General features: G+C 40.2%; 5 protein-coding genes across 13 annotated transcripts; 3 read left to right on the top strand and 2 right to left on the bottom strand.

Moving 5' to 3' along the window:
• The first annotated feature begins 40,730 nt into the window (after positions 1 to 40,730).
• On the top strand, positions 40,731 to 57,604 carry LONRF1 (LON peptidase N-terminal domain and ring finger 1). 2 transcript variants are annotated; one of them, XM_075149154.1, is made up of 12 exons: positions 40,731 to 41,443; positions 46,722 to 46,840; positions 49,279 to 49,401; positions 49,945 to 50,091; positions 50,550 to 50,787; positions 50,872 to 50,962; positions 51,787 to 51,901; positions 52,497 to 52,618; positions 53,800 to 53,958; positions 54,073 to 54,235; positions 54,629 to 54,781; positions 56,324 to 57,604. In XM_075149154.1, the coding sequence occupies exons 1-12, from the start codon at positions 40,819 to 40,821 to the stop codon at positions 56,480 to 56,482; spliced, it is 2,214 nt and encodes a 737-aa protein (XP_075005255.1). In that variant the 5' UTR covers positions 40,731 to 40,818; the 3' UTR covers positions 56,483 to 57,604. The 2 variants fall into 2 exon arrangements, with proteins under 2 accessions (XP_075005255.1, XP_075005256.1); XM_075149155.1 differs by lacking the exon at positions 53,800 to 53,958 and having other exon boundaries at positions 56,324 to 57,086.
• A 7,458-nt stretch (positions 57,605 to 65,062) lies between these two features.
• Positions 65,063 to 105,953, bottom strand: PAICS (phosphoribosylaminoimidazole carboxylase and phosphoribosylaminoimidazolesuccinocarboxamide synthase). Of its 2 annotated transcripts, XM_075149151.1 has the most exons (19): positions 105,430 to 105,953; positions 100,511 to 100,597; positions 96,682 to 97,119; positions 95,568 to 95,657; positions 94,716 to 94,787; positions 90,425 to 90,511; positions 88,445 to 88,516; positions 87,333 to 87,728; positions 85,878 to 85,937; positions 84,587 to 84,777; positions 74,653 to 74,701; positions 73,724 to 73,921; positions 70,889 to 71,067; positions 70,000 to 70,179; positions 69,798 to 69,911; positions 68,430 to 68,513; positions 68,147 to 68,327; positions 66,995 to 67,153; positions 65,063 to 66,290 (listed from the first exon to the last, which is right to left on the bottom strand). In XM_075149151.1, the coding sequence occupies exons 1-19, from the start codon at positions 105,815 to 105,817 to the stop codon at positions 66,124 to 66,126; spliced, it is 3,192 nt and encodes a 1,063-aa protein (XP_075005252.1). In that variant the 5' UTR covers positions 105,818 to 105,953; the 3' UTR covers positions 65,063 to 66,123. The 2 variants fall into 2 exon arrangements, with proteins under 2 accessions (XP_075005252.1, XP_075005254.1); XM_075149153.1 differs by lacking the exons at positions 84,587 to 84,777; positions 85,878 to 85,937; positions 87,333 to 87,728; ... (5 more) ...; positions 100,511 to 100,597; positions 105,430 to 105,953 and adding an exon at positions 75,160 to 75,222.
• On the top strand, positions 75,240 to 122,631 carry PPAT (phosphoribosyl pyrophosphate amidotransferase). The gene is made up of 11 exons (XM_075149156.1): positions 75,240 to 75,433; positions 108,306 to 108,372; positions 111,845 to 112,051; positions 113,400 to 113,512; positions 113,632 to 113,777; positions 115,394 to 115,466; positions 117,323 to 117,474; positions 118,704 to 118,831; positions 119,135 to 119,356; positions 120,129 to 120,249; positions 121,706 to 122,631. The coding sequence occupies exons 1-11, from the start codon at positions 75,306 to 75,308 to the stop codon at positions 121,879 to 121,881; spliced, it is 1,533 nt and encodes a 510-aa protein (XP_075005257.1). The 5' UTR covers positions 75,240 to 75,305; the 3' UTR covers positions 121,882 to 122,631.
• A 2,304-nt stretch (positions 122,632 to 124,935) lies between these two features.
• On the top strand, positions 124,936 to 147,034 carry AASDH (aminoadipate-semialdehyde dehydrogenase). Of its 7 annotated transcripts, none has more exons than XM_075149146.1 (16): positions 124,936 to 125,149; positions 125,860 to 126,113; positions 129,402 to 129,522; positions 130,236 to 130,576; positions 131,348 to 131,540; positions 133,909 to 134,150; positions 136,962 to 137,068; positions 137,526 to 137,698; positions 138,237 to 138,429; positions 138,675 to 138,737; positions 138,946 to 139,064; positions 140,385 to 141,222; positions 142,338 to 142,501; positions 143,092 to 143,217; positions 144,536 to 144,667; positions 145,723 to 147,034. In XM_075149146.1, exons 2-16 carry the CDS (start codon positions 125,884 to 125,886, stop codon positions 146,116 to 146,118), a joined length of 3,438 nt encoding a protein of 1,145 aa, XP_075005247.1. In that variant the 5' UTR covers positions 124,936 to 125,149; positions 125,860 to 125,883; the 3' UTR covers positions 146,119 to 147,034. The 7 variants fall into 7 exon arrangements, with proteins under 7 accessions (XP_075005247.1, XP_075005245.1, XP_075005249.1 ...); XM_075149144.1 differs by having other exon boundaries at positions 129,387 to 129,522; XM_075149145.1 differs by lacking the exon at positions 124,936 to 125,149 and adding an exon at positions 125,311 to 125,421 and having other exon boundaries at positions 129,387 to 129,522.
• Positions 147,035 to 147,326: 292 nt separating this feature from the next.
• Positions 147,327 to 285,115, bottom strand: CRACD (capping protein inhibiting regulator of actin dynamics). Its single transcript, XM_075149143.1, has 13 exons — positions 284,787 to 285,115; positions 262,951 to 263,123; positions 223,962 to 224,102; positions 210,290 to 210,361; positions 191,725 to 191,893; positions 175,224 to 175,359; positions 165,297 to 165,461; positions 162,702 to 162,770; positions 161,215 to 161,397; positions 156,138 to 159,534; positions 154,484 to 154,674; positions 153,250 to 153,415; positions 147,327 to 150,294 (listed from the first exon to the last, which is right to left on the bottom strand). The coding sequence occupies exons 4-13, from the start codon at positions 210,312 to 210,314 to the stop codon at positions 150,134 to 150,136; spliced, it is 4,662 nt and encodes a 1,553-aa protein (XP_075005244.1). The 5' UTR covers positions 210,315 to 210,361; positions 223,962 to 224,102; positions 262,951 to 263,123; positions 284,787 to 285,115; the 3' UTR covers positions 147,327 to 150,133.
• Positions 285,116 to 288,358: the final 3,243 nt, after the last annotated feature.

Raw genomic sequence — 288,358 nt, 5'->3', positions numbered from 1 at the left:
CTTAGCAAACCTTTTTTTTAAAAGGTAATACCTTAAAACAGGTTTGATAACAAGCAGTAAAGAGCCACAAAGCTCACGTACATGCTGAGGTTAAATAGATGTGCATCTTTGTATTAAACCATAGACATCCCAGTAAAAAATTCTGAAGAGCAGTTAAGGCCTAAAATGTTTCTACGTGAGACTGTGTTGCAATGAGGCCAGTCTACAAATAATGGGAGATCCTGGCAGAATGCTCAATACCAATGCGCCTTGATTTTGCAATACTTTCACTGGAGAGGTTCAAAACATGTTGACCTTCAGAACATGCTTTCAAGCTCATCTGTTTGCTCTGGAGTTTAGAGGGATTGAGGCATCTGGGTAAATTGGAGGGGAGAAGAAGGTCTCTGTAACAGCTGAAATGACCTGAGAAGGTCTGACTGGTATTCTTTTGCTCTGGGGTGGACTTCTTGCTGCTATCTAAACAGATACTTACTGATAGTCCTTTTATACAGACTAGTGGTATTTTATATTTATACATAATTAAAACAGACAGATTCCAGTAAGAAGCCTTTTGCAAATGAAATATCACTAGCCCTAATATATACTACTCTCAAAAATGCAGTCATTGCAACAACAAAAGGAACAAAACCATAAAAAAACTAAAGAGAAAATATCAATCTAAACATTTCTTAGAGCTATATTAATGTGGCAGTTGTCAGACAACACCATAGAAGTTAAACAGTCCCAGTGTTCTTCAGACAAATTATACCTATTTCCTGCACGACTCCAGAAAATATCCCTAGCATTCTAATCATTCCGCTTTGCCTCAAGTCTTGAAAACACTTATCACCCCTCCTCATGTTAATCAAAAGCAAAGTTGAAACCGGACCTCCACCCTGACGAGATTTACCGGTGCGCTGTGAACAGCAGGGCCGGCGCGGGCCCCGCGAAGCCGGTGACCGGCCACCAGCGGGTGGCAGCACCGTCCCAGCGACCGGGACACGGGACGCACCTCCAGCTCGACAAACGTTACTCCCGCTTCTCGAGTAATTGTCATAATTAACACGTATTAAGGTTTATTATAAGTCTCCCTCCTTCCCTTTGATTATATCCTCTTTTTGCAGTTCCAACGGGAAACGCATAATATGCGTGAGTGTGGAGATTGATTAATTGAAAGCTTTAACAATTTTTTCCGCAGCTAAGAAAGCTCACCTTGAAATGATCAGGTACAACCATAAAGTACTTTGGGTACCACTACCAAAGTCACGTTTTCAACTACAAGACAACATCTTCTGAGAAAAAGCTCCACAAAACGTCTTCTAATTGCATGAAAGCTATCATGTCACTATTCACTCTGCAAACAAAATACGCAAGTCGGGACTTCTCCACAAGAAATGAAGCTGGGTTCACTGAGAGGGCAGGCTCCAGGGAAGTTGCAGCAACATTTCTCAGGAGGTTAAGCAGACTCAGTAGCCATTATTTTAAATTTAATGGTATTAGTTAAATACATAGTGTATCTTGTTTCAGTATAGATACATAAAAAGCACAAAATGAAACATTTAATTGTTCAAATTCCAGGAAGCCCCTATATACATATATATATATATACACACACACATCTTTTTAATTTAGAATAATTTTGAAACAGACAGGAAACACATATCATTTGTACACATTTCTACGCATTTGTAATCCTTTAATCACTATCAAACTAAACCACCTTAAGAGGAACTTTTCTTTTGCACTGCACACCTGTTCTGGCCCTTCTATAAATATCTGAATTATTGAATCTAAAACTGATTTATTTTCAATGTGTGATTAAAGCTATTTTCTTATATATGCACTACAAATTCATTGCAGCAGACTAAAAATTGAGCAATTATATCAAAAACTTGACTTGTAAGTTACTTTTTTGAATGTATGCTGAACTCACAGCCAAGAGCCCTACTGCCAAGTTCAGCAAAACAAAAAAAGCTCAAAGGCCAAGCTCCCTCACTCACACATGGAACATTTATCCCCCCTCTGTCTTAGCTATCGATCCTCTTCTCAAACACTGTTTTGACTCATTCCCCTAATTCTTAACCAAGCCTTCCCAGTCAAAAGAGGCTACAGGTACTCCAGAAAGCAGATCTTAATCAAAGACCTCAGGACAGAAATGGGGCTCACTCACAAGTATAAAAGCCACAGTCCTTTACAGGCTTACCCTGGCCACAGGGCTAACAAACAGGCAAAACAATTAGTTAGGTGCAGGCTTTTGGCTTTAAACACAGATAAGGTCCTAAATTCCAGTAGTGAAACACAGTGGGACTATCGGGAAGAACATAAAGACTTGACTAGATATGGCAGGGTTAGCAGACCAGGCAGGAATTTGAGAGCAGACCTAGGTGAATGCAATGAGACACGACACGAATAAGGAGGATGGAAAAGTTGAGCCCAGCATGTTTCTGGGCCTTATGGCACTCGTCATTTGGAGGAACAGCCTGAGGAGAAAGAGAGGGCTACCTGCCTTGGCTATCCTTTGGACACTTTGTGTTTGGAGACAAGTGAAGAAATACTCAGCCCTCCACACACTGACTGCTGTGTATGTCCTGAAGTAAATAGATTCAGTTCCCTAGGATGCCATGTTGGGATTGCACACTTTCATTCCAGGAATCCTAACAGAGAGGCTGCAAAGAGGCTAGAGAAAAGCTACTGCTTGTGACTGTGGAATCTCCTGAGGGAGACTTGCATCCCCCACCTTTTTCTCAACTACCAATTCTGTAGGGATGTTAAATTAGCTTCTGCCTCTAAACCTGTCTGCAGGCCTCCCCTTGCCTCCTCCATCTCTACTCCACCAAACTGTTGAGATAACGTCCTTCTGTCCCACTGCTGGGTGCTCACCAATGACTGGCTTAGCCTCCCACACCATGAACAGTCTGAACAGAAGCTCAGTTGCTAAAAAGAGCTCATTCGTTCTCTTCAGAAGGCTTCATTTCCCATAGGATTTTCATGATCCTCTTCAGCTGAGTGAGGATAACTCATCATAAACATATTGTTGACCCTTGATACTGCTCAGCAGATTAATCAAATGCTTACTGCTTGTAGAGGTGGTCAGCCCTTCTCTACTTCCTGCAGTAAAGTTGTCTCCCTCAGCCCTAGTGGAAATGCTAGCTGGCTGGTAGAAGTTCCTGGGGAGAAGGAGCTGTTCTACCATAGCACCAGCTATGAATGAAGAACCTTCAGTGGTCCTACTTTTCCCTGAGCCCTGGGTAAACTCATGCTCATGCTCTGAGCTGGCAAAGGCTGATTGCACTGGGAGTGCTCAGAGTTAGCAGTTACGAGACAGTAGAATCTCTCCACTTGAGGCATCGGGCTTTCTGTCCTCCAGTGGGAGGATGTATTCAATCCACTGACCTGGACTCTGGCCTGATCCTTATGACTCTTCTAAGAAGTCACAACAAGCTGGGAAACACAGACCACCAAGGGCAGTGGCTACAGAAGAGCTGTCAGGCACTAGAGTGAGGCTTTTGTTTTCTCAGTGATAAAAAAGCAAAAAAAGAAATAACTGTCATAGAAAAGTGAACGGAAGAATTATTTTGTTTGAGAGCAAGAGCAAAACTGCAATGAAGTGCCAAAGTGTTCAGGACCAGCAGACAGAACTGCAGGTTCCTTCTCCTCCATGCCAATTCATCAAACAGTCACCTTCGAACCTGGCATCGCTGGACTGCCAACGGACCCTTGCAACCACGTTCTGCTGGTGGAGAACTCAATCACAGCTTCCAGAGCACCTATGGATGTGGCAGAGGGCACGGAAGGAAAGAGACCCAGGTCGTACAGAACATACATTTCAGTGGAGGAAAAACATCTCTGAAAGAGGAGATCAAAACCATGATAAATAATGACAACAGCCACTGACACATCTTTCAATTTTGAGAAGAAACAAAGGGCTTAAAGTTTCATCAGCCTCACTAGAGCAATTCAATGAGAAACTGATTTTATTTTTGAAGATGGACCTTTCTGCTGTATGCAGTGGAAAGTGTATACATATTGTTATAATTATCATTAAAATAACTTAGAATTTGTGAATATTTCATTGCTAATTGCTATGAAAAATGTAATTACTTCCATGCTGTAAAAGCTTAATCTGGCACTGATTTAATTATTTGTTTTCATTGTTTTTCAACCACATACATAACAAGGAGCCGTCCTCTGTGATTACACCAATTTCACCAAATCTTTTGTAGACTATTTCTCCAAATGACAAACTTGTTTAACATCCACTGTTAATAATTTTCTGATTCCCCATTGTATTCATTTCATAGTAAAGAAACTGCCAAATGTTCCAGATATCACACATTAACAGTTCTGACTTCTGAACAGAGTATCGGTAGCGGGAAAAAAACCCTGAGACTTATTTGCCTATTATACCTGGAAAAGAAATTGTTCCATCTTCTCTGTACTTGTTGCCATAGTTATAATCTGTTGGTAACTCTACAGATTTTCTATTAACTAAGATAAACCATAAGTATGTGTTAAACTGAAAACCAATTCAACTATTTACATTAGAAAAGTGATCCACTTTATTTGATCCTTTAGCTGCAGTACACCAAGTCTGCACATGGCCTTACAGGTCTACAAATATCTAATTAAACAGATAGTAAACTAATTAAACACTAACAACTGAAAGAGGAGGGGGAAAAGAATCAGAAATTCATGACTGATAGTAATGAGTTCCTCTTAAATGTAGGCGTGATGAAAAGGATTTGGCTGGAAGTTGATCGCATCTTCTACCCTCAAGCTTTTGACACACAAAGAAATGAAATGCATATGCAATGGAATGGACACTGCTGGTCCAAATATTCTGCTCTTGAGCAAACCAGAGATGTTGGTGACCATTTTTTACTCTTCTTCCACAAATGCCCAAGAGATGTGACAATCTATGCAAAATATATCACTGAAGTTCAAACTCATTTTAACCAAAAGGAGTAAGAATTACTCCAGTTTGGGTGAACTACAGCCTTGTTTGTGAACAAAGCAGAATATTGGTTAAAAGTATTTTTTATTACTAATTTCTAATTCTTACAGTGCTGGCTTCTAAGGATTAAAAAATGACTACAAAATTGTTAATCCACAAACATGCTGGTACTGGCAGATGCATTATCTTCTCAAGAAGGAATTATCAACAATGTGGGAAAAAAAGGACACAGCTATATAATTATATGATATTTAAGGACACATAGAAAATCCTCACCTTGGCCTTTCCTATCTCACTCACCACATATCTGATGATGGCTAGCCCTATAGCAATTTGAGACTAGATTTTGAAATCTCCATGAGACTACGTCACTGCTCATTTTACATACTCATCCAGTGGTTTTGAGCCACATTTTCTAGTATTTGCACACGATAAGAGAGGGATGGGAGGTTATGGAGGAAGTGTAGGAGCAGAGGGAAAAAATTGGTAAGCCTCCTTTTTATCATGGGGCAATTTAAAGGACTGACTATCAAGCAAATATTTCATGGGTTTCTTTGCCAAGTTTGATGGCAGCTTGTTATAACTACTGGGAAACCTTGATCTAAAGGAAACATTTTTAACTGGTTAAGAGTAAGTAAGCATTTTAATCTTAAAATATGTATTTTTAAGAGGAAGACCACCTTTTCATAAGATCTAACATACCTTTAATTTCTATCGCTTTGTATTTGTGGTATGTAGGACTTCGCTTGAAGTTCTTCATTGGCTTTCAGCAAAGAACCTCAAGCAAATCTCTGTCACAAACAATAAATATTCTTATTCCTACAGTTGGCATTTCTGTCTTCTCTTCATAAAAGGCTTTCCTTCTCAGGAGTCTCTGAAAAATTTCATGCATGCCAATCCCTTTCTTTAGGGCACAGACACTAAACAAAGGAGAGCCCAGTCTTTTTATTTTTACTTCCACTCAAACAAATGTCTGTAAATGGCAGTGGTATGATAATGTAGGATCAAAAACCAGAAAGCTCTTGTCATGCTTTCCTGTACCATATGAGAGCATCACAGAAGTCTCTGCATCATAAACTTGCAAACTTATTTTGTTTTTTTGCTAGTAATGATTTAAATGGAATATTTAAATATAATTTAATGTCCTTTAACAATTTTTCTTGTTAAATACTACAGCATGCATTCTTGAAAGACTATTTGCTTAACTATGACAATATGAGAGGACATGGAACCTTCCAAAAAGATTTGGCAGTCCAAGAAATTTTCTGTCAGTTTTGAGGGATCTTCACAATGCCTGGCAGAATACAGGCTCATAAAATCCATCTGACCTCTTCCTTATGACAAGCATTATGAAAGATGAATGTGTTTTAGGATCGATCCTCTTTGCAATATATTGTGCAGTAGTATCAGATAAAGCAATGCATGACCTTAAAGCAAGCTCATGATTCACTTTTGCGCTGTAGGAGAATATTTAACCTTTCCATACTATTGGATATAAATGACTGCATAATGGTGGATCATTTCTAGCAAGCTCTTCAGTTGCTAATACATAAAACTTCAGATTCTGCAGACAGCTTTGGACTAACAGTTTGCAGAAAACTGAAACTGTCTATCAAATAGTTTCTTCCATATCTATTGGCAGAAATGAACTCCTAATCCAAAAGTTTATTTTTCTCCTAAGCATTCTGCCACAGTGACAGACATACTCTGTCACATCCAGAAAGCTACCTGAACCTTTGGCAGACTTATGAACTGAGCACGGAATCAGTGCTGGAAACTGCTAAACAGGGATGAGGTTTGGACTGCACAGAAAGGCACATCCATCACTGGAAATGTTCTACTAGAGACACATTTATATCCCTCTGTACGGGTCCTGAGAGCATACCCCTTCCCAGAGGTTTGGCTGCCTGGGCGTGGGGCCAGCTTAGAGATAGTGCAGTTGAGGGAGGTCCCCCTCCTGCTGGCAGCCACGGACAGAGCCCCCCAGACAGCGTGGCGGGAAGGCCTCCGCCAGGGCTGACTCCACTTTCCCAGGCAAACTGCTTTTAAGCTGAGCCACTACCACTTATCTCCCACATGAGCTATGAATCCCGCTGCACCGCAGCTGTGCCTGCGCCTGGCCGTCAGCCCTGTTGACTCACAGCCAGACCCTGACATGCAGGCTGACTTTCTGGCCTGGTCTCGGCCCTGCCTCGACAATATGGACTTGCCTGGTGATTGCTGGGCTGTGCCTTACCCTGGGTGCCCTGACCAGACCTGCCCTGCTCGCCTTGCCTGGGCACCGCGGTCCTGCACCCTGGCTAGCCAGGCACTTCTCTCTGCTGGCCTTGTAACCATGCTCGGCTTCCACTGCAGAGCAGCTGGCCCTCGCTGCTCTCTGACACCCTTGTTAATTGAGAGTGTATAATAAGCTAATCACAAAGTTACACAGGATGCCAACTTCCTATAAAGACCTAGGTCCAGCTATATGGCCTGGGCTTATAATCGCATAGATGATATGTAAAATGTCCAAATTGCTCTTATACAGCAAAACAAAAGATGAAAATAGGGTGTGTGGTTTCTTGACTGAGGTGCAACCCAATCGGCAACTTTTCTGAGATTTCAACTGCCAATAAATATTGATGAGGTAAGATATTTGTACAAAACCAGCGATATGGCATTTTGTAACTTGGCACATATTTCCAACTCCACAGATAAATGCTTTTCTGAGGCTGTAACACCGTGGTGAAGAAAAATTACAATAGCAGTCCACCGTGAATCCAAAATGCTTTTTCCAATCAATCTTCAAATCCTTTCCATACCTAGAAAGCCCACTTTGGCCAGCCTTTTCAGGGTTTTTTTTCTGAAGACTGCAAATTTCTCAACTCTTTGGCATATTGCAGGTCAGCCCCACTCCCCTTCCCTATGCTTCCACACCAGCCTCCTTGCTCCCATCTGATGAATACCTCCACCCTGAGCCATGGGACAGAGTCAGAGCCTCAGCAATAGAGCATAGTCAGAAGAGTGCTATTAAGGCCATCACCATTTTCAGTTACCATCTCATCTGGTGGAAAAGAAAGTATCTACAGCTGCATTTTGAGAGAGAATGGAAGCTCTCGGGAATTCATTTGTATTTATTAGTCCGTACCAGAAGGAGACCCTACAAGGTGCTGTTCTTTTCTGTCTCAGAGACTCAGTGTGTGCTTGGGGAGAAACAACACGCCCAGCTTCTTTGACGAATGTTTCTGGGGTTATATGGAACCAAAGAAGTTCAGAGGAACAGGCAAACAATAAGACATTCTTACCCAGTAACTGTCAGAACCAGGTGCCCAGCCTGAGAACACCCAGAAGGTGTAATTTTTTCACAGAATTACACTGGCTGTTTTGGGAAGCCTATGTGGAAAAGACATTGTCCAATGAACAGAGGTTCACTGGCACAGAGCAAAGCTTTTGGCAGAATGGAAGTGTACCATTCATGTTGCAACAGGGAACTACATCTTTTCTTTGATCAGGCCATTTTTTTAGTAACTTAACCTATTTTCTGAGTTATTCTCTTGAAGTATAATAGGAGCTAAAACTGTAGGTCAAGTGAAACCATGCCCCTGATTTCCTACATAAAGCTCTTCAACTGCACCTTGGTGCAATTTTTCAAATTTTAATGATTGTTAAAGAAGAAAGACCATTAAAACTCTTCAGGGAAATTATTTGCTCTTCTGCATGTGGCAAGGAGCTGCTTAAACTCTGGCGAGAGAATTAAGCCTTCAGCTAATATTTACTCTCAAACAGGTTCTTAAACTAAAAACTATATTATTTGCTATGTTCATATGTAAAATAGATTTCTGAACATGTAATAGTTATGAGATTAGCAGGCTAGAAGATGTATATTTAGATGCAAAATATTTATAGAACTTCTCAACATCTCAAAAGAAGATTATGCTGTTTTAAGAGTCTTTTAAAATAAATAAAGCAAAATATGAAATAGATGTTACTGACAGCTTTCCGATACATACAAGTGTTCCTTAGTATTGAAGGGTTAATACTTCAGAGCAAGAATTTCCAAAGTTTTATTCATGGTAGGACTCTTAATGGGTGGGAAGTCAGACAAGGGGCTGCATAACAAAATTTAAAGTGGAGCATCACCATAGTCCTGGTTAACTCTAGAAGAGGCATTGCTGCATTTTTTGCTGTCATGAAGACTAGTAGGAAAGGCTGGAGAAGCAGCTGAGGCCTGGAAGGTATATGTCCAATCTCAGGATGACATTTCTTGTCCGACACAGTGCTTCTGCTTCTGACATTCACAGCTCCCGGTCCTGTGAGGAACCAGAGAACTAACAAAGGCCCAGCATTGTCTTGGTTCTGTCCTGACAATGACCACAGTTAAAGGCTTGAAGACTCTGTTTCAAGAGCCCCTGCTCAGTTCGACCACTAAAAATATGATCTCAAGATTATTATCTTTTTCAGATAAAAACCCTAAAAGGTCATCTTCTATGCCATAAAAGAGACTACACAGCATAATTTCTCAATGACCCTGAACTGAACATTGTCATGGTATTTCCATATGTGCTTTCTGAAGATAGAATTTCCTCTTTTACCAGATTTATAATCTAAGTTTTATAAAATATTAAAAACTGATAAGAAGTAATAACTAAAGCCTATTTGCATCCTTTAAAAACATTTTAAAATGTTTTTAAAACCTATTAAAAACTGATAAGAAGTAATAACTAAAGCCTATTTGCATCCTTTAAAAACATTTTAAAGAAAATATGTAGAACATTAATATAATATATACACCACAAAGCTGGTTTGAGAGTTTGACAGCAACTGTATATCTCAAAAAAATCAAACATTTTCATCCATTAGGTGGCTATGATCGCTTTTTGTCTATATTAAGGTTTACCTGTTGTCTCAAGTAACCAAAAAGAACTGAAGGGATAACAAATGGTGCTATTACACCAAGTTGCCCGTATAGCTTGAGTTTAGATCTTTCTTTATCTTTTTTTCCCCTGTCACTTTATTCTCTGATTCTATTAGCTAGTCAACTTTTGCACTTGTTGGTGTGTGGAAAAGATTATATGCATAAACCAATTAGAGGATTGGAAGTGCTTTCCTCCTATAAGCTAGAAAACTAGTTTACTCATGGCGAACGCGCTAATTGAGTACTAGCAAGGTGGCAAGCTTTATATATACCACCAGAGACAACTAGAATAGTCAGGCAGAGAATCTAATCTATTACATAAGCATTATGCAAGGACATTAACTGGCTCTTTCCTGCAGCAATGCCAAATTTAATTCAGATATGCTCTGGGGGTGCATTAATCACATCCTGTGTTAGCAGTTAATGTGCAAGACATAACTGACACAGGTTATGTGTTAAGTGCTTATGCCAAAGAAAGCATATTTCTGAAGAAGCTGTCAAGATACTAAAAGCTAACATAGTAGTTCAACTACACTTTACCTGAGGTCAAAAAAAGGCTATGAATACTGGACTTCCTCCATTAAATTTTTATCAGTGTAAGTATTTACTCAAACATTTCAAAAGCAATAAATACTGTTCTAGAAATTGATGAACCTCAAAAGATTGAGAGGTCTAGTTTAGATTGGAGCTTATTGTCAGAGATCAGCTGATGTAACAAGCCCACACTTAGCTCCTGCCTGAAGTGAATCTTCCTGTGATAGGTCGCTAATATATTAACAAGTAGCTCTTGTACAAATGTTCCCCCTTAACCTCTGCTAAATCCTGCTTATCCCTGGAGCATGCCCCTGATGACAAGGTTGAGCAGCTGGACAAATTATGTATCTGTTTTTCCATTTAAATGGAAAGGTTTTCAAAGAAATAATCAAGGCAAACTGCACTTGCCAGGCATGTTTTTCTGAAACCTATGGGATAAAATCTAACTCTACCAATGTCAAAGGCAGGGCTCCCTTGACAAAAAACAATAGCAGTGGCCATGGCAGATTGGCAGATTCAAAGGAAGATTAAAAGGAGAGAGGAGAGGAAGCCTCCGAACATGGGTGCGATATCAATGAAATAGACACATTTTCCACCATCTGCACGTTGGCTTTGCAAGGTCCTAGTTCCTTCAGAGTTCTACTGAATAAGTTGTGTACTCACGCTTTAAGAGAGACCAAAAATCCAGGATGGGAGCAGGGGTGGTAATTGGGCTCTACTTTTGCCTTTCTTCCTTTCTGTCATAAGTGTTTTTAACCCAAGTTGTTTACCAAACAGGCTTCCAAAGAAAAATTAAATACATTAATTGTGAAGAGTGCACTGTCCAGGGTGGACATCACAGAGCATTAATGAGGGAAAAATGCTTTTGTATTCTTTTTAACTCCAGTAAATTGAGTCTCTAATTTTCATTTGGTGTTAGAAATTAGATCAGATCAGATAAGGATCTAAGATCCACAAGACTTTCTAGCAAAAGGAAATGGGAGAAAAAATAGGCAAGCCAGAGCTCCAATTTAGCTACAACTGCCATAGAACCTACACAGCAATAGAAGCAACACAAGCCTAAAAACACAGAAAGCTCAAAGAAAAGCTCTGTAGTGAGTCAAGGATGCAACAAGCAGTGAGCATAGGCATGTTGTTAAGGCCAGACTCAGCAGTAAGCATCAGTCCGATTCCTTAAAGAGTGACACCACTTTGGCCAAAGGCAGCAACAACAGAAATGACCACGTGTTAGCTAACCTCTCTCTTGAGCAACGATCACGCTGGATAAGCAGATCCTAGGGATTACATCTGGTTTAGATCAACAACAAGAGACAAAGAAACACCCTGGTGTATCTAATGGGGCGTGCATGAGAGGACATAACCTATTCCAGAAGGCTTATGGCTGCTTGCATAAAACTATTCAATAAAAAAGTAAATTTCATGCCACACATGATCACAGTGTGATTTTTGAGAAGGCACAATCTCACTCACACAGCAAAATAAAGGTGAATCAGCAAATAATTTCAGAACAGCGCTGTACAGTCTGATCCTGGTGATTATGGGAAGATGAAAAAAGTATTAACAGAAACAAGACAGCATATGGAGCTGAGAGATAAGCAATTATCATAAAAATTGCCAAATGACCTAGTACACTAGAGATAGTTAGGAACATGGTTCTCCAAAGTCACTATATAAAGAAACACCATCTTCTGAGGAAGTCCAGATACAAGAGGAAAAATATTGCAGAATGTCTAGAAACAGTATCTCCCTAAACCAGTACAAACACAAAGGGATCCAGAAAGGAGACTGTAACATGTAATGAAGAAAAGAAATAAAAGAAGAACAAAATAATCCCATAGTATTACAAACAGTGACAGCTAATAGTTTTGTCCAGCAAATGACACGCCATGCCAGAAATGCCTTTAAAAAGAAAGGGTACACCACAGTCTGCTTATGTAAGCATCCCACAGAAGCTGCTTTTCAGGAACAAGTCTCAAAATATATATTGCATTTTCCTTCAGCCATGAGGGGTGATCAGCAAGAACTACGTCTCTTGGGAAAATATGAACCAGATGCCAAGCCAAAATTGGTTGTAGAACTGTGAGATCAGAATCTTTCCATGGGAAAATAAAAGCACCAATGCTTCCAAGCCAGAGCAGATAATGAAACTGTCAACTGTATCCATTAAGTTTGAAATTACAAATCTGGGCGTTCTACAGTTAGAAGAGAACACTCTATCCCAAGAGATTCATATATACTGTGCTTTACCTGGATGTTGAACAGCAAAATGCTAAGCACTATTACAAGGAGAGAATCAGTGGAGATAACTCTTAAACCAGGAAGAGATTTCCAAAATTACTCTTAGGTCTGCAAACAATAGAGGAAGAATTAAAGCAACACCTTTTGTCCTGTTATCACAAAACAATGAGTCTTTCTTTTCTTTGTTCTACTGCTAGAATGAAAACAGAAACTAGCCACATGAAATAAGCATACTAAGTTTCTTAAGAGGTAAATTAAATCCGGGATATGCAAGCATGGTAGCAGTCACAACAGCAAATTTTAAGATTCAGGACGGTATTGAATCAAAGATAGCTAGGCTTTCAGAAACATCAAGCAATACCTGCACATTATGGCAGTTTTGAACTTATTTTAAAAAAATCCTCCAGCACAATTTCAGCTGATTCCTCACACTACAAACTTTGTATATTTTCTAGTTGGAGAGTGTTTAGTAGCATATGCCTTAACAACACTTTTCAAAACAGAGCAGCACTGAGCACAAATAGAAAAAGCAGTTAAACCAGACTTGCACACGTTTCAGACATTTTCTGGTAGGCACTGAATTTCATATAGAGATTGACCTTAAGCTACCAGTCATTCTTCCATATTCAAAATCCTAGGTGACTCATAACATGAGATAAACCATTTTCATAACAGATGCGCTTTCAGCTCTCAGTTGTTTATTTGTCTCAAAAGAACCTCATCATGCCTGATAAACTCTCCAGTTCCGTGACTGCAGTCACTTTGCAAGAGGTGGAATAGAAAGAGTTGTTCACGGAAGACATCATAAATGCATTACTTACATTATTTTTGTACTACAGGAAAACACTTACAAAAAAAAAATTTAAAAAGCAAGAGCAGATGCAATACTGAGCTAAATCATAAACTACTGCAAAAAAAGTTAGGACAAAGATAATGATCAGAACAGGATAAAGAAATTCCAGAACCAGTTCTGAAAATACATGGGCCAGTTCCCTGACCAAATTCTAAACTGCAAGGAGGGACATAAATACTAAAAAAAGTTTGATGTTTTTGCTCTCACAAGACTCAGTGTAATGAATTCTTACTAGCATTCTCTGAGACAGGCCATGGTAAGAAGTAAAAATTTATTTTCTATCTGGCTTAGCACAGCTAATTTTCATAATAATTAATTTTTTTTAATTGCTGTAGTAATTAGGCTGTTCAACACTATTGATAATGAGGCGCTGATAATGAAACTCTTTTTTTTCTAGTCTTCGATCGCAAGAGCAAAAAGCTTTTGACAGTCGTCTTGAATTTTTCTCTTGATTTTTCATATGCCACATCCAATCACACAACTTTTCTGAGTATATTCAGTAGATAAAAACAATAAAACAAATCAGGATTATTTACAAAGCCTTATATTTTCGTTTTGCCTGGTTGCCTTTCCACCTCAATTCTTGTCTGATTTTCCCACATCTAAAAAGAGAAGGAATACTGATGTTTGAAGGAAAGACTGAAGGAAAAAACAACGGTGTCTGAGTAGCAGGAATGACTTTGTCCTCGGTTAGCAAGCAAATGAAAATTAGCTACCAGAATATGCATTGCTTTGAGGCATCTTCAGACAGATCTCCACTTTCTCTCTCTCTCTGTCATGATTAGCGTGGTAGGCAACATCTCATCTGTCCACAGAAAACCACCAGTATGTCCTCCAGACCCACTCCTGGTAAGGCGATATCCAACTGAAGAGAATTGGCCTCACACATTCCTATTGGTCTATCCACAATCTTGAAAAGCCAAAATAGAAGTAAATAATTTTGAAGGACAAAGTTTTATGCAATCTACCCAAACCTTTGTAAGGCCACTGGTTTTGTGTCACTCTTCCGGGTTTCATTATGCTTTCTTCAAAAAAAACCCATATAGGCATTAACTGGGAACGTTTGACATCTCTTTTTTCTTAAATCAAGTCAGTTGCGATGTAGTATTGCTCTAATAGGAGAAGATTCTATGAAAACAGGAAAAACAGACAGTCTTGCATTCATTGCAAACACAACGTTTTGTCCACGCATCCCAAACTCTCCCCTCAGTCCCTCCAAGTCTCACTGTCTGCAATGCCCTACAGGATTTCTACTCACTCCTCCCCCATGCCTCCTACCATTCACTGGCTGCAAGATAAACTTCAGTTTAATCTCCATGAGATAATTCAGAGACATTTTGGAAAATCCAGGATCTAGAGATTTCAGAATTTAGGTGCCTCTATCAAATCTATTATCTGAGCTATGCAACGGCAGGCAAACAATACAGCAGCAATTTATATCCATGGGAAGGTGATGGAGAAAATCATCCTGGAAATCATTTCCAAACACATGAAGGGAAAAAAGGTGATTGGGAGCAGTCAGCATGGGTTTGCAAAGGGGAAATCATGCTTTACCAATGTGATAAACTTCTACAACGAGGTAACTAGCCGGTTGGATGAGGGGAGAGCAGCTGATACTATTTACCTCAACTTCAGAAAGGCTGACCCTATAACATCCTCATAGACAAGCTGACAAATTAAAGGCTAGATAATTGCACAGTGAGATAGATTCAAAATTGACAGAATGGCCAGGCTTAGAGGGTGGTGATCAGCAGCACAAAGTCCAATTGGAGGCAAGTCACAAGTGGTGTAATCCAGGGATCATCACTGGGGCTATTACTGTTTAACAGCTTCATTAATAACCTGGATGATGTGACAGAGTGCACCTCAGCAAGTTCACAGATGATACAAAACTGGGAGGAGTGGCTGAAACACCACATGGTTGTGCTACCCTTCAGTGGGACCTTGACAAGCTGGAGAATTGGGTCGAAAGGAACCTCATGAAGTTTAATAAGGGGAAATGCAAAGTCCTGATGAGGACTTTGGAGAGGAATAAACTCAGGCACCATATACGCTGGGGGCCATCCTGCTGGAAAGCAGCTCTGCAAGGAAGGCCCTTGGGGTCCTGATGAACAACAAGCTGACCATGAACCAGCAATGCACCTTCACAGCAAAGAAGGCCAACACCATCCTAGGCTGTATTATGAAGATCATTGCCCACAGGTCAAAAGAAGTGATCCTTCCCCTCTACTCAGTGCTGGTGAGGCCAGCACTTTGCAGCACTGTGTGACCAGGTCTGGGCTCCCCAGTACAAGACAGACATGGACTTAATGGAGTGAGTCCAGCACAAAGATGATTAAGGGACTGGAGCATCTCTCATATGAGGAGAGACTGAGAGAGCCGGGATTCTTGAGCCTGGAGAAGAGAAGGCTCAGGGGAGATCTCATCAATGGGTATAATGGGTTGGGCAGCGGTATAGCTCAGTGGCAGAGCATCGTCCATGCTCATTGCAAGGGGGGTTGGACTAGATGACCTTTAAAGGTCCCTTCCAACCCAAACTATTATTCTATGATTCTATAAATACTTGATGGGAGGGAACAAGGATGAGGGAACCAGACTTTCCAGTAGTGCCCAGCAACAGGTCAAGAGGCAATGGGCACAAATTAAAACACAGGAGAGTCCGTCTGAACATGAGATGACACTTTTTTACTGTGAGGGTGGTCAAACACTGGCACAGGTTGCCCAGAGAGGCTGTGGAATCTCCATCTGTGGAGATATTCAAAATCTGATGCCCATGGTCCTGGTCAACCAGTTCTAGCTGACCCTGCTTGAGCATGGGGATTGGTCTAGATGATCTCAAGAGTTCCCTTCCAAACGAAATAATTTTGTGATTCTCTTGATATCCAATAAGACTAGAAACAGTTTTTTGCAAGTGCAAGGCAATGCAGTCCCTAGTACAAGGGGATCACTTGCCAGAATAGAGACTTTTCAACCTGCATATTTGACATACAGACATGAATGAATAAGCAAAGTTGATGAGCCAAGGATATCCTAAAAGCAGAATTTGTTCCTCAGATGTATTCAGGTAAACCCCAGGGCTATTGTCCCTGCTTATAAGGAAAGGAGATTGGTAAAGACATGCTTTGGAGAGTTCTACTACAGTCCTCACAGTGGACAATTATGTAAGTTGTATACTGTACTACTGCATTTTTAATAGGGAACAGACTGTCACCACCATCTTTTTAGGTAGCAGACTACAATCCCCAGGCAAGATAAAATCTGCTGTTTCTACCAAGTTTCTGCAGGCATTGTGGAGCAAGCTGACTTGGAAACTGCTGCCTAGCACCAAGAGGAAGATAATTCTTAGAGCTTGCTTCACAGATCTGGTAGGAAGACAGCTGAAACTTGGGAGGAGCCAGAAGCTGCTAATTTGCTGAGTGGTGTTATCTTGTCTCTTTGCTTTATGCTTATGCCTTGTCAGCAAGGCAGCAGGGTTTAAAATCATACCCAACTTCTTTTCCAAGCCTTTGAGAACTATGACTTTGATACTGTGGGTTTTGGCAAGACTGAAAAAACAGACAAATGCTTGATATTTTAACTCCAAAATGTTATCTCTGCATAATCTAGAGTATGAATTTATAAAAGGCCAGCTGTTATATGTTATGCAACTCTTACCCCATATTTAATAGAATTTAAGGAATTTTGCACCCAGTAAGGAGATATAAACTGAGACTTACCTGTACAGGCGGGCTTTACAGCAGAGCAGCTAATGTACAATAAGCCCATACCCTAGACTATCACTTATAATTTAAGTAAAGAAATAATTACTGCCAGAATATTGCAATACTTGTCTGATCATTCATCATCTGCTGTTTTATTAACAACGATGAAAAAATTAGCCAACAACTGTCATTACTTGTGGATGTTTAGGAGGAGGTTAATTTCAACCAGTCAAAAGGGATTTCATAATTAATATATTTAGAAATGTGAAGGAATCCTGACACTTCAAAAATTCTAAAATTATGTGCATGGGAAAGGTAAGAGATTGTATGTACAAGTGATGAGGTGCTCTCTTCCTACATAAAAAGGGAGCTGAAAAGCTGAAGATTATATAAGTGGATTAGGAAAGCTGTAGATTCCTCTCCCATCTGCTTTGTTTGCAGATTTTACAGTGCCTTGATGTTACAGCAATAAATCAGGATGACTGTGTTTAGCCTACTTACCTTCTCTTGCAAGGACAAATCTTTGTTAACCATCTCCACACAGGGTGGAACAGAGCAAAGGACCATTGCAGCAAAGTATCAACATAAGGGTTGGATGATTTAATACAAACTGTGTAGTCTGGCAGGAACTTCCAGTATCAGGAGCTGCATTTTTCACTTTCAGCATGGCAGAGAACATACTGCCCTGTTCTCAAACACTCATTTAACTTTATTATGGAATGCCAGTATCAGAACAAGCTGTTAACCACAGTTTTAAAACTACAGCATTTACAAAGTGATATAACATGAATTCCACTTTGACTTCAGATTCACAATATACAAGAAGTCTTCTTATATTGTCTGCTTTTAAGGCAACAAAATATTTTAGGTCATGACAGTTCTCTACATACACAACACATGCTAGAAGAAACAGTATGGAACTCAACATATGCACTGAGTGCTCTGCAACGTGCTACTCCATGCTCTGTAACATGTTACCTACTAAGAAATAGGCTATAATGGCAAAACACATGTAAAATGGTGACAGAGAGAAGGTGACAAGAAACATGGAGTGAGAGACAGATTTTCTTTATAATTACTTTCACTTGAAAAGGTGCAAAGATATCAACAAAGTAATATTGATTGCAGTATCATTAATTCCCCCATGGTTTTTACTCCCAAGTCCATTCATGTTTTATCCCCCCAACCCAAAGGAGACGGTAGTAAAAAAACACATGAGGAGAAAATCAATAGCCCCTAAGCCCACATGGCTGGGTGCTAGGGAAGGGGCATAGCAGCACAAGCCAGACAGTTGCAGCTCAACAAGTTTTAAAATATTCTATTTGCAAATATGATGTCATAATTTTGCTTTTCGATGATTTCTTTACACTTAGCTTTGCTTTTAAACTAATTTCTTTAGGTTCATCATTAAGAAACTCTGTTCAACATGGAATTTCACAATCATAAAACCTCTGGCCTTCCACACATAGGTAAGATAAGACGCTGTCATTGAGTAATCCTTCACCATATGTAACTGCCACTACACTTAGTGCTATATATGTAACGTGCAAAGGAATGTTTATGAGTTGAATAGAAACAGTTCAGCAGAGCTAGACACCAGTGAGAAGATGAGACATTTATGTTTTGAAGAAAACACAAATTCGCCTGCCCATTACTGTATCACCAACTAAAAGGCATGTCTACCATGCAGGGAAGTGATAGGAACTGGGGGCATTATAGCCCACGCAGCCACTGTAGTTTATCTATACTGACATCAAGAAAGTTAAATTATAATGCCCAAGGATCTCTCTATACATACTAAAGGTTATTTCTGGCAGGCTCAATTAAACTTCATGAGCACCTTTGCTGACACAGCTGGAGCACTTCAGATAGTGAACTGTTTTATTTCAAGCTAATTTAGGTACTACATACTACATTGCCTTCTGGCATAAGTTATAAAGCAGACAATAATAACAGTCATACACCCTCAACCTATGCACAGCACTTAGTGAAAATGTCAGCAGTTAGTTACTATAGATACAGAAAGCAAACCATTTCCACATGTGAAAAGTGCTCAAGTCACAGCCCACAGCAGTAAGGTTGTGATGTGGCTCACCTAGAAGAGATACTCTACTGGCCTGATTAAAATGGTGAAAATCACACTCAGCATTAGCACAGGCTAATCCAACATAAACATATCCTCACAGCAGAACCACTGCATTCCATTCCTTCAGAGTGTCTAATGGATGTTAGTGTTGCATGAACACTAATAACTTATCACAACTAAACACATACCCAACATTCCTTCCTTTTCTTCTGTTGGTGACCGATTCAAACTAAGGCCATCTACTGGAACCGAATGATACATGGTGACATAGCACTACCTTGGGTTACTTCTTTGCAAAAGGCATCTACATCCTTGGCCACTATACAATGGAGTGCTAGAACATGCCCTGTCAGGACTTCTGTTACAGTTCTGTACAGCCTCGGCTTCTTTTACAATGTGTTTTTACATCATGTCCACTCTGTATCACCTGAGAAAGGATTTCACAGACATTATCACAAAATACAAAGCTAATTTTACAACTCTCTATCATCTCTTAGGTTTTGTACCTAATTTCCCTACACTGTTCTTGTAATGAGGGAAGCGTGCGTCTTAGAAACTATGCCAAGGAACTTTTCTTTAGAAAGAGCCCAAAGTAATTTACAGTTTATGCAAACTGTGCTGAATGTTTCTTATGCTCAGGCAAGATAGTTATATTTAAAGAATGTGACAACTGCTTAACTTTGCAAGCATCAGTACAGGCCAACCTTGACTGGAAAGCAAAGACATTCTAGGTCTATTTAACTCTCTAGGTATAAGCCTAGTCAGCAGATCCAGATTTGAACATTTTAATTTAAAAAAAAACATGGCAAAATTTCACTGCTGAGAAGTCAGCAGGTACCACTGGGCATGCAAATGAAAGCTATTATTATTCTTTATTAATTGTTAAGTTTCCAAGTGATCTCAGTATTTCACTGTAAGAGACAGGAATAATGAATTCTCTCAGGTTGAAATATAAAATAAATGGGAGTATATCAGAGTATATTGTAATTTGGAATTCTTTTTTTTCTTAAACTACAGTGTAACTCCTGATTTTTCATTCATCTTTCCCTCTTTAGAGTTTTATAATGCCTCTTCAGAAATAGTTTTGTGATTGTGTTTATACTGTCTGATGAAGAAATTGTCCAGTCATTAACAGATGGGTTTGTTGAGGTAACATGACAACATGACATTTGACATTAGACAATAATTGTAAATCTGCACCACGCTATGAAAGAAATGGGGGTTGTACATATACGAAGTATGGATAGGGTGGGCAAAAAATTAATAGTTCATTAGGTTAATAAAATTATCCTAAGTGACCCAGACCATTTAACAGTGAAATTCATGGTATTTATTGTATTAACAGAGATATCACTATCAATGAAATTAGCCAATCATTTTTTATTAACTGGACATAGCATCAATGAACTACCGAAATAATGTGTAAATGGTTCTTAAAATTTATATTAAAAAGTTTTGCCAGATAAAATATATTAGTGTTATACTACTGAAATAACCTGTAAATAGTTCTTAAACTGGATATTAAAAAGTTATGCCAGTGCTATGCCTGCCACAGTGTTCTAAGTGTCCTCTGTAATAAGCAAGGAAATCATAGTTTAATTTAATAGTGTAGCATGCCCCGAGGGGAGAAAAAGTATTTTCAACAAAGAGAAAACATCTGCAAAGACACTTATTTATAGAGGCATGTGATAAACAGACTCATATGCTCATTAAGTTAAAAAAGAATAACATTCTTTTCTGATGAATTAACAAAGCTACCATGTATTATAACTTAATTAATATGAGTTTTAAGATTTCTTATTTATGTATTTGTTCTGCTTTGGTTTACTTTTGTGTATCAACCTTCTCAGTGCTGTAAAACAGTTTACTATTCTGGTTTGAAAAGTAGTCAGCCACGTTTTTAACTTTCACCACAAGTAAACTAAGCTTCATTAACAGGTAGATTTTCTTCTGTGTTTTTAATCAAAAGTTACAAAGGTTATCGTGAGGATAATCTAGGCAGAGGCCTGGAGATCAGCAAATTGCTTATTTTTTTTTAAATTTTTAAAAAATTTTTCTTATGTAAGTATGATGGCTGAGATCCAGTTCTCCTACTCGGAAAGATACTCTGAGTCAACAACACGGTAGACATTTTGGAGAAGTTACAACAAACTAAAAATATGAATTCTTGTTGCTGCCTTTTATGCCTTACAAGAAGTTTCTGTTTTGAAAAATTTTTCACCAGAAATTATTTCAGAAAATGACATGCAAAAACAGAATAACTAATGAAATATGCTTTTTCCTTTGACTTTTTTGGACTTCAAATATGCTGTCAGAAGGCAACTGGCTAAGCAACAACTAGCAGGGTTATACATGTTTGCAGAGATAACATTTAGAATTGTAGGCAGGAAAATAACTAGAAGAATTCAATAAAAATAAGGTAGATAACTCTTAGTCTGAAGAACAGGAAAAGGTTTCTTACATGTTTGGACTTCTGCTAAGGGACAATTTCTCAAGGAAACTGACTGCAACTCTCATCCTGGGACATTTAAAGCTCAAAAGCTGAATTCCAACTCAATGTAGAGCACAGCCTTGCACGGCAGAGAGAGGGACTGCAGGGCCCAAAGAAAACTCTTCTGTCTTCTGTGATTGTACAGCAGAAAGTTACTGGATGTGAGCTCCCGCTCATCTCCCAGATTTAACGAAGAATCGGAATCAACTGTTACATAATCACTAGTTCTCTTAGACACATTCCTCCTTCAGCCATATTTTAGTCATACCATAGCCTTGGTGAATGCAGATCACTTGACAGGAAAGTAAGGTAAGGTTTGTGGGACATTATCTTCTACAAGACCACCTGATGTAGTTGGAAAAAAAGACAAGTTTAGGGCATACATTTATTTGTTCAGGTTTGAAAGGATAAATAAAGGTTTGAACAAATTGATCCCAGTTTATCTTACTTATTTTTAAAAATTGGACAATTTGAAAGAAAAATGTGATTCCCCTGTGGCAAGGGAGAACCAATGAGGTAATTAATAGGGCAAGAATGACACAGAGAAACAGTACTGCTACTGGTAATACTAGAGGTTGTTGTGAAAGACAAAGAAAGAAATTATGTGGAAATGATTAAAGATCTTCAAAATATTAAACACATTTAAAAAATCATCATGGAATTCAAATGTCATGAGACAAAATTATTACTGCTTCCAAGAAAATATCACGAGAAATAATTTTCTTGGTAATTCCATTCCAGATGAGAGAGTGATATATTAACACTGAAAAACTGTACAATAACTGAGCCCTGAAACCACTCAGTAAATCATTTAACAGAATTTGGCAGATAGTATCAGGAAATGCTTAAAAGTAGTCTCTTCCCCCCAAGACACAAATCACTGTACTATGAGTCTCAGATATGAAAAAATTCTTTGTGTTACCTTTATTTGTTATAAAGGTGAAATATTCCAAATTTGGTTAAATTTCAAGTTGTTCAAACTTTTTGTACATTTTAAATTTACATCTTGTAATCTTCTTGTTTTCTTATTTATTTTCCCAGAGTTAAATAGTCAATCACATATCCAACTAAAGGACATGGCATGGAAATCCAAGGTGCAGTAGGAAGTGACATAAGGAATTCATTAGGTAATCTCTGATCCTCTACTCAATCAGTGTCAGAGAGTGATATTTCTACTAAAAGAGTATTTCAGAAGCAGCATTCTTCAGATAAGACCAAGATTCTTGTCCTAACAACTTTTGTAAGTTTTAATGAATTTTTGGGAGAGTAGAGATGTCCACTCCAATGTTGAGGTGAATCTCAAGTAAAGATGTATTTTTTGCCTCTCAAATCTTTGCACTGCAATATCAACTAGACATTGCGCTTTACTTCTTGTCCTAACAAGTCATGTTGCTGACAAATAGCAATTCGTTCCACAAAAGTGGGGGCAAAAAACCTCCAGAGCTTCATAAATGATTTACTAAATATATCCTGAGATTAAAGTTACATACAGAATGCAAGATAAATACACATCTTAAACAAAGGAAAAATAAAAAGAAGTGTAACTGTTTGTCAACAGTTTGCAGTATGTACTGTTACAAGCATAACCAAAATCCTAGCTGTGTCTTCAAAGACTGAGGTCATACCAACACAATTCCAGAAAGTCCTTTTGCACTACTGCTGAAAACTGTATAATAGAGGTATTCTTCATGGTAAATCTTACTTTTATTGCTCTGTAATGGCAGCATTTTTCAATGCTGCACTTACCAGTGTTATGAAGAGGAAATGTGCTAACGCCATTTGATATCTTCTGTTTTTGAAAGCATTTAGTACTAAACAGTGCTGTGTAAGACAGAACAACAAAACAGCATCAAGACCAGGAAGGACATCTGTCAAACACATCACATTGTTTCCCTTAGATACTCATCTTATAATGTGAACTCTGACCGTATTTATATTCTGTTGCTGTAAATTAGTTTCCTCTAATTGATATGAAAAGTTGAAGTTTTCCTGTGACTTTTCTCTTTCCACAGAGCTTCATTCAGGCAGCCATTAGTCCATTACTAACATTATTCCACTGAAATCATATTATCATGGCATAAACATGAGCTGCCAGAAATTGTGGAGTTGCAGAAAGGCTTTGGGAAATCTGTGAGTAGGCTTTATTATATGGGAAGACAGACTGCAAAGAAACACCACTCAATGAGCCAAAATTTAAGATCTTAAAAGTTGCTACATCTGAGCTAATGAATGCTTTTTGAGAATACAGATCTCTAGGCTTTGCTAATATGAAAACCTTCTTTAAGGGATAGTTTAGCTATGATAACTATTTCACATGAAAAAATATGTTTGTTTTATAAAGACCAGGTATTGATTCAAAAGCGTTCTTACTACAAGTATAGAATACATATTCATATCACTTAAATAGACTGTAAACTAATAATGTTATTTTCGTTACTGAAACCAGGTTAGATGGACTGTAAGGTTCCTGTAAAGCACTAGTGAATACCTCAACATCTTAATTCTTCTCTTTATTCTCTTCCAATTCTTCACTGAAATGCCCTTGCATACCACCCCCCTATTTGCCATCATCCTTTTCTTTGTTAATACATTTTCAGCTTGTACAGCTCTCTGTAACTGAGTCAACTGGTTGCATAATACGTACTTACTCACTAGTTTGGCAGTGATGGATGCAGTTGCATTTTACAAGCTCCTGGAAAGCTGTGGGGTTTTGATGACCCAATCATTCATCACAGGCCTACACTTCTTTTGGCATTAGTTTTCTAACCAGAACTCGTTGGATAGGCTTCCAACTGGCAGAGTGAATTCACATTGCAAAGATCACCCTGAAATTTGTGCTTGGTAGTTTGCGGTAATATGTGCTGGAGTAGACAGTATTTGTGTGGTGAAAATAGTTTACTCATTTGGCACAAAAAGATATGATAATGCCATTCATCAGAAAAACATACAGATGGCAGTTGGATTGTCTCAGCAAGTGTTCATATTCTGTGTTCTCTCTCTCAAGTAAAGTTGTCCTGTTTGGTTTTCATGATGATTCATCTGATGCTGCCTCGTGGGCAACTATAGTGCTAAAAGCCTAGGGGGGACAGAGAATACAGCCTGGCAGGCATTCCAGGACTTCTCTGATGTCCAAATTTGCACTTTCAGTAAAAGCTAACACATTTCCAAATACATTCTTGCCTATTCTGACTTCCTTTCCTGAGATCTCTGTGACATCTTTCATTCTGTTGTCATCTGGAAACATTTTATGCTTCTGTTTGAATATCAGTTCATAAATCTCTTTTGAAAGAAGAATCATTCTGAAGCAATTCTTGAACTCACTGTATCTACTCTCTTGCTTTGTGTATGTTCAGTATGTGATCAGGAAAATCTGTAAGACTGACTGACTGACAAATTCTACCTAATTAGTACTCACCAGATTTAGCCAGTCATCTTCAGCACTTCAAGCTATGTTCTACCAATGTAAGATCTTGCTTTTCTAATTCTAAATACCTGAAGATTTGCATGAGTCAAAGAGAATTGTTCAATGGTATTACATCTCCCACCAAGTTTAAAGATATTTCAAACCTGAAGTGAAAAAGTAATGTGATATAAAATGTACAAAACCTAAGCATGAGATAAAAAAGAGCGGATGTGCAAGAAAAATAACATTATGGAACACAGTTTGCATTCTGGATGCTATCTTGGAAAAAAACAGCCTTTGAAAGATTATTACACATTTAAAAACTCGACCAAACAATACAAATAAATGACTTATTCAAGATGGGTTCACTTCAGAAGCATTTCATTACCACCTGCACTATTAGACTAAATGGGAGTAAAATTTTTAAAAAAAACAAACACTTAAGAAGATTTTCTCCCAGTTAGCTCCAACTAGAGTTTTTCTCCATGAAACAAAACCAGTAATGAAAAAAATTATTTTAATACACTGCCATACAACAAATAGGTAGTGTACCTTCCAAACACTGCCGCCCCACACACACTATATTGTTTGAATATCAGATACACACAAACACAATACATTTGCTATGGTTAAGACAGAAACTGAGCTACTGCCCCACAGAGTACAGGAGACCTACATGAAAGGCAGGAATAAAATTCTGTTCTGGCAAGCCCCTGTTTTAACCACATCATCCCCTTTAGGAATTCCCTGTAGTAAAGAAATTTCTTTTGATGCAGACCTTTTTTCTCTTCAAAAATCTCTCTCTGATTTTTTTGAAGTGCTTTCAGATTTATGCTGGCCTAAATGTGAACAGAAGTTGCCCTATAAGTTTTAGAAATACTTGGCTAAACACCAAACACTGCACTTACATAAGGCCATATAATCACGTGATACTTGTAGCTGCCTCGCTGATTTTCCAAGAATTTTAATCCTCTTTTCCTGAAACTATCCCTTTAATGAGAAAATATGTTTATTCTGTTACTTATATGCTTGCTTTGGAGACAAACTGTTTCATTTATCAAACAGGGGAATAGTATTTTCCACTCTCAAACATCAGAAATCAGGAGAGATTTCTTTGTATAGCAAAGTACAAAGTGTGGCTTGTCATATAAAAGGGCCCATTCCTCAACTGTGCAGTCCCAGGCTGTTTCTACACATTTAAAAGCCTCTCTACAGAATAATGAAGCTTCCCAGCTCTTCCTTCCTGCCAAACAGACAGTCATCATGCCAGCAAGTAATGCACATAGTTGGTGCACTGCAATTACGAGACTGTGCAAAGAGCAGACCAGAGATAACTGCTTGATGGTTGGAGGCAGAAGTAACTTGAACTTCCTATTATCATAGGTTTTGGTTTTATAGAATGTTTAAATATATAACTAACCTATTCACTTTGCTTTAGTTCGTATTTTATGTCAGATATAAAATGTAATGGGTCAACACCCTAGCCCCATGAAGTCAATGGAAGTTTTAACTACAGACTTCAAAGAAACCAAAATCTGTCTCGTTATTACTCAAAATGTTTCTAATTAGTGACTATACAACTGGAGCTATTCGTTAACCATGATTTTGGTGTCTGGTTTTTTGCATGTGTAATTTACACTTACATCCTTTGTAATAATTAAAGGTCACTAAAGTGACAACAGAATGTATTAAGAAGTCTCTGAATGACAAATTGTGGAAAGCCAGAACAACACTCCAGGGAATTACCACTTTACTTTAAAAAGGATTATTGCATGCTTTTCTTACAACAACACAGTAACAGACTGGTTCAGATTGGAAGGGACCGCTGGAGGTCTTTAGTGCACCCTCTGCTCAAAGGAGGGTGAACTAGAGCAGGTTGTTCAGGCCATATCCACTCAGGTTTTTAATATTTCCACAAGCTCTCTGGGCAACCTGTTCCAGAGTCTGACCACCCTCACAGTAAAAAATATTTTTCTTATTTTTAAGTATTTCAGTTAGTGCCCATTGCCTCTTGTTCTGTCACTTTTTTGCAGTGATGTCACCTTGTAGTTGTATGTATATTGGGGGAATATTTGGAAATCTCCACTGTTGCAAAACCACCAGCATATCTCCACTTCAGCTGTACAAAAGATCACTCAAAACGTCATTCACTGTCAATCACTAATGTGTCAAAGCAAATGTAAATTCCCACCACACTCCTACATAAGCACTTCCTACTATAACTCCTGCAAGCAGTTTTTCCTCTAAAAAACAGATCTATCTCGTAACAATTCTATACTGTTTGAGGTTCCAGAAACCAGAAAGGGCTTGTCATACAAAAGGGGTGGAGGGTGGGTGAGGAAATGAGCTGTGCCTAGAAAGTCAGAGCAAATTCTTAGAAAACAAGTTTGATTTCTGCAGCTGCATGGTCCACAAAGCAGGAGGAAAAGGAGGAGAGCATGAAATTAATGCCTGGGAAGAGCCACTGACGACTCTGCAGCAACTACCATTCTGTGCTTTCAAAACTTTCCTCCCTTAACATCAGCAAAGCAGCAAGAGGAAGGGGCTACAAGCTATACACAGTGCTGCAGCTCTGGCACAGACGGAACAGACAGCAACTGCTCCCAGCAGCCTAATACCCTTGCCATCTTCTTCCTTTGCTATGCCCAAAGACAGTCTTCAGTGGAAATTTCTCTAGTGCAAAACCAACTGGTAGTTTGTGGCTACACCAGGCATTTCATTGTTCTAGCACTTGTGCAGATACAACGGTTGAGGTAAGAAGAGAGCAAAAGGAACAAAACAGTGCACAGGGACTCCTATTGCTACCTCATCCCATTCTGCTCTGACACAACACAACTGGAGGCCACCAAAGGATGGAGTATGTAAGGACAAAAGTCAGTCGCTTAGAAGCAAGTACAAGGGCAGGAGTGAACAGTTCTGAGTGAACATAAGGGATTCCATACTCTCGCCTACTGTCTGACATACCCACACTCTCCAATATGGATGAAGCTTTGGTGACCCAGAACTCAGCTGCCTTCCATGGGATTATGCAGATCAAGTATGGAAACTGTCCTGTGGTACTCATGAAATTCAAACTCTGATGACAAACCAAAAGGAATTAAATATAAAGTTGCAGTTATATATTAAAATTCCAGCCTAATTGACACAGTTATGCAGACGGAATGAAAACAGTTAAAAAATAAATCTGTTGTTCCCTGTTACTAAAAAATACTTTATTCTTTTTGTTGTTTTCAGTAACTACACTGTTCCGCTGAAAACTTAATCTCCTCAATAAAAAACACAGTTTTTAAAATTTCACTACAGAACTTCTCATACTCCGTAATTATTTGAAAGGTTGGCAACAATCTCTATTTTTGTCTTTATTGTCACTTTCCTACAAGTGCAGTTCTTTCACATCCAAATATATACTGCTTCTGGGATGCATTATGTATGACGGGAAGTAATTAGAAAATTGTTTAAAATCTTAAACCATTAGTTTCGTGCAAATAGAGCTGACTTCAGTTTCTTGCTTGAAAGATTTTTCGACAAATAATGCAGTTAAGCGCCAATTTTCTAGTGGGAAAATGAAACATAATTTCAAACTATGATATTTTGTTTTCTCCATCTTGTCTGAAACATTGTTCCCAGCTAGTTTATTAAACACTGAATACATTTCCAGCTCAGCACATTTACCAAGTTAAGCAGCAATTCAAACTTCTATTCCTTCTAAAGGCCATGCCTGCAGGAAAACATCATCTGCCTGGAGATCTGTGAATTTTCTTCTGCATCGTGAGAAGTACATTCTGGCCAGAGAATCTAGCTTGTACAGCAGCACAGACACATTAAGCCCCTCTAAAACTCCCATGTGGTACTGACCTAAAATGTAAAATGCTGAGAGTTGAATTTACATGAAATAAAGCATGTTAGGTCAGTTGATAAAAAATAAACAAATAAATAAAAAGAAATCCAATTTTAGGGATGCGTGTTTGTGTGTCCGTCTGTCTGTATCTGAGTGGGCAAAAATTAAAAAATTAACTTTTGTTCTATCTGGAATGAAAGAAAAAAAATTGGACACTGCTTTAGAAAAAAAACTTCCTAATTTCTTCCAGCACTACCTAACACCTTCCATGAATGGAAGTATCATGAATTTACTGATACATTCAGTATCATGAATTTGCTCGACAATTAATTTTTAATTGCTCTTGAGCATCTTCAGAGACTTTTTTCATAGGGTCTGTTCCTAACTCCAAGTTCCAAGGAGTGGAACTACAAGATAGTGTCTCTGCTGCAGGAGAAATAGCAGTGGCTTCTCAAAGCAATTCGTACATTTTGATAGGGTGGTGCTTGCAGTTTGTAATATGGGCTAAAGCACGCATACGAACAGCTAATACTTACTAATGAAACTAATGCCCATTTCTTTAGAGGGAAGCTCATACGTGTTATAAACTGTTCAAAAGATCCTTTTCTTTCCTTTAACCTGTAACATGCAGCAGTGATCCTGACCAGAAGACCATTGTACATCAAGGAGCTAGTGACCCACACAGCAGTTAACCTGAGGAGGTCCACCAGGCCTGTGCTGCACACCCAGTTTGGCCTTCAGGCCTGGGTTGTGCAGCACATATCCCTTGGCTGCAGGACAAACCTAGCCAGCTCATTGCAACCGGCAGCTCCCACTTGGTACCAATGATTCCACAACCTGCCTGCCCTTCCCTTTAGCTAAAAGAGGGGCAAGGAGTTCTCATGTGAACATCCTTTCTGCTTGACAGTAGAAATGATGAATCGAGCTGTTTACTTTTAAGAAAAGCCTATAAAAGCTCGAATAACCAAAAGGGGATAAGCCTTTCTAAGACAGGACCTGCACAGCACACTGCACGCTGATCGCAGGGAAGATAAACCACTGAAATTTTTGGAATGCAGAAAAGCACACTGTATCGCTTTTACAGACAGCAGTACAAACAGGGACAAAAGTAGTAAATTTTTTTTTTTTTTACATTTAATAGCACTTATTACTTTCTTCATTTAAAACTTTACTTAATTTTTGTTTCAGAAAACACCAAGCCTTACAGAAGCTAATGCAAACTGTCTTTAAAAAGGTTGTAAATACTTTGTTCACAGGTACGTACATATATTTTCATGTATATATCTTAATTTTTATATGACACGAGAATTGTAGGAATGAAGTATGCAGTGGAAATAATCATGGAATCTAAGGTAAAACCCAGTATTTTGAAAACCAGAATTTTTAAAAAAATCAACTGACTAGAAAGTCTAAGACAATGACATTGTACAAGTGCTGATCTAAAAACAACGATTAATCATTCTATAGGCATTGTTATTTCCTACATAAATCACTTTAAAAATTATTATTTTAAAGCAGGATTTCTTAAAAGTCATTCTGGGGAAAAACTGTTATTTGCAGTAAGAATTGATAAAAGCATTATGGCTTTCTCTTGAGATCTACGGAAAGGTCATCAATTGTCTCAAAATGGAGCAGTATCAAGTCTGAAGACTTGTTTCAGATTTACTGGCACATGTTATCATTCATATGCTTCTGTCTGGGGCAGATATCATTTTGCTCCCAAAACACTATGGATGCAGGGAAATCTGAGCTATGGTATAATCTGAACACAACCTATATTTTGCTTTAGGTGACACCAGAAAGTAGGAAAGTAGCCGCATCCATGACTTGGCAGCTTTACACCATCTGGAAATAGGTGATTTCAGTGAGAAGAGGGACAGCTCAGTCCCACTAATGTAAATATAATCAAAGAGATTTGCAGTATGTCTTCGGAAAACATAAATTAGCTACCTTCCCTTTTGCTTCCACCTCCTGCCCAATAATTATATATTCTACCTAAATTTCCCTCTTCAAATACCTATATTTCTCTTACAGCGTAAGCCTTTTTCAATGAGAAAGCCATCTGGATAAATTAGACTACAGGCTGCCGCCTTCTTTGCTCACATTTCGCCATTCTTGACATGCAGAATCTGATATGCTGTAATCTATCAGTGTATAGCTTATTTGGAAACCTTTCATTCTGATGTATTATTGTTTCCTTAACCATAACAGTTTACTTACCTACTCTAAGATATGAATCAGCCCCACAATCAGTATAACCTGCTTTTAAGCCTGGAATCAATTACTGGCCTATTAATTTTGTTAATGATGTTGCAGAACTCAAGAATTCTGAGATTCTGTTAGCCCCCAGGCGTTAGAACTGTAAACATCAGAGTATTCCACTCACCATTTTTATCAAGGTAGTCCAGGTACCAAAAAAAGCACCTCAGAGAGTAGGGTGGTTTTTTTAAAATAAATATTCAAATACAGTAAAGAAAAACATGTTGCACCTTCTATTTCTACAATTACTAATAAATATTTACATCTAGTCTACATAGTTAACTTTTGGCTTAGATTTATGGCCAGGAATTGGGGTGTTAAAGCAGTCCCATCAGGAGGATGAAATATTACAGGAGTGTTAAAAGTTGACACAGTGAGCCATACATCAAATCTCCACAGTTGAGAGCCCCAGGACACAAACCAAGTACTTTGTAACAAGAAGGCTCTGCAATGTGTCACAAAGGAAAACAATGACAACAGCTTGTCGCTTGTCAAGTTTTCAGCTGTTCAGTGAAGGACAGGCATGAACTGGGTGTGGGGTGGGGCTCTCGGGTCATCTACCAATACCAGCCCAGCAAAATGCAAAGGGGACACAGATCCAGGATGCCAACAAACCCCTGAAAAACAGCAGGATAAGCTGTTCACTTAAAGCATCATGATTTTTTTTTTTATTAGAGGTAGGAATACGAAGATAAATAGAGTCTATCATGTGATTTAAAAAATACTCTCATATGCACGGACTGACCACAGGCTTTCAGCTCTTGTGAAACCTTTCCTGGGCAATGAGGAGTTGAGGGACACAAATCATTAAAAAAGATCCCTAAAATGTAATGCTTATATATAGTGTGACAAGGACACATTAAGACAGACAGAATCCATTTGGGATGAGCTGCTTGCCACAGAGCCACCTGTGAGAAAGTGTGATCAGCATAGACTCTCATGACTGAAACTTTGTACCACTGCGTGGACAAATTATGTCCAATATATGTTGGAGGAAAAAAAAAAGTTTTATTCTGTTTTTTCGGGAATGGAAATGAAATTAAATGAGGTGTTCTTTTGTCTCTACATAGATCATTTGTGGACAACAACCAAAGACCAGATACTCATTTATCTTGTTGCATAAATACGATGAAGGAGAAAGACTGAAACACTAAATATTCTTTATACAGTCATGCTGAAATGAAGAATTTGAGAGTGCTCACTTTTCTCCTGTATGATCCTGTTCTCTGTTGAAAAAACTAATGATCTCTAAATTCAGTCCTGTCATCTGCTGTCTTTGGCAGAAGTGATATAAAGGTGTACGTTTCCTGCACTATGCTTGTAGGAAAGGTTGAAAAGATGTGGCTGTGATATCCCAGCCTCTAGTGCACAATGTGCTGTGTGATGCTACTAATGTTCAAGAAGCAAATAGGACATAAGTAATAGTAAATAGATACGAGCCAAAGCAGAAAGGGGATATTGAATAGTCAGAATAAACTGTAACATTCATCTTCTTGCTAAGAGGTAAATTATTGCCATTTAGGCCATTTAATGGAATAAATGTTTTCTGCCACCTTGATTAAGTTTAAAGTAATCACTTCTTGTCCAGCTTAGATTTTCTTCACATAACACTACATTTGTAAAGAGTACTATTCATAGTCTTTGAAGAAAATTCTTGTATTTTCTGTTCTCATTGACGGGCAATAGTTGCCCAGTGCTCTAAAAACTCTGAAGGAAGGACGCTCATTAGATAAGGAAAAAGCAGATATACATGCAAACTCTGTGGAACTCTATGAATGAGAAACATCTAAGACAAGGAGCAGTTGCTCCTCTGAGCCAAAAGAGTTAATCTAAGAAGAATAAGTAAATCCAAATTTTGTAACTATATCAACTCCTGTTGAATTTTTAAAGACCGGCAACTTTATCATTAACTATCTGGAAACTCAGTGATTTATCTAGTACTAGTAGCACCGATGCACACTGTCTGGTTGTAGGCAAAGGGACTTGACAATCACAGTCAATAGTACTATACCCCATTCCAGCCTGAAGTCCAGTACAGTAGTAACATTTTTTTTTTCTCCTCACTTACCACTATAAGTAGGCTGCAAAGTATTTTCTGATTGCTATATGTGTTCCTTAAAATGTATTTTAATTGACTGAAACTCTGAATTTAATTCCACATTTATTATAGACTCCCCAGAAAAGAAAGTTTTTTTCCAAGAGGCTAGATATCAAGCATAATAAGCTTTTTTCCTTCCTTCTCCCTTGGTTTAAGGTTTGGTTTTACAATACAGGCATACTCTTAATGCAAATATGATGTAATGACTGTAATTTTCTCCCCTTTTTTTAATTGTATAAGAATGAATAGCAATAATTATTAGAAATTAAAAGAGAACTCTCCTATTTGGCAAAATATATTAAAAACTAAATATATCTCAATATAATTTATCTCAGAGGATGATCATAAGTAGACGCAAAACATCCAACGTGATAGCAAGGGATATATTAAAGAATATATATATATCAGGGAACATATTAGAAAATATTAGTGAATATATAAACAGATACCAAAATAAATTGTTCTTTAAATATCAAATTATAACACAGAACACATATGCCAATCATAATCTTTTACTTCTGCTATACATTCTTTTAAAACTAACCAGCTTGTACTTTTTCTTTAATGTGAATCCATTAACACCCAGAAAAAAAAATTTAGTATATGCCACACAACTGTTAGCCAGCAACTTTCAGCTGAAGGAAAACATTCTGATAAACTGAAAAAATGCTGACTTATTTGCTTTTTGCACACTTTCTTAGTGAGCCATTTTTATTTAAAAAAATTCTTCTTTAATGAAAGTCTTTTTAGTACTTCCTTAGCTATTCTTCTGCTTTTTGTTCATTATTCAATTACAGCCCTGCACTAAGAGCTTTAACTTCAAGAATAAATAACTGATTATTCAGAGCTCTGTATCTCTTCTTTACATTTAGTATATCACGTAAGTGCATTACTATTTGAATAATTACACCATATATTAATAGGAGCAAATATTCCATTGAATATTTAGCTATTTTATAAATCTGTTGATTATATGCAGCTCTCCTACCAGGCAACAATGGCAGAAGGAAGGAGTCCAATCAGTCCAAGGATTCTCTTCCTAAAGAAAAGACAAATATGACTCATGTCATATCTGGAGCTAAATTACTTTTTTAAAATGGAGAAATTTAAAATAAAACCTTCTTGATCACATTTTTAAGTTTGTTGTCCTGCACAGGGAGAAACATTCAGCTATCTTTTGGAATGCACAACCACATATCATCATATACGGAAAAAGAAAAAATACAATGAACATGAAAACAGGGAAATGAGTGACTCCACTCACTGGTGTTTCCAGGATAGTCAATGTATTTCCACAATTCCAAAGTATAATTGTCAGATTTACCAAACCCCACTCATTAATGGCAGTTAATATTAATATCCATACAAACATATCCATATATATCCAAACATGCCAATATTAAGTGTGACAACTGTGTAGCATGTTAGAAGGGGATACATTCAGTCCTTGTACAAGCAAAGGAATGAGTTAACTGGAACACTTAAAATTACTTAATTGAAAACTTTTTCAGTTTTCAGTTTTTCCTTTCTCAACAAAGAATCTAGAAGTCTACATGAAATACCCACGTATACTATACAGTATGTATCATGAAGTCCTGAGGCATCACGGTTGTCTAATGCTAGTCTGCAAGAAATGAAGCAGTATTATTGCAACTTCTTAGAAACTTAACTCAGGCCAAGACACAGACACCTCAGTGTGCTTACAATTCACAGCCTAGAGTCCTCTCTTAACTGTAGGATCCAATTCTGTTAAAAAAATGGAGCAGGGCTTGCTGTATTCTGCTAAATCACAGCCAGGATAACAGAAGGAAGTGAGAAAACAAACGCCTCCCAGATAGCAACCTATTGTTGCTGTGTATCCCCATTAAACAAAAAAGATTCAAGTCAACATATGGCAGAAAAGCAATCCTACCCAGCAAGAGACAGGGCTATTGAAAACAAAGATGACTCTGCTCCATTCCTGTTAAAGTTGTGCCACTGTGAAGCAAAGTATTCTGTAGTCTGTAGGAATAGAAATGATGTGTAAGATTTATCCCAAGCAACAGGGCATTTAGCAGGGAGTGACACATCCTCATCTCTAATTCATGCTCCCAAGAGAATTTAAATTCATGCAGTCATTCTTTAAGATAGATTACTTGGAGGAAGGAGATGGGTTTGAACACTCTCAGACAGAACCAAACTGAATCTTCCAACTCTTATATCAGTAATCTAACAGACAGGTTGTTAAATAAAAGGTTATTCAATCTCCCCGTCCTTCATGTTAAAAGCAAGCAGCTACACCAAACTAGGAAGCTCTGAATATGAATGTGTGCTTGGTGTGGCCTGAGAATACAAAATAGAGCCCTTGGACGCTTAAGCTGAGGATTGTAAATGGCTGAATGGGAAAGAGGTGCTAAACTGCTCTAGCTGCTGCACACTGAATGTGCACAGCAGTAAAATCCTAGACACTCTAGAGATATAATTTAAAATCAAGGAAGAGCCTTCTGATTTTAGGCATCTCCTGGGTCAGGCAGCAGCTGCGTGAGATTTCTCAGATCGCATTTTTGGACTTAGGCACCTGAATTCTCCCTAAATCCTGCCTTAGGTACTTAAGTCCTTTATTGGATCTAGCCAATAAACTCTCTCTCTGTCTTTACTCTACCTGGTTAAGTATCTTAAATCCTATTATGTTTTGCCTCCCTTTTTATTTTTAATGAGATCCTTATCTTTCTAATATGTAGTTAACTGTTTATCCTATGAGTAGTTGGTTTTTTCATACTCACTAGTGCATACATAATTACTAAGTGTAATTAAATAATTTACTAAGGGCTTTATTTCAAAAGTACCGAGAACCCACAGCTCAAATTTTCTCAAAAGGAATTAAGATCCCTTGGAAAACCCATACAGCAGCACTGTACAGAAATGCCAGAGATACTGGTAGCAGTCTAGCCTGTTCAGCTCACTTTAACTTTTGAGACCAAGCTGCAAATGCAGCTTTGTGGACTCTTGTACTAAAAAAATATACTCAAAGCCAACTTCTGCCCAACACTGTGTTCACAAACAAAGGTTAGTATTTGTTTTACTGCAGTGATGCTGAGCACTTTTCCATTTAAAAGTCTGCCTGCTGGAACTATCTCACTAAAGCCCCAAAAGTCTTCTAAGCAACAAAGAACAAACTGAAACAAAACAAAACCAAGTTGGTTCTGAGGATTCATTATTCCTTAGCCACGGCTGACGTCACTCAAACATCACTGACTACGGCCTTCAAAAGCTACACCATTCAAGAGTTGCTTATTTTTAATATGGTTTGAGATTTTAGTTTTTATATTTATTTGGGTTTTTTTCTAGAAGAAAAGGTGATAATAGTTTCCCAGTAGAACAATTAGTTCTCAGAACATTATGCCTTTTTTTTTTTTTTAAAGAGCATATGACTCTTATTCGCCTAATCTAATCTTTCTCCAATTCGTTTTATTTTGCCTTTGCTACACATATCTTGGCAAAAAGTTACAACAGCTGGATAGCTAGCTAGCTACCTTCAAAGAAATAGAGGGAAAACAGCCAGAAAGCCCTTACCACATTTCTCTTAGAATACAACTACCTTCTTTCGGTTAACTACTTTTGCTTGGGATATATGCCAAGAGAGAGCGTAAAAATGGGGCTCAGCTTCAGATTTCCAGTACGCAGGTATTAATTTTTAGGTCCACTGCCTGTTCCCTTAGCCTGAGTTGGTTTTGCTTCATTTTGTTTACACTTCTGTCGATTTCTGAGGATCTTAAATCAGAGTAATTGTGTATAATTTACCTAAAGTGAGGTCAAATGCAACTTAGAACACTATTTTATTGTCATCTCGTGTTTAATTAGGTTGTACACGCTACTTGTACAAGGAATTGCTTATAGAAACGTCCAATCAACAGCTTAAGAAGCATAAGCAAGGAATGTACTTCTACTTCACTGTACTGAAAGCATAACACTTCGTAGGTACCTTTCTGAACAAGGACAGCCAAGACTTACATAAGCAGTTGTAAAACACTGCTCTATGGTAGGAAGGGGAAGGACAATCCCTGGAGTCTTTCTTAGAGTGGCCCATGTGAACTGTGCAATGGCATGGTTTTGTTTTGTTTTAAAGCATCATTTATCTGACCCTACAAGAGGAAAAAAAAACCACGGATTTCTGTGTGTGCACTATTTTTAATGGAGTGCTGGTGGAGCTGTGTGTGTTATCTAATCTAGTAAAAAGTTGCATGTCTTTTTTCTTTCTCTCTTGCATAACTATCACATCCTGACAGTAACACATTGAAAGATTAGAAAACTGAGGTTTTTTCCTTGTTTAGTTAAATATGCGAAAGGTGAAATAATGCACCAAAACCAAAGCTTGAAGAATCAACCGTAGCTTAAAGATGTAAGAATGGCCACACTGGGTAATACCAAGGTCCCACTAGGCCCAGTACTGTTTCCAATGGTGATCAAAAATGAACATCTAGAGAATAAGGACAAGGTAAATATACAGTCAGATTTCTCCCCAAATAATCTCCCAGATTCCAGAGATCTGTGTCTCCGGGATTTCCTGACACAGAAGTGACTATTTTTATGTAATGGATTCTTTTCTACGAACTTCTTTATACTCTTCTTGAACCCAGCTGTAGCATGTCAGGCTCCAAAATTACTTGCTATCCAGAGAATTCCCTCTATTCTTGCAGCATACTGCTGACATGTATTTAAGAACAAATTTGAAGTTTGTATCTTTAATCTAATGAACTGCTTCAATGTCTTTCTACAACCACACAGAACAAACTTAAGTAAAAATCAATCTTTTGTCTATCTGAACCTAGGCAGTTTTTTTTTTTCCTTGATGCATGGAAGTCCTGAGTTCCCAAGAGAAACCTAAGAAAATAAGGGCAACTGTGAATGTATAGAACAGCATGTATCACAAACATTAGGAGACAGTAAGGGGGTCACTTACAGTGACAGTAAGTACTGCTAGCAGAAGGAGCAAGCTCTGAAGAAAAGTACTAACTAAAGATAGATTTCTAAAACCGGTGGACACAGTGTAAAATGGCAGGCTCCCTATCCCATCTATGCATTCATCCTACCCCAACTCCCTTCTTTTACTGTTTTTAACTGTTTTGAAGTGAAGGATGATGGGAAAAACCTCAACTCTTCTGCTCCAAGACCCCACAAATATTTTGCCCCTCTACATTGGAAATTATGAAAAATAGCTGATTGTAGCTGACAATACTGCTTAAATCATCAGTATGAATGCTAACATATGAACTTTTATAAGAATCATTAGAAATGGCAATGGTGAAAAGAAATAGGTTTTCATTTCTACTTGTTTTTAATTGTTCCTGCAGAGGACAACCTTACTATGCTAACTCCAGCTTTTTAAGAAAGTTCCACAAACCCCTGAACTTTGTTCTGTTTTATTTTTCTTCTCCATTTCCATAGGTAATCTAACCTGAAATGCAAAATAAATTACTGTTCTCTTTAATGATGGCCCCACAGTACTTCTTTCAGAGTTTTACTTCTGTCCAAATTATCTGCTTAGCTCCGTGATACTGAGGGTCAGCTCACATTCAAGCTCATAATTCAAAGCATTTTACCTCCTCTCGCCACCATTCAAGTTCACACTACAGGGATCTCTTTTACTCTGATCTTTCCTTAGACTGTCACTTCCTAACTCACACCATTTTTAAATGAATTACTCTAAGAGACTATCTTTCTTATCTCTTTATGTTTAAAATATACCCATGTTCTCCCCCATATTTAAATTACCATTACATCTTTTTTCTTTGACTTTAGGAACTTGAAAGACACTGTAAAGGCAAAGGATGCAGTTTAGAGTTCAGACAAAACATCTCAATGTCAATCCAGATGTGTCTGGTTATTTCCATTCACAGCATCTTTACCTATAGCCCTCTTAACAACCTTCAGTATCATCCTCCAGCCTGTCATACGTGAAATACAGCTGAAGACAAATACAGCTTTGTTGCTTTCATAAGGCCGTAAATTAATTTTCCTCATGTGTAAGTCTTGCCTGGAAGGTTTTAGAGGAACTGTTATATTTATCTGAGACTTCTGGATTTACGACAGCCTTGTAACATAAAAAAAAAGCATCGTAGCAACTGTAAATACATAGCACTTGTTCAACAGACTTTAAGCTTTCATTAGAGGCTGACATACATCTGGAAACCCTAAACATTTCCCCATGAAAATGCACGGTAACTACTACTTAGTTTAGGTAAAGTAGATCATGTACTTCCCCAAAAACGCCCGACTTACTATTTTACACCGGTGGAAAACAAAGTTCACCGCACCAGCTGGCTGTTACGGCATAGTACGTGCACAGCAGGTCTAAACAATGAAAGCATCGGACCCCATCCTATGGGCGTGCTACACACAGTGCTGGAAACATTCAAGAAAAGAGGGAGAAATACATAAACCCAAAGGACAAAGAGCTTTTTCTTAGTCTTGTAACTTTTATCGTGTCCTCCATTAAAAGACTAACGCAGAAGGAAAATGGGCCAGCCCAGGCGGCCGGAGACGAGTGTGAGCATCAGCCGCGGGAAGGGCGGTCGTGCACGGGCTGCCCGGCAGACACTCGCCGGGCGAAGCCTTCAGGGCCACGGCAGCTACAGACCCCCGTCCCCCCCGAGGCGCTCGGAGATCCGCTTAGAGACCCCTCTCCCCGCCGCGGCGCCTCTAATCCTTCCCCGCTCGGCTGCTTCCGCCGCCTCCTACCCGCCACCCTGCCCCAACAGCGCTGCTAACGCCCGATGCTCGCGGCCGCCCTCACCACAGCAGCCGCTCCTCGGAGCGGCGCCGCTCCCCGGAGCCAACCCGCAGGCCTGTCCCTCTTCCCCAGCAAACTACCCTCCGCCCCTCGGCCCCGCTAAGGCGCTCCCTGCCCACCGCACCGCACTCTCCCTCAGCCCCAGGGCGGGAGAGGCGGGGAGGGCTGCGCCCAGGGCTCCGCTCCGCTCCGCGGCGGCGGGCGGGCTGTGAGGGGCACCGAGGGAACGATACCCGCCCGACCGCCGGCCGGCCCTTCCCGCCCCCTCTCCCCCCGCCTGACTCACGCCCTGGCCGCCCGGCGCCAGCCCCGCCCCCCGCCCCCTTACGGCGCGCGCATGGAGCGGTGTTTTGTAACCTCCTTCCATCTTGCGCCCGCCTCCTGCCCCGCCCCTCCGCGGCGTCGCCCGCCGCCAATGGCCGGCCCGCCCGGCGGCCAGCTGACGTCGCGTTTTATGTAAGCCGGCGGGGCGAGGGCGCGCGGCGGAGAGGTTTGAAAGGGGGGCAGCGCTGGGCGCGCGCCGCCGCCTCCTCGCAGGGCGGGGGACCGTGGCCCCGGGTCGCGCGCGCAGAGGCGCGCACGTGACCCCCCCTCCCCCCCCGCGAGGGTGCCTTGCTTCCTCCTCCTCCCCGCGCCGCCAGTGCCTCAGCGTCGCGCGCGGAGCCGAGCCCGGCGGCCGGAGCGGGAGCGCCACACCCCCCTCGCCGGAGCCGGGCAGCCGATGGCGTTCTCTCCCGTGGCCGTGGGCTCGGAGGCGTCGCCGGAGCCGGGCGGCAGCGGGAGCCCGGGCGAAGAGGCGGATGGAGAGAGGGAGCTGCTGCCGCGGCTGGGCGAGAGGCTGGTGCCCGGGAACCGCCTGAAGGAAGTGGTGGACGCGTCCTTGGCGTCGCTGTGCCTCGGCCCCCTCGCCGGACCTCAGCGCCTCGGGACCCTCGTGGATTGCCTGGTGCTGAACTACCGCCTGCGGCAGGGGCTGGGCTGGAGCCGGGACCGCGGGGCCGCGGCGGAGGGCGGGGGCGCGGCCGAGGGGCCGCTGCGCTGCTGCGGCTGCGGCAGGTTCCTGAGCGAGCCGGTCACCGTCCCGTGCGGGCACACCTACTGCCGCCGCTGTCTCCGGAGGGAGCTGCGGGCCCGCTGCCGCCGCTGCCGGGACTGGCTGCTGCCGGCGGGGGGCACCAGCACGGCCGCTGCCCCGCTGCGGACCAGCGTCGTCCTCAACCAGCTGGCGGAGAAGTGGTTCCCGGGCGAGTGTCAGCGGGCGAGGACGGGGAGCCGGCTGGAGGAGCTGCTGGCCCAGGGCCGCTTCCGAGAGGCCGTGGGCGCCGCCAGCCAGGCTCTGCGAGCAGGTAAGGCTTGTGGGGAGCGGGCTCTTCCTCCGCCCGGTCCCGCGGGCCTGAGCCGCGGACTGCCGTCTCGCTCCCCGCCCGTGTCCCGGCGGGAGCGTGAGGAGCCGGTCGCGAAGCACGGCGGGCTCGGGGGGCTGGAAGTGTGGCGGAGTAGGTGGGTGCGCGCTTCCTTCCTGCCCTTCAGTCCCTCTCCCCTGCTGCTGCGGCCGTCAGTGGTCGAAGTGGACCGGTAAAGAACATCCGAAGTTTTCGCGAGTTTGCGGAGAGGATTCAAGGAACCTCCCCCTGGTCTGGTGGAGTGGAGGGAACGATTACGGGACGCGCAGCTGTTCGGACCTAAGTTGGGCGTCAAGCCTGGTGGTGGGGTGCACTTCGGAGGCACGGAGGAGCGTCCAGCCTGGGCTTCTTCATGTCTTTTTTTTTTTCTTCCCCCCTATGCTTTCGTGGGACTTGTTTACAGAAGAGTTTGTGGGCTTTGTTTTGTTTTGTATTTAGTAATCGCTCTGCATGGACAACAGAAATTCTGTTGCTGTTATTTAACCTTGTTTCCTGAGAGAGACCTATTTTCACAGTCTTAAGTGTCACCAAGACAATTCCCAGCAGGCCGGGCCCAGTTGCATAAGCAGACAGGCATGGAGGGGGACAGGTTGTGTAATGGCAGTGACATCATAGGTGGGTGTGGTTGAAGTTTTATAATGTAGTGCTGAGAGAGGGTGCAAAGGCGGGAGGTAGAGGCACTCTTTTAGACTATCCTATATCGATCGCAAGCGATATGTCTGGTACCATGAACACTTGAGATACGATCAGTTTTTCAGAGTTTAGTCTTTGTAGAGGGAGTCAAATTTGTGTGATCGATATACCTAGATGGATCCAGTGACAGATTCCTTTGTTGTTTTTATTCGACGATGGATTTTAACACCTGGTGACCTCTGGGGTTCCATTTTAATTTGTGCCATTTTATTTCTGTTAAGAAATTTAGGAATTAATATTTTTACAGATTAGGTGTATTATGTTTGTATAGTTGTCTGGAGAAAAAAAACCAAAAGCTTGCATAAGTCGAATCCTTCCAATCTGTTCCGGGGGGATACGTTAGATCTAGTTCCAGAATAAACTGTTTTCAGTGTAGGTGGGACTAAATCTCAGATGTATTTTATATGCCTTTTGGCAACCTAATTTAAAGAGGTTCAGTTGCGGCCTTCAATTCTATGTTATTTGCCAGGGTGTTTCCAAAATGTAGGATATGGGATAGATGTGACCTGAGAAAGTGGCTGATCTATTTTAAATCTTGGAACTGCAAGAAGCAGACTTTTTTTTTCTTTGTGTGTTCTGAACGACAGCGTTGACTCATACAAGTCACAAAGAAATGGAGTCAAAACTCAGTGGCCTTCAGGGTACAAACTGATGAATATTGATCACAAATGTTTACGGGGTCCTGTTTCATGTTTCAAGATTGTTTTGAAAGAATAAAAGAGAAAATTAATTCTACGGACTCTAGTTAATCTTTCTTTTATGGATTTAGCAATACCATTTAGATACCTGTTGGGAAAAAATTTTGATTCCTTTTTTGTGAAGCTGCATCTTAAATTTTGGCTTTAAAATGGCTTTAAAATTTGAGAATAGTTATCAGCTGTGATGCTTATCCACAATTTTATTATTCAGTACATGTGCTAGAATTAAGTACTAAAAGCTAAGTTTAAGATCCTTTGTACAACTATTTCCTGTGTCTCCAGTCCTGAGAACTATCAATATTCCAAGTATTCTGGTAAAGATACTAAAGAACTTTGTGAATCAGAATGCAGATGTACATTAAATGTCAGTTTAGAGCTGTGCGCCCACAACTACAAATTGAAGGTGATTTCAGGCCAATGGAGAGCTAATCAATAGCTGCTGGTACACTTTCTATCTTCCTCCAGAACATGAATTCTTGAAAACCCTTAGAGGTGGAAAAGATGTAGTATAAGAAATGTATTCATGTTTAAAATCATTCATGTTCTGTTTCAGTGTTTCCTCACTGCTAATTCATCTCTGTTTCTTTTCAGTGCAGATGGAGAGTTAAAAAATTGTGATAAACATAAATCTGATGTCCTAAATAAGGCATTGGCACTAAACCTTTACTCAAATGGCATCTTTTCATAACTTTCTTACATTTCTTGAAACATCTGAAAGAGAGATATTTGCCATGGTGCAAAAGTGACTTTTGAAAAACATGAGGAATGTTAACATTCGTATGGTTAATATATTCCTTGCAGGGGGTGAAGTTAGTTAAAGGAAGTCTATTGGATTAAAATCCAAGTGCAGCTTGTCTTTAATCAAGTATCTTGAAACATACAGCTAATAGGCTTGAGTTTGGTCTGAATCACAGAGTCATTCCTGCTGGGGTGGGCCTCAGGAGGTCTGTTGACCAATCAATCTCCTGTTCAAAGCAGCATAAACACTGAGTTCAGAGCAGTTTGCTTAAGGCTTTGTCCAGCTGGATCATGAAAACCTACAAGGATGAAGATTCCACAGCCTCTGGGCAGCCTGCTCAAAGGTTAATTATCCTCATAGTGAAAAATTTTCTCCTTATTTCAAGTCAGAACTGCCCTTGTTTCAGTTATAACCATTGTCGCCCGTTCCTTCCCTTCCACCCCCCCCTCCCCCGTGCACTTCAGTAAAGAGTCTTCTAGGTAGCCTCCTCTTGGATTCTGGAAGGCTGTTGGGGTCTCCCAAGGCCTTCGGGAATTGTTTTCCACTAAACAAGCCTAGTTCTCTCAGCCTCTTCTCATGGGTTGTGCGTTCCAACCCCTGATCATTGGGGTGACCTTAGAGTACTGTATTAATAAATACTGTGTCCTAAAGGTTTTCTGCCTGGTGGTTGTGATGTGTGTGTGTCTTATTTTGAAGAATTTGGTATATTTTTAAGAAACATACAAAAAGCATGCAGGATCAGACCAGATATGGTCCATTTATTGGTATGCTTATGCTGACAGTAGCCAGGAGCAGATGCTTTGGAAGTAGTATTTTAAAAAAACTCATAATGAGTGGGATTTTATGTGTACACCTTTGTATACTTTCCTATAAATGTAATAATAACTAGTATGCACAGTTCTGCACTGAAAGTGCTTGGTGTCTTTTTTATTAAAGTCATTTGTCTTTGAGTATGCTAGAAGTGAGTGATTTCTGTATTTGCAATATATTGGGTTACTGAAATTGAAAATTCAAGCACAAGTTGTGTTTCTGCTCTCTTTAGTCCTTGGTCTAAGGATTTGAAATAGTTTTGCATCCTGCCTTTAGGTGGCAAACATTAAAATATATGCTGAAACATTGTAAAACGCTGTTTTCACAATTACAAAGCCTAGAAATGAAATTATGTTTGCAAAATTGGACATATAAATTTAGATCTTTTGGTCTCGCAAATGTTTAGATGCAATTTGTTTTATGTTTTGATCATTCATTGGCAGTGTTTGTGTTTTCATTGTCAGTGTTTGTGTGTGTTCAGCAGCAGAGCTGGATACCCAGTTCCTTGGTTTAGCCCTTTGTTTTGTACCAGTTCAATTGGAACCATGCTTTTCTCTTTGAAAAAGAATTGGACAAAATGTCCATCTGCTGTAAACTTGAACTCACATTTTTATCTTCAAACTACCCCTCACTCTCTCCCGAGAAAGAAAGGCTCAGGAGTTCCTCAGGTCATCTTCTACCCTTGAAAGTCTGAAAAAGATGAGCTTCCCCTGATGATGTGCAAATAGGTAGCTTATCAGAGGACAAAGACCTGCACTTACTGCTACCTCTGAAGAAAAGAATTTAGTTTGATACTAACTCTGCTGGACACCAAAGAGTCAAATACAACAGAAAAAACGGTCTGAAGAGTTTGATCTGAGCTCCTGCTTTACTAGGCTGTAACGATCACAAAACACAAAGCCACAGGAAGGCAGGCTTCAGAGTTCTGCTTGCAGAATTACCTGTTTAAGTTAGACAATTTCCCAGACTGTTAATACAAACATTTTATTATGTCTAAAATAAAATAAAAAACAAACCAGGTTTGGGAATATTTGTAGTTGAAGGGAAACTGTCAACTCAAAAGACAACACTTTAGTTTCAGCTGTTCAGCTGACAGTTGCTGTCAGTTTTTATTTTCTTAACCCTTTCTTTTCCATTAAGGTTTTTTTACATGTAGCACTGTGGATCTAAATACAAAGCATATGTTGGAATACATGGGAACATTGACCAGTCTGGCTTCCAAATGTAAAAAAAGCTAATGTTGGAAATTACGAAAATTTAAACCAGACATTTCAAATAGTCTAAGATAGAATATCAAATTTAAATGATCCCCTCCCAAGAAAATCTTGTTGAAACAAACTTAAAGAACTATTTAGTTGTTTACAGTATTGTTTACAGTAGACCAATATTTGACTTGTTTATCTCATTCAATGAAAAACACAGGTGTATTTAAAAAAAAAAAAATCAAGAACAAAGCACTGTGCTGGCATTTTTTCCAAGCAACAAGTACAGTTAGTTGTGTTATAAAAACCGTAGTTTTAGTGGCATGGAGACGGTTGTGCTTCCTATTTGGAGGTTGCTTTACTAAAAGCACAAAATGCTGTATGTTGAACATGAGAACTTGTCTTTACTGAACACATACTAATGCTTTCCCATTGCAGAAGTTCCACTGGTACAACTCCTTACAACAGGGCTGCCCGCTGGTATTAAAGGCTTTCTGATATTGGCTATCTCTTTTCAGACCACATAGTGATAAAGCCTAATTCTGGTATTTACTAGATGGATACCCTTGTGAAAGTGGCATCTGTATCTCCAGCCATAGTTGGAAGGGGTTGGACATTATAAAACCGAATGACAGTCTAAAGAAAAACTTGAACGTTTGAAAAAAAACTTTGTAATATTTAGACTTTTTAATACAAGTGCGGTGAATTCCCAGATTTCTGTGGTTTTGAATGGGTGTACTATAAAGCCAAAGTCTACTTAGTCCTCAATTTTTGTTGTCACAGCAGTACTGAGCAGTACTTTATTCTGTCAGCCTCAGTGTTAGGTCTTTTAAAATATATTTTCTCGTTGCTGCAAGATACATTAGAGGGTACAAAATTTGATCTTTAGCTTGAAAGACATGAGCCTGGAATTACTGCCACTTTTATTGGACATTGGGGGGTGGGAGAGAATGTACTCCAGTAATTTTGAAAGCATGGTACAAAAAAGTGTAGTTGTGACATATCACTATGAAAGCATATCTAATTAAAAATTACAAATTTCTGAATTATTAAAAATGTTACTTAATTTTTGTCTTCAGATTCCAGTGACTTGATGCTAAGAATTTACAGAGCTGAGTCATATGTTGGCCTCCAAGAATATAAAACAGCCATAGAAGATCTAAATTTTGTTATTTCTAAAATGCCAAATTGGCCAGAGGTAAGTTGATATGAAATTTTCATTTTTCAAAATCTGTGTTTATCTATAAAATTAATTATACTTGCATCAAGAACCTGGATCAGCTACCTTAAACATTATATTGTAAGACATGCAAAATGCTAAAAGGTATCTTAAAGTAGTTACTTATATGAGACAGACTACTGATGAGTATGGCAGATTAGAGCTGATGGACGAATCTACTTGGAACTGTTAATTTAGGCTTCATCAAAACCTTCAGGTATTTTCATTTCATATCACAACATGAGATGGTGTCTTTGGACGAAGGGTTACGTGCAGTAGAACTGACTTCTTGGGAAATATTGTGAAGTACTTCTGTGCTGTCTGTAGTTACTTGTTATTGATTATTTTATGTCTTTATAAGAACACCTTCATGTGTTCTCTTAAGAAAAGTTATTAAATATTTACAAACTTAACTTCAGCTTAATGTTATTTGATTGGATGGTTGGCTGAAATTGTGCAGCCAGCTTTAATTGCTTGAAAGCAGAACTTCTGAGGCCTGTACGTTTGGTAGCTTGATGTAATTGAGTTTAACAATTTCTTATGGTATGTACAATTTCTTATGGTATGTACAAGTTAGTCCTTTTAAAGCTCTGCACTTCCCTGAAGTGTTTATACTTCGATTGTATTTCCCAAAGTCAGAGTATTTTAAGCATTATCTGTTCCTTGAGAATATCACGAGATGAGTGAGCACTGTTGCCAGTCAGGACTAGAATTCTTGGCTCTGTTAAGTCAACATTTCTCTCATAGTTTTTGAGTTTTATTGGTAAAACAGTTCGCTATATAAATAGGACAACACAGTTTTCTTTTCCAAATGCTACCAAAGAGTCAAAAAATATTTAGCACAAGCAATAAATTCTTTTGCAATAGTATTGGCTAAAAAATGTAAGCATGTGTTTGGGGCCTTTTTTAGTGGCTCCAATACTTGGAGTTGGTATAGTTTATGGTGATGTAACCTGTAACAGCTGGGGTTTGGTGTTTGTTTTGTTTATTTGTTAATTTTTGTTAAGAGAAGGACACTTTGCTGTTTTAACTTGGAAAGCTTTTCTTCAAAAAGTCCAAAGAAACTCAGTGGGAACTGAGCTTTGCAAATAGTGCAGGCAGCTGGGGAGTCACTGGCCTTCAGAACTGTAAGATACTGCATATTGCAGCGCTGTCTCTGGGCACAGCAGGAGCAGCAAGATCTTGCCACACAAGGGGAGATAACTGCTGCTGTCTTGGTTTCTCCTGTGTTCAGCAGTTCCATGGCTGCTGCAAATTCAGAGAGCATCCTATTTTTCGCCTCTCGGCAGTGGTAGTCCTATCTACTTTTTTCTATATGTTTGGAAAGAAACCTCACTTCACTTAAGTGAGCTTGGTTTGATGGATTCCTCTAACAACTCTTATCTCTGTAGGAAAATAAACTGTCTGTGAGAGGAGGATTAGCATACTTTCCTTCTTCGGGATACATCTTAATGAAATTGCCCAAAGATGATGATGCATGCCCTCATTTGACAGCCTTGTTTAACAGACTCTACTCTTAATATTGGCAGTCGTTCTGTAGAAACTGCACTCTCGGGGGTTTTCTCGTTTTTGTTTTGGTTTGGTTTTTTTTTTAAATTCAGTTTTCTGGCCCATTATCCAAAATCTCACATACAACTGGACATTGTTGTTTTATCTAACTTTTGTTTAATAACTGTTGTTTTTATCTAACTTGTATTTATATTACTGAAAATGCAACTTTTTAAAAATTGACATAAGTTGGATAAGAGACTTCTCAGTTCCAATATCATATAGTTATACGTAGGTTCAGCAAAATTCAGTAGTCTTTTCTCTCCTTTTTTTACAGTAAACAGATTTTTTTTTTTCCCTAGCTGCTGTCTAGTGTTCAAGAATAAAATATAGTTGGAGGAAGCAATTCCAAAAGTGCATTGTTTTGTGTTAAGAATATAGATTAAGATGTATGTAAGGGGTGCATGGTTGTGTGGATTGTTTTCTATGTAGTTACCCTTCTCCTGCAGGCTGGAACCATAAGGCTTTTAATGAAACAGAGGGCAAAAAGGGTATCCTGTAAGCTGTTGTTTGAGGTTATGTAATAATTTGCATTGTATGTCCCTGTTCTTCTCCTCCAACGGTTCACAGAAAGGGGAAATTAAGGCCTTTTGTGAATTGCGCGCTAGTCAGGTTTTTAACCCTTCATGTAAGCCAAAGCAAATCAACTGGAAAGAGACTAACACTAGCTTATCTTTTCAAACCCTGTAGGGGGTGTATGTCAGACAAGGCATATAGATCATCCACACTGTGCGCAGCTGAAGTTTGTTAAGAGCTACATTGTTTTTGTCATGGAGGGTTCTAATGCTAACTCTGTTGTAATGCCTGTAAGATGAATACAGCAGTTCTACATAGTCTTTATAAATGTCTTCATGGTATCTGTTTTTCAGGTCTACTTCCGGAAAGGAAAAGTGCTGCAAGACTCTGGCTTTGTAGGTGATGCCTTACAACTGTTTCTACAGTGCTTAGCCCTTGATGAGGACTTTCTTCCAGCCAAGCTAGAAGTAGAAAGGGTAATTTTATTTATGAAACTGGATTACTGTCTCTGACTTGGTTCCTTTATAAAGCTCCCATTAAGGTAGACTTTGAGCATTTAAAAATCTTCAATACATACAGAGAAGGTTGAGGTGGCAGATTAGTTCCTTTCAAGAGGTATCATACTATGTTGAAGAGATAAAACCTGTACATTAGGACTAAGTATATGTTTTGAAGTACATATGCTTTTGAAGTTACTAAATGAAAATCTAGAAAACTGGAAAGCAGGCAGCAAGTTGAACTCTGTCATGCCCAGAGCACAACAGTTTTTCTTTGATAATAAAAATTTACATTGAAAAAGCTGCATGATAATGAATTCATAATGTTTAACTCTGTTTGAAGAGCTCACTTACTTGTAGTAGAAAAGACTTCTAGTCTTCTCAGTTACTGCTTAAATAAAGCTCTATTCATGAGGATAACTTAATATAGATTAAATTCTTATTTTTGGTATGTAGTTTTATGAAAAAGGATCTAAACATAGCTTTATTATTGTTATGAACATTTAGCTGTTTGTTTTCTAGACATTGTGTGATGTGCTGTCACCAGAGAAATTAGGAGAGAGTCTGAAGGAATCTGCTTGGAATTCACCACATATTCGAAATAAACCTTTTATACTTGGTTCTGAGGTGACTGAGTCTTACAGCAACTTACAGCTTTGTCCTGAGCAGGTAACAAAAACTATAGGATAACTTTTCTCTTTGGCTGATATGCAAACATCAGACGTTCTGACATCTTTTATTTGTCATACTTTCCAGCCTAAATGCTGACTTTCTGTAATTGGCTAAATAGGAAGAAAAGAACTGTGATTTGGGAGTAATGTATTTTCATTTGGAGTGTTAGACTCCTCATTCCAGTGAACTACTTATTAGAAGGTACTGAGATTTGATATTAGTGACTTCAAAATAGAGAGAAATACAGTTTTTCTTCTCTTTGAAGCAGATGAAGATTTTTAAATTGTTAATGCAAAGCAAATTTGAATATTGGCTTGACTTACCCAGTTCCTCTAGTTAACTAATGAACTAACTGTGGCTATCAGTTTAGCTTATATATCTTTGCATGTTCACATCTGATATACTTAGATTTGTGTTACTCTTTAAGTACAGTTCTGTTCATCTTACTATTACAGAGTTTAGGAGGATCAGAGGTACTGGAGCCTGTCAGTGGAAGCTTAAACCGTGCACAGTCTGCCCATGCTCTTAACTCAACAAAAGACCTTGCCAAGGAAGATGGCTTAAAGAGAGTGTCTTCTGAACCCCTTCTCTCTGGCCAAGAAAAAGGTGCTTTGTTGAAAAGAAAGCTTTCCTTTTCAGAACAGGATACAGTTGTATGTGAAGATGGAAGAAACAAACACAAAAAGCAAGGAGGTAAACAGGCACTTACTTGGAAATTTGAAGTATTTACTGTCTTGTGCCTTTCTTTGAAGGAGTATTTGTCTTGCTTTTCCTTAGAAAGTACAAAAAGGGACATGACACTGGCTTTTGGAACAATTCCAGGGGATTTGATTGATGTATCAGATTTTGAGTGCTCTCTATGTATGAGGTAAGATTTCCTCCTTGATGCAATATTTCCGTTATAGATGCTTGGCAACGTATCTGTTACACATACAAACTGAGGTGCTTACGGGTTGTGATGTGTTCTCATGCCGGTCAATAACTTTCAGCCTTCCTCTATCCCTGCAGTTAAATGCTTATTTAAATGTGTCACTTGCTACAGTGCTATATAATGCTGCGTTATTTTAATCAAGCTGCCCTTTAAATTAAACTTGGTGTTGTTAACTGGTAATCTAAAAAGGACAGGATCTTTTGTGGTTAAATGTTAGAGTTTTTTTCAGTCAATAAAGCTATTTAACTTATTATTTTGGGAAGTGTTTGTCTAGGAGATGTAGATACTTCAGAATGTTAGTCTACTTAAATGTAGCTGATGTATTTGAAAGCTCTTATTAAGTCATCTTGGTTTTCAGAGTAAATACCTTAAAACATATGGTGTATACTAAACTGTCCATAGTTATGTTACTAGTATGTAATACTGCTATTAATACTGCTATCAAAGAATCACTTAATTTTGTGTATTCTGAATCTCTATGTAGCAAGACCAAAATTTTTGTACGTTGGGATAAATGTTTAGCTATTTAGAGTGTTGAAATGTGTCCAGATTCATCAGAAAACACAAAAAAATGAGTGGTACAGTGGTAAATGGAAACAAACTGCACTGTAGGGGAAAAAGTAGAATAAGGAGACATGGGATTAATTTTCTCTACTTTGTTATGGTATAACCAGTGTTAAAAATCAAAGGGGTCAATCACTGACTTTTTTAGCAAAACACACACTTGCCATGGTATCTAACTTTTAATAACTTTGTTTCAGGCTATTCTTTGAGCCAGTGACAACCCCTTGTGGACATACTTTTTGCAAAGGTTGCTTGGAACGCTGCTTAGACCATGCTCCTCAGTGTCCACTCTGTAAGGAGAGTTTGAAAGAGGTACTGTTTCTCAGTAGAGCTCACAAATAGAAATATTTTATCATTTTAAAGGCTGTTTCACTTAAACCCAAGAACTTGGATTCACTTGGGTTACGGATTGCTGCTAGAAAGGAAAAACTTGAGACAAACTTGGTCAATACAAGTTGATTAGGTTTGCCTCAGGGTCTTAGAGGTTTTGTGTTTCTGTGACCATCTACTTTATCGGTGTAATTAAATCCTGAGTGTTTGTAAACTTTGGTAACTATTCAGTAAAACCTCTCTGTGATTTCTGTACACTTTCCTTATTTGTATGGCTGTATAACCTGGGAAATGAATTCTGTCTCTGGTAAGCATAGAAATACAAACTGAGTTAGACGTTCGAGTTGTCAGACAGTAAGAACTAAAATAGAGAATCTCATTTTCAAATATTAGAGTAACATTAGGTGTTAAGTAATGAAACATAAGAACTTCAGAGCTGTAAGTTTTCATGGGTTTAAATCTAATCTATGACACATTTCATATATCATGGTTTTAAATAAAAGCTGCATTTTCTCAAGTCTTTTGTTAATATATATGAAAAGAAATATTAATATAGGTTTTTTTAAATTGCTTACAGTACCTTGCAAGCAGAAAATACAGCATCACAGAATTGCTGGAGGAATTAATAATGAAATATTTATCTGATGAATTATATGAGAGAAAAAGAATTCATGCTGAAGAAACCGCTGAACACTCAAAGTAAGCTTGCTGTCTTTATCTAGAAGACTTGAGAGATTAGTATGGAAATCCTTTTTAGAAATGTTTTATCGTTTTTGTGATATTATTAATAATGGCGTATTATGGATGTAAGAAGGAGTATAAAGACATGTTAATTTGGTGTCTTGAATGTGTATTTCAGGAAATTAACAGTTTTTTAACTAGTGTGGAAATAAAAAAAATCACACTTTGATAGCAACAATGTGAGGCTCTTAAGTCCTCTACAAAATACGTTTGCCCTTCTGTTTCTGTGTGCACTGTCGTGGAACTTCAGTTTTAGTTTTGCTGCTGTTAATGGAATTGTCCTCTTGAGTTGGCTGCAGAGTCTCAGATACCTGAATTTCTTTCAAAGCAGTTCATGATAGACATTAATTGTATGAAGATAGATGTGATGAAAAGAAATTTTTTTGTAATCTTGATGTTTATCTCTAGTAGAGTTCTTCAGATATATAAACCGTCATGTATTGTAGATATGAATGTTGGAAAACTTCTTAAAACTATAGCTCATGCAACTTGCGTAACAGAATCCATACATTAGAATTATGTTTTATAGTCTGAAAGGTATTAAAATTAAATACCTGGTAATGTTCCAATGCTAACTTGTTTGTATCAACTATACATACTTGATAAAATAGCATGAAAAAAAAATTTTGTTTTTCAATTAGGCCTACTGAGGCATATTGCAAGGTAAAAATTATACCCTGTGCTTCTTGTGATCTGGAGTCCATCATTGAAAATAATCTAAATGGTGACCTAGCTACTATGTAGTTACTGCTACATCTTTTTAGTTCCAGGAAAGCTGTGACTCTGAGGGCATAATGGCTTGTATGGCTCAAACTAAAACAAAAAGGAAAAAAAAAAACCCTAGCACCCCTGTCCCCAAAACAAAGCCCTTCATTCACTGACTAGAAACTCACTAACTAGGTAACTATGAGGTTTACTGTCCAGTATGTATTCAAATCAGTACATGGGTATTCAGTCACTGTTATTAGTATGTGTTTTTATTGGTTATGAAAGTTACTACAATGTGCTTATTATTAAACTCTGAAAAGAGTGACTTGTGACTTCAGTTACAGCAAACATACTGAAAAAAATGTATTGTCTTGGCATAGTTCAGTGATTAGATTCTTAAGCCACAAATTTCTTTTGATGTTCTCTTGAAGCTTGACCAAGAATGTTCCAATGTTTGTTTGCACTATGGCATATCCTACTGTGCCTTGCCCTCTACATGTGTTTGAGCCAAGATACCGACTAATGATTCGTAGAAGTATGGAAACTGGGACTAAACAGTTTGGGATGTGTATAAGTGATTCTCAAAATGGGTAGGTTTACGTCCTAATTCTAAGCTTCTCATCTCTTATGTCTTTTTTTTTTAATTATAAAAAGTGTCCTTTCAGAAGTGTGTAATCACATTACTGACAAGGTCTCTTTTCTAGTTTTGCAGATTATGGATGCATGCTGCAAATTAGGAACGTTCATTTTCTACCTGATGGACGGTCTGTTGTTGATACAGTTGGTGGAAAGAGATTTAGAGTTTTACGGAGAGGAATGAAAGATGGTTATTGCACTGCAGACATTGAATATTTGGAAGATGTTAAGGTACCCAGAATGCTGTATAAATACTTAGTAGTATTAATATCTCGAGATTTTTGCTTGATTTGTTCTTGAGAGCTCCGTTTCAAATTTTGAGGTCCCTAGACCACTGGAAGATTCAGTGCCAGCACGTGGGAGAAATGGAAGCTTAGCTTAATTTTTTATCACTATAAAGCAGCAAAGAAATACTGTGGTTTTTGTTTGAACAATAGTTTGAAGCTGTAACTTTTTAAAATATCATGGGACTTCTTTACTACTCAGTCATTAGCAATCACGGTTTAGGAGAATTCAAGAAATGTATCTAAATATAGTTGAAATTGAATGGGTTTTGATTTTTAGCTTAAACACCTTAATTGTTTCTTTATCTCTAATGATATTTTCATATCGTTCCTCCTATAGGTTGCTGATGAAGAAGAACTAAAGAAACTGAGGGAACTTCACAACTTTGTTTACAATCAGGCCTGCAGTTGGTTCCAAAACTTAAGAAACAAATTTCGCACTCAAATTCTTCAGCACTTCGGGCCAATGCCTGACAGGGAGGAAAATATACAGGTGAGACATTTAATATCAATTATTAGGTGCTTATTTCTAAAACGAAAACTAAAATCCGTGTTGTTAACTGCTAAACATTAAAAGAAAAAAAACAAAACTTTTTTCCCAACTTTGAAGGCATAAGGCTTGCATCTTGTTTCTCTTATGATGAGCAGCAAAAGGGAATTCTGTCACTGTTCAACAGTTTTTGCAGGAAAGGATGATAGGCTGCTGTGGAGGTAAAACTAGTAAACTGAGAACACCTTAAGTTCCAGTAGCATTTTAAACTGTTGGTTTGTGTAAAGCTGTTAGAATTCAAATGGGGAAAAAAAATGTATTTTCTTCCCTGTGACACGTGCAGGTAGTAATCTTTGGCAAAGGGGTAATCACAAATAACACCTTCCTCCTTTCTGAGCTAGCGCCATAAACTGCTGCAGTTGCTAGGATTTGACAAATGTTTCTTAAGAAACTAGCTGCATCAATCTATTTTAATGGTTGTTACAAACAATTAATGAAGGTTGGTGAGATCCTGAGAGAGTGGAGGCTGGAGAAAAGTAACATTTAAAAACACATCAAATTTGGCTTTCAAAGTGGAATTATATATGAAGTGGGATCTTATGAGAGCCTGTACCTCACCTATCTGCTATATACTTTTATGAGACTATATTAACCGATATGGGAGGACTGTAGATGCTGTGGAGGCCAATGCATGAATTCAGAAGTTGATTTTAGAACAATTTAATGAAAAAACAGATTTAAAACAACATACTAGGAAAGAGGAGTAAGTGTGCAAAACCAGGGTAACTAGCTGGGCTACAGTTCTGTGGGTATGTACTTGAGATTTATAACAGAACGCAAATGTGTCAACTGTGTGGAAGGAAGTAAATGTCTTCATGGAGTGTACCACTACCAGTAATATTTTTGCAAGTCATTTGAGGTAATTGATCTTCTCTGCAGTGATAAGACCTCTGCTGAAGAGTGTTATGTCCAGTTCTGGGCATGACATCTAAGGCTTGGTGTAGAGAATTGAGTAAAGCACAGGAAAAAGTTACATAGTATGTTTTATCAACTTAGAAGAAACTCATTAAATAGTCCTGCTCTAGTCTAGGAGGTAATGAGAAGGGAGTGGAATCGGGAGGTGATAGAGGAGTCCTTCAAATATAGCAAAGACAGTTGTAACGAAAACGTTAGGCTTCAAGAATATTCAAGCCTCAAGACTAGCATGACAGGTAATGGATTTAGTTTTCATCAGGGAGGTTTGTTATTAGGTGACTGTCTTATACTTAGACACCTTTTCCCAAGGAAGCTATGAGCTTCCTTTGTTGTCTTAAAACTAATTGCTTTATCAAGCCTAGTTTAAGTGTACTTTATTTGATGACTCAGTTGGGGAGGGATCAGAAGAGATCCCTTCAGAACCCTTTTGATCTCATGGATCTGGAATTCTCTAGTTAGTATCAAACTTTAAACTTGTCTTTGTCATTGACAGCTTTGTCTTTTGATGTCTTCGTGTTAGTCAACTATACTACATTGGTTATGGGTAACCAACTTATCTTTTATTTTTAGGCAATGCCGAATGGTCCTGCTTGGTGTTGGTGGCTTCTAGCTGTTCTCCCAGTAGACCCCAGATATCAGCTGTCAGTTCTCTCCATGATGTCTTTAAAAGACCGTCTGATAAAAATCCAACATATACTCACATATTTTTCTAGAGACCAGTCCAAGTGACTAACCGCCTGGGTCTTCCTGAAAAGTTACTCTGTTCTGGTTGTAGTAGCAGCTGGAATTTTTGCTGCCTTTGCACATCTAGCACTGGTTTGAGAAGTGTAATGGAACTGCTTTTTCTCTCTCCTCCCCACCCTCCCGACTTCCTGAACCTCGTGGTTCTTTGAATGCACATTTTCTTCAACTACGAGAGAAGACCACTGATGATTGCACAAAGTCAATCCAGCTAGATATGTTTTTCACATTATCTACATTACAATTTGCACTATGTAGAAGAGAACCTTTTTGAGACTTGATAATTTTAGCCACTGACTTTTTAAAGCTGTGGGAAGTGCAGGACTTAAGGCTGACAGTCCAAGTTTACAACATTGAGGAGGTATTAAAGGTTTTGCAAATGTTTGCCTCATACAACTGTTCTTTTGCTGTTTGCACAAATATTTGAAATATAGTACTGAATGTCACTGTTGGATATTACTACTCTTGTTGAATTATCTTGACCATGGATATGGCACAGATTTTTAAGTTATCTTGTAAATGTATGCATCACAAAACAGGTGACATTATGAACTGTATGCTGAACTGAGAGCCAATTTTAAGGATCAAATGCAAAAAAAAAAAGGTACTTCTGTCTAAAAATACTTAAACTGTGAATATGGTTTACATACCTAGGCCTGTACATGTTAAAGAGGAAACTGAAAACTAAATGATAGTACCAGTTACATTTCTACTGGGCTTTTCAGGCTGGCTGTTCTTCCAGAGCACACGCTTAGTTTATAGAGCTTAGAAGAAGAAATCTTAGAGCGTGCGTGTGTGTATTGGGGATTGTGCATCCAGGATTTAAAAGCTTAAAGTTTTATTTGAACTTTTTAAGTTGGTGCAAATGTGAGTACTATGCCTTATTCATATCAATAGTAGAGCACACTGCAGTGGCAAGGTTAGCATCATGCTGCCAATAGGTACTTTTTGTAATTAAAGGTTTGCATATTTGTGAATATGTCTGATACTGGCTTTCTTGTATGTAAATCATTTGTAAAATATTTCTTAAATCTTGCTTTTGCTAATATATTTAATTTTCAATAAAAGCTAAAAGTTTGTAATATTTTTAACTTTATCAGAAACTAAAAATCACTTTCATTTTCCATATGCTTCTATTCTGGGATCTTAAGTACATCCAGAAGCAGCTGTTCAACCTACATCAAGGTTGTGGGCAATTCATGATGTAATTGGTATGTACATAATCTGTTTCTGATTATAGTACCTGTCTCAGACTGATTATTGGTCAGACAAGTTTTTTGCTGGCGCTTTTGTATCTACTTTGTTTGAATTAAGGTAGTTTCAGGTATGAAGTTTGCATGTCACAAAACTTAACAGTTTTGGGAAACTGTTCTTGCAGAACAGTTAGGTGTTTCACAGACTTGCTAATCAGATGCTCTGGCCGTGTTCTCTTCTGGAGTTTAAGGCTTGAGATGTTACAGGCAACCCAAAATCTGCTGGGTCGTTTTTAATGTGGGCTTTTATCTAGGGTAAATTTCCCCTTTATTGTATGAATAAAGCCCTGGATTAATATTTGGAAAGCTTTATTTGCGTAATAAAAGAAGAAAGGGGATCCTCTATTTCTCCACTTCGTTATAACCTTAGAAGCTTAATCTTTGTATCACCGTGATCTTCTTAAGAATGCAAGTGACAGAATTTTTTTTTTCTGGAGAGCAAAAAGTCCCTGTAACCAGGCTTGAAATACCCAAATAATCCAGTCATAATTTTTTTTTTTTCTTGCAAGAGCTTTAATTTTGAAATTGAGTATTCCGTAGTTTGCTGGAAGATGCGGCTTCTAGGTGTTTTTATACATTCCCATGAGTTTTTAATAAAATAAAAATTCAGATAAAGTGTCAGTTGGCTTGCACTGTCCAGTGCATATGTAAATTCTACTTTTGGAATTGTAAACCATGTAAGAGAAGATTTTTATTAAAAAGAAACAGCAACAAAAAAAAAGCAAAGTTACTGTGATTAACACATGCTGCATTAAGACTGATCGTAAGTACTACTCTTCAGTAACTATGCTATACACATAATGATTGTAGGTGCTGTTGGGAATGATATGAAATTGAGAATGGGGAGGAAAGATTTTTAAGAGGATTTTTAAGTTGGAATTTTTTCAAGTGGTTGTTTTGTGGACCAGATTTTGTCACTTTGTGCAGTTAGAATGGGGCAAAACAACAAGCTCGCCTGAATGTTGGCATAGACCTTTCAGTAAGAATCTTGAAAAGAGATACCATGCTGTACTTTGTACATAGTGGTTTGAATTTGGGGAGTACTTCCTTATTCTTGTGATTATTTTTTTTTTTTTTTAATTCCTTCCTCCACCCCCCCCGCCACATCACACAGCAAGGGTTCTTTAGCTGTCGAATGATTAAACAGCAACAGACTAAGGACCAAGTTTGATCAACTTACATTATTATAATAAAGTTGACAATCAATGTAATTAAGCCTGAGTGGAATGCGAGCAATCTAGGCATAAGCGAAAGAGAGAAGGGGGAAGCTCACTTGCTGTGTAGGCAAGGTACAACACTGTTAATGATTAGTCTTGCCTGATGATGAGCAACAGTCAGAGAAATTGTCCTTATGTCATGACAGAAAACACGAGAGGTTGAAGTCTCCTTTGCTAGGCAGTGCTCCTGGACCAGCCAACGAGAGCTACCCCAAGTCAGCGTTGGGGCACCTTATTTATGGGATTGTGCCTTCCCTGTTCAATCATATGATTGACAAGTTGATATAGACATGTTCTTTACATACGTGTGAGAACGAGGTAGATGTGTCTCGAAAGATTGGCGATCTGTAAACAGCTATACAATAAATTGGATGTGCATGAATGTTAATGTGAGAAAGGTCATAAACTTCAACCTGAGGGATTGGAGTCAGTCTACTGAGAAGTATCTGCCCAAAACTGATGTGTATTTTTCAAATCTTTCTGGCAAGGACCTCTTTCCAGTTTTGTGGCCAGAGATCTCATTGAAATTCTTAGTTCATGATTAATATTCACCTCCAGTCTCTTTACCTTAAATTACTCTTACCAAACATAATTTATTGTAACAACTTGGTGCCCTGAGTGAGAACCAATGAACTTCAGGTTCAGAAACTTCAGTTTTCTCGGTGTAAAATGGTGACTTCATGTTTCTCCATCTAATTTGATTTTTCTTTTGGAAATTCGCAAATACACAAACTTCATGCATCACATTCTTTCTAGCAAATGGTTTCTCTGTGGGCTTTTACGGGTCCCAAGTTTCTTTAAGGACAATATGCAAAGATGGCTGTAAGATACGTTGGTGGGGGTGGCTATGAAACTTTAAGTCATGCTAGAACATTAGTAGGGAGAGATGTTTGCTCTGAACCCCATCAAAGAGTAGGCCAGATTTAAACATTGCTAGAGGCTTTACAAGACACAGAAGGACAGTATGCTCATCCTCTTGGTTTTATAAGTCATCTAACCCATTCCCAATTTGAGCTCTGTCCCAGTGGGTGTGGGGTCAGTACCTGCTAAATACTGAAATTTTACAGTAGCCTCATTCGCATTGATTACAAGTGAGACAGGGTAGAGTTGATCTGCACAACTGAGTTTTCTGAACAACAGCACAAGGGAGACTTGCAGTGCAAGGCACTGCTTGCTTGATGTTATCAGCTGGGGTAGGAACAGTTCCCGGAGAGAACGGTTGAAGCTTTGGCTTTGAGCAGGTCTTCAGGAGTGGTAGACAAACCACAACTGCCTGGCCCACACCTGACCAAGTCTTAGATGTTGCTCTTTCAATACTGTCTTTGACTGTAGAAACCTGGCTATCTACAACAGGATTTCTAATGGGAAGAAGGTTGTTCCAGTTAGTGAGTAGCCATGAGATGCCTGTTTAAGGATTACTGTATCCATGCCACTTGGTATCGCACTGAAATCTGTCCATTACCCTCTCATTTATGTGCTTTTCTACGACTAAAAAAAAAAAAACCAAAGCTGTAAAATGTTTAATGCTAGGATGTAAGTTATTCTAAAGCCTTTACCAAAACAAAGCAAAATAAAGAGTCCACCTGAGTTTTGAGCCTTGATTTGGTGAAGTTATACTTCCCTGGATGCTCATGACTGTGACTGCTTTTACAAGCAAAGGCCAATAGCAGGATTTCACCATGGATTTAAAAACATAACTGCACTAGAGATAGTACAAGTGGTGTAGCTTAAATGCAGTCAGGAGTGCCTGTGAGGATGTGGCAGGCTCTCTAGGACAAAAAGTTTTGAATATCAGAGAGAAAGAAGTTCGTAAAGAAGTCTTTATACTTCTAGTTGAGGGGGATTGTTTTGTTTGGTAAGTTAGATGGAAGAATGTCCTACATTGGAAATAACTTTTAAAGCAGACTGAATATGAACCTGTACTAGCTAGGAAGCTGGCCATTTACTAGATGTTTAAGTGCGTTAGAAAAGGGAAATGATGTAATGGGAAACTGGGGACAGGGAGCTGTGCTATATTAAGACAAATACAGTCACTTTCCAATCCAAATAGACATTCTCTGGAGCTTGGCATCTTAAACTACTTAATTATATCATCCATTTGCGTGAGTGTGGGTTCCTTGTGTTCAAGAGCTTTCTGGTCTGTCAGCTAGGAATGTTTTTATCAGCATAAAGAGCTATACAAGGTGCTTGGCAAGGTGGGCTTTGACGCTGCTCGAAGGTGGTGGTGGTTGTTTGGGGGGTTTTCTTTTTTTCCTTTTGTTCCTTTTTTCCCCCCCCTCTTGCATCAGATCTTACTTAGATCTGACAGAGGGCTACTTGTGGGGGCTGCCACAGCCCATCCTCTTCCCTATGCCAGTTGATCGGATAGGTTTATCAGACGCTTTGGCCTGCTGCCCCTGGCTGGATGAAACCCCGGAGTCGCGGAAGCTCCAAGTTCTGTGGGAGACAGCCTGTTCTTTTCTGTGAAAAGCTCTGTCCTTGGAAAGACTTGAACTTGGTGCTTGATATTCTCAAGCATCTGTTGAGCTTCTGGCAATTGTTTGCTGTGCTATTTTTCTATCAAGATATCCTTCTACTAGTGATGACATCTGTCATCAGGAGGGGAGAGAGAGAGAAAAGCTGTTATAGTTAATTCTTTTACCAAGTTCCATGCAAATACATCTTAATTCCTTTAAGAAGTTTTGAATTTTACCTTCCATGGGGAACAACAAATCTTGTCTTCTCCAAGTCTAAGATCTTCTTTACACTCAGGGCATACTCTTCAAGAAGTCCTTCAGAAAGCTCCCAGTCTAGCTGAAGTGTTATTTCATACTCATCGTCATTTCCATACCGAAGAAAGAGAATGGGATCTGCCTAAGGCCTGCTACAAGACTCCTGAGGCAGAAACCCAAGGCTCTAGAGGCAGCTGCAGCACTGCCATGGTCCAACCCCTGTTGCAGTTATTTAAGGAAACAAACGGAAACAGTGAAAGGAAGAAAGGGGAAATTAAGATCTTCCCTTCCCACAGATCTCCGCGTGCCTGTGGTGATTAAAGCACTCTTCTAAGAAGTAAGGGAAAAGTTAAGTTTTGGTCCTTTCCCCCAGAAGAGCGGGGATTAAATTGCTTGTACCCTGGGTGACTGTTCTAACCTGTAGAGAGCATGTTATGTTTTGAGTGGATAGGTATGCTTTGAGAGCCTGGCTGGAACGCTGACTTTGTGTATCCTCATGAGGCTTCGATGAGTAACAGGCTGTTCTGCCCTGTCAAGATCTAAAATGCTTCTGCAGAAGCACAACAGCAGATGTTTAAGTGGCTTTAGGTCCCTCTCGCTCAAGTAGCCCTTGCACAGCAACTCTAAGGAGTTTTGAATGCACACGCTTGGTTCTGAAACGGAACAGGGATTTGGGAACTGGGACCGCAACCCAATTCTAGAGGTACTTAAGCTCTGCAGGAAGTTCAGGGTTTGTGGTTTGTTTTTTTTTTTAAATCAACCCTGTGTGCAACTTTAAAGTTCTCCTCTTGTACGTACCTTGAAACAAGTCTTGATTGTTCAAACAACCTTTATACCTTATTTTTGTCTGAGCCCAGAAATTGAGCATTCTCACGTGTAAGCTTTTGGAAGTTTTGAACAGGGTAGTGTGCTCTGAAAATGCGTATGACATGCCTACTGCAGTGTGATCCAAATACCGTGCAACAGGCACTTCCAATTTTATTTTAAAAATGGCTTAAGATTTCTGACACTATTTGCTAAAGAAATCACTAGGGCTGTGAGAAAAGGTTCAAATGCCCACTCTAGCGAGGGAACGGTCATGATTTTTCTTTGGGTATGAATTACTTGAATAGCTTTCAAAAAGAAAGGCTTCAAAAACAGGGAGTGTCTTAATGCCATCCCCAAGAAGTCTAGATCACATCCTCTCCTAGGTCTTCAATTCACTTTTTGCAACTCTCCACCGGCAGGGGATATTAAAACCGTGCCTTCCGTGTCCCGGCTAGGTCCTTTAACCTTTGAATGGAGGACAAATCAGTGGGAGCCATGACTGGCTTTCCCCTCGTTTTTACAAAATAGTTTTTTGGTTTTGGGGTTGGCTTTTTTTTGAAATGAAATGATGTTATAAAGGCTGAGCACCAGGTGCCACTCACCTGTACCTGAAGCAGTCTAGGATGTAAAACAAGTCCTGCCTTCAGCACTTCTCTCTGCTAAATCTAAACAGCTCCTTGCTGATATCTTTAAAGAACATATACTGTTAAGCAGGTAACTCTGCTAATTAGGACATTATCTAATCCAGGGTCCTAGGTTCCACAGCAGGTGCTTAAAAATCAGATTTTCATTACAGGCATTCCAACTCAATTTAAAAAATGCAAATAAATTTCAGTAACCCCTCTATGTAACAGATAAAAGCACTTTTTAGTTAAGAATTTGTTGGGATAGTTTCTAAAATTGGACAAAAAAGGCAAGTGCTACAAGAGCAATTTCTGGCTGAAGAAATTCTCAGGTTATTGCATCGATGTAATGGATGGAATGCTGAACCAAGGGGAAGTATTTTCATTTCACAGCAAAAGCTTTGTGAAGAACTTCCAGCTAAACAACTAAACAGCTGATAGGCAGCACTTTGGCTTTTAGGACAACTCTATAAAGTCCTTGCAGATACGATAGACTTTGTAGGTTTCGTCTGCTGATCACAGCAACACACTGTTAATGCTAGCTGCTGTGACTTAGTCCTTCTTTGCAAGGCAACTGCTCAAGCAAGGGTTTGCTTCTGAGAGTTCAGTATACACTGCACAAAAAAAACCCAAACCACCCCCCATCCAAAAGCTGCAGAACCATCTCTATGGCAACTAAAGCACTGAGCATGCTCATGCCCAACGTAAACTGGCACAATTTTACAAATGAAGTTAGTATAATCAGGGTGCAAGTAATGTGAGAAAACTATCTAGAGAAAGTACAGAATATTCCAGGTGTAACACTCAAATCATTGTCTGTTACTAATTTTGATTGCATAGGGGAAGACTGTACGGAGAAGCAACACAACACAGCGATGCGGGTGGAAAGGGAGGCACAAGTGGCTGGCTGCAGTTGTCTCTCCCAGCGTGGCGCCAGGGTAGTCAGGTGACTCACAGGCTTGTCAGGGTGATGACCCATCAGAGCCAACACCCAGCGTAGCGCTGGGTAGGGAGGGGACGCATAGGAAGCGACACCTTCACCTCTTGTGCAACTTCACCCCCAGGTGATGTGTTGTTGGACAGCTGAGCTAGCAGACTGCTGCCACCAGGAGGAAGAGGTGCTGCGCGCTCCTTTACAGTTGTTGGCTCTGGTTCTTCTCTGATTACAAGATAAGATGATCCCATTCACTCACCCAAGCAATCAAAGAGCATGCACTCATCTCTTTTCGCCCATTAATTTTTCTGCTAGTTGAAGTTAATACCACTACCTTGTTAGGAGAGCTAGCTGACAGCGCGCTTTCAGATGTGCTAGCGTAAGCATGCAGGTGAGTACAACCTTGGTAAATAGCCTGCTTGCTAAAAACCACTGTCTTGAGGATCTTCACTTTTAAGTCAGTGCTTCCACAGAGGTGGTATGCCACCAAGGAATTTCAACGTCTTTTTCATCACTAGCCCTCGCTTTTATTGATATTTCATTTAGAAATTCATTAGAAAAGCAACCACCCTCAAGACTAAGAAAAGAGTTCTTGTTATTTTGCTTTAGTGTAAGCTTTGACCAATTAAAAAATTGCCTGCACTGAACTCCAGGAGAGAGCACTGCCGAGAGCACTGTTTAGTGCTCTTCTATACAGCTACACGTAAGGTGTGGTCCCACCCAGTGAAGAAGGCCAGCAGCAGCATTTAATCCAGTTACTCACAGCAAGGGGTAAGCCTGACCTACCACAGACTCGTACAGCAGTACCTGAGGAGCAATGCAACACGGCTTCCTGTAACAGCGAGACACTTCAGCAAATAGTGGAGTATCTTCCAGAAGACTGTCACCTAATACCATTCTATGCAGATTTTAGTGCATAAGCTTTTTACAAGAGTATTAACTAACATAGGGTCCTGAAGTTATGTACCACAGCTGAGGGCTAGTTTTTGAGGGTATTTACTCAATAAATCTCCATGAAGAAGCTTTGAATTCAATAGTTTATTTATAATTGTAAAAGCATAACTGTTACATACATTGAGTAATTGCATATTTGTTAGAATCGTACCTACTCAGAAGACTGGTGTGTGCAAAGACAAGACAGTCATGCTTAGATTTCCCCCCAGTAGTTTGTTGCTTTACTATTTATTCCCCCCTTCAGTTCAGTAAAATTTCCATAGAAAGAGTGAGGAAATATAGGTATATAATAGCTAGAGTAATTGAAGTGTTTGACAACATCACATAGGCCCTTTAGAACTACTGAAGGTAGAGATCTGCCTAGTATTTAAAAGGACAAAAACTGGACTAGGCAACAGTTACAGCAAACAGGCAACAAGCCTAGTTACAGTTCACTCAAACCATTTGTATTTACAGCTTGTTATGAACAAGAGAATTGGTGTCAACTTTATCACATCATTCCAGAAGATATCAATGGAATATGTATACACACACACACTTAAAAAAAACCATACATGTATGTATATACATTTTTAAAATAAGGCAGGTATTTATTTCAGGCTCTTAAAACATTTTTCCAGCCCCTTTTCCTATTAATACAGCATTTGTTGCCATTTTATTGCTAAAGAAAGCATACCATCATTGCAAGCAGAACAGCATCAGCACTGGCTTTAGTTAGCAGTCCAGTTGAGTTAATAAGGTTCAAGACATACATTATTTACTATGGAAGAATATTACTGTTACAGAAATACAGAAGATTAGTTGAATTCTATTTAGATCGCACCAAATCATTCTCTTGACATAGTCTGTAGTTAACAGTATACACTAAAAAGCAGAACAGCACCATTTTGGAGCAACAGAGAGAGATACCTAATATTATTTCCCCATCTTTTACTAAGTTGTTATATTAAAAAAAAAATACACAAGGGAAGGATGAGGACACAACAGACTTCATCTGCTGCTCTAACAATGCTTTCTTCTGTAAGAAAGGATGCAGGACTTTTGAGCTCATCCAAATGTAAATTCTCATATGAATTAATATGCACGCCATTATCTTTGCGTAACTAATAAAAGTTATTTGTTAGTATGGCTTACAAGGTGCACTCTCGAAGTTTTTTGTCAGCCTGCTTCAAGGAGATCCAGGTGTTTAACATGTTTGATCGCAGTTTGGCCCACACCAAATGGTTGTTTAACCCAAATATCTGGGCAGCAAACTGGGCCGCTCCTTCAGGTGACAGAGTGGTAGGACAGCCAAGACCTGCAGAGAAGAGAGTGCCACTTACCAAAGCATATTTTATAGTCAAACAAAACACTGCCTCTGAAGAACAATTTAAGACAATGTTTGTTTCAGCCTCCAGGAACCACATGATCTAGTTTTAAAGCTACTGAAGTGTCATGTGTTCCACTACTTCTAACACGACTACTTCATGGCATTTTAAACCAAAAGCCATCATACCAAATGACTCTCCTTACACAGAGGTAACAGACTTCCAGGCCTCCTAGTTGCCAAGCATCCATTCAAGTCACTAACAAAGTTAAAAATCATACAGGTAGCAATGCACTGAAGTAATAGTTAGAGTTAAGCTTACCTACACTGATTCTGGAGAAAGATGTTTTTTGATCTTTGATCATAAGGAAAATGCAGCTCTATACCTGAACAAAATTCAATTATTTAAATCCCCATTCATATTAATTCCAATTCCAAACTGGAATATTTAGCAAGGATGAGCCAAGGTTTATATTTTTCTAAAGATTATTCTTATGTAATCTTTGCTCTGTCTATTGGGCTTTTTGTTATGAAGAAGTCAAAGACCGTATGCAAGATATTTCACTTTGTTGAGTACCGATCCAGCTACTTTTCCAGTGTTTTGCCATGTGTGTGTTCGTATACATATGTACACTAGAACAACAACAAAAATAGAGCCAGGTCAGAACAAGAGCACACGTTGAAGATCATCTTACCGCTGGGTAGTCTGAGAGAGGACCACACGTCCTGACTACCCCAGTCAGCTGAGAGTGGAGGACAGTTGACAACTGGGTAAGCAGTGTTACCCGACATTACCGGCCCCAAACCGTTGCTTCTGCCAGCCACTGCAACGAACACTGTTGGGATTCCATCTCCTGGGGGTGGGGGGGAGGAAGACATTCAAAAATAAGCAATCTTGTTCTCTACTACTTGCTTTTGTGGGAATTTTATCCGAGTCCAAAATCCTGTTTGCACCTATTTTGTCAATTCCATTACATAGCGCTAGAATTTTGTGTCTAACTTCTCCCTTCACAGAAATATCTTCTCAATCTTGCAGCCTTAAATCCCAGCTACTGTTTAGCACAACTGAAGTTAGCATGTCTTACTCTGCCTCTGAGGGGAAGTCTCAGTATCAGAAGAATAGGTGCTGCTTAGCTTTGTAGACAACATAGCCATTAAACCTTTGGCATCTGGAGAGTGTTCTTCTTAAATCTTACACAGTTCACCTCAAAATAAATGTTTCTCAATTATGGTTACCACATCTGCAGTTTCATCAAGCAGAAAGTATACTCCCACAAAAATAAATAGTTCTTATCTCTCCTCTGCTAGGCTATAAACACTTTTGAAGAGATGTCAAGTTTTCTTGGTAAAGATAAGAATTTAAATGAAGTATCGTTTTCTCATGGCATGTAAAATAACGAGCAAGAATATTTTCATTAGACAGGCAGGAAAACATGATGGGAGCAACATCTGCCTTGTAAATAACACATAAGAATATTCAGAGTCAGCTAGAGAAACTACCACTCTTCCTCATTTCAGAAGGGCCATCATCACCAGCAAGATGCTACAATAAGTGTATTAACATGATCAAGGCTTGGGCAAAGTAGTTCTGGCACTGGGATAAAAGCAGAGGTTAGACTTTGAGTAATGGAAGCTGTGGCTGGGCAGTAGGACAATATATTACTCCATAATTGCTTAGTGCAGTCTATAACCTGTTTTTATGTAATTAGCAAGTGTAGAACAGCATTGTAACAGCTTGGTGTCCGTTTCACAAAAAATGGAAAAACCCCACACAAATCCTTAAGTTGCCAAATCATTCTTGAACATGATACTGTTTCAATCCAAATCAGTAGTTCTTTGGCATTTACCTTCGTATTCTGCTTTGATCCTCAGGGTTTCATCTGGCCCTTTGTGAGCAGAGGTCACTCTTAACTCACAAGGAATTCCAAAGGTTGCACATGCCTTTTTTATTTTTTCGCAGTGACTGAGGTCAGAAGGAGATCCCATCAACACCACAACTCTACCTTGGCTCTTTGTTTTCAGAAGCAACTAGGGAAAAGAGTGAAGGGGGGCGAGGGAAAGAAAAGCAGTCAACAGGATTGAAGACATGCAGTTATCGAAGTCTAGATACGTTGTTCATAAAACAGATACCTCCACTCTTTCTGCAACCCATTCGAAGTTTCTCTTAACCATTTGCAGTGCTTCAGGAGTCACTTCTTTCAGGTCCCGGTAGGACTGAAAAGAGGAAAAAAATAATACTGAAGTTAATGTGTTTTGGGTACACAAAGCACTCCTTTTGCTACCATAATTGATAAGAATACCCCAGCTGAAGTATTTATGCAGTTTCTAGCAATTCCACAGGAAGGAGAACAGAGATTGGTACAGATATAGGAGAGAGTGGATATGGAAGCAAGGAAGAGCTATTTAATGAACCATCTCAGTAGGTATAAACCACCTTCTACATTGCAATTCATGGCCATTTGCAACATGAAAGGCTTTTAGCCACAAGGGTATCCAGGTTTTGGAAGCTTCCCAAAGGGTAAATTTAAGGAAAGACATACAACCTTTAACCTTTGATTTGTAACATGATCGCCGGCACTAGCCAACCTAGGTTCTGCATGATGTTATCAAGTATCTTATTTTAAGGAGATGAGCAAAAGCACTGTCAGATCAATTCACTCAAGCATGCTACTACATAATTCAGGTAAAGTAAACAATACAGCAGTTCTGCTTCCTAATTTAAAGAAGTAATACCCCTCCTCCTCCCCCCACCCCTGTGGCTTACAGCCACTTTCTCTCAGAGGGTCTCTGTTACTAGTCTCAACGACTGTCACAGAAGCTCCATGGCAGCAGCATTCCCAAAGCAGTTCTTTCATAGCTACTTATTTTGTAATTCAGAGGTATTTGACAAGTGTAATTGCTACAAATTTAAATATAGGACAAGTTTTATTTCAAACTTATGTTTGCAGCTCTCATATGTGGACACAGTCTCTTAGTAACACTTAGAGACAACTGAATATTGAATTCAAGCTTAACCAAAATAAATAATGAAGAAAAGCATCCTCCCTGCAGATCCCTCTTATGTATCACCAGATCTCTATTAGTAGAGGATACCACTCTGAATAAATAGAGAAACTTGGAGGCAGACCTGGGAACCAAAGCTTCTATTCTTCCTACCGATTTGTTGTCCAACAACAAATTTGTTTATTAACTGTACAACAAGTCAAAAATTCTTATTACCCCTGGGAGCTCCACGCTTCATTACAATAGCTCCAGTCAATAGTGCTGTTGGGCATTCCTATTGAAGATATACAGGCAGAGGATATTTTCCTACCATAAACCAGATAATCAACTATTTAATGAGAACTGGATTGGACATTAGGTACCCTATGAGCTGTACTCTGTAACAAGATAAGACTATCTAGAAAAAGCCATTCTGAAAGCAGATGTTTAACTGTAGGGTTTACTTTTTTCATTCTCCTTCCCAACTCACTTAGAAGGTAAAGATTAAAACACTACCTGTTTGTCCTTCTGCTGGCTTCTGTCTCCTGATGGCCACAGTCTCCATGAGTCATTATCAATAACATCAGCAAGAACAATTTCTTTTGTCAGAATATTAACACCAAATTCAATCTAAAAAGACAATAAGAATCCTATTTTAGGAACTATAGTGATATATTTCCCATCAGAACCAGGATCGTAAGAAATCAGATTCTTATACCTTCAGGTCTACCAGAGTGCAGTTTTGGGGCTGCCATGATTTTTCCAGGATCTCAAAAATAGCTTGAGTAGAACGAGCCATAATATCCACTTCAGTCTGGCCGATAGTAAGTCCAGCAAAACAGAATTTTGCTTCAATTAGCTGCTCCTCAGACCACTGTGGATCATTATTAGCATCATCCTGTTAAGAAAACCAGAACATACACATCATGTAATTTAAGCTTGCTATAAGAGGAAAATAACCATTAGAAGATAATACTAGGTCTTGTTTGTTTGTTTTTCAAAAAACAAATACAGGCTTCAAACTAGTATTTTATGATTAGCACTAAAAAAAGTGACAGCAACATTGAAAACACTTGCTGTAACATCTGAACATCTTTAAAATCACTCCAAGTTTGGACAGTGCCTCAAGAGTAACAGGGTACACTACAATCAACACTTTAGGTCATAGTTCACAAGACACTTTTTTCAGCAGGATTCTGAACTTCTTTGGGAATGCATAAGTGACTCGCTAGCTACTTACCCTCACCATGCAAGTAGTGTTTATTTTAATTTCTTCAAATATATCAACACATCCATTTCAACTAATGCATTAGGTTTATGCTTAGAAAGTTCTTATACCTTATAAAGCAAGCATTTTTCTATTTTATATACAGTTTGGCTTGTTATTCTTTGATGGCCCTGTAAGCCAGTATTACATTATATGCACTTTAGACAAAACAGCTATTGGACAAGAATGCAAGAAAATATTACAATGACAAAACTACCAATACTAAGAGGATTGGTCAGCCACTAGCACTACTTGCTTTATTTGTCAGCATTTTACAGGAGATAATACAGAGTTCTAGCTCTGTTTAAGTTTGATTAACATCACAGGAAAGGAAACTTACCTTGTAAAACATCTCAATTTTGGGTGGGTAAAACTTATATCCTTCTTTGACACCAGGGTTTCTTTTGAGGAAGGAGCCAGTAGCAATTCTTCTGCACACCCATTCAATTGGGATCATTTCACAGTGAGCTGCTATGAATGCTGTGTCACTCTGTTTCCTGACAAAAGCTGTTTTGATTCCTAAATATAAAGATGGCAGCTTAGTTGCATTACTAGGCATACTCTACAGTTAAAAACAAGAGTCACAAACACCTTTAAGTACAACTGAATCTTGTACTTCTCCAGACTTAAGGGACACATTGAATCTCTTCAGGATATTTTAAGCCCACTCGGGCCTTGCAAAAGGCAATCAAATGCCGTTACCTTCCACATTAGTTTTGCCAATTTTATCATACAACACTCACTTGTAGCTCAGAACCTTATGCTCTGGTCAGAAACCCTATTCTTGCAAATAATTTTGTTCACAGAGCTTTAAAAAAAAAATCTATCCCTCACAATGTTTTTTTTTTAAACAAAAATTAGCAGCAACCAAGTACCCAACCATGCTCTCTGGTGGAAGATCCATTATACATGGAACAGTACTTGGAGGCTTTCAAAGGAGTTAGGGGGCATGGTAGTCTCTACTACTTTGTTTAAGAAAGGAGGATGGGGCAGGGAAGAGAATTACTTAGTCCTCCCTTTCATTACAAACTAACATTTATTTAAGGCACTAGATCTTAATAATTTGTTAGGCAAAAGACATTAAGACTTAGAAGCACATGCACACACACGAACCTGCTGCAGCAAGTCAACCTTCTTATGTAATTCTAAGATGACCATATTAAACAGGGACAGCCAACACGTGCAGATAGGCACTGTAAGTGCAAAACAGCTCTTTTTTCTATTTTACTCTTGAGGAAAGTCCCACCTTTCTCCCCCCAGGGCAAGACAACTGCCAAGCCCAATTAGCATCTGCCAGAAACAGAAGACAAACGAGCTGCATCCAGTCAAACCAAGAAGTAGCTCTATTCCATTCCACTTCCAGAGCCGTAAAGGAAGACTTAAAAGTCTTAAAATACAGTATTAACATTGAGACTTCATATTTTGTTGTATTCGCCTCAAGGGCAGAATGATTTAAATAATCAATTGCACATTATGTCACTTCTACATCCAGGCATTAAGGCCCCCACATGGTTTACTACTACATTTTTCATCAGTGCAGATGCACGCTTTTGAAGGGCTGACATTAGCCCCATTATAAAAGGGAGAGAAACTTTAACAGAACTTTGTAAATCATCACCTTTGAAAGAGTAGGTTAAGAAGAGTTGCGCAAAGCAAACAACTACTTCTATGATAAGGCATTCACATTTTCAATTAATGCCAGTCAAATAAGCAAACTGGAGAAGAACCCTGAAAGTTCTTTTGTTGCTTTAAAATGCAGCTGCAGTTTACTCTGAATATTTTTCCACAGCACCTGAAGTTTCTGAGTACAAGCCATTTAAGGATCTTTGAGAGGTCTACAGCATGGCTTCTTCACATTTAAAGTTCATATCTGTAGGATATTTAATATTTTGATTGTTATCTTAACTATTGCCATTTAAGAATTAGGCAAAACATCTCATTAATTGTTCCTAAAAGAAAACTGGTAGTTTTAATCAACTGCAAATATAATCAGAAAGACCTTGGAGGCTTCTCTGTCCTATATGCACAACAAGCTTCCCAAGAAAGCCAGTGACTGAGGATTATACTGAATGACTTGATATATCTTTGTCTCAGCCCATATTTTAAGAACTACTTGTACAGAAATGTAGGTAGCTACAACTCTACAGAAACCATCTTTTTCTTCCCCACATATGAAACATGCTGGGACTTTACTGTTTGACTGAGAACTATTACTACACCTTGTAACACATCTTTTAGAGTAACTCAGCTAGTACTTGAAGCAATCTTTGTGCGAATGCTTCAAAGTGCACTGAGCACGCAGCTATAAGCGCTCTTAACCAAGTTTACTGGTGCCCGTATTATAGTAGTGTTTGCAGACTGAAGTTAGAAACCCACCAGCACAAATCCCTCTTTGCAACTTGCAAACTTCTCAGTCAAAGACACTTCAAACTGCTTTCTCAAAGCAAAGATACTGGCTCCATTTTTGTAAGTGTGGTGCAAAACTTAAACTTGAGTGACTCAGTTAGTTATGTACTCCATGAAAGCTCGCTTCTAGCATCAGAAATATTTTGAGTCTTTTAAAGCAAACATTAAGTTCCTGATACATGCAATACAGACCAATATATGCATTTGCAATATAGTCCTCATAAGTGTTTAAGCACAAAGCATATAGAAAGTTTACATTGATATAGCATACACAACTGAGAGGGGAAAAGAAAAAAAATATATAAAAAGCTACTCTAATTTAATCTTTAACATTCATACACAAATTTCACACAGCTTAGACATAGTTTGGTAGTGCCACTAGCTAGCAGTGATTTCTATGCAGGCAGATGTAGTAAGAGAGGCGAGATGCAAGCAGTCCCGTATTACAGGCAAGGGGACGCGGGTGTAGGGAGGAACTGACAAAAGGAAAGAGGAGGATTAGGGGTGTGTCCAAAGAAGCAGGAGAAACTATTGTAGCGTTAGCTACGATTAGAAGATTACTTCAGATAGTCTCACGTTCCAAATGAACAAGTCGCTCACCCAGCTCTGTAGTACCAGAGGGAAAAGTGCAACTAAAAACTAATAGAAGAGACACTAAAAAAAAAACCATCAGAGCCTCAAGGCAGGACAAACCAACATGCAGAAACAATACTGTTTTGTAACAATATCTGTAATACACAGGCACGTATTCTACCTTTGAAATACTTACCAGCTTCTTGAAGCAACTGAAACACACAGCTAGTTGTTGTATTGGAAATGGCAGCCTTCCCTTCCATTCGGTCCTTCCTGGCTGCATTTCCCGCTGTTATTTGGTCTTTTGACTGCATGAGAACACATCCTGGGATATCTGGCAGCTCGTACACTTCTTTTGTTTTACCCTCATTAACTTTTTTACCAAGTTTTAGGTCTAGAGAAATAAAAAAAAAAAATCAGTTTTAGATTGAAAGAAGTTGTCTACTTCTGCATGTAAGCCCACCGAGTTCGCATACTTTATCACTTGCGTGCAGGGTGAGACCCAGCAGGATGCCACGCTGCAGCCGGTGACCGCGAAGAGCAGGCTAAACCCCCACCCGCAGGCCCATTTGCCCAGCTTTCCCCCCGAGCAGACAGGGCGAACGCAATCGCTCAAAACTTCTGCCCACGCCACTCGGGATGCCGCAGTTACGCGGGGGCGCTTCTGGCTGGAGGCGGCGGTGCGCTCCTCCGGCCACGCTGCCCGCCGCACCCGCGCAGGCTTTCACCCGCGGTGCCGGCAGAAGCCGCTTTTGACGATTTTTTTTCGGCTTCGGGACAAACGCAAAGCTCAGAAAGCCAAACGGCGCGGGTCGGCAGCGGCTGCCGCCCGGAGCGGGAGGAGGCTGAAGCTTCGGCTCCAAGCATTCACCTGCCCCTCGCCGCCTCTCCCTCAGGCTGGGGCGCTGCCACCCACAAAAAAAAAAAAAAAAAATTAAAACTTTGCGGGGAAAAAGTTCTCTCCCAAGCACCTACACACCAAGCCCGGCTGAGCGGGCACCGGCCACTCGGGAGCGGCGCCCCCGACCTCCCCGCTTGACCGTTACCGGATCCCCTCGGCGCCCAACGGCCGCGGCGCGCGGGCCACCCCTTCGTGACTTCCCCTGCCGGGGGGCAGGCAGTTACCTGATGCTGCGGGGGCCATGGCTGCTGCGGCGGCGGCGGGAGCGGGCACCTAGGGCACAGAAGAGAGGCTCAGCACGCGCCGCCGGGCCCCGCCGCCGGGGTAAGAAAGGGCCGGCGGAAGGGGCGGGCAGGCGGGGCGGCGGGCAGCGGCACCGACCGCCAATCGCCGCCCAACGCGGCGGGGATGGCCCGCGCCCCTCTCCGCCCCGCCAAGCCCCCCGGGCGAGCCCCGGCCGGCCGCTCCCCCCCCCCCCCCCCCCCCCCCCGCCACTTTCGCGCAAACACGGCCCCGGCCCACTTCCCGGCCAATGCCGGCGCCGCGCCGCGCCCGGCCCCCGACTCCCCGCGCCCCCCACCCCACGGGCAAACACCCCCGCCGGCCTCTTGTGCCCCGCGGGGGCAGCGGGGCCGGGGTCGCGGGCCTGGCTGGAAGCGGGGCAGGGGGCGGGGAGGGGGTCGGGGGCGCCCCCCCGTATGTAAATGAGGGAGGCCGCGCCGGCAGGCTACCGGCGTCCCCGCGCGGCGCGCCGCTGTTGGCTGCGCGCGGCGCCGGCAGGAGCGCGCGGGAGTCGCCACAGCGGGGCCGGGACCGGGAGCGGGGCCGGGGCCGCCCGCCGGGGCCGCGCCGCCCGCCGCCACGTGCTGCCCGCGCCATGGAGCTGGAGGAGCTGGGCATCCGGGAGGAGTGCGGCGTGTTCGGCTGCATCGCCTCCGGCGTGTGGCCCACGGAGCTGGACGTGCCCCATGTGATCACTCTGGGGCTGGTGGGGCTGCAGCACAGGTAAGGGGGCACGGGGCACGGCGGTCGGGGTCGGGCTGGACGGGGCCACCGTCCGAAACCGGCGTCTCCGTGGCGGGCGGGGCCGCGGCGGCGGCTGCCCCGGGGGTGGTCGGGGCCCCGTGCCGGCACGTGCAGCCGGGAGGGCCCCGGCTCGCCGGCGGCGGCAGGAGCGGGCTGGGAGGGGAGGGGAGCGGCGCAGCCGACGGCCTGCCCGCCCCGGAGCGCCCCGTCGCTTCCTCCCGCTTCGCGCCGGCGTGGAGCCCCGGCAGCATCCCGCTGGCGAAGCGCAAGGAACGCCCCCCGCGCCTCCCGCCCTCCCGGGCCGGCCCCGCCGGAGGAGCAGCTCTCGGGCGTGCTTTGGACCTCGGCTGCATCTCACTTAGGTCGCATCCGCTCCTGCTGCCGGCCGCCGCCGGGGGGCCCGGGGAGCGCGTCCCGCGGAGCCCGGGCGCCTCCGTGCGCGAAGCCCGCGGCGTGGCCGCGCAAGCGGTCGGCGGGGATATGCCCCGCTCATCGGCCGCTGCGCCCGCCGCCCCGACCCCGCCGGCCAGCCAGGCCGCGGCGGTGTGACAGGGGCGCTGACCGCCTGCCGGCCTCGCGGCGAGGCCCGGCCGTCATTCTCAGCGTCACTCGAGATGCTTATGTCAAAGTGTAATTCACACAAATCGGGACGACCGAAACGGAGTGCTTCTTAAGCATTTTTAGGCTGCTACTAGCCATAGTTGTTTAGATTCATCACCGTGATATAATAAAACTTCTTTTCCACCTGACGTGTCTATGGTGATGTAAAACAGACTAGATTCACTGTGATCCTTGTGGATGCAGAGCTGCAAAATGAAGTTTGGGTTCTGCTTCCGTTTGGTATTCAAAGTAATAATGTCATGCACTGACATACACTCATCATTTTTTCAGTGGTGCCAGAAAGGGACATCCTCCTTGTGGGAACACATGCACAGCCAAACACGCACATGCTAGTTTTGTAGTACATGCTAGGCTACACTTCTGTAGTACAAACACCTATATACTATGCTTAACTTTCCATTTGCAAAAAGTGGGCTAAATAACCACATTCCTGACAGTCTGGGAAGGTGGGCTTCTCTAAATACATGTGCACTGAATAGATAAAATGATACGTTCTTTGTATTTTTGAGGTCCCAGATATGTAAAGGTTGCTCTGAAATTGTTTTGGACCAACAATAGAAAATTGTTTACATTGAGTTTTTTTGTTTATTACAGCTGAGTTTCATATACTTTTACTGGTAAAATGCTGCATCCCTACATGACTCTCATATACTAACAATTTTCCTTGGGTTGCAGGTGTATCATTCATAAACTATATATATTTGCCAGTGTCCATCAAAAACGTTTTTATTGGGAGCAATAGAGCTGCCGAATCCAAGGAACAAAGCCATGTAATCAATAGTCTCATTTTAGGTTGTGCCATTTTTCTGTGAAGAGGCTGGGAAAAAATCATACCTCATTCGTGCTTACACAGTTACACTGGTGGACCTGGAGTTTCTTAGTTGGAAATAAAATGATGTATTTTCATTACTTTGCAGCTTATTATCTCAATTTTCATTGCAACCTTCTTTCATGATCTTTCAATACGCATTTTTTTCTTTTTTTTCTGATGGGCACTTGACAAGTATATTTGATTTCCATGAGCTCTTTAATATCAAATATCTCCTGTGGAGGACACAACTGTAGACAGTAATACTAATGTTGTGATTGAAACTGTAAGCAATTCCCAAGTTCTAGAGGAAGATACACACCTAAAGGCATACACTATCTCCGATTCTGATCTTCTAACTCAGTAATTGTCAAAATTTTTAAGGGATGCTTTCTTAGAGACATAAAGATTATTGCATCTGTAAAATGAAACGGTCTGTTCAATTAGGTATACCTTTGCAAGCACTCAATAAAAAACGATTAAATAGCTGAGATGTTAATGTTCCCATTTCCTTCTTTAATGTTCCTCTCTAACCTCTTTGCATTTTTCCTACTGTGAGGTATAGAAGAGGTGCCATCCCTATCAGGAAGTAATAGGATAATAGCTATTTTTCTTCCTTTTTGGAATGTCTCTTGAAAACCAGAATTAAGATTTAGCATTAACTGTATCAGTAAATTTCATTAAGTCCGTTCTTTTAAACTTAAAAACTAAGAAGTGTCTCTTAACCGTAGTCCTTTAAAAATAAGTAAATATGAAAGAGAGGTATGGTAAATATTAATGGGCAGTGCCAATCAGGCCTAAGTGACTAACAGAAATTTGACTGGCCACTAGAAAATACAGTCCTTAGACCTCACCTTCAAATTAGTAAGGATGTAATGACTACTGGGCCTTAGATACTCATAGGCATGTTCTTTCATATGCAAATTAGTCCTGTGCAATAAATCAAATTACAGAATTTGACCCTTAATTCGTCTTCAATTTTAAAAATCAGAATATTCAAGCATGGCATTGTATCAAACTGTACTTTTGAGATGACTGATCCACAAAGAAGAGGCAGCTGTTGGGAACATGTTTGATTTCTAATCTTTGAAATCTTATCTGTATACATAAAGATCCAGAGTATTTGTTACATGTCACAAAAACATGCAGCATAAATTCTTTGTGCTTTATGTTCCGATATAGCTGGTTGCAGCAATGTGAAGGACTTTGCTGTTTCTGATAAATGGCCTAAAATGAATTGATAGTTTGTATTACAGTGTTGAAAAGATATTATGGCACTGGAGAGATTTACTTCAGTGAGGATGTTTGTAACTGAAAACTTGAAACTCCGTACACTGGATCAACCCACCAAAATATTTAAGCATGTATTCAACAGCATGTGTTTGAGTGGTGCTCATTGTTTCACTGAAACTATAATGCATAAAAAATCGGTGTGCATTTGTAAGCAAGGTTCTGGAGCAGGCGCGCAAGTAGGCATATCATGAAAGATAAAAGATAGACTTGAATTTCACTATCTTGACATAAGCAACAACTTTAAAAGGTTTTTTGTTTAGGTTTCTTGTTGTTTTTTGTTTGTTTGTTTAATTAAAAAGCTGCTAGATTGTTCAGGCTTAAATTCACACTCCATTGTAGCAGAAGTTAGAACATGGCTTTTTATTGGCTTTTAGTTTATAATGGTGAACTGTGAATTAAAATGAAAACCAGTATATTCCTACTCATAGGATAATCAAGGCCTTCCACACACTAAGAACATTGTACCAATTTAACTTGAGACCGTTTTAAAGTGATTTTCATCTGGTTTTAACACATTTTACAGCTATGTTAGCAGTGAATTCTTGTTATGTTTGAAACTTTAAAGCTGCTAAAGCTAATGCTGTTACTCTGGCATCAACATTAACAAGGCTTAAAAGCGGATGTTCTAAAAAATCTTTACAATTTGTAAGCCAGGGAACAAAGTCACTGCAAAATCCACTGACAGCATGCCAAAATAAAGTCGGAGGATATTGGTAAGGAGAGGACTTTCTTGGGGGCGGTGAGGGAGGGAGGAGGAGTACTTTGAGTTACAAATCTATTAAACGTCATTTGAGTCCTTGACCAGGACAGATTTGCAAAGTTAATCTTGGAACAAGTGTGATTTCTGTTAACTTTTTGCAAAATTCCCTGGAAAATATTTTTGGCAGTAATACTGTGTACTGAAACCTGAGTATATCCAGCTTTGTACTGATTTTTAGAAAAGGTCTTTAAAAGGCCTTTTCTGTGCAGGTGGAAGTCCTAGTAAGGACTTCCGTGTATTCCTAAGGGAATACTCCTTGTCCAAACTCAGCTGGGTCTATGTATGGAATTTGTTATGAGAATCAAAGTAAATGGGGAGTGGAGGCTTGGCCAGCATGCTTTTTTGATACCTTCCCTGTTACTGTTCACTATTAAAACCCACACAACAGAACCCAAATAATCACTAAGTTAAGAATTTTTACTTCTCTTTCAATCTAGTAAAATTACTGGTTTACATTAGCCATCCTTCCAAATATCTACACTCAATATAGCATAATGAAAGTGTTTATCTGCATTTTATGTACAACCTCTTGGCTACAAGATAGATTTTTTGAAAAGGCTATTTGGCAAGCTATAGGTATCTTGTCTTACACTGTGAATCTTTCAAATGAAAAGCTCGAAATTGCAAGAGTATTTGGATGGGAATTTTCTGAGGAACATGGATATGCTACCGGTAATGATCCTGATAATTTGGTATGTAACATATTTACCCCTTCATTTCATCTCAAGAACCCATTATGGCTTCAGCAGATCCCCCATCCCCAGATGCAAGAACTGCAGTGTTAAATGTTTTAATTGTCTAAATGCCAAATTCTGTAATTAACCATATTTCTAAGCAAATTCCCTATGCAATATACTGGGTAAAATGTTTGCCTAGCTAGTGATTGAGTCTGTATGCTGTTTTACCAGAACATTCATGCTGGTAAAACATTCCTGAGTACTTCCAGAGACACTTACTGAGTGTGGATATAAACACTTTATCTTCTAGTTCTATCTTGCTTTACGTTTATAGGCCATTCTGTGCTGCTAGGTGCCGACAGCCCAGTTTAATTACATGCCACAAAGCTTACTCCTGCAGGAGGAGAGGAGGAGCGAGACCTTTTTGCTGTGGTGAGCTGTTAAATCCGCTCAGTTGTTTTACAAAACTTCCTGCAGGGCTCAGGTTCCTGCATGCTTGTTTTTGGAAAGTGAAGATAAGCCAGATTTCCATTCTAACCAAGTTCAAATCTCTTAGATGTACATGTCACAAAATGCAGTTCGGTCTCAGTTCTTACCTCTGGATGTGGACTAACCAAGAGGAATGAGATAACATAAGAAGGAATGAAAAAAACAGGAGGGAAGTGGTGCCAAAATGTATATACAAGAGGACGTTTCAGAGACAGCCATTATGTTTATTGTGGCCAACAGACTTTCCATGACATTAACCTAGCCATGGAGTTGGGGTGAGACTGTTCGTTTTTCTTCACATTGACTGTAGTTAAGTCATCCATGTAGGCACCATACAGCTCTCCAGTAATTTTCACAGGATTGCTCTGCTGGCTTGTCTGCCCATACCTTAAATTTGAGCCTAATGCACGGAGGGAGGGTTATTCACAGCATGGGAGGTTCATGCTGGGTAATTCAGTTCAAATAAACTGTCCTGGCTGCTCTTTCTGCCATGTCTTATACTACTTTCCTTGAACTTAAAAAAAGCAGGGTTGTTTGGAGGGGCTTTTTATTAGGTTAGTTTTAATTCAAATCAGTTCTGTCAGTTGTTTAACCACTTGGCCTCATGAGTGCTTGTGCCAATACAAAGGAGACCTTGCTGCAGGAGAAGGAACAAAGGGTGAGAGTCTGGAGGGAGAGTCTTTTAAGCAGACAGTGATGCTTGTGGATCCACCAACAATGCAATCATTTCTGCTCCCTGAAGCTCGTTCTCCCTGCATTTGGCCCAAATATAGTTTGGTCTACCAGGAAATAATGTAAATGGGGCATTCAGAGGATTTTCCAGGGTAACTGCCCTATCAAAGACGTGTAAAGTGACCCATTCATCTCAGTGAATGAGTGTGCTTTAGAGAAGAATGGAACTTTTTAATATAGGTCAGAGTGGGGATTGCTCCATTTATCTGCCATACCTCAAAAATTTCAGTATTGCCATTTGCAAACTGGGGAGGAGAAAGATTTGCCCTCACAGTAATCTGAATGCCCCCCTGGTAATAGTGCAGATATTTGAGGAGGGAGAAGAGCAAAGATCTCTGTTTTTTATAGGATTGCTACTCTTGCCATCATTACTTGGTGTTGGTTTTGATTTTTAAGCTGGATCATTTTCATGATGTAATTTACATTAAGATTCCCAGGAATAGTTACATGGAAACAACTTGGTCTGGCCTTTCTGCTAAAAAGGAACCATGTTGTGGATCTACGTCTAAGAAGGCCTCTCCTCCCAAACCCTTTCAGTCCTACAGTAGTGCTCTCACACGTAACCATTTAGCATGTGTCAGATGGTGTCCCAAATTCCATTTAACTCGGCCCATAAGTGTGCCTAGACTAAATGTTGTGTGACTGTAATAAATGTAAAGCTGTGATCAGAGCAGAGCCACAGCACAAGCTCAAGTGGATATAAACATACACTGGAAGGATGAGCTGGATTAACTAATGCTATTTTTGAAGGGACTTTTTTTGAGAAATCCTTCACTCTAGCGACATTCTGTTTAGCCCATTGTCACTACCCCGGGAGATGCTGTCAAAAGGAGGCAGACCATAGCTCTAGACAACCGGAATTTTAAATGTGCAACATTCATGTTATTTTTTTGCTAAGCAAAAAGTGATGTGGAATCATAGCTACAACTGCAGTGAAGAAAGGTTGTCTTGATGCCACTTTGATTTATATATCTCAGCATCCTACATATTCAAGTAAATTAATTGTTATCTGTATAAATGGGAGTAGCACATAAATACTAGATGATGCCAAATGCCCCATGCACTTGACATCTCTTACCATCTTTGACCAAAAATAAATGTGAACAGCAGGAAAGAAGGAGATAGCTTTCTGACAAAACAATTACCAAAAGCAAGCTATGCTTTGCATCCACAAAGCAGAATAGAAGTGGAATCCCAGACAAAGGGAAGTCCATCTTCTTTGGACATCCGTTTGTCAGGTAAATCCTGCTCTCTGGAAAGTTTTCTGAGAAAAAAAACTTTTACTTGGAAAGCCACTTGTGTCCTTTTTTTTCTGTCAGTTCTTGCTTCATGTCTACCCTCTAGTGTTGATATGAGCAGTTTCCAAGTAGAGACTGCGAGTGTGCTCTGCAGTTCTCTGCTCTGACCTACAAGAATTTAGACAGTCCTTTGCCTCAGTGCTTTTGTGCAGTTCTCACCTGAACAGCAGCATTTAAAAACAGATCTATATTTCTTGCAAGATCTGCTTATTTTAATGAATAAAATAAGTCTTTATTTATTATTTCCTGAAAGAAGAGAAAGTTTTTTTGGAGACATTGTACTGAATGACAGCAAAGTTTTGGAAAGATTGGGATCCTTGTGCATCACTTAGAATTTTAAGTGCAGTTTGTCTTCTTTGCAGTGCTAACTGCCTCCCTCAGGTTAGCCTTTCTTCTGCGAGGGCAGTCACACTGCAACAAAAACAACCTTTGAGCTGCTCAAAGTTAGGGCTAGCATAGCTGAGAATGTGCTGGGCTGCTTCAACTCACACAGAAAACCACTTGTTTTTTTTTTTCCCAACTGGGCTAGTCTTGTGTCAGGTTAGTGAGCTGAACTGGTTTATAGAGGATCCAGCAGGCATCAGGTTGCTCAGAGTAGCATGTTGAAACGGGGATCTTCTTGTTGCAATGAATTATCAAATCAGCTTCAGCTGCTTTATGCAACTTCAGCTTTGCACTCATGGGACAAAGCAGGTAAGGCAGAACATGTAAGTGATCCATACTACTTTCAGTACAGTTATTTTAAAAACTTAATTTAAATCTAAATTGAACTAAACTGTTTAAATGTACTAGAGTGAATTAGGGTTGGATCACACATTTTTCTGGTTCACACGTGGAAGGAGTAACCTGTGATTTTAGTACTGTTAGGAATGGTGAGGTCTTCAGCTGGCTCAGCATGTTCTAGAAGGATACCTGACTGCCATGATGGCAGGGACAGATCCCTTGTTCTCCTACCAAAGACAGCAGTTCCGTATGCAAGTAATATGATGCAAGTTCAAGGATGTATCTTTGAACTAACTCATTGCAAAGAAAGATTTTTAAACCAACGATGATACTAGTATTACAAGCCAAAGAAGGTTTATGCCGAGAAACCAATGTAAAATGTGAAAAGTGGTAGGTAAGCATACACTGGAACAACTGTATGTCTGTGTCACTGTATAAATGAATATGACCAAAAAACTATGATTTTCTAGGGATTTTTCTCTGACTTCTCAGAATTGTTTTAAAAATGCTAGTCAAATGGCAGACAAAATCTATCTTGGTGGAAATTATTTACCTTCGTAATGTCTCTCATAAAAGAATTAACAATAAAGTAATTAACCATAGAGCACAAAACAAAGCACTATATCCAGTAATATTTTTGCGTAAGATTTTGTGAAGAGGGACTTGGGTGGAATTTAGGCCTCTGTGTATAAAAAAACCTGGCGGCTGTTGCTGCTGCAGTAAGGACTTGACTGTTTGACTTCAATTGTGTCCTCTGTGTGCCCAGAACTGACCTAGCTTTGACAGGGCTGCATAGCTCTACGCCCAAACATGACTGAGATCCAGAAATTAGTTGTTCTGCTTGAATACACTGAAAGGAAAATCCTGGAAGTGCATGCCTTGCAGGCAGTACAGGCTGTAAGTAGAGTACTTACACAATCACGAAATGGAATAGTGGCTAGTAGGATTTTGCAGAGTAACGGTTAGTTATGGCATGGCATTTGTCACTTACCATGTCATTGTTCCCTGCACTGTTTCTATGTTTTCTGTACTTCATTTGGTTACTGAACAAGGCAGACCCCTTGCCCAGTACAGAACAGGGACCAGAACGCATGCCTCTGCCTTCTAGGTGGGCATCAACTTTGTGTACTTTCTTTCTGGCTCATTGAATTCTCCAGTTCATTGCTGCACAGCACCATACCTTCAGTGGGCAGATGAGGATGGTCCCCCACCCCAGCACAGGCAGGTGGTGACGCTAGGAGAAGGGTAAATGCTGATAAAGGAATTACATGTTGTGTTTTCCCTACCAGCCTTGCCTAACCAAAAAGAAGTTCTCTTATGGCTTCAACTGTTTGGTTAATTGCAGAGGACTAACTTGCTAGGAAGGTCATAGAGATGATAATTGGAAATGATGGGATGAAATTTTAAATGTACATGTTTTCTTTGATCAGTCAAACTGTTATTTTCTTTCAGTTAAGCCTGTTAATTGTGGCATGTAGGTGAGCCCAGGCATGTAGGCAGAGGTTATGTCTTTTACTAGACTAACTGACGTCACTGCTAAAAGCTCATAGTTAAGGATTATGATGGGAACTCATACCTTGTTTTAGTTTAAATGACTGAAGGTGAATATATTAAACGGGAGCAAGCATGTACTCATGTGGGTGACTTACACTCATAAATAAGTATTTGATTTCTTACTATCTGAGAGAATCTCTTTGCATGCTAATTTCGTAGAAAGTTCATTAAACCAACCTGTTGTATGGCTGATGGATCAGCATACAGCTGTGTTCTGTTGAGGTCTTGCATTTCTTCCTGCTTACAAAGCCTTTCTAACAGTAACTTTTTGCCTTCTGTTACTGTGTGCCCTCTCTCTGTTAATAGTTTTTGGAAGTGGAGAATGGTGTTTTCAGAAGCACTTTTCTTAAGTGGAACAGGTGACACCTCTGTGGACAAAAGCAAAGTATGTAGTTAGAGTGCACAAGTCAATGAACTGCTGACACTGAAGTTTAGCACATGCTAGATTTTCCTAATGCTGTCCTTCTGTTACGCTCTTTTGGCAGGCGTTGCCTGGTGTTGTGTAAGGGGTCATTGTATAATGGCGAGTAGGAATGAAGCAGACCTGGTAAAAATCACTCATATTTGAAACTTTCAGCTTTGCCTAGCTACTGCCTTCTGCAAGACATACTTATCTAATAGGCAATAAATGAAAGTATATTTAATCATAGAGTTACTCCTGTTAGTACAGTTTGTGATCGTGAAGTGAGCAGGTTGAATTCAGAAATGTTGTGGTGTTTGGATCTGTTTGTGTTCATCTGTCTGTAGACAAGACATCATTTTAGTATTAAAAATAGGGGCGAGCCTCCTAAAAACTAAGTTTGTCATCCCTCATTGTTGGACTTTTTGATTATTTAGGGCCTGACAATTCTGCCAGGAAGAAAAATAAGCTCTTGACCTTTCCTATATCAGATTGCACGCTGCATATTTCTATCCATCCCTTCATTTTTCTCTCTCAGTGATTCTATACCATATCTTCTCTTCGGAATAGCTGTCTTAACCTGTTTTCTCTTGTACAACATGTTAGATATTACACGTTAGACATTACAAGTTAGACATTATGTGTCTAAACATGTAATTTCTCCTCTCATTTACTGACCCATAGTATAACATGAGGAAACCACAACCATGACTGTGATATTGTCCCTATTTTCCTCTGAGCAACACACTTCATTAAGACATCATCTTCTTTTTAAAATCTTTTTATGTTTTCCTTGTACTTGATCCTTATAAATCAAAGAAGTATTTCCTGATGTTTACCTCATTTATACCAGGGATGAGGACTGAAATAAAGAAATTGCAGTTTTCCTTAGGCCCCCATCAGGACTCTTCTTTTGCAGATTATTGATGGTGAGAGAAGAATGTTGGTTTGGAGCTTGGTGTTAAGTTCTAGAATCTGTTTTTTTAACTGTTTGAGTACTGGAAACTAGAATCTGGCATCCAATTCAACAGCAGTGTATAGATGCTTTAAAAAGTCAGGGGCTCTTACCATCGTTCCATGTTTTTCTCTTGATACTCAAGGATCCTGTGTTTGCTGTAACATCTCCCACTGAAATTTAGAAGAGAAAAGTACAGTCAGTCACACACCAAAAAGCTTTATACTACAAAAGCAAATGCATTGGGACAAGTGACCTGGAGCAATGAGAATCTTCTAGAAAAGTTAGGTGCTGGGTTGGCACATAAAATCAGGATGGAGACATATTTATTTGGCAGATGCCTCAAACAGCTGAATAGCTAAAGCTTCTTTTCGGAAAGATTGTTTTACTGTCTCCTGCATCAGCATTCACAGCACAGATTACACAGTTCTTTTCCAGCATGCTAAAATGTAAAACAGCCAGGTTGGCTCAAATATTCTTAGTGTTGACAAATTCCATTCACGGAGAGCAGAAATGAACAGTAGTATCTTCAGTTTCTGGATTTGGAAGAAAACGTCTGTTTTAAGAATGTGATCAAGCACAAGAATGAGGCAGGTGAGAAGCAGTGGTGTCATCCCATGGCTGTGTGGATGTCATTCCAGGCTCAACTAATGGCACTACTGTATGGTGCCCTTGGACACCACATTCGGGCTCTGATTCATGACTGAGGACAGCTGGCTTAAGGATGGCTCCAGCAGTTTCTGCTCAAGCTGTCCATCTGGCCTCTGCTGCAGAAATGGTTCAAGTCCTCAACTAACATTTGCGATGTTGCAAATTATTATCTAACATATTGAGAAAAATCAGAATTAGTTCTCGTTTACCATAACTCACTGAGCTCTAAGCTAAGCAGTGGTTAAGCTGCTTCTACAAGAGCATCTGATCTGCCTGGAGCACAGGCAGGTGCCCCTGAAAGCTGGAGCAGTTGGCCAGTCATGAGAACCCTTACAGCAGACACAAGGTTAGCTGTGTGGTTCCTAGATCAGAGGTCTTTTGGTACTAAAATAGAAGCAAACTCTATTCAGAAAACTGATTCTGCTTTAGCAAAATTAATATAACAATTACAAGTGCTCAGATAAACATCACTGCCCTGGATTTTTCTTTCTCTTGACTGTGGTGTGAATTGAATCAGTGAAGTTTGGAGTCCTTGCACTTGGCCTTATTGTTACAGATCTCCACAGTTCTAAATGGTATGAGCTTGCAGCGCTCTATCCATAAGACTTTATATGCCTGCTTAATTACCTCTAAAACCTGACATGTTTTCTAGCACCATTTCACTGTATCTCACTTAAGCTTCCAATAACATTGAACTCTTCAGGTGCTTTCACTTTTTGTTAATGTTCTCACTTCTAAACTCCTCCAAAGACCATTTCCATTCGCTGAGTGCTGCCTACGTGACCATGCAGGTACAGGTTCTTCAGTTATTTTCCCTCCCCATTCTGGCCACATATTTCTGGCCCCTACAGCAGGGTCAGCAGGCAACTTTAAGTTTCATTTTAAGTGCTTTATCTCATCACTGAAGTTTTTAGTACCTGATCGGAGACTTGAACTTTCACATCCCCAGCTCGAGGGACCCAGAGGCTGTCTTCTTAAGATACAGTCAACTTCATCGTAAAATCTCATTTTTCTCCTGGGATTACCAAGATGCTCATTTTCCTTCTGCAGTGCGCGGTATTCATATTTTAGGTTCTTGTACTTTGTGCGACATTGTTTCCAGTCTCTGTCTATACCACGTTTCATTAACCTTCTGGCAATTTCCTCAAATATTTCTTTATTTCTTGTGGCCCCTTCAAGCATTTGTTGTATCTTTTCATCTGACCATATGTTTATTAGAGCTCTGACTTCATTATCACTCCAGTGTTTTCCTGCTCCAGTATCATTAACTGTAATAACTTTAAAGTGATTTTCTTCCAAGGGAATGTGATTGTCTGAAAATATAAATGAAACAAAAACTGAGTATTGCTTGAACATACATACATTAAAGTGTAATTGTAGCTAATGATTTGGTAACAAGCTGAAGGATTAATTAAATTTATAATAATCTCTCGTTACGAAAATCTTTTAACTTTACAATGTTAATATCCATACATGATTACATTTCTCTTAAGTATGCAAAATATGTAGCAAGTGAAATCTCTTGTTTCTCCAAGGCATCTAAAATTCCATATTTTGTCAGTGTAATTTTGTTGGTTTTGTCAAATTAAAGACAGATGTATCCAAGCACTACCTGCAGGAAAGCAATAGGCCTTAAGCTTTAAAGCAACAAGATATCAGCATTGGTAAGAATATGGCTTTCCAGTATGGTTTCAAATTAGAATGGCAAGGCAAAATATCACACAAATGAAAATGCTACTGGGGATTCAATAGAAGAAAAAAATCTTACCTGCATATTCAGAAGTAGGCAGATGCTGCTCATCAGGTACGTATAGAATGCAAAGTTGAACTACAGTATTAATGCAAGTTTTGCTCATGACAGGGAATATAGCTATGAAACTAATTTTTAAGTTTAGTGGTAAAGCTAGACTGGAGTCAGAAGTAGAAAAGTAGAGCTGTATTTGCAGTAGAGATCTGGTTGCTCCAGCTTTGGTACTGAAATTACAATGCGATTTAGTTTCAGAATAAATGCATGGAAATTAATACTTACCTATCCCGACCACCCGTTTTGCTACTGGTGTACAAGATCTGTCTTCTGAGGTAGTGCTCACAGAATCATCATCTATAGAAACACATAGTTTTAAACAAAATAGACTTGGACTTAGATAAATAAATTGCTAATATTATTGTCATCCTCTGCAGGTAACACCTATCTTCAATTAAAAATGTCGTAACCCATTAGTCTAACTCATTAGTTATAACAAGTCTTCTGCCACATGCCTTCGTAAACCAAATTATTTATTGGAATTTCTCGTAAGCCCTATCTTTCTTTCTGCCCGTGCATTCCCCAAAAAGTGGCTGTGGATGCACCACAGATTTAAAATACTTGATTAAACACGGTAGGCTACGTGGATGGTTTGTATCTCACATATAAGTTGATTTGCATAACATGTTTGTACACATTGATTAGCACAGATGGGCCTTCCAGTTTTTTCCCTAGGCGATGTGGGTAGGGCAGGCTTGGTGGGGCTTTGGTGCCAATTGTAAGGGCATGCGTCTGCGGATTCACTCATGCCTAACAGGGCCTGGACTGCAGCCTTTCCCTTCGTGGGGTCATGCGTGCTCCCCCACTGCTGTCGTGAAGTGAGCAGGGACGTGGGCCTTGGAAGACCATTGTCCCCCTCTCGAGTTTGGAAGCTGCGCATGCGACTCGGATGCGATGAGGAGGAGTGAGAGGCACAGGCACCTGTCAGCAGACCTGCATGCAGTGTGATTTAGCATAAGCTGCATTTCATACTGCTGACGGGGCTTTTCTCAGATCTTTGTGAGTTTCCCTGGTACACCAGAAAGAAACTGAAAAGACACCTTTGCTCCTTATTCCTACTTGTTCTCCTCTATTCAGTACTCCTTTTTACCACAAAAAAAAAAGTGGTTTAGAGTCCATTTTAGTAAGCTGCTGTGGTGGGTTTCAAAGCCGGACTTTGAGACGTGCCTTTCCCTGATTCTGGGAGGGAGGGCAGGGAGGGATGTTAGGTTTTGTAGGGAAGGTTGCATACTTTTGCCTTCCTTTAGGAGACAGCCATGTTTGTTTACTTTTGGGTGAAAGGCTAGTCTCTGATACAGAGCTTTTGTGATGGAGATAACATACACAGAAGAAAAACTGGAAACCAAACAATTCATTAATGCTTTTGTGGAAATCTTAAATTGCACTTTCTATATGTAGGGATATACTTTCAGTGTAAAAGGGCAAAGAACTGTTGTTCACAGAATCATTATAATAGAATTTTTTATTCTTTCCCTTAACTTCTGGGTGTAAACAGCACTACCGTAAAGTATATTTTGATCCAGGATGTCAGGTCAATAGATCTCAATGTCATCATTATTTGCTCTGGTCTCTTTTTTCATGACCTTCCATGGTATCTATGCTCATTTATTCTAGAAGATTAATATCCCTATTGTATTCTAGTGTTAAATTTTAACATTTTTAATAAAACCAATCTTCTCCTGAATACTTGTCATTGAATGTATGACTTCTACATATTGCTGAGGCTTTGATTTCAGTTTTACTTGTAAAATAATTCAGAATATTTATGGCAATTGTTTGATAGCGAGTAGTCTGAAATTAAGTGCACTGTCATGAAGTAGTTTGAAAAGACAGACAAGGCATAAAATGTTCAGTGTTTCTGAGACAGCTGTTTAGCTCTCCAGTTTATCCTCTCTAGCATGAAAACACATCCTCTCTGTGTATGAAAAAGAACAGAATTTGTCACAATCAAATGCAGACTTGTCACATCTAGCATAATAAGGAGTATGTTATCTGGGAAAATAAGATCTTGTTATTAATTGGGGGAAGGAGAAATAAGCATTTATACATTTTTGCACTATGAAATCAAACAAAAAACAGATTTTATCATAACCTGGAAGTAGAACGAGTATAATGTGTGGGAATAACATACGAACCTTAGAAACCTGCATTTCCCAGTAAAGTAGAATGTGCTGTTATAACCATCAAGACACAGTCTTGACCTACCTATGTCAATCGTCTCCTTCTTTATTTGTGTAGCTTCCAGAGCTGCCGGGCTGGAGTTGGCAAAGTCCCCCTCATCTTCAATGATTTCTGCAAAAAAATAAATTTACAGAGTTCTTACTAACTAAACAGGTCTTGAATTATGTCTTGAGGATCACTAACTTCAGAATGCCATTAGTGATAACTGTTGTTAAAGAATTCATCTCGTAATACATTAAAGCTGCCATTTCTCTGCAATAGTGGGCTTAAGGGCAGAGTGTATGCACTTATATATTAAAATAAATCCAGAACACCACATAACAGCTGCATAATACAAGTTTATGGATTAAATGTGCAAACGCTTAAATTATTTAAGCCTGGATCAGAATTTGTAGAATGGTTCACTGATTGTGGTTGTAAGATATGTAGTAGCTGGTGAACCTCTGTGCAGCAGAACAGGCAAGACAGTGACTTTCATAATGGGTGCTTCAGTACGTACTGAAATTATTGAAAAACTCCCAAGCGACGGATGCCAAGAGTCACTGAATTAGCCCCAAATGGGGCAAGGGTCCTGACATTGCATCAGGGTGCTGTACCTGGATGACTGATGACAAAGTACTAAATGCCTATCCTGAGAGCATCCCCCCTGCTGTGGCTTGCAAGGGGTTTACATCACACAGCTGGGCCCCGGCTCCGGGCACGGTGACAGAGGTGTCCCTGGGCTCCCCTCCACCGGGAGGAGATCTCCGCTCCTCTGCCATTGGCCCTCTGGTGTTTAAGGGAGAACTCCACCCCTCCGCCCTGGGATGGACGGGAGGACAGGCGGATGATGCAAGTGGTCCTTCCGATCCTCGTTTCCAGGTGAGGACACTGCTGTACAGAGATTAAATGGTGAAGGCCACACTGCGGATCGATGACAGCAGTTTCTGGCTCCCAGCCTGTTCTTGGTCCATTCAAGAGTATTGCCCCTGAACATTGAGCAATAAAGCATAATCTAGAGTCATTTTATTAAAAATTACCCCCCAAATCAATACGGCCTTGTTTGCATTAGACGTTCTTTATGATGTGACCAACATCATGTGCCTTTTTTTTTTTCCTTGGCGAGCCAGGAATGTGGGTAAGGAGCCTGGCTAATTTTCTAAGCCACTGTTCAGAGTTTTTTGGGGGAGTGCACGAGGAGAGCAAGACTGAGCCAAACAGAACAAACCATCGACAGTTTCTGGCATGGATAAAACACAGTGGCTCTGTCTGCATTGTTTAGTGAAGCTATAGACAGTTGCCAGCAAATATGCTTAACCTCTACGTTGTGTTTGAAGCATTGCTTGCAAGGCCAGCAGAGCAATGCTGTCGCAGTCTTCCCTTTTACCTGCTCGGACTGATACAAGCTCTGTTCTCTTTTGGCACTCTTCACTATCACTATTTATCCTGTTTTCTGGCTCATGAGGCAATATTAGTAATTTGTCTCCTAATCCTTACTCTCATGTGTGTCTTGTGCAGTATAAAAGGGAGTGGGGAATGTCAAAGCTAGGGAAATTTTTTCGGTGTGTGGCCTATGTTTACCCTCCAACAGCAGCTTGCAAAGTTGCTGCCGACTCTGTCATGCAGATCTGTGAGGCTGGATACAGAGAGCTCTGGATGCACAGTTAGGAGTTTGTGTCTGCAGTCTGAGTATGCCTTGGGCTAAGCCAGTGAATAATCAAGAACTTTTGCTTTTGCACTTCTCTTAAACACTCTACTTCACACCAGCCCAAGGCATATGTATTAAAACATTATCTTTTGACTTTATGTCTGTACATTTTAAAATTCCAAGCACGCAGCAGTAAACGTTCAAAAGAAGCCAACATAAGTGCCTGAGTATGTACTGACTTAAGATCTTGACTTTAAACAACCATTTTTTAAAAAGCACTTGCTTAGGAATGTATCTTGGCAATGTCATGATTTACTCCACATTTGTCATGAGAGGGACATTAGTAAAGTATGCAGGGCACCAAAAATCCTAAAAAAATAATGACAAAAGTCATTTGTTTGAAGCAAAATACTTGCTGTAGATATTTAAGAACATCAGGCTACTGGCATTTCTTAGAATCGTGTTTTCATCTCCACTATTGTTTCCCCTAGCACTTCAGATTTAATCATACTGCAAAGTCTGACACATGTGGAACATACATGTACATGGAGTTAAAACTGACTGACTACTGCCTGTGCAAACTGAAGCAGTTTGCTCTTCTGAATAGATTTCTGGAATTAACTGTCCTTAAAAGTGATCCCATGAAATAGAAAACATCAGTCAAAATGACTAAATAAGGTTTTATTTCCAGATTGATTTAATACAGGTATCTTTTACCAGAAAAGAGAAAAATTTACAGTGACCCTAGCCTTTCCTAGGCTGCTTTTGCAAAAAACGAAATGGGGTTTGTGATTGCTGTGATGAAATGGGTTTTGTGATTGCTGTGATGCTCTTGCACCCTCTGCTGGCCAGTCTGCTAAGAAAGCTACTCCGGGGCAATGTGAGAGAAATTTCAGTAAACTCTTAACAGTCTGTAGAAGAACGTGTAAGTATTTATTTACCTCTGTCTTTTCCTTCTCAGGTGGGCATTTGAGCAAATACATGTGGACAGAGGAGAAAAATAATACCATGAAACATCAAATAACTAGGTATTTTCCTGAAATTGGTGCATTTGTCTTTTGACTAATACCATCTTAATTTTTTCCTTACTAGAATATGGCAAAACTGATAGGACTGTTTATAAAGATTAGCAATGGCAATGATGTTACTGTGGTTAATAACTCACATCCACATGTAAGATCATGCGAAGCACATGCACTTCTGAGGGAGCTTGTGCACCTCTGCGCATTTAGGCAGCTGTGGTTGCCAGAAAGCAGATGTCTGCCCAGGCTAGCTAGTATATATCCAGACAAGTGTATGCATAACTCTGACTGCAGAGTACATTAACTCCATGTACTAATTAGGAAGATACCCTGATACAAGGTTAACAGAATTTCTAAATTCTTATTTATGTCAAATTATTTTGTTTTACACATTTTTTAAAGGCACATGATTATCTATATATAAATTATAATTACATGCTTGTTGAGAAACAGTTTTCTACAAAAGTTCTGTTGAATATGGAGTAGTTCTTAAGAAGTCACATCCTAAAGGCTATCGATTGTCAGACATCTACTGATATCAAAGAACCAATGTAATATGGTATCCCTGCCTGACTGCCTTTTTCACTATTTATCAGCAAGTAAATTTATGAATACAGAGGTACATAAAATCTCTTTACTTACGAGTTTTGCACTTTAAATTTATTTGAACTGTCTAGGAAAGGCATTTACCACAATTAGAGAATAAAGGGTCTCCATGATATTGTAATGTAAAAAGCGTGCATCTTTTCCCTGCTTTATGTAATACCTAATTATGTTACCATTAATAACATTAAAGTCTAGGTGTTTTTTACCACCTGTGATAAAATCATTTGAGTCTGTATTGTTCATTTGGGAATGAGGGAAAGAATTTTGGAAACTGAAACTGCATCTCTTCATGATGGAGTGCTGTGGTTTTGCCTTTTTTCCCCACAGAAGTTTGAACAGTAGTCTTTAGAGTGGATAGGCTGAGTGAGAGACACTTCTGAAACACTTGCTATTTTAATCTTTCCCCACAAAATCAGATTGCACTTACAATTACCCAGAAACAAAGAAAACATACATTTGACAAGATAATGGTAACCAAGGTAAGCTATAGATGTCTAACATCTACACTTATCCTAAAGGAATGTTAAAGTGTCAAAAATGAGTACTCAGAACTTTACTAGAAGTACTCAGTTAACTTTGTCTTAAATAACTCGTTTGGAAGATTGCAATCCAAAAAGTTACAATATTACATAGCTGCAGGCAGTTGAAAACTATGTCAGATGACAGTTTAGTGGCAGTGCTGAATCTATGTATTATTACAATGTCTCACTACTTACTGTTCATGTATATGTAGTAATTTTACTTGTTGATGGGGAGAAATGGGATTTGATGCATTTTTCAGTAGTTTTAATTGGATCCCACAAAGTACTATTTATGATTTCTTATGTATTTTGTCTCTCTCAAAATGAGGTCCCTATAGGCAATGCGCTTTTTATGACAATCTGTTTTTCCCTAATGAATGCCTCAAGTGCCTATGGTGATCTGGTAAAAGGCCAGTTATATATTTCTTTGTTAGTAAATTTAAATTAATAAATATAATCGCTCTTGAATGATAGAACAACAATACTACTGTCCAATATACCTCAAATTACCTCTCATGATCAACCATGGCTTTACTTACTTGTCATAGCTGTTTCTTTCATTATATGCAGAGCTGCCAGATTCTCTGGAGTAGTGTTTACAGTAACATCATCTGTCAGAAGAGTTTTAATTTGACATTAAAATCTTTCAAGTTCATGTTAGACCATTTTAAAGTCTGTAAGACTACTCCTTAACACCTAATTTAGACTGTATTCTGCCTCATGCTACTGAAAGAGATCATGAGGTCCTCTTTTGTGGACAAAAAAAGAGGTGGTTTTTGTGGTCTTTTGTCAAGACCATTAGCCTTCAAGACTTTCATGTGTCTCTAGCTGAATGTTAAATTCCCACTTCCCCTGAAAGTTACGCTTTCAGGTGTAAACCATGTTTCTTTCTAAAGAGTGTATGACCTTCATATTCAGTGCTAGTATGATACTCTTAAATGAAGTTTTCATCCCCTGACATGAGCATTTATACAATTATATTAAATACTAATCACATTATATTGTGAAAAAGAGAATGCCATATTAGTTTATGCACAGGAGACTGAACAATTCTAATCCTTGGGAAGACATAGTTTAAGTAGAAGTAAATGCATTAATACATTACACTCAACTTGCTTAGACCAATAGTTTCTTCTTCTTTACATCTTGGGTCATGAATCTTGAAAGATTACTTACTAGATTGTTCTTATCAAATTTAGCAGAGCACTCTAAATGTGCACGTGTGCCTGTATTTATTGAAAATACGCTTATCACTATGACGTTATCTCCTGCTTAAAAGTTTCTCAGGCCTCTGCATTTTCTAGCCGTCATTACAATGTGGGCTTATTTTAGAAATCCATCTTAACTTACTAAATTTAGGGATTTATATAAAATAGAAGACTTCAATTTACCTGAGTCCGAAACTTTCTTTATATCTGCAACCTGTAGGTCTTCTGACATATTACTAACAGAGTCCTCTTCACCTGTGTCTCCAGGCATTTCTGCATAAATAATGCTATGTTAATTAGGGCACTGCATTTGTGTACTACATAAGAACAGCTGTGCTGTGTCAAATCAAAAGATCCGTTCAACCTAGGATGCTCTTTATGCCAGCAGGCAGTAGTAGATGCATTGGCAAAGAGCCTAGAAACAGCAACTGAAGAGTGAGTTTTCCCCCAAAATACCCTTGTAGTTTTCAGCCAGAGACTCTCTTTGTGTTATATTTTTCTTGACTTCTTCCATTACTTTACTAACTTCTAGTCTTATATTTGGCCACTGTAATATCATTCCCTATGTAGGATAAAGAGTTTTATGTTTAATTCTATTCTTAAACAACAGGCCTGTTTCTGGTTGTACATACCAATAAAAAATGTTTTAACTCCTGGGTAGTGTAGGTTCATCAGCTCAGCCTACTCTAGTTCTGCATTAATCCATCCATTACCAAGTTATTCATCAATAACCACACAAAAATGAAGGCAAGCTCTGCCAGCATTCTTGGTGCTATTCCTTTTGCTATTTTTACAATAGTTGTCTCACTAATTTGGGAGTCTTGCTCCAAAGGCCAATAAAACCGGGCCACTGGGGACCATAAGAGAAAGACAGTTTAATTGTTAAGATTTTAACCAATATCTATAACTACAGACTTCTTTTGCTCAATGTCTTCCTTTTTCCAGTAACACAGTCTGACCATGTCTCTCATCCATTTTGTTATCTAAGCTGGAAACAGTCTCTTCTGCCATGACTTTGACTGAAATGGTCTCTCTGTATCACTTTATCTTATCCTATGTCTTCATCTTTTTCTCCTCTTTTTGATTCTCAATGCTATTAAAAAAAGAACCAACCTATCTAAAAGATTACTTTATAATGTAAAGTGAACAACTGGACAAAATGGTATATTAAGTGTTCTCCTCCACCCCCAGCAAATTGGTTGATCTAGCTGATTGCTTTTTTTTGGTTCTTTTAAGGTGTCTCTAGTGCTGGAAAACTAAAAATTTTAAATGATATATGGGTAGCTGAAGTACTTACCTATGGAGTCCTTTTCTGATTTTGCTTCTGTCCATTCTGGAGGCCTCTCCCTTTCATCATTATCTGATTTACTTGTTTGTTCCATGGTGGTGTGCCCCAGAATAGCGTCCAGTTCATTGAAAAATTTCATACTTTTACTTGTACCCCCTGAGTCTTGAGCACTTTTTACACTCTTGTATTCATGTTTCAGATTTTTATATTTTGTCCTGCACTGCTTCCAGTCCCTGTCAATTCCGAACTTTTGAAGTCTAGCAGCAACCTGTTCAAATATTCTTTTATTTCTCACTGTCCCCTCCAGTTGTTGCTGGATATTTTTGTCTGACCATATGCGTATCAAAGCTCTGACTTCATTAACAGTCCAGTGTTTTCCTCCTTCATTTGCTACTGTAGGAATAAAAGCCGGAGTTTTGGAAGCCTCTATTGCTGACGTTGGATTACCTGCATCGTGTGGGGTAGGGGAGAGACACAGATACGGGTTACCTGTATTGGGTGGTTGGGGTGGGGAAAGGACAGAGAGAATGTGAATGAAGTATGCTGTTTCCTCATGACTTGTCTCTCCAGAGAAAGATGGAGCAGAAATGACATTAAAATCAAGCTATTGGCGATTAATTTGTCAGCATTTTTGTTAATTCTGACATAATTTTTGCCTTCTCTTGAAAACGAATATGAAGATAGCGCATGTACATTTAATTAATCTAAGAGAAACATTTCTTTCTTCTGTGCCTTAATACACTGAACTTCTACTTGTAACACCTTTGAGAATAACCGATGAGCTGTTTTGTCATTCAGACCTTAGAGAGAAGAGTGCTGTTTGGAAGACACAAAGTGCTGTGTTAGCACAGTAATAAATTGGGCACTGAGTCACTGACACTAGCATAAAGTCTTAACTTTCTGCATTCATGCCATAATTTTGGTTTTACACCCATGGAGAGCTTTAAACTGGGTAAAGATCTGAAGAATCTGATACTTAACTCTCAACAAAGCCCCCCTTTTGTGGGGAGCTGAGGAATGGAGACTTTTGCCTTAAGTCACACAAGAATATTTCTGTGATAACGAACCCGGTTCTCATGGTACAGAACCTCCCCCCTTCTCAGTGGAGGTCGATATAAACATTAATATTTGAATAATCAAAAATATTTGTTTTTTTTTAGTAAAAAAGTCTGAGTTATCTTATTCTGCAGAACCAATTTTTTTTTATTTTCTCCAGTCTTCAACTTTATTTTTTAATATTAGGAGGTAAAGGATGCCATGCAATTACTTAAAACACTGAAATATGATCTCTTGCAGTTTTTTAATGTTTCCTTGTTTCTAATTATGAATTTCCTTTAAAACTTCATTTTGGTTATCAAATTAGTTTGGAAAGTGGTTTCTCACGCATTTTCTAAATCTTTGCAAAAATAACTATTTAAAAAAACCCCACAATTCTAGTGCTTTATCAAAGAGGGCAAATATGAAAGTGCACAGTAAATGACACAGTTTTTTGCAATCATACTGAAGTGATAAATGCCTTTGCAAGTGTCTTATGCTAAAAGGGCAAGCCAGGTTACGGGAGTTGGATACTTTATAGTCACTGAGCTTTGTGTGATGGCAAAAATATCTGACCTTTGCTTGCACATACAGCTTCAGTGGAACATACTTGTGTATAACAACCTGTCTGGGGACAAACTTGTCCTAGATAGAGGCATTCTTTGCTAGTCTTTGTAATTCATTCTAGTTGTGAAAAAGCTGTACTAACAGATACCAATTTTTTCCCTGTTAGTCCTGTGTTAATCGGACCTCTGCAGCAGCCAGCTCACTGATACGTTGTTGAGGAGGGTAATTTTCAGGTGACATATCAATTATGCTTTCTTCATTTCTTCCTGAGGGAGTGAAAGAAAATGCTTGTTTACAGGTGAATGCAACCGTAGGAGTTGCCACAGTTGACAACTGCCAACATCAGATAGGCTTGATGTAGTCTCTGCTCAGTGTTACCAGGAGTATTTCAACTATCTGTATTTCCAGAATGGTTCATTCTTCCCTACCAGATTGTGCCACGGAGACCAGAGAGAAAAGGCACAGGGGAAGAACAGAGGAAGAAGAATGCGGAAGGTGCTCCCTGCACTTCCCAGTCAAAGCCATAGACTATGGGGCAATCTGGGAGGGATAAGGTTTCTTTAGTTCTTGTGTAGACCAGTATTTCTCACTAGTAAGTTCATTTGCAACTGAGCACTTTTGGTTGTGGATATTAGTTCAAATCAGTTCTAGTGACTGTGCATTGCTCATTCATTCTGCTGTATGCAGAGTGGAAAATGGTGGCTTTGTTTGTTCCTATTCCCTTTAAAAAACATTGTGATTCAAAATATTTTACCCACAAGCACTGCTTTGAAACAAAGTTGTTACGGTCACTGAAAATTTTCCTTATGTCTCAAATGTATTTTAGATCTAATTCGGTTAAAAAAAATTAAGACAGGATATACATTACTTTTTGATCTGAAAGATGTGTTTATGCCATATTTGATTTTTTCCTAAGTTTCCTCAAAATGAGAAATCTGCTGAAATGAAACCAAAATATTAGGCAATACAGATACAAAGGGCTCAACATTTTTCTTTCAGTGATGTCTGAAATAGTGCCTGAAATCTAAAGACTAAGAGAGGCACTAGGAAAGACATTTTAGTATCAGTACATACTTGAGAGCCCATGCAATTGAATTTATTTTGCTGGCTTTGTAGAAAGCAGCTTTCTCAGAATTGAAGATTTTTTAGCAGGCCAAATTAATCTGCTTGGCAGTGTGTTGCAAGAGCCTGAGTAACACAGGCATATTCCTGTAAAATTTGATTCAGATACTTACTGCAAGAAAAGTTTTGTTTATATACGTGTGCATATAATTCCATGTGAGATTCTTGTCTCTTCCTTGATTTCTTGTTATGCCGGGGAAGAAGGGTGTAGCATGTCACGTAAAAGCTGTATATTTAGCTGGGACCTTGTTTTCTCCCTGAATATGGCACCTTGGAGATTCTGTAGTGAAAGTTGTTGTAACTGGACTGGGATGTATGCTAGGGCATAGAGGGTATGTAAAAAATGGAAAGAGCACGTAGGAAATTCAGGACAGTGCTGCTGTTCATCCAGGCAAGGAATCAGCTCACCAGTTGCCTATTTCTGCCTAAAATGTGTTCAGGTTTCTCCCTTCCCTTTAGCAGCCCGTTGAAAGGGCTCACTCCTAGGATTTTCTCCTTCTTTCTGGCTTGCCAGATTTGTGCCTTTGCTCTGTAATGAGTTTCCTGAGCAAAACTACTATAGTAGAATGGTTTCCAGATGAGTTGTTATATGGTTGGTTGGACTAAAGCATTGCTGACTACCCCTTGCTTGGGGAGAGGATACAGCTGCTTTGAAGACCACTGCAAATCTGGATTGCTCAGTGGGACAGGTCTGACCTCTGCCTATCTCTCCTGGCTCAGGCCATCACTCATGCTGCTTTAAGCAGAAATTACATGAGTTGAGGAAAATCCACAAGTTGACATGGGTATCACACACTACCATTCGGCTTACTTTTCACTAGCATTTAACAAAATTAATGTGGTTAATATTGTTGATGTGATTAAGCTATAGCATGGGATGTGTTTTGAATGTGAACGGTGGTCATGCAGAAGTTACATCATATGCAGCGGTGAGCATCTAGCGATGCATGAGACTGCCAAGTGCTAAAACTGGGAAGGAGATGGTGCAAAAGTGTGGCTATTTTAAAGCTGTGTTGATCAGAAACAGAATGACAGCGTATTCAAGCTATCAGAAAGTGCTCTGACAGCCATGCTGCTTTTTAGTTTTTGATCCCTCTGTGCCATCATACTATACCTAGTTGAACTGGTCTGACATGTGACATAAAAAGTAGTGGATCTCCTGGAGCATCCTCATCATCTTCTAAAGAAACGGATTTTTCACCTGGGAAGGAAGAAGTTTTTAGATGAAAAATAGGTATGGACTAAATTAGCTTAAATTAGTTTAAGTGAAAATGTCCATACACAATGAGAAGATTATTGACTTTGTAATCTCCACACTTAATCTGTATTTAAATTAAATTTAAAATTCACTTGGCCTGTCCCCAAAAGGGGACATAAATTATAGGAGGCAATTAAATTATTTTCTATCTTGCATATGAAGGCTGTTTGAAATGTATTTTAAAATTCTTGTAGAAACCGACTTGATTCTAGTGACTTGTATGCTTTTCTGACTCTCAGTATTTGGGGTGGACAGCACATTAAAAGTCTGAAAGTAGATAATGAAAATAAGAGACATACAAATAAAAGTGGACTTTGCACATGGATTCAGATAACCACAAATCCATTTATATAATAAAAAAAGAAATTCCAGGAAGAGTATTTAGAGAAGAGTATGAAGAAAACAAGAGTGTTCTGCAAAGAGTTCTGGAAATCTATGGAATTCATTAATGGCACAGGGAAAGTGGGAAAATACTGTGACTAGAGAACAGACGTATTTGTAGCCGACAGGCTTCAGTCTAGCTTTTTACAGTACAGCATTCCTACATTTGTTTAAAAAGCAGTATTACAGCAATTGCTATGTAAGTTTGGAAAGCGGCACATGTAAATCAGGTTCTGAATCAGCTTAATTTTCACAGAGGACAGACTTTTAAGTTGTTCTGTGGTAATATGCTGTACTCAATGTACCATGTTGACAGGAGGTTTGAAATGTTGATTCACTGTACCGGGAGTGAGCTACTGTCAGCTCCAGCCAGGCAGGTCACACGGATCAAAGCTACCTGTTCAAAGGTACTGCGGTAGTTCGTCGCAAGGAACAGTAACGAGGTGCGGTTAGGATGCAACCTGGTATCCCTGACGTAGGTGAAACTGAAAACTGCGTTTGGATTAATTTGAAAACATTATCCTAAATCCTCCCGACTTTCAGCAAAGGCTCTGAATGACTCATAGATGCAGTGGCCTGATCTCTGACTGCTCCCAGCTGCCCGCCTGGTTTCTCTGGCAGGAGCCGCTACCCCTGCGGCCGGGAAGGTGTGCTCATGCCTCCACCTCTAGCGCCAGGGCTGGCGTTCTACCTGCTTAAGAGCTGCAAAGCAAACTACGGAAAGGGGAAATAAATTCTCCCTTGGAAGGCTGCTGAGTGTGTCATGGGTACTAGATGAGCAAGTTTAATTACATTGTAATATTAAAAAGAAACAATTTACTATTTTAAGTAAATAAGAACAGTTAACACAAAAAGATGTTAGAATATTTGATGGAGAAAAAAAGGCACCTGATGAGCAAAAAAGTTACTCAATAAGAGTATTGCACACTTACTAAAAAAAAAGGTATATAAAATACTTGTCAATGACATGTTTTTTGTTAAAGTCCAGACATGGAAAACTATGTATGAGTGGCATTTTCAAGTCGGCATTTCTAAAGGATCTTTTTGTATTTCTAGTAACTGTCTAAGTTTTGTACTTATGATAACATTGTTATTGCTGATGCATTTCTGCTCAGACTTGATAATTTTTCTGCATTTGCTGTGGTAAAGTGAAAGGCAAGGGAAGTGGCCAGTGCGTTAATATTTAAACGTAAAGCGAGAAATATAAAAGAGCATAAGTAACTTAACATGAATTAATAGGTGAGCTTTACTTTTGTAAATCATGTACTCGATTTATTAATACTGGATTTAACTTGAAACAATCAAAACTGGTTAAGAAAATGGGAAGGTCATTCATTTGAACTCTAATGGATGGGACCATTTTTCATAGCGCACCATCACTCTACATGGATTTTCTTGGTTGTTGATTACTGGGGTAATACACAAACTAAATTTTAAGAGGAGTGAACATGTTAAGTTGTACCTTTTTTAATGATTACTTACGCTACAACTCTGTGTTTGCCTTTGAAAACATGTTTTTTGGGAGGACAACATGAACATCTCTGGCTTGCACTGCTGTATGTCCTTACGCAAAAAGTGTCGTCTTTCCATGAACAAGCTGGGAATTGGTGTGTGTGTTGCTACCAAGTTTGTCCTGAAACACCTCTCTCTTAGATTTGATTGTGATTTTCAGTGTCAATTTCTTCAATTACACTCTCAAAAGAGTGATTTTACAAGAAATGAAGAAAAAACTCAGGGAAACACTACAGAAATACCATTCAGTCCCATAAAAGTAGTCTCTTCTTTCCTTCCTTCCCCTTCCTCCGCCCAGCAATCTCCCAGTGGTTGAGTTAATCAAGCAAACACAAGACGTGCTTTGTAGCTTTACATTAAGGATGGATATGAATATTTAGACTAATAAATCTAGAGGCTAAGCAGAATGGTAAAAAAAAAAGTAATTTCTTTGAGAGCATGCCCATGTCTCTGTCATGCTTTTTAAACAAAACAACTTAGTATAGCTACTAGGTTCTTAAAAGAAAGTAAGGCGTGCACGGTGGACAGTATTATTTGGCACAGGTTTGAGTTTGTTGATAGCATTTCGTTCTTGCTACCCAAGCCACAAGCCTTGGTTCCTCCAGCTCTGTCAAAAGGAGGCTTCTCAGCCTCTTTGTAAAGAGGGGAGGGACCATTTCCCCCCCCTCCTGTAGGACTCTGGGGTTGAAAGGGAGAAGCCCCGGAGGGGGCCTGCAGGGACGCAGCGGTACCTTGGTCTGTTTGCCTCAGGGAGGATGATACCCACATTAGAGCAGCCCCTTCCTCCGGCAGGCCGGGGGGACCAGCCAGGCTCACCGCTGGGGCAGGGGCAGCGGGCTGCCTTCGCCTGGGCCAGGAATCGCGTTTCCTTCTGTGGGAGCGACAGTGTCAGATCTGCCCCCACAAAAGAACTTGTGAGCATCAGCTGCAGAGCCACAGATGCCATTTGAGCCTTACAAATGCCCTTCAAAGTACTGAGCTGGGCAGCCTCCCCTGAGCAGACATTGCAACTCCGGCTGCAGTCGGAAACGGACTGGGTCTCTATCCAGTACGGCGTTACTTGCTTGACTTGTATTCCTAAATGAAGAAAGCTGATGTTCTCACAGCTGTTCTCTGTGCCCCTTGTTATGGATGTATCCATTCTGCATAGCTGCAGGACACATTTCTATCTTAGTGTGTTTTCTTTGTGGCTGAATTATGGTGGTTGTGGGAATCTTTGCATTTAAATTCTTACCATTAGTGTTGCATTATTACAGTTAGTTGCATTTAATTTCTGTTTATCCATAAAACTTGTTTGGTTTGTTTCTTTAAGGGAGTAACAGAAATGCTTTTGCATTTAAGAGATATATTTAATTATATCACCTTTAAAACCAGACTGTCCTAATGCTTCAAAATGAGGTGTGTTTTACCCAGGGATAATTTTTTTTTTTATATTCTAGTTTGGGATTCACAACTGAAATTAACCTTTTCTGATTTAAACTTGCTAGAGGTCTAAGGCAGATGAGAATTAGGATTAACGGTGCAAACTACATCAAAACAAAGAGGGTAATCTAAGGGCAGATCCTCACATGAAGGACACTATCTTAGTTTCATGTAGTCCTCAGAAGTGTAACTGCTTGTATTAGCCTCAGTTCTGCAAGTTTAAAAATAAAAATGGATTGCAATACACAGTGCAGAGAGCACATGTTAAAGTATTATAAAAATGCCATTTTAATTTCATGTGACTTTGAAAGATTAGAGGTTTTCTGCTAGTGGTGACAAATTAAGGTCAAGCTTTTCGTTAAGGTAAACAATGACAAGAAAAATGGCAATTTCTTTTCCTCAAATCTGTGAAACAGCCTTGTAGGGGGAGACGTGGAAGGGTACAAGGGCAAGCTAGATGTCCAGCTCCTTTCTGTGCCTTTGGCAATCTCCCCTGATACTAATGTTGATTTTTTTGTTTTCTTAAAAAAGATTCACAATCTTAATTAATGTAGATTGCCACATACTGTGGGAACAAACGGCTAAGCTTTGCATTTCTCTTTTTAGCCGTCTTATTTTGGTACTTATAACTATTATTGGGGCTTATGCTTCAGTGACATTTAGGATGTGACAAGGAGATTTGAGTGATGTCAAATAGCAGATTGACCCTAATGAAATGTTAAGCACAGCTTAAATGCATATGTAGAGAGGGCTGAATAAAACAAGAGATGCAAATAATTTGGTAAAAACCCCTTCAGAATAAAAGCGGTTGTATTCCTTTGATTTGCCTCAAAATAGTCTGATAAACATGATGATTTTTACTTTACTCACTACATTACAGTTTTTAATGAGAAGTTATTAAACATCCCTCTGTTTCTCAAATATTTAAGTTGAATGCTTACAAAATAATTTAATTTACCTTTAGTCATCATACCTACATTTTCAGTTACAGAAAAATAAGAATAAAAATCCTGAATTTCACTTGTATCACAAATAACGAAATTTTAAAGATCATGACAGTTTCAACCTTTACTTTTATCTTTCTTTAAGTTTACATCTGAATTGGAGCTCTACAAAACCTGCTTCCAAAGTACTGCAAACAAATGTCAAAGGGAAAGAAAACAGCTTTTCTTAATTTAACGTTTCAACCCGGTGCAGGAGCCTTGACACCAGTGAGCACTCACCGAGGCTGCAATACAAAATTAGCATAATTTTGCTAGAATTACACTGTATTTACAGACTTCGACACTGGTGGGTGCTAACATTTTATTCCCCTGCGCGAGGAGTGCATCAAGTCAGTTCTAGCAGCGCTGTCGGGGCTGCGCAGCCTCCGCTTTGGCGCGAGCAAACTCAGCCTTCAGTTTTGTTCCCTTTGGTTTTTAAGCAAAGAGAGAGAAATAGAAGCAAAAACAGTTTTTTACCTTGCGTGCTGTCTGTTGTGGGGCTTGTGCTCAGCTGCGTCTCAGTCGCAGAACACCTGCCGTTTTCTTCTGCTGCTAATTGTGTGACAGGTTCATATCGCAATATGGCATCCAGATCATGGAAAAACTTCATGGTTTTAGTGACATCCCCAGAGTTGTGGGCATATTTAACCGTTCTGTATTCATACTTCAGATTTTTGTACTTTGCGCGGCACTGTTTCCAATCCCTGCAAACTCCTAACTCCTGCAACCGTTTAGCAATGTAGATAAATATTCCTTTATTCCTCAGGGTGCCGTGGAGTTGCTTTCTGATATTTTTTTCTGACCAGACGCTTAACAAGGCTTTAACCTCCTCCTCAGTCCAGTGCTTCCCTGCTCCACTCTCCATGTTGAAAGTGACCTGGAAATGATTCACTATTTCTAGCCAAGATTTTGTTTCCTAGGAAACCAGACGGCTGGTTGTCAGTAAGCTCCGCCGAGATGAAAGGATCTAGTCTTACTGGCTCAAGCTGCCTGAGGGGAGTAACTTGAGAAACTGCCAAATAAGCAGGCTCGGTGTTAGAGGCAGGCGAATAAAGCCGCTCGGGCGGGAGCCGTGCCGGGGGGCCGTGGGCTCGGCGGGGAGGCCGGGCCGGGCCGGGCCGGGCCGGGCCGGGCCGGGCCGGGCCGGGCCGGGCCGCCTGCTTGCTGCCAGGCGGGAGCCGGGCCGGCAGCGCCTGGGTGCGCTTGGTTTAACCCTTCCTGTGGAAAAGGGCTTCAGTACGAGCACTGTGGTGTGACGAGAGAGGGAAAAAAAGAGAGTCGCGCGATCTTGTTCCTTTAACAAAAGAAAAACAAGGCACAGAAAACCCGGCACGCAAACCCCATTCTTGTGCCTGCCCCTTGCTGGGTGCAGCCGGGCGGGCACGGCGGCAGCGCCTGCCTCCCGTGGGGTGGCAGCTGGCAGCCGCCGGGCTGGGCCTGCCAAACCAGCGGCAACTTCGCAGTGGTTGTAGGATAGTAACCTGGGTCGGATCGGCCTGCTTTGCGCTTGCCGCTGCCTGTAGTGTTGGGTTTTGAATTGATGGGCATATATACACATTTTTAACGCTAATATGCATTGGTTACTAGTGATGTTTTAATAAAACGCTTGCAGACGTAAAAAATCTCACTAAATTGGTAAAATTGTGCAAGCTTTGTGGAATGAAATTGATCTTCCTTTTCTTTCATTAGCGCTAGATAAAAGATGTAATCCAACGACTTGAAAGGCCTTTCCTTCAGGATGTTTGCTTTGCTCTTTCTGGCTATTGATTTTGTTGATGTTTAAAGGGACAGCGGCAGTATTTAAATGGAAATTGCCTGTAATACTAACATTTGAATTTAAAATTGCTGAGTGCAGTATATTAACCCTCAGGTTTTACTACCAGTCTTTGTGTTTATAGATGGGACATCTTCCTCAGTTAAAATAAATGCATTTAAGAATATCCTCATCTCTGATTTTTCTCTTGAGGATCGTCTGTGTCAATAACAGGGTAAATTCGTTCAAATATGTGTGAAGTTTGTTTGGTTTGGTTTTCTGTAAGCAAATGTTCTTTAAAATTTTGCTTTACATGCAACTGGGGCTAGTGACCAATAAAGGCATTTTAGGAATTGGAGAAAGTTTTTAAGGAGCATGGTCAGTTGTAGGTTAGCATCCATTCTGTGCCCAATTTTATTGTAGCTTATACTAAATAATTCCAGTGACTTCAGTTGCGTTAAACCAGTCTAATGCGCAAATAGCATCTTCTTCTAATATTCTAAAAATATTCTAAGTGTTTCCTTTTTTAAGAAAAACATCTTTGCTTTTCGGTCATTATTATATACGACAGTGGACGGGAGCTTACCAGTCCACCAAAGTCCCTTGTGAGTGTTACAGGCATGGCGGGTATATGGCAGCAGTTTTGTCAGAGGTAACGCTGCCTTGTTTCAGGAAGCCTTTTAAAGGAAGATCGAGCAGCCTGCACTGTTACCCACAAAAAATCCAGTCTGGAAAACATACCTTTTCAATGGATAAGGACTGAATTATAAACCTTGGGCAGCTATGCAGCATTCTGCCTGCCTCTGGCCTGGCAGCATCAGGAACCTGCCTGTGTGCTGGGCAGGCGCCCGGGGACCCAGCGTGGAGACAGGGCTGGGGACAACGGGGAGCGGGCTGGGGAAAACTGTCATTTCAGCTGATACAGCTCTTCTGCTCAACAAAGCACAACTGCCAGCCTGAGGCTCATCTGCTGTAAGAGAAGTATTTCCATTTGCAGTGACGCTGTACACCAGACTTGTTTTGCTTGAGTTGAGAAGCTGTGATGCCCGATATTATTTTTATGTGCTCAAATACTTTTATCAGAGGGTCCATATACCTTTTAGAGGTGTAAATGATAGCTTCACTGCTATCATTTACCAGTGCAAGAATGCAAAAGCTTCTGCATAGGTGATCAGTAGAAGAGACAATGCATTCTGGTAGGCAAAAACATCAGTTTCTTAACACCCCTCCCCAAACCAAAGCAGAAATAGAGTAGTGCTATAGAACCTAGACTATCACTGCAGAGTGGCTTTTCAGATTAAGCATCTGCTTTCAGATTAAACAGGACTGCAGTAAGAGCCTGAGCCAGTGCTTATTAGTGGAAAGATTCCCACTGAATTCAGTGGGCTTAGGCACAAACCTTATGTGACTGTTTTGAAATAAAGCACAACATGGGCAAGAAACCAGTTTTGATTACAAGCCTGTAAAATACAACAACAAATAAGCTTACATTAAAATTTCATGTTGTAAAGAACAAATGAAAAAACACCAATCCATTGTATGTTAAAGCATTTCATTCTAAGCATTTCAGTGCTTTGTGTTAATTATATTTTGTCCATAGGGGCCAGGAGAGTGCTGGAATTGTGACAAGCGATGGAGAGTCATCCCAGGCATTCAAAGTGCACAAGGTAAAATGTAAATGAATGTTTTGTAGATGCCTAACTGAGATGCATGAAAGTTTGTTTCAGCTAGGAATGGAATAATTAGAGGGGAAGTAACATGTTTTGATGAACTGTTTTGGTTTTGTCAGTGATAGTATCTAATTCTGTTATTTGTGCAATTTCTGTCTTAAGTCCATGTTTAAAACAAATATGCCAACGTTATCCTGCTGGGTGTATGCATGCACACAGTGGCAGACACACAGAAGTATCCAGATCAGGCTATTGATGTGACAAAAACTACTTACCAAAGTCACCCCGCACCTAAGGTGTTAACTCTGGAGCACCAATGCAACTTGAGATCAAGACAGAAGAAAGACCGTTTCAGGCTATGCACAAGCCAGTGGATGACTAATTCTTGCGTTAGTGAGACTCAAGCAAGTGGCAGCTACTTTACCCATAGGTAAAAATAAACAGAATAAAAGATTGAATGGAGGCCTGAGAAGGTCACGCAGTCTTTCTCAAGCTGAGAGGATCCCAGGGGATGTTAAAAGACATAAAATGGCCATAGCCTTGAAAGTATTATGTCAAGAGAATACCTGCATGCTCTGAGGATATTTCTGCTCATTCTGTATTGAATACTGATCAGGAAAAAAATAATCATCAGCCTATTTCATCCTGGAAGAGCAGAGAAATAAAGAAGAGCAGGAAGGAAGGAAATAAGGAAGAGCAGGAAATAAAACTACATCAGCAAAATAACCACGGGGCAATTCTTGATGTGTGTTCTCTGACCGCAACCAGAAAGCAGTTTGTCTTCATGTTGAGAGGTCTCTGAGGAGGATTAATTAAGCTGTTCAAATGAGTCCAAGAGTAAGAACTGCTTTGCTGCAGCGGCATGTATATCTATGCATGACTGCTCAATGCCTCATGCAAAATCTTGTCTCATCAAGCATCATGTTTGTTGCCTCTTCAGGCGTTTCCCTCCTCCTATCTGTTACTTACAGCCTGATTCACACACACATATACCCACACTTTTAAATGCAGCTTTTCTCAACTTCAGCACCGTGTTGTCTGTTCTTCATTCCTGCTCCTGCTTGGGTTTCAGCTTTCCTTAAGGTTTACAGAAATTCCAGCTTCCTTTAAAGTGGGCTGCTGTATATATCGCATAGTAAAAAGAGCTTCTCAGAATGAACTTCCAGCAGGTGATATCATAATTTGTAATGTTTCCATGTTACTGAGCTGCAATACTTAGCTGTCATGCTAAGAATTTAATTGACTATCTCATCATATCAGCTTTGATATTTTAAGAGTTGCAGAGCATGTGATGGTTTCTTTTATCCCTGAAATATGTTTCTCAGCAACAGCGCTTTTAAAATCTGTAATAACCATAGTGTAATAAAGAGCCTGTGGAGTACAATTTATATGACTTGTTTAATCGTGGAAATGCTGCTAATGTGACAAACATTTGGGTCTGTTACACTGGTGAAAATACATTTAGGACTCTGACTGGTAAACTAGCCCATAAAAAAGTCAGCAGCTAAGATGCTACTGTATCCACTTGTACTCTTAATTCCGGTTGACTCTTCTTCATAGCAGAGACAACAGAATGGAAAAGGTGCCTGCTTTTCACTGCATTGATTTACTACCCAATGCTTCCGTGCAAACTCATCTTTGTCAACAGTTTAAGGCAATACATATATTAGAGTACAAACTGGAACACCTAAGGCATGGGTATGTGTTCCTTTCTGATTGTTACCAGCCTTTGACCATGGATTAATGGCCCTTGGCAAAGGCTATTAATCCTTTGTTTTAAACTCTCCCAGAAAGACGTGTCCAGATTTGTCTGTCAGAGCCTTTCAGCTAGATTTGTATAACAAAACTTTACTGTCTTAGCTCTATTAGCTCAGGATGTGGAAAAACTTAAATCTCTTGTATAGACATAGCAATGCCAGTAGGAGAAAGACTTTGATTGTTTCACACTTAGATATGCAGAAAAATATATTAGAGTAGCTATTCATCAGACCATTATCATGTTCTGGCATGTACCAGGCCTTGTATAATACAGACATAAGATTGTCTTAATTGGGAACTTTTTATACTGGCGTAATTCACATTCGCCATCCCACACCAGCGCAATCTAAATCAGAGGAATATTTCAAACTGCAATTAAAAGATTATGTATTTGTGTAACCAAACCTGGTTTAAAACAACATTGCTTGTTTAAGCTAGTGCAATGGTTAATGTGACCACATCCATTAATACTGGACCTGTGAACTGCCAGATTTCCTGTTAGTAAAATAAGAGTGCATGGTTGCATTTCTGTACATATACGAGCACATGACATAGACTCTAGACCACCTTTATGTCATCTGTGAGACAACAGATGATAATTGATCTGGCAAAAAGTTTGCTGAATGCTTAAAGCAAACTTACACCAGTTTGACAGTTTAAAGCAGTGATAGTAGATATCACTTTTTAACGTGATAGTAAGTACCCTAAAACCACATGTGCAACCACAGCCTTTTGGAATGCTGACTATATAGCAGTCACAGCAGAAAATACCCTAAAGCTGAGCTTTCTTTAAGCTCTTTTGGTTGAGCGCTGAAAACAGTTCAACCAATTTCTGTGCTTCCTGGCCCATCCCACTCTCTTGTTGTTTTACCTACAGCACAGGTTATCAACCATTCACAGCTTCAGACCTCTCCCGTGTATCTTTGAAGGTCCTAGAAGAGGGTTATCATGTGTGCTATCGTGTACATCACAATTACCATGCATGATAGGGAAACCGAGCATAGAAGGATGTAAATATTTTCCAGAGGCAGCAGCAGAAGCAGAAGTTTGTAGAAGCGCCTGGAATCCAGTCTTAATTTCTACTGTCTGTGCAGTTTTTTCAGACTATTCTTGCTGCTAAATTGTCTCCGCATAGTGCTTGTTGCCAAAAGAAGCTCCTGACGGCTGACTAATAAAGTTTTGATGCATTTCTGCTTTAGATAGAAGGCAACCTGGCTATATGAAAAGTTTGTTTTAAGTAAACAATAAAACCTCTTGAAAAAAGCTTTACTTTGGCAAGAACGGACCCAGTATAAAAGTAAATCCAATATACTGCAAATTTGTAAAAGGTATTTTCTACATAGAATTTCCTTCTCGCAACTTTTTTCTTCTTTGCCTGTCTTCTGGCAGTCTTTTTTCTGGTGTTTTTAAACAACACAACAGTTTGGTAGTGTTTTTCAGAAGATGTATTTTTAGTCAGGGAATAGATTGTTCCATGAAAATCCTCAGCACAAAAATGTATTATTGCTTTATTTAAAAACAGGAGTAATGGGATCTGATGTATCACTGTGATACCTACTCCACTTCTTTCTTTCCCATGTCTTTCAGGTTATTTGCCTTTCTCTTAAAGTTGCTTGCATTAATGCTGTACCAAAAACAAACACAAGGAGAAATGAGGAAGATGCCAGGAAAACAAAACCAAACAGAACTTTTTTTTCTTTTTCTCCCGAAGGGAATGGGTCTTATAAATCATGTCTTCAATGCAGACAGCCTGAAGAAGCTGTACGTTTCAAACCTCGGTATAGGGCACACGAGGTACTCCACCTCGGGAATTTCTGAGCTGCAGAACTGCCAGCCTTTTGTCGTAGAGACTCTTCATGGGAAGATCGCTGTGGCACACAATGGGGAGCTAACAAATGCTGTACGACTCAGGAGGAAGGTTAGTACCTCCTTTGGGAGGCTCTGGCGTCGTTTCTTTCTGAGTATGAGGCAGCAATGAGCAATAAGTTTGCTATGGCTTTTCCTTAATACCAAAGTGCTGGGGTAGTGAAAGAGCCCCATAATCAAAATAGATCATTTGGGGGGGAAAAAAACCCTGGGGAGGGAAGGCATTTGTGACTGTCACAGGAGACAATTCACCAATCCTCTAGGCTAATGGTCACATTCCTATTGATCAAGTGAGAAAACTAACTCAGCCATAACAAAGGGAGCCTGGCTTGAAGCTCTGCTCCTTTGTGGTGGCTGATAGAAGGAGCAAATCATATGCTTATGCATTGTAATATGAAATGTCTAGTTTGGAATATTGTCTTTATTTGTATTTCTGGCTTGCAAAATTAATCACAAGCACTGTCAGGACATAAACCAACAAATGCCAAATTTTATAGTGAGTTTGGCTAGAAGGGTATCTGTTTAAAGAACCAAATTAAAATTTAGCAGATGTTTCATTGTGAAATCTCTTCTATAATATGTTCCATCCAAAAGCGAGAGGACATACTCTTGCATTGAAGCGTGGCAAATGTGTGGCATGCCCAAAGGAACCTAGTCTGTCTTTAATCAGAGCCACAAGTGTATGACTGGATGGGAGAAAAAAACAGTGATGAAGAAATGTAGATGGAGAGTGGAGAATCAGAGTTACATGAGATGTAAAAAGATTTCTAAAGATAAAAATCAGGAACTGTAATGCATACAGCATTGGATGGATTGTAATAGTTGGCTAGATACACTGCAGATTCTCTTCTCCCTTAGAAGCATAAATATGCCAAGACAGAACAATTTGCCTGACCAGGTCTAGCAAACTTTAAGTTGTGGGATTTCAGTTTTTTAATCCCACTATGCTTCCCTTCACGCCTCTTTTTTTGTTGCTGTTGCTTTGTGCCCAAACCACCATTCTGCCTTGATCTGCTGTATCTGTATCTGCTATAGGTAATTTCGTATTTTCCCATTTGTATTTTACCTCTCTTCCCAGAGCAAGCAGAAGCACAAAGCTGATTAAATGGCCCAAACATGAATTTATGCCCTGAATATTGGTGGTATTAATTTTGGTTGCATGTGGAGCAAAGGAATGAGATGCAAAGGGAGAAATGTAGCATAGATGATTGTACCAGCTCTTTTTACAGATTTGGTTTGTTGGAAGAAATTTGACATTATTATGATCTGATCACCTGAAGCGCTGATATGTTTTAAAACATTTGTTCGTTGCACAAAGGTGTTGTTAGATTAAAATCTAAGCAGTGTTATGTGGGATTTTTTTTTAATGTTGGTAACACTTTTGTTCTGTGTCTTAAAAGCTTATGCGGCATGGTGTAGGACTGTCGACCAGTTCTGACAGTGAACTGATCACCCAGCTGCTGGCTTTCACACCTCCTCTAGAAAATGACGATACAGCCGACTGGGTAGCAAGGTGAGGAGAATGGGTTTCAGAATCAAGAACAGCAATCTAATCTCAGCATGATATGCAGCTATAAATGCTCACAGCTGTTTGTGTGACACACGATTATGCTCACCTATGTCTCGTTTCAGAATAAAAAATTTAATGAATGAAACTCCAACGTCATATTCATTGCTAATTATGCATAAAGACATAATCTATGCAGTACGTGATCCGTATGGGAATCGCCCACTCTGCATTGGTCGCCTTATTCCAGTAGGGGACATGAATGGAAAAGGTAAATCATACATGTATATTAATATACATATACATATACATACATAGTTTGTGCCTGAAATCACTGATATAAGTAATTAAAGCTCCACTTGCTGAGGTGTAAGTAGGAATATGTGATGCAAAAGTCAGTTTTGAAAATTTAAAACATGAAAAAAAGCTGGTAGGAAAAAAAAAATTTGTAGGAAGTCTGCAAACATCTTTTCTGTTCCCAGCAAAAGGGAATCCTAGTCGCCTGATGACAGTGTCAGAATTAGGCAGTCCAACTGTAATAGAATAGTTCTGAAAATTTAATCAACATCTCATCGCCTGAACAGGAAAGCAGGGATGAACAGAATCACAGGAGGGTTGAGATTGGAAGGGACCTCTGGAGGTCTTCTGGTCATCTTGATTTGCAAACAAAGTTAAATTTGTATATTCTAATATAATTATTTATAAATCTGTGAACTGCAATTATTGACAAGTATGTTTTTATGTTTAGATTAAATAAGTTATTTCTACTATGTGCTTTAGTAAGTGCTTTGTTAGTTGAAAAGGGCATATGTGGCAAGGCACTGCAAGAAAAAGATCCTGTTGGAAAAAACAAAACTGCAACAATAGGAAACAGGGAAAAATTTAATGTGATACACCTTTTTTTCTCCCCCTCAATATTGATGTAATAACTCACACACATGTAGTCTCCAGGGGGCAATCACGTTCAACATGCATCAAAAGAAATAGTTCAGTTAAACCAATTCTCCCTGCTCAACCAGGACCACCTAGAGCCAGTTGCCCAGGACTATGTCCAGTCCAGAAACAAGTCTGGTTTCTTCCTTTCTCCCATAGTAAAGTGGCCGAAAAGTGCTGGATTACTGGCAATGTACTTCTAAATTCCAAGCACTCCCAGTCACATGTAGTATGGTAATGGAACACTCTACAATCAATTTATGGGAAAAATTCTTCGTGTTTCTGTTTAGCCTGCAAATCAACATTTTCCATGAAGTGAGATTAAAATCTGTTCATTTGTATAAAAATAAAATAATTCAAAGGCGAAGTAATAAATGCTTCCATATCTTCACAAAACTTGGTATTTTAACCACAAGAAAAATTATCAAGATTTTTTTAAAGCATACAAACATTCCTACCCTATCGAACGTCACACAATTTCGATCTTTCCTGTGCCTGTCTCTGAAAACTCTCCGTATTGGAGTTCAATCCAGCATCATTGTAGTCAAAAGGATCTATCTATCAACACATTTAGCATAGCAAAAGTAAGGAGTTTCTTGTGTGAACAAAAGTAATTATGTATATCTAAAGTCACTGAACTGGCATTGGAAAAGTTTGAAACAGTGCAGAGATAACAAAGGTGGTTATCTGAATAGTCTCTCGTCATGAACGGTGAATATGACGCTTTTACTTTCACTTCTGTCTAGAACAGGTTTATGATGTTTACGTTGTTTTTTTTAAAATAATATTAGAGAAACTTTGGAATGCTATACCTTTGAGTTAGAAATTACAACAGTTTTTAATTGTGCACTTGGCAACCTAAACCGTAGCAAGCCAGATACTGCAGTAGAAGTGCAATTGGGGCGGGTAATGGTAACAAGAATTGTGGACTCTGACTGAAATCTTTCATTTCAGGAAAAGATAACAGTGAAACAGAAGGATGGGTAGTCTCATCTGAATCCTGTAGCTTTTTGTCTATCGGTGCAGAGTAAGTTCCCTGATTCTCACTTTATCTGAAAGCTCTCCTCAGGCAGCGATTAAACATTAAATCTCAAATTGCCAAATATTATAATCTATAACAACGTGAAAGACATCAAGGACTAGTTTGTTGGGCTGTTTGGAGGGGTCAGTCCTGTTTTTGCCAGTTGATTTTCTTGAACAGATTGATGTAAAAGAAGAATTATATGTTCAGAAAGTAACACTAAAAACGACTTTAGTGTTATAAAGTAAATGCCTCTTACTTGTTGCGTTTAGCCTGGTTATCCATATAACTTTTTAATTTTAGCCTCATTTGCAGCAGAGTGGTTGTATTACAAAATAATTCTTCAACTACCGAAAGGTTACATTGGTAGCTCACAGGCTGGACTAACCTGAGAGGTAGCATATGCTGTCTGACGAGCCAGTCTCTTTGTTTGAAAAAAAATGATGGGCACCTGAAACTATTTCCATGCGTGCAAACACCCATTGAGCCAAAACATGAGATGACACTCACATTACCTCTCTAGCTAAAATACTCTGAAAAGAAAGGTGTGATACTTTCTCTGGACAAAAAGAGAAGGGCAAGAGGCTTTTCAGGAGACCACAGATTGATCTTTAGAAGTTTGGAGTGGAAGGCAATTTTGAACTTAGAACATGATTAAAGTAAGAAGGATTACAAGGAAGCATATTTAATTTAATTTCCTAATCAGATATTATAAAAATGTGTGTTTGGGGACTAGACTAATAAGTAAAGTTGGATCCTCTTCAAATAAAAAATTGTGAAAAATTGCATTAAGAATACAATTATTGAATAAAAAGAAATGTAAAGTAAAATCAGGAAGCAACGTGACTGCACTTCAGAGGTCTTTCATTCCATTCTGCAGTGTTTTACACTGTGTGTTCTGTGTTCTTTTGCTGTAATTTCTACCCTGTCTCTGTAGGAACTATTAGCTGTTAGTAACAGGGGCTTTCTTGAGAAAATTTATTCTACGTATGGATAAGAATAACCGTTTTCTGAAACTTCTTCAAAATCTCTGTTAAGAGAAGCTTAACATGTAGGACCATCAGCTGAAGCCTGTGAGTTTTTAAAAAACCAATTTTGTCTAAACTTCTGCTGTAGCCAGTGCTGCTGCCTGCTAATGCTAGTATCTGACCAGCAAATAATCACAGATTTGCTCACCTCTGATTTATATCTCCAGAATATTTCAATATTTTGGGATAGATTTAGATTGAAATTGTTAGGATAGCCACCTGAGGACTCACTAAAGGATCTAGAAAGATGTTTAATAAGGTTAAGCATTGTAACATAATAAATCTAGTACTATTCCATAGTTCTTCAGATATGAGAATTGAAATGTACATTTCCAGTCAGCTTTATGTCATTTGGGGGTAGCTGCCTGTCACCACTAGACAGCTATTTCTCTAGATATTGGCTTGTGGGGCAGGATTTTTTTGGTTACCATCTTTATTCTTGATTATGTTTTTCATATTGCATTATAATGTTTATTAGCTTTCATAGAAAAGTCCTCTAGTATTGATCCAGGACTGAATTATTAAAATATATTTAACCTCAATTAAGCCTGTGCTAGACTGAGTACTGTACGTCTCACATATAAGAAGAATACCATAATTCTCTGATACTAAGTATTAATTTACTGCTTTTGGGTATTAATTCAGACTGTTTTAGTAAGGGTCACTTGTCTTAGAGTGGTCTTAAAACACTCCAGGTCAAATCCTAAGATAGAAGCAAATTGTTGTGTTAGGATGTTCAAAAGCATTTTTTCATGTCAGTTGAATCTTGTTTATATTTCAAAACTATCATCCAGGTTCAGGACATTTCTAAATGCTATGTATTTCTCTTTCAAGGTACTATCGTGAGGTCCTTCCTGGAGAGATTGTGAAGATATCCAGATATGATGTCCAGACACTGGATGTTGTACCAAGACCTGAAGGAGATCCGTCAGCATTCTGCATCTTTGAATATGTTTATTTTGCAAGACCGGACAGTATTTTTGAAGGTAAGAAGATGTAACGTACAAAGCTCCTCCCTAAATAGTGGGAGATGTTATCCTGGAGAACAATGACTCTGGAAAGGAGCTGGGATCATAGTAGGGTACCACTGAATGTGAGCTTGCAGAGCAGGGCTGGAACAGTTCTTGAGGACATGAAACTCATCAGGAGGGGCATGTAACATCACCTTCCTGTTCCTGACTGTGCATATGGCCTCAGTCAGGCTGCCTGCGTCGTCCTATGGAAGGGATGAAAAGAGCCACAAACATGATTAAGGTACAGGAAATATGCCTTAAAAGTGAGAGACTTAAGAAAGGAACTTTATTGGTTCTTGGAAAACTTTTTAAAAATTAGACTTATGAAATAGGATCTGCCAAACAACTTTATCTTGGCGTTTTCTTTGCAAAAAAGGTTTATTTCAGGAAGATGCTTTTAATGTAACTAGTAAATCTATGCATTATCTAAGTACTTGGGGTTGTCAGTCTAATGCTTTTATTATTATTTCATAGAAGCCCTCGAAAATTGTCTCTCAGTGACAGGACTCTCATACTTAACAAACAAGCTCTTTGCTTTCTATGGCCATGCCATCTGTGGATTCTATACAGTTCCCCACTTTTATAAAGCCAGTTTCACCCCACATCTCTTTTTTTCATGATCCTCTTGCCCTTCAATATCCTCACTTCTTACATTCCTTAGTACTGCTGCTGTACCTTTTGCTCATGCCTCATCTCATGACAATACCTCCAGTTCCCTACAATGTTGCAAATTTTTTAGGACCTTAAAAGCTTCTGAGGCCTCTTATCCTCTTAATAAATTTGGGGTGAATTTTGCCAACTGATTCAAAGTTAATAAGCGGGCAGAGGCAGACAGCAGGATTGCACAAACTTTGTCTGCTGGAGAAACCAGCCTAAAAATAGAATATGCACGTTATAAAAAGGCAGGCATAATTTTTACTTCTTTCCTTCTGTAAATAGATTTTGTAACATCCACAGGGCCTTTAGTTACCCGACTAAGGCAAACTGGATTTTAATTCTCTGTGTAGTGATACTAATGTTAATGTAAGGATATGACATTATGGAAGGAAATAAAAAATGACCTTATGTAAGTGACTGCTTATTAGTTCTGGAGCTTTTCTCACTGACTTCTATGCCTGCAACTTGCCACAGAAATTTGTACAGCAAACTGAGAGGAAATCTGAATTGTGCATACCAGCAAAAACACTTCTTGCTGTTCTTAGGTCAGATGGTGTATTCAGTCAGGAGAAGATGCGGACAGCAGCTTGCTATTGAAGCACCTGTGGAAGCAGACCTGGTCAGCACTGTTCCAGAGTCTGCAACCCCAGCAGCTCTTGGTTATGCTCAGAAGGTATATGTTAACTTGCCTTTTTTTTCCCAACATATTTACACATACTTCTTTTTGTAATAGGGTATTATGGTACAGGCCATTAGAGTTTTGTATTGATAAAGCTTTATATCTTGAGTACGCCGGGTACTCCTACTGAGTCATCTGTGGGGTTTTTTTGTGTCGTTATTCCACTATATTAAGGTATTTCAAAGTTCTTTGGTTACTGTGAAGTCATACCAAGTCCTAAGGTTGCTTTAAAAACCAGTAAGTGAGAGTAACCAGTTTTACAGATATTAATGCTGTTTAATCGTCTCCTGTTTACAGTGTGGACTACCATATGTTGAAGTACTCTGTAAAAACCGATATGTAGGAAGAACGTTTATCCAGCCAAATATGAGGTTACGGCAACTTGGTGTTGCAAAGAAGTTTGGTGTTCTGTCTGATAATTTTAAAGGCAAGCGAGTTGTTATTATTGATGATTCAATTGTGAGGGGCAATACCATTTCACCCATAATAAAACTACTGAGAGAATCAGGAGCAAAAGAGGTAAGTTAATTTTCAGTCAGTGCAATACAGATATAAATAGAAGATTGATTGGAGGGTAAAGCACAGGGGTTTATCTTTATTTGTACTATACGTTGTTTCCTTCTTTAAAAGAGCAAATGTGCAAAAAAATGGCTAGTGCATGTTTATTGTGAAGATAGGTTGAGAAATTTCTTTTGTATGACTGTGATTTTGGGGACATTAAAGGGGGAGGAGCAGGTCTCCTCTCTCTCTATCTGGCAAATAAAGAGAGAATGGAAAACAGATCAGGTAAGATTAGAAAATGAAGTATCGGTGTGGTATTCCTAATACATGTGTGACTTGTGGTACTGCATTAAGTACAACCACGTACTGCAGTAGACAGGCACGTGCCTTAAGTCACCAGAGCACAAAATTTTTAATTGATTAAAATTTTTTAATGGAAACAGAATGTGCAACCCTGTCACTGGAGAAAAAATGTTCTGTATAATATTTGACTTTGTAAACTGAAACGTGCATCAAGGATTGAACACCATAGAAGAAAAGCAAAATCAGGATGGAACCTTAATAACGTTAGGAAATATTGTAAAAATAAATTCTAAAACTGTCTTTCTCTCTCCTGCTGTTTTGGCATCTGAAAAAAACTTTATCTTACTTTTAACCCTTCCACGACTTCTGTGTAGTGCTGTGTTCTGTTCTTCATGATTATTTTGCAGAACTGGGACTTTGCTATTGTGTTATGATCTGCTGACTTTTACCTTATAGCGGTCTGTTTTGAAACTGTATTTTTATTCAGGTGCACATCCGTGTGGCTTCACCTCCCATAAGATTTCCTTGTTACATGGGAATAAACATTCCAACTAAAGAAGAACTCATTGCCAACAGACCTGAATTTCATGATCTTGCAAACTACATAGGTAAATGCTACTTTTTCTTTTGCTTTTTTTAGCTTTTTTTTTTTTTCTGAGAGAGATTTTACCTATAGGTGTTTTATTGTCTACATGAAAATAAAGGACAACACATCAAGGCAACAGTGGCAAAACTGACTAAAAAATCATAAGGTTGATACACTAAATTTCTGCACTGTGAGTATCCTACGGATCAAACCAATTTAGTTACACACTTTTTTTTAACATAGTTAGTGAATTACATTTCTCTAAACAATAGAAGACATTAGAATAATTGCATAATCATAAGTTACAAATAAGGTGAGAGAACACAGCTTTCCAGTACTTAGAGCTCCTTCTGGGAAGGTCTTTACAACAAGGAGCTACTGTAGGCAAAATACCAGGAAGAAAATACGTGGTGAAAATCTGTCCTGTAATGAAAAGCTAATGTAGTTTCACTTTCATGTGATATTCATAAAAATATGTTCGGAATTTGTAAACATCCACTGGTTTTTGTACAAATTTAAATTTATGTAAATAATTTTAACTGCATTATATATTTCACTTTGAAAGAAATGACATTTGAAACTAATCAAAGAATGTTAAATACATTCTCAAATCTCTAGAATGAGTCATGTTTGCAGCAGAACAAAAGAAGAACCAACAGCTTATGTTGCTTGTGATGTGGTAAATAACATGCTCTTCATCAGGATATCAGTAACAGAAGTCATGCGAAGGCTTGTGAGTGAGGAGGTCTACTATATATGGCCTATTGTGATGCAAAATATTTTAAAAAATGGTTTAAGAACATAGCTGTGGTTACAGTTAGGAAACCGTAAACTCAGATTTCCTGTGTTAAATACTTACTCTCACTGTCTACTATTGCAATGAACTCTTTTCCCCAAAATTACTGTGAAGTCATGTTGAAATATTTCAAGTTTGTAGGATCTCATTGTTAAGTATTATTCACAAAACAATGAGTGCAAACTATAGAAAACTGATGATGTGAAAAGGCTATCAAGCTTTCCTATTGCTAGAGCATTTGCATGAACTGCATACTGAATTGTTTTTTTAACATGATGATCTTCCCCTCCTCCAAGTCCCAGTACGGGTTTGTAGTCCTAGGTGCGCAGTTTGGGAAGCACCAGCCACGCACACATCTGCTTCCAGACCCGAACTACAGGGTAACTCTGGGAAACTATAGGGAGTGTAGGGAGTCACACACTCTGGATTTTGCTTCTATTTTTGCAGTATGTGTGACATATTTGTTCCCAACTCAGAACCTTCTGTCTAGATTTCAGTGAGTCTGTTCCCTGCACAAAGAATTTGAGAAGGGCAAGACTTACTATGGTCTGATAATTTTTCATATCCATTCTCTTTAGGTAAGGTGATCCACCTCCATACAACAATGCGACTGCATTTCCGAAGCGCATTCCATGTGGTACAATATTGCAGCTTTAACTGATGAATTCTTTACTTCTTCTAGGAGCAGACAGTGTTGTCTATCTCTCTGTGGAAGGGCTGGTATCGTCCGTGCAAGAGAGCATCAAAGCAAGACAAGAGAATGAGAACAGCCTTAAAACCCAGAAGTCACGTGTTGGAAAGATTGGTCATTGCATAGCGTGTCTCACTGGAGAGTATCCTGTAGAGCTGGAATGGTGAATTTTTAGTGGATGGACACCAGTTCTTCTCTTGTTGAATGTACCTTTTTCAAAGATGCCTTCTTGCTAATAGTCTTCTTGTATTTCGGTAATACGGAAAGCTTATTACAATTACTGTTACTAAAATACATCTTTACAGTACAGACTTACAGAAAGTTTGACGTGCTGATAAAAACAATGTAAGCAGATTAAAATACAAAATCATATAGTTTTGATGCACAGTTGTGCCTTCTATTTTCTCATAAAATATTATAAAAACCAAAGTTTTTTTAATTATGTAGCGGTCCCAGAGTTTTTTGTTTCGGTCTTGCCCCGAAAGATATCCCTGTTAGACTTGTACACAAAGTACAGATCATTAATTGTGTGGTGTAATTTCAGATTATCGAAGTCTTAATGCAAAAGTATGTGAAGTTTGCTTTTCTGCTTAGGAAAAATACCAGATTCTGAAGAATCGGCTTGCTTCCTCAGCAGTTCTTGCTTAGGCTTTTAACAATAAAAGTACCTAACTTTTGCATATATAGCTAAGCAGCCCTTATTAATCAAGCCCTTTGTAACAGACTCTATGAACATAATGTCTAGCATATGATTTTAAAAAATGAAGACTCAGGGAAATGCTTAGCCAAAAGCTCTCTAGTTTTATAACTTTAAGATTCTTTTTTTGAAGTCCAGTGTAATTACATTATCTTTGTGTGCTTTTATCAGTTGCCAATAGGATGTGGAAGGAGAAAAAATACTTGGCACTGCCATTTTTTTTCTATTCTACATCTGGTTTTCTCCAGGATAAGTCCTGACAATTTCTTAAGTCTGAGCCAATGCTCAGCGTGCTTTTCACATGTCAACATCCAAAGTAAACTGAAAAATAAAGTCACTTTTCATTCCTAACAGTAAATATGATATATCAACTGCAGATTATGAGATGTTTTGGGTATAGTCTTATTTTGCTACATTACTGCTGTTACGATAAGTGTAATGTTTAAAAAAAAAAAAAGAGCTCTGAAGAACCATTAGCTATTGAATACATTGTATTTTTTAACTGGTCATAATTACAGTTACTTGTATACATGAAGATCACTTGGACGATGAACCACTAGCTGAAAATGGAAAAGCACCTTTTGAAAACTATTGCAAATTTACGCACAATTGTAAAAATATTTTGTATACCTCATTTTTTTTCACTGCATACCAGCAACTTAATTTTAGATTTTCTATTTAATATTGTGTATTTTGGCCTTATAATTGTTTGTGACACTGTTAAAAAAAAAAAGAAAAGTTTAAGAGCGTCTTCCTTCCCCATCATCTTCCACATAGCTGAGAATTACAGCACTGGTGATTAAATTCAAAAGGGAGCTTTCTTACATGGGATTTGTAGCAATTGTTCCTGATAGACAATGACAAAACAAAAGTCCCAATTCAAGAAAGCATGTAAATACATTTAATGAAGTCAAGACTGTGCCTCATGCAGGGGAATCAGAACCTACTTGCAGTCAAGCCTATGGGAGAATCTAGATTTTCGTGAGCACTGGGCTCTTACTGTGTGTTCTTCACCAAAGCCCAGATCTGCATATTGGGGGATGTATGTGGATCTCTTCTGTCTAATTAGCAAGTTTGTTTGTTTTTTTAACAAAAGCTGTAACAGTTCACCTGGACAGTAAATTGAGCAAAAAAAGAACAGGGTGGAGTCACTCTGACCACCCCCTCTTCCAGATGAACCAGGGAGGACTGAGAGAAAACAGAAAAACTGTCATTAACATTTTTCACCTTTCTTCTTTCCTGCTCTCAAAAAAGCAATGATTTTAAAAAAGGGGCAAGACAAGCTCTTAGGTATAGATATGTATGAGGAGCCCTTTCTAGTTGAGATAAAAACTTAAGTGCAGAGTTTAACACAGTTGCAAGCAGAAGTCTATCCGTTTATCTGAAATTGTCTATAGAACAGACTGTAAATGAGACTTGTGCAAATACTCTTTTAACATGTTTTCAACAAAACCGGTCTTTCTGAAGTCTGGTAATAATTGCTTAAATGTGATTTGAGCATTAGGTATCATAATTCTGATTTCAATAAAATGAGTCCTAATGCCTTTTTTCCCCTCCACGTTATGCATGTGAAATTACGTCTGCTACTGTAAACATTGTAATTTTTAGATACACTACATGCCTAATTTTTAGTATGTATTTTTCAAAAACTTAAGGTAAAGGGAAGATACTTTTCAAGTTTCATTTTATTTTTTCTCACATACAGTGGACACACACCTGCAGTGAGTATGTTAAGGGAGAAAACTACTCTGTTTTTAGGTGCCGCTATTTGTATTATTTTAATGTTTTACTGGGAAACTGTTTCTGCTGTATTACCAATGTGCAACTGTGCCAAATTATCATTTACAAAATGTGACAAAACAGTAGAAAGCTAATGTCTAACTTCTCCCATGCGTAATATTAAAAACGGTTATGAACTGGTCTTCTCTCTCCCTTCACTGCACTCGCCGGCACCACGCACCGAAAGTTTCTTTAACAAAGCCACCCTGAAAGCGCCCTCGAAGCTGGAGCAAGTCACTTCGTATTTCATATTAAATACCATTTCATATTAAATCGCCCTCTCACGCGCGCAGCCTCTGCTGCATTACCGGTGCCCCCTCTCCGCGCCGGCGCCGGCTGCCGCTCCCGTCACCCTCACTCCCCGCTGGCGCCTCTAACACCCAGCCGGGGGGAAGCACGCCCCAGCCGCCGCCGTGCGCCCCGCCGGGAGCCCGGCAGGGGCTGCTCCGGGCCCCGCTCCTCGCCGCGCGGCCGAGGAGCGAACCGTTATCACCCACCCCCTCCCCCCGGAAATGACGTCCTTGCCCGGCCCAACGGAGATGGCACCGGCGGGAAGGCCCGTACCACCTCCTGGGGGGGGGGGAGCGCGGGGACAGAGACGAGTGAGCCCTGAGTGGAGGAGGGAGAACCTTGCCCTTTAGCCCGGCCCCCTGCGTTTGTTTTAGCCTCTTTCCCATGTCTGAAGAAGAGCTGCCGGAGGGCTGGGAGGGCTCTGGTGCACTCGCTGTTCCTCTCACCCTCAGGAAAAAATGGCGCCGCCCCACGGAGGCCACTGGCGGACCGGGCGCAGCTTGGGGATGGCCAAAGAGCGCGACGGCCGTCGGCCAATGAGAGCGCCGCGTTACTGCAGAGTCGGGCAGGACTAACACTGTCCCCCAATCAGAAGCGTTGACCTTCCGTTGCTAAGTGGCGACGGAGAGAAGGAGGGCGTTGGGAGGTGCTGCTCGGCGCTGCCTCAGGTGGGGGACCCCCGGCTGTTGGGGCCAGCGGCGACGGTCGGCGGGACCGCGCTGATGGCGTCTGTCCCGGAGGGGTCGCGCCACGCTCGTGGCGCAGCCGCTCGCCCCGGGAGCGGCCAGACCGTGTGTGGAAACGGGGGGCTTTGAGCGTGGCGGCGTGTGGGGGAGGCGCCTGTCCTCGCTCGGGAGCGCTGCGGAGTCCCGGCCCGGGCGCGGCGGAGGCGAGAGGGGGCCTTAGCCCGGAGCCTTCGGGTCCGCGGCTCGGTCATCCGGTACGGGCGTGACGGGAGGGCCGCGCTGGGCAGCGGCGCGCACCAGCACGAGCAGTACCCTGAAACCCTTGGCAATCGACGCGTTGGGTTTTCTGCTTGCAAAGGAAAGATTTGTATTTCACGATTCTATTAAAGAGGAAAATACTAAGTTGTGTTAATAAAATTATTAATTCAGTTGTGTCCAGCTTTAAAGGTGAGGAACAAACTACCTTTGTGCAATGAAATCTTAGTGAATTACTGTATCCTGGGCCCTAGGATGAGACCCATGGTAAACGATAGAAGTGTTAAGCTTCGCATTTTTGCAGTATATGGTGCAGTGAAGCTGTGTGTTTTCTGCCAAGCGTCTTTCTTCCTATTTGGAAGTTTTGTGTGCTTATATAATTTGACTAAAATACTAAAAGTTAGGTGACAATGCAGTCTGGTTTGTTAATCTTTCAGGGGGATTGAAGAGATGCAGCTGAGATGACTCTTCAGGAAATGGTGAATCAGGCAGCTAGCCTGTACTCTGATAGAAAAGCAGTTTGGTTTGATGAATGCAACGACAAACCTCCAACTTTCTACACGTATGCGGCAGTGGTTAGACTTGCCATGGAATTAACCACTTTCCTTCAAAAGCACTGTGATCAGCAAGGAAAATGTGAAATAGGCCTTTACTGCTATCCAGGAATAAACCTACCGTCTTGGATCTTAGGGTAATGGTTTGAATGCTTGCATTCTGTGTTGCTCTATTAAAGCAAATTTTCAGTTTGGTTATATTTTAAATAACAACAAAAATGCAGTAATACCATAGTAATGCAGTCAAGAGGCACTGGAGTCTGGCATTCTTTAAGAAAAAAGATGGCAGTATCATAATCTTTTGAAAAGTCACTGCTAAAGGTTTTTTGAATCTTAAGTTCATTGATCTGAAGTGTATGTAACTATATCCATTTTTTAAAGTGTATGATTAAGCATATTTATCGAAATATAAAAAATTAATGACTGCATCTTTGTTGTGCGTGTTTAAAAATGGAGGTGATCTAACAGAATAAAATGAGTATGCAGGTCTTTTAACGTATTCTTTTCTTGCTAGCAAAGAAAAGATGCATTGAAAACGAATTTCATGCTTTAAGCTAATTGAGTTTACAGTTACAGTTCCATTACAAATATTGTAGAAAAAAGTAACGAGCAATGGAGCCCTAAAGTGACATTGATTATTTAATGGCTAGGAAATTGAAATGTTTGTGATCTCAACACTCATGTTAGTTGAACAATTTAAAAAATTCTACTTCTGCTGATGAATTCTGGTGTTTCTATCTGTTATATATGTATCTTTTATATCCACTGCATTTATGATGTAATATATAGAATCCCAGCATGGCAAGCTTGTTTTCTTCAGCTAATATATACAGCAGTGGTCGTGCTTCTTAGGGGGATGATCTGTGTCAGTATTTTCCTATTGTCACACTGCACCTAAAATACATAACGGTGCAAGAAGATGTTTCACAGTTGACTATAAAGATTTGAGTGAAGTGTGTGAGCGAGCACTGTAATCATAAACTTTCCAGATGTGTTGAGGAACTTCCTCACTGATCAGGAAACACTTTTCCCTCAGTCCAGCAGTGGGGCAGGTTGCCCAGAGATGTTGTGCAGGTGCCATCCCTGGAGGTTTTCAAGACCTGACTGGATAAAGTCCTGAACAACCTGGTCTGGTGTCACAGCTGGCCCTGCTCGAGCAGGAGGTTGGACTAGGCATCCTGAGGTCCCTTCCAACCTGATCTATCCTATGGCCCAATGAACTGAGCAGCAACACAGTTTTCTTTTGCTGTGTGACTGGGAACTACCGGGGCGTTTTGATTCTTACAGCTACTGTGGCTGATTAAGTAACTGCTATTGATGCAGGGCAGGCTTAGGTGCTTACTGATACCAGCGGCTATTTAAGTATGCAGAATGCTGCAGTTTTCAAGTCTTCATCCTGGATCTCGTCATTACTGCAGTGATAAATCACTTGCACAAAGAGGAAATATAATTAATTGTACGTGGGAACCCAGCCTTAGAAGAAATGTGAAGATTTATGGGAACCGTTCATATTTTAGTTGCCACTTACTCATCTTGGCTTTTTGTGGCATTAATAAATGCAAGTGCTTGTCTTTATCAAATGGAGCCGCTAGAGGGGGGGATTGGAGTGAACAACTGTTGAGGAACCACTATAATGTAAAGCGCAGTGAATGAAAGCAGAATGATACTTTGTGTTCCTCTGTTTATTAGGGAAAGAACTCCAGTATGTGCTCAGGTTCTCTTATGCTGGATGCTGTAGACTAGTGAGACCAGAAAGTGTTTTCAGTGTGCAGACTTTTGGTGGGTTTTTTAATATGCTTACACATGTTGTACATGTATAAATGAAAAGCTTATACTTCTGTTCCTAGTCAATAGCAGAAGCTTCTAAAATGTGGTGCTATTGATGTCAGTGATACCTTTGTCATCACCAACCTCCTTGGCCCATGTCGTGAATGAGTAGTTTTGAGGCCGCTTAAAGAATCACTGGCAAAGATATCAGCAAAAGTGATTTTAATAGGAATTTGTAAAAGCACGACTTAACAATTCAATGGCAAGGTTCGCTCTATTACTCGTTACATGGATTAAGTACACACAGGGAAAATCGTGTCAGAATTATGTTGGAATGATTTATAGAAAAACAAAAGGGTAAGGGAGACCCTTCCATTGAGTCATGAGGTTCAGAGAAGACCTGGCTGGATCCAATCTTGGTCTCAGACTTGGACAACAGCTTGTGTCTAATACAAAAGGGATAAGGAGACCCTCCCGTTGAGTCATGAGGTTCAGAGTAGACCCCCTTGCTCTCTAAACTTCTCAGAGAGGAGTCTAGGTGCGGCTGGATCTACCCCTAGTTTCAGACCTGTGCAACGGTTTTATACTTAAGGGATTATGTGTGTTTAGCAGCAATGTAAAGTTTTAGGTAAATCATAAGGTTGTAACAGTACTTAGTCATTAACCAGTTTGGCATTTACAAAGTAAGGTAGTCAAGTTTACTACAACTACTAAAGCAACTTAACTACAGCTTATACTTATCATTGGTTATACACATAAACACACAAAAGATCTAGATCAATTTATGTTTATATATATATGAATATGGTACCAAAGCTAGATAAGTTTATAAAGGTATACCTGTTAAAAATTCCCCTTGAGTCTTGTGAAGTACTCACATTAAATGCTTTGGCATTTCTCATCGGGCGAAGGATTGAGCCCCGAGGAGTGTCTCAGCCGAGGAGTGTTTCAGCCCAGGTCTCGGTGATCCTCTGAATCTCTCAAACTCAAGAGTTTGCGAACTCTGACAGGCGCCCCGCTCAGAGGGAGGTTCTGGGTGCAGCCCACTGCAGTCCAGGAGAGCTTAAAGGGTGTTGCTAAGGTCCACTGTTTATAGGTTCGTCAGATTGGCTTTAGTCACCTATGATAATTCCCAAGATCTCATCAACAATGGTGCCGTTCCACTCGAGTTACAACTCAGATAAGGGTGTCAGGGAATGACGGATCATCCCCAACTTTGTCCCCCACCTGGGTTAGGTAATGGAAGTTCTGGTACGGTCAATACTGTTCCTCACTTTGGCCATGCAAGAGTTTTGGGAGCAGTCAAGGGACGCCTCACTGCCCAATTCATTACAGGAGGGCCAAAGTTTATCAGGAGTTCCTGAGGTCATAGAGTGACCCTGGAAAAAAAAAAAGGGGGGGGGGGGAAGGAATGCACCACCACAGCCAGAAATAACATTGAATGTTTTCATCTAGCTTTAATCATTTTCCTTGCTGTAAAATACCAAAAGGCAACACTGATTATAATTTTCTTCCTACTTTATTTCCAACAAAATCTTTAAAAGTCATGTTATGACTACATTTTCTGGCTCTGGGAACTGTAAAAGTATAAAATATATGTTAGTGAAATTTAAGAGGATTTTCTTAATTTTTTTTAAAATAAGTTTTTGTCTTGTTAGAATCCTTCAAGTTCCAGCTGCCTATTCTCCTATTGATCCAGATGCACCACCAATGTTATCCACTTATTTCATGAAGAAAAGCAATCTTCAATATATTCTTGTTGAGAATGACAAAATAAACGTAAGTGTTCAGGCTTCTACAGGAATCATTAAAGGGCAATTTAGAAATGTGTGGCTATTCAGATTGTATTCTGTTTTAATAAGCTTGGATGGGGTGGTTTTGTTTCTTCATGTCAAGAGGTTGTCTTCCTCGTTCAGAAAGGAACATCTTTGAAATTAGAAGTACCAAGTGCTTCTCCTCCTCTTAAAAAAAATTGCCTACGTTCCTATTGCAGTATTGTGCAGGTAAGCTTCTTGGGCACTTGCGTTGGAAGGCTTTTCCAGGCTTGTTTCTTCATATGTCAAGGTTGAGAGTTGGAAATCTTTGCAATAGTTGAAAATAACTCCTGCATTTAATTCTTTGGTTTCCTTGTTTCCAGCTCCTCTCAAATCTTATATCCTCACTCATTGCAAAGGGAATAGACAAGATTGGACCATCTAGTTATAATTCAGAGTTCTTTGTCTTCTGCAGAATTCTTTTGTATATTTTGTCTTTCCTTTCATTATTTGCTCAGAGAAATGTTTATTTCTCATTTATAAGGTCTGTGTTCACTCATATTTAATATATAAAAATACATGAGCTTAAAACTGTCTGATGTGTGTCCTCCAAAAGTAGAGGGATGAAAAATCATGGCTTATTTGTATGAAACGTTGTTTCATGTTTCGTTGCATACAACAGAACAATAACAGTGCATTCTGAGTTCTGCTATTTAAATTGTTTATTTTCTTTTACAGAAATTCCGGATGTCCCACGTTGGCTGGTTTTACCACAGTTCTTCCTCAATAGAACATATTGGTTTAACTCTCTTCCAAATGAGCTCGAGCAACACTGATTTAAATTCACAAGTAGATGATGTGAAAAGTAAATATGAACCTTTCAAAGCTATAGGTAACTCACAGCCAGGATATACCATTTGCCCAGATCAAACCGAAGTAAAAACATCAGAAGGAGGATACATGGACGTTGGTCAGAAATACTCTTTAGCGTACGTCTTGCATACATCAGGAACTACAGGGATCCCCAAAATAGTCAGAGTGCCTCATAAATGTATAGTGCCAAATATTCAGCATCTTAAGTAAGTGTGGTTTCCAGTCTACCTTTTAAATGCTTTTACAAATTTGATGTTTAGGGACTCTTTTTAATACTTCAGAGGAGTGTAGATTGGGTTTATGCTAACACTGCTTCACTTCTTCCTCTTTCCCTGCCTTTTCAGGTTTCTCTGTGTTTGTTTCTATTGTTTCTAAATAGCATCATATTAGAGAAAATTTTGTTTCTCTAAATATTATTTTTAATGTTTAAATAGTGCTTTACCTGAATTTTTGAGGGAGGTACTTCAAATAATATGCGGTTGCTGTAAATACTGTATTGTGGCTTGCGGCTTAAAAGAAATAGATAACAAAGTTAATTGTTCGTTCACAGTTATATTTAGTGTGTTCTGTAGTTTTAAAGTCCTAACTCCTTTTTAGGCTACCTGGGTTTCTTTCTGTTTCATTTAGTTCTTTCTAAAAAAATCTATTATGGAAAATACCAGCTTTTTTTCTTCTCCCCCCCCCCCCCCTTTTTTTTTTTAAATGAGCATCCATTAGTTGAAATATGCCCTTCAACGTACTGTATTGGTGTGTAATGTGGTGGGTATCTTTGTAAAGGACCTAATTAGTTTAATCAATAGTTAGTCTTGATGCAGGAGCTCCTGCTCAAATTGTCTGACCGGCATATGCATGTATATTCAGAGTAGCCCTTAAGATCTTAGCTTGCTAAAGCGCATTTCTTTCATGCTGCTTTTCCTGTTTGGAAATTTTTTTAACAACGTGCATCAGATTTATAATTCCTAGCTTTCTTATTTTAGATCCATATTTGAGATCACACAGGATGATATGCTATTCTTGGCTTCTCCTCTAACATTTGACCCATCTGTGGTTGAATTGTTCATTGCTCTGACAAGCGGAGCCTCTGTTCTTGTAGTACCAAACACTATTAAAATGATGCCTGTGGAGCTGTCTGCTGCTCTGTTTCACCATCACCATGTGACAGTGTTGCAGGTAGGCAACACCTAAGATAAGCGTCTTCAGTGTCTTGCTTCTCACCTTTGCTAATGTATACTGCTTTTGCATCAGTCTAGATGCTAATGATAATTGAGCAGGAGTGTTCTTCCTTGAAGATGTAGCTCATGCTATCCTTTTTGCTGTAGAGTGTTAGCTGTTTAGAAAATTACCATTTTGTGGCAGAAAACAATGAACTAAAGATAAACCCAACATTCATCTTAAGAAACTGTTAATTCTTAAGAATTAAATTATTCTGCTAATTAAGCAGTTAGTTCTGAAGAATCTGGTAATGGAGTAACCTGTTACAGACATTTTTATCACTTTTCAATGGGCTGGATCTTAGAGCCTTTCCTCATAAACAACTTTCAAGTTTTAATGGTAGTCTCTATGCTAAAAATACAACTACACCAGTGCCATTTATAGGGTGATAAAATGTTTGTCGTTTTTACAATAATGAGAGCAAGAGAATAATTGATTCCACAGCAACACTTACTGTTACCAGGCCACCTGTTTATGTGAGGCTTCATGTGCCCCTTATGTCTTGGAATAGATAATCTCCTATATGATCTGAATTTTAATAGTTTTAAAGTTCATTTTTGGAAAATTTACTTGAAGTTATGAGCATCCAGCATGGCTGAATAAGCCTAGCCCTTGCCTTGTAGTGTAACGACATACTTCGTAAAACTATTAATTGACTAAAGAAACTTAAATCAGGGTGTACGGGGAAGAGTTGCTAGTAATGGATCTCACCTGTAACTGACTTTGAACAAAATTAGTATGGGCTGATTAGTCTATTAATTGTTGTAAATCAACCGCTAAGCCTTGCTTTGTCATTAATGTTGTGATTCTGAAGTATTTGCACTCATAGAAATGCTGAGATTTCTTTTTCTTTTGGAGGAATGGTGGTAGTTGATATTGTAGGGTATAAATTTAAGATTAGTGAGTAGTTAGCTGAAGACTCCACAGCAGAAAAAAATCCACTAGTTACAAATATTTTGTAACTTTATTCTCTGCTCTTATTTTTATTTATTATGATTGCTGGATGGTGTAGATTTTCCTTTCATATAGAAGTTTCTTGATCAGTTTAGCTCACTTGCTTTTAGAAAAAAATTTCAGAGATACTATCTGTATTAGCAAGATTTTTTAAGTATGTTTTTTAAGACTTTTTAAGATACATATTTTTTTAAGCATGTTAAGCGTTAATAGAGAAAGGCGAAATTTGGTCAATTAAGGTATTTGAGATGTCTTTCTACGAAAAGTTTGATTTTGTGATTTTTTGATCGTCTTTATCAGTGAAGGAAGGGCTTCTCAAATCAATTAGTGACAAAAATGTTCTCCTTGTAGCTTAACTGATGATGAATAACTTTATGATGTTTCTTAAATTATAGCAAGAAATTCCCTTCCCCTCTTGACTTGCTTGAGCATAATTGAGAAGTATGAATTACTGAAAGTGATTACGAGGGAGGGGAAGAGTAATTTTTTCCCCTCTTTTTTCTTCACTATAATTCACTAAAGTTAAAATGATCAGTTGAAAAGTGATGGTCTTCATCTATTACTAGAAGAAAATAACCTGGTAAGAAATAATTCCATTAATTTTCCAGTCCTCTTACTAAAAAAAAGAAGTCAAGAATGAGAGTGAAGTGTGTCTGTTAAAATGATTTGCTGTTTTTCCCTTCAGTGAAAGGGCTCTACATCACCAATAGTTTTATAGAATTATTTAAAGAAGATGGTTTTTTTCTTTTTTTTGTTTCTTTTCTTTTTCCCCTGCTCATTTTAGAGTGTGATTTGAAAGCTTTCAGAAAAACTGATCTTTGTAGACTGTTATATTTACACAAGTCAGGAACAGCCCTGAATCTGGCATCCTAGGAATTTTTAGTGTTATGGAAAGGTCTTCAAATGTTCTATATGCAGGTTAATCAGACATGTAGGTTATGTTTTAGCTGTAACATGCTGGAATGAAGGGAAAAAAGCTCAAACTAACATCAAGAGAATACTGTTTGCTGCTTTCTGTTTCAAAGTAATTAACATAAGAACTAATGTGCACACACTTTGAGTAATGGCTGAGACACAACAGGGAACCCGTAATGCATCTAAATAAAGAACAAATTCTGCAGAAGGGCATAGATCGGTGCCAATAGTACTTATGAAAAGCTTCACATAAGAAACAAAATCTTGCAAAACACCAGTGTGATCTATACTGGTGTCTTATAGTTGATGCCATCTACTGTACGTAGATGATTGTTAAGTACATCCACAATATAGCTGTGCAGTGGATATGATCAAGCAGGACGAGGTGTACACATATACTGAAAAAATATAACAGATCTTTTTCTTATCTTTTTTTTTTTTAATATGTATCATTCAGGCAACACCAACACTTCTGAGAAGGTTTGGAGCTCACATTATTAAATCAACAGTGTTGTCTGCAAATACTTCACTTCGTGTCTTAGCCCTTGGTGGTGAAGCATTTCCTGTACTGAATCTCTTGAAAAGTTGGAAGCACAAGGAGAACAAAACAAGTATTTTTAATCTGTATGGTATTACTGAAGTGTCAAGCTGGGCCACTTGCTACAAGATTCCTGAAGAGGTTTTTAGTGCTGATTTTAGGTAGGAAAATTCACTGTTTTCATGGCTTGGCATGTGAATGATGAAAATCGCTAGAAACAGAACCTCGGTCTCCTGTTTCCAGAGCTACTGAGTCCTCATGAGTGTTTATGCTGGTAGAAGTTACATTTGTTTTTTATGTAGAAATAGACTAATCTATTCTCTCTTGCTCTAATACAGCCCCCTCAAGTAAAAGTTGTTGATGAGTGATTCTTGAATGACAGAACTGCAGTCTGAAATTCTGTGTACTTGTAGACCTGTTAAGTTTCACGTAATAGGTTGTGATGGTTTCTGTTTTAGTCATCTCTGTATCTAGACCTCTTCCTCATTCCAGCCTGTGATTCCACATGCTGAACCTGGACCAGCCTAGTCCGGGGTATACTGTCTCTGAATACGTGGGAGTGTTGAATCAGCATTGCACTTCTGCAGGCAAATGGCTCCTACTCAATTCGCTAGTAACATCAGTTAACCATACTCTTGCTCATCATGAGGCTTTTCCAGTGAGATCTTGCATGTTCAAAGAGAAGAAACCTAACACAGCTCTCCGACAGTAAAGAAATGGGGCTCTGTAACTCTTAATCATAGCCTTGGAACAAAGATACACCCATAGCTTAGCTCTATCAAGTTCAGAATGTTACTTCTGAGATTTACCTATTTTAAGCAAAAATGCTCAAAGATTACTTTCAAATTTAATCAGTAGATTAAATATGTGTTTCTTACTGCTACTGTGCTTTTGTCTACAGTTTTTAAAACTCCACAAATAATCGATTAAGTGGAAACTAGGTACTGCTTTTTTTCTAATATTGGATAATATACTATTCAGCAAATGATCCTACTGATTCTGCTTGACTAGTATGGATGACAGAAATTTGTCCAAAGTGGCTCACCCAGGGTCTCACAGTAATGTTACTTAGACTTCCAGAAGTACTTTCTTTTCATCATTTATCATTCTGCCATTTTCACTCAATTACTGACTTTTTTTTGTTCATTGTATTTTATAAAGACAGTTGCAGGAGTGTCAAGGTCATGAAAGGTATTTCCAGTGAGCTGAATGTTTCATTTCCTCTCTGAAATGTGCAATTTTTCCCTGGCATGGTAATTATACATGTGACTTGAGCTAGACATGTCCTATGAAATGGGATGTTTTGAACAAATGATGCGATATATTAACCTGGTACTTAAACCCTTGAAGACTGAAAACCGTGGATGGTCATAAAGTGTTATTAAATTATCATGCAAAACTCATTTTCATTCTGGTTTCTCTGAGTTCAAACATTACCTTCTCCTCAGTGAAGCTGTTTTTTCTACTCAAGTTTCTGTGCTCCAGAGATAACGTGTTGTTCTTCAGTCCTAACTGAGGTGCAGTTAGAATGATGGAAGTTTTTATAGTCTCTGACTGTTGTCTCCCACCCTTCACCTCAGAGCCTGTTCCCTGTAAGCCTCATTGCAAAGGGAATTAGGGTTCCTTTGCGGTAAGCAGCCCCAGATACAAGAAAACCAGGACAGACAGTTTTATGTCTTCTTCATTTCTTATTATTGGTAGGATAGTTGGAGTACAGGGGGCTTTTATTTTTGCTAGCTGAATGATGAAAACTGGCAGAGTTTCTAGAGAACACTAGAAAATGAAAAAAATCAGCATGAAGTTAGTGCCTTAGTGGTCTGCACTCCTCAGTTTTTTAGATAAGTTTGGCAAAATTACATCTCATCCCAAGTCACTTAATAATAATGTCCAAATGAGGTGTTGTTTGTCTTTTATTTTTGCTGTTTTATGGTATATGTAGGAATCTTGGGGGTTTGTTTGGCAATGTTAAATTCTACTCTTTTGATTTTGTCTTTGTGTTGGGACTTGCCCATGGTATGGGGCAGACACATTGAATATCTGGGATGCTTTCTCATACCTGTTTGTCAAGTAATTGTATTTTGAAGCTGACCAGAGGAAGGAAAAGGAGGAGAAGATTCTCACTTGGCAGAAATGCACCTTGACTGCTTTTTGGTCAACCTGAGATAAAGAATTCATTGACTGATCAGAGAAAAGGAGAAGTTTCAACAGCCGAAATAACAGGAGTTGAACAAGAACTGTTAGGTTAAAATATGATACTTTATGATAGAAATTGCACTGGAACCCACCCATGCCTAACTTCATATATTACCAAAGTTATTTAAAGTTACTTTGCTTTCTAAATTTTGCTTTACTGAAGAAAATATATTATTCTGTACTCTCACTCAGAAATATATTCAATAAATGAGGTTCTGCAAGTGCTTGAAGAGGCTATAGAATGAAGGGAAGGGAAGGAGTTGATCTGCAGCTGAATAGAAGTAGTCTATAATAGATACATGACATTGAAATTACAGATCCTTTTATTTCAGTCTTTTCTGAAAGAGTCAACTGTAATTCTTGCCACAACATCAGTAATAAAATAGAATAAAAGCTCAAACTAGGTAGGACAGGGAAAGAATGAATTGGAAGCAGTTACATGTGTTTAAATGGGTTGAGCTTGATGGGAGTTTCAACCTGGGGGACTTAAAAACTGGTTGAAACTCTCAGGGTATTTCAGGGTCCATTCAGGCCTTATTTTCTATCGTTCTGTGTTTTTTGGTATGTGGCAATGAAACCCATGCACACTGATGAGGTTTTTAATTTTGAACAAATTGAGATGTTTTTAAAGAAGAAACATTTGTTAAGAGAAGCCCCAAGCATCTACTTTTGCTCTAATACCAGTCCTTTAAAAGGCTGTATGCTAACTCATTTCTGGAACAGTTGTTTTGTGTTCAGAAGGGAAAGGTTTTTACTATTTCTCTCTTTAATGTATTTAGCACTGATTTCCCTATACCTCTGGGATCACCGCTCCTTGGAACAAAAATTGAGGTCAGAGATGTCAACGGTTCTGCGGTTCTAGAAGGCGAGGGACAAATATTTATAGGTTATTTGATATTTCTTATTCTTCTAAGATACTTTTCTTAATTGATTGAGTTTTAATAATATGTTGATTATTTTACTTGTGTTTGCTTCTGATATACAGAGTAATACAACATTTTAAGTTCCCATTGGGCTGAGAACTTTCTGATCGTATTTTAGGTTGTTGGAATGATGAACAGGAAATTACTATTATTTTATCTGCAGACTGTGCTTTCATTATATTGACTTTTTTTCCTGCTTGCATTTTGACATTCTCAGTTGAAGTAATTTCTGTGCACTAACTGAATTAACTGCATAGCCCAATTGGTACATTGCAGAAGTTTAGACATTGATAATAATCTTTTATTATGTACTTCTTATAATGCTTGTAAGAGTTTAGGACAATTTGATAAAATACTCTTTATAATTTTCATTTACAGTTAGCCATTTAATATATGTGACCACAGTCTTTTCTTCTGTAGGTGGTGAAGAACGAATCTGCTTTCTTGATGATGAAATAACTGTACCCCTGGGTACAATGAGAGAAACAGGGGATTTTGTAAGAGTGCAGAATGCAAAGTTGTTCTTCTTGGGTCGGAAGGACAATCAGATTAAACGTCACGGCAAACGTTTTAATATTGAATGTTTGCAGCAGGTAATATAACATCTAGTGGGTAGAGTATGCCAGTATAAAAGAGCAGGGGTAAGGAACACATCATTATCATCAGAAATGGGTATTTACTCATTTTCAGATGACTTTTAGGAGTCTAAAAGAAATCAGGAGGGTGTATTATCAAAAATCTAGTCACACAATTTAGGGAGGAGCTTGGTTCTGAGTTCTTGAAAATCTGTTTTACTGTATGGTTTCTTCCAGCAGAACTGAGAACTGTATAAACACCTGAAAAATACTGAGCGTTGCACTGCAATGCTTGTATAGTGATTGTTCTACAAGACTGAATGTCAGAGTCATGGACATTCATGTCATTTAGGCAAATAATACATATATCTCTTAGTTTTTTTCTGTGAAGAAGTACAAACTTCAGCTACAAGAGAAAGTATTTTATAGGATGTTATGTAGGAATGCAAGACAAATACGAATTTTAAATGTGTAGTTTTTAAAGTTGTGGTTTTTACTCCTTTTACTCTGTTGATGAACTGCACTTCAGAGCAAGACTAATATTTTTTAATTACAGGCTGCTGAAGATCTTTGTCAGGTAGAAGCTTGTGCAGTGATCTGGTATCAGCAGGAAAAACTTATCCTGTTTGTTGTACCCAAAGATGATTTAGAAGAGAGAGAAACACTTACAGAACTCCAGAAACGTCTACCAGCTCATGCAGTCCCTGATGAGCTTGTACTGATTAAAGCTTTGCCTTTAACATCACATGGTAAATGAAACTATTAAGTACCCTTGCCACTTACTTTAATGGTCTCTACTCCTTTTTTTAATTTTATTTTTTTGTTGACCAAAATCCGGTACCTGATTCATGCTTTTAAATATGTAGATTAGATAACTAACTCCTAGTCGGAAATCATGACCACATATTATGTTTTCTTGATAATGTTTCTTTCAAGAGTCAAAGAGTAGTGGTAAAACCAATTTAGTATTAACACTGCATGTTTCTTTTCTCAGTAGTTCCTATTGCAGTCTGCAACAGAACCCTGACTTCAGCTGGGGAAAGATCAGGCCTTGAAGGTGGGATTATGTGGGAGGCTAGGGTAAATTTTCAAAAACCTTACTGGGTTCTGTGTAGTTGATTGACTGGGTAAAAAAAATACAGGTGCAGTTGAGTATGAATAAGGAAGTGTGTACAAAAATAATGTGACTATTTGGGCAGAGCAAGTTTTGGAAGTGCAAATGCTAAAAGAGCAATGAAAAAAATCGTACTTTATTTTCTACAAAGGCAAAGTTGATATATCTGAACTGAACAAGATTTACCAGAACCATCTAAACTCCAGAAGGCGTGACAGTAAGCTGAGTGGCGCAGAGGAATTGTGGGAAAAATTGCAGTATTTATGGAAGGTAGTATTTTGAGCTGCCTTTTTATCTTTGCAAGTGGATCATTATACATGTGTCAGGAATTAAACAGTTTTAAGAAGTATGACTAATGCAACCAGAACATTCTAGCTGCCTATAGATTTAAGCAATACAGCTCTTTCTGTTCAGTTAATACTTAATAGTCGCTCTGCAGTGGCCAAGAGGGAGTCATTTATATTTCTCTGTCAGATAAAACTGCAGGCTATGAAGTATAAGCAATTAGCATAGGAAGGACGTAACCTGTCAGTAGCTTTTTGAATACTGCTTCACATGCCAAAGATGGTATCCCTAAGGGAAACAAGGAACTGGGACATGGAAACGTTGTATAAAATAGCTACTGTGTTAGTAGAGTTTCTTATTTCTAAATATAATTATAAATTGAAGTGTCTTTTTTTAAATAGATGGCACAGCTGCGTAATTGTCTCTTGGACTGTCTGTTTGTATTGTTTCTAAATTTCTGTGCTAAGACCAGTTTTTCAAGGTACTGAAATGTGATGCCAAACAGTATTACTTTGTTTTTTTCAAAGATAGACTTCCATGTTTCACCTGAAAGTGGGATTTGCTGTGGCTAGGACTTGAACAAGTAAATGTAGTGAAATTAGTAACACAATTTGCCTGTGCTGATATTTACCATATCGGTGGCTATAGAAATGATAACTCAAAGGGATGGGATGTGCCCTAGACCCATTATGAACAGCAGAAAGTGGCTTCCAAAACCAGAGGATTTGGACTTCACACCCGGACTTAACAAGCAGGGAGGGCAGTGAGAGGACACATAGCATTGCTGTTTGTTGTAGTAACAATGCCAAATCCAAAATCCTTCATGAATTGAAGGTAGGTAGATAAATAGGTTACTTAAATAATTCAGAAGTAAAAGATACCAATTTATATAAGTTTTATTAATAAAATAAAGCACCTAACCCAGTTTTATCAAAAGGCATCAATGTTTTATCTGTGAAGTTGTCATTAATAAATGGTATTGAGATTGAAAATGACCAACAAAAATACAGCACAATTTGCGTTAATTTCTTAGACTGCAGAACTGGAATTGAGCAAAACATTTTGTAGTACAGAACTAGTATCTCCCTGCTTCCCCGTTCCTCCCCAAATCTTGTTCCATCACTACCTGTATTGGCACTAATATGTTTCATGTGATTTTTTGCAGAGTAGTGAGTTTTCCTCAGTTGTTGATTTTTAGTGGGAATTCTGGGTATTCAGGTGGATTTTATCCAACTTGAGTTTTTATGCGTGTGACATGGTGTAACACCCACGGACTGTTACCTCTCTCCTTCTTCTTTTCTCTAGTCTCTTTTGGGTCTCCTAGGTGATTCTACTGGAATTTCTAAAGATGCGGTATTTCTGTACAGTGGTGGAGACTCCTTAAAGGCTCTACGATTTTATGATGAAATTGAGAAGCTAGTAGGCAAAGCTGTGCCTGGACTCCTTGAAGTTATTCTCAGCCGCTCGATTGAAGAGGTTTATAGACATATACTTAAAATTCTGTTTCCAGATGAAGACCAATTAATGAATTATGACAATGTGGTGAAAAGAAAATTAAGTGAGAACAGTGGAGAGGACTTCCATGGAAAATATATTAAACTGAAATCTGAAAGAGGTCTTGAGGTTGCTTCAGGGTTAATTTCATTTATTGCGTTAAGCAGAGGAAATCATTTTTTTCCTATGAATTTCACCAAGTCTTTTATGCAACCCAATAATACGGTACAGGTAGGAGTGGAACTGCTACAACAACCATCCTTTCTGCATTTAGTGACTCCAAGTATAATGAAAAGCCATGCGCAAGGGTATGAAGTGGAGAACAGAATTTTAACAGTTACGAACAAGGCAAATAAAACCGTCTGTTGCTCTGTACAGCAGATCCACGCAGAATGTAGTCATGTAACAACAGCAGAGTTGGCATTATGCGTAAGATGGAAGTCAAATACAAGAAAATGTGTTGATGCATCACCACTGGTTATAATACCATCTGAAGAAGAAGTATCTGCATCTGTATATGTTGGCTCTCACTCTAATACAATGCAGGCAATTGATCTAGATTTGGGAGAAATAAAATGGGAGAAGAACCTTGGAGATCGTATTGAATCTTCTGCCTGCGTATCTAAGTGTGGAAATTTCATTGTTGTTGGTACGTCTTTTGTTTTAGCCTTTATTTTAAATTTTTTTTTTCTGCTAAATACAGAATGAATGACAAAGAATTGTATTTCTTACCTCTGAATGCCCTCCATCTACACTTCTCCATAAACTTATGTATCTCCTTCTGAACTAATTTATTGTAAAATAGAAACAGAAGGAAGAAGTAATTTAAGTTTCGTGATAACCAGTGATGGAGCTTATCTAACATATACACTTGTGGTTTATTATATGCCAATTTATTAATAAGGCCTTATTAAGGAATAGTCAATGGGTATGGTTTCTTTTTAGTGGTTGATTAAGGTGTGACCTTTAAACTGTTTTTTAAAAAAGTATGGAAAGGTGATACAGTCTTAAAATGTCTTTAAAAAATGATAGAGGTAGAAATTAGTACATGGTGCCTCAGATTATTTTTCAGAGAGTTTAATTATCGTTTGACTCTTCTTTTTGGAAATGTAAAGATGATGTCTGGATAGTTTTTTGGTTTTGTCATATCCATTGTCAACGGAGTTGCCATTATTCATCTTAGTGTTACCTTTTTAGCTAATACGTATATATCACTGGTTAGGACAGATGTCCAGGTAATGAGGTTTTTTATGCAAAGCTAATGTTACCATCTTTTTGCTAGTATTTTGATTGATATTTACTCTGATAACAAAATTGAATGTTTCATTAAAACTGATGGAGTTTCTAGAACTACAGTTCCATTTTCATTAGAAAACATACAGCCTTTATTCTTTCAGCATCTTTGTTTTCAGAGAGGAAAATTAGGGACAAAGGTAATTAAAAAACCATTCTTATTATCCCTTTTCAGCAACTCTCCATGTTTTCTAATATTATTACTGGAAAATTTGATAGAAAGGCAGTGAAATATGTATATTCTAAATGTAACCTGGAAAGAACACACAGAACAATCAACTTTGAATATATGAACTGTCAGCAAAGACTTTGAGCTAAAAGAAGAAGAGGAGCTTTGGAAAATGTTTTGAAACTGTACCTCATGAGTCATCTTACTTCTTTCCATCAATGATGCAGCTAGCAGCATAAATCACACCATAAATACAAATATTCATTATCCTTTTTTCCCCTGTTGTATTTTATTTCCCGCAGGTTGTTATGATGGTTTAGTGTATGTGCTTCAAAGCAGCGATGGAGAAATACACTGGACTTTTGTCACAGAAGACACTGTGAAAAGCTCTGCAGTTGTAGACCCTTGCAGTGGACTAGTCTACATAGGATCACATGATCAACATGTGTATGCTTTGGATATTTATGTAAGAACACTGACTAACTTTTACATATAGAAGAATAAATATCCAACTTAGACTGTATTTGTAGTACACCAGATGAAGCTCCACTGGTGCTAGTATTCTCAGGAATCCACAATTACACTTTTGAAATAGTTGGAGCTGCTTGAAGTGGGCTTAGGATTATGTGGTAGTTTTGGTGGTGGTCTCAGCTGTGGTTCTTGTGCGACTAGGCCTGGTTGAAACCAAATCTTAGGTTTCTTAGTTACAAAATTCTCTCTGTTTCAGAATAGGGTGCCTAGCTAGAAATAAAACTATGGCTTAATGATGGAGAGAGAATCTTACATTCTAAAAGAGTAGATGAAGGGAGATGGAAAATAAGAGGGGCAGATACTGCCTTTTCATTAGCTGAATTTCTTTCATTTACTGGAAGAGAAAGTAACCAATGGCATATGTGTTGCTATAATAGCATGTAGATTGTATCTTCACTTCTTACTAGTATTTGCTGAGTAAATGCACTGTTCGAAAAGCTTTGACATTCGAAGGTCTTTGTAAACATTATGAGCTTTAACTCTAATGGAAAATTTTTTTATTGATCTTTTTTCTTGTGCTTACAGAAAAAGGCATGTATATGGAAGTTACATTGCAAAGGTGGAGCTGTGTTTTCATCTCCATGTCTAAGTTCTTTTCCACATCATCTTTATGTTGCTACACTAGGAGGACTATTATTGGCTGTAAACCCAGTATGTACCTTTGCTTATTTGTCTTTGATCCCAGTCTCAAATTTAAATGAAACCAAAATGCATTTCTGAAGTTAAGATCACTTTTCTGATGAAAGGAACTAGATGATCATATGTTACCATAAGATATTTTTCACTTGAGGGCCTTATTATTATACACAAGGTTACCATTTCAGAAAGCTATCTGGTGATAAAGAGAACTGAAGTGACTTGCTTGAATTTACATGCTGACTGTAGGCCAAAGTTGGAATCGGTTTCTTCTCATTCACATATACTACCTTATCAGCTGCACTAGTGAGTGAGAGCATGTCTGTAGATTTTTTTTCCCCTCCCTCCCTTTGACAGTAGGATTAGAAAAAAAAATACCTAGAACTTACTGAAATCAGAACTGAATAGAGAAAGAAGCCCCTTCATTCCTCTTACTTTTCCTCCCTGTAGTCATTTAAAGAGCTGTCTCCCTTAATCTTGTTCTGCTGTTCTGTTCTCTGCACTGGGGAAATGGCATTCTTGATACACGTGGAGCAATTTCATGGTTTTCTGAGGCATTGTTGGCTTACAGCTGGTCCTGCCTGATAAAAGGAACAGTCACTTGGAGCAGCTGTTCATGTTCTTGTACTCACAAAACCCAGAGCATCAGTCCTAACCATCTTTACCTCCCACCCACTACAAGTTTCTTCAGTAATACCCAGCCTAGTGTTAGAAGACCAGTGTATGGTTTTGCAGCTCTAGGGTGCTGTGCTTAAGGAAAACTTTTTTTTTTCCCCCCGTAATCCTGAGTAACAGGTAGTTGAGAAACCCAGCTGTAACTCCAAGTGATCATTTATAAAAATAGGAATGTGCAGGTTACGTTAGGAGCTTATTGTGACAATCATAGATTGTGGGTTGCAGCACTTCCTACAGTATTTATAGTTTATGACAGAATCAATATGACTTGCTTTCAAGATATCCTCTCCTTCATTGGTCCTCATCACACACTGAGGAGCTGGGAATGGAATAAAAAATCAATCTGTCCTTTATTAAAACTACTACTACTACTACACTATTATCATTATTATTTTGCCTAAGGGGAGGAAGTAAAGGGTGGAACAGGGGTATTGAGTATCCCAGGGAAAACACTAAACATTTTGTTGGAATAAGATTTGAAGAGTAGTTTTGCTTCTGGTATGCATTCTGGATGGGAGAAGCCTGCTTTTCTTTGTTGCTTCCCCCTCCTCCCCCCACCAAATTCTTAAGGACTGGCTCAAGCTGTGAAGGAAGGGTGGTTTTGTGCAGCTTCTTACAGTTGTGTTAGGCATCAGATATTCCATGCTGCTATTTACAGGTGATGGGGAGTAAGATTTGGAAAAGCTTCCTGGGAAAACCACTCTTCTCCTCTCCTCACTGCAATGAGAAGTACGTTTATGTTGGGTGTGTGGATGGAAACTTATATTGTTACACTCATTCTGGAGAAAAGGTAAAAGTGGTGTGGTTGCGTTTTTTATGTTCATCACAAAACTCTGAATAAGATGCTTTATTAATACTGTTTTCTGAGGTTTAATGATTAACATATACCTTTTTGTGAACCAAATAGAAGTGTCTGTCTATTGTTACAGAGAGGAGAAAGTAGGAAAACTGTTTGCCTAGGGTAGTCCATGCAGTTCATGGCAAAACCGCAAACTCTCAAGTTGCTTGATGCAGTAACAGAATTTCTAATTCAGAGCTTACACCCAAAGTAAATGGTTAAGAGTAGTGCCAGCAAATGAAATGGTATGGTTTCAGTTTTGGAGTTTTTGAAGCATGTTTAAAGCCATCTCTTCTGTAAGATGGTGGCTATTTAGAAGTAAAGGTTTCTTAGAATGTTTATGTATTTATCAAAAAATATTGACATCACAGCAGAGATATGCCAAATCATAATTCTGGCAAAATATCTGTCAGCCTTCAAGTTGAATTAAATGAGAATATTTTTTTAGTTCCTCAGAGATGAAGTGGTTTGTGTCTGGCGTTAAAACAACTGATGCTGTTTCTGTTTGTTTGCCTGAGATGCAGTATACATGGCAATTCCTAAGCCTTTTCTGATTATAAAATACGTGTTAGCCCATGCCCTGCTTTGTCTGCTTGCAGCAGTGTTGCAGAACTGATACTCTCTTGAGGAGGGATCTGCACGTCATTAGCATGAGCAGAGGAAATCTATATTACAAAAGAAATATTTGCCTTTTTGGCAAAGAATGGCATGTTAACAGAATTCTCGAAGTTCATTACCAATTCTTTTCCCAGGTTGGCCATCTTTACATGGGCCTCAGAGAAGGTAGTAATTCTTGCACATCTATTTTATGAGTCTTTTATCATTTACTCTGTGTGTAAAACTTAACTTGTAATTTGACAAGTATTTACCAGCCCTCACTGAAATCTAGTATGCTCTTGAAATAAAATGTTCTCCTGTCAACAACTACTGTATTAAAAAATTACAGTTGCTGTCAAACTGATAATGTGAACAATCTTTGATAATGGGTGGTTATGTTCTTTCCGTAGGTTTGGCAGTTTTCCACTAGTGGACCAGTGTTTTCATCTCCATGCATCTCGAGTTTAACTAAGCAAGAAATATTTTTTGGTTCCCATGATTGCTTTATCTACTGTTGTAACATGGAGGGTAATTTACTGTGGAAATTTGAAGCCACTTCAAGTGTATATGGAACACCATTCGTTTTCCAAAGTGATGACTTAAAGAACAAAATTCTTTTGGCAGCAGTATCTACAGATGGCAAAGTGTGGATTCTGAATGCCAAGAGTGGAACAGCAGAAGGAGTAGATAAGCTTCCAGGAGAGGTTTTCTCTTCCCCTGTAGTATGGGGAACAAAGCTTGTTGTTGGCTGTAGAAATGATTATGTTTATTGCCTAGATTTGTATATAACAGGGAAAAAAGAATAGCTAAGATGTTAGGCTGCTTCCTTTTATTGTTTATATTTGTAAATTAAGAACTCACAGGTGCTCTCTACCTCTCTGCCTATTTTACTGTAGGCAAGAGGTGCTCTTTGCAGACTTCTCGGGTAGCATTTTGCACCAGGCAGTGTCCAGAGTAGGTAAAGTGATGTTTGTTGACTTGCTGTACTGGCTGAAGGAGGATGGCTGCTCAGCACCCAGCCAGAAGTTTCACTGTCCCTGCCTCATTTCCTATCTCCGACTCATGAAAGAACATGTTTCAGATGGTTTGGATTTGAATGTTGTGCTTTGACCTGTGTAGTAAGAAAATGAAAGTCAGTAGTTTGGCTTCAAACACTTGCAGGACTGGGAGAAACTGTGGTAAGGTGCCATAGTCTGCAGCTTGGAGTAACACGCTTGTCTGCCTGAGGGAGGAACTATTCCTCTCTCTGAGTCCAGCCTCGCCTGTGCCTGGTTCTTCCAAGAACAGGCTGGTGTTTGTCTGGTCTGATGAGGTTTCTATGCCGTGGCAAGGTAACCCAAGTCCTTTTTTGAGTCTAACTTTTAACTTGATCTCTGAAGACATAGCCTGCATTGCATATACCTGGTAGTAGTGACCTGTTTACTATAGTTTATATAAACTGAATAGTTCATCTTTTGTGAGCCTAGGCCCTCCTTGGCTTCAATTCAGCCAAGCATATGCTTATACTCCGTTGAAGTCAGTTAGGAGTTACTTCCTGTATTCTAAAGTGGAGAATATACTTACATGTGTATATTTATTAAATTTCAATGACGGGTACAGTATGAGTTCCAAGATGAAGTGTGCACTGCTCAAATCAACCATTGTCAAATCATTTTTTAAGAGATTTGAATGTATGCTCTCTGTCTTTACAGAGAACAATTAATAAAAGGTTGTGTAAATTGGTTTTGATTGTCTTTAATGCCTTAAAAGGAATTACCAGTGGTCTTAGTAATGCGAATCAAGTATTTGCAGTGACAAAAGTACACTTAACTGCGAGCATCTTCCTGATTGTGAGTCTTCTAAAAGAACTACAGTAGAAACTATTATCTCACTCTCTCTGATGAGCCATCTACTTTGAATTCTCACATCTTGAATTAAAAGGTAAAGTAGAAGTTGCACTGGCTATGTTGCTTCATCACGTCTGGTTCCTCCATTTTATCGTTAGCAGAAATACATAGGCAAGACACTTGTAGCACTGTAAAAAGTTCTATTTATAAAGCAAACCTGAACTACATGGTTAGCAAAAGGAGACACAGAATACATACATCATTGATTAGATAATTTTGACTGGGTTATAGTTTAATAAGAATTAAAATGACATTAGTATAATAAACAATTGCACTTTAAAACATTTGAAAAATTAAAAAAGTACACAACAAATACCCCACAATTATACATCTTATAGTTTTTATACATTACTATATGAACATAGAGGTTAATTGTATATAACCTTGTCAGAAGAAATGGTATTTTGTGTGTATAAGTTACAAAAAATTGAGACAATATACTACATAGTGGTTTATTCGGTTCTTAAAACATTTTTGCTGTTTTAAACTTGGAAGTAATGTTTTGGTTTTATTTTTTACAGATTTCCAACACTTTATCAGAAATGGCTGCAACACAGTTAAAGCAAAGTAACACTTCACTTCATTGGTATTTAGTGCAAATTTTTGTTAATTTAACATGAAATGTCACTGTTGAACATGTACACTTTAGAAATGTTTTCACCAAGTACTGTACATAATACAGTTTCCATTATTACACTAGATACCTTTATGGTTGGAAAAAAACCTCTGCTTTGAAGCTTTAGATTAAGACCATCCTTAATGAAAGCTCTATTCTATGTGCTATAAATGTATTGTATTGGAAAATTGCATCCTTATGTCATGCACAATAGCACCTAATTTTGCTATGCTTTTCAGAATACCAGTATCTTTAATTCTTTAATCCTGATTTACTTCACCTTCTCTATATTTCTGCCTGAATCCTTCTCCCAAGAAGTAATCATAATGATGGATTTCAGGCAGTTTAGTTCTTGTAATTACAAATACATATTGCAGGCTTATAAACTCAGAAAAAGTGTAAATTTAACTTAAGAAGCACTAATTCGTGGTGCTAGCAGAGCAAAAATAATTATGGGCCCAATTCTTTCTTCAGATAAGCTTGCAGAGATTTGACTTTGAAGGCATTAAGTGTCTTTTTTTTTCCTCAAGCATTTGAGAGCAGCATTGCCCCATCTCTGTATAAAACATTTTAAATACTTATATTAAGGGTAAAAAGTTACTTTAAAGATTCTGGATTTAAATATGAAACGGAGCAAAACTGATGACTTGAGACCCAAAAAACCCCATCTTGCTGCTACGCATCTAATCAATCTAACATGTCCCTTGTGTTTGTGCTATTGTAACCATGATACTGAACAGTTGTTTTCTGTTTGGTGGGAAATAGCATACTCAATAATGACTTTTGCTGACAAGCCCTTTTTGATTCCTGGAACGGGAGGATACAGTGGGTTTCATTCTGTTTTCTGCATAATTTAAAGTGCTACTCCTCATGCTGCATACAGCAGTTTGGCTGAAATACTTCCGTTAAACATTATGTGGTATCACTCTATAATGATGCAATTTCTTCTCATGAAAACATCTCCCTTTATGATGTTGTAGGCTTAAAGGTTCCTTTGAGCCTTATGGTTATAAGAAGGAGGTGTTCAAATTTGTTAAAGACTTCCTTGTAAAACAAACTCTGGTGTGTTACAGACTTATTTACTAGGGTGACTTTTTAAAATGTAAACCTAGCTATTTCTGTGGGATGTTGAGGATAGTAAAATTTTTATTACATGATGGACTTTATCCTTTTTTGTAAGAGGGAAGGGGTGAACATTTCTATTTTAGTTACAAGTAGTAATAAAGTGTTCAATTGCCAAAGCAGATACCTGAGATGTGGAAAGTAAACTTCTTTCTGAAGTGTTCTGGCTGTACGGGTCAAAGTACAGGAAGTTATCTGAACTACCTGAAGTTACACGTGGAGTAAAATCAGGAAGAATGCAGAGTTAAAACTCTTGAGGCTCTCACTGACTTAGCTTTCAGTTCTCAGTTAACTTCAGTTCTGCCAGTCTTACTCCTGTGTGAACTTACTGAGACTAATTCTACAGCTACATGAGCACAGGAATAGTTTTGTTTACTTTAGTTCCAGTTGATTGATTTAAAGTTGTAATCTGCAGTCATTGCCTCTATGCATCTTAAATATGGCCAAGCACAAACAGTGATGCACTTGAATGACTAGTAGAAACACTGACTCCCTGGCTTCTTTCTGACAACTTTCTGACTTTTGTTTGAAGTGTTTTTGTTAAGTAGGATGAATTGTTTTCTTCCTAGGAGTGAGGGAATATAGACATAGTGTGTCTATATAGACATCCTATGATGAAAGAAATTACCTCAGCATTTGGATGGTACCATCTTTCTACTTATCATTTGCAGGTGGAAAGAAACCTCCCGAAGTTCTTCATTAGGAAAGAAGCTTTCAAATAGCAGGTAGAACGAACAGTTCATACAGTTTAACACTTAAAAAAAATTTGGGAGTAAGAGATGGGAACATGCATCTTGCCTTAATTTTCAACAATGGAGTGCTGAAAAAAACTTCTGAGATCGCCACTTAAGTGTAGAGATCTAAAATTCCAGAATCGAATACTCACAGAATTTAAGGAGCTTCTGAACTGAAGTTCTGGCCTTTTTATGATACTCGCTAAAATTTACACCCAGTATCTGAGCATTCTTACATTTTTGAGAGAGTCTGGCTCTGAAATTTTTGCCGTGACCTCATTTAGCTGTTTGTCAAAGCAACAGAATATATGACTTGAGTAGACTTACAGTGAGCTAGAGCAAAATGGTAATCAGTTCAGTTTTCAGTCCTTCAGTACATGCATTTTCAGTTTTGACGTGTAAAAAGCTGAATAAATAAAAAGAAAGCAATTAATAGTCAGCAATAGAGATGTAATTTTACAGTTTACTTTATGATCTGTGGACAGTCACTCCAGGCTTTTGCTTTCCTCTTGGCTAACGCAAGCCAGGCTGGTTCTGTTGACACCGGGTTAGCATCAGGCGTAGAGAATCTCTTGGCCACCTCCTTTGCCAGTGGGGTTGATGGAACAGAATCTGAAATTTCCACTGTTTTTGATGGGGTGGGGAGGGGAAGAGAAAAAAAACATTAGTTGAACCCTGTACTTTGCAGGATTCTCGAGATTTCACTTCTTTCTGTGAAGATGTTCCGACCTAACATTTCATACTTATTTCCAACTCTTTTAGTTAAATCTTACTTTTTATTGTATTTGCAAAATAATCAAGCTAGGAGGAGCTGAGTTTCCTTTTTCAGAGGTGACTCCAACTAATGTAACTCACAAAAATAGGGACAAACTTTTCAGTCTCTCTGAGATCCAGAGAAAACATTTCCAATTCACCAGTTGTCTTCTTTACATAAACTATTTTAATTACATCTGCAGTGTGGCAAACAATGGGAAATAAAGCTGGATTTTTTTTCTCCTTGGTAATGCAGCTGCTGAACACGTGTAACCCAACTCTATTCGGTAGGATTTAGATTGCCTCTTCAGAGTTCTTAAATAAGCACAGAGAAGAAAGCAGTCCTATAGTTTTCTGCCTCAGTTAACCACTCCCATGAGACTATCCTGAAAAAGAAATGAACCAGCTTTCTCCAATAGCTGTTTGTCACATTTTCTTTAAAATAGTGTATTTAAGACAAACAGCTGTCTCAGCAAGAAAATGTGTTGAATAAGCAACTGATTTTTAACAAGGAACTTTACAGAGCAGAACTGTAGAAGTATATTGTAGAAGTCAGGTGGGAAGATTGTTTAATTCTGGGACAGTGAATGCCCTTGAAGGCAGCCTGGATAGAAATGAGTCCTATCTGAAGCCTATGGAGTAACTCTAAAAACCTTAGTTACAAAATAATTCCTCACTAATCCCCCCCTTACACATTTTATTTTTTATGAGCCAAAAAGCTTTTTTTGTTAAATGTTGATATTCAGTCCAAATTACTTTTAGTTGCATTTCATTTTCAGGTTTTAAATTTTTTAAAAAGCTTTAAAATTGCATGGATGGCAAAAATTGTTTATTTTTCTTTTTAGTACATTTTTAATCATGTATTTTTAGCTATAAGTAAATGAACAGTAGGAGCAGCTATTGCTGTAGACAGACACTTTGAAAAGCTAATTATTTTAAAGGTTATGGTAATTTATGCTATTTTAAAGGTTACACCCTCTTATCAGTTCCTGTTGTACAAGACTCAAGTGCAAGTCTGAAACATACCAACTTCTTCAAGTTTTGGGTGTTTTTTTTTAATGTCCTTAGAGGAAGACTCAGCAAACTTTTATTTTAAACATGTTCTAGCCTGGTCTTCTGCCTTAAATGCTCTCCTAATTGTGGGAAACCTAAATCAGTGTCATCATCCATAATAAACAAATACTTGTATGTAGTGTAGTTGATAATGGCTACCTGGCTCCAAACGTAGCCAGTAATCGCACGGAAATCCAGTCAGTATTTCCTTCAGGGCCAACACAGTTCTGTGCTTTCACTTTGGGTAACTCAAAATTGGTAATTCCTCCTGAATTTCCTCCCGAAACTCTCATTCTAGTGCAGACAGACTGACCAAGGATAATTGGGTTTTGGGCCTTCTTTGATCTAATTTGACATAAGCTATTGTGCTAGAGTTTGATTTCTGCTAGAATTGACCGTGTACAGCATAACATCATACTGCTGAGTCTTTTGGGGTAGGGCTGCAACAGAGCCCTCTTACAGGTTGACAGGAATGCTGTAACTCTAAAACCAGTTTGGACACTGAAAGCAGGCTAACGGGGAGCATGAAAGTTTTGGGCAATCTCTGTGAGATCTTAGAATGGTTTGGGTTGGAACGGACCTTTAAAGATCATCTAGTCCAACCCAAGATCTTGCAAGTAAAGTTCTCAGGGATATCTGCACTGGCGTGCAGCTGCAGTGCGGACATGCAGCTGCTCAACCAACTGAATATAGGCATGCATGGGGGTTGTTTAGCTTGGAACAGTCTGTAATGCAGGAGTAGCACTGTTTTAGCTTTTACTATTACAGATATACAGATTATAATATAAATTAATTACCTCATTGCTTTCAGTAGTTGCATTCCATAATTCTTGACTTGGAGTGGTACTGAATAGATTCAGCTGATATGTGGATTTACTTTCAAAGAAGCCCACACTATTTACTGTGCAACTTATAAAAAGGTTTCTTCGACACCTATCTGTACTCTTCTACAAAACCTTTTGCCTAGGACTAATGTTGGCTAGAGAAATATTCAGCAAGTCTCTATTTCAACACCTTACATCACCCCAAATATTATGCCCTTTGGGGAAGTATTTATTTGAATGCACCTGCCTTTTGAATATGTAATTGTTTCAGCTTAACTGAGTGACAAATAAAGTAGTAGGTTCTGGTTCCAACCTTCCATACCAAACACTTGACTGGGAGGGCGAAGTCCTCAATTCAAAGTAACAGGCTACCTTCAACTGAATTGATTAGTTTTTGCATTTTTGAATGAAACGAGACTACTCATTCCAAATATTCTGGGATGAGTATTTCTCCTTGGCAAACTGGGAGGTGTGGGAACACAGTATGCTTCATTTCCTACACAAATACACTTCGTAGAAGTTAAGTATCATTCCCTCTCTGTGCTAACCCCCAACCTAAAGGCAAAACAGTACTGCAATTGCAATTTACAGTAAATCAAATCCCTCTAATGTGCATTAGTCATGTTCCAAAAATACTGTTGGATATGGCTTGGGGAAACAGCCTAATTTTTTTAACTTGAACTGGGGCAATTCTAAGGAAATGCAGTAGCGCAACCTTGATAACCTGGGGAACCTGGTAAAAACCTGTAAAAATTATGTACTTCCAGCATAATGGCCAGCACATGAGACTGGGACAAGTTGCGTTGTTCCGTGCTGAAAGCAAATGCATTTGTAATTCTAGGGGTAATATATAAGGAAAAAAAAAATCATTCAGTCACTTTCTCCAAAACATGCAATACCATTTCTGAAGGGCGTGATTCCTAGAGTAAATCTGAGTCTCTCACTGTACCTGTCACAGAAGTTGGAAGGGTGTTTGACTTTTTTAGCTGCTCCCTTCTTTCTAGTCTTGACACAGCAGTCTCAATTTTCTTCTCCCCTTCTTGAGGTGTAGTTTTCTGCAGCATGCTTGTTTTGCTGCTGCTGCTTTTATTATCTGACTGATTACTTACAGCAGCCTAGAACAGAGAAGGAAAACTGCTAAATGAGAAACATCTGTCGTAGTGGCTACAAGAGATGTCACACTTGATGCTTTCATTCATCACCTGTCCTTTCCTTAACCTTCCTTTTTGCCAAAGACTCAAAACACTCTGATACTTCTAAAACTAACAGTTATTAGAGACTGTAAAAAAAAACCCACAAAGTTAAATTTATCATGTTGTCATTTCAGTCAAAATATGGAACAGTTTGAGCCAGCCCTACCTGTTAAATACAGCACTGACACACAGTGTGCACTGGTGGGCAACTTCACGCCCACTGCTGTTTTCTTCCACCAATTATCTATGTAATTATGGATGTGTCCATCAGAAATTTGGGTCTCATAACAAACATCAAAATATACTTAGTTATCCACATAATCTCGCTTTTTACCATCTGTGGTATCTATATACAGCATCACTGCTCGTGTAGCATCACTTCTGTACTGTAAGTAGAAGTGTTTGTCTTACTAATAGAAAACCATGAATAGTAAATAGCTATTTAGAGAACAGGAAAGAAGTGATACTTGAATTCAGTGCCTGCTTTAGGCATTTGGATGTTTCACATGACGGTTCATTTCTTTCATTCGTCTACATTTTATCCAAATAATACATGTTATGATAAAAATAAATTCAAACTTACTAATATTCACCTATATTCACCTACAAATGAGTATTCCAGCTGTTATTCCACAGGCATTAAGGCTTAACATCTTATTTACTCAAGCCTTGAAAGAACCATGTTGCATACAATTTTTCTGTTCCATCACCTGTGCAGTGGTCATGCTCATGATTGCCATTAACCACCACCTGATATTAAGGCATCAGAGTTTACACTAAAATTGCCACACTATTGCACAGTATTTTCTCCTGGAGGTCTCAGTTTTGCAAAAGGGAACTCCAGCCTTTCAGACTACTTTTTATTCACTGTCATTTTAGCTTTTACAAACCAAACATTAAAAAAAAATCCCTTTCACATAATAAAACTAGCTAACGGTTATAATTATGGTATCAGTATTTCTAATGGGCAGGTTTCTAAAGATTGTTTACATTTTCTTTAGCCAGCTTCTCTGCTTGCTTTGCCTCTCTGGCTTGTCTCCTCTCTTCCCTCGTAGCTTGCTGCTCACGAAATCCCTTTTGCTTTTGCAGCGCTAATGTAATCCAAAGTGGTTGTGAAGTTTCGACTTTTTCCATCAATTTAGAGCCATCTAAAGAGTGCCTGCTCTGGAGGACTGGTTTTTCTGAAAGAAAACATGAAAAGAATTGGTAAAGTAATGCACATCTCTTGTCTCAAGCAAACGAGTACAACTTCTCTACCTTGTGAGAACTCCGGAGCTAAGCCCATTGAGTGCCCTGCCACTCACAGACCTTCGTGGACTGTATGTCAAATCCTGAAACTGTTTTTATGCCTCAAGAATAAGACCTAATTCAACACACTCCTACAGCTGTCCAAATTTACCCTTTTTTGTGAAAAAGCCTACCGCAGACTCTTAGAGCTGTAGCCTAATTTACTACATATTTAAGTGAAAGTGATATGTATGCACTGACTGTTTACACCTCTGATGAAGGGATCCAGCCACTACGTACTGCAGTTCCCTGATTTTCCAGCCGTATTTAAGGGAAGAAGTCACATAAAGGGCACGGAAATTATCTACTCTTATAAATGCAGCCCCTCTTAGAAAATGTTTTGGTTTTCTTTTTTAAATTGTCACTTGAGCATTTGACTTTCTGTACCCTGCATGAAATTGGGGCTAGCATCCAGTACAGAGCTGTGAGAGGCAGGGAGCAGCACTGGGGTGCAAAGGTGCTCCTGCAGAGCTCCGTGAGCTCAGAAACCCTCAGCTGGCCCGGGCCCTGCCCTCCCAGGCCGGCAGCTGTGCCTCCAAATAGTTTCCATAAATCCTCGTTTAAAAATGGAAGTGAAAGGAAAAAGTGTAAAAAATCGGAAAAAATAAGCAGGAGTTACAGTTACAAACTGAGATACAGTTTTAGAAGTGTCTTGATGCTTGCAAAATTCAAGAATGGAAAAAACCTGGGATTTCCCAATTAAATGTTGAATTCCTGCCTTGCTCTTTTGAGTGTCCTTATGCTGAAAGGGTAGTTTTTCCTCTTGTACAGAATACTACTTCAGGACAGAGGGGCTTTCAACCCTCCTCTGAAGAGCCACTGTGGCTACTGTAATTGTTTCTATTACTGAAGAGTGCCTCTGAAATGCAGACTCTTGTGCCCAGCTATATTCAGTTAGATAGAGAATTTGCCCAGGATAGGCACTATAAGGGGACCTAGATCTTAATATTTTTTTAAGCTAGATAATATTCCCCTAAAAAATAAAACCAATATAATGTAAATTATAAAAATGACTCCCTCTGCTCTGGTGGAACCATTACACACGGAACACAGAGTCCATCCTCTGACTAACGAGGTAACATCTGTACCAAGGAAAACACACACACACTTCAGTTACCTCCTTGAAATTAACTTTCTTAAGCAGGACACACTGGTCACGCTGAGTTTGTGTGTTTCTGAATTAAATTGTGGGGATGGGAAGTCCCATTCATTCCGACAACCCTAAGCAAAGTAGTGGGACTCCACAAATAACATGCCAGGTAAAAATTCTAGCTTAAGACCAAATGTCTTCCTCTGGACTGCCAGTATCTCATTTTGGAAATGCTAAATAGCTAAATGACCTTTGAAAAATACATACCTTTCTTCAATGGCTCAGGCTTTTTGTCATTTTTTTCTCTCCATGGAATACTTATAGATGGGAAAAACGACTTCTTTTCTCTGATTTCTTCCTCTTCGTTTTTGTACTCATTGGATGGTGTGGGGTGCACTGCATTTGCTCTGTCTTCTGTTCTCCAGCCACCGTCCGATTCAGCTTTAACCAACCTTTGCCCTAGCGTATCAGCTAGGTTTGATCTGTTCATTTTAGAGAGAGGAGACGATGGTGGTGTCTGGCTGGTGGGCTTTGGAGCTAAAGCAGGTTTCTGTGGGACCAGTGACTTGCATGTTGGTTTCTCATGAGGGGGTAAAGCACTCTGGCCGGTGGCTGGTAGGACCACTGGTGTGCCTGCTGGTTGTGAAATCTCCGCCACAGTAACTGAAGAGTCTTTTGAGTCTTTTAAAATACCAGGGACGTTCGCCCTCCTCATGCCAGGGGATGTACTCTCTTGTGGAGCAAAACCAGAGGATTCTTTCTCACCTTCTGTTGTAACTAGTGGGTCAGGCACGCCATCAAAACTATCTCCTGCACTGTATCTTTTCTTTTTCCTTTGCTCTGCCTGTTGATCATAATGGAAACGTAAGGAGTAGTTTGTCCTTCGTAGCTTTATCCCAAAAGGAGAAACATTTTCTTCTCCGTTTGGTGCTGGTTTATCTGCTTTTTTTGTGCTGTTATTCTGCTGATTTTCCAGAGCACCGGGAAGTTCTGCCTGGGGTAATTCTTTACCCGGAGAATGAGGAAAACTTGGAACAAGGAAAGATGGAAGATCTTTTGCAAATTTACAGCCTTCTGTGTTGTCTGTCATTTCACTATGGGTTTCCATTTTCTCCTTAGCCTTTTCAGCTAAGTTATCCTTAAAAGCGGAAGCCACATCCTCCTTCAAATCAGCGGATGAGCCAGTGACTCTTCCCACAGCCACTGTTTCATTGCCTTTTGCCGCACTTACATTCTCAGCATCTGAACTGTTTTTTGAAGCTTCTGAAAATTTCTGCCATGCTGGTGTTATCGAGAACTTTGCATTTGCAGAGAGGGTTTTCCTCAGGTTACCATGGGGAGCACCCCGTCCTCGGGGTGTCCAGTCATCACTGTGTCTGCAGACACTTACTCGGTCTCTCTCGTTATATTTGCTGTTTTCTGCGTTCTTTAGGATCCTGGAGCGGATGGAAGCCCACTCAGCTAGTACGGCCTGGTTGTTCAACGCCTCTTGTGCATATTTCATTTTACTGCTGCTGGGTTTGGGATCCTGGGTTTTTTTCTGGGCCTTCTCTGGTGAAGGAATTTCCACGTTTTTTCTCTCTTCTGTTAAGCCAAGTAACGACTTACAAGCAGTGTCCTTTATCTGGTTCAAGTTAACTGCTGTGCTACACAGCTGCGCTCCAGTAACCAAAATAGCTGTGTGGGGTACACACGCAGATGACGGGAGTGTATGAGAGCCCTTGCTGGAAGCGTGCATCCTGCAGTCTTTGATGGATGGAGAAGAGAGTCCTGCTCCTTTGACGGGCATGACTGGACTCAGATTTACTTTCTGAAATATGATCTGTTTATCTCCAGAAGACACTTGAAATGTGAAGGGTCTGGATGCAGTTTGTCTTTCATCTACCTCTTGCCACCTAAGTTCTTCCCCTATTCGCTTTTGTTGCTGAGCCTCAACTTCTCTCTTCAGTTTCTGGGCTAGGACTTCTTCTGATGTTTTATTCCCTTTTTCTGGCTGTTTGAGTTTTCGGGATATTGCTCCTTCTTGGAGCTTCTCCTCTATCGGATGCTTGTCAGCCCCTCCAGAACACAACTGATCCTTGTCCTGTTGCTGTTCCAAGGATTTTTCTTGTTGGTTTTGCTGAAGATTTTGTCCTTCTGTGTCTACCTTCTGCTCTTCCAGCTTGTTCCATTCTTGTTCATTTTGTTCCTTTTGCTGCTTCAATTCATCTTGTTGCACACCCTCTGCACTTTCCATGTGCATTTGTTTTGTGAGCTTGTGTTTCCTCTGCTCCTCCCGTTTCTTTTTCTTATCCATTACTTGCTGGGGTTGTTCCTCCTCTGTCTTTTCTCCTTTCTCGTTCAAATGCTGCCTTTGTTCCTCCTGTTTCTTCTGTTGTTTGAGGCGCTCAGCTTCTTTCTCCTGCTTCAGTTCTATTTCAGCTTCTTGAAGCTCTTTTTCTTCTAGCTCTTGTCTCTGTTTTTCTTCCTTATTTTGTTCTTTGAGTTCTTTTTGTTCCTCCAGCCAACTTCTTTCTTCTTCCTCTTGACACTGTTTTTCAATCTTGTGTTGCCTTAATTCTTCCAGCCCTAGCCTCTTCTGCTCCTCCAGCTCTCGCCTCTGTTTCTCCTCCAGCTCCTTGCGCCTCTGCTCTTCCCATTCCTGATGCTTCTGCTCCTCTAGCTCTTGCCTGTTCTGCTCCTCCGACTCCTGACATCTCTGCTCCTCCCGTTCCCGGCGCTTCTGCTCCTCCAGCTCTCGTCTCTGTTGCTCCTCCCGTTCCCGGCGCTTCTGCTTCTCCAGCTCTCGTCTCTGTTGCTCCTCCCGTTCCCGGTGCTTCTGCTCCTCCAGCTCTTGTCTCTGTTGCTCCTCCCGTTCCCGGTGCTTCTGCTCCTCCAGCTCTCGTCTCTGTTGCTCCTCCCGTTCCCGGTGCTTCTGCTCCTCCAGCTCTTGTCTCTGTTGCTCCTCCCGTTCCCGGTGCTTCTGCTCCTCCAGCTCTCGTCTCTGTTGCTCCTCCCGTTCCCGGCGCTTCTGCTCCTCCAGCTCTCGTCTCTGTTGCTCCTCCCGTTCCCGGCGCTTCTGCTCCTCCAGCTCTCGTCTCTGTTGCTCTTCCCGTTCCCGGTGCTTCTGCTCCTCCAGCTCTTGTCTCTGTTGCTCCTCCCGTTCCCGATGCTTCTGCTCCTCCAGCTCTCGTCTCTGTTGCTCCTCCTGTTCCCAGTGCTTCTGCTCCTCCAGCTCGCGTCCCTGTTGCTCCTCCAACTCCTTCTGCCTCTGCTTCTCCAGCTCTTGTCTCTTGTCAGCTTCCAGCAGTCTTTTCTCCTCTTTATGGCATGTTTGCTCTTCTATTTTCAAAGATGTCTCTCCTTCAAGGAGATACTGCCTCCTCTCTTCTTCACGCCTTCTCTCCTGCTCTTTTTGCATCTGCTCAAGTTCTTGGCACCTTTGTTCTTCCATTTCTCTTTGTTCTTCCATTTCTACAATCTGCCTTATCCTTTCGGCCTCAGAGATCCCCCAGTGATCTTCAATTCTCTTCTCCTCTGCCAGCTGAAGCTGTTTCTGCTCATCTCTGTTCTGGATTAGCTTGTCTGCTATGATGTGTCCATTATAACCTGGGTATCTGTCTCCATACAGCTGAGTTTCTAGGTCCTCTGGTTCAAATTCTGTTATTGTTAAACTTTGTGATCCCTAAAATTGGGAGACAAGTTTGGAGTTATTGAATATTGCCTATTGGCTTGTTATTCTTTACAGTGAACAAACAATCCGTTGCAAATGCAAAACAACTTTTTTTTTTTCTTTTCCAAAACGATGATTTAGATCGAGAGCCAACTCACCAACACACCCACCCCAATTTATGATCACATCATCATATATCCCATGCCTCTCACCTATTTGGATGATAGCCTTTAAAAGAAAGAAAACATCCCAACAGTGATAACAGTATAATGCTAAATATTGAATCACCATTTGCCGTACATGAGCTAATCCAGATTGAGACCTGCCATTTCAAATTTACAGAAGCCCGAGGAATAGAGCACAAGTTTCATATGCCTGTTCTACTACTTAAAACTCCATCCTTTAAGCCTGAAATAATTAGCACCTGCTTCAGGGCATTGTTTTGCCAGTTCTTTCATGGCAAATCTAGCTCTTGCAGAGACGGAAGCTGTTGCCTGCAGAAAAGGGCTCTGCAACGCTAGCCAGGAAAGAACACTGCTCAGGGAAACACAATTTGGTTGCTCTTCACAAATCCTGAGCCAGGATATCTTCTTCCACTAGCTCTGCTGAGAGTCCAGTTCTATTGCAGGAACCGTGGGACCATGCATGGACGGAGAACCTAGAGCTCCCCAGCGGTACTGTGCTGTCCTGTACTGAGGCACATACTAACTGCTGACCGCTGGTTCTCCGTCCTTGCCCCACAGCCCTGGCATGTGGGTGCAATACCTGCAATAAACTGAATACAGATCTTCTTCAGAGCTTACTCCTTGTCTCTGTAGGGACATGGTCTGAAGATGAGCTGCACCTGAAGAGTGCTTCCCAGCACTTTCCTTCAGGAAAACAGCTCAGCTAATGCCCCGTCTAGCTATCATTTGTTGAGCCATCATTTGGCTCCAGTTAAACATTCTGTATAAACTAGAGGTTTAAAATTAATTTCTTCATTGCAAGAGTGATAAATGCAAGTACAATGGTGCGGAAGAAAGGATAGTGGCCTCTCCTGAACCCTGTATTAGTTGAATAGTTTTGTCCCATTTACAAGCACTGGTAAGATGTCAGGATAAAAATCAAAACAGCCATGCAAGCGAGGATTTGATAATTCACTCTAGCTATAGCAAGAGCTGCGTTACTTAAGTATTATTCTTTCTTATAAGACAATGATATTATCACTGTCAGAACCCATGCCAGTTTTAGCGAATCTGTTTTTTCCCAACCAAATTTTGCACTATCTGATTGCCTATACCAGAGCAGTGGCAGATATCCTTCAGACCTTTATGACCTACATTTTTTCCTAGAAAAACTAGAATCAGAAAGCTCTCCCAATGTAAAATCCTAGTGGAAGTACCTCAGGTGTAAGTAGTGTTTATCCCAACTGGCCATATTAAAACTTCTTTGCATCTTCTCTCCAGCTAGGGTTTCATCTTTAGGTTTCTATCTTGATTTCAAGACAAAATGAAAGAAGCATGCATTTTGTTTTGCCCTGAAGACACAAGATTTGTCGAAGAAGCTTTCAACAGCTATCTCTAACAGTGTTCATCACATCGTTAGACAGTCCCCTGTCTGTAGCTACTCCTGGTGCACTCCTTTACGGTTATTTTGTACCCAGCTTCAAAAGCAACCCCTCCTCCTCTTGCTATTTGACCAGTGATTCGATACCTTTGTTAATCTCTTGTGCTTTCTTGACATCCTCTGCTTTTTTGGCTTCACTGACAGCTTGTGTTTAGCTGCACTGTTGTCTAGACGAGCAACAGCCTGGGGAACTGCATCCAAATTGATTGTTTCAATTGTGCCAGAACAGGAAAATTGTCTTTTTGGCCGAGATGATTTGACTGGAGTGACCTGTTTGTATCACAAACACAAGAAGCTATCATTAAGCTATTTGTTCCATTTAAATAAATAAATAAATAAATAAATAAATAAATAAGTCGCGCACACAAAAAAGAGCCTTTGCCGTTTTGAATTCAAAGGAGTTATTAGCAGAAAAGATTTCAAAGCCTGTTTTTCCATTATACAAGTCATGAACTTTGGACATGAAAGTTACAGCTGTAATATTTTCCTATTTCCAGTACTACATGTTTTTATACTTTTCACTTAAAAATTACTTACATTCTAACTGAAGTTTTTTCACAGTTTAGCTCCGCTCAGAAGTTGTTGGGAATGCGAAGATCAGAGGCAGAGTTTTAAGCAACATCAAACACTGGGACATTTTAAAGTTTGCTTACTGTGGAAGAAATATCTACCTCTTTAAATAATTTAGATGATACACTTTAGGCAAGAGCAAGTCAGACTGACTTATCTAATCATTATAATAGAACAGCTACAGAGCTGTACTATCTGCATGGGAGATGACTATGGTATTGGATCTCAGACTGGCACAGTGCCTGTGGAAAACTGTCCCTCCACAGTCATGTGGAGTTGTCCAAGCTAGCACCAAAGAACAGCAAAAAATAAAATAAGACAATACTGGCTTTGATTGGTGCTTTTTTCTCTTGCCCTTCAAATATTTAGGTTCAGAAAGTGCAAATACAAAGTGATTTAATGAGACTCCTCTCATGAATAAATACAGTGGACTGTATGTCTAGACGTGTAAGAGTGAGCCTGTAATCAGTGTCTCCTGTAAGTCACTGAGCTGTCATCCTGAGACTGGTATTTGGCACAATCCAAGTGGAAAAAGAAGGCAGAAAAAAAAGAAGGGAGAAAACATCTTCTGCAAGGAAAGAAAATCACATACATTGTTTTCAAGACAGCTCTGTAATCTTCCAAGGTTAAACATACGCTAATTAGGGAACCAATTACTTAAAAGCCGATGGGACATTTTGCATACGCTTATTGAATTACATGTAGGCATAACAAAGTAGTAGAAATACTTATGAAAATTACGGCTCTGTGATTAATACATCAAATGCAGGAATGCTGCAAGACTGGCAGAGACCGAGTTCTGCTGTTCCCTGCAATCAAGTCTTACAGATTTCTCAATCTTAGTTATTGCTTATTTACTAACCCCCAAACTGCGTAACGTTCACAAAATCTTGGATGATCATGGAACAATGAAATATGTATTAAAGCAAAAACTGACTGTCAGGCTTCTAACAAATAAAATTAGAAATTAACTTGGTGCAAAGCGAGTGTAAAAGTTTTGTTACCTTTTCTTCCACTTCATGTCCTGTTCCAGGCAAATTCATTGCTCTCAACAAATCTGGGGTGTCAGTGGACTAGAAAACAAGATTACCAGAGCTAGATATTAAAATGCAAAGGATCTAATAAATATGGTTCAAAGGACTTGTGAAATCATGCATGTTAGAGCAGGATTTTTACCCTGTTTCCTGTCACTGCAGGATTGATGGATAAACAATTCCTGTTCCTAAATGCTGTAAGTTTCTTTGCTGCTCCTTGAATCACTGCTGTCTATACAGAAGCCCTTGCTGCTACAAGACACTACAAAAGGCAAACCACTCATGCCTCCTTAGCAAGATAACCAGCTTCCAAATAAAAAGAAAGAGCACAGCTTTGTAGGATTTCAATCAGCTCTTAATAGCTTTATTTTCTCCTGACCTACACCTAAGTAAGAAAAGAAGGAACCTGACGAGGCATTACCTCTGCTGCAGAGTTTCAACTCCAGATTCTTGACGACTCCTCTTCTTACAAAGCAAACCAGCTCCCCCAGAGCAACGGGAGCCTATCTGTCAGTCACTAGGGATCCTTAGCTACCGTCCCTCTCCTAGCCATCTCGCAGGAGGGGATTTTTAAGGCGCTGGGGTTGAAACAGCGTTCATCACACCCAGAAATATTGTTTTTAATCATTGTATCACAGTATTACTTCATAACCTAATGAATGTTGGGATCCCATTACACCAGGTGCACATGATTGTTAGTATAAAGCCTAAAAAATCAGCTTTACAAATAGAGGTTAAATGAAATGCAGAACTCTTGCCATCGATCCAAGTTACTCAGTCAGGAAAATCAAAAGTCACAAAGCCACGCAGGAAACCTGTTTGAAGTAGAGCAGGACCATGTGGTCCTGGCCACCAACGCCTGACAGAAGCCACCCCGTCCCCCCAGGACCTATGCAGATAAACACGCAGAGGAGTTACAAGGCCAACAGCAGAGACAGGAGCAGAAACCAGGCACCAGAAATCTCTGACAAAGCAGGTAATGAGTAGCGCACAGTAAGAGAAAAGGAAAGTAGCGAGTGCTCTGGCTGACCCTGTGCATGTAGCGTTGGTTTGTTGGTGTGTGCAGTCTCCTCTGAGTAGGGATGTTTGCTCCTTCAGTATTTCGAAGAAGAACTATGCAAAGGGGCATTAATTTTGTTTTCAAAACACAGTATTTAGAAGAGTAGGTTGTAAGGACTGAATCTCTCCCTCCTTATTACACAAAGATACTCCACTGGTCTTTTAGTGCTTGAATTATTTTCTCCTTCGAGCTGGAGGTCACTAGGTGCTCCTGCAGGACCCAGCAAGAAGGCTGTCTGCAGAGAACGTACGTTGGTACCAAACACAGAGTCTCGCCTAGTATCAGGGTACGTAGCCAAAACCTGTCCACAATCCCACTGCAGTTTTTGTGCACGCAGGATGCTCTTGATTCACCTTAAGCGATTGCTTCAAAAGGGAGTATTTGTGAAGCACAAGAAATATACCTTACTTCGACTGCATTTTTATCCTTCCAGACCGCAGAGGGAGAGGTGTGAGTGTGCAGGTCCTACCCAAACGCCTGGCTCCCTGACAGATCCGACCACAGCTGCAAAGGAAGTGGTCACAGAGGAGCTATGTTGCCCCTTGAAGACTGATGAAAAATTTGGGCCACTTCAGCCATAAATCTCCCTTCTGTGTGTTTGGCTAAATATAGGCATGAGCTGCGGAGGACGCTTACTGCCTTTGCCTTTGGCACAGCTAGCACTAGCACTAGTGAACACGAGCTGAAGCCCATGCCCTGGTGTCCCTCCAGGACCTAACAGGCTGCATGCACGTGGTGGGTTGCTGCGTACCTTCCCCAAGGGTTCCCAGGCCCAAAGTCAGCCTCCTCCGGGCAGGGAAGGGTGTCCCGCTGTCCCCCGCGCTCCCTGCAGCTCCCTACAGCAACACTCAGAACTGGTCTCGCCTCAGAGGATTTCCAGAGAGCTTCCATCACTCGCCGTGTTTCTTCACTGCCCGAACAAGCCCTTTCTGGACACCTGAATGCCTACAGTTCCCAGTATCAGAATCAAAATCTTCATGGATAATTTGAATACTTATTTGAATTATACTGGACATTTGGATTTAGGGAGCATTCTCAAAATGTTTCTCCCCCTTCTTTGCCTTCAGTTCCTGTCCACAAGAAATATGTATATTTACTCCAAGACCCAGGATTCTACGGATTTAGGCTCCAGGCCACTCTCATTTTGGAATGATCTTCCTTTCTGCCATTTGAAGCTGTGCACAACTTTCCATGCTGGGAAGCCCATATTTCAAGACATTTTCCGTCTCAGAAAATTTTTCTGTCTTTTAGCTACACTGAAGTGATGTCTGCATTGCTGGAAGTTCACAGCAGACGTTCAAACCGGTAATTCTGTGGGTCCCGGCTCAGGATGCCAAGAGCACACGCTTCTCACCAGTCCAAGAAGCACGAGCTGAGATCCCACCCACATAAAACAGCCCGCTGAGCTCAGCTACGCCTCACTGGAGACATCTGTTCTGCCCCAGTGAACTTTACTGTTTTAATACCGCTGTAATGCCATCAATACGTCGATTTCAAGTGCTTACTTTATTACCGCTGTCTGAGATCACTGTGTCCTGCTGAGTCTCAATCTCCATGGGGCTACTGAGCAACACATCCTCTTCTATACTAGCGTTTGCCTCCCCCATTGTCCTCACAGAAACTGTCATTTGTGGAGGCTGCCCAAATTTTATATTCTTGGCCAACTGTTGCTGAAAAACAAGAAAAGAAAAAACAGGTATTTATATTATGAGCAAAACAAGCCAAGTCTAGCACGCACCCCTTCTCCACGTGAAAGCTGCACAGAAGCACTCAGGGCGACTTCTGACTCCGGACAAAAAGATCAACTTGAGGCTCACATTGCTGCAACACAGTGGCCACCCCCTCTTCTTTCTCCCCACAAAGTGACCAAGGTCAGGAATTTACTGCATGACTTCTGATTTTGGATGATCAACTTGAGTTCTCATCAGTGTTGCGAACTTCTGAAAACTTATTGTGAATTTTGAAACATTCCTTCTCTTTTTTTAATCTATGTCCTAGATTAAGACTTTGTTTATAAGACTTAAGCTAATTATGTGAAGCCTTACTGTTGCAAAGAAGTAAGATCATGAGCCAAGTGTACACTGAGAAGCTAAAACAGCCCCAAAATGCAACCTTTTTCTTCTCCAGCCCCCAAACCCTGCATCTCATGCATCTGTAGTTCTTAAAGATACCCTTATTGTAAGGTTAAGTTGTAAGTTTTACATGTTAAAGAGTTGGCATAGAGGAGGCAAATTCTCAAAGGAGGGGAAACCCAGCTTCTTTTAGACGCTTGATCTCACAGAAACAGCGCACAAACTCATGTCTGCTCATGCTCACGTGCACTGCCACGTCACTGCTTTTGCACAAAGAAGTTTATGCAGGGGACGTGCAGTAGACGAATGGATAAAAGAGCTTTCCCACCATTTATTTTTCCTTGTGGAAGTAATCTTCTCTCAAGGGTTACAAAGAAAGTACTCTTGAATTATACCAAGTGTAAGATGAGTAAAATAAGTAGGATATAATATCCGTCCTCTGGTAGGTGGAGAAATTACAGCCCTGGCTACTGCAGGGACACATACCATACAGTCTTTGAAAGTGAACTTTTTACAAAAGAGTTACAAGAAATTCTCCAGAAGAAGCAAATGAAGTAAGGAATATTTATTGATAGATTTTCTTCCTGAAATATTTCAGGGAATCATTCTCAGTTAGGAAGGAACCGTGGGGTTATTTTCCTGCTTTACTCTCTTTCAAGCACAGAAAATTCTCCAAAGGAGAGCTCCCGTTTCTGTCTTGTGTTACTATGAACTCCTACAGCTCAGCAATACTCAATTCAACTGTGCAGCTTCTATTCAGTGGGAATGCCAGGTACATAGATGGACCCCTGACACGAGTTTGCCGCTGAGAACTGCAGAAGACTGGAGTAGATAGCATGTAAAACAAAGATTTTTTTTTCCTATAGCACAGAATCAATAGCATGGCTTAGGTGAGCAGTTGGCAAGGGAAGATATGCTTTAGTAGCAGCAGATGGACCTCTAAAAGGATTCAGGTTAGATCAGTCTTGCTTGCCATCACTGCCCCGTGGACTAGACTCTCGTATAAAGTTTATCCATATTACCCCAAAACATTACCAGATTTCTGTATTGAACTATTAAGATAAAAAGTACATGCAGAGACTCCTCATAATCAGGTTATTAGGTTAGAATAGTTTTTCTCAGTCTCCTCATTGAGTTACACATTATTTATGCCCATTTGGATTTTGGCAGAAAGTAATGAAATTCATCTAGTACATCGTTTTGGCATAGTGGGCAGTCTTGAATGGCAGAGTTTTATTCCCGCCTAGATTACTGGCAGCGCACCCATAGTCTAAAGGCAAGGGTTTCACCAAGTCCTCCCAAGCTTTCGTGTTAGCAGTGCAACTCTCTGACTTGAAATCTTATATGTGTCCACTGCATAAATGGGAGCTGGAGAGAGCAAACAGGTCTGTATCAGATAGTATGAAGGCTGTAATTCTGCTCTATTCCTGCAGGCCCTCTGATGCTAGTAGAAAATGACTTCAGAACAGCTTCTTAATTTGATAACTTGTTTTCTAAGTGGAGGCTGCTCCTTTCTTCTTACAAAAGCCATACTCCTAGACAAATAGTTCTCCCAGGCAGAAAACTGGAACTGTCAGCATTACCTGAGGAGCTACCCAAGAAACTAAGGATTTGTGCATCTGTTCCATGGTGAGAACATGCACGCATGTACGTATTGCTCGCAGTGTGTTGTGGAGATAGGGATGGTGTGTTACTCTCTTGACCTACTGATCAAGTTCTTGATCTACTGTGGGTGCAATGCACGGTGGGAGTTGTGTGGTGATGAAGCTACCGTGGAGGATCGTCTGTGCTTTAAAAAGAATGGCCTGTTTAATTGTCATTAAGGATGCTTGAGGGCTCGGCTGTAAAATAGTGTATTTGTGTATATAAAAGTTTAAAATGTTATTTTCCTGATATTTCCAGGAATTAGAGTATCCTCAATATTTATGGACTGTAGACAGTTTTTTTTTTTAAATTACTTCAAAGTTTTAGAAGTTTATTTGCTCAGACTTACATGAATTAGTTTCACTGTTGAAGTGGAAACTCTAGTAGCCCTCGCATTCCTTCTGGGACAGAAGGCTCTTTTCTGTATTATTTATTTATTGAAATCTTTTTTAAAAAATTAGCTTAAGTGAACGCCACTAATAGTTTTCCATTGGCCAACTTCTTTCAGTGCATTCTAATCTCCAAAGCTGATGCTGAATACCAAATGCAAAAATCTCACATAGCTTATTGTTACCACTGAGCAAATTTATTCTTATTGCTTTCAAAGAGCAATGTAAAACCTGCTCCTTGTTCTTTTTTAAAATGTGCTGTAACTACAATGCAATTATCCTCTCTCAAGAAAATTCATACAGATACATTCTCTACCCGGTCAATCATAAAAACCCTAAAAATGCATCATCCCTGAAAGAAAAGAAAAAACCCACAACTTTTACTTGGAAGAACACATGCAGTCTAACCCAGAGATGGAGAGAGACATCAATTTAAGCTGCAAGGCCATTGAGAAGAGGCCATATTCCTTGAAAAGGAGCATCTGCTTTAAATGTCTCAAAAGTTTCCGTTAGACATATATTTCTGAACACAGAACTATAAATCCTCTGTACTTGAGAATTCCCTGTGCTGACAGCATCTGGATGACGGTTGCCTAAGGAGGATTATTTGCAACTATTAGAAGTTGCAGGCATGACATTTTGTTCTTCTACCATTGCACAGTCATGCACAGGGTGTTTAAATACCCTTTTGGACATCTCCATGGATGCATACTGGTATCAGTTAAATGAACCTGGTCTCTTTTGGTTTGTGCAAGAAGGCTTGTAATTTAGCAGCCAGAAATCACTGTCCTGCTCCAAAAGCTAGCTGTCAGCTAGAAGCAGAAGGAAAGAGATGAACGTTTCCTGCCTGCACCTTCCACTTCCAGCCTTATCAACTCCAGTGGGCTTTCCCAGTCCCTCAGTTTGCAGCCAGTGGACAGGTATTTCCACAGGACTTACAAACCATTCTCAGCACCAAAACAGCATGGCTACCACATATGACAATTATACCATGAAGCAGCAGCTGGAGGGACCACACACACAGGGGAGCTTCAGAAGGGGATCATCAAGCTGTGTTCCAGACCAGGTTTACCTTGTCCCCGAAATTTTTTCTATGAGATTCAAGAGGTGCATGGGAGTTTGCCTACTCACACCCAACCCGGGTGGCTACCGGTGCGGTGCCATTCAGCGTGAGGTGAGGGGCAGGGCTGCACATCTAATAAAGGCAAAAATATACTGGGAATTTAGGAAAAAAATTAAGTTTGCGCTCATCCAGTTTTTAAAATCTTCCTCAGTAACTGGACCATGACACAGGCCCACTTTTATTTAATGGAAAATAATTTGCTAAAATGCGATACTATTTAACTGACATCTTTACACCAGCTTACCATTAATGACTTCAGAAATAAAACTCCTAAGTTAAATTGCTCTGCATTGGTTGGCACCTGCAGCAAATTAAAAAGCTTAGACTTTCAAAGCACTCTTTGTGTTTGCATAGGAAATGCCACAGAACAAACTCTCCATATTAACCGGCAGAGAGCCCAGATCGGGCTGTACATCTCCTCTTTCGCTCCAATTTGGCTCCTCTTCCGTGTACACGCCTGCTTGCGTGCATGTTGGATTCAGCCCCCTGAAACCACATCATTCTTACAGCTCCATGCCTGGAGTGAATCCAAAACCGGATCCACTGAGCTGCTTACTGTGTTCAGTTAAAAATCATTAAACCAGAGTGTGCTATTTCAGCTGATTCCATTCAAACAAGTCTTACAAGAAATGTTGGTCATGTTTTGCCTTCAACTCAAATACCTATTTTGCATGCCTGTTTGCAATGCCCAGATACATAAATAAATGAAATTATGTTTTCTAGTTACATATAATTGTGAAATAATGACTTAATCAATAATACTTGTCCTAAGAAGAGCCATACTGTTGAAATCCCACTTGGTCCTGTACAGTCTCTCACAGTGACCCAAAAATCAAATGCCTTGGGAATATGTAAGAACAGGGCGAGCCCATACTGAGATTTTCCTTGTAAACGCTCCAACGATTTGTGGCATCTGAGGACTTCTGGAGTCAACAGCCAGTTGGGAACCTTTATTTCATGAATTTGTTTCATTGCTCTTTGAACTTTTATAAATATTTCACGAATAACAGTGCTGTATGACAATGAGTTCTACAGTCCAACTATGCATAAAGAAATATTTGTTTTGGTTTGAAAGTGTTACTAGTTTCAACTGATGCTCATGTGTTCTCATGCTGTGAAAGACTGAGTAATTGTCCTGAGTAATTGTCCTCTATTCATTGTCTCAATTCCACTCATGATTTCATGCATCTCTATCATATTCTCTCTCTTATCATTTCTTTTCTAGGCTGAAAAGATAGTTTACCTAGCTGTTCTTTCTATGGAAGTGAGTCAACTTCTTTATCCAAACAGGAAAATCTGCAGCATATCTAAACAAGCAAAACACCAAGCCTTTTTTTTTTTTTTTAACCAAAGAGAGAGAATAAACTGGAAAGCATCATGTGAGAAGTTGTATTGGTATAGCTGGAGGCTTTAGAAAATAAACTAGATGTAAAATTAACATGTAAACCTACTGAAAAGGAGGAAAATAAGAAGTATTACCACAGGTGTTTTGGGTATAAGATGCAGGGAGGGAACTATTCCACTCTCCATTGCTGGGGCAGCACGTGGTTTGGGGCATTACACCTCAAGAAAAATTTTGGGAGAGTCCAAAATAGAAGAATGGTGAAGAAGCAAACTGTATATGGATCTCTAGACATATGTATTTGCAGCAAACCCAGATGCAAAGGAAGATTTTGGTATACAGTGGCAACGGACCACTTACAGATGCTCACGTGTTAACAGCCAGACTTTCTGGAGAAGCTTGAAGATACTTACAGGATCTGTGGGATTTGTCACCTGAGTGTCTCCTCGCAGAGTACCAAAAGCAAAGCAGATGTGAGTAAGGAAAATGGAAGCTCATTTCCAGGGCTTAATATGATCATAGGAAAAAGGGGGTCTGCCCCAGAAATGCTAGAATGATTAAGAAAAAAAATGATAAATTCAGTTTATAAAGTGAAAACAATTGTCAAATGTGAAGAAAACAATTAGGCTGCAGTGGCACTAGAAAATATTGGCAACAAAGAAATGAATTGTAAGAAACACAAAGCTGGGCAATCATGCAGTGAAAATTCACTCTCAATTCTATAAAATGCAGAGCATCAAGTTAAAAGATAATAGCTTTGAGATTTAGCAAGCAACTTTGTAGCCTTGTTGAGATCTGGGCAATATCAAACAGAAACAACACTGGGAATGGCTGCTAGAATACAGATGTGCAACGCACAGTAGGGGAAGCACCGGCTTGACCATTAGCTAAGATATGTTAATGACTAAAAGAAATGGCATCCAAAACTGAACAGTCATTAGGTCTGACACAAAGAAAATTATTGGGGACATTCATCATTACAAAGCCAGGGAAATGTGAATTTAAAAAGTGGTCCTTTAGAATTTGACCAAGAAGTCTGGATTCTCAAGACATGTTTTATCATAATTAATATCTGTGTAATAAATGGGTGTTTTACAAATTTACAGAGCAGGGGGTTTGTTTATTTTAAATCTCATGGCCACATGAAACAGAAAAGATGTAGCCCAGTAGTTCCTAAATGCAATAAGCCATATGCCATAGTCAACCTTTAATATTTCTTGCAGCTGACTGCCACAGCCTCATGGTTGCCAAATTCCCCGAGATACTTTCAGTGAAGGCAAGAGGTGGAGAAGAAGCTGTTCTCCTGCCTCCACAGGCAGCAGCCGTGCCACACCACGGTATTGTCACAGCAAAACGGAGATAATGGCTTAGATGCATCAAGATACTAACGCTCAAAACAAGTTTCCATTTTACTTGCTACAGTTTTTGTGGGTCTGAAACAAAAACTGTCTTCTGTTCATTTGCTGACCGTTTCTGGCAAATATCAGTAGCAGGAAGAAGAGACACAGCTGCAAAATGCGAGGAAGTGGATCTAACACACTTTGATGCAAGGAAAAAAACCCCACTAACTTATGAAAGTTTCTTTTAGGTTTGTTCTGAGACACAGCTAGATCTAAATTTTAAACATTCCTTGTGTCTCATTCACAGTCCTGTATGAGAAGTAAAGCACCGGATCCCAAGGAACTAAATGAGTTCAGCATTAAGAGTACCAGTACCTGGGTACCATCTCTTTGTGGGAGCAGGTTCAGGCTGGCTTTCTACACTGGATCTTAAAAACTAGGTAATGATAAATCTCAGCAGATCCAAAGGACAAGGAAAAGACTGCTTTTACAACAGCAGATGGCTTGAGCCAAGACAAAATAACTTCAAGATACACAAGGGCTGTTGGAGGTTAACAAGCAGTCAGGCTTTTCTCAGCCTGATTTCTAGCACACGCTAAAACCTTTGAACGTGACCAAATCCATTTACAGAAAGCCTGATAAGATGAATGCTGCCAATCTGAAAATCAATAAAAAGAAATGAGATCTATTCCAGAAGGAACTAATTTACCTTGCACACATAATCAGAAAGAGAGAATTCCTACAATAAGAAGCTGAACCAGTGCATATGCTGGCAGCTGCCCAGGCTGCTACAGAGTTTTGCACCATTACACAACATTTTTTGTGGGTTCATCAACACTCCAAAGTCAGCAGAAATGCAAGGCGAGAAGGGGGAAACACTTTGGTGGTCAGCAGAATGAGATCCAGCACCATCAGTATTAAATGGCTTGCATTTCCATTCTGATTTCAAAACCCTTTTCACCATGCTATCAGTTGGGCTTGTAAGCACGGTGCCTCTTCCAGAAAAGATTTGAGTTTTCCAAGAATGTTCACTGTACCACGCCCAAAAAAATCCTGAAAAAGGTTAAAGTCCGCAGATCTCTGTTTGGAATACAGCGAGTTCAGAGCCAGCACAGGGCACTGAATCCTGGCAACACTTCTTTACCGAGGGGCATCTTGCCAGGCAAATGGAAACTGGAAATGCTGTGCTTCTGTGACATACAAGCCTGGGCAAAGCCACAGTAACGTTGGTGGCGTAGCAATGACCTTACCGGGAGCTGGCCACAGAACTGGTTTTAAGGAGCAGAGTGCTCTTCAGAAGAGATGACTGTCTCCTCTTGTTCCAGCACTTGAAGAAATACAGACATACCCAGTGGGAGTGAGCTTGCAGAAACGGAATTCAAAGTAGATACAAGCTTCTGATAACTGGAGACCGAGTATCAGTGTTTTCTGTGACTGCAAAATCACGCAGCAAACACAGTCTTCTTTTAGAATACCACAGCAGAAAAGAAGGATGGGGTATGAAATGCATAAAACCTTCAGACAGAAACGATAGTCCAAATAACTGGTCAGACCGGGGACTCAACTCTAAGGTCAACCTAAAAATGTGCAATGGGATTTTGGCACGATCTTGCCCTAAAACTGAGGGAACAGTTGCAGAAATCATGGCTAGGGAAACGGGGACAGTTATGTGCTGGGCAGCAGGTTTTGCAGATGCAAGAGGTGGCCCCTGGGCTTGTTATAAGGAGCCTTTCCATGGGATTTTGAAAAAATCCGTGGACATTTAGATGAATATGTAACTTCTGTGTAAATATGTAAATAGTTAAAAGTGTCATTTACAATCTATTGTGCATTTGCTTTCTGATTGAATGGATTGCTCTGGATATCACCATCATCAGTAGAGTGGGAGAAGCTGACCCGGGGATGTTGTTACAGTCTGGGTTGCAGCTATATTAAAATGATAAAAATGAACCACCGTCCTTCAATTCTAAATAAAAAGGTAAGCACACTTTTGACATCAAGCAGCTGAAACAATGCTCCCCCTTAAAATACATGCAAGCAACGACACCAAAAAAAGGCTCACGCCAAGTTCACATGAGCAAGAGCACACCACTGGCTAGCTATGTTGTGACTTTCAAGGGTGATTATTTTTGCTTTAATTTTCTTGAGTTACCATTTGCTTAGTGAAGATGGTTGTTAGCAACTGCAGTAACTGTACTTTTTATCATGTCTCCGAGTTTAGCGAAGGCAATAATTTCCACTGGAAATTTTAAGGTGAGTTTGGAAATGGGAGAAGTCACTCCCACAAAGTGAAAAAGTATTCAGAGAAAAGCTAATGTACTGAAGCCAAGATAGGAGATCCAACAGATAGGGAGGGCACAGCTCCCTGCAGAAGTCAGTGAGCTTTGTATCCAAGGGACGCTCAAGCATCCCAGGTCCAACTACTTCACATCTTTGCCCAGAGTCAGCAGTCATTTAAAATATAATGGTTTCTAGCCTGGAAAGCAGCATGCACTGAATCTACCTGACCCAGGGAAATTTAAGCTGAAAAAACAGCACAGAGAAATTGGAGCTGTCCTAGTGTGGTTTCGACTTCAAAGTTCATCCACAGTCAGCACAGCCAAGGCCGTCCAGGTGCTCTGTCTGCTGACAGCACCGTGCAGGAAGAAGGAACAATTTCATCCTGAATGTCGGATCTGTCTACTGTGCGTGATCTCTCAATCACCAAAGAAGATGGACTGCAGGTAGACTTTGGAGGTGAAAGAAATCAATGGTATTTTACTAGTCAGCTACAGGGTAACGGCACCTACACAGCATTAAAAATTTACCAGCATTTTGACAGGACATGACAGAATCCTGAACTATAAACTGAAACGTGCTTCTGAAGGACAGCTCTAGATAGACATAGAGCTGGGAATCTTACAGGTGTACAAGAAGTAAAGCAAAACATAGTTAGAGCACTAATGGGACAGAGTTCTGGAGAAGAAGGAAAAGCAGGTCATGTAAAGCTTTTTAGAACCAACTACCCAAATGTGTTGTTTATGTAGTTACTTATGTGCTGTTTGCTTTGGAAAGATAAACATATCCACCCTTCATGAGAACCATTGAAAGGACAAGGAGAAAAAAAATGTAATACGCTCAAAAGGATAATTAAATCAGCTTTGCAAAGAAGTCTCACTCTGCATGCCATTCCCAGCCACCAACACCACCCTCGTTTTTTCACTCAGTACCACATCTGTAGGACTCAGGCATACAGATCAGGGTATGCCAAAACCATGAGTTCAATTCAAATGAGTTCCACAAGATGCAGACATTTCTGCAGATTTGTTTGCAGCATCACTGCCGTACCTTTCAAGATCAAAACCTAGATCTGTTGCAGATTACCCGAATTATTTACATAGCTTTTGGCCAGACAACTTACATGGCTGAGAAACTGCCCCAAGGCTATTGAAAAAGCCTTTATCACCTTTATCCACATTTAATACATTCTGGAGACCATTTTCTACCACATTTTAAATATTTTTCCCACTTACAATTTCTTACCTGAAGAGTTTTGACTTTTCCTAAAACGTTCTCCTGTGACATTGCTTGGATGGCCTGTTCACTCTCTGTTCTCCCATCAGGTATAAAAATACTGTCATGGGAAAAAGCTCGACTGCCCATAGAATAATGGGAGGACCTGGAAAAAAAAACAGTTAAAAAGTAAATAAGCACAGCAATTAATTTATGAGAGTGACCCTTCATATCATAGCTGCCCTGCTGTAGAGATTTTCCCTCCCGCTTGCCTTCTACATAAAAGCTTTGAACATTTTCAGAAGAGAGGCATCCAAACATTTTCTGTTATCAAAAGTTTAACGGAGGTACTCGATTCCTTCACATACAGTTTTCCTCCTTGGAAGGACATAAAGCGGGGTGTTTTTAATAGGCATGTTGAGAAGGTCAATCGATTTTCCTTAGAAGTCTCAAATCTAAATGTTACTTTTAGGATAGAGGGTAGATGATGATGATGCATACGTTACCACGCTGCATCTTTGAGAAAGCCTGCATTCGTGCTTAGTCCCCATGCTTGGGACCTGCTGTCATTCTTAGTCAAAGACAGACAGCAGGTCCCAAGCAAAGGTAGCAGCTACCTCGTTTAGCTGATTACTTAGCTGTTCCTATCACCACGAGTATGATCACACTGACAATAAAATGTTATCATCAAACCCCTGAATTGATACGAAGCTTATTACGCCATCCCGTGTGGGTTTGATTAGCAACAAACAGCGAGAGATGCTCCCGTGTTGCTGTTAAACTAGATACCGATGCCAAGGAGGAGAGTGCGTCACGAACAACCCAGTTACACGGCTGCTCCAAATCCATGGGCAAAGGGACTAAACAAAAAGTGGTTTTATTTACTGGAGATTTTAAAGGCTCATCAAGAAAACAGAGAATTAAAAAAAAAGGTTCACAGGTTGTTACTTTGGGGCTTGGGGGGCATTCTGGGGGGAAATGTTTGAGATTGAAAGTTATGTTTTGTTTCACCTAGAATATTTTATGGTGAGTGGAAAGCCAGTAAAATACAAACATGACAAAAGCCACAGTAGAATAAAATTGAACTGAGGGGGTCTCCTTTTAATAACCTATTGGCAACTCTATGGAACCCATTTACAGCTTCAGTAACAAACAATCTGGAGAAAAAAAATAGATACTTTTTATACCAATCTAACTAACACAACCTTCTACGTGTGATAAAAACATTATAAACCACTTCAGCAAAACCAAGGAAGATGATAATTCCAGAGAGAGGGATAAGTAAAACAACAAGAAAAATTAAAGCCTCACATATTTAAGAAAATCAGTATATTATCTTTTCTTCCTTGTAAAATGTGCTAATTGTTTATAAATTGCTCAAAATATTTCTATTCATACTTTGGGGGGGGGGGGGAAGTTTGGAATGTACTTATTCCATGTTTATCTTGTTTTTTTCCTAAGGTATGGAAATAATCTTTTTAAGTAAAAATGAAAAATCTTTTCTTACCAAGAAAGAATGTTATATAGGGTTACATTAACCTTTTATAACTGATTAAATAATAGGCTATTCTTGACTTTTATAACAAAATTTCTTACAGGTAATGTGAAAATAATAGGAAAAGAGCCACCCACAAACTCTTACTCTCTCTAGTTTATATTTAAAATACATTTGCACGCACAAAATAAATCATCCAAGCTTTTGGGGAGAAGACACACAGCTCCCTGTATCATTTCATCCTCCATGCAAGCACAGACTAACTGAAAAACTATTTTTTACCCAAAATTAATATTCGAACAACATGCTTCATTTGAAACCAGCACACAATCAAGCAAAGAGCTGGTCAATATTTCATAGCATTTTGTGCCATCAAAAAGAGGGAACATTTAACTGATACTATATTCTATTTTAGCTTTTTTTTTTAAAATAAAAACCACAACTTGATTGCCTTTGGCTGCTAAAGGTAATACACCTTCTTTTAGAAACCTTTTATTAAAGAAACCATAAAAGTGTATTTTTAAACCCTCTTCTAAAAAGGTTTCTATACCGAAACATCATGACTCAGCAGAGCTGTGGTAAAATTGCGTGGCATTGGAACACATCTACCTTCCTTGGCTGTCCAGGAATCAGCCCAGGAACCAGAGTTTGAGAAATGCCCCTCAGAGAGAGACAAATTCCTAGCAGGCCTGGCTTGCAAAATGAGTGGTTTGACATGAAGCTGAGGGAAAGTTGGCTTTTTTCATATAACCGTGTAGGTCTGCTTGAACTGAAAGCTCCAGCATTGCATTCAACAAGCGGGGGGAAAAAAGTCTGTATTCACAACCAAAACTGAGGGGAACATGCAAAATTTGACAAACCAGCCCATGCCAACCCCTCCTGCATTTGCCTGGTTCAATATGTGAAACTGCTGCAGGCGCAGAAGGCAAGGCCAGTGGGAATTTATCGCTTACTATTTACCTTTGAGCTGAGAGATCTGCTGAGCATGCATAATCCAGGTCACACTGTGCTCCAGAGAGGATCCTCTCTCAAAGATTCTTCCAGCAATACTGTGGCTCAGATACTTACGGCTTTTGTCTCAGAGCTATTCACCGTGCATACGACACCGTTCTCCCCTTTTACTGTCCAGTGGGTTGGCGCTCTCATACTTAAAATTAGACAGCTCATGTTTATCCCTATTGTTTGTAACAACTAATTAGTAGGCGAGGGTTGCAATTCAGGCACCAAAGAGTTCAGTGACTTGTTTGCAAGTCGTTCTTGACCTTACTAATTAATCTGTTAAGTCGGGAACAGCCAACCTGCAGCGTTTGAACTGAACAGGGTTTGCTAGCAGTTCAACCCCGAGAACTTCAGCTGACCAGCAGCAGAGACGCTTTGGCAGTAGGAACTGCCCGATAACCTGAGCCTCTGAAATGGAAGAAAAGAGCAACTGTTGATGTCAGTGCTGGTGGACTGCCTGGGACATGGCTGCGGATGAAGATCTTCCCCATCCAGCTACAGAGCTGAGGATACCTTTAGTGATCTGGTCTCACCTCCTGCCTGTGAACTAATCCCATGAATCTCCTGACTGTTTGAGATACACAGCACACTGGCTTTTGGCTATGCGCAGATTTGGGTTTATGGCTAGTCTGATCAGACTTGTTAAAATGTCATTTAAAGCTCCCTTTGGGACACTGGGTCATGTGAAACATCTTGGGAGCTTCACGTGACCTGCAATCATAAGAACATCACCACTGGAAGTCCAACCTGTCTCTAAGTGCCCGCAGGGTACCGATGCCGGGTTAGGACCATGCTAAGCATGTACAGCATCTCTCTCTGACGTTCTCCCATACACCAACTGCTTTCATTTTAGGCCCTTCCTCATTACATGGCATCACACATTTTTGTTTCACAGAGCTGAGGCCAAACATATTTGAAAGCTTTTGTCTGTTTTTTTTTCTTACTAACTTGCTACCAAAACAAACATACTCCAAATTGTCAGAACACATGAAACATTCACAAGGAACCCTGCAGTGAATTAATCCAAGACTTCTCTCTACTGTATCCCCTCAAAATGCTTTGCAGATATACTGCATGTTTCAGAACCGGGTGACTGAGCAATTTTGCTAGCCACATGTCCGATAACCGGTAAAAATGTCTTAAGAATTTTGCTTAAATGTCTATGTAGGCTAAAGTACATCGGAAAAAACATATTCACACATCGTAGTAACCTAGTTTCTTTTACAGGCAAGTTTAAATAGCGTTTAAGGTGATTTCCAGGCTACTTGAACCTTCTGAAAGGTCTCCTGTTTTACTCACTTGGAGCCCACAATCCTGTCAAATCTTCCCGGCTGTGAGTTTGAGAGATTATATCACAAAGGCCTTTTTTCCACCCCTTTTTTCACTCTCCTGATGTTCTACTTTTGGAAAGACTGAATTTCTTTTAAGTCATAATACAGTATGAATAATTGAGTTTCCTTCACTGCTACCACCATGCCCATCTCTGAAGTTTTCCTCAGAAGACTTTATACAATAACATCCTCACAATCCACACCTACAAACAGTGCTTCAGAAAGCCCTCTCTCCTCAATTACAAGGCATGTCGACATCAGGAATGGCTTTCGATAGATTCACAGTATGTCAGAGACCTGGGCTACAGTCATAGCCATGGTGTACTGGGTCTGGCTGAGACGGAGTTAATTTTCCCCACGGCAGCCTCCATAGTGCTGCGCTTCCTACCGGTAGCTAGATGGGTGTTGGTAACACACCAGTGGTTTGGCTACTGCTGGGCAGCGCTGGCACAGCACCAAGGCTGCCTCCAACAGTCCACCCTCCCCAGCAGGCTGGGGGTGGGCAAGATCTTGGGAGGGGACATAGCCAGGACAGCTGACCCAAACTGACCAAAGGGATATTCCACACCATATGACGCCCGCTCAGCAGCAAAAGCTAAGAGAAAGGAGGAGGAAGTGGGGGCATTCGTTATTACGACATTTGTCTTCTGGAGCAACTGCTATGCGTACTGAACCCCTGCTTCCCGGGAAGTGGCTGGGCATCGCCTGCTGGTGGGAAATAGAGAATAAATCTTTTGTTTTCCTTTGCTTCCACACGCGGCCTTTGCTTTTGTTTTATTAAACTGCCATTATCTTGACCCACGAGTTTTTTGGGTTGTTTTTTTTTTTTTCCATCTTATTTTCTCCCCTCCCTGCCTGCTGAGTGGCTTGGTGGCACCTGGTGTCCAGCCAAGGTCAACCCACCACACATGGGTGAAGCTATTACAGTTTCAAACTGCCATATCACTTCCAAATTATGTGGGAAAACAGGGGCATCAGTTTATGAGCACTTCTGTTGATAATACCGTTGATGACACTTCAGAAGCTGTTTGTGCTGAAAATAATTGAATCATCATCTGACTCACTTCCAGAAACCTGACTAAATTAAATGAATTATGGATGTGCTATACCAAAATACAAAGCACTTTTAGCAAATCCTTAAAGATGTTCTCTCTGAAGATGTGTTGCAACCCAAGTATCATGTTCCAGTTTCAGTTCCAATACACAAATTTTCAAAATTAATTTTCTCATACTCGAAGCAATGTTAAATTCCATTCATTCTCCGAGTTTTCTTTGCCACACCTGTGTCCCTCTTCAGATTCCTGAAGACAGGTCAGAATACTTGGTTTCTCAGCAAAACTAAGAACATACTTTTCACCCTCTTTTATTAGGATGAAATTCTTAAGAACTACTACATTTTTGAGAATGTATGAGGGGTTCTTTGATACGCATGGGCTTTGGCACAAAAACATGGGCTTTGGCACAAAAAGAGTACACCACAATATGTCTTTATCTTGAGGGTACCCCAAGAGCATAAAAGTACAGCAGAGCCAACCATCCCACAGTATTTTTACAAATAATTAAGCCAGAAACGTCAAAGGGGTGGGAAATAGAGCAAGACATGGAGTAGGAGGACCACACCACATCTTGATCATGGACATGACATGGACTCCTAGCCCAGGTTTAACTATTTAGCTGTAAAAAGAGTTGCCTCAAATACATCTCACCCTTAACTAGCTTTCTTCTACACAAAATGAATATGGTTCTCAGACTCTTTGTTTAACTCAGTGCTGATAACTTCATTCCCCTGGAAAGGGAGAACACCTTCTGTTTTATTTCAGACTTCTGGAAGAATCCCAGAAAACCATAGGTAAAACCTTCTTTCCTTTACTCACTCTTGCTGAGGTGTCTGTGTGCTAAGAAACTAGGAAACGTGAAACAAATCCCTCACAGCAGAATGGGACCACCCTGAGCCTACAAGAAGTGTTTGTCTTACTCCTCTCCCATGAAGACCAGCAAACTAAGAGAGATTGCTCTTTGGACCCCCATCAGCCATCCACTGCTATGCATCGTTAGCTGTTTTGGATGTAATTTTCCGTCAGCTCTAGATACTCCAAGTCAGGACTGGGTGAGGTATCACCCTTTCTCCCTTTATCCTCCTCCCCACGTGTTCCCATTACCTCATGCGCTCACGGTTCACATGAAACAATTCAGAGAGCTGTTCTGACCGAATAACGAACTACAAAAAAAAACCCCAACAAAACTCAAAAACCCACACAACTTCCTGGTTTGGCTGAGCAAACATGACAGAAGCTTCCATGCTAGCTGCATGTCCAGAGAGCTGCTGGAAAGACTCGGACAACTGCAGTCTGGGCTTCAATCACCATATACTGCTGTGGGACTGCACCCCTAAGTGCATCAGAGTATGTGCAGGGGTAATACTGCACAGAATACAAGGCTAAGTTTACCTCGGTACTGGTGGCTATTATGGTTTAGACCCCATTTTTTCCCAAGCTATTTCTCCTCTCAAAGGCAAATGTGGGGTCCTTAAGAAGGGGAAGTTTTGCCAGCAGGGAACAGCGAGGTCTCAGCTCTTGCATAATCCCGTATCGGTGCATTACTGTAGTACAGAAAGCTCGCACCACCAATTGCCTCTTCAGTGTGTCATAAATGTTCCTCCCACTCCGATATTAAATAGTTAGAAATAGAAACTGGAAAATAAAGGGAAAGAATGAGTTGTTCTGTTCTTTCATGTTTGTAGAGACTGACTCCAAAAAAACCCCAGTCTCATGACTTTCACTCTTCTAGATTTCCATTAGAAACCGATTCTGTAATCATTAGAGATCAGAGCCAACTTTTTAACATAAAGCCATTTTTAACGCTAAAAAATTCACAAAGCATGCAAAGCAAGAAAGAATTTGTTTTAGCCAGGTATTGACCCTTAGTATAATCCCTTCAAAGACATCTGAGAGTCACCTCCCAGAATAGTGCCCCAGGGAAATGACAAGTGCAGTGATAGGTTGCCTTTACTTAATGTTTTCTTTTAAAAAAGAAATCTGATTCCAACGCTTTGCATCTCCCATGAATGTCCTCAGGGCAGCTAGAGATGAAAAACATAAATTGCATTTTCTAGTCATTCCAGAGATGCATTAATACTGTAATAGAGGAAAAGGGATTGTAATTCTGAGCTGTATTTTTAGTGTCTTCTCTTTCATCTGTCATGCTGGAATATGAGTTTTAGTTCTAACTCATGCCTAGATGGGGAATATTGTCCATGCTGCAACAGAACTCTGAGTTACAACTGTGCTTAGACAGCACGTTGCTTCATTGCATTAACCAACCCATAAACACGGTCCTTACAAGCTGGACAGGCAAAAGGGAGATTTTTTTAGCAGGGTAGTTAAAGGATTCTTTTTCGTAAAGTAAACTTAGGGATTATTTCTGTGCTCAATCTGAAGACATATACGTACTGCCTTCAGGAACTGCCAAACCTCAGGGCACTAACTCTGGGAAAACTGCACAGTCCCATTGTCGTGACCCACCAGACTCCCGCTGATGCCAATGACCTGTTTTGCAGCCTCTGTGGTAGTGGCTCAGCTCATTTCAAAAGGTATCATGCAACATTGTCTTATACACAGCTCCGTTTGATGTCATCAGGAGATCTGGAACCTATGAACTTACTGCAAATTAATTTTTTGTAAAATTAGGGATCAGGCCTAGCTTTGAGTAGCTAATGCATCTTTAATGCATGCTAATAATCCAATCAAAATCATGATCATTAAGGGCACAGAAATTAATCATGGGAGGCATGAGGGCCCTCAGTGCACTAATAAGCTTTTATGTCCCTGACCAGCCTCACCTGGGACCTCCACCCACACACATGGGTGCAGGAGCTCTATTTAAGATCACAGCTGAGGCCTTAGTCCTTGCCTGAGCTGTGCTGGAGGAGCGCTGGTCTCCAGCTCAGCCACAATGGTGCCAGGCCATGAAGCCCCTTGATCCAGACCTCAACTTGCAGACCGCTTTCCTGGCTTGCCCTGGGCCCTGCCTTCCCGCTGTGGACCTGCGGGACGATCAATGGATCTGATCCCGACCTACAGACGGACTTCCTGGCTCAGCCTCAGACCTGCCTTACCATCCAGATATTGCCTTATCTGTGCTCCTGGTTGGACCTGGCCACCAAGCCAGGATCTGTCCTGCTTGCCTTGCTTAGATACTGTGGGACTGGGCCCTGGGCGATGAGGCCCCTACCCAGCGGTGGGATCCACCTTGGTGCCCCGCTCGTCTTCCCCCAGGGAGCAGTCCTGCATTTGCTGCTTTCTGACAAGCAGGTAATGAAGTGGGACTAGTTTTTGACACATTAATTTTATGTAATTATTCACCAAATCCTCCAACCTCAGAAAGTCTCAGTATGCAGAGCAAAGAAAGGCGTCACTCCGGTTTCCAGTAATTATGCAAGTGAATCCCCAGCACAGCTTGAGGATTGTGGACAAGTCACCAGTTGTTATAGAAATATGCAGACTAGTAGAAGGAACAGGGCTCTAAATGGTCCAAATATCACATGCGACCTGGCAATCCACTGTGTGTGACACTATTCTATCAAACAGCAGCATATGTTTATGCAAAATTTGCTCTAAAATATGGCAAAATGTAGAGAAAAGGAAGTGAAAAGTGTAAGTTAGCCTTGGCAGGAAAAAGTGCTATATAGTGACTGCATTTAGCTCATAAGGAAGGCAAGAAAGAGGAAATAAGACAGCATGTTATACTTCAGGTGACAACTTTGCTTGGCTTAAGCCCAGCCCTAGACCTTACCAGCTGCGGAAAAGGCAGCTGCCACGCAGAATCTGCCAAGAAATAAAGTATATGATGATTAGGAGGGGGAATGCAATGGAAACATCCAAAAGGGAGGCAAGGGAGAGGACAAGTAGATGGTAGGGCAGCCTAACCTTTCAGGGAGACTAAAGCAAGACAGCATTTGTGATGGAAGAAGTGAAGACCAGAGTTTAAAAAAAAAAGTTCTGGGATTACTAAGGTGAAAATGAAGCTAGTCGTGATCAGGGTTGAGGATGAAAGACAAGGAATAAAGGAGACAGACACAGAGTGGGACCTGGTATATAATGTTAACAGCTGTCGCAGAGAGAAAGCCTACTGAAGGGTCTCAGGATCATATACAAACTACAGCGTACGTAATGAGGCATCTTTGCGCTCAAGCAGCAGCTGGAAAAAAAAATTAAAACAGCAAGTTGATGGCATTTAGTGCAAATTTCTAGTAAGTGTTAGAATTGCAACAAGTGGTGAAAAGTCCTAGCTCACATAGCTGAGAACAAAGCTTCTGGAGCACAAAGACTTAACCAAGTTGGTAATAGGAGGGAGGAAGACAAGAGCTGAGGTGTCAAGAAAGGGTAAAATCAACAAAACTGCTGAGCATGACGTTAGTCTTATGTTCTGTCAAGACACCCAGGACCATTTCAGGAAGGCTTCCCCCACTCCTCCGCCCTGACCGCATGCCACTTGGTACGTGTCAGAAATGGCCACTCATGCGGTAGTTGTGGCTCCTATTCCTGCAGTGTTCAGCTGCAATATAAATTACAGAAAAGGTGAAACAACTCTAATTTCACCAACACCTGTAATGAATCCTACAAAAGGATCCATGCACATGAAGAACTGGAGACAGCAAAGCTGCTCTTTGCTACAACCTCTTCTGTCCTGTAACTGGATTCATGTCAGCTGACACAAATGAGGAAAATCCAAGCTTTGTTTCTAAAGCCTTACAATACTCATATGTTGCTTTGTTCTGCTTGGGCCTGAAGAGATACTTACTGAAATCAGAGTGCTGCTAAGATGAAGTCTCCAGGAGAAGGTGGACATGAAGCACCACTGCACCAAGGCACTCCCACTGGAGTCAGGAAGGCACTCAAAACAAGACACTTACAAGGGAAATTAGGAGACTGACAAAAGCCAATTGCAGAAATCAGGCTAATAAGCAAAAGAAATAAAAGAAATTGCCCAGTGTATGAAAATTGGATGTGACAGAGGGACGACCTCTTGGGAGCTCTTTGAAGCTGCAAGCGGCTAGACAGATCACTTTTTTTTTGGTCTATATTGCTTTATACAGAACTGCCCAATGCTGCATCCTCATGGAAATTTGTCAAAGTAGTGGCTGAAATTGTCCAAGAAGGAATCAGGGCATTCCCCAAAACACAAAAGCTTGTGATTCTCTAAGTCTGGTTGTTTTCATGTTTAGCCAGCACCTTCAATTCACAGGGATTTACGAATGTGTAAGTATACTACCAGCTAATAAACCAATACATCAAATAAAGTTTTCTTATTCTTCCTATTTTAACAAAGCAGATTCTTGCAAGTTATCATTTATAGGTTGTTGGGTTTCCCTCCTCCCTACTCTCAAATTTAGAAACTGAACAGCTGAACTGTTGGTGAATCATTTTCATGAGAGCAAATGCTCTAATAGTCATGCAGAAAAAACAATACACAGACGTTAAAAGCTTACACATGAGGCTTTCAATTTGAGTTGGAGGTAAAAGCAAGACTTCACTTTATGAAGATTTTAAAATATCATGAGCTGCTTTTGGAAATTTTGGGACAGATGGTATGCCAACAACTACTTTGATATGTCTGCTTTATAAGAGTCCATCTAAACAAGATGCCAAAAACAGACCCTACCTTCGGATCAAGTCTTCAGTGAAATCCCCGAGGTGGCCTGGAGCAGGAATGTGAATCTTCATGTCCTGCTGCTGATCGTCATCTACACCAAATTTGATGTTTACAGGTAGTACAGGACAATGCTAAGAAAAGACGACCATAACATCTGCCGTACTCTTTTCACTATCCCCCACCGAAGTAAGATGGGAGACACTCTTCATGTGAAGCGCGTTACCCACTGAGATGACATGGAAATCTGAGCTGCAAGGTGAGCGGGCCAACAGAGCAGGGGCTGGGATTGCTGAAGAGGCAACGCAAAGTCCAGAAAGAAAGAGACAGAGCAGCTTCTCCTGATTGGGTGTTTGTAGGGGGTTTTTTTTGCCTTACTTAATCAATCACCACATATTCTTTCGAAGTACATGTCAGGTAATTACCTGAGAAATAATAAAAGAGTCACTTGAGAGATGGGGAAAATATAATTACATTCATTTTTCAGGCCAGTCTCTATGACGACGAGAGTGAATGCCATTGATCAGCAGTTAGCAACCAAGGCCACATTTGATGCAGATGAGTTGTTCTCATTCACATGAAATGCAAAATGAAAATTAAATATTCAGAAACTAAAATGGAGATACAAGAGATAAGTAATAGTGAACAAATTGTATCATCTCCTAGACCTGACTTGTAATATGCAGTTATTGGAGGAGTAGAAGACCACAAATACCTGCACAAATTCCCAAGGGGAACACGCTGTTTAGAAAAATCAGATGAATAATTTTGTTTTCCGAGGCAAATGCTCAGCTGGCAACAATCAGAGAAAGGGTGGCTGAGCACTGAACAAGCCTCTCCTATCTGTAACTTCTGTGAAAACAACCACAAGGATACAGGTCCCAATCGCACCCTCCAGAAGAACTGCATTTTATTTGTTGTACGTATTCTCTCAAATGTGGTATTCCTGCTATCCATGTATGCACGAACTCAGTATAAACTGCACTCACAGTAACAAAGTTCACACAGACTAAAAACAGACATAATGTCAAAAGTACACTTAGTGCTGCTTTTTTTTCACTTGTTGCCATCATTCTCTCCTTGCTTACAGGGACCAACTCTTTGCTTAGTCCTCCTCCTATCAGTAAAGAATTCATAAAATGACTCCTCCTTCTCCTTTACATCCCTCTGCGATTCATCATTTGTTTCCACTTTCTCTAGGCTTCTTTCTCAAATTTCAGTGCATTAAAGAGATCATGATTTAGCCGTGTTGATAGCTATACCTCCTATCATTTCTCTGCCTGAAAATTTGTGCTTGTGCCCTCTGTGGCCATTCAGGCACAGAATTCAAAATGAACGTAAAATTAAAATTTGTACTCTACAGGTCAGATACCTCTTAGATAAACAATAATAGCTGTCTGGAATTTATTGCTGAAACCACTACTCAACTGACTGACCAAATCTTGATCACATTATTTTCCCTCTAAAAAATACTTTGAGGAAGGCCAGTAGTGGCCAAGTATCCTCCAAGAAATGTGCTATGCAGGTGCCCCATCCCATGGAAGCCTGTCCATGCGTCACTGACATTCTTTCCACCACTGCCCTTGGCCTCTCCTAAGCAGAGAGAAGCCAAATTTGCACTATAAACGCTGATGGCTGGTACAAAACCACCGTCTCCTTTCCACGTTCAGACTGTCTGTGGCATTTGGACTCAGGCGTAAACCACCAGTGAAACAGCCCAACCCACCCAGCCTCTGACAAAAATTACCTTTAGCAAATTACTAAATGGAGGCCTCTTAAGATGACAATGAAATGCTTTTTATTCCTCTCCCCAGACCTTTTTCTGCTCTTTTCAAATGGAAAGATTCACTCTTGGCGTTGGCAGGTGGACTGCCCGGAGAAATTCAGGAGACTTCAGTTCTTAGGAGGAGACAGCCGCTCACACAACTTGCAGTTCCATACGGATGCGTGACCTGACTTGTGCTGCATCTTTGGCACTGTGTCCCGGTTTGTCACCCTGGGGCCTCCCCCTGGGAACTTCCCATCACAAGCAATAAAACTCCTGATGCAGCTTGGGAACGCACTGTGCTCCTTTGCCCCAGCTTTCATCCATAAACAGTTTATTGCTTATTTTGCTTATCTATATAGCCTAGTGATAAGAACCGTGCAAAATACTTGCCTTAAATCCATGAGAAGCCCATCTTTCAGTGCAGACACTGGGCAAATATTACAAAAAGTACTGAAAGATTTTTCTTCAGCTCTGCATGTGCCCAGTTTACATTTCTAGAATTGAAGTTTCCTGGCAAGACGTCAGACCAATTGTCAAAGAAAGATAATTTTGAAGTTCTGCTGGTAAAATTGTCAGAAACCAAACTTTATATTTGCAAGGGAATGCTTTTGGCTTCTACAATCATTGTAGAAGAAATCTGTGCAATTATATGATCTCTCTGAACTATCTTATCAAGTGCAACAAGGATACAGCTTGAAATAACAACTTTGCTTGCCAAAATGAGGCATTTTCAAAGCACTAATACATTTGGAGAAATCACACTGTTTATGCATGTGGTCCCCACAAGAAGCTGAATTCATTAGCTGAGTAGCAACTGCTGTGCAGTTTAGCACAGCTCTACTAGGCAAAGGGCTGGGTGATTCGGGGTCCAGTCCCAATAGCAATTCATGCCGACAACGGTTCAGCAAATACTGGGCAAAGTTGTTTACGATACAGGAAATCTCTCATGCTTTCTTCTTCACAGGCAGTCTTCCTCAGCATACATAGAGAACTAAGGTCTTTAGGTGATTTCTTTGTAACGAGGATGACGTTATGTAGGTGACCTGAGAACAGTTTTACAGGGATTATGCGGAACTTGATGGGGATTTACAAATAAAGGAGTCCCATTTCGTGGACAGGCACATTCAAGAGACTGAATGTTACTGAGACTTTTCCCTGGAAGAAGATCAATGTTGTCACAGTTGAGTCTTAAAGACCTGACAGGTCTGCTTCCAGGTCCTTTGAAATATTGCATTCAGCCCAAGTAAAGGTACTTTACTGCACTCTCTGTAAGAAAAATGTAATTCCCCGCTGCCTCTGCACATCAACCCAGAATGACAAACTTTTTGTGAGGCACCACACAGGTGCCCTTTCAGGTATTTCCTCACAATGCTTCCTTAGTCAACTGTGACAAATAAGACAAATATAAAATCTTATAAAGTGCCAAATCATAGCCTCAGAACAGAAGCTTTTGGAGACTTTAGTAAAGCTCCACAAATGCAATTTAACTTGTCTTGTACTAAGCACTTCCATCTCCCAGCTCATACGGTGAGGACAGAAAGGTAATGAATACAGTTTTAACTTTGTAAACTCGAGGAGGACAATATAAAAGTGGGAAAAGGAATTCCAGTCTTTCACAAGGCAGGGCAAGACAAATTGCAGTAGCAAACCTTCGACCTGGGAACTGCAAAACAACATGGATGAATAAATAGGTTGAAGTGCGCATACATCAGGATACCAAACAAGTTATTTGCATCTGATGAGTCCAGGAAGTCGCTGTAAGAAAGGATGGACAGGGAGATCTCTCAGGCAGCTTCCAACTCAGCTAGTCAATCTACACTGTATGCAGATTTCCTAAATGGTTCCTCGTATGTCTGCATCACCCGGTTGGCGCAGTCTCTATTAGAGGTTCAGACGTTAGCTCTGAGCAGGCTTGTAAGCCATACACCGCACAGTGAAATACTAGCTTAGGTCTTGGAAGCAATACAGATCTCTTACTTAGCCTATACCCATTTATTTTCTTGCCTCTACCTTCCTGAAGCAGCTTTCTTCCTTAATATCTTTTCAAAATAATAACCTCCCCCTCCCCAAAACAAAACAAAAAGTCCACATGAAACATCTGCAGATAACAAATTAACGTACTTTACAGGTCGCTGAAGAAATATAGCTCTATTAAGGGAATGGGAACATCCCTGAACTTTCATTGCAAAATTGGAACTTTTATTAAGCTTTTGTATATATACAGTTGTTGTACATTCTTAAAGAGTTTGAAGCAAATGGTTTTATAAAACTACTCAAGATCTTGGTTATATAAATACACTACTAGTTATTTATATTTGCTCCAGTCCATTTCTATATGAATAATGGCAGATATGGTAATGTATTTACTGTCAGACAACTTGTAAACAACTGCATATATTATTTTACTTAAATAGGTTATCTCTGCATTCAATTCATAAACATTTGAAATTATGCTAAAGACAAAAAAATGTAATGGATGGAAGCAATGCTGAAAACAGAAAAGGGTGGCAAAGCTAAGCTCCCCAAAGCAATCTAATGCACTGCACTGAACATCCATCCTTGTTGTAAGATGAGTAACGTGGCAAACGCTACCTGCAAACTGAAAATTATTGTCAAATCCCACCCACGTTTGCACCACAAAGCCTGACAGGGAAAACAGAGTTTCCCTGACACGGAAAACAGTATTTCTAGCAGGCTAAAACAGAAGCATCTCTCACGAATCACACGTGCAAAAAGAAATGTTCCACTTGAGATGAGTTGTGGGACCCTTCACATCTGCTAATCCCCTGTGACTTAAATTGTGCAGTCTAGTTTATTCCACTAAAGACTTACATTTAATGCCTTTATTAATTAGAAAAATTAATACGTTTAAAAATGCAAGCATTTAGCAGCCTCACAAGGGTCTGCCACACCTTCACTTCACCGTTGAGGAACGGGACAAGTTCCCGTATCACTGTTTGTTTCTGGGTGCAGCACTGCATTTTGAGTTACACTGAGTGGGAAATCACTGATAGCGAGATGATGCCCTTTGTTTTACTCTTGTTCGCTAGTTTGCTCTTGAGGCAAAAGGTACTGTAACTTCCTATGGTCGCTCAGCATCATGCACACAGGCAATGCAACGCAGTAGCCGTCAGTCACGTCTCCACCTACAGTGTGGCTATGCTGTCTTGATTTTCTGAAAAGCCGGGACAGGCAAAAGGATGTGCACAATATTGCACTGCAGAAACCAAAGGGGAAATGTAGAATTTAAGAGAATTTCATAGAATGGAACAAAAAATCCAGAAGCTTAAAAAAAAAATTAAAAAAAAAAAAATTGCACCATTGAAAATACTGTGCAGGGTGATGTTTCTGATACACATTTCTTTCATGTGAGCGAGGAATTTGGTATGGTTTTTTGATCCTCAGATTTTTTGTTACTTTCACACTCCCCAGTGCAGTTGCTTTTCTTCCAAAGAAGCAGGCTTTGGCCAGGAGTCAACTAACCTCCCTGAGACTTTCAGTTGTAAAGTGAGGTAAGTATTACTGACTCAATTCGTTTGTGCATCCGGTCTTGCTTTTTTGTTGTTGTGGTGGATTTTTTTGTTTTGATTTGGTTTTTTTTTTCTGTTCTGTTCCTAGTTAGAGGTTGCTGACTAGTTAACTCTGTGCAGTTTCTTTCTCCCATCATTTCTGCAGCAAACTCTCATGCTCTCCTCCTCTCCTCTCTTGTCACTGGAATATGATCTGATTTCCCGGTGCCTCTCTCCCCTCTCTTCCTTCTTCTACTCTACATTCAATTCGGATCAGAATAAAAGCAGGCTGTTTGTTGACCCCAATTACAATGCAAAAACTCTACAGGATGGACTAAAAGAGAACATCTCTATCCTGACTCAGACATAACACCTTGCAGGGAAAAGTATGCAACAAAGTATCTGCAGCAGCCAGTTCAAGTTTCCCTTTCCCCAGTTTTAAAAACATGGATGCCATTAATACTTCCACTCAGGTGTTCGCCACGGAGTTCTGTTAAATCACGGAGCCGGATTCAAATTAATTTCTGCTTCACCCTGGGATTTCTTTTTTGCAGACTGGCACACTATACCCAATAAGTAACACGTGCAAGAAGCGAGACCTCGGGGTCTACAGCGGCGGGTGTCACGTTCAGAGGAGGGACAGAGATGCACACGCTTCCTAACAAGCGGCGTGCAACTTGCTACCACTCACCAGAGGGAGAATTTAAATGTAATTCCATTAAAAGCCGGGAGAACACGCCTTGCGTTTGCACGGGCCAGCAGCAGACCCGTGTGAGCTTACCTCAGACCACCGTTCGGCTCTTCATCGGAGGAGAAGGTGCCGTTGCAGACGTTGCCGAAGGAGCGGCTGGGCTTCAGTTTGGCTTCCTCGCAGTCTGACGCCGGCTCTCTTTTCTTCCTCTTACCGAAGAGCTTCTTGAAAGGCTGGAATTTGCCTGCTTTTTTCTTGTCTGTGGATTACAAGACAAGCAGGCGCAGGGCTGAGGGACGCGGTGCCTCGGCACGGCTCGCGAGCACGCACCGCGGCAGCAGCTTCAAAGGAAGAATGAGGTCAAAGAGCAAGTCACCAGCCCGAAGCAGCCCGGCGCTTGCCATGTAAATGCAGGGCTGCAACTCGCTGCTGACGCGTCATATTGACAAAGCAAACGTAACAGTGTTAAAACATCTGCTCTTGGGTTTAAGGATCTGCTTGGAGGTGTCAGTGCAGCCAAACATATGGATGAGGAGAAAGGATAATTTTGTAGAGCCAGAACTTATATATTATTTATTATTTGAGGCTCATTTTTAGGCTTTTCACCACACTTCTGTTTTGATCTTTTCACCAAAAGACAAGCACTGCTTTGGTCATCCCACTGCGGCAGGTGCTGGATCCTCTGCCTTGAATTACAAGCAATTGAAAATAACCTACTCTATTTTACTTACGTAGCCTCATAACCAGACAAGCCAATTTGCAAATGAACAAAGAGAACAGGATAAAGTTCTGTTGGCTTGCTGGTGGGTTACTTCAATAAACATCCAGCTTTATATCAGCAAAGTCAATATATTTTTCTGACTTTTTTTCCCCCAAGTAACTGAGGACAGAATTTGACCAAGCATTTCTTCCTTGAGACGCTTAAATTTTAAAAGCTGCACCAAAAAAACCATGGCAAAAAGACAAAACAGACATGAAGACAGGAACAAGAAATTAAAAAGTTAACCAGAAAAAAAAAACACCTTTTTTTCCCACCAAAACCTGAAGAAAATAAACGCAGTTTCAAACTACTCTCCCCACATCTAGTAAAAGAAGTACCAAGAGTTTCTTGTTAACCATTGCCAAGAATAAGTTAATTTCTCTGGTTTGGGATGCACCAAAGAATTTCTAGAATATCGTAACTATCAAAGAGCTTAATTTCTTTTCTGCCTCTACTTAATTTTGCATTAAATCTTAAAACAAACAAACAAAAACCCACCAAACTTTTAGCCTCCTATCATAATCCAGTTTGAGAAACATCATGTTGTACTGGTGACAAATATTTTCATAAGCTATTTAAATCCCTATATGGGCTTTTCTCCCAGGCTGCGTGCATAAGCACTGCCTCAGCATGCTCTACTCTGCAACCAGCAACAGCTCACAGGAAAAGTACGTAGAAGGCCCCTGTAGGAACATTTGACCAGGAAACATGAAAAATTTTCTGTAGTGCAATAGTACTCTTCAATACCACATCAGGTTTTACACTCCACTCTGCTATACCTGCGTATGGCAAAGCCACATCTGGGTAACACCCCTCTGTAGTTGCTGGAGGCATAACTGCAGGGTATTTAGAGAGAGAAAATGTGCCCAAGCACATTGCGATCTGGCTACTTCCAGTGGCAAGTGGTTTCCCAACTAGCATGGTGCCAGCGACCACGCGTTGAACCCAGGGATGGGATCAAACTTATACAAAGAGCAAAAAAGCTACTCCTTGTGAATCTGATTATATCTGTACCTGATTATGGATGAAGCAGGAAACCTAGATTGAAATTATAAAGTCAAAGATGTAACAGATAGTAATTCTGCATTTCCTTTACAGATCCCTAAGAAGTTTACACAGGCATCAGTCTTCTCCTTGCGCAGTCAAGACGCACAGCATTTCTGCAACTTCATTAAGACAACAAGGCATCCCAGTAGCAGCATAAAGATAACAAGCTGAATTATGAACCTCAAATTAAGGCCCAGCATTAAAATTTTTCCATCTAGAATCGCTGACCCACAATGAGCAGATGAGAAAAACAACCACCACTGAAGCAGCCGTTTTACCAGCGTAGAAGAAAAAGGGGTACAGAAGTTTACTCTCCCTGTCCCCTAGCTCTGCTTTCCATAAGCTGACCAACTCCCATCTCCAGCCAGACCAATTGCTTGCTGCTCAATTCTGACTTTAGAGAAATATATTCCTATAAGAACCCCCTAACAGACAGGCAGGCAGAGAAAGAGAGGACTTACTGCTCTAGGCCGCAGCTGTCCCAACCCTTCTCGCACTTCAGAGACTGCCTGCAAAAACTCATAAATGAAATAGTGGCGCATACAGGAGAGAAAGCATCAGTAACAGGCACAAGACTGGGTGAAAGAGCTTTTTTTCCACAGTTCCCACCTTGCCTGCTTCCTCAGCCTTCTTTGAAAGAGAAGGCTGTGTGATGCCATTTCTGCTGGTCAATGTAATTTACTGCATACATCAATTCAACTACAGCATTTTTAAAAAAGGTTCTCACTGTGTCATTCATCCATGCTACCCTTGTCCCCTCCTCTTTTGGAGGTCTTCCGATATAACTGTGAATTACCTCATCAACTCCAAATCTACTGTACTGATTCACCAACTACGAATCTAGGTGTTGAACAAGTAAGATAGGTCAACACAGCTTTCATTTCATCAAAATGGGTGAAAGCCAACATGGTTATCTCCAGCCAAGATCTGCTTTTCTCCATCTGATTTAACATGTCCCTTAGCTGTTTCCCCGCTCCATACCCCATCATCACAGTTGTCACATCACTAAGCGTGAATTCTTTAAATTAGGCTTCGTGACTCATTGCAAAAGCAACGAGACCCTTCCCTGCACAGGCTGCACACGCTATTCCCCATCCTGCCAGCGCAGAGATAAGGAGCAGCCAGCCCTTCCAGGTTTCTAAGGAGGCAATGCCTGACTGCTAAGGCAAAGTCTATTTATGTAAATTTTTCACAAGATCTTACGAAGGAAGATGTGGGATGACATCACCTACAGGGTAAAATGCTTCCTATAACAGTAAAACAAGTACAAAAAGAAATCCAAACATTGGCAATGCAACAGACAACGCCCTGCACAAAAGCCTTTCGAGTCTCTAATGCTAGAGCTCAAACATGACTCATCCCTCTTGTCTATCTATACTGCAGAAAGGAAAAAATGGGATAGGAAAGGCTGAAGGTTGGGACACCCAATGCTATCGGCTTGTGTCAAGGGCAATTGCTGAGATAGCCAGGAAACAAGTCTGCTTACATGGGCCATTTGCTTCTCTCCTTATTCACTTGAATGGGAATTCTACAGATCCAGCCCCAGGAGAACACGGGAAATCAGCAATTAAACCTTTTTCCTGTCTCTTTTTCAAGCCTCTCTTGATCAAATCACTGTAAACAGTTAACACTAAATCAGTTTTGAATCACAGAAAAACATGAGGTGTGAAGGCGACAGATAAACAAGGTTGGATACGCTAGCTAGAATAACACAGCACATATGGTAAACGCTCCCTTCTCAGCTTATTCCAGAAGACTAGCAGAGCAGATTAGAATAATCTTTAACCTGTCATATAATTTGTCAGCTGCATAAAGACATGCAGTGCTGAACACAGAGCCAGTTAAAGCGCAGAGCATTGGCGTTATGAAGACAGCACATGGTCCTTCCACCCCTAACGACAGAGGGGAGACCAACAGGAGCAGCTACTCCTATCCCACTCTCTCTTTCACTCTAAGGCTCTCTCCAAGAAAGATGAAGGCCGGTGCAATGGGCTTTATTGCCGGTAAATCAGGCACAGCCTTTGGACTCCAGCTGGCAAAGCCTTAGCAACGCACCAGCTGACAAATCCCCGTAAGATAGCTTGTACTTAAACTACTCAAATGTCACCCAAACCCATTGGGATTCCTATGCCTTTCAAAAACTGCACAGAGCCGTCAACACAAGCACAGGTCAAATAAAGACTTAAATGCCGCTCGTACAGAGGGAAGAGATTTAAATGATTGGAAAGAGAGCGAGCAATGTACCCCAAACGACAGGCACAACGCAGGGGTGAGGCTGCACCACTGGATGGGACAGAGGAGATGTCAACGCCACTGGAAACATCTGAAAAATCTTTTCCGAGCAAAACAAGTCACACATGAGAAACAGAAAGCCTCACACAATCATAGAAAAGACACCTAAAGACATAACAAGGTGTTGGTTCCTTGTAGCTTTTCCTCCTTTCTGTGATGCTGAGGGCACTCAGAGTGGGATGGGTGAGACCTGCAGGGAGCCACCTCTCTGAGCAGAGCTGACCAAGCAAAAGCATCAGCTGGTAGGCAGAAAGATGACTGTTGAGGGGAAAAATAAATAAAAGCAGGATTTATAGTGACTTTTTAAAGTTGAAGTTATTGCGGCCAAGATTTTTCAAACCTCAGTTTTGCAATGAGATTTGCGGAGACTTCACAGACATTTGTTCATTACGTGAAATGCAGCACCTGTCTGCAATACCTATCTGTAGAACCAGATATTGTACAGGAGCTGTCTCCAAAGTAATGAGTTCCTTGCCAGTGAATTTCATGGCTATAAAATATGGTGTAATAGGCTAGATTAATGAGGATATGAATTATTAAATTGAATAGGAATTTTTATAGAGAATTTAGAGAATGGAAATCCACATGCATGCAGCATTAAGAACTGCATGGCGGGGAAAGGGCAGGTGGTTTACTGGGCTACAAGCACAATACAGCAGCTGAGGCGAAAAAGAGAACTAAAAAATACTGTTAAGAAGGTAAGTTGACTGACACGCTAATCACATCTCTACAGCAGAAAAAAGTGGTTATGTCATACATTGCCAGTATCAGTAATAAAAAACCCCACCTTGATTTTAAGCTAATGGTATGTTTACTCATGCTCTTTTTAAAATAACTCAGGGATATCCACTACCATAAGCACTGCCCTGTTGAGCCCAGGGTTGGCCATGCAGCTGCACAAACTTGTCTGCTTTTCAGGTCCCCACCAAACAAGCCACCCTGTCTCGCCCCGGCCCAGCCGGTTCTCGTAGGGCACAGAGCTTCCCTGTGCAAACCGGGATTGGCGCTTGCCTCCAGCTTTCCGACCCACTCCAGGGCTCAGTACATCCATTTCTGTGAGTCCCCAGAGCTGCTCGTTATTGCCGATAAAGTTGCGTACAGAGCCGGGAGCAGCGCTCCCCAGAGAGGCGTCTCCACCCCTCCAGGAAAGGGAAACAAATTGTTTGGGAACAAGCAAGCAGGAGGGCAGACTCTGCTCTGCTTAACCGTGTTCCCACGTTTTAAAATAGGTGTGAGCTCCTGTACCTATTGTGGTCCATCAGACTTCACAGGGAAAGTTGGTTTCTGTCGGTCTTCTGCCTCCATGACCTGCCCTGGTCCATGCCCTCTCTTCCCTATGTAGCTAAAGCAAAAGCTGGGGTTGATAGATGGAGACAGTCCAGATATACAAAGCAGACACAAACACCAAAGATCCCAAGGAAACATGTAAGCTACCACAAAGGGAATAAAGATCGACATAAAAAAGACTGACGCTCAGATTCAATAACATAACTTCCCAGCAATGAGTTCAACTGCGCGAGACATTTAGCGATAGCGCATAACACTCGTAAAGAGGACAGTAGGCAACAGTCCCATGCTGACAGAGACAGGATGAGATAATATAACCAGAGATTAAATCAATACCTGAGAAACGTTAAATGAAAACAAGACTGAGAGGGATCAAAGGCGACAAGTTGGTGCAGCCACAATATTCTCATGAAACACCTAGGCAAAGCGAAGGAAAAATAGCATGCCAACGCTTGCCTGTTTTTCCAAGAGTATCAAATGATCTTATAAGAGATACTATTTCTTGCGAACCTTGTCCCACAGAGAAGATGAGGTATTCTTGGATTACCTGATATAAACTAGTAATACTACCTAAAGTATCCGTAACACAGCAAGAACCAATCTTACTTTTCAGAAACATCTATTTTCCCTTGCCACCTGCAGAAGCAAAAGCATTTCCGTAAACAACAGCCCATTTTGTTATTTTTTTCCTCCCAAAGACCGTATCTTCCAAAGAAACCATATGTAGCTGAGATAGTCAGCTGTTAGGAGACACGTATGAATCAGCATGATGGAGTCTATTAATGTTCAAACACCATATAATATACTTTATCATCCAAAGCAAGGAAAGAGCTATTTCAACACTTCTCTTTACACAACAAGGAAGTAATAGGGAAAGTAAAACCTTATTTTACACACTTCAAGGCAAAAGGACTTAATCTCCGCTGCATGAGGATTGGCACTGTGGTCTTTAGCAGCAAGGAAGAGATACTGATGGAGAAGAGGAGTAAAAAGCAGTTTTAAAGTGTTCAGATCACACTAAACAGAAGAACTGGAGCCAAGTAAATACTGCTCCTTTCTACTTCTTCACTCTCATTTAGTCTGGCAAGAATCTGACCTCCCTTCCTTTTTCAGCTCCTGTTTTCCCCACCTATAAATTAAAGACTTCCCAGCCAGTCTTTGTATTTCTGTGCCCGTTATTTTTATTGAGTATCACCGTGGGTGATCCTAGAGGTCAGAAAGCCTCATGTTCCTCACCCAACCCTTCGTTTCGCCACCAACATCCTGCCTCCCTCATCCATCCCACTCCCAGCCTCATGCAGCACCTTTGGGATGGGAAAGACACTGCTCTCCGAGAAACACAGCCAAACCTCGAGCAGGCAGGTCGCTTTGGGAGCGTGTGGGATAGGCAGGGGGTAGTGGGGACTCTCAGCAGGGATGGCAGTGCAAGGATGTCGGTACAAACTTCAGCAGCAAACAGTACTGGGGCCAGGGAGTTTCCTCCTTCTTTCCCAGTTTCCAGGGGGGAAGCAGGTTACACTGTGAGTAGTCAGAGGGTTTAAAACAACTTGGGATACGCATCTTGAGCATAGTGACAGCAGCTAGCAGAGTTCAGACATATAAGGACATTTGTGAAAGGGTTAAGTAAATGCGATGGATGTTACTGAGGTGCTGGGCTGCATTGCAGAACATATGGGATAAGATAAAGCCTGCTTATAATAACTCTGGGCTCAGTGATGCATGTGAGACTTTCAGAAAGGAAGAGACCTCAATAGCTTCTGATTCACCAAAAAAACATTCATCCATTATGTAACAGAAGGGAGAAAGTTTTATTTTACTAGGGCAAGACTTATTAACTAAAGTTATTCATGGAAGATCCTTTTGGTATGCTGGGTTTTATCTGAGGTTTCCAGATCTGCATTAAACACTTGAGGTCAATGCAGTACAGAGATGTTGCCTCATTATTTCCTTCTCAGTGAAAAAAATCCTGCAAAACATGGGATTGCCTCAGCAGATTCGTTTCTTATATGAGACAATTCCTGCTTGAAAGCATTTAAAACCTGAACTACTGGCCAAGCTGCAGATGGAAGGATAAACCTCCCAAAGGCGAAGCGACTTGCGCGAGGCCCTGCTGCAGAGCGGTCCCAAGTCCAAGGAACACAACCTGATCGGCCAAACACCTCCCCGCTGCCCCTCCCCAGCTGCTGGCCGTCACTTGTACCTCCTCAAGGCTGGCACAAGCTGCTGACAGGTGAGGATCCTACACTCCAGTCACTATTACTAAGGTCATTCCTGCAGGGAATTGTGTTACATGAACCCTTTTTTCTGCCCCTCCAGCCTGTAGAACAAGTCCTGTATTGCACAGGTCAGCACTTTTGGATCATACCACTTCCCGTTTTTTCACCCGTGAGAGAAGGAGCATTTCATCCTCAGGGAAACTACTGGCTTACCATAGAAAATCTTAATTTTGACGAAGGGAGCTTGAAACTCGTAGACCAAACCTCTTCAGTGATAAGGCACGCGCGCTAACAGCATGCGTCTGACATCCATCGATAAGACAAAGTTGAGAGGGATCCTGAACTCAAAGGATTGAGTCAGAGTGCCACGCCAGAAAGCCTGGATGGCTGGAGGACTGCGAAATGGGAGGCAAGTATTAGGCGAGTATGAAGTATTATGTACAAACTCATTCATTTAGGGCATATTGCTGAGACGTTCTTCTAATAACTTGGCCCTGAGCAGCTAGAAATGGGCGAGAAGACAGACCTGGCCACATCAGCTGATCACAGGATAATGACAAGCCAGCACTGTGGCTCAACTACAAAAAAAGTAAATGTTATCCTGTGGAAAGAGCTCCTGGAACAGATAGGGGTTACTATCTGAGCAAGGGGGCGGAGAGCCAACTGGCTAATAAATCAGTAGGTGCTAATAAAAGGCAGAAAGCAAGCAGGTACATCCAATATATTTTGGATTGGGATTTGGAATTTTTTCCTTCTTTTGTAAGGGAAAGAACAAACTAATACATTGCTGAGGCGTTTTGACGTAAAACAAATACATTTCTGAATGTCATATAAGGGCAATCTTATTGGATAAAAATTTCTTGTCATGGTGCAAAATCAGATACAGTATTTCTGCTTTTGCTGCCTAACACAAACTGAAACCAGTAAAGACATACTGTGACGTACAGCAGCTGCAAGCACTAAAACTAGCAATTCAGGGAGCACTTTCAAAGCAGTTTCAGAACTTCAGAATTAATGAAGAAAAACAGCAGATAAAAATGTTTTTTTGATTCATTGTGACTGACAAGTGTCAAAGAAAGGCTTCAAGTGATTTTTTTTCATTTTTGCACAGCTTCAGTTTAATATACTTTTATAATGACAAACATATATATGAATTTTACCCTTGCAATTCAGAAGAACTGCTATAATACTTTAAATACGTCAGATGAAATTAAGAGAGTCAAATTTTCATTTTATGAACTTACTTAGTCCCCAGTCATAAGGGATGTCTGATTGTTAGGGGCTTTTTTGGACACTATCAATATATCTTTTGAGTTAGAGCAGCTTCATGGATCACAAGGAAAATTACCATCCATGTTCTATGAAGTAAATATACATTAAAAAACATTCAGGCCTAGTTCTACATGTAACTCTAACCGGGGAGGGGGGGGCAGCAATTACTTTATGCCTGTGTGTTGTCTTTCAAAGTTCTGAGAATTATAAGTGATATAGAAAAGCCAAGAGTGAAAGGGGTCTTATTCCAAGCAAACTACCAACCACAGCAGTGGAAACATTATTTTAATAATTTCCTCGTTAAATTTTATAAAGGTAAAGCTGAACGGGAGGCAGTAAATCCATCTCCCCTCCCCAAATTTAGGGGACTGGAATCTCAGAACCATCTCTAAATTTTGCAGTGAGTCAAGAAAACCCATATTTGAGTGACCTGGAAGCCAAGTCAAATCTAAGCTCAGGCTCAATGTGTCTAAAAGAATGAAAACACTTGTGGCCATCTCTGATTTCACAGAACTAAAATCATGCTGTCACGGTTTACAGCTGGGTAGCAAAGTAAGGAAAATCAACTATTTCTTAAGAAAAGAGCTGCATGAACCATGGCATTCAGAAATTCTCTGGCCAATTTTGGTAAAAAAACAAAGACCAAAGTGAATGCTTGCATGGTGAAAACCACAGTGAAGAGAAGTAGGGAGTTGGGAAGATTTTTTTGTTTAGGGTTTTTTTCCTGAAGAAAGCCAAACCTCAACCACCTTATTCTGTTGGGCAAGGTGGTGAGAAGGAGTCATTCCCCAGACTGGCATATCACCAAAACATCATGGGAAATAATGTCAGTCAGCAGCACAGGGGGTGAAGAACCTGCTCTGTGTTCCCATCCAAAACCTGGAAAGGCCGTGCTCTTGCAAAGAGCCGCTCCTTCTGCTGGAGCTGTGCAGAGCCAGGACAGGAGGACACCTCCTCCCCCTCACTGCTCCTCCTCCGCCTTTCTGCTGCACGCTCTCCTTTCCCAACCACTCCTCCATGCTCACTTACTCCTGATAAACAAATCCTCTTTGCACAAATTGAGATTAATTGTGGCCAGATTAAGACTCGGGACAGCTAGCCTGAGTCTGTTAGTTTGCCTATTTATCCAACATGTTTCTTCCACTGTCTGTGCAGCTTTCGCTATGTACGTTGAACCCAAGCCCCGATTATCCTCCTCCTCAGGAACAGCAGACACTAAACTGAGACATTCTCTGCTCTTCTGTTCAGGGACAAGATCCGCCTCCTGGGCACACAAGCAAGAGGCTCAGCCGAGGATCTTCATAATGCTGAAATACGCCAGACCCGGACAGATCTTCACTGCAAGCCAGGGGGGCCTTTCCCCCACTCATGCCCAGCTCACAAGTCCCCCTGCTCCTCCGCACCCTCAGCACCACAGCCTCACCGCCGGCCGCACGGAGAGCGGCACCGCACCGCGCTTTTACCTCCCCTGCTGACACACTGGTCTTCCAGTCCGCAGTGGATCTCCTTTCTGAGCGCCAAGGATAGATGGCCATTTCCACCTTTTTCTGAAATTGCTGATTTTTATAACGGAGACTACTATCAGCTTGAGGATGAAATTATTATCTCAGTATTGAGTTGAATGCTATGAAGAGAGAAGCTCCAGCTGAGCTGGCACTTAACCAGCGTTGTTACCAGCAATTTCAGTAGCAAGATTTTGAGTGGTCAAACAGACCATGGAGACAAAAACGCAAAATTGATCATTAGTATTAATCACTAATTATACCAGTATTGTATTTCAAACTTCAAAGCATTTTACAAACCTTAACTAGTAGCTCCTTATTCATCACCTGTCCCTATGTGGTAAGCAGGCAACAGGCTGAGCCACAAAGGCAAATTTCGAACAACTTTTTCACAGAGCGGAGTCAAAGACAGGACAGGGAACCCATAGCTGCTTTTCCACATCCGCACCGGAGCCCTCAGCCTGGGCTGCCTTCACCAGCCGGGCCACGCACTGACACAAGATGCGCGTAAGACATTTTTGTTACAGGAAGAGGACTGTAAGTGTCAGGGTTGAAGTTCTGGCAACTTTCTTAAACACTAGATCTGCTTTGGGAAAGGAGCTTAAAATTGACTCAATTCCACATCTTGCTGTCAACGTAATAAAATATACAGAATAAGAAGATATTTCCCTGTTGCTATTTATTAAGAAAGAAGTAGTCAGAACACACACCAAAACCAATACAATTTGTGTCTTTTCAGTGGAGCTCTTGCTATTTGGAGGCAACTGAAGAATTGAAGCGATCATGGTTTGCCTTTGTTTTCCAGAATTAAAACAGAGAAACAGGACATCACTAGAAACTTATTGACTGGTAACCTCAGAGAAATCTGATGACACTTTCCAGCTTAGACTTCCCTATAAATATCCAAGAAATAAAAACCTCTTGAATATTTTTCTTCTGATCTTTGCAACATTAACAATATTCACTTCATAAAATACTCAAATAGATGTATTTTGTCATCAAATTTATTTGGCTGACACCGAGTATATTTATTAACATAAACCACTAATAAGTAGAGGCAGTGTTATTTTAGATGTCAGCCAAGTAAGATATCTGTATGAACGCTACAAGTAGAAATATCAAGAAAAGTTTCTTTATAAGATTTGTACTGTCAAAATGGAAAAAGCCAAGCTACTACTGTGATGCTAAGTGAAACCTCCCCCTATGCGTTCTATTTTATGATGATAGAAGAAAATTAATTACTCATGAAGAGGCAAATTTAAAGAGGAGACGAGAAGCAGCCATGAAGAGATGATACTCACGTTTTTAAAATAACGTATTTTAAACGTTTTTAAAATACCTAAAAAAATTCAAATATAAAAAGGCCTTTGCCTTTTATACAAATGAACAACTCTTTATATACCTGAACTAGGACAACCAGACATTTCCTTTTAAAACATCTTCTTTCCTTTAGGCAGTGGGAACAAAGAGAAGAAACTATTTCCTATTTTTGTGCTGGTTCAGTTCCAGGCGAGGATTTGCCAGGCCAGGATGTGACTGATCACGCTAATCACACACCGTCTCACTGCGCTGAGATTACAAAGCATTATCTCCACTAAACTGGTGAAATATCAGATTTAGCCACACCAGTTGGACATGATTAAACTTCACAGAGAAAGGAGATGGCGCTTTCTCTCCAACATCGCCTGCCCACACTGCAGTTTATTTACCATTTACTATGTCCCAGAACGAAACAGAACGGAGGGGACTCAGGTGGCCAGGCAAAGCACGAGATTTCCTGTGCTGGTGAGGATGGTTAAACCTAACTACCACCAAGGGAAATTAATGCATTGTAGATTCTAGGATATGACATCAACATGGACCCTAGAATGAAAAATATTCAAGTATGCAGTTTATAAGCCTTGGAAGGACATTGGGAGCGCAGGTTGTGTCTGTCGTACTCTGAAAGGCTACAGCAGCCATAAAAGCCCAGGGGACCAGCCAAGCGCAACGCCTCCTGATGCAGCATCGTTCCAGAAAACGTCACTTGTAGGGGGTGCCTTCTGGCAGATCAGGTACACCCCAGCTGTTCCAGTATAGCAACAAGAGCAAGAAACAGAAATTCTGCTCCCGGTGCTGATTAATGCCAGGGTCTGACTGTCAAGCATGGATGGAAGCGGGAGTCCATTTCAGCAGCTCTGAACACTCGTTTCCTAGGTGCTGAAGCGCATTTTTCATCCCGGCAAGCAGCTTGGTTCAGGAATTGGTACCCTGCTTGTCCAGTTAAGGGAAGTTCAAAATGAGATTCAGGGGAAGCCCATGCTGGCCAAACTGTATTCACCTCCCTTCCCTGACTGTTTCTGTGACACCGAAGGCTTCCTGCCACCCTGCATAAAACACTCCTTCACCTGATACCTCTGCTCCACTTCTAAAACTCAAGGCTCAAGAGCAATCACTGTATAAAAAATCCCAGAAAGCAAACGTGGGGAAGGGATGGGGGCAGAGGAAAGAGGCGAGTACTCATCTAGTTTTAACATCTTTTTTTTTTACTTGCCTCGTATCTCTTCTTAATTTATCTAGACTACAAACGTTCAGTAGCTGAAACAGTATTTTTCCACCTCTGTAAAGCACCATCCAGGGTTACAGCAGCACATGCAAGTTCGAAAGAATTGTAACAGTACAAAAATAATACACAAGCCAAAAGAAAAGTTTATAAAAATAATCAGATTCCATTTTGTGACCAATTAGCCTCAAGAGATGCACGCATCTCTCTCCTTGACGCATTCTGAAGCTGAGATACCTCAAAGCGTCTTGAAGCCAATCCAGGTTGCGCTTCTTGAAGCCTTCCTCACACTATCATTTCTGAAAGATTTGTCAAGTGTGAGTACGGAAACAACAGTAGTTTTTGCTTTGTGTTGTGGGCAGTCTTTTTAATCATGGCATAAAGAAAGAGAAAGTTAACATTTATAGCCAAAAGTCCTAGGTGAAGAGAACAGTCATTCCAGTGCTCTTTGTTGGCCCTCTGTCAGATCCCCAGATCCCCATACCAGGTTTTCTACTGCATTTTTGGAAAAATCCTGATGCTCTAAATAACTGTGCTAATCTTGATGCTTCTTTAAACAACAGAGCTAAAGCCCAAAAGCCATGTGTGCGTAACACCCACCCAGGACAGTCAAGGAAAGAACCATTCATACCATTTAGGTATATGAAATGACAGCACCGTCAGTTATACGAAGGTAACTCTGCACAATGTACAAGTTAAGCTCAGTCTTCTCCCACCCCTTCGTCCCCTCTTCTTCACTTTTTAAGACCAAGTCTTGAATATTATATGGAAGAAAGAAAAATGCCAGTCGCCAGTCATGAGGCAGGAACACATTGTAACGCCAATGCAAAGCAACATTTTCTCCAGGAGTTTTCATCAGAGGGTATGTCTCAATCGCAACAGAAACACCAGTTCCTCCTTTTTCTGCTTTTCTGCTGTAAATTATTTGGAGCTAAACCATAAAATGCACAACTGCACTGCATCAGAACAAAATAGGAGACAGAGATGCGATTGTGCCCCTAAAGAGGCACGATCTCCCTCCAAATCTTCTGGTTTTCAGTCTGGCTTGATTTATCAGCTTTTATAAAGCTGATGGCAGAGGCATGACATATATGCCAGGATATGGATTGTTCACAATTTGTTTGCAGAGAACATTACTCTCAGCAAATGCAGTTCTAGCTGCTTTGTTTAGTCACAGTTAATACTATGTATATCTGCTGTCTGGCTGACTGATTCGCACAAACAGGTTTGAGTTTAAGTATTTTAGACTGTAAACTGAAAATTAACTAATGACAAATAATCTGTTGTACCACCTGCTGTACCTAACATTCCAACAAATGCTAAATGAAGATGAGTTTCTTACGTTTCTGTACATGAAATTTATCATGTACTTACATATTGCAGATCACTGACAAATCTGGAAAAAAAATCTGGAAAGAATACACACAGCTACCTAGCATTATATATCCATATTCATTAATAGGAGGGCAGCTGCTACTTCGAAGGTGCCAGTTCGGAAACTACAGTCAAACATGTGATTAAAAGGTGTTCCAATACGTGTATTTGATTTTGGTAAACAGCCTCCTATAGGGGCATCACCCACATTGTATCCTAAAGCTCCAGGAATGGTAAGGCAATGCAGATAGTAACTGGATAACCACTTAACCGAATAATGGAAAATAAGAGAGCAATGAGATTTCACTACTTTGTAACAAAAATGATTTGAACTGCTTTTAAAAACACAATAAAATTTTTACTAAGTTCTTCCAAAAGCACACGGAAGTGTTTTCCCCAATTTTATTTAAATAAAACATTCGGAGTGAAGTGGAAAGCGACACTGGATAGAACCTGAGGCAGGTTATCTACCTGTAACTGTTCCTCTTCGAGGTGCCCTGGCCATGTGTACATCCATGCAACTGATGCCTATCCGCAAGCCTTGCTGGCGGGCGAGCGTTTCAGCCTGGCAGACTGACAGCCGCACGCTCTGCGTGGACGCCACAGGCACTGCGCGTCACTGCCAAAGAGGCCAAAAGCCTCTTAACCAGAGGATCTGGAATTTAGCCAGGACCAGGGCAGAAAGGACAGCTGTGAGAACTCGTGCAAGACCTTACCTCTCAGAGAAGGACACGAAGAAGGCAATCCATGCTCCCTCCTTGTAACATCAAGTGTTTGTTTACTTATACGGTCTGCCACAAAAACTGCCTGTAGAAAAGTCCTCAGAACCCCCAGTGAAACTCTCCAAAGACTGTCAGCCTTTGCAGCCGTGGTGGCTGCCAAGTGGAAACACAGTGCTTACTCACAGCACGACAGGAACCCAAGCAGCAGCTCCACAGACCTCCGTCCTGGGTGACTTATGCAGAGTCATCACCAGCAATACTTGGCCTCTAGCAGAACAAGCCCAAATTGAAGGGGGAAAGGGGCTTGTTTTGCTTTGTTTTTTACTGAAAACAGCTTAGTTTTTCTTCCAAGATCCACAGTGGGTAAAAGCAAGGCAGGTGTAAGTCCCTCAAGCTGCTGATGGGCAAGGGCACAGCCACCAAGGCAGCCTTGCAGGACTCTGCTCTCTTCTGCTGGAATGGGCTCTGTGCCAGCGCTAGGAAGTTTTGAGGACCTGACCTTGCTGTGGATAGCTGTGCTGCCCTGCCCTGCCCTGCCGGACCATGCCATCAGACTGGTAAGGTTGGTTTGTACCTGTTCTTCAGGATACCCCAAGCACCCTCTGCAGAGTCAGCCTCTTATTATCCTCCAGCACCTGAGTAGTCAGCTGGGGCAAACACAGCCACAGAGCAGCTGGTCATCCCCGCTTCAGGCTATATTGCAAAATGGGACAAGTGCTCTGTAGGCTAAAGAGGACACGTCATTTAGGGAAACAGCATTCCACATAAGAATTAAATGTAGTCTGCCATGGGAGAAGAAGAACATGAAAAGATTGTATCTTTGGAGTGAGGAGACAGGATTTTAATCTCACTATTTAATACGAAACCAGTAAACTAGAGAACAGAAGTCTCCCAACTACACTGGGCTGAGATCTCTAATTAGTTCATGAAGCATTTTACTGAAAGTATAATTTTATATGTGTAGCAAAGCGAAAGGTACTGATTAATTGCAGCTCATTAAGTGTAAGCTGTTTTGTAATTAGGAAAAATTAATGCAGGCATGGCAAGGTTGGTGCAGAAAAGAATTCCACCTGAGTGAGTGTCGCATTTCCAATAGCAGCCAGTCTGCTCAAGCAGCAGAGGAATAATTTGAAATTCAGTCCTGACCCATAGGGACAGGCAGTCAGACCATGCATTCCAACTTTTCTGAAAGAGGACTAGGAAGAAACCTTATAAAACAAAGATAATGAATGCCTTCGCTACAAATGGCAGGGTTAGCCAATTAGTGGCTGTCTCCATCCATGAGCTATTAAAACTTCATGTTCCATGTATAAAAAGCATTGCTATCCTATCTAGAGTACTTGTGGATGGATAAATCACCTGTCTTCACGTTATCATTTTTTAGAATTCTGCTAATACTTACACAGAAGTAAGATAAGTAAGTAAGACTTATCTCTTATGTAAATTGTATGCTTCTTAAGGAATCACAAACAAACAAATATCACAAGTGACATATTACCAACAAGATTTTAATAGCATAGTATTTTCAAAATTTGCTCTTTACCCATTTTGGGAGAGAAAGTTTGCTGTGGGTGAGAGAGTTCAGAAACTATTGCACATAGTAGGATAGAAAAGGGACTGAAAACAAAGGCAAAATGAAGCCCTAGCTCAGAAGCATGTTCTGCGAACAAGACCACCAAGGCATGCAAAATTGTCATCATTCATCTCAGCTAGAAGGCTGGCAAACTGTAGATATTCTCTATCTTTCTACTTTTAATCCTATCCATGAAACACAGCTCCCCTCAGAGAAACCAAATACATTTTAGCCAATCCTTTTTCTATTAAAGGAGGCAGCGGCCATGGACACAGGTGTCCTAGAACAGCAACTTTCAGAAAAGACTCACGTGACATTGAATCAGACTCGTCCCCCACAGCTGGCTGCCAGGGATTTTTACATCTGTACAGTGGTGCTATACAGTGAGCGACCTCAAAACCCAGTATAAGACAAGACAGTGACGCACCATTTTATTTGGTGGTGATTGTATAGCAAATGGTTTTCTACAAAAGCAGGCACCAAATTTTGGGAAAGTCTGGGCCTGGAATTTGCAGGTCAGTTATGACTTAACTAGTAATAGCTAACGCAAGTGTGAAAGCTACATGAGAAACAGTTTCCTTCCCACACTGCCACTGGTGAAGTTGCCTACAAAAAGAAGACTAGAAAGGTCTGAAAACTTCACACAAGTCAATTCTTTTCTTTGTACTGAATGGACACGCTGTACTCCCACTCCTTCACAAAGGAAGTTAAGAGCTTCTTTATATTTCAAGCCTACTCTGTTTTTCTCAACAAAATAGAAATGAAAGGGCCGTGTGAATTATTAACAGACGACAACAGAGAGCTAGCCAGGTATTTCAAACACTTGTCTCTCTTCTTCCTACATTAATTCCTTGATAGTGCATGCAAAGTAAGTCTTCTTACTTCTTCCATCCTTTAAATCCATAATTAGAGACGATTGAGTAACTTGTTGAGAAGTAAAGACTTTTTTGCATTCAGTCCTCTCTCCCTTCTTTCCCTGGTAGAGCACTTGACCTGACCATCAGGGACAGGGGGACTTCAGGCCTTGTTCTGAAGGGCAGTTAGTGAACCAAGTGGGAGCCTTTTCCCCTCTTAATACCTTTCCAGTAGCGCAAGCTCATGTGGAACATCATGCCATGCAACAGAAACAGAGATGCTATTTACTTCTGAACTGGAATAGGCAAATAATCAGGAAACCTGAAAACAGACTAAAGCTTTTGTCATGTTAAGATATTGACCATCATCTCATGTTGAAAGCAAATCCTGTTCATTAGAAACACTTTGGCCAAACCCTCCTCCCCATCCCCCCAAAACCCCACCAACAAAGAGTGAATAGAAGGACACCACATTAATCCAGCACCACTGCTTGAAGCATGCTTGGTATTTACACATAGGTACAAACTCAATACTGCTTCAGTCCATTTGCATCATTTAACTCAAATAAATTCTGAATTTGTCAAATAATCTCTGCAAATCCAATGCAAGAAATAAAAACGAAATAATGTAAGTTAGTATCAGTGCAACTGAAAGATTTTACAACTAACATAGGAAAACCTATTGAAACTAGAACTACAGTAGTAAGCTTTAAAAATAGCAAACTTTTTGACAACTTTGAAAAATAATCCAGATGATCCTAAATGAGCACATGCTTTTCTATGTACTTCAAAATTTAAATCCATAAATTCTAAACTTTCATCAATTAAAAGGACCATCTCAAAAGGTACGATAAAGCACAACATGAGAAACATAACACAAACCGGGGGAGTCAAGTTTCCCACAGTGGTGCAGGTAGCTCCCAGTGATGCCACAGGGAATTACCTGCAAAAGCATAAACCAGAATAACCTCTTTGGTTTGGATTTGACTCCACTTCACACACACGCTGTTCACTGCGACTGCCATAAAAATGGACAAAAGCAGCACATACATTAGCAGCGGCTCCTGCTTCAAAACAATAAGCACAGCACATTCCCCCCTCAGCCAGCTCCCCGCTGAAAGTACTCCAGACTAAGCCACAAAAACTTAACAGTGAGCTTTCGAATGACAGGACATCATGTGCTCCATAATCTACAGAATCAGTCAAGTACTTACAAGGTTTCTTAAACAAATTGATCATGCCTACAATTTCAGACGAAGTCAGAGAAACTCCAGACTTGATCTTCTCTGAGGAAGAAACAAAAGCCATGAAATCACCAAAGAGAAGGGTTTGTTTGGCTTTTTTTGTTGTTTTTAAGAGAACTCTGAAGGACATATTGTAATGTGATAGGAAGCTTGTAGGAATAGCCTTACAAATCAAGCTCAGCACGTATTTCAGCACTCTGTTTTTATTTAGCACCCTCCCTGTGGAAAATGCTGAGGGAGGTTTTAACTAGCAAAAGCCAAGGTGATTTCAGATTGATAGCTAAGACCTCCCGACTGATCCTTCATGCGATATTCATTTGGTACATTAGTTTATACATGCTTTTTGCTCAGTCTTCCCCAGCTACAAAGCCAAAAATAGCTTACCTTTTCCACAAGGGCAGTAAGGTACACCTGGAAAAGTAGGCAACTCTTTACAGGTGCTATGAATAACAGCAGCGGTTTTTAAAAAGTCAGAAAAATCATTATTTTATCATCCATGTTTTTAACTTTACAAGAACAGTTTAATGTCAGTAACTACCATGAAATCCGGAGGCTGCATTTTCCAAGAAAAATTGTGCCAGACACTAGTATTTTCTGAAGCATCATATAGTACCATGAAACGGAGACAAGCATTAAGCAGTCTGTATTATCGTCATAAAAGAAGCAACAATGATGCAAATCCCTCTTAGAAATCAATAAAGTTTTGAATATAAAACCTAAAAAAGACTTCATTATGCAGTTCTCCATCAACACAGACTGAGCCATAGCCTACTACAGTACTTCTCTGTGCTCTGCATAAAACTTCACGTGGCTCCAGTAGCTCCTTTCGCAGAGGTGCCGGTCTTCTGCAAACAGATCTTTGAAACCAGGACTTAAGGGAAAACATACCCGGTAAAGCTAGGCTCCCAGATCTGTAGTTTGGCATGCAAATGAGTGGTCTAATTTTCAAATCTCCTGGGCATCAAGTAACTTAGTGCAGTAAAATCCTCTACAGGAAATTCCTGGTTTAATACTCTCTTTTCAATTCTTGCACGGTGTTTGTTTAAAGTTATGTCTTATTAGTTTTACCCAAAGACCAGCCACAACAAGTGGTTTCACATCCGAAGGTGTTTAGACCAAAAAGTGCTTCTCATAAAACTCAGGATGTAGAGAAAGACTGTACTTTCTTACTGTGAAACCAAAGGAATTTATAGTTACCTTCTGGTTTAAACAGAGGTCCTTAGCACTTGTGTATCAATCATAGAGACTTTAAGTCAGTAAGATAAAGCCTTTAAGAGAGGAAAATTTTAATTCATCTATTCTACATACTGCATTCAATAATATCTGATTTCTAAAATCTCCCTCTGTAAAGTCAATTAAACACACGTTATTAGTTTATTTGGAGAAACGTTTAAGAATCCCAACCTGCTTAGTGGCCGCATTTTGCTAAGCACTGGAAATACTGACACACAGAATCATTTCCCCAAAACATAGGCAAATGGGATCAAACTGAGAATGAGAGAAGATAAAATAAAAAAGTTGAGAGTAGTATCTTCCTGTCCCCCTCTCCTCTGAGGTATCTCATGCTGATTTTTTATTGGTAGATATATCAAGACTTATGTGTAATAATGACTTTACTGACTTCTTTCTTCAGGGACACATTTTATTTCATTAATGAAACATTCTCAGGAGCCAAGAGAATGACTTTCATCCAATTTCATTTTTAATTAAAAAGAGCTAAAAAAAAAAAAAGGAAGAATAGAAAGATGAAACGACTCTGGTCTGACAAAATGCATGGCTTTTTGACCCATCTAAAAGGATGCTTCCTCCATTCCAGCAGCTGACAGACCAAGATTCCCTGCAGCAAATAAATCACTTCACCCAGCCCCCTCAAGCCTTCCTCCCACAGCACTACACTAGATCTAGCATCCTTCCTAATAGCCAGCAAGCCAGGATTAATTCAGACCATAAGAGCTTACAACAGGGCTCAGGTCCCTCAGAAAGGCTGCACGGCTACCTGAGCAAACACTCTATAGATCACAGCTGTGGTCACTCCCCTGGGCACGTTCTGCAGCTATTCCAGTCCTTTGCAGTTTTATCATTCCAAACCCCATGATTGAGCTCCAACTTGGAGACCAAGAGATGAACATTATAGTATTGAAAAGCATAGGTGTCAAGAGGTAGTTCTTAGAGGGACTACCTAATCTAGCATCAAAGTTGGAGATGCATGAATGACCATGAAACAATTTCCTAGCTGAGGACGATTAGCAGTGTTTAATCATCACACAAGGTTATCACAGGACTTCTTTTTGTAACAGCAGCTGAGAAGCAGCATCACTGAGACAACAGGCCTGAAGACAAGTGGTGGACAATCCTACGATGAAGAGGTTATAACTTCCTAAAATCAGCATTACCTCAGTTACAGCCAAACTGCCTGCCACCAGTGCCACAGCCTTCCTCTGTTTAAACAGGGATGAAAACTGAAACACAAGCTTTTCTTACACATCAAAACACTAAATGAAAGAGGATTAAAAGGTGAAGTGGCAAAATTAAACTCCGTGCAGTCAAAGTTTAAAGAGAAAAATAAAGCTTTTTTCAATTGACTTACATGAAAGTAGGTTTTAATAGTTGAAGAGTGTAATGCAGTAGACATTTAAAAGGTCCTAGTTATTCCCCAAACAACTCCAATTCATGTCAAATCCAACAAAAATTTAGGCAATGGGGTGTTTCGTCTTTACATTTTGTTCTGTGGAGAATAATTAAATAACTCACATCACTGAATTGGCAGTGATGCCATCCACTGATACCAAACTGACATGTTCGCCCCCTCTCGCCAGCTTAGCTGACTTCATATTTCATCTTGACCTCTTTTGGATGTGACAGGAAATCGAGGCAGTGAGATTGCTAAAACCTTGTCATACGTAATTGTAGATATTGGAAGTTATTAATGCAAACATAGATTTGGCATGGGCACTGGACCTTTAACTTGGGAAACACACTTGGTGCGATACTTACCTACTGATTAAAAACCCCAGAGATTACCACCTCACTCCAAGCTACATGCAGCCAGTGCAGAATACTGAAGCTAGTAAGAGAAATCAAGTAAAAGAGTGTAACAGACAATGAACCAGGCAAAAACCACTTCACTGGAAGCCAGGCAGTTTCTGAAGGATGTTAATGACACAAAAGACGGGGTACGTTATTTAGAAAAAACACGTCCCACGGGAACTACTCTGAGGCAATAAAGAGGGCTCTCAAGTAACGTAGTTGGACTCTTGTCTCTCATTTGTCCCTTCAACGCTGGAGGTCCAAACGGAAAAACTCTCGAGTTAACATAAGAAATTTAACAACATATGGCATTTGCAATGGTATATACAGTCATCCCCTTCTAATCTGCTTCTTCAAACAAACTCTATTTGGAAATGATCAGCAAGGCTGCCTGGTGCCCACGGAGTGAACTTTGAGAAATAATTTTTCAGTTTCCTTGCAAGTGGACAGGTGCCCCATTTCCAGATAAACAGTCCCAACAGCAAGGTCCTCAGCGGCAGCAAAAACACAGAAGGGAGCAGAGTGTCCCCGGGGATGTGCACCTCTGCCCCGGAGCGAGCACTGTTTGCAGAGTGCCTACCAGCGCTCCCCACGACGTGCTCTTCTGAAGGCAATCAGGGAACGCCAGTTTACCAGAGTTTTCAACACAACACCTCTCTGAAGCCCTGACTTTGTGCAAGAAAGACAAAATGATGGGTTTTTTAATGTCTTTATCAGAACTCTTGGTTGGAAAGAAGCATCTCTCGTATTAGTCAACATCACCTTTGCACCAAAATAAAGCCTGGCAAGTGTCGCTTCTTATCTTATTAAGCCACAAACCCTGTTTAATCTTGCTCCGTTATTGTCTTATCTATGAGCAGCTAAATTTCTACCAGGTTGGCTCAACTAACCAACTTATGTTGCCGTGATTTTGACATTTCAAAAAAACTCTGTTACACAACCAGAGCAGAAATAAAAACATTCGAGCAGCTGAAAGAGTAGAGCTGAATAAGAAGTGCTACAAAACAGGAACAGATTTAGGAATAATGAGGTCACCTCACACCTCAACACACATGAAGTTATTCTGTTCACTCAAATAACTTCACGTTCAGTAGTAGTCACAGCACAAAATACCACACCATTTTAAAGAGACAGAGGCATTTTCAATACTTTGGCCGATTAGAAAAAATGAACACATAAAAATACCACCATGTGTTACCCTTCCAGCTTTCTCCTGGCTTTACAGACGAAGAGAGAAATAAGGAGGGAGAAAAATATTCCCTCCCTCCTCACCCCCTTCGAGAGAGAGACCCGTCATCGGAGTGTGTGGTCACAGCTCCAGAGCATGGAGCAAATGTGGCATTTATGGCTCTTCAGAAGCATCTTGTGCCTGCTTGAGCACTCGGATGCTGCTGTGGTGATAGCACGAGAGAACTCCTCCTCACCAGGTATTTTGGCTTTTCAGCCTTTCTTATTCCACATACCTGTAGTCTCTTCTTTATTTAGCAAGGAAGAGATACGGTATTAGCTTCCCACCAAACTGTCAGTGCCACGTGGTCTGGCAGTGCCGCTGTTAGGAGCTCTCTGGGAGTGCGGGAGGAGGAGAGGACTGAGAAGGGCAACGAAGCTGGTGAAGGGACAGGGGAACAAGTCTTACGAGGAGCAGCTGAGGGAACTGGGACTGTTTAGCCTGGAGAAGAGGAGGCTGAGGGGAGACCTCATCGCACTCTACAACTACCTGAAGGGAGGTTGTAGCGAGGTGGGTGTTCGTCTCTTCTCCCAGGTAATTAGCGATAGGATGAGAGCAAATGGCCTCAAGTTGCGCCAAGGGAGGTTTAGATTGGACATTAGGAAAAATTTCTTTACTGAAAGAGTGGTCAGGCCTTGGAACAGGCTGCCCAGGGAAGTGGTTGAGTCACCATCCCTGGAAGTATTTAAAAGACGTGTAGATGAGGCGCTTAGGGACATGGTTTAGTGGGCATGGTGGTGTTGGGTTGACGGTTGGACTCGATGATCTTAGAGGTCTTTTCCAACCTTAATGATTCTATGATTCTGTGATTCTATGACTGGTAGGAGGCTGGAAGGCAAGGAGGTAGATGTTCAGGTGACCAAAGATGAATGAACAACTGACGAGTGGACAAGAAAGGAAAGTGAGGGGTCAACACAAGATTAAACCAGGCTGAATCTTCATTAGACTGTGCAGTCAAGAGCTGGGTTTGTTTTATTTGTTTTTAAAAAGACCCCAGAGACTGTGCTTTTCTGAAATGGAGAGAAGAGTGCAGCAGTCAGTATCTAATAAAAGAAAGTTCCAGATGTCAAAATCGCTCAAAAAGCATGACTGCCTACTGAGCTAAAGCATGATATTGCTAGCCCTAAAAGGGAATTGGTATCTAAGCAGATACAGATTGGAATCACTGACTCATCCACCCTGGGCCTTCAAGGCAAACTGATGAGAATGAAGAGCTGACAGAAGGAAAGGAAGGGGAGGAAAATATGGAGGCAGAGGGGATTTAAACATGATTAGCTACATGTGAATCCTAAATAAAGATTAAAATCACTGCCTCGTGGATTTGGGGATTTCTGAAGTCAAGGTCATGAAATTAGCAGAAAAATGGCAGTTCATGAGCTTGTGTGATGACTTTTCTGGGGGCAACTTTCAGCAGTATTTGAACTCCTAAGAGCTACCATTGCACAGTTCTTCCAAGCTTCTTAAAACCATAAGGAGAAATTGCATCTAAAGGGAAAGGCATCTAAAAATCCCCATACCCATTCCATAATTAGCTCAACCATCTATTTTAATACAAACAACAAAGTCTTTCCCCAAAAAATCTTCCTGCTATTTATATACCTTGCTGCCACCAATAGAGTCAAGCACTCATAAAAAAGGTCAATAGCCTGGGTCTGTTCTGTTGCACTAACATGATAACACTATTGATGGAACGAACTCAGGTGATCTTGCTCATCTAACTTTTACTTAAATTATATAGACTACAAATCCTTTAAAGCCAGAGAAAGCATTCTTTACTTCTGCTTCTGTAACTAATGCTCGACATAGGTCAGATTTATTTGCAGAGTAAGAGGCATTTCAGTCTTCTTAGGAAATGTTTTATGCCTTTTAGAATTAACATTTCAATAAGAATGTTCTATATCCATTCATACATATTCATGCTCTCTTTCAACTGACTGAATTGTAGGCTTGTCCATTTATAGCTTTGTATAGACATCACAAAGGCTATATAAATTTCCCTTATGTACTTAATACGAATTACAAGTTATTAAGCTATAGGGGATGATGAGTGCCTTTCATTTTCAAGTGACAATCTTTTAAAATGTATTATATGGTCTGTTAATTCTAAAATTGCTGGGCCAGTTTCCTCGGAAAGGTGCTAGTTTCCGTGAGGGCAGCTGGGAACATGACTAGGAATATAAGTAAGATGTCTTCAGCCTATTTAATAACATTTCAGCAGAAGTAAAATATACAGATGGTATTGTTTTCACTGATGATGTATGCAACTAAGACACCAAAACCCCAACTGAGGAATTCAGTTTAATTTATCCTCAAGCAACTTCCTGAACTGGAACCTAAAAGAATTGGTTTTTTTATTATCTAGTTTTCCATAATTCCTTTCCATCACTAGAGATTTCCTTACGGCAGCTTTCTTTTTATAGCTTAACAGAGGAAAACACTTAAGTTTGGGAATAGAAATGATTATATTTTGAATCCTTAGATAGTTTTGTTTTTCAGTACTAAACTTTGTTGATTTTTGCTGTGGGACTATAGAAGAATGAAAGGAGTAGGGTTGTTTAGGAGGCTCCAAGTGTTTTCTAGGACAAAATGTTGCCAGAGAAAGTTTAGATTCAGTATCAGGAAAAGTTTCTCAATAAAGTATATTAAACAACTGGACACAGAGATGAAGTGCAAGAACATTCACCTTGACAAGGTACTCAGAAATACAATGAAATGAACAGTCCTACACCTAAAAGAGGAAAGACAAGATCAACTGAATACAGTATTGCTTCTTAGAGCCAGTTTCTAGGAGTCTTTCGTTCATGGAATACTAGAATTAAGCTGAAATAGTGGAGAAAAGAAAAAAAGAAAGGGAAGCAAGGAAAAAACACTAAATGAAATCCTGCTGTAAAAACCTGTAACATAGACTTCCTATACAAGTCCTTGGAATTTGCTAGCCCAAGTGATCAAATATGCTCCAGACCCTGTAAGAAAGACACTGGGAGACCCACCTGTAGTAAGAAGGAACTGCAAGACCAGCCTGGTCAACTCTACAATTTTCAAACACAGGCATAAGCAGTTTCCTTGCAGTAATTTATGAGGAAGGAAGAGGCTTCCTCTGTAAATAAAATGAAAATGTGTTCTGTCTCTTTAATTTACAACCAAAAAACCGGTTTATTTTTACAGTACCTGAATCATCAATACCCAGTACCTCAGAGTGAGTATTTTGGTTAGTATCCCTTTCAGCTGCAGCCATGTTTTTTGGTGGTTTTTTTTGGTTTTTTTGTTTGTTTTTCAAATGTTACTGAAACAAGAAGTACAGCACAACACATTTATATAACCACTGAAATGCTGAAATCAAACACAAGTTTAAGATTCCCTTATTTTTATATCACTGTTCTTGCAGTAAAATGTCTTACATTTTAGGCTTCTTTGGAACTATGCAGTAGCAGTATTGTGAGGGTACAAGAGTCGTTATATTATGAAATCTCTAGTATGTGAAAATTATAACAAAATGCAGCAGCACCAGCAAGTCACACCTCCAATGAATCACAGAGCCCTGTCACATTGTGCAGAACACGTTTTCCGTCTTGCTGTCTGTATTCCTTCCTCTGATTACTAATAGAAACAACTAATAGTATTACATATTTATCATATAATAAATATTTTAAATAATATTTGCAGTCTTTCTATTTAACACAATAAACAAATAGAGCTATAAATGAACACTATATTAAAATACTATGATAGTATAAAGCACTGTATTGGGTACCTACAAAGTACAAAGAAACCTTTTTACAGAAAATTATTTTCTTCAAATTAAATTCTCTAGTTGCATGTTTTCCATACTTTGTTTCACCAAGGAGTAAACAACTACATTAACGGGCTCAATAAAAGATACACCTATGTAACATTGGCAGTAAAAGTATTATAATGCACATTATATCTTCCAGATCTAACAAGATAGATAGCCATAAAAAATGACAGCATTTGTCCTTCTGTAAAACATATAGGCAAATTAAAATAACAGCTTAAAAGGCCTTGAAGAGTTTTTTTTAGTGAAACTCGCCTATGGGTTAAATATTTTTCATATTTGTCTTCATCTCCAGAACCATTCTTTTTTTGAGAAGAAGTCTTACTTTTAGATAATAACATCCGCAATATGGAAAAAGAGTAAGATACAAAACAGCACTATATGACATTGTTTTATCCTGAGTTATATCAACAAAAACTAGCAACCTCAGCAGGACCCTGCAGTGGAAAACATTATCCAACCATGACAGAAGAGTTCAGTTCCCCTTTCTACTTAATGATGAAGATGATGGAGCTGAAGAAGGACCTTGTCTTGAAGACACCTATGCCTACTGCCTGTTCAGGACATTGCAGATCTCCAAGAAGTTCAGGGAGTGCAGTGAAACATGAAGTAAAAATAGCAAAGTACACACAGGCAGCTTTTCAAAAGCTGTGTTGCATTTCTGAGTTGCATTTCAGCTGAGAGGTTCATTCAGATGGAGGGAAGGAAGGCCACAGGGAATTCTAAATCCTTGAATACAGAGCAGTTAGTCAGTCCATTGCCAGTACTGAATTTAACCCTTATCATAATTAGCTCTGGTGTCTCCATGGGTGTCTTTTCCTTTTAGAATTTCCCAAAGATCTATACCCCATTCCATCCTAGTCAGCCACTAAAGCTCAGGGGTATAGTAAGCTTCCAGCTCAAGGAAGCGCTAAATCATAATAAAATTAAGCACGTGATTTCTTTTCCTGAATTAGGGCTTCTAAGATTATTTAGCTACGGCTGGACACTTAAGGCAGGACAACACAAACACAAATACCACTTTAGAAAAGTCAAATCAGGATTTGTGTCAGTTTTTGCCTGTCCCAAACCTACAAATCTGAATTCCTGAGTACTCTTAAGATCCAAATTTAAAACTCTAATGTAGGGGTAGCAATAAAAAAAATAACTACAGAGAACCCTTTCATTGGTCCAGTTCTAAAAGTACTAGAGGAAACATAAATCACCTTTTGCCCTCAGATAATTTTGCCTACAGCACTCTTCACTGATATTCTCTCAGAATTCAGCATAGAAGAAATCAAAAGAATGTAACAGATTAACTAAACCTGGATTAATTGCATAAGCTCCTGTCATCAGCAGGACCACAAAAATAAAAAACCAAACAGAAACTGATCTAAATTTTGCAAACATGGCTCCTGGCCTTGTGAAAGAATTGACTTGACGTAAGAAATTTTGAACATATTGAAAAAACTCAAGAACCAGTCAAGCTTCACAGTTTGGGCCCCATTTTTAGACATAAACTCCTCCATAATACTTCTGGTGAGCATGGAAATCTTGCTTGGAACTATTGAATCTAACTAGGAACAAAAACCTCAATTCCAATTATAACTTGGTGGTTAAAATAAAGAAACATATTTAATTAGAACCAAGCAATACTACTGCAATCAAATCATTTCACAAAAATTAGCTCTGCCTTAGAAGCTATTATATTCATTTTTCTAACACTCTTACTCTATATTAAGTACAAAGACTCAAAACCATATAGGAATCTAGAGACTGAACATAAATACTGCTCTGATTTTAACAGAGATATACCATCCAGCCTATCCAAGGGAAGTAAAAGCGGAAAAAAACTATTCTTGCAAAATTATCAAGACACGTTTTTGCATACTGGGTAGCTTCCTGGGGAAACAGAGCAGGTGTGAAAGTTAACCAGTGAAGTTATATATTGAGAGGCTTAAGGAACATGAAGAATGTGACATGGCAACTTGATTTGTTCATTTGTTATTTTATTTATAGTTGTCTTACCATTATTTCAAAGCAAGGTGATCAAGAATAACTCTGTTCTTCACCATGACGGTATTACCTTTCAGAGGAAATTTCTGTACAGGAGCTTGTGCCATTCGCTTCACCCTCTTCAGACCCTCTTGGAAATCCCAAAATTGTCAGGTGTAGCTTCCACATTATAACAGATCTACCTACTGCCCTCCCACTTCCTTGCCAGTAATAATTTAAAAAACCCAACCCTGTCAACTTCCAAAAGCTTACAGGTTGCCAACCTGATAAGTATTAGGCACGGATTTCACAACTCTTAGAAAGAGAAGGACTAAGTACCTAGACTCAGAAGCTGGTAGCCTCCAATTCCCTACATGTTGGCCACAGAGAGAAATACACACAACCAGGACATTCTCCAAATGAGATATGAAACAAGTATTTGATATTTACAGCATAGTTTTCAGATCATCAAAATCTTTAGAATTTTTAATGTAATTATTGCCCTAAGACGATCAGCCGGTGGATTTAACCACCCAAGATTTCAACTCCTGCTGCAAAGTTCTGCGCGGTTGTGCAGTGTGATATTCTGAACCAATTAGTTAACTGCATATCAGAAAATACTTTCCATAGAACTGTGAACATCATTTCACATTACTGCGACTCTCAGGTGATCTTCTTGGTTGTTCTTCTTTGGTCATGGAGGAGACAAGTTGGTTCTTTCTAAGTAGGACACAGTGGGGAGGGCCACGCAGTGGGCAGACGTGGCTATAGTAAGCACAGATGAGTTTTTTAGAGGAGTTTTCCACATGGTGCCAGCATGGAGCTACCCAGCTGAGCTCTATAGCTCACTACCCCAGGTCCCACCCAGCACCAGGTGAGCAAACCGCAGATTAAATGAGCAGCTTTCTCTGGTGCGTAGGGTCACTCCTGCACTGGGCTAGAATGACGACATGACATTGTTCTGCACGAAAACACGCTAAGGCTGAGTTGCAGAAGAGCATGAAATCAGAGTCCGTTTACAGTGAAAGACTTTCTGGCCGTTTTCGTGATATTAAATTTGAGAAGACAACCAATTCATTCACATTAATAATATGTAGAGGGTTCACAAATCAAGGGACTTTTCACATGGAGGCTTATTCTAATTATCACTAAAATTCATTGCAAGTGTAACACAAAAGTAGTCTGGAAACCTAGAAAATTAATCATGAACAAATGCTGCGACATAATGTTGACGAAACCAAGGTCTCTGTCTTCTTGGCAGGACCTCTTCTTCATTAAAATAAGGAAATAGATTATTTGCATAGCTAGTTATTGCACAGTGACTCATTTCATAAAATCCTGATTGTTTGTACTTCCACTAAAGTGACTGAAAGAACACAATCAAATGTATCCATAGTCATCGGTTATTGTAAGAAAGAAATCTGAATTGGGTAAACATGAAGAACAAGAGAAGCAAAAGAAGGAGAACAAGAAATTAATGGCATAAAGGAGAAAAAAACAGCTTTGGATGATACAAATGAAATCAGAAACTTTAACAGAACATAAAAGAACAAAGGTTTCCCTATTCTTCCACTTTTTTTGAAAAATGAAAAGAAAATGTGTGCCTTAAAGGAAAACTGAAGCCTCTGGAGAAGCGGGATAGTGTCACCAATAAATATGAGTCTGAAGCTGTAAGCATTTTAACCTAGAACATGTGAAATTGTAGAATGAGCCAGGAAAAAATGTATGTATTAGAAAAAAAAAAATATTAGACTTCAGTAAACTTGTTCAAAAATTGATTAACGCAACATTTACAAATGATTTACAACAAAGGGAGTGTTATGGATAAAGCAAAATCTCTACTCATAGTACAAATTATTTCCTATTAAAGTTTTGGTCTTATTTTCTGCAGTAAAAAGCAGAATATGCTAACAACAGGATATGGGGGTGGGTTACGAAAGAACACTGGGTACACTGTCAGAAAAAAACCTAGCTTTAATTCTCTCGGAAGAAAAATTATATGCAAATTCTATACAGAAATGTATGTCTTGAATACTTTGTTTATGAAATTCTTATTAGCCAATCTGGAGATGATATTGTAACTGACTACTCTCATAGACTGCTATTTGAATATTTGTGTTTTAAGCCAATGGGTATTGTATTTTACTTGACAAAGTATAAAATGTGCTATTTGAAAACTGCCATATTGCATGCAAAAATTAAGTCTATTAAAAGGAAACAGAAGATAGCTCAGACTCTGTAATCCTTACACACAAGTGGCACGGAAACAGGAGGTTAGAGAGAGCGGGTAGGAAGCATCCTGCATTCACAGAGCACCTCCCACTGGTGGTGGCACATTTCACATCTTCTTTGATTTGAAAAAATAAGAACATATCCTACCCATAATACATTAACAGACAACATCTCACAAACTGGTATTTCAAAAACACCTGTGTACCTTCAGCTGAGGTGTAGTAGGTTTTTACGGTAGAAAAACGTCCTCATGACTATGACTGTCTCAAGGAAACAGAACCTTTTTTTCTTAACACCAAGCCAATGTATTCCAGCTGATCATTTCAGAAGAGTTGTCAATGATATCTGCTTATCGTTCATTCTCTTGCCACATAACACACAGCCAAACGTACATTTTGGCAAGTAAGGCAGGACTTTTAGTTAACTAATAGCCTTTGTTAATTTACAGGGTGATATTGTTTAAACAGGACAGATTCTCTAAACCACACAAATAACTTTGAATAACAGAACCATATTGTTTTGTACAAAAGCAAAGACAGCATTTCTACATTAGATAGACACTGAGCCCAGTTTTATAGAAATGCAGTGTAGAGTAGGGCGTTCACAGATGAAGTCGTTGATGAACACATTTGCCCTGGGACCACATTCCAGAATGGCTGCTCTAGAAAGAAATTATTACCTATCATTCGCAATTCCAACGTTCTTCCCAGGCCGAAAAAAAAAAGAGGAAAAAAAAACCAAAATCTGAATGGAAAAAATCCTCTGCTGCTGTCATTCCACTTTCAGAGGAAACATGCACAGTACAGCATATTTTAACTGTTTTCACCTTCTTCCAATACTTTTTAGAACTGAAGCGTCTAAAGAAGTACAGTTGTAAATATTTTACAAAAAATCAATCAATCCAAAACCTGGCAGAAAGGAAAACAGTGCAGATCTGTTCTGATAAAAGCCTAAATGGTGGACTATTACTTAGCACTAATTCCCAGCGGCAGCATTCTACAAACACACTGTATATCTGTCTTGGCAAAACAAGAGTTGCTTGGTAGACTGGAGACTACATAAATCTTTGCATGGATAAGAATAACTTCAGTGGTTGAAATGAAAGAAAATATTTGCTGTTGTGTGCAGTACTTGTTTTCTTTTTTTCCAAAATGTACACAAAAGCTACACAAAAATAGTTTTAAGTACAGTAACACATGCATTACATTCTTCCTTTAATATGAAAAAGCTCTTTTTTTTCTGCTTATAAGTTAGAACATGCAGGCTAAAATAAATAGTTTAGTATTCGATTATCATCTACATTTTCACTTCTGCCCTCAACTTAATGAAATGTTAAAAGAAGACATCACTTACAGTGTTAAAAGATCAGCAGAAACACATTTCCTTACCTTTTTTTAAGATGGGGTGTGGTATTCTCTACTTTCACAGAGTCTTGCTCTCTCTCTGAAATGGGGATTTTTGTTTAATATAGGTGATCAGAAATCAGGATATGCTGCTAGGGACCAGTGGTCAGCTTTCTCCGAGACTGCCTAGGCATAAGGAGGAAAGAAAGAATTTTAGTTCACCTTTTCTAGGCTAGCCTAAGAGTATTTTTATGTTTTCCCTCTTCTGAGGTGTGTTTGTAAGCTGAGCAATTCCTGCCTGCCACATCTCTTGTAAATGGTTTGAGATGTTTGCTGTCTAAAAAAAAAAAAAAGAAAGAAAAAGAAAGATATTGCAAGCCGAGAAATTTTCATTAGCTTCAGATTTCCCTCTGAGACTTTCACACAAAATGTTTTTTCTTTACTCTTTCTAACTAGCGAAATAGCAACACTTTCTTATTTTTCCTTCCAAACAGCCACATCCTGCAGTTCTAAATCAATTACATCTCAAGAAAAATATGTCACTATTTTTACTGTAGTTTTGGCTGAAATATAAATGCACTATTTGACTCTAGTTTCTCAAAAGGAAAAACTAACAACTTCTAAAAATTAAAATGACAGCTTATCATAACTTCAATTTTCCTTCAACTAGAGTATGTAAAAATGAGTTTTAACTATTTTCTGGCAAAAAGCATGAAATAAATACCTTTTTTAACAAAAAAACCTTTCTTATTACAAAAAATTCAACCTATAGTAATAGAAGGCAAAGTAGGAAAAATTTAAACAGGTGAAAACAACTTGTAAAATTGCACAGAGCAACTGAATTTGGTTCTTAATTGCGGTTTTTTTCTGGTTTCATTAGTTTTTAGTTTTACGTTGAAAAATTTGAAACTGATTTTGCCATTTTGAACAAAATCATGATGTAAAAGTTTCCTTAAAAATTTTTGACTCTTATTAGGGATTGGTATGCTTCATTTTGCGTATAACTAAAAGTAAGTACTAGACAGGGATTTTGTAGCAACTATCCTATTCCCACACTGTAACGGTTATTAAATAGTATTTGCTATATTCATTCATCCTTACATCCTTAGGCAGCTACAAATAGGAGTATTTTGTCGGAACAATGTAATTAGAGTATCAGCAAAATCATGCTCCATTTGACAAGACAAGGATAAGTGCATTGTTCGACCATTGGCAGTCAAACAGAACAGCTTGCAGGCATCAAATTTTGGGATTATTAGCCCCGATATTCAGCTACTGCTGAAGCTCATGGGCTAAGTGTTGGTGGGCACTCTCAGGCTGCCAGGACAGATGACCTAGATCAGCGCTGATCCTAGCGAATGCATCTGGAAGACGGCGAAGTCCATTTAAGCCAAGAAACGACAAATTAGCACTCAGTTGACTCTGTACCACTCGTAACATTCAGGATGTCTTCAAGGTGTGAATGAAATATGAAAAAGCAATATGAAAACATCCAGAGCTTGTCAGGCCAAATTTAAAAAAAAAAAACCAAAGGTAATCCTAATGCCTACGACAAACTGTGAAGGTCTCGAACTACTGGTACTTGTGTGTAACTGGGAACTCCAGATGTTAACAATATCTCATATACGCACATCAACCTCAAATCTAATTTTCACACACAGACTCAGCACCACCCTCTTGCTTATGGGCACAAGATGCAGTACTGAAAATAGCATGAGCAATGGTTTGGGCATCGAAAGTTTACGGCCTGCAACAGGATATCGGTTCAACGTTGTTCTAGCAAAACAGGCAGGAACATACTCACTTTTTCACCAGAAAGCACCTCCAGTAATCAATTATTGGTGCAAAGTTCTCTGTTAGTTCATACCTGTAAATGCTGCATGCAACCAAAAGCCGTTTCAAGCACGGTCTCTCTGACAGTCCCTACCCTGCAGATGTCATGTTCTTAACAGAGCAGAAAACATCTCTCAGTGGGGCATGTCTGCTAATTTCACAGGTTTCCCTGCCCTTCCTGCACCTGACTGACTTACGCTAATGACTGTGGCATAGCAGACGCCAGGAGTCCAATGCACCTGCACGAAAGAGCCTGCTGTAACCGAGAGACTTCAGGTCTATCACTTTTCATGCGTCCCAAGGGAAGCAGTAAATCTACCAGTGGCTGCCATTATGGAGAGTCAATTTTCATTCTGCTGGTTAAGGTTTTGAAGCATGTGAGCAATGGACCAACCTCTGAATTAGTTTATTGTTCTTGAAAATCAGAATCAGAAAAGGACTTTGAACTCCTGGGTATAATACAGACTTCCATTGTTCAAGGTGCAAGAAAAAGAAACTTAAAAGCAGAGTCAGTGTTGACTACTAAGCTCAAGAAGCATACAAGGAGATGCCCTGGCTGTAATAAGCAAACAGAAAAGGTCTTCCTTCTATTTAATAACACTGTTTCTTCTCAGGGGAAGAAGTGGAGACAGGTGGATAGGAAAACATTTCAATGAAAAGGAAATTCCTGCAGACAGGACAGCATGGAAGATTTGGACCTTGAAAGATTATTTCAGGAAACTATTCTATATCATCCCTTTCCAACGGAGCCATAGAATTCAATGCAGTATTAGAAATATGTATTTCCAGCACAGAAAACTAAGCAGACGCATACTCTGCATACACTTAGGAAAAATTACTGTATCCTATAGCAATAAGTAGCAGACAGAAGCAATGATGCCAGGCCCAAAGCCCATGAAATCAGGAAAGAAAAAGTTGATTCAGTTTCTCACGATTTTGTTGGAGGACAGAGAGCTCCATATTCTGCACTTTACTTTTTCGCAATCTACACTTTACCTGGAGACGTAATAATAATACAAAACTTTAGAACAGGGAAAGGCCATTATAAAAGCAGGTCCCTGAGAATACCTACCCTAATGCTAGAGTTACAAGTGCTAAATTGATCAACTGGTCTATTTTCAGCTTCTCAGACAATAGTTGTTCTTGTACACAGTCCACATGGTTGTTATTTTGCCACACAACACAAGACTAGTAGGCAATTAAGCACGGCAAACCATCAAATATTTGTCCACTAAAGGGCCTTGCTATATCTTTCCCCCCTAGCTATTAAGTACCTGTTTTTCTAAGAGCATGTTTCAACTTCTCAGGATAGCTGAGTAACACTCCAAAAGGAAAATATTATGTTCAGTATCCCACAGGTAATTATAACCAGCATTACTCACAGAATACTTTTATTCATATGCAAAGAAAGCTTCTGATTTAAAGAAAAAAAAAAAGTGTTTGTCATTAGACAGAGAAAGCCGATATCAACAAACCCTGAAAAAAGCAATAAGAGTGTAGAGATATCTTTCAGTTAAAATACTGAAAGCTATGACTCAGTGTTTTGTATCATGAGCGAGAACATGATCCTTCTATGAATTGCATGGTTTCTTTAGAACATGGTAGATCGTTCTGCACTAGAAAGAGTGTTAGCACATTTAAAAAATGTGATTCTCAAATTAATTTTAATAACACCTATAATTTAAAGTAGTTGGTACACACATAAAAATATACAGAATATCAATAAAAAGATTTTTTTTTTCCAGACTACTTACCTGACAAAAGCTTGCAATGAATTATTAGCCATGAAAAGTAGTACAATTCAGAAAAGCCCTTTTGGCATTGTCAGGCTTGGGAAACAAGTTAGTACTAAGATACAAGCTGTTTTACTAACAAGTCCTAGTACATTTTGATACCAAGGTTTAGTTTTTGAATTAAAAACAAAACCAAAAGAACCCTCAGGCACCCTCAGGTGGCCACTAACACATTCATTTCTCTGTACCAGAGACTGAGATGGTTCTGCATTGCACGTCATACAATATTATTACTTTGGATTATCCTCTCTGCTAATGCATCACGTAGTGTCCACAACTGCTCAAAACTAAGAAAATAAACGCTCTCTGGAGATCATATTAGATGATATTAGTATTTTATCATGGTGCCAAACTTGAGTTTGACTCCCTAGCCCTTTCAGGGCTGGGTCCTGCAGGGAGCACAATCCCCAAACATGCATGCATGGCACACAGAGAGCCATGGAATCGCAGGTTAAGTTTACCTAATGCTGCTTCCTTCCCAAAGTCAGAGGTTTGGACTGTTCAAGGGGAATGAATCCCCTCACTGCAATTACCAGGACTCATTAAGAGAAAAATAATGTCCTAGCAGATATGATCTGACCTGCCCTTTCCTAGGTCTCTGCAAGTTACACAGTGTTTAACAAAATGCATAAGAAAAGTATCAGAGAGAATTTTATTTCAAAAGGGGCTGCTACCATAGTAATAAGTGCACCTCTCCTATCCATCCAAATACGGTGAGCAAATGATGTTCTTGCTCCATATGTAGAAAATAATACCCAAACATGGTGGACAAAGTGTATTCTCATTCCTCAGCCAAAATTAAGTTCCTTACATGCTTTCTTGAGACATAAATAAAAAGCTAAACATTCAGAACTAGCAATTAAAAGCACTACAAATAACAGAAAATGTAAAAATCATGGTTAGTAAATAATATTTCAAAAAGCAGCGCATGAATCCTAGGATAAGAAAAGCTTTGGTAACTTAAATCTATTCTCATTGACATGTATTGTGTCCTGGAACTCGAGGATATCACAAAATATCATTTAATTCATACAACTGCTAGGTGTCTGAGGGAAAAACAAGCAGTAAAATTGTTCAGCTCCCAGTTCTCAATAGTGCTAGAGGTAGGAGTGGAGACTTCTCCCAGATCTCCTTACACAAGTTATTTTCAGCCATGCCTTGCAAGACATCCTCTTCCAAGGTGCAAACTCAAGTAAGAAAATTAAGAGGAAAAAAAAAGTGCAAAAAACCTGAAAAAGATCTGAGCTGACTATCAGCAATATTCCACAAGCCCATACTTCTGAACAATACCTGCAAGGGCATGTAACAAGCTAGAAAGATGTAAAGGGTGTAAAGCAGTCAGGCTCTTCTCAGTGACACCAAGTGACAGGACAAGGGACAGTGGGCACAGATTGAAGCATGGGAGGTTCCCTCTGAACGTCAGGAAATACATTTTTACTGTGAGGGTGACCGAGCACTGGCACAGGTTGCCCAGGGAGGTTGTGGAGTCTCCATCCTCAGAGATACTCAAAACCCAACCGGACAGAGTCCTGGGCAACCAGCTCTAGGTGGCCCTGCTTGAGCAGGGGGTTCGACCAGACGACTTCCAGAAGTGCCTTCCAACCTCAGCCATGCTGTGATTCTGTGAAAATGGAAGAGAAGCAGCCAGGAAGGTAATTTCCATCTGTAGAAAACAAAAATCGGAAAACTTTCCTATTTTTTTAAAAAGTCCAACCCTATTTATCACAAGCCAAACGGCGACATAAGTAAATACGATAAAACTGGATTAACCGTGACAGACCTGCAGAACAATTGCTGTTGACATTGTAATTGTCCTGGGTCAGGCTGACACCATTAAAAAGTCACCTCTCCAGTCAAGGTTGTATAGATAAAATTCAAATGCATGCAAAAGACTCAGTAAGAAGGAGGCTTTGATCTCCCCAGCTGAAAGGCATGAATAGTCTTCTCAGAAAACCCTGCTGGGTCTTAATATGAAAAATGCAGATTTTGCAGGGCGACCGCCCCCCTGCACGCACACCCCCCGCAGCTGCGTGCCCCACTCACCTCCGCGCTCCCTCGCGTCACTCCAGCACACTGAGGGGCAGCGAAGGTTAATTACATTTGCACAGGCGAGCGGCAAAGCTGCATCAAAAGACCCTGGGGGACATACAGATGGGTAAAGGAGACTGTTTGACCTGCACAGTATTACTGCTGATGAGGTATGGAAAAGGGAAAACTCACGTGGGCTTAGGGGAGCTTGATGGCATTGCGGGAGGAAAATGGGTGTATTTCTGCAACGCATGAAGACACCACGGTGCTGCAGCATAGCCAGAGCATGCTGTAGTTTTACCTTCACTGATGTTGAACAGCAACTAAATCAAAATAAAACCGTAGCTTTCCCTGTGTTGTAAGGGGTTACAACTTCTCTAACAGACTATCCAATCCAGCAGAGCTCTCCGATACTCATACTTGGCTAACCTCAACCTGCCCTAGCCACAGGGAGCTTGCTCAAGTGTGAATCAAAGTACACTTTATTGCAGTGTTCAGTTATACTTACACTGGCAGAATTTAAGTATAAAGTGGCAAGGAATAAATGAGAACCCAGCCTCTCCCTGGACTTAGGCTTCTCTTCCGCACAGTTTATATGTAACACTGCCTTCAGAAGAGGTAGTTTTTTTTTCTTTTGAAACAATATATCCTGTTCTTTCTCAAGGACCACAAAAATCTTCAATTAGAGATGCTTCTAATACACTCTGAAAGAGAAAAATGTGAAATATTACCATTTCTTCATTTCACTGCCAAGATCTACAGTTTTGGTTCTTTGTTTATTATGCCGATTATAACCTCTAATGTCCAGGAAAAAAAAAGTTATTGCTTTCCTTGCAGTACCTTAAATGACAAGGCGGGTCAACTGCTGCAAGATTCTTTTATGATGGTAAAATTCCTCCAGTTATTTTCTGTCCATTTAAAGTGCAATTAAAAACACTGTTCTATGGCTACAAGTGTCATTCCTGAGTATACACCCACATTATTTCCAAACACAGCTAGAAAAATTGTTATTGCAATATTACATGACCAGATTCCATTCCCTTTATGTGATCTAAATTGAATTCTGTGCTACAGGCTGACTTAACTGAAGCTATAAAGTTGCTTGTGGAGTAGGATCCTGCTCTACAAGAGTAAAAGTAAAAAAACGGTCAGAAGAACTTGAAAGAGAAAGAAAAAAGGAATAAAAAAGCCTGAGAAACTCCTTCTTGAGGAATATCGTATCACAAAGCGCACAGACAGCACAAGCCGCATGGAGTAATGATGCCTAACCCTAGTGTATACCCAAGAATAGAGGGAAAAGGGAGTTTCTTCTAACTATCTCTTCAGTCTATACAGAAATCACTAATAATCAGTTTCAGGTACTTGCTGGTGCAGAAATAAATTTGTCAGCTGCCTTGGAAGCTGTCTGAGGAAAGGCACTGTACAAACATAAATCATTAATGAACTGAGTGAACTCATCCTTGGGTAACTAGAGAAGCATAAAACTAACATGCTGTATAGGTAGAAAGTCTTGTAGTCAGCAGTGCCATGCACCAGCAGGCAGCAAACACAAGAGCATCCATCCTGATGCCATAGCAGATTCCTTTTGACAGGCTTTGTGTTTTTATCTCAACCACCACAGGTCATCGGTGGCAAAAAGCAGAAGCTTCTGCGGACAAACGAGTGCACAGTTCAATAATTAAGAGGGGGATCTCTGTCTCATCATTTCGTTTCATCCAAGGCTTGCCTGAAGTGAAGCATTTGACAGCAGTAAAATACATTGTGCTACCTTTAAGAACACAAAAATAGTCATTGCGTCTAAGCAGGTAAATGATGCAAAGCTCTTAACACAGAGCACCATGGTCCAACCTGCGGCTTGCAGCAGTGTCCTGGGGAAGGTGGGGACCAAATGTACAAACAAAAACTCTGCTTAAGTAACCACCCAGCTCCTCCAGCCTCAGAGGGTGACGGGAACTACCCCCACATACACCGCAGTGGGAGCAGTCCAGCTTTTTGGGGCTTTGTCCTTGCTTTTCAGCCCTGCTCCCTCACCTTTGAACGCCTCTGACTGCAGCTGCCCCAGCCCAACTCGCTCCCCGGCCCATTCAGGTGGTGGAAGACGCAGGCGGCAAGGGCTGCCAGGAGAAGGCAGGAGAGAGGGTAGCTGCTGGCAGAACGACAAGGAAAATGCCTCTTGCACAGGGGTAAAGCTGCTGCTACACAACATAAGGAGTGATCATAGGTCCGGAGTATCCAGATCCAGGTCCTGTGAGTTCAAGGTTGTGGCGCTTGACAGAGACTTTTGCAGTCCCTAGGACAAAAAATTCAGTTACACCAAACTGTCCTGATAATTTCAGGTTTCTTAATGGCATCATGAGATCAGCAGTTCTTTAAAGGGAATTTAAATGAGGACAGGATGGTGACTTTGCAAGACCTTCCAATGGGGTTTTTCAATGCACAAGCATCACCACCGAGGGAAAATGAAGAGAGGCAACAATTTCTGTGAAAAAAAGAAAAGTAAGAAAAATTTGTCTGGCTGGCTCCTCTGGCAGAGCAGAAGAGATGTTGTCTCCGGTAAAGTGAGTCGAATGAGCCAATGCTTCGCTGGACGATTCTTTGGGGCCAGCAGCTCTGTGACTGACGTGCTTCTTTTTTTCTTCTCTGTAGAGAGAAGTGACAGAGGGAGCACTTCACCGGCAGTCCTCATCCTGCTAACAGCAGTACATGGGGAGGAAACTCAGCTGAGCGTCATGCCAGCTTCACCCAACAGTTTTAGCTGAGAAGTGGTCTAAGCTGCCTTTGCTGTACATGTAAGAACTTGTTTTCCAACTAGCTATACGAGCAACTCAAACATTGTATTTTTCCAGCTTGTTCCAGATAGTTTTTCAGCGTGTTCTAATATGACAATTTGACCCTGAAACTGTGGCCGATGGTTACTGGCAGCCCAGTATCTTCATCCTCATAAGTGGTTTTGCTTGCTGCCACATTGTGATTCACATCTACCTCTCTCATGCTGATGTGTTGTTGCTTAGGTGGTAGCAAATGGCACAGAAGGGTTTGTGCTTTTCCCCTCTCTTGTACTTCTGTTATCTGGAAATTAAGAAGTGGGACTGCACAGAGACTTGGCACTCCTTCCCTGCAAAAAATTTATATGCAAAAAGCTATGTTGTCCAGACAAGATTAATATTATTTAGTGATAATCAATAGTTCTATCCCTGAAGAGTTTTTAACCTTCTGAAGATTCTCTCTCACATATAAAAAGAGAGAAGGCAGAAAATGGAGCGGTGAGGGACAACAGTTTCCCTAATTGCTTCTAGTTATCCTAAGGGTATAAAATATGAGCTGTGCAAACCTCAAGAGATGAGAAGTGGGAGGGAAGGAAACGGTTTGCTGTACAAAAATTTGACAGTCTTCTATCAAATACAAGGATATATTGTTTCGTGCTCAGGACTTTCAACGTTTGTTGTGTTTATTTCATAAAGAGCCACATGTAGTGAAAAACAGAAATTCTGTTGGTGTTTATGAATCTAGTTCTGTAAAACCATAATAAAAGCAAAAATCTCAAAGGAGGTAAGAAAAGTCACTTAAAAGGACTTGAGAGCTCTATTAAAGCTCTAATTTGTGCATATCACAACTCTCTAGCTTATCCTCCTCTTGAAATGACCCACACCAAGTACCATGGAACAATTTTTCTTTTAATTCCATGACACTTCCATATATAAATTTTCCAGCAAGCACGTTAATATCTGTGCATCTGACAGGTAGAACTGCCCCTTATCAGCAGCGAAGTTCCCAAGCCTTTTTACCAGCCCTGATAAGTAATACCCAAGATAAAATATGTATGTCAATAAAAAACCATATATACACCCACTCAGGTACACACACACAAATCTATCTTCAGGTTTTTACAACACATTAAAGAAAGCTTCAAAATTTAAAGAATATGTACTTGCCTTTCACAACTTGATCTAACCTGAAAACAAATACAAAGTCCTCAGCATTAGCCAGCAGAATTAAGTAAAACAGTTAATAGGGCAAAAGACCCTCTACATAGCTTAAACTAATTAATATATATTTAAATATCAGATAAGGACTTAAAAGAAATAACTGCTCTGTTAGAAATTCTGTCTTTTTCCCCCTTCATCTAAGTAGGGAGCATATCTTGGAACATACTTGGAAAATGCCAATTTGGCATTTGTGGTTTTGTTGAATTAAACAACAGAATAAAAAATAATTTTAAAAGCTTTTTAAAATTTTTTTTTCTTTTTTTTCTTTTTCTTTTCCCAAACTGTAAAGACTTCCTGCTAGGTCTTTTTTCTTTTGATTATTATTCAAAAAGTCACCTTTTGATAATTTAGTGGGCTACAACTCCAGTTCCTAGAAAAGATGAATGTGTGCTGCTTATTATTCAGTGTCATGCTTTTTCTTCACTTAAATAGCTCTATCTCCCAGCAAAGTGAAGCAATAGATGAATATCTTTAGTGTGTTTATTTTTCAAATTGGAAAAGGCATCTTTGGCAGAAGCTATTCCTACAAAAAGAAATACATATTAAATGCCATTTTAACAAGTAACTGATTGTAAAATGAATTATTTTTTATTTTAATAGGAATTTATTAATAGGATCTGTATCATAGCATTCAATAGATTCTTATTGGATGCTTTTTCTAATCGTAAATTATCAGAAAAAATCCTCTGGATGAAGTTTGTTGCGAACACTAGACATTCTATCAAGTCAGTGACATTTTAAAGCAGTGTAGGTACCTCTTTTCAGGTATGGCTGGTTGTGCAACCCATCACCACCTCCAGTGTGACAGACAGAGAATATATGTAGAGTGAAAGAAATGTAGCTGTGGAAGTACAGCACAGCAACAGCAGTACGTGTTGGTCTTTGCTTTTTGCATTTTGATACACTGAATAAGGTTTCACCCCGGCAGATATTTTCACTCACCTGGAAACCTTCATGTTTTTTCTCTCTGTGTGAAAAGAAGTACGGATTAGGAAGTGTGGTGGTGCATTCATACCCACCGTCTTCTCTGGGCCGCTTGTTTAAGCGGCCTCTAAACCACTCATTCGCGACAAAAAGTCTTCCTATGTTATTTTTGAATCTCCTAGGCTATAATTGCTCTCATTGCATGGTTTGCATGGTCTTCTGGATAAGCATTAAGTATTTTTGTAAGTTTGAGAAGCATCCGACATGTTTTTGGAACTGCTGCTATCCCACCAATAAGTTGTGACAACCCTCTTGATCAGCGCTATATTTCTCATGCTTTTCCCCAACAACCTTAAAAGGGCATCTTCGCCAACGAGATAGTAGAAGGTAAGTACGTCAACTGTCAGTAGCAGTACATTGCCCGATGGTAAATGAATAATTTCTCGGTGGTGCTGGAATGACCGAATGCTCACTATGCTACTAGGAATTCAGAAATCCAGCTGATGTAAGTAGTTAGATTTGAGAGAACTCTATAGGAAATAAAAAGTTAGAGGAGTTGTTCAAACAAATGAGCAGGGGGGCAAAACTAAAGAGACCTGAACGCCAGCTACAGAAGCGGCATGTATATACCAACAACAGGAAACACAGCGGCTCTGCTATGGAAACAAAAGCAGGTGAGCAAACAGAGCACCAGCACTGATACCCCACTGCAAGCAGATGAATCATTTGGCTAAAATTGGGCATGTTCTTTTCAACATCTATTTTTAAACAAAATGTCTAAGAAGCTTTCACAAGATTTTTGTATTCTCTATTTCAGTTTCCAAGAAGTACCAAAATACTATCGGAAATGTTGGTCCCAGAATATTGCTGCCAGGATCTCAGAATAGAATTCCCGAAAATTTTACATGAAAGCATGGAGTGAATGTTTCCAGCTTCTTCCATCTTTGTATTAGTTTCGGTGAGCCTAAATAACCAATCTAGCATGCATGCCTAAGACAAATGCAACTTCAAGTCTTTGATAAGTCCATCTGCCCTTGATATTTAAAAAAAGTATTCCTTACACTGGAAAGAATGAATTTTGGAAAATACACAAAATGTTATCAAAAGACAGCTTGAGAGGGAGAAAAGTTTGTTTGTTTGAAACAAAAAAAAATCATCTGAGAACTCCTAAGTTTCAGTAGCAACACAGATAGTTTAAAGAAAAGATATGCTGACAAATGAAAAAAATATGCTCTTCCTTAACTGTCAGTTTGGCTGTCTTCCACTTAAAAGTAAAAGCCTAAGAATTTGTCCACAGCTTACTGTACACTAAACCAGATAATATTGTTCCACATAGCAAGAAAAAGAAGTCAATTTCTTAGTTTACATAAGAAGCTCTATATATTCCTATTGACAAATGCTACAGCCTGTGTCATACTACAACTAAAGATTATAGAATTGCATCCATCCAGCCTAATTCACTGCATTAATTTTCTTTGGAGTCAAATTACATCACATTAAATTGCGTTACAGTGTGTAAAACTGCAGCAACATTTCCATGGTTTGGTTTAAATGGAACCAGTGGACTTGCTGTGTGCCAGTCACGGGCAGGAAAGGCACACTCTGCTTGCACGGTCTAACCAAAATCATCACACTTCCCTCTACCCAACATGACAGGACTAATCTTCATTTTTTACCATTTTTCCCTGGCGTAATGTTTTTGCCATATTATTAGGGACTTACTGTTCAGTCAATGATGCCAATATTTGTGATTAGTGGGCATAAAAATGACAGATCGAGAAGGCTGAAAGTCCTTCTTTCACAAAATGGACACGACAAGGTAGTGACAGCAGGATCCACCCTGCTTTTAAGACATCTGGGACTTCTCTGCTTATTATAGCAACTCGTTTCACAGTTCTTCTGTAACCTTCCCTCCTTCTGGATGCTCTTGCGAGGAGTGCTGACTCCAAAGCAAAGGTAAGCCAACACTTGTCTTCCAAGATCTGAACAAAACCAATAAATTACATCACACTGACTGAATATATTATTGCATCAAAAATATTGGGATGCAACTCTTCCAGATAAGTACCAGTGTATCGCCTGTAGCGTTCTTGGGCTTTTCTCTTGTACTTTAATAGGTACTCTTCTAGAAAATAAGCAATTGGAGAGGGTGCCAGACTCTCTTAAATTTAACAGGTCTTAGAATAACTTGTACAGAAGCTTAACACATTCCTATAGAGCTCTGTTTCATGCTATTAAATTAATAGACTTTTTCCTAGAAAAGGAGGATACTTCACTGAATTACATTTTGATCAGGAAAAGAAGAGATTTCTCAATTATATTACAAAGGCAAAACTTTCTTGCCAGGTTTCCACTTGTATCTGCAAGAAAGATTCTCTGCTGATTTTATCAGTGAAGTTTCTTCCTACAGAGGTCAAGTGTTTCATTTTAGTCAAAGCCAACCCTCACTGAATGACCACACTGCTCTAAATTAATCTTTAGTGCTTGATTAATGTGCTAGTTTCCTCACAGAGAACAAGCCAGCCATGGTTTATATATACCTGTGAAAACAGGAATTTATTAATAGACTACAAAGGTGAAACCCAACAAACGTATGTTGAACCTGGAGCACGTCAAGACTCCTGATTTGAAGAAAAATGGTGAAAAGGCATGAGCTCTAGGGACAGACACATCCCCAGCTGACAAATCCCTACCTCTACCTTGGAGCACTGAGGGCTGGGATCCAACTGCTAGATCTTCAACCTTGTTTACTAATTATAGTGCAACAAAGACATCCCCTCTTACATGCTCAGGTTCTATGCACAAGTTACAAGGCTTTAAGACATTGTCACTAATAACTCGACCTAACTGAAAAGAGAAGAGGAAGAAATGCAAAGACACATGCACCGGTGTTAAGGTACTCGCTGAGTTCAGGTAGCAGCTGGGTTGAGCAAGTCCACTGCAGTAGTCTGATTTGGAGCTAATATGTGAAAACATATGTTTATGCCTTAATAGGATGAGTGCTCAGTTTTAGCGTTTTGTTGGTTAAAAAAAACTAAAAAAATGCCTCATGGGCTCTCTGAAGTTGATGTAAAAGAGAAAGAATTCACAATGTTCACAGATGCAAGGTATACAGCTGTACCTTCTAACCGAATGGGAAGTTATTCCCTTAGGTGTCTTTAATTTATAAATTGCACCCTCCTGATTGCATGGAATATCTTCTCTTGGCATGAAGTTATTAATGGAGACAGAACTTAGAAGTGCATTAGAAATTTTCCTTGCCCCTGGAGACTTGTCCTAAGGGATTACATCAATGAAATGCATTAAGGAAGCAGTCAAGTATTCTCCAAATGTAACCTGCATCTTTCCAAAGAATTTAGCTGCAGCCAGATTGTTTTAGCTCGAGTTCCTTGTGCCAGAAAAGCTTCGTCTCCTTGTCAGAATTAGCCACCTAATTTTGGAAAGTTCACCACAAAAACAAAGGGAACGTGTGAAACTGCAAAGGAGGTGTTATCACCTCTATTCAATAATAACAGGCTGTGATAGATCCCTTCTTGCCAAATTATGGTAGCTTCACACAGAATTTTAATTTGGAAGCAGCTATTTGGATCCTTCAGGCAAGTGGGATTTAGAATTGTAAATCCATGAAACTCTGAACAAGTCTCAAATGTCAGCAAGCTACAAGGAAACAACTTCTCTTTGCTAAGGCTAGTCTTGTTAGACAATTTTTATTGTTTTAGCTTGTTAAAATACAAATTATAGATGCCTTTCAGAATGCAATGAAATAACTCTGAACAAGGCTAGTAATACAAAAGCAAATAGTTGCGACTCCTAAACCTAGGTTGTTACAATGCAGGTCAGTTATTACCTATTTTGACAAACGTTCATTGTTGAATCTTCTTTTCTTTCCTTCAGCGGGTCCATTCTCTTCTCCCTCACCAGCTGCTCGCTTCTCCCCTGGCAGACTGGATGCCTCCCCTTCACTAGAGTACGACCAAACAGGTAGAAAACCTCCAGGACAGAGATAGCAACAAGCCACAGGGTAGGAAGGCACCCAGAGAGGAAACCAAGAACATTCAATTTTTTAAAACGCTTTCCTGCCTTGCCTCCAAACCAGCTACCATAGTGCTTAAATGCCAAATGAAACAACCCTTCCTTAATCGGGGGCTTGCGTTGTTATTGCTTAGCAGATGAGTGAGGCAAAGAAATGAGCCATTCCATGGACACAGTTGAGGGAACATGACAAGAGTGTGCAGGTGAGGAGGTGGGTTTGGTGTTTGAAAAGGACAGAAAGGAGCTTTACATCTAGGCAGTCAAAAACCTCTGCGGAGGAACAGCACCATCCAGAGCTACACCACCCCGTAAATACTCTAGTGACCTGACTAAGGTAGGGCTCTAACATCAAGAGTGCTTGTTTTAAAAGTGTTCATTTTTTCCTCATTATTCAGCGTGGCACTCGTGTATCACTACACGAAATCCACTCTGGAGAGAATTATTCATTTTTCCAGACTCACTCGTTCTGCATGTTTGCTTGCCTCCAGTGCTGTCCTCACAAAAAAAATATTCTTAAACAGTTAACATGAGAATAACTTTTTAACTATGGCCTTGGTAATAAAACGCCATTAAAAATATTTGTATATTGACTACAGTCTGAAAAAGAGAAGGGCAAAAAAGGTCTGGAGGGTGTAGGAAGCACATTTGAAGGCCAGAGCATAAAGCAATACTGGGAGAAAGCTCTGCTGAGGCCCCTCTGCTCCGGTGTAGCCCATGCACAGCTCCACTCACACATCGTGAGAGGTTTGAGAAAGCAACCGTGGATGTTCTCTCTGGCAAATATCACAAGCACTATCTAGTAAATCCTCACTGAATGTGCACAAACTGTGATCTCCAGATTTGAAAAGGGAATGAGCCTCTTGCTAGGTTTTTTGTGAGGGCAGTAGAAAGAGCCATGGCACCGCATCACACCTCTTATCTCATTAGAAATCCTGACTCCAGAGCATGTAGGCTTTCCAGTTTTTCAGCTTAAACCGTGAAGCATTTTAAGCATTTTAAAAATGGAGAAACTCCCTTCCCTCTCCCCTCCTCGGTCCTCCCTCAATTTAATCCCCCAAAAGTGAAAAGTCAATTTCTTCTGAAACATTTCAAAAATGTCAAAATAATCCTCAGGACTGAACAGGTTGGGTGGAAAATGTCAGCCAGGCCAAGCAAAGTTGTGTGAAACTTTATTGTCATGATAGTTTATGCAAAATTAACTACATACCTGTCAGGACAGAAACAGCCAGAATATCCCAGACTTCCAGGAGGAAAAGAAACCTGTTTGAGACTTGCACCTGATGTTCAGACATAGTTTGGTTATATTAACTGTGTTCCGCAGTGATCCCTCCAGATTTTGAAATGAAGAAGAGCCAACATTAGGATAGGTTTTTATGTTGTATGCTTTTTTAAAAAAACTCAAACTTAGATCTATACTCCATTTTACCAGACCCCTGGACACCGGTGGGGAGGGAAGGTCAAGGGGAAGGAAGAGGACACTAGAGGTAAAAATTTCTGTATCCGCCCATGTTAGATGAACCCTTCTCTGCTTGCTGAGCCAAATGTTTTCCAAAACATTTACTGTTGCTAAAATACTTACCTTTCAACTCTTTTTCTAAGTGCTTTAAGTTTGACTTCTTTTCAGTTCTAAGTAAGAGTAATTAAATTTTTCATACCAAACATTTCCCAAGAGTTTCCACTGCCTTCAGCTCCAGAGGTTACAAGCTCACCTTGGCAGGCAAGAGATATTATCAATGTTCCTTATTTAGGCCAGTAGCAGCTACTTTTGTCAACTCATCTTGAATTTATTTTAGCTATCATGATAGCGGCACCTGGAAACCGCTCTCCAGGCAGAAATCCCCAACGGTACTCAGTGTAAGGATTTAGCACAAGCACATTCATCTTCATTACTGGAAACATAATAGGAAGTGCGGCACTTAAAGACAATACCTATGTAAGAGTATTTAAACAAGAATAGCTCCTGAGCGCAATAAATACATCATGCTCACATGAGCTGCGTGCCTACAAATCAGATGCGGCCCACTGAACCATCTGCTTTCACAACAGCTTCCAGCCTGTCTTTCTCACTGCGGTGCAGCGTGGGTTGCGCCGCTCCCCGAAAGGATTTGGATTGAGCTAGATCAGATAAAGAGAGCCCTTAGTGGCTGGTACATTTAAAACCATTTCTAAATTGAGTGTCAAATACTTGTCAAATTGCTGTGTCCTGTAACTGAAATTACCAAAGTGGAAAAGATGCCAGGTAAGTGGTTAGGATAGTATTTGTAGGTTCCTCTAAAGCTTACTTCTGATGAGAAAGTCAGTTCTTCCTGCAACTGAAATAAATCGTCCTCCTATCTTCATTACTGACGTGATCTTGCACAGCTCGGACAAAAACGGGGCTTTTATCTCATCGCCTCCGAGATAACACTGCAGGAAAGGTGACACGGAGACACCTTTGTGCTGAGCTGACTCCCGCGCCGTGTCAGACGAAGGGAGCATCCTACATTCAGCCTCCGTGGAGCCTCGCAGAGGGCTAACGAAACTTCGTGACACTACGAGGCATTTGCATGCTTTTCCTAAGAGGGTCATGGCCAAGAATTGTCCCCAAATCCCAAGCTGTGACATTGGCAACTGCTGCAAAAGGCTGTTTAAAAGGTGATGAGGTCACCTGGAAAGTTGTCTGTGAGAAGAGAGACTAACCTGACACACCTCCGAGCAGCTCTGCTGGATGGCAGGTCCATCGCTCTGGTGCAACACGCCTAGTTTGAGATGCTGAATGGTAACGGTAGGATATCAAGGACCTGAGAGGACCAGGGTATCGTGATGGAGGCAGGAAGGCAGGACAGCAGTCACGGCAGCGCAAAAAGCAAAGCACAGGGTTAAAAGTCTTCTAGTTCCCAATATTCAGCTAAGTATTATGGGAACTTAGGTGCAGCCCCAAAACTTCCTTGAGGTCAGAAAACTTGGGGAAATTTGTCTCAGGTGAGATTATCTAAACACCTAAAATATCTAAATAATATCTAAAATATCACAAGTAACTGTTCAAACCTAATTACAAGCTAGATATTGGCCTCTACTAGATGCTGAGCTACCTTGTAGTGAAGTTGCTGGACTTCTGACAAGTATAGGCTTCAGCCTGCTACTTCTCCTCTCTTAATACTCCAGACACACTCTGGTGTCTGAAGGATCTGGTATCAAGACAGAATTAGACCAACAAACCTTTGACCCTTTAACATTAAATATTAAAAGGGTACTAGAATGTCACCTTAGATGCCTTCAGTGCTATAAATAGATTAATAATTATTTTGCGCAAGAAAGCCTAGACATTTCAGCAATAAACCAGTCCTAGAGGCGCCTATATTTTCTTCTGCTATATTAACTATCACTTACGATTCAGGACTTCCTCCTAGGTGAAATCAAATCCCTTATATGAGTCAGCAAGCAGCAATTCTACCAGAGCATCACGCAAATAAAACCAGAACAGGTACCATTAATGGCTCCATTACAGTGCATAAAAGAAAAAATAATACTTTACATCTAGGTGCTGCATTTTGGATTACATCTATGCTACGAAGTTTGCCAGTTCTAAGAAAAAAGAATAACATCTACTTCTCTAGGCTGTAAAACCATACAGCTAAAGCCTTGCCTCGCTGTAGTATTGCCATTAATTTTGGAGAGGGACAAAAAACATATTTCCCAGTAGTTCCACCCACCTACATTTTTTTCCAACCACCTACATATAGCTTGATGTTAGGAAAATAAATGCAAAGTCCTGTTACTCTCAAGGAGGACTCTTAACTGCCCCCATGGCTAGCAACTGGAAAACAGGCATTCTGAAGATCAGGAAAATAAGATTTCAAAATGGGAAGGTCTTTTCAGAATACTGAACAGGTTCTTAATCACTTGCCCAAAAGACATCAAAACAAACTTTACACCCAGATCTAGGCATCGTAGAATGATGACCAGGATTTCTGCTTTTTGGCAAACTACTAATTTGTTAAATTTGAAAACTAGCACACCACCTTCTGCCAACAGTAAGAATAATAATACTTTTTGAGTGTCATAACATTGTTTATTCATTATACTGCTCTATACTAACACCTAGCAAATATCTGCACTCTTAAATATCTTCATCTTAATATCTTCTTTTGTAAGGCAGAACAGTGTTCCCAAACAGTGGTCGCTGAGCAATAGCCTTCTGATGGTGTCTGTGGCCAAAGAAAGTTGTCGACAGCAAGTAAAGGAATGTAAAGCATGTTTAGCGTGCTCACAAGCATGCGTTGCTCACAAGCCAGTGAACTGCAGAGCTTTTTTATGTCTATGTCAGCACTTCAGACTTTTCAATGAAACAGTTGTTGTTTCACAATATTACCAATTTTCCCCTGCACAAACAATTTGAAAAGCGAAATGCCCCAAACTGTCCCTGATTACATGGGATATCATCACAGCTTACTGGACACAAGGACGTATTATTTAGCATTCAATAACAATAGTCTGTAGCAGCTCTGTCATTTTCTAAAATCCTTTTAAAAAATTATTTCACTAGTATTTCTTAGTATAACAGCATGTAACTCTGACATGACAGATCTGTGTTTATCTACACAAAGCGACCTAGCACGTTGTTGAGAAAAAAGAAGTCAGCCTTTTCTGGGCTAACCAAGCCTTTCGAGGTCTGTGGGCTTGCAATGCCACAGCTGGGAAAATAGCAATAGGGGAACCCTACATAAAAATCCAGAAAAATACCTAAGTAACCTTTCAAGCAGAGAGATGGTTATGCAGGAGGTCTATTTGTTTTTTATGCATCCAATTCCATTCTCCTTTGCTCTTTTGAGCAAATTTATAGATTTTGCACATTCCCTCTGATCTGTGTAAAGTCTCTGAGCAAACAAAGCTGAACCCGTATCTGGTACAATGAACAACCTTTCAAGAGAATAATGCATTTTCATTTAATTTTGGGATTCTAAATAGCATGAAGTTAGAATACTGCCTAAATGAATGAACTCCAGGAAATTTTTAGCTATTCAGCTACATCTATAACAGGCAGAGGCTGAACACCCCAAGCTGTGGGAGGCTTGCGAGTCTGAGATTTGCTCATTAGAAGAATCAAAGACTGTGATCCAGAAATTGGGGATGAACCAAAACCTTGAATCAAACTTCACCTCTCTCTTAAGCAATGTTAATCTGTGTTGAAACAGCCACTGATGGGGCACTTTCACAAGTGGCAGACACTATATTTTAAAAGAGAAAGAAGAAAAAAAGCCAACGCCAGAGGAACAGATTCCTAGCTGAGTGGGTGGCAGCACACAAGCAGCACAAGCCTCTGCTTTGGAAGAGAACAGAGCGATCTTGTGGTAGCTGAAGATGCTCTGCTTATATATGTTGTCGTGAGTAGCGAGAACACATAGGATTTGACCTGCAATTTTGGAGCCGCTTGCCTATACGTGAGCTTTGACTGCTGTGTGCTCCCAGCTCTAAGCACGACTTAGCGCATCACCCAGGCTAGCGGCAGTCCGGAGGCAGTTACCGAACGCCAGCCTGGCCGCACCACTATCCTTACATTGCAGGGAAGGGTTACTAACCATTTTGTATCGAAGCATTTAAAAGGTGATGTAGCAAGAAAGGAAGCAAACCTAATCCTCATGTTAGCGGCTCACTTATTTTCAGGAGAACCCATCCTCACGCTGCTGCTGTGTCTCCTGCACAGAGACACCACCTCACATCCTAAAAGAAGTGGAGTTACATTAGCATGGCCATATGCTTTCAGCAAGGCTTGTCAGCTGAGGCACAGAACTGCTGCTTTGGGTTCTGGAGCAGGATAACTCCAGCCAACATCTCAGTGTATGTGTCTGTTCTGCAGCACACAGTGGGACAACAGCACAGAAACCCCAGATTCTGTAGTGCGGTAAAACTAAAGCAAAAAACGGAAGAACGGGGAGGTTCTCTAGAAGTACATCAGAGAGGTATATGCCATAAGAGAAAAGTTAACTGAAGATAATGGGCAGCTTGAATGAGAACCAATATGTACCCACTGGCCATGGGGAAAAAAAAAAAAAACCACAAAACTTCCCCACCACCACCCCCCAGCATACAAAACTGTAAGAATCTGGAAAAAACCCACAATATCTGGAAGCAAAAAACTTGGGACCAGTCTTAAAGATGGAGTGTGGTAAGTTCATGAAAGCAATGCATGGCATAATTGCCCATCACAGGAGTGGACTACAACTCAAAGGCTAAGGAAGGCAAAATGCCACATGTATTGAAATCCAAATTATTCCTATATAGTACCATCTAAGTTGTGTATTGCAAACATATGAACATTGAAAAAAGAAACAAACCAACAAACCAACCAGAAAATATGAGTATAGACATTCTTTAGCATAGGTTAGAATTTGAACAGCCTCCTAAAAGAACCGCCAGTAATCCAAACTACATTGAACAAACACATGGCATTTTCTTGGCAAACACTCTGAGACTGGCAAAGTGGTGACTCGTGATGCCAATCCTATGGTAGGGCAAAAGGCTGAAACTTCTCTGTATGCAGCCGCCAAACACCTTCCCGAGCAGCAAGAGAAACCCTTCTGCAGTTGACCACTCTGCCTTTATACTTTTACCATTAATTACCTAACACTAAACCAATTCATATTCTGCACATACGTACTCACTGCATTGTAGAATTTTTAAGGCTTAATCTTGCTCTGACACTTATTTTGAGCCCCAAAGTAACTTATTCAGATAGCTTTTCTGTTCTTCTGTTACCAAATAGGCTAAGCAACATGGTTCTTAGCTCCTCCTGCAGAACCTGCTCAGGCAAAACAAAACTCTTCCCATCTCCTGGGGCTCTGTATCAAGCCAGTATATCATTCCCTAGAACATTCTGTTATTGCTGTAATAACACAAAAGAGAGCAAATGCATGCAGGGGAACGAATTTCACAGAGTGTAGTCATCACGCGCAAATTCTATATTCTTCTCTATTTGTTTGAAGGCTAGAAAGTCAAGCTATTTTAGAGTGATAATTGACTTCTATTTCAGCACCGTAAAGAAAAGAAATGTCATACACTGTGGGTAATTAATTGCATTACATATTCACATACACCCACATTTGTTTGGAGCAGGAAAATACAACTCTCTGACAGCTACGCTCTCCTAAAAAATAAAAACCCAACAGATATATTTAGAGATCATCCAAAAGAAACCAGATTCTAATTTTATGTTACTAGTACTGGAGGCAATAACCTTTACCTAACAGTTTTCTCCATAAAAATTTGTTAATGGGCACAAACCAGTTTTTGTTTCCTCACTTTGTAGAGTTCAGCCCTTCAGTGTCATTGAGGTCCCTGTGCTTCAGCCAAGAAGAACAGAATCATAGAATCATGGAATATCTTGAGTTGGAAGGGACCCATAAGGATCATCGAGTCCGACTCCCATGGCCGGTTCTCTGTTTTGGGGGATTGCTGTCTCCAGTTCACTTGAAGGAACTGCTCAGGAGCAGTTTTTCACATCCAGAGTGAAGTAGCTCTTAACGTTTCAAGAAGGCTTGGAAATAGAAATATCAGGTAAGACATAAGCAAATAAACAATGATGTCAATTGTTATTACAAAGCTAAACTATCATACCATGTCCTCTTCATCTTTCTTATTTTTTTGAAAGAGGGTAAAACTTGTTTTGTATGTAAATTTTAAGAGAGAAGAGTTGTTAATATACCTGCAGCTTACATTTCTTACAAGACTTTCTATATTATTTTATTTGACTCTGAGACTCCTGGCATTAACCTCCATTCTCATTAATATTAACCATGCTTCTCCCCACTCCCCGCAACAGCTACCACAAAAGTAAGTTAACTACAGCTGTAAATGAAGAGCAAAGGCCCTGCCTGCTCCCTCTAACAAGCTGTGATCTCTCCAGATCTCTCCTTTTCTCTGGGCCAGAGCATCTTTTCCCAGGCCCTTAATTTACCAAGTCAACTATTTCCCTTTGAACCGTGAGACATTTAGAAAGACACCCTGGCTAAACAATAACATTTAAAGGGCTAAAAGTAAACTTATCACATCAAGGTGTAAGTAAAAATCTGGTTTCTCTAGGCAGCCCAAGGAAAATACATGATCCGGCACAGTTTTTTCTATGCTGCCTTCGCCACACGATGCTATCCAGTGGAGACAGTTCCAAAGGGGAGGACTTGGAACAGCCACCGCCCTGGAAGCAGGCACACCTGGCAGTCCCTTCCTCCTTCTTGTTGCTGCCCACTCCCTCCAAAAGCCTCAGGTTCCAAGTGCAAGGGGAAGCTAGTCTGAATAGCAGAAGAGCAAAAGGGCATTAAATCCTTGAGCCTGCTTCTCTCTACTTTGTGCACAGACCCGGTCCACGCATTCTTTTCTTTCTGTGGGGTCAGTGGCAAACAGCTGCAGGTTCTCTCTGGCCACCGTTGTAGGCACCTAAAATACACTGTAAGATTTATACAACGAAGAAGTAGCACCCAAACCTTTCTAACACTACTTCAATAGAATTCTTTCTTTCAATCAAGAAAGTCTGTTTTTTTATTTGAAGGAAAATATTAATGCCAAAAATCATGTTAAAATTTCATACAACAAATCAATCTTTCCTTCATGGAAAGCCATCTAGTCTTTAATATCATCCTACTGCAGCTAGATCTCAGAGGGCATCATGGATCCAGACGGCATTCCTCAGCGTGGCAGAGCCGGACAACGTTCTGGGCAATACCAACACGTACATCACTGTTTGCTGCCCAGCTTCTCTTTCACTAAACCTCTGTCCTGCGTCTCCCAAGTCTGCTACGGCACAGATCACGCTTTGTTTGCCTGCCTGAAGAAACCTCTCATGCCAGCTGACATATAGAGAGCCCCTTCTCTAACTCCTTCAAGCCTGTAGCACATCTGATGAGAATGAAGTGGAACGTTAAGGAAAAGAAAGGCAGCAAAATCCTGTGTCCTAATATAAGGATGAGGCCCACAGAATTACATTCCCAAACAAGATATGCAGATCTGTTTTGCCACTCAGAGAGATCAGTGCTTTCGGGAAAATCATAATGCACTAAAGAGGCTCAGTGTTCAACACAGGGAATACAGCACAGTTTGGAACAACTACCTTGAGAAGCTGGAAAGGAACCTGTTACCAAGACAGATGCATTTATAACGTGCATCTCAGGAGACAGTCATATGTAGACTGAAAGTGTCAGATTTGAATTGGAAAGCGTCAGATTTGAACAGAAGCCCAACACAAGAGTTAAAGGGATACTTGTTCACTCACCTACTTATTATTTTATACTTGTTGCCACTGAAATGAATTGCAGGGCTTCCACCAGAGCAGAACTGGGTGAAAGCTCTAAGGCAGTTTAGGACATGGTAACCAGGATCAAAGCATCACATTTAGAGAGATGCAATGATTGTCGCTTGCCTAGAACCATCTGCGGGTGTAGCCTTGTGAGCAAATGAACGCTGGCCAGTAAAGCAGAGGGGAAATGGAGGATGCTTAGGATTCATTTAGTTGCTGGTCACTATTGGTTTATGATGCCTTTTATATAAGCCCAGGGATTTTAAGGACAGACAAATAAAGATTATGCCTTCCTGTAGCTCTATTTCTGTATTTAAGAAAGAGAGTCCTACATTTTGTATCTATTTAAATACCCAGTTAATTATTGCTACACAATGTCCCTAGCCAGATGCACCCCCATTTCGATTATTTTTTTGTTCATAATGTTCCATTTAAGCAGCAGTCATTTCCATTCAGTCTCAGCCTAAACAGTTTCTCTGGAAGATAGCCCAATTAAACAGATTTTCTTATTAAGCATGCCCCAATTAAGTGATGTACACCACTATCAGCTCAGTTTCTATGTGATTTTTACATACTGAGCGGAGTACAGGGAACATTTTACACTGTTCTTAAGCTGGTCGGTCCTTGCACATTTTTACATCAAACAACATCAAAGGTATGAAACCTAAATAGAAGACTTCTACTGTAGTCCTTTATGGAGTTTTGGGAAGAAATTACCCAATCTTCCTTTTAAGCATTTTATTGAAGCAAGTCTCTGAAGAGCAACGGACTTCTGGCATCCCAGCGCTCTCAGCAGCGCATCTCTACCGAGGTGGGAAGGGGCTCTGCTCTCCCTGGGCTTCCAGAAACCAACTTTGTAACTCATTCTGTGCTCCAGTACTGCATAGTACTTTTTTATATTAAATTTAATTAGGTTTAATTAAATTCCTGTGGGGAAAAGAGATCCAGTGACAGCCCCATAGTCATTCCTTAAGGTTAAATTTCTGGTAGTTGGCAAGGAATCTGAAACAAGTATTGGGCATGTGTCTTATTTTTACAGGATGATTACACTTAAAATCAACAACCCTTGTGCATTTTATTAGATTAGATACTAGTTCATCCAGGGTAGTAAAATTAAAAATAAACACTGAAACGATAAATTAATTAAAAGCTGTCACATGCATTAAAGAGTGGTTAGGTATGCGCTGAGCATTACTCAATACTGACCTTAAGCCCTTCCGTATTGTTTCAGTACCAAATATTACTTTTTAAATTCATTGCAGTCAAGCAACTGGCATCATTTTGCAATCCACATCTTTTTTATTTTTAAGAAAAACAGACATTGGAAATGCTAAATCAGTTACCCCATAAAACAATCTTCTGACCTGATTTTTCTGTCGACTGCAAGGAATGTGGTGCTGGGGAGGAAAACCTGACTGTCACTGTGAATTGTCATTGTTTTCTGAAGGGGGTAATAGTTTCCAATTTAACATCATTATGTCGCTATATTAGTCCACTTTTCCCATTTTATTATAATAGTTCAAGCTTTAACTCCAAACATTATTTCCCAGTTTGAAAAGATGCAGGCCTTGTGCCAAAAAGTTAAATGAGTTACTTCTGTACCATCAGAGGTTGAAACACAACCATCTGGTCCACCAAAATTGCTCCGAATTTTTCAGTATTCTTTAAATGGCACATGCTGAGAAAAATCCTGGTCCAACTGAAATAAGTGGCACAACTCCCACCAATTTATACAAAACCAGGATTTCATCCAACATGTCCCAGTGAGAACATTTTGCATTTCTGGACCACGCACAGATTTTGAACCAGCTATAACGTTGCTGGGTGGGTAAGAGATTTTCTTCTTCTTTTTACAGAAACAATAAAATCAACATTATGAATTGTGAAGTAATATTCAAGGTGGACAGAAACAAACACTGGCAAGCAGCATGCTTTCTTGCTGGCATTTGCATAGCAGGAGATGGAGAATTATTCCACTGAAGGTACAGTGAAAGGAATACACAATTTTTATTTTTGTTGAGTCCAAAGTATTGCCAAAACACGGAGAAAAGTCCTTTCTTGGTATAATACAGTATCTCACTGACTGTCAGCAATACATGGACTTCTGGTCTCCTGAACTGGACAACTAGTATACCACCCTTCTGGCAACAGATTTCTTCTAAAACATACCACAGACACCCACACATCACCAAAGGACCAGTGTCTATGAAAGCGAATTATATATTCTAGAGTAAAACAGTGAAATTTTCACAGGAAATACTCTGCTAAAGAATAATGCTGGGAGGGAGGAGTATTTTGTCGTGAGTTGTGGTGCCTGCCCAAAGCTCTCAGCTGCTCCCTGTCAGCCCACAGTCCGTCGTGCCTGCTCGCACCAGCTCAAGTCTTCTATTTACTCTTGCTGCTTTCCTTGCAGATACTTTCCAGGACATCCGTGGGTGCTGCTTCTAAGCAAAGCCTTAACTTGTAACTGACTCTAATGCAAACTGACTTGCATGTGTGTCCCAGAACTTGATTTTGATAGAATCAAATTCCTTTCCTGGATTCTCCTGTCCTCACTAGCTGCCAACATTTTGCTTTTTGACATGGGAGATGCCATTCTTCCTTCCTCTGAAATGGTACGGGGCTTCACTGCATGGGTTTCTTAAGTTGTAGAGGTGTAAAATTTTCTTGGCAAACTGGCACTTTCTGCATTTAAATGCCAGTGCCCAGACAAATGCTTAGTCTTTCCTGTAATGCCTCATTTCATCAAGTTCAGAATAAACTGGATTAACTCTTTGTATTTACATTAACAGTAAAAATCTGCTGGAAGCTAAAATACTGAGTCTGTTCTTCATAGAACTAGACTGTTGTTTCAGGTAATTTACTTTGGCTCTACTTTACACAGAAAATGCTCTACCTCGGAAATCAAAAATGTTACATGAGCGATGGTTTCACACGCCATTTCCAGAGATTTATCCTGCGCTTCACAGTGAAGTGACAAAGTCAGGCAGCCAAGCTGGCACAAAATTCTTTTTGTGGTATAGCAATGAACAGATGAAGACAGAAAGCTGTGCTTTCCACGGTCCGTTGTGGCTTATTGGCCAAATATATAGGCTATTTAAAGATTATTTACTTTACTGTTTATACTTGAAATAAGGTAGGAGCTGCTTAAATGTATATAAGCATGCACACACGCATTTAAAAGTATATTTACACAAGCGTGACTGCTTTGTAAATAAGATTACTCTGAATATTTTTAGATGCAAATCAATTCTATTTTCCACTCTACCAGTAGGATTAAATTTCTGACATTGGTGAAATCCAGAGACGCTAAGTTTAACTTGGTGATTTGAGAATGATTCATAATGAAACCTTTCTTTTTCATAGCAGTGGGATGCCACCTATTTTCTTCTGTTTTATTCTGAGGATAGACATTAGAGTGTACACATGATGAGTGGTAATAAGAGTCAGATTTTAGTAAGCCTACCAGATAATGATACTTCAGCTATGCTCTGGGGGAGGTGGAGAGGCTAACACTTGTGGCCACAGGATTCCACATCTATTGCAGAAGTACGACATGAAAAAGCTTATTTTTACACGCATACCTTTTTGATGTTGCCAGTTTCTAAAGGAACAGATCAGTGAGTTTTTCAGAGAAGAGAAAATATCAGGTCTTAATGCATCAAAGAACTACTGAATAATAATGTCTCTCAAGGAAAAAAAAAATATATGCTGAGTTTTGAGGAGTAACCTGACTTTTCCTCACTGTAATTTTTTTTTTAAAAATAAAGATTTCTAGTTCCTGTTGTAGGTCAAAAATTCCAAACATGCATTTAACATAGTGTCATGGGTCTGTAGGCATTGATGGAGTGTCTCATAATGAATAGCCTATTGTTGCCTAGCAAGTATAAAAATGTGGAACATCTGTATGTCATCAACAAACACATAAAGCTGTTAATTATATTAATTTTCTGTTGTCACATTTTAAATATTTTTATTTATGGCTTTTATGCACGAGGATTAAACATTTATTGTAATTTTTACTTCATTGCGAAAGACTAAAAACAAATTAATTTTCCTCAACAAGCCAGCTAAAGCTTAGCTCAAGCTGTTTTCCTTGAGGGAAAAAGTTGAAACCGAGTTAAATGGAGATACTTCCATAAACTTGTTTAATTAAAATAGCCAACAGTTATTTCTCCTGCTAGTTTTACATTTTAACAGCATCGTACTTCTCTGCGGGTAGTTGTCTTCACATAGCTTAGGTGATGTTTATGGTACTAGAAAATTCAGCCTGTAATTATGGAAACTAAGGGTTTCCAGTCTTCCCCCCTCAATAATTCCTTCATATAAATAAACTTTACATTTATTTATAACATATATAAATGTGTGTATATATATTATCGTATATATACACCACACTCCTTTTTTAGGATCTGAAGTTCTACAAATTAATGCATACTATATTAGACCAGTTTCCTATGCTTAATCAAGATACACAAGAATATCTTCTCATGTAAAATATATGGCAGTGCTGAATAATTTAAAAAGGCTCGAATGCTCTGCTCTCTTTGATATCTAGATATTCCCTGTCAGAGGAAAATACAAAGAATACCTCTTCCCCTCTTTGAAATTAAAAAAAAAATTCTTTTGTGGAACCTGAATTTTATTTAGACCACATACAAGCAATTTGATGGGGAAAGGAAAGGGGGAGCTGCTTAGGCATGTTGTGATTATTCCAAAATAAACATTCCGCTCCCAGAATTCTCAAATAGGAGAGACCTTTAGTAATGGTCCAGCCACATTAGGACAAAGATACAGATAACGCTACCCTGAAAGGACACAGTAGCAGGAAAATTAAGATGTATTTAAACTAGTGCTTGATTTAAAATAGTATATATTTTCCTTTTTACAGTATTCCACAGTATTCTATCCATTTCATGGTTTTCACTTAAATCTCAATTTCTAGATTTTCTTCCATCTACTGCTATAATTTTTCGTAACTCATTAGTATTTTAAAGGAGTTAATCGTTTGGGATGTGTGTATTACATTTGTAAGAATAATTTGCGAAATCATTTATGGTTTATTGAAAGTTAATAACCCATCATCCTCCCACCCAAAAAACTTCAGATCCTAAAGAGATGAGAACAATTTTAAGAAAGGGATTTAAGCGATTTCGAAATACTGTCACCTTCAAACCCATTTTCCTCTCTCACTCTTCATTTTATTTGCAAGTTAAAATGGCAAAACAAGACTGAAGCCAATTTGGGTCCAATTAGTTCTGTACCAAGAAGACGCGAATCTAGGAATCTAGCGGAGAGTCATTATGCGCCTGAAACAGCAGTGGAAATGATCAGTGCTGTTGTGCCATGAGATGCCACGTACGGTTTCATTTGAGTGTTTTCATGTAGACGGTGGGCTGTTTAAAGCATTATGTTAACAGAACAATTAATTTGTACTCTGTAACTGTACAGTTTTTGAGGCACCAGTGTAACAGAATCATCTGTATTATTAATTTTTCTAACTGGGAGATTGTTTTTCATAATTCAGTATTTATATTGGTCTCTTGCCCTTCATATGCTGATCTAAAGAGCTGTAAAGTCCATTTAACATTCAGGAACAGTAGATAATAAACTAGAATAAGCATGAATATATGGCTGTTAAGTTAAACATTTAATTACAGCTTTAAAAGGCAGAAGACAGAAATATTTTTACTGGCTTAAAAAAAAAGCCAGATTTATTCCTAGAAGTACTGGCAGAGCATTCCGAATTATGGGTGTTTTGTTTTGAAAGAGAAACTCATAGAAGAATCAGGATCTGACATGGAAGCAACACTAAAATTCAGTTTAAGGATGAGAAACTGGGCGAGCATTGTTTGGTGACAAGGCAGGTTCAGACAACCTTCGAAACCAATGACCGCGTTATCTGCATAAGCCTTTACATCACTGAATCGTGACAGAACTTGGAGACAAAAAGCAACAAAACCCTTCATACAGATCTGTCAACAGTCAATGGAGACTTCTTAAGGAAAAATTCGGAAAATGAGGAATGCACAGAAAGGAAAAATGACCCACACCCCACACGTTCTAGTGTTGGCAGGCTGTCCACATCCATTGCACTGTGGCCTTCAGGACTGGAGGGTACCTGAAAACCAGAACCACGTTTCTGCTTCATTATGATAAATCCCTACCAGGGAGTTTGGTGCCCTGCAAGTCAGAACTATACCCAGCATCAACATCTCTAGGTAATGGTAACTTTAATGGTAAAGGGACACACACATCATTTCCATTCAGGTCACTAACAGACCTGGTCAAAGTCAGAGAACTGTAAGAAAAATCCTATTTACGAGTAAAAACAAAGGTCATTTTTTTTGTAACTATTTTCAAGCTAAATATTTTTAAGCATTTCGGCATTAAATATTCCCAAGCAAATGTAGCCTGGATTACCACACCATTTAAATCTTGCCTCCCAGTGGCAGTCTTACACACCCTGCTGATCCCAGAGCTCCTCTCCCACCTTCCCCACCGGCAGCCGGCTGACGGAGCGCAGGCAGGCAGCTGGGCCATGTCACCGAGGTTCCCACTGGCTCCCAGCTCTGCAGGCGCTGACCCCATCACCCAGCAAGGCAGAAGTCAAAATTTCCCAAGAACAGGCTCTTGTGTCACCTGCTGGGATAATAATCCAAGGGGAGCCGTAAGAGGCAGCAGCTCCTGGGCTAGCCTGCTCCAGCTGGGTTGGCTCTCACCAGGTTCCCACAGGCTTTTGGAAAATTGCCCTTTCTCCTGGAAAAAAAGGAGCTAATTCTCAAAAACCCTATGGGATGCTGTCCCACCTAGTGGGAACACCACTGTCCTCCCCACTGCCTCCCAGCCAGAACAGGAGAACTTGCTATAAAGACACATCGTGTATTTCCAGTAGAGTTTGTAAAAGTTTTAAAAACATCCTGAGAAACAGATGCGGTAAGGATTCCACAAGTGGTTTAAATTAAAACATACTGAGATCCTAAAAGCTTAGAAAAGCCTTTACTGGAGGGGAAAAATACTAAATAAATGCTTCCTACATCTTAACTGTTATAATGTGCAAATATTAACTTGTTATCTATTAAATTATGTTAAGCAGATGTAATTGGAGAGGGAAACTGCGGCATAAAAAGATAAACCTTCTATCTTTAATGCAGTAATTATTTCACATTTGTTGGCTAGAAGCCAGATGCATTCTCATGTTTATTACAAATTCCAGTTAAAAAGATCTTATTTAGCTATTTGAGTTGGTAACTTTTGCCTGTTCCAAACTTTCATAAATTTTATCAGTCCTGCTGAAAATCCAAGACCAAAACTTTGTCAGTAATAAAGAGGTAAATTTAAAATGTGTCTGATGCCAGTCTCTCATTTTCACCTCCCAGCTGTATCCAATGGCAAATCTGTTACCTGCACGGCTGCACTCTCAGGGAATGGGAACTAGGTATGTTTTCCCCACATTTCATCTGGTTCTAACTTTTTCTTTCCAAAAACCATAAAGCCTCCACAGTTTTTTATGTCTGAAAGACAAAACTAATAGCTGTTTTTAAGTCAAAATCTCACTAACCATTCTACCTGGCACAGTGGAGCTGAAGCTCGTTGACTTCAACTGTTAATATCCTTCACGCACAGAAATTAATTCCATGTCCAGTTCAAGCCTTTCTGCACACTTTCAATTCAGCTGCCGTATTCTTCAAAACCTACACTCTTTTATTTAAGAGTCAATCTTAGGAACATCCTAGAAACTGATCCATTTTGGAATATTGCAAAGCAAGTTGGTAACGGTCTGTCTTATACTCCCAGAATGACAACACGGTAGATAGAGAGGGACACTCTCCCCTCAGATGCTCAAAGGTATGACAGGTCTCTGACGCAATCCTCCAACATAAGAAATCCTCCCCAAAAAAGTGAGAATCAGCCTTTTGAATCCAACCTTTCAGTTCTAAAAGTCCCCCGATCAAAAAGCTACATTAAAGAATATTAAGCTTACTTAAGTTTGAACAGCTAAAATGTTAAATGCAATTTAACTTAGCTCCCAGGGTTGCCTGACAGCTTAATTAAAGCAATTTAATTAAAAACAACAACTTTCAGTAGAAGATGCTATGAAAGGTCAAGCATTTACTATCCCATACTAACAGGAGTAAGTACTTCTCCTCAAGACAAGATTGATCTCTGCCCGGTGTTGTGGTCAGCCCAGTGCCTACCCAGCCCTGGCAACGACTTCCCCAGCACGCGGCTGGGATGGAATACCGTTGCTGTGATCTCTCCTGGACGTCCTCAACCACGGTGCTGTACCACGGGTGTGACCTCTCCTGGACTTCCCCAGCCATATGCATCATACCCATGGTATATCACTCCCCGTATAGTCTTCCGGCTTTTAATGACCAAGGATTTCCTGAACCAGAAACAGTACCTTTGTATTTAAGAGCTCGTGACATTTCTCCTCCACAAGTTTGTCCAACCAGCGGTTGAAACTATATAAAATCTTAGCATTTTATCATATCCTGTGTAGCAAACCTACCACCATATAGGAGGCAGGTGCAATTGCAATGGTTCAGTGACGTGCTAACGGCAAGGTGGGTTAGAGGAGTTAACACAACATAGTCACCTTGTTCTGAGAGCCAGCAACCCATCCAAAACCCTCTCTAGTAATTCTGAATGCGTAAGACAAAACTGTAATTGGAGCCAGACATCGTAGTTCAGACTTAATGCAGTGAGCAAGCTTAAAAATGTGTTAATGCCGAAATAAAGTCCACGTATGTAAGTTCAACAGTTTTGTGCTGCCTTCCAAAATACAGGCATTTCCAAAGCAGCCTGGCGATGGTGTGCCTGGTGAAGGATACCACCAACCTGTGTGGGGGTCTGCCCTCGTATTGTACCCTGGCTATCATGTATTCCTCTAAAACAATGCTCAGTGTTACACTTCTCAATTTTTGCTCAGCAGATGGGTATCTAAAAATGAAGCGTAAGCATGAATACTGATGACTTTTTGTACGTAAAAGGGGGAAAAAATGCAGAATGCATACCATTCTTACTCCAGACAACAGGATTTCAGGACATCTTAAAATCATGGAAAATGGGTAAACTGGGAACTGAGGAAAATCTTATTTTGCAGAAATTGACATTTTTAACAAGCTTTTGGCTACAGAGCTGCCAATGAAGATTTAGACAATAAGGTTAAACTTTTCATTCATCAGTAACGCCTGTTTACTTCTAATGGCTCCTTCCAGAACAGCCAAAAAGCTCTTACGTTTGGCTTAAATAAATAATACTATCAACCATTAAGGAGCGTTTAGTTCAAATATATAGATTCTTGAATATATTTTGAGTACCGTGCACAGTGCAGTACAGACCTTGAGTACAGCGCAGTAAGCAGGAAAGAAACAAGTTGCTTTTTTTCCCAGTTACCTATCTGAATACACACAGAAACACGATGATAAAAATTGTATCAAATGTTGGCACATTTCCACTCACATCACTGAATCTAGACTCATCGCAAAGAAACAACTGTGCTATGGAAGATAAACTAACTGACCATGTGTTTTTCTCCTTTTTCTATAAATCTGGCAAGTATATGCTTGTATAGTAGTTTCTCATCCAATTTCAAAGAAAAAACAAATAATACAACACTTTCACCATATTGCAAATTTTTATTCACTTTAGGAGCCATAGATTTTGAGGAGATGCTTTTGCACAGACCTGTTCTAATATAAGAGACTTTAGTAAGAAATAAATTGATTTCTTTACAAGTAATAAGCAAAATTACATACAGACTTTGTTGATTAATAATGTTAAATATAGGAAATCCATCACTAATGAAATTTCACAGAATCATCAAAAAGCTGGCTGGAAGTTAACACAGACATATAGATGAGTATGAGAAATTTGTGCTTTGGATACCTAAATTCCTTTTCTTGATACATAGCTATTTAAATGATATGTAACCTGTAAAGTTAGTAAAGATCTTGATAATGAGATTTACAACTTGTTACCCAGATAGTTGACTGGGTTCATTCAGAAATAGCCACAAGAGACCCGGCACATATTAATGTGAAGGCATGGTGATTAGCTGAATGCTTTAGTTGTGATCACGGAAGTAATTCAAGGGGTTTAATCAAATCCCTATCACAAATCTGACTGAAGGACACAGGCCGAGTCCATTACCCTTCTTTAAAAGCTAGTATCACCGGGTTTTCTTTTATCTTTCATGTTTGTCTAATACCAATTTTAGTTGTACTGCTTGGGAGAAATCAGTGGTTCATTAATTTGTGGATGAAAATACTTATTTTGTTCCCTGAAAGACACATTCCTAGTTTTATTTATCAGATTTCAGTTTCCTTTGCATTGGGAAGAAGAGAAGCAAGTCTTGCATTCCTATTGATTAATTAAACAGAAAAGTTACGGCCACTATATTTAAGTGCAGCACATTTTACACAGAAACATTTAGCTTCACACACAGCACCTCTGGCATCAGTTCCATTTCTGGAGCTAAAACTAAGAAAGTTTTAGTCCAACAAAATATATTGTGAAACATGGTAATATTCTGGTCTTCCAAAGCATAATACCTGTTTTTCTGTGTGCCTGCAAGTGCTGTAAATACACAAAGTGATTTTAAAAAGCTGTAATTCTGTCCATTTTTAAGGAGAAACAATGGAGAAGCGGGGAGCCCCGTGTTCAGAGAAACCAGGGCTGACAAAAATAATGGCTGTCTCTACAGCTCTGACTGCTAACGACATCCAGAAAGGTGCTGGCAGAGCAGAGGTACTGAGAATTGACTAACTGATGTTTAAATAGAACCCCAGGAGCCACAAAGGAATTGGGGGAAAAAATCTTAGTGCCTCAGAGCAAACATGACAGCAGCTGCAGCACACCTAACCACTGAGCTAAGGAACCGGGTGCCCATTCCTGCAGCTCTGGTAACACGGCATTCAGCCCTAGAAGAGCACACGGCAGGCGTTTTATGCTGAAGGTGAGGTATGGCTCTTCAGGCAACAGTTTGGCGGGGAAAAAAAATGCTTTTTTTGCTTGCTCTTTTTGATTGGTATTGCAAACATCATACATGCTTTGTGCAAGAGCCACCGAGGGTTGAGAAGGCACCTGGACATAGAATAGACTCGCGCACTTAGATGGAAAATCTGCTTCAATTTGTAGGACAAGCTTGGGTGATCCAAGCCTCATGTTTTTTGTGAATTCTTGGTGTGTTGCTCCCAATGCGTTGTCCCAGAACACGAGGCAGCATACCAAGCTGTTGTGGATGCCCCATCCTGGAAGTGTTCAAGGCCAGGTTGGATGGGGCTTTCAGCAACCTGGTCTAGTGGAAGGTGTCCCTGCCCATGGCAGCGGGGTTGGAACTAGATGATCTTTAAGGCCCCTTCCAACCCAAACCGTTTTATGATTCTATGAGAAACCATGAACCAGAAGAGAGTGGTCTGCCCTGGGAATAGAGTGATTTGGAAAGGCAACCTGCAGATATTAAGGGTACGTTTTGCAGGCTGACTGTTAGCCATGCCCAGCTGCAGGTCAAAATCAACAAGGATGAACATCTGACAGCTCACTTCATCCAGAGCCAAGGGCAAATGCAGAATGGATCCATCACTTTGGCCTGTATTCCTGAAGCCAAACGCTGCCAGGAAAGAGGAGGCCTTCACGTATTAAATGTAACACATAGCCATCAGCAATAGGCACTCACATTAAGCCTGACATTATGATCCCAAGGTGTGGGGCATTGTCAGCTCTCTCAGTGACAGAACCCCCCACCAGGGACAGCTTTGTCATGGCAGAGCGTGTAAAGACCTTGTGCTGCTTCCAACAGGAAGACGCTTTCTAGAAGTGACAGCTATTCGAGCTATAATGAATAAATTATTATACATATATACAAAAAGAAGCTAGTCTAGTAGATGGGCGGAAGGCATTGATAGAATAATAAAATTGACCAAAGCGAACCCAGCGAGAGCCAGACAAATTCATTGAAGGGTCTACGTGGAATGCCAGATCTAAAGAAAAATCCAGAGTGGGTTTCCTGGCCCCTGACACACAGCAAGTAAATGCAACCACACCAGTCTGTTCTACCCCACAGGATTCCAGCAAAGGATTTCCCCTCGACCTGTCAGAGAAGTCACTAAGGCAAGCATTGCATTTTGCCTCTGAGTTTTAAAGTTGCTGGGATCTTAAGCCTTCTTCCCTTTACAAAGCATTCCAAACTGACAAATTTCTGAAATCAAAGTCTGTTCACCCTACCTACAAGGAGACTGGGAGACCACATAGTACAGAAGCCTTAAAACCTGTGAGATCTTGTCATCACCAGAGCACCAGGACTCGGCTGTCAGTAGGTGTTGGAACCGCCAAGTCCAAACAAAATCCACTGAAGCTCTCCGGTCTCCAAAGCACACCCTGGCAACTGGTTGGCTATAAGGAGCCCAGTCCTCCAGAGCTGTGTTTGCAGACTTGTGAAGGACCTAGTGGGTTACAGCTGCTCTGTTAGCCAGGTCTTCCAGCAGTGGGAGAGATTACGGGCTGGACCTGTCCCTCTCGAGTTGCAAGGAGAGCCAGGGGCAGTTGGGGTTTCATACTGCTCTGGGACGGGAAAGGACAAGAAAGGAACATGGGAAGAATGGCACCCTGGGCACCACAGTTTATAACTTGGACCCTGCAAGCAGGAATAAGAGACCATTCAAAGCCTGTCACGAAGCAGGATCCGCAGATGGGCTTTGCTAGGGCCTCCAATTAACCTCCCAAGAACTTATCATAATTAGATTATAAAAGACATTAACTTAGATAGCCTGACTGCACAGCTTGCTTGGCTGCACGAACTGCATCTCCCTTTTGAGTCATCATTCTTTAATTGAAGACGGGCATTTCGGGGAAAGAAAAAGTGATGTTAACTGTTCGTGAGCGTGTAAACAACCTTCAAATCAGGACTTTGGAATATGGTCCGGTAGATTGTTTTGTTTATATTCTGCATTTTCTACAAATAAAGGATAGTTTCTTTAAGCTGATTAGATTTCTGGGCAGTTAACTGATCTTCCTATAATCATTACTGTTATAAATTTCTGCTTTCAGAAAAGGGAACACCACTGCAACTAAAACGTTTCAAAGTATAAACAGATAGATTCCTGTGCATCCAGTCTAAGAGCACCTCTGAATCTCTTAATCTGTGAGCTTCCAGATTTGTTCCGTGTCCTACACAGTGCAGACATAAATGATGACTGCTGTTGCAGGTAATTGAAGCTAACAGCGTGATACCACCAGGTAGCATGACATCCTGTATACATTTGTTATCTTGGTGAGGACCCATCACTCTAATAAATACATTTCACATTTGGGTACAAAATCAGATATGACTTTGGACAAGATGATAATGACTTCATAAATCTTCCAAAGACAAACTTCCCTAGTGAATAGAAAATAATCTATTTTTTCTAATCCAAAGGCAAAAACACAACACAGCACTTGTTTAAATAAAGGATTTCCTACTTGGAACTATTTGTGTGCACAAGGATGTATTGCAATAATCAAAGGCAAAGAACAGGCAGGAAGAATGATAAGCACAGAGCAAGACACAAACTACATACTTCTGTTGCATATTTGTATACTTTACGCAGGTTTTAAAGCTTTCACAAATTTTCAGTAGTTTATTATGTTGGAAGAGCATCATTCTGATACTTTGATTAACAAAATAAAGAAACAAAATACTCCTTTCAGGATTTGTTGTGGTTGTTTTATCACGCATTCAAAAAGGCTTCTGTGTGCACGGTGTTACCTGGAGTTAGTACATCCTAGCATCCCTCAAGCATAAGAAAAAGCAAGAAGTTGTTTCAAGAACAGTTCCAGTTTTGGAACTAGGCATAATCTAAGTGCAGACATTCTCTCCTAATTATTAAACTTACCGAGCATTTTATTAAAAACTCTCCCCCAGCAGGCGTGAACTCTGATGAAAACAACTCACAGCTTATGGAAAGGGAGGCACAGCAACATGCAGCGATATTCAGCAAAATGACCTGAAGTATCTGAAGCCTGTGGTCTGGAAAAGGGCTCTCATATCCTGGTTGTACCACTGACTGCCTAATGACATTGGGCAAGTCTTATTTTCATGTTATCCCCTCTCATTTTTACTGATGGATATGTGGATAAAAGTATTCGTGATGAAATATTCCCACCCACAATAATATACTAAGGATGCATTACTTATCACTTATATAACACAAGGATTATTTTTTTTAAAGAGGATTGTGTAACATAAAGGATTAACATTCTTCAAAACAGAAAGTATATGCAGTACAACAGCAGTTAGAGGCAGACTGGTGGACTGATCAAACCCTTCTTCTTCTGGCTAAAGTGCCATTATAAATCACTTTAACACAGTCAGCACTGAGTAAGCTGGGACTAAAGGAAAGTGCACGAGCCAACCGCCATGAAAGATTGAAAATCTACTTGCTCTGCTAAAATAAATGTTTAAATAATAACAATAATAATGATAATAATAAATCAATGAAACATTTAAACTGTTTTTTTGAACTGCCACTAATGCCACTAAATGTTCTGCTGAGGAAGTAGGGTTTGGTTAATAAAACATTATAAATTGACTTCTCCCCTCACGTTGTGCATGGTTCTTTCAACATCCTTCCTCTCTGCTCGGGCAGCCGGGAGCTCTGCGCCCATGTCTCGCTGGAACTTCAGGAATTTCAGCTGACAGAGAGCATTACAGTGAAGAAGGCTTTACAGCCTCTCTGAATTCTTCCACTTTCTAGCAAAAGCTTTGCACCCACCCACCTTTATTTTTGTTGTAGTTGCTAGGATGCCTTGGCGACAGACACTAGAAATATCTATGATGTGGAGACAAAGCTGGAGGCAGGTGTAATCCACACCAGCCCAAAAGGCGGGCGGGAGGCTCATGCCACCGATCCTCGCAGCAGCGCAGGTCCCTCGCAGCGGCGCAAGTGCTGCCCGCGATAGAGCAAATCCGCTTGCTGCCATCTCAGCCTCTTTGCATCTTACCTGCCTCCCTCGCCAGACGCAAGGAGCAGATCTCAGCCTCCCACCACCGGGGAGGGAGGAAAAGTGCCTCTCTTAATTTGGCCACCCACCCCAGCCAAGCCTGGGGAGCACTGGATCTGCCCTGTAGGGAATTCCCCTCCTCGCTGGGGGTCAGCGTACCGAAGCAGTAAAAATAGATACTGCACCTGTACTGCTCAGGACTGCGCTTGCTTCGACGGCAAAATCGGCCTCTTGCACGGGCTGCTGTGACCAGACACCACCAGTCTTTACAGATGACCAGAGGTGGCCAGAATTGGCTTCCAAACACCACAGTGATGGTTCCTTGGTGAAGCTCACGCAGATGCTGGCAGAGACTGCGCTACAAACAAAGCACAAACGACGTATGCGCTTGTTTAAAAAGCACATACAAAGAGGGCTTTTTCTTTTAAACGTTGCTCACAGAATTCTGCATTTTAAAAGGCAATCACAGTAAGGCAATTATTTAGAATAAAATATCATTTTTCAGTGTGATAAAGTAGTTTCATTAAGTATTAAACATCTGTTCTGAAGGAACTGCCCCTTACTTACATAAAATCTCTGTGTCATTCTACAAAATGAATGCTTTCTGTGCTAACAGTGTTGTGGAGGAAGAGCTTTGTCAAGTTGGATTCATCCATCCAACCTTACTTGCTTTCCTTTCTTATTCAAAAAAGTTTCATTGCCAGGCTGACTGTAGTAGGAAAATTACAATGTAGTGCTACACCATAGTTAAAAATCCTTCTGGCCCCTAATGTTTGATGGAAAAATTGTTCTGAGCATAAAAGAACAGATGCTGACAGCCATAGCAATTCTCAGCGTTCATGCCACTGAGCCATATTTACTTGAAAAGACTATTCATAATATGAATAGTGCTTCATCTGAAGAGAACTCTATTATACCAGCCGGTATATATTTGCAGCAAAAGGAACCCCCACACACACCCCCATTGATTTTTTTTCCTTTATCCAGCTTTACTTGTTTTACAACCTCTTTTTGTTACATTAGCTGCTTCACTGCTCTGATCACTTCTTGTTTACACGTTGCCTAAAACAACAAACACTAAACAACTCATAATATCAATGGGGAAATGTATTAGCAGACTGGTATAAGAATTCACAAAATGTAAAGTTTTAGAAGATAAAGTTCTAAGAAATCTGATCTGTATATCCTTTTATGATTTAGTTTTTTACCTAAAAGCATCCCCCCGTGCCCAGCAACAGAAGCATCAGTTGTAGCACTTTTGTAGATAGACCACTGGAGCCTCCACACAGCTGTTTTAGTCGTGGTATTCAGCTAGACTAGACAGCAATGACAAAAATATCAGATTTGCCCAATCTACAAAGAAAACAAACATTTCCAAGTACCTTCTCATTAGAGGAGGTATCCTGCACTCCGTGCAAAGCAGGACCATACTCTATTACCGAGCTATATCAGCTGCATCCTAGCCACAGAAAGCATTCCTCCTGCCCATGTCTGGGAGCTCCTGGCAGCAGAAGCAGCTATTCAAAACTTCTGGCACCATCCAGTCCCTGACCACAGGCGGGTACGGATCAGGTTCCCTCAGAGAGTTCACGGGCAGCGGTCCAGCCAAGTTCCCCTTCCAGGCAGCAGCAGGAGGTTCACCCCCTCGCTGAAAGGAAGAGGGAACATCCCTCTTACACCAACAGTGAAAATGTCCTGCAACCCTATATTCCCATCAGCTGGAAATCTGCAGAGGTGGCCATGGAGCAAACCGACTGGGCTTGGTCATCATTGCCATGCACGTTGGTTCATGGAAGTTTCAGCAGTTTAGGAGGGTAGCTCCAAGCCTTGTCCGCTCCAGCATCCCTTCCCCAGCCAAAGCAGAATGAAGCCCCGTGTTTCCCATGGTCAAACAGCAGAGCGAAAGGTCCTTTTTTCCTGTGCAGCCCTTGGAGCTGCATCTGCAAGCTTCCACTCCTGAGTGAGAGTGCTGCATAAAACTCAAGGCTAAAATAATTGCTGAAAATGCTGTGTACAAAGTGCTGACAACTTTATCAGGGCTGACTAATGACAGCTGAGACAGCATTAAAACGCATAGTTAGAAGAAAGCAGTGTCACACTAAGATGACATTTTCAAAAAGAGTCACATATATGAACTGAGCTGAAATGTATCTGGTACTAAAAACTCACACACAGTGTCTTCCTCTCTGTTATCTTCTCCAGTAACTCTACATTCCCTTCTTTATTTCCACACATAGCTTTTCTTAGCAGTGCTACAAACCTTTTGATAAGTATAATGTAAATTATAGAATTAGACTTTACGTCACAGTATCCAGAAAAGGAAAAAACTCATCTTTAAAATTAAAGTTTAAAACTCATGTTCTAAATAACGATCAGTTAACAGGCTCCTAAATTAATCAGAAGTGAATTCCCAGGCTGGTTCAGTTCTTCTGCTTCCTGAGTTTAGGAATCGCTACGAAATCTGAAATGCACAGAATAACCTAATCAAATCTTCATTTGTCTGCACCTGTTGAAGATTTCTATCCCACTCCTTATGTAAGTAGACGGGAAGACTTATTAGAAGGATTTTCCCTGAGAGAAGTTGTTTTCACAAACATTTATTATTTTCTTGCATTTTATATCTGTTTCACTGCACGTAAAAGGTGCAACACCGATGTTTTGGTTTTAAGAAGATTAGATTAGAAATTGGTCTTAAAATTTGACTAACAACAACACATCATAGGTCTAGTCCATTCCATCACATGTGTAGTACTCTGTTTTGATGCAGGTGTGGTGCAAGAAGGAATTCAAGAGGTGGACTGCAATTTCAGCCCTAAAATACTGCTGTAAGACTATGTGGCTCTATTAAACAACTTTTTAAAAGCTAGAAACTTCCACATGTGCTGAAGCATGTTACTGCTAGAATAATACTTGACAGATATTTGATTTGCAATATAGGTATTGGCTCACTGTGTCCCTACTGAAGGTTGGTACCTTGGCAATCAAGGACACAAAAGCAATTTTCTTTTCCTACTCCCATCCTCATCCTACTCTTAAAACATGACTATTAGTACTCAAACTAACCATACTGCAATCAAGGCTGCAAAAAGCCCAGTTACATTTATCTTTGAAGTACCTGGTTGATAATAAATTACTTCAGTTACATACATGGGGAAAATTATGCAAATATCAACTCTAACATGAGGACCTTAAATTTTCTCTATCACATAAGCACGCATTTTCAACTGAACTCTGAGATATCATGTCCACTGCAAAATAGACAGCATGCTTCCTTTTTTAAAAGTTCTTTTGTGGAAGAATAGCCATCTCAGCCTATTAATCTGAATGTAATATTTTAAAAAGAATTGATGAAAATTGTCTTGTATTTATCTGGATAGAAAACTGACAATATTGGTAAATTGTTGAGTAAGGCTGATCACCTTTTAAAAAGCTTAGGCAAACACAAGGTTTGAACAACCTAATTGCCCACCAGGAGCAAAACAATAATTTTTATATCGTACATGTTTGATGCCTGTACTGATAGCCTACTCAAGTCCTCAGTCCCTACAAATGGCATAGTGACCTTCTCCTTGGGGTAACAGAATACATTTAGATTCCAGCTTGTCATACAGCACACAGTCTCATGCCCCAGAGTGACTTGACTTACTCTGTTGTCTAGCGTAGCACAATAGCTGCTTTCAACACCGAAACTGGTTTCTGACATTATATATTGTCAACTCCATTTGCAAACAGCCAACTTGAAATGATCGCTGTGGATGGAAAGCACGCACAGCAAACTGGGGCTGCTTGACAGCAAGCCTATCTTTGAGAGCCAGGTCACACATTCACTGCCAAATTTTGTAGTTCGTCACATCTAATCTGTAACATGCATAGCAAATCACTTAAGCACAAAAAATGTCATATAAAACCAGTAACGGCTTATGATGCAAGCTACAAAGTCTGCTGATTCTCCCCACCATTTTGAAAGCTCTTCATTTGCAGCGGGCAGCTGAGCTTGTGGGACTCCGCTTGTTTGTCGTCTTCACTGGTTTCTTTTCACACCTTTATCTTATTCATTACATTAGATGGTTGTCTCGAGCATTAAAAAGCAAAAAGGAGTGTATCACTAGTCCAGCAATGCTACATACATCATACCTGTGAAAAGATTCTCTTTATACTAAACACTGCTCCTCTGAAGTCCTGGGGAGCACTGCAATCCATTTCAGAGCAGAAAGACGTCTTCAGAGATCGAGCTAACACACAGATGTTTGAATTAATCTTCCAATGACTGGAAGTTCTTGAGTGAAAAATAAATAAATCACTGTTATTACTGTTAAGAGTCTAAGGCAAAGGCTCACCAACCCTTAAAGTATGACAGAATATTGTATAGGCTGGAAAATATATCTCGCTCGTTATGGAGATACAAAGAGAGGATGCCTGCTCCCACACAGAAATTAATGAGTAAGTTTGCTAGGGATTAGTTTTCACAAATTCCAGTGCTCTTCTGAGTTTAAGGCCCAAAGCTAGTGGTCCCAGTGTTCTGCCTTAATCTAGGTCTGTTTAGCCAACTCATGAACCCTTCAGCAGGTCGAGAGGATAGTTTCTCCAGAGTTGGCTCTTCTTCTGTTTCCTCTCTGTAGAGACAAAGCCAGCTTGAGGTCAGCATAACTAAAAGTGACTTCTTGCTCCCAGGTCCCACTGTGACCTCCTATTTACTTTCGACAGTAAATTTAACATCTGTTTTGGACTGTCATAACTACGACATCACTTCTTACAAGTCCTAGCAAGGATCAGAGCCCTCTTCATCTACAAACCCAGAATTCTTATCTCAGTCAAGCCTCATTATCTTCCATACTGACCAGAGAAACTTGTGTTTTCCTGGCCTAGCTCAATGCACTTCCAAGCCTCATTGCTGTTAGTGGCCGTGCTGGTAGTTTCGGACACTACCAGAACAAATTTGTCATGCGTATTAAACACGTGCATGCACAGGCATATACAAGCATATAACCCAAGATGCAAGAATATCTTCAGGATCCTCTCTGCCTTTACATATGTCTTCAAGAGAAATTTATTCCTGTGGACTCCAGTTATATAGCACCAACATATCACTTTGTTTGGTCTAAAAGCACAAAGGCATTAAACAATGTAATTGAACTGTTGAGTTACCAGATGAAGCAGTACAGATGTTGCTGCGTATATTTTCACAGATAATAAGCAGAAGAACACAGAGGTTAACTGCTTAGCCTAAAGTTACACAGGTGTGTGAAAGCCAAAACTACAAGAAAGGCATTTAACTCTAACCCAAAGAACATAACAGTTCTGCATTTGTCTTCGGTCATGGCCGACCTGGTATTCCTCATCTGTCAGCTTAATGTCCCAAGCTATCCCCCACTGGGCATTAAGTCACTTGCATTGCTTTTCTTGAAGCTACACATAGATAAGCTTTGTCTGCATGAAAAGGAAAAATGTAATAAACAGTGCATGGACTTTAATTTTGGTGTAACCTAGATCAATTACAAAACAACTTCAATAAGTTGAGCTAATACAGAAATAAAAAATATTGATGATACCTGTCAATTAAATCAGCTTTAAAGTATCTTCTCAGATCAAACACACAAGCATAGGAGGACTCCAGCTTTTCTGTTAATAGTATATGATAGAATTCTATAACGTTCTGTCTAACATTTTCTAATGCACTGGAAAACTCTCTCCTTCACTCCAGATGCCAACAACCTCCACAATTACTCTTCCTTACTCCAGTACCCGAATCACCAGCTCTTGCCAAGGGGAGGCCGGTTCAGGGAGAGCAGAGCACTGCCTTACAGACCTCCAACCTGAAGAAGCAGCGGCGCGCGCTTCCCAGTAATGGTGTGCACTCTAGTTCAGCGTGACCAGATCCCCCACGCCAATGAAATGCCCTCGCTTGCAGTCCAGAGGAGTTAGTTACAAAAAGGACATACATGCTCCTAAAAGTAAATGGCTGTTCCTGGGGTAAACTTTCCACGCGAGAGGAAGGACTGCCATTTTGCAATGGACATCAGCCTGCGTACAAGTAACAAAACCGCCTCCAGTGCCTCAGAGAGGACGTGCAAATGAGAGATTGCGACCAGGAGGCCGGGCCCGAAGCGGCTGCGGATGTGGAGGCAGCCGAGGCCGATGCACGGCCTGCCTCACCGGGCAGCGCCCACCTGCCGAGCCTGGCGATGGGGCACGCGGCATCCCTCACACCGCCTCAGCCCACCTGCCCGGCCAGCGGATGAGCAGAGAAAGGTTTGCTTTTTTGGATGGATCAAGACAGCCCACTGCATTTGCTGACAGAGAAAAGGTCTTCGATCTGAAGTGTTTTAATCGTGCAGTGTGAATGACGCGGGTCCAAACTCCTCCATCTCCTGACGGAGTTTTAAAATGGATCCAACGCTTCAGACAATTAGCAGAATGCTACCCCAAAAAGATCTATGTAGCCTTTAAGGTCAGTCACCCGTACTCGGGGACGGCACACTGCCAGCCAGCTGTGAACCGAAAAACGCATGTCCCCCTTCGCACAGCGCCCGCAGCCTGAGGTGGTAAGCCCGGGCCTCAGGAAGACCCTAAAGCAGTCACGCAAGCTTTGGACCGTAGCTTTTTTTTTTTTGGTGTCCTGTCAACTTGGAGACCAGCTGGAGTTCACATGTAGCTACAGGAAACCGCAAATAATCTGAAAGGTTTAATTATCATCTCCCCGTCACTAGCAATGAAAACGTGGTTTATATTGCTGGGGAAAATATTCCTCTATTGTTTCTTATTTTGCACGGTGATAGTAACTGGCATGACACTAGTGCTATATTCAATTGTTCATCATTAAAAACAGACATAGATGAAGGAAGAATAAGCACAGAGCAAAAAACCATCCGTTACTTCTGGGAAAAAGGGAGGAGAATCTGAATAGGTACAGTCTACTTGATTTTTGAATGAAGTTTATGAACCTTGGCAGAAAAGGCTTTCATACATTACAACAGAAAAAAGCTTTGAGAAACAGATGCACCCAAACAGATGTAAAAAAGTTATATATATATATTTATTTATTTTACAAGACAGTAATAGTTTAGGTGATCAGTAAACTGTTCACCGAAAGCAATGCTGACTAGTGCCTTTGTTGGACAGGTCTATTATATATTATCCTGACAATTATCTGAGACTACTAAAACCAGACCTGTGTCTTAAGTAACCCTTGTTGACCAGAGAATGCCCTTCATGGCCTTCAGATATGAAAATAATGTGTCAAGGACTCATTGTGAATGGCTTTATGAATAGAGATCTGTCACAGTACATGAAATATTAAAATATAAAGTTAGTAGCCCCTAACAGACATTAGAATTTAGAGAGAAAAAATATTTTTCTCTATATTCTCTATTATTTTCTCTATCTAATGTTTCCCTAGCAGATATTAGAATTTATAGAGAAAAATTATTTTTCCAAAAGCAAAATATTCTTCTCTACTAAACTGTTATCTGATATAATGTACTAGAGTTAGAAATATCAAACCACTGTAGCATGTATTAACCTACAAACCATTTCTTGTTATAATATTAAAAAGCCATGGTACCAGTGTATTAAGTATGGTATTAATGCATTAAGTAATAGTTGAGCAAAAATGCAGGCACTAGACAGATAATCAATGAGAGTTAGATTTGCCTTAGGTACTAAACATACTTTATGACACCATTTTCCAAAGTGTTTTCATATGAAGAAAAAGAACAAATAACCTATATAGTGAAAACACTTCATACCATGAGCCAGTTTTGCATGCCCCTTTTAGATGTATTTTATGCAAAAGGAAAGAAAAAGTACCCACTTTGTAAACAGATGTGTATTTTTATTGGCCTTGATCCTTACCGTGAGGGGCAGTGCTTATTTACACTCTAAACCACTGGAAAGAACCTGAGTTTCACAGAGCCAGTCCCAGTGTTGCCTCCATTAGAAAAATTGTTTGGTTTTAAATCAACCCATCTCCCTGGGCATGGAACAGATGTACACATCGCCAATACAAAATACTAATGAACAAGTTTGTATGGCAGAATTAATGACTGTTGATGAACATTAGTTCTTTAAATATTTAGAAAATAAGGAATGTTTTGCAAGGCAAATGAGGGATTGTTATTTGTCTGTTGCTAATAAAAAAATATTAATAATGTTGAACGTTACGACACTGGAATCCCAGGGAAGATACAAAATACTAGTGCAGCTTGTAGAAGATAAAATAAAGACATGAATACCAATTATTTTTCAAGAAAACTCCATGCCAAATAAGACTAGATTGCAAGAAAACTGGAAGAATGAGACAGTATGTATTGCACATTAGCAAAATCTTAGGCATTCCCTCGTCAGAAAAAGGAAAAAAAAGAAATTAGGCACAAGTTACAAGAATAGCAGCAACTCGGAGAAAGAATGAAGGTGCCACGGTCAGTCAGGTGGAGACAACATAGGTGGCTGACAAGAAAGCAAATATATGTGCAGCACAGCGCGGCATCTCCTTTTAATCTTTTATAAACTTAACAGAGCATTTTACAGGGAGGATAAAACCCGCTGACCGGTGGAGCCATCCCAGCAGTGGCATTCCCTCACGCTCGGCAGGGCTTTACTGCCTTGTTATCAGACGGCGTATCGGGGAACCGGGCCAGCAGCTGCCTGCGCCAGGACCAGGGGATCTACAAGGACAGAAATGTATCCCATACTTTATCAGAATTTTTGCCATTTAAGTAAGGAAGCTGTCATGTCATTTATTGCTACCTGCACGCGTTTTGCCTGTGTGTAAATTAAAGACACATTTATCAGGGGGATCCAGGTTCAGCAAAGAGGCTACCTTGAGACTCACCTAACGTGGCAAACTGCTGCTTTAGAAGCCCCGTCTCTCTGCCTGCGTGCTGCTTTCTCCCCAGCCTGACCACACACACCAAATTCACATGGCTATCATCAACTGCACGAGAAGCCCACGTGCTTTCTCCTACATGGCAAAGATGAAAGAGCAGACAGAACATTCAAAATTTGTAGCCTCCTTCTTGTACATCACCTTGCACAGTGAGGTTGTCCTCCCTGTTTTTCAGACCTAGTTACCAGCTGCAAGTTCATTTATTTACTTTTGGCATTATTTTAACACAGCTGACCAAGCAGACTTCCAGATCCTGGTGAAGGATAAAAAAACCCACAAAAAATATCTAGGAGCCAGACCTCTACCCAATGCCCCTCAAACCAGGTTCATGAGGCACGTGACAAAGAGTTAAACTAAAGGTCACAGTTGCTGCCACCATCACTCATGCCTAGGATCTGTACATGCAAGCTGTCCAGTATCAGCTCTGATAGGGGATTTATGCAAAAGTAACTAAGAAATAGTAAAACACTAGCAGAAGTAATTACAGGGAAAAAAATCATTGCACAGCTTATGAGACATTCAAACTTCTTTAGAAAAGGATGAAAGGGTCAAAATGGAAGCTGGAATATGATGTTAAAATAAGTAAGGAACTGGCTAGTCTGAGTCTTCCTATATTTTTAGGTTTAGCAGTATTCTGCAAAATTCATATCACTCGATCATCCTTTCTGGCAATGTCATTGACAGTGCGTGACAGTAGTGTTTGGCTTTCCTGAAGCTCAAAGTTGCCATAAGACATTAATTCCTCTGCTAAAACCCCAAAACCCACAAAGCCAAGAGATGTAGCCACTTAACCTCCGGATTCACCGCATAGCTATTTCAACATACTGATGTGACTCCATTCCTGCTCTAAAAAACCAACAATTCATCAGAAGTCCAGAGCAGAACTACTAGATACCTCCAGTTGCAGCCATCTGTACCTGCTTCCCACTTCACAGGGGACCTCTGGTAGTGTTTAACAGAAACAGCAAAGGTAAACATCACTGGAATGTTTTTGGAGGGCAACCTTTGAACAGTAAAAGAAGAAAAGAGCTCACTTTCTTCAGTTAACATCTCCAGAGGATTACAAGGTGCCAGCACATGGTGTAATCATTCTGTATTTTTCTGATTCAAATCACCCAATGAAAAACTTGAAAACAGCCATTGAGCTTTTTATTCCTCAGGTTTTTATTGAAACTGAAGACTACTTCCCACCCTCATATACCGAGAGGTTATAAATAAAATATATTGAAATAAGTTTCTCAAAGAAATTAATGTCTTCGGCTTACCTCCCTAGGAAAAGTCTGACATCAGTTATTTGCTTACCCATCACGTTAACCACTACATAATACTAATCAATGCAGGTTATCAGTTGCCGTGCAACACCTCTAAATACTTGTTATTATATTATTAATGTTATAAATTATTGACATTTGATAGCTTAATTATTGACATTTGATAGTTTAATTATTGACATTTGATAGCTTATTATACCAAGGAGTTTTTTCTGCAACTTTAAAAGATGGTTTGGAAAAAAAGCCCAAGCTGCCTCTTTTCTGCTGACTGGTACCAATAATGCACGGTCCTACAAACGCAATTAACTGGGCTTAAAAAAAAAAAATAATCACACTTGCAGTCAGGAAAGGGCATAGAACAGAAATCCAAATGGCCTCTTTGTTTGCAGACTGACAGGTTAACAAAAACTTCTGGCCTTAAAATCACAGGAGAGAGTTGAAACTTTGAAGTGATAACAGAACAATGGGTAATTGCAATTAGTTGCTGAGAAGTGCAAAGCCGCACCGCAGTCCCGGAGGGCGCGAAGGCGGAGGCAGAATTCAACACCAGCTCCATCCACACAGCGCTGAGACCAAAAGCAAACACACAAAAAGCGGCACACGTGAAGGTCGCCAGAAAACAGTTTGAATGATTAAACCCTGGTAGAGACCCCCCGGGCGCCAGCCCCGAAGCACACTTGTCTTGCCACCGTTTGCAGACCTACTTCTGACGGTACAGCTACCCATTTCTTTAAGCTCTGGCACCGGCAGCCCTCCCCGCTGGACCGCATCTCTCAGATGTGAGACCACTGACGCTCTGCAATGAACAGCCATAAAAACATACATAGGAGAGTAACTCCCGGTGGTGCCGAGCTGACCCCAGCACCTCTCAGCAAACCTCACAGACCCCGCCAGACCTCCCGAAGGCGCCCTGAAGCACCTAGAAACAGAAACACCTTCTCCTTTTGCCTCTTTCCGCAAGCACCGACGACCATGTGCCGAAACCTTGCGTGTGCTGCCTCCGCTCCCACGCCAGCGCGTTACCTCTCCCCGTCAAAATCCCCCCTCCCGGTTTGGGACGGCAGTGCAGCGGGGTGGCTTTTTAAGCAGATGCTGTAAGGCTGATACAGGCAGAGGGACTGCAGAACTAAGATTAGGCAGGCTAGTGCCGGTCCAGGAAATCATGGTCTGTGAAGTGATTTTCCCATCATGCTATTTGGGATAATCATTAATTGTATTATTTATTACATTACATTTAACAATACACTCGTGTATTTATATATACACACATCCTTACTGTGTTATAATATTTTAATAAATACATTACTATATAATTTAATAGGTCCTAATAATTAGAACCACAGATGTAGACTCTACATTTGGAAAAATACTATCAGTGCTAGAATCCTTTCCATATTTATATCTTTGATAAAAATAAAAAGAACAACAAAAAAAAAAAGGCAGGGTTCTTTGGGGAGAGGGGTTGTTTGTTCATTTGGAAGAGAGGAAGGAAGGAAATTAAACTGATTTATTAAATGACAAAAGTTAAAGCCAAACCAAAGAGTTTCCTAGGCTGTTTCCCCTATTTCCCCCATTTTCCTTCTGTTTCACTGTGGATGAAGCAACTTCATAGTCTGAAAGTGCTGAACTTACCATGTTCTAAAGCTTTAAATTATGAACTCAGTATTGTATCCTAAATCATACAGCTCTGCCAAGCTGGAGTGAATATTAAAAAAGCCTTGTCAATAGTTTTCTTGGATTTTTTTTTTTTATTTGCCTATTAGAAAACAAGGTTGAGAATTTTTTTTTGTTTCAAAAAATGCTTTTTCTTTAGGAAACTAGCCCAATTTCCTTCAAGTTCAGTTAGGGTTATCTAAAATTTTTATAAATTCTTAATTTAAAATTAAGTTCTTCTGAAAATCCTAAACATGTCAGTTTAAGAATTTAGAACATTAGCTGTCTCTCAAAAATGTTCATATTTTGGCTAACCCACTCATTCTGAGCCTTGAATTCTTCATGGCCCGAGTAAAGAAAATGCAGAAGGTGAAGAGTAAAGTCAGTTATAGCCAGCAGCTGTAAAGAACAGGAGACATCTACTTGACAGCCTCAGATTAACCAAAAAAAGCAAAACACTGCATAAATTCATCTAACGATACACAAACACACATGATATTGCACCCAAAACATTACTTAAAATCCTTATTATTCATGAGATAAGCACTAACAGGTTAGAGAATAGAAAAACTGAAGCTGACCTAATGGGCAGTCAGGCAACATTTTTCTTCTTGTTTAGAAACAAAGGCTTGATTTGCCACACAGTGGCCATGCTCTGCTCTGAAGACCAAATGATTCATTTCCTCACAAACCTTTCTAGTGCGGTCAGTATTGTATTATCAGCATGTTTCATGTAGGCTTTAGCAGCGCAGATCTAGACGCAGATCTACAGTATATAATGATTTATGATTTATAGAACATATCTTTATATATATATAAAATATATAAAATTTTGTTAATTATTATTAACTGCAACTGAAGTAATGGCTGTCACCTTCTAACAGCTACATAACATGAAAAGACTTAACAGTGCTACTAACGTGGGGAACGTGCATTAGTAGTTAGCATATGGCAAAAGTAATGAATTGAAATTTGCGAGAGCTACACAATAACAGATCGTAATCAACAGCAGAGTCCATGACGTAATCTGTAAAGAACTGATTGCATATACGTAACGGAGAGTCATTGCTTGGGCTTTTTTGGGTTTGCTGCTGGGCACTTGGACTCCTTTGCGCATTATATGATACTGTCACTCTTGCCACATGCAGTAAAGTTCTGCTGGAAGAAATGTGCATGACAAATTCAATATGCAACTGAGTTGTGTGGCTGGGCAAAGCCGAGCGAGCCTGGTCCCCAGGAGAAGTGGGATTAGACACCTGCGGTCAGTTGTGCCCTGTGCCACGAGTGAGTAGCAATACCAAAACCAAACAATGCAAATCTCAGAGAGCCAAAGGTTCCCAAAGATCAAAAGTGGCCAGTGAGACAGACAAAGCGGTCACTGGGACAAACAAATCTTGATGGGAAGAGTCAACACTGCAGAGCACCCTGGAAGCAAGGAGGATGTTTTTGTCCTATTTGGCAGTAGAGACACACGTGAAACTACGGTAAAGATATAGTCACTAATTTTGGGTGTCCAAGTTAAAACATCTATGCCTGCTTTTTTCAGACTACTTAACACTATGTGGTTATTTTCATATTTAAAACACAACTGTCGACTGCAGTCAAATTCTATAAATTGCACTTAATTAAAATTAGTTAAAAATCCTGAGGCACCTACAAACTGAAGAACATAGAATTTAGGACCCTATGTGAACAGGTTAGTTTAAGTGATGTAAAGGTACAGAAAATCCATGGAGATGGAAAGGAAAGTCACTTACCAACAACTGGAGTTTCTTCAACGTATAGAGTCTTATATGCACACTCACATACTCAGTGTACATATGTAAACAAACTCTTCAGTAAGAAAAAACCTTGACTCCAGCATTACCCATGGGCAGCACACTGCTTATCCCGCTGTGTCTCCATGGAAAACAAGACTGACTTTAAAATCTCAGTTCCAAAGATTAATTCTTAAAACACCGTCCTACACGCGGTCCACTGGCTTGAAGCGATTCAGATCGTCTGCTGGACCACGCAGGGCTTGTGAGACAAAAGTTACTGTTTGACGGTCTGGTGCAGGATGAATGGATACCAAGTGTCAATCATTTCTTGACAAAAGAAGAGATGAGGGTGAGGAGTAAAGAGGCATTCCCACCAAAATATTGGACGGGACTTCCCATAATCAAAAAAGAATTCAAAACTGACCGCAAAATTGTGATCAACAAGGGGTCTTTCTGAGTCATGACAGTACAAAGGCAAATGTGACGCTTGCAAATTCATGTATATGGCAAGGTTCACCTTAGTATGTGGTCATGTTCACCTAAGCATAGAATCCTGTCTTGTCCAGTGCTGACAAAACGTCAAGTGCAAGCAGAGCAAGTAGAGTAAGCAGAGTACGCCCTCCAGTCCTCAGCGGACCTGTCTCTGCGTCAGCTGCCGATCATCAAATCTAGGACAATACTTGCAAAGTCTGGCTTGCAGCCCACCATTAGATGTTTCTCACGCTCAGTGGGACAGGCAAAGGACCAAAGCTACAGAGAGTGAGCTGCAGAAGCCCTGCTCCTGCCCAGGGGAACTGCCCTTCTCTAACCGGTCACTGCTCTGAGGATGAAGAGCCATCCCATGTGCCTGAAAATGGACGACCGTTGTCACAAATACCCTGGAAGAGAATCTGAGAGCCACCTAGAGCTGAAATGGCATTACCCTGTACTGGTTTTGGAGCCGGACTATGGCAAATTGAAGGTGATTTCTCAAACCAGTCAAGCTGCAAGTTATAAATAAGCCCTCTGCAGATAAAATAATGCAAAGTGGGCCTAGCAGCTAATGCCACTGTCACCGTTCTGTCTGACAAACGAAAGCATTTGGCATCCTGTCAGAGTCACAAATGGGTCTTCATCTTCTCTTCCGCTCTGACAATGTAGAATAGTTCAACGAAAACACCTGGGATGAGAAAAAATTACTTCAGTGACCCTCCTGGCATACAGCACAGCTACCTCTTACTGACGCAGCCTCTGGTCGGAAGGGCTGCTGAAGAGTGCCAGGAAAGGGGAGCTTTACGGCAGCAGAAATCCATCCTTTAACTGCTGGAAAGCATGTTGCAGCATGCAAATGTCCGAGGGGATGTAATCCCAGGCCAGGCAGAACCTTCGCTTCACATCTGAAGAAACGTTTGTGTGCTCCAAAGCTTACCTACTTTTTTCTTCCAACTGCGCTTGTAGGTATTACATAAACTCCACAAATCTCATCTCACTCATACCCGTCGACCACTGCCACTACAACAGTGTTGCTCCTCCTGCATCCACAGCGGCTTGTAACAAAAACCTGGAAGTCGGGAGGCTCTCCGCCTTACCTGAGGAAACGCAATCACCCAAAGCATGCAGTTTGTCAAATACCAGGTGTTGGCATCAGGATACCAGACCGCAGTGACTCGTGACAGTGTTCGGCAGGCTGCGTGGGTGCTTGAAAGATTAATCTACTTGCCAGAAAAAACATAGCAGGGTTGTTTAGTACAACCCACCCCTGCACTGTCAACAGGGGATGATGGAACAGGGTGGCTGGGAAGAACATCAAAACCCACATGGACAAGCTGAGGGTGCCTGTCCTTCCTCTAAAACGAGCAGCGGATGAAGTAATGACTGCCAAAGCTTCTGAGCTGAGAGCACTATGGCACCCTTCATCATTATAGCCACCAGATGGGCCAGCCTAGGCTACGGCAAAATATCTACCAAGCTTGAAACAGGATCCTGAAAAAACAGGAAAAATCAGCCCCATTTTTTTCATTAGCAACTTACGATGCTGTTACAGCTCTGTGAAGTCCGAGTATGGGATTTCTCCTCAAGAATAGTATGAAAAAGTGCCTTATTATGAAAAAATGCCTTATTTGTCACTAGAAGCAGAAATGGGAAGAAAAAGCTCTTATCTTTTGATCTTCTTGCCAGAAGAGGCAGCTCCCTTTCATGTCATTTGCAGGGCTGGGGAGGTACTAATGCTTCACACTGGGCTAGGTGGGAATTAGGACCTGAGCTTTTATGTACATCACTATTACAAAAGCAAAAAAACAAATATTTTTAAAAAGTCAGAATTGCAATAGCAAGCCTCAATTAGGTTTTGGTGCCTTTAGCTAAGCTTTTCATTTGAATGTGTGAAAAATGCTTTAATTAAGCCACCTTCCGCCGCACTTTCTCCAGATATCCTCCTGCTTCCGCAACAAATGCCACAGACACCAGAGACCACAGCTTCCTTCAGGACACAGCCGTGACTCACACCGAGGGCAGATCCACTCGATGCACTCAGTAAGCTTGGGTTAGTGAGCAGAAGAAAATTCAGTAATATCATTACAGATTGAATTAAAATAACTACATACAAAGAGGCTAAATCCTTACAAGGGAACTTCAGTTCTGGCATTTCCTTTCTTTCACTTGCAAACTTGACAATCCCCTTTGTAAAAAAAAAAAAAACCCAACGATTGAAAAATGCTTCTTTTGCATCTTTTATTTTGCAGACCCACCCAGGAGCAGTACGGTCTTTACATCCACAGCGCTGATCTGTTACCCGAGATAACAGAACAGCTGATTGCAGTAACGGGTGGTCATTTTCCACATGAAGAGACCAAGAAATCATTTATGATGGATCTCCCAAAGCATGAATGCCAAGACATAACCATGGGCTTTCAGCTAAGGTTTAGAAGCCCGTGTAATCTTCAGAAGAAAGACTCTTTGCCAGTTTCCTCCAACCTTTAATTATGTCTGTCCCATAGTCTCCAACATGACTTTCCCCGTTGTGTGATTTCATTTCCCTTGGCTCTCTGTCATCTTCTCCTTACTTGTGCAGTCCCAGTTTGCACTTGCCAAGGCTTCTGGTATATTGGGAGTCTCTGCCAGCAACCTAACTTTCCACCTACTAGCTTACTCTATATCCTACTCCTTACCAAGTTCCAGTCATCTGCCCCAAAGTCTTATCCCCCTTCACATTCTTCGTGTTCCGTGTTCATGTACTATCCTACTCATCACATCGTCCAGTTTCTTGTGAAATCTGTACCCGTGCTCTCCAATCCTCCTCCTCCCTATGTCACTTGGCTCTCAGGTTCCTCCCAAAGCCACCTGGCCCTTCGATCCCTCACACTTTCTGCCCAAGCACCAGCAGAGGAACCACTACAAAAGAAGAGAGGAGTGGATGCCAGATTTGATCCTGAATGAGAGATTACAGGAAAAGTGCTGAGCCTCTCTGCTCACACACAGGCAATCCTGCCAGCCACAGCATTTGTGAGAGGACAAGGTACAATCTGGTCGACAGCAGGGAGCATAGATGTTGAGGATTCATAAGACTAGAAGAGACCTCAAAGAGTATCTGTTCCAGCACACCGCTGCAGAAAGTATTCAACTATATTTATGTTGTTCCTGACTAATATTCAAACAACTTTTAATGATGCTAAGATCCTGAAAATCCCAATTCAATGATCTATTCCATTGCTTCAGTTTCATTAATGCTGAACCCATTACGTGTCACCTGGTTGAGCACAGGCATGGAGAACATTGCTTCACAACAGCTTTGTGACATTTGAAGGTTATCATGTCTTTTTTATTCTGCCACTCTTCTTTCATTGGAGCTGAAACAGCTCCACACCTTTCAACCTTCCTTCATAGGTCGTATTTTCTAAATCTTTCATTATTTTCATTCCATTCCTCTGGATTCGCTCCAATTCGTCCACATCTTTCTTGAAGTGTGCACCCCCGCTGGATATGGTGTTACAGCTAAGGACTATTGCGTGGAGTGGAAGTATCACTTCTTGCGCCTTCCATGCTGGTGTCCTATCTATATATCACAAGGCAACGTTTGTCTTTATTGCAGCAGCTCCTCATGTAATCTACCATAAACCACAGCTCTTCTAAAGAATTACCACCCAATCCCTTCCTTATACAGTTGATAACTACAATATCTTTGTCCTATTGAATAACTTAATTTCAATTCCACCTCCGGTATATCCACAGTCCCTCTCTGGTTACATGTCAACTCTGGATGTGGCAAGCACCGCTGAGGTCACTGTTGAAAATACTCTGTAGAACAGGGTGTTGAATAAAGCTGGAATCTCTCATTTTATTTGCTCAAGTTTTCACACACGAATGTGTAAAAACTGCAATATTCTGAAGACATAAGACAGAAAATTTGGGCAGGCTTTCAATGAAGATGGTAAAAATGCAGACCTTTGGTAACAGGACACTGCCTTAGCAGGATCTGGAGCCTAGATGCAAACCAGAATGACAATACCAGTTTCCAAAAGGTCTTAGGTTTTTGGTTGGTTTGTTTTTTTTTTTTTTTTAAACAAAATTTTAACAAAACAAATTACTCTAATTCTCAATTAATCATTTGGCTGAATTAAAACAAAAATTAGCCTGAGTCATAAAGACACGTGATGAACTACAGCCCACATGGTTAAAACTTGGCAAAGTTATAAGGAACAGAAAAGAGGTTTTACAATGGGGAAGTCAGTTCAATTTTGTTGGCAGATGGACCCACGCGATCCAACTATATCACGTGTGCACCAACAGATACCCACAGATACTACAGATTCACGTGGGTCTCAATCACTATTTTTCTTTCCCTTCTGGGCCAAACTGTTCCACACATCACTGTAATTGCATCTTTTTTATTTTCTGTGCTAGAGAGTTTCAAATGTGGCTTTATTAAAGGTCACAGAGAAAGACAGCATGTTACTTTGAAGAAAATCAACTTTCTTTGAAGAGCAACATGAAAGTCTGTATCTTGTACGGTTCAGTTCACTTTAATTCTTTTCATCACACTCCCTCCACATTTCAACTTAACAATAAACATAATCTCTTCCGTGCAGCATCCTCCTGCAGAAGCCTCACCACAAATCACTAGATTGAGCTGCATTATGAAGCTGCCCAAGCCTGACTGCTGACTTTTAAAACATGCTGAGTAATGAAAAAGGTGCTCGAGCAGGTCAGCAACGTGCACAGCATTTTGCACACCTGAACACTAAAGTGCGAGGAAAGCTTTTACTTATTTGGATCATTTTCATATAGTTTTTCTTAAGGCAATAAACATGAAGAAAATAAAGCTTGCATACGTATTATCATTAAAATGATAAGCTTAACCATTTCAAAGCATCTTTGGGATGGGAAGTATTTGACTTAACTGGTTTTACTGTATGTGTTGGTTATCACAAATGAAGGTAGTCAACAGCAAAATTGTAACTACCCTTACTTAGCTACATGACTCTGTCCCATGAATTAAGACAAGCTGAATATGACAGTATTTTCTTAAATGGCCTTGCTAGAGGCATGAAACTTGTAGTTCTGTAATTTGGCATACAGTATGCATATACAAAGGAGAAACTGAACTATGTTTAAAAATGTATTGATGTACTTTATACATTTATAGTAGCATCTGAATCATCTTCACTTAATGTGTTGCGCAACTGCAGCACAAGGCATTTACCCAGGATAATATGCAGCAGGATCTTTACATTTTTCTTCCCACCGAACTTAATTAACAAATCACTGTGATTCAGCCCGTGTGACACACTGGCTCTTGAACAGTATTAATTAAAAATTATTCGTTACAAGTCAATTTTATGTCCTTGTAAGACTTCATCAATGTAAGTGTAAATGCTGAATGTAAAGTATGGGTAAATGCTGTACGCTTCTGACAAAATATATTTTAGTTCTTAAACAAAGAAATCATGTGATATGCAATGCAGAGAATCAAAAGGAGTGAAAATCCTGTTGGGAAGTGGTGGGAAACAATAAGTGTAAGGTCTACACAACAACTCATTGTTTCCTAAAAACAGAACTCACAGCGTCTCCATGGAAACAAACACACTTTTTATCCATCACTAATTGATTTAATTAATAGACAAAAAAATAGAATTTGGCCCCTCCAGTGGAAGCACTAATGTAATTAAAGTTGACACTGTAACTCTGTTGCCTTCTCTCACGTTATTCAAACCCAAAGAATTCTATTCTAACGTGCACTTCATACAACTTTATCAAATCTTATTCAAATACATCGGATCAATGACAATATATAGGTGTTTAGAGCATCTCAACCTTTACATCACGCTGATGGAAGCTATTATGCAACTACATTGTCCTGAGTCTGTTGACTCTAAAGAAATCGACTGTACTTATCTAGCATGCCAATAGTAGGCTTATCCATATTTGCTATAACTCTCTTACTTGGGCCTTTACAGAATAAAGACCATGCATTGATTTTGTGCAAGGAAAAAAAAAAAACCCTCCTAACAATCAGAGTCAGCAATTTTCAAATATGAATAATTCAGAATAGGAAAAAAAAAATCTTTTTCTTCTCTTGGCTTGTGAGGAAAAAAGTCAACAGAGTCATTAAAGCTTATGCTGGCTATACAAAAATTCTGTTTATGTTAGACTCATCATCACATTTCAGTCAACACTTATTATGCCATGTATTTCTTATTTAAAAAGAGCTTACCTGACACATCTACAGTAGGAATATATTGAAATAACCTAAGCTACATTACTCACACAGATATATAAATTTTCAGTGACTGAGATACCTGGCAAAACAGTATTCAGAGTGACTAAGAGGCAAAGCAAAAGAAACCGCAAAAGTTATTCTTACTGCTGTAGTCAGAAGTGTGAAACTAAAAAGGCCGCTTTTTAGTACCTGCAATTAAAATGAAATATTATTGCCAAAGTAACAGTCCCTTTTAAAAGCAAATGTATTTTGTTTAAGTTTTCAGGAACTGGATGTTCAAAAAAAATTTTACCTAATGCATTACCAATTCACCACTGCTACTACCTGGATAACCTCACAAGACAACAGACTAAAATAAGACCTATAAGGAACCAACTTAGTAAAAAAAAGAAAGAAAAAAGTCAATCTCTTAGCATGGAATACAGCAAGACATTCATACTTTACACCAACTGTGTTTGCTACCAGTGCACTTTTAAAAATCCCATTATACAGCATATAGGAAAAAATAATCATTGCTCATAAGAGTGAAGCAATTCTCTCTAAAATGCAGGATTGCCCAAATGGATATTTGAAAAGGGTCCGTAATTTTAGAACAGGATGCTCTGAGATACATCTTCCTATTGGAGAAAAAAGACCCAAAAACAACCAGCAGCAATCTCTTTGCTACATGCCATATTTATTAATAAAGATTTCAAGGTGATTCTTTTAATTATCATCAAACTGGGACATAAATAAATATACAAATCACTTTCATATAAAGTTTCGACACACTGCAGAGTGTTAAATTCAAGCTCATTGTTGCAATGAAATATTCAAAAGCAAACACAACCTCTAATCTGATAAATTGATAGCAGCCAAGGAAGAGTTGGATTTGTCAATTTGATGAATTCCTGACCTGGATTCAAACCATGTAAAGTAAGTTATATGCAGAACTGCTAACTACTGCCTACATTAAAAAATATCAATGGCTTTGTTGAAGAAACTCACAATAACATTTATGCCCACTGATTAATGTTTTGATATAGTTAAAAGACTTAATTTTCTATGCAAGGTGCAATTAGAATTATTTCAGTGATGGGAATTTCGTGAGTGTGCATTACTAAATACCAAATAAAAGTCAGTTCTGACTCCAATTTATCAGCTTTATGTTAAAATATAGGACCTGCTACATGTTACTGCTATCGGGTAGCTTAAATAGCTTCTATTCTAAGAAAAGAGCTCTTCTCAGACAATTGCTATACACCGTTTAAGGTATGTACAGAAAACCTGTTTGGGAATATAATGAATTATATTATCTATATATCTATCACCGACCGAATATCTCTTATTAGGCCTGTGATTGCACATTACTCTTCCCTTCCTCCGTGCCCCATCCCCCATCCCCCCAGCAGCAGATCACTTTCAGTGCCATTATTGTCAGGCATATTAAATTTTCAGGATGCACAGTTGTGGTTTCCAGGTCTCTATTTACCCCTTGAACTGTGCTTTTAACTGGGCATTTTTACACTTAAAATGACACAGCAGAGGCATAATAATGTTCTGCATGCTACAACTACAGAGAAGCAGATTTGTAATTGACTCATGTTAATACCAGTAAAATTAATTAAAAAAACCAAACCCTCATTCATTAAAAATCTCTTAATGACATAGAAAAGATTTGCGTTACACATATTTCTATCTCTAAAATAGACATTTTCTAACTGAAGAGCTTGTGCAAGACAACAATTTCCCATGCAAAATAAGATTACCTCTAGCTTACCTGCTCCAGTTCTTAAGGAAAGGGTGAGAAACCGGAACGGTGTACCACTGCCCTTCAACCGCGAAAAGCAGCAGATTTCATCGCTCATTAAAACGAGACGGCAGTTACATGATAAATGGCTTACGGGAGCTTAAACAAAGCGATGCTGCTCTGGAGAAGCATCGTGTGAAACAAAGTCATCTCTCTGACAGCTCCTGCTTTTCAGCAAAGCTGAAAGAAGACAGGACTCTCTGGGAAAGCGCTAACAAAGGAAAAATAGGAGGAATTTGAAAGAACCAGCCCAGCCATTGAATTCCCCGGCAGCAATGAAGCAGCACCCTCCGAAAATCACCCGCACGCCTCCTTACACCCTTCATTGAACAAAGGCAGCTGAGCATCGGTAGGTACCTACTTACATGTGCGATTTTCTTGGCTGTCCTCCCTGTGCATCCGCCCCCACTCGCGTTATACACCGCCACGATCGCTCGTCGCTGGCATTAGCAAAAACCGCCTCGGGTGGGCAACACAAAGCGGCGGCACGGACGCAGGCACACACCCGCGCACCCACGCACACCCTCGCGTCCGGCACGGCAGCAGGCGGCCCCGCACGGCAATCGCTCCCGAGGCGCGGCCGGCGCTGAGCGCGGGGGAAGCGCCGCCGCCGCCTGCGCGACGCGTCCGGGGCGCAGCGCGCCGCGGGGGGCTGCCGGGCTGCGGCGGGGCTCCCTCCGCTGCGGGCACCGCCACGGCCTGTGCGCAGGGAGGGGGCACGCCGGGGTCCGTCCTACCTGTCCTCCCTCCCCCTGCTGCCAGAGGCGAAGAGCCGGGGGGTTTTGCCGGCGCGGGGTGCCGGGGCCGGTGCCGGTGCCACCGCCCAGCCCGCCGGCTGCCGCCCCCGCGGCGGCCGCCCCATGGCAGCGCGGCCGCCGCCGCCGCTCACGGGCGCCCCGCAGCGCCGCGCCTCTCCCGAGCCCCAGCCTTCGCCCTCGAACCAGCCTGCGGCTCCGTTTGGTGGGAAGGAAGGGGCAAGGCTGGATTTATCCGGATCCAGCGGGATGCCGCTGGTGTTTGCACCGCGCAGCCCCCCCGCCGCCCGTTGCACTGCCCACGCGGGAGGGAGCCGCAGCTCCGGCTGCACCCCGGCCCTGAACCCTCATTTGTTCTCACCTCACAGTAAGGCCAAAGCCTGAACCCAGCGCCTGGCTAGCGCTACAACCAGACCAATTTTTATCCCCTTCGTTTACTAAAATATGGGAGGAACAAGAAACAAAAATCAGCTGTTCCCCAACACAGCAGCACAGAAAACAGCCTCCCTTCTTTCCCACGTCCTTAAATCCGGTATTTGTAGCAGCTCTTCTGGGGCCCCACTCTTCCAATTCAGCTATCTACGCCAAGATTTCACCAGTGGTGGACACTGGTTTCCTGAGTTTCCCAAGGAGAATGCAGTAAAATCAGATGCCGCACTTAGTTCCATCCAGACTTCGCCACTTTTTGAACCAAAATTGATTATGTGATTCATGATCTTCCACTGCTGAGAAAGAAGATGTGTTTGCCAGCCAGCTCTCCAGATTCAGATGCTCCCTGGACACAAAGGCCATACAACTTTGGATCCTGCCTGCTCCTTACCTTTTTGGCCCAGTCAGACGTGGTCCTTCCACTATTCCTAAAAGGAACAGGGTCTTACAGAAAAATAACACCCGTGCCGGGTTGGACCAAAGAGCCATCTCATACCATTTTTTGTCTCTGACTGTGCCCAATACCGGATATTTTAAAGGAAGAATGGAAGTTTAGGCAAGCATTTACTGATACTCTCCCACTCCTTAGTGATTTGCAGCTCAGTGAATTCCTGAGTCAGAAGTGATATTTGTGCAAAAAACTAGCTATATGACTCTGGAATAAATATTAGTTGCTAGAAATCACTTTTTCACCTGCAGTGTTCTAGAGATGACCAGTCATACAAGCCATGAGAGGTGCAGTCCGATCCCTTTTCAGTCCCCTCAAGACTAAAGCCATAATATACAGGGGACAGATAACTCTGAAATGAAGCTCATGCACCAGATCTAGTATTTAGATGGCTGTTAAGTATATTGCCTGCTATCTTTACATTAGCAATTACACATATATATATATATATCCAAAATACATGGATGCAAACCACCTCAATTACCAGAGCTGAATTTTGCAGCACTCCTTTGAAAGATTCAGGGGGGTTGCTGTGTTTTGCTTTGCCACTATTGCAGCACTTACACATTTTTAGGCAGCAGAATTGGGTGGTACAGATGAAAACTTCAAAAGTAGGCACCAGAAAAGAGGTGAATCCAGCCTTTGCCAGTTCCTTCAGATCAGTCAAATTGCTCAGTTACCTCAGACCTTTCTTGATAAAGGTCAATCTTTTCACTTTCCTGGAGGAGAAAATAAGCTAAAATGAGTTTGGTTTTTTTTTTCTTCTTAAGAACCGACGATTTCTGGAAAGCGATGCAGTCACAAACCTCCGTAGCACAGTGATGGATGGGCTTCAGGAACACGTGGCTTTATTAGCAATTCTTCCACTTTGAGTGTATTAGATGTATCTAGAATTTCCATGGAGAAACCCGAACCTGTTAAAGATGTGCCATGATCGCTAGAAAAGACATGGGTCCACTAGGTGGCACAAATACACCATTTAAAAGCAAGAGCAACATGTTTCATTTATGCATTTATGCAAAGCAAATGGGTACAGATAAAGATTGTACACACAGCTATAGTCCAGTAACCCACACATCTCTTTTCAAATAAAAACAAGCTCAGATGTCACCGTGCTCCTTTGGACTTAGAGGCTCAGTGAAAATCTCCCCAAAGAGCAGTATCTGCTCCTGCAGACCTTGACTTACTCGCGGCTGACTAACCATGCTGCAACTCATTTCTGTGCTTGCATTCAGGAAAATACAGCTGTCCCTGCTCAGCAGTATTAAAACCAAGGAGAAGCAGCCACTGACTTTCTCATTTTTCCCACCTTCTTCCATTTGCCATCATGCCATTCTAGTTCGTTTAAGCAAACAATTCCTGCACCATCACCTTGAAATGGCCGAGGACACACCACTGACAAACCTGATGGAGCAACTCTGCTCAGATGATGCTGAGCTAGCAGCACACACAGGCGGGATAGGCAACAATCACGTGATAAATTCCAAAACTCACCATCTACCTGAGCTCTAATGTAGATAAATCTAATATTGACACAAAACAATGGCAATACAATTATTTTTATACCCAAAATTCTAAAAAAGTCAAAGATCATAATACAGGTAATAAGGGACAATTTCACTGCAGCTGGATAGGCACGTACCTAATCACACTACTGTTAGGAAAATTTCCCAGAGTCACAGAACTGTTGCCCCTCTGGACAGCCCCTCTGGAGACCGTCTAGTCCAACCCCCTGCTCAAAGCAGGGTCATCTGCAGCAGGCTGTCCAGGACTGTGTCCCATCAGGTTTTGAATACCTCCGTGGATGGGGACTCCACAACCTCCCTGGGCAGCCTGTTCCACTGTTTCACCACCCTCATGGAAAAAAAAGCATTTTTCTTATGTTTAAATGGAATTCCCTGTATTTCAAT

This window comes from Calonectris borealis, chromosome 4 (genome assembly GCF_964195595.1).
Source record: "Calonectris borealis chromosome 4, bCalBor7.hap1.2, whole genome shotgun sequence".
NCBI lineage: Eukaryota > Metazoa > Chordata > Aves > Procellariiformes > Procellariidae > Calonectris > Calonectris borealis.
This window is presented reverse-complemented; position numbering and strand designations above follow the sequence as displayed.

What these genes read in the sequence shown, in the direction of transcription:
- AASDH (XM_075149144.1), top strand. Translation starts at nt 125,884, where the DNA reads ATGACTCTTCAGGAAATGGTGAATCAGGCAGCTAGCCTGTACTCTGAT. An exon ending in ACCATGTGACAGTGTTGCAG is followed by an intron (nt 131,541 to 133,908) that starts GTAGGCAACACC and finishes TGTATCATTCAG; the next exon opens with GCAACACCAACACTTCTGAG. An exon ending in GGAAAGATCAGGCCTTGAAG is followed by an intron (nt 138,738 to 138,945) that starts GTGGGATTATGT and finishes TTTTCTACAAAG; the next exon opens with GCAAAGTTGATATATCTGAA.
- CRACD (XM_075149143.1), bottom strand. Translation starts at nt 210,314, where the DNA reads ATGATCAATTTGTTTAAGAAACCTT. An exon ending in GACATGAAGTGGAAGAAAAG is followed by an intron (nt 161,398 to 162,701) that starts GTAACAAAACTT and finishes TGATACAAACAG; the next exon opens with GTCACTCCAGTCAAATCATC. An exon ending in AGCACAAGAGATTAACAAAG is followed by an intron (nt 159,535 to 161,214) that starts GTATCGAATCAC and finishes TCCCAATTTTAG; the next exon opens with GGATCACAAAGTTTAACAAT.
- PPAT (XM_075149156.1), top strand. Translation starts at nt 75,306, where the DNA reads ATGGAGCTGGAGGAGCTGGGCATCCGGGAGGAGTGCGGCGTGTTCGGC. An exon ending in ACAGCCGACTGGGTAGCAAG is followed by an intron (nt 113,513 to 113,631) that starts GTGAGGAGAATG and finishes GTCTCGTTTCAG; the next exon opens with AATAAAAAATTTAATGAATG. An exon ending in CTCTTGGTTATGCTCAGAAG is followed by an intron (nt 118,832 to 119,134) that starts GTATATGTTAAC and finishes TCCTGTTTACAG; the next exon opens with TGTGGACTACCATATGTTGA.
- PAICS (XM_075149151.1), bottom strand. Translation starts at nt 105,817, where the DNA reads ATGGAGAGTGGAGCAGGGAAGCACTGGACTGAGGAGGAGGTTAAAGCC. An exon ending in AAATTGAGATGTTTTACAAG is followed by an intron (nt 70,180 to 70,888) that starts GTAAGTTTCCTT and finishes TTTTCTTAACAG; the next exon opens with GATGATGCTAATAATGATCC. An exon ending in GCACTCTGGTAGACCTGAAG is followed by an intron (nt 69,912 to 69,999) that starts GTATAAGAATCT and finishes TTGTCTTTTTAG; the next exon opens with ATTGAATTTGGTGTTAATAT.
- LONRF1 (XM_075149154.1), top strand. Translation starts at nt 40,819, where the DNA reads ATGGCGTTCTCTCCCGTGGCCGTGGGCTCGGAGGCGTCGCCGGAGCCG. An exon ending in CAGCCAGGCTCTGCGAGCAG is followed by an intron (nt 41,444 to 46,721) that starts GTAAGGCTTGTG and finishes TTTTGTCTTCAG; the next exon opens with ATTCCAGTGACTTGATGCTA. An exon ending in AAATGCCAAATTGGCCAGAG is followed by an intron (nt 46,841 to 49,278) that starts GTAAGTTGATAT and finishes TCTGTTTTTCAG; the next exon opens with GTCTACTTCCGGAAAGGAAA.